General features: G+C 41.2%; 7 protein-coding genes across 28 annotated transcripts in view; 4 read left to right on the forward strand and 3 right to left on the reverse strand.

Moving 5' to 3' along the window:
* Positions 1 to 12995, reverse strand: part of LOC110985316 (phospholipid phosphatase 1-like) — an 18902-nt gene extending 5907 nt beyond the window's left edge. Inside the window, exons 1-4 of the mRNA XM_022246259.2 lie at positions 12857 to 12995; positions 4923 to 5086; positions 4038 to 4381; positions 3142 to 3199 (exon numbers count right to left, since the gene is read on the reverse strand). Coding sequence (XP_022101951.2) covers positions 3142 to 3199; positions 4038 to 4381; positions 4923 to 5086; positions 12857 to 12920 — 630 coding nt within the window. The 5' untranslated portion in view covers positions 12921 to 12995. The remainder of the gene's footprint in view (positions 1 to 3141; positions 3200 to 4037; positions 4382 to 4922; positions 5087 to 12856) is intronic.
* LOC110985315 (uncharacterized) overlaps positions 1 to 19848 on the forward strand; it is a 26694-nt gene extending 6846 nt beyond the window's left edge. The window contains exons 2-6 of one of the 3 annotated variants that reach the window (XM_022246258.2): positions 6697 to 6773; positions 15195 to 15490; positions 16017 to 16148; positions 16820 to 17005; positions 18047 to 19848. In XM_022246258.2, coding sequence (XP_022101950.1) covers positions 6744 to 6773; positions 15195 to 15490; positions 16017 to 16148; positions 16820 to 17005; positions 18047 to 18239 — 837 coding nt within the window. In that variant the 5' untranslated portion in view covers positions 6697 to 6743 and the 3' untranslated portion in view covers positions 18240 to 19848. Of the gene's footprint in view, positions 1 to 6696; positions 6774 to 13478; positions 14015 to 15194; positions 15491 to 16016; positions 16149 to 16819; positions 17006 to 17974 lie in introns of those variants that run through there. The other 2 variants (XM_022246254.2, XM_022246257.2) reach the window with 2 other exon arrangements.
* A 5400-nt stretch (positions 19849 to 25248) lies between these two features.
* On the reverse strand, positions 25249 to 32023 carry LOC110985328 (uncharacterized). Its single transcript, XM_022246286.2, has 6 exons — positions 31857 to 32023; positions 30925 to 31124; positions 30103 to 30207; positions 28948 to 29055; positions 28453 to 28586; positions 25249 to 26946 (listed from the first exon to the last, which is right to left on the reverse strand). Exons 1-6 carry the CDS (start codon positions 31952 to 31954, stop codon positions 26881 to 26883), a joined length of 711 nt encoding a protein of 236 aa, XP_022101978.1. The 5' UTR covers positions 31955 to 32023; the 3' UTR covers positions 25249 to 26880.
* Positions 31089 to 52800, forward strand: LOC110985327 (SMC5-SMC6 complex localization factor protein 1-like). 3 transcript variants are annotated; one of them, XM_022246283.2, is made up of 20 exons: positions 31089 to 31220; positions 33906 to 34068; positions 34303 to 34381; positions 35125 to 35368; positions 35905 to 36088; positions 36441 to 36555; positions 37309 to 37703; positions 39011 to 39073; positions 39506 to 39676; positions 41023 to 41213; positions 42065 to 42211; positions 42854 to 43010; positions 43539 to 43686; positions 44314 to 44480; positions 44945 to 45090; positions 45717 to 45805; positions 46508 to 46714; positions 48405 to 48533; positions 49319 to 49429; positions 50184 to 52800. In XM_022246283.2, the coding sequence occupies exons 2-20, from the start codon at positions 33928 to 33930 to the stop codon at positions 50723 to 50725; spliced, it is 3426 nt and encodes a 1141-aa protein (XP_022101975.2). In that variant the 5' UTR covers positions 31089 to 31220; positions 33906 to 33927; the 3' UTR covers positions 50726 to 52800. The 3 variants fall into 3 exon arrangements, with proteins under 3 accessions (XP_022101975.2, XP_022101974.2, XP_022101976.2); XM_022246282.2 differs by lacking the exon at positions 31089 to 31220 and adding an exon at positions 32355 to 32531; XM_022246284.2 differs by lacking the exon at positions 31089 to 31220 and adding an exon at positions 32355 to 32531 and having other exon boundaries at positions 37312 to 37703.
* Positions 42221 to 42838, forward strand: LOC147798033 (uncharacterized). Its single transcript, XM_087141283.1, has one exon. It carries the CDS (start codon positions 42296 to 42298, stop codon positions 42674 to 42676), a length of 381 nt encoding a protein of 126 aa, XP_086997409.1. The 5' UTR covers positions 42221 to 42295; the 3' UTR covers positions 42677 to 42838.
* A 429-nt stretch (positions 52801 to 53229) lies between the features above and the next one.
* Positions 53230 to 237247, forward strand: LOC110985335 (peripheral-type benzodiazepine receptor-associated protein 1-like). 18 transcript variants are annotated; one of them, XM_087141264.1, is made up of 39 exons: positions 53230 to 53417; positions 55291 to 57029; positions 67984 to 68106; positions 68534 to 69523; positions 70645 to 70809; positions 73195 to 73332; positions 78193 to 78429; positions 79494 to 79604; positions 114496 to 114612; positions 161126 to 161209; positions 162005 to 162094; positions 172625 to 172747; positions 180770 to 180874; positions 183293 to 183674; positions 184083 to 184244; positions 202237 to 202355; positions 203135 to 203271; positions 203796 to 203898; positions 206046 to 206057; positions 207940 to 208015; positions 208665 to 208691; positions 210337 to 210384; positions 211178 to 211360; positions 212320 to 212553; positions 213721 to 213990; positions 214259 to 214420; positions 215117 to 215230; positions 216062 to 216100; positions 218898 to 219074; positions 219722 to 219894; positions 220709 to 220777; positions 223305 to 223490; positions 223713 to 223916; positions 225147 to 225348; positions 225879 to 226333; positions 226908 to 227115; positions 228011 to 228204; positions 229251 to 229481; positions 231856 to 237247. In XM_087141264.1, the coding sequence occupies exons 2-39, from the start codon at positions 55719 to 55721 to the stop codon at positions 232051 to 232053; spliced, it is 7959 nt and encodes a 2652-aa protein (XP_086997390.1). In that variant the 5' UTR covers positions 53230 to 53417; positions 55291 to 55718; the 3' UTR covers positions 232054 to 237247. The 18 variants fall into 18 exon arrangements, with proteins under 18 accessions (XP_086997390.1, XP_086997387.1, XP_086997388.1 ...); XM_087141261.1 differs by having other exon boundaries at positions 53231 to 53417; positions 223710 to 223916; XM_087141262.1 differs by having other exon boundaries at positions 53231 to 53417; positions 223710 to 223916; positions 228014 to 228204.
* On the reverse strand, positions 191133 to 198654 carry LOC110985336 (uncharacterized). The gene is made up of 3 exons (XM_022246298.2): positions 197228 to 198654; positions 194440 to 196115; positions 191133 to 194127 (listed from the first exon to the last, which is right to left on the reverse strand). The coding sequence occupies exons 1-2, from the start codon at positions 198372 to 198374 to the stop codon at positions 194482 to 194484; spliced, it is 2781 nt and encodes a 926-aa protein (XP_022101990.2). The 5' UTR covers positions 198375 to 198654; the 3' UTR covers positions 191133 to 194127; positions 194440 to 194481.
* Positions 237248 to 253949: the final 16702 nt, after the last annotated feature.

Genomic DNA, 253949 nt, shown 5'->3' on the forward strand with positions numbered 1-253949 from the left:
AGAGGAATAAAACATCGTGCACACCCCCCCCCGTTTCCTAGAAATATGACCCGGCAGACTCTGTGACATTTACAATCAGGTGTGATATTTGTGTCATCATACAATATTCATAAATGACGATGTACATTTACTGCAAAGAATGGCAGAGTTTATTCATTATGCCTATGTAGATTTTTCATGCACTGCAACTTTTATTTCCTAAACTGTACACTAGATTTGAAATTTTGAATTTTTGTTGATTCGTTTTTTTTCTGTTTTGGGACTAGTTCTTTATAAACTGAATCAATATAATGATGATTTGAATATACAGATTGTGTGCAATGTGGTGTGCATATACATGCACATGCTGTTTGACGAAGAATTCATGTGAATTTCCTCATAGTTTTGGCGGACTTGCAGAAGCTTTGGGGAATAAAGTTCAGGTAGTCAAAAGTCAACTATAAAATGCAGCCAGCTGCCACTGCTAGTCTTTTTGACCGATACTGTCAACAGAATACATGCGAAACACAATTACCACAAGGACATGTATACTTCTGGAGTGGTTTCAGTTTTGCCTATGATGTACAAACTCACGCACGACACACAGTCAAGCACAGCCCATGCAATGAATGCCTTAGAAACATGCAAACAAGTTGTAGTCATAGGACATTTTCGACAGATTTCGAAATCAGTTATTAGACTTTTAAAGAATTGGGTACATGTACACGCACACGCAACCAGGTGTTGAAAGAATCACGAAAAGTAGGAGTAAACATTTAACTGCGAGGTGAAACATGCTGTTTCAATGGTGATCACAAAGATCTGGCTCACTAAGACTTTTCCATAAATATGCCCTGCGAAGACCGTTCCAAACTTATTTTTGCAATTGTTGACATGATTTATAAATCTGTTTAGAATTATCAGAAAGTGCAAACTGTTTTCTGATCAAAGTCGCAGCATGGTGAGTCTCATATTTCACCTCAATCATGTGGCTCAAATCTCACTGTCATGTACATGCACACTCAGCATTTGTGTGGTGCAAAACCAGTCCCAACTTCTGCATACATGATTCATACATGTACATAAATGACAGATGTACACATACATTATATATTATTTCCATTCTTTTGTCTGCCATCAACTCTCGTGCGTACTGGTAACAGAGGACCTGAATTTTACATTTACCCAGAACCTTTTTTGCAAGTTATATTTCCTGGTTTTTTTGTTTACCATCTACCTGTTCTGTACTTTGCCGAACAATGGCATGAATTTTCCACTCAAAACAATTTGTGTGAGATATCCCTTTCTCACTTATCCTTGCAGGTGCAGACTCTGTAAAGTTTAGGGGTCCCCTGATCAAATTCTGAACCCAAACTGTAGGAGAGATGTCACTGAGCATTACAAGAAATCCTGTAGCTACTCTGACACTTCAACACTCTTCCTATTTTGACTTTGGGGATGCAGCAACATAATAAAGTCTATACAAGATGAAATTGCTGTCTCTGCAGTAAAGGTTACACAGTCCATCATTTACAGTTTCCTAAAAAGTAAGGGACGACACTAATGTTTGCAAGCATACTGTGAAATTATTTTTGGGGGCAAGCTGTCACTTTGAACAAAAAATTTAAATAAAAAAACAAAACAAAACAAAAACAAACAGCCTTTTCCAAAGATGGTTCTCAAGATGCATTTTTGGGATTGTTAGAAGCGTGCAAACATTGACACAACATGAGTGCAAAGTTAATATAACTTGTTGGTTCAGTGTGTGCCATCACTGAACTTAACTTGAGAACATAACCACGGTGCTGAATTCAGGGACCCTTCAAAACGTGACTCAGTACTCTTTGATCTGAAACAAAAATCCTAAACTACTGTTTTTCTCAGAATGTACAATGTTCACTGGCCTGAAACTCGTTAGGTTTGCTCGTAGGCAACCTTTAGATTTCGTGCAACTTTCTTGCCTCAAAGGAACATGATGCGCAAATGAGGGACTGTACCTTTAACATACATGTACTTTGTAGACATGTTCATGAATGCCAAATTCAGAATGGCTGGCAATGGCCTTGAGAATTGTATTGCAAAAGAAACGGCTGGTAAAGAAAATAAATTGAGGAAATTCTTTCAAAAGAATTCATTTTATCAACAGTGAATAGTAAAATACTGTACAGAACAGAAGCATACAGATGCAAGTAAGCTTGTCACGTACATGTACTTAAAGGTTAAACAGAAATAGAAAACATTTAATTTACATGAAGTATTTAAAAAAAACAATAAATACATAACCATTTCAAAACCATAAATTCAATTTTTACCTCATTAATCGTGACCCCAGAATGAATAAAAAGATCCTGCATTTCCCGGCCAACAAAAAATCCCTTTTGGCCAATACTGTCTCGGTTCAAGGTAAAAAGATTAAAAGACATAGTCCTACAGTGTTTGCCTGCTTGCCAAGGTACATTGAACACAACGTGGTCTATTGCAAGAGTGTGAAACTGCATGTACTGTGTGCAATCCTGCAATGTACTTGTTCAAGTCTGTACATTTAGGCCTTCTGCCGATGACGTCATCAAATCAACCTGGAGCGCGAACGGCCAAAAAGGATTTTTTGTGGGTGGGGAAATGCAGGATCTTTTTATTCATTTTGGGGTCACGATTAATGGGGTAAACATTGAATTTATAATGTTTTTGAAATGGTTACGTATTTGTTATTTTGAAATACTTTATGTGACCTAAATGTTTCCTATTTCTGTTAACCTTAAAGACGTGGGCCAGCAATCTGGCACGGTGGAAAATTTTCTCACTTGGTTATCTGAATCACTCCACTTTGTCTTACCCAGGCACCCCCGTCCCTCGTTGCCATACCTGGTGATCTTAAAGCATTCCAAAGAAGAAATTTTGCACAAATTATGCAAAACAATAACTCTCAGCCAATGAAATGTTTCTGCAACATGTGGCATGCGTCATACACATGGGGAGCTGATATGCTGGGCTACACCAAAACTATGCTTGGACTGTAGTCACACTTTTGTCGCAGCCAGCGAGACAGAGGGATTATCCAGTTTTCAATTCTCCGCATGGCCACTCCCAAAGTGTAGGTGCATGCATTTTTTCATCGTCTCTGTATGTGTTTTGCCATTTGGTTGGTATTTCCCTGTTACTCACTGCAAAGTAGACGAAACCGCAGGCAGCACCCGATGCATGGCCTGATGGGAAAGATAACCTGGAAAATGAAAGGAATAAAAAGGGTCTTACTGCACGTCAGCTACGAAGAAACTTGTGATTGGGGTTTCCCTCGGGAAATACACAGGAACTAATTAAAGTCAGAATAAGAAACGCCCAATTGTAGCCATATTGTACAGTAAGTCCCAGGGAACACTGCATTTTGTATGTTACACAAAGTACGTACTGTAAAAAAATCAACACAAACACAAGGTACATGTAATTAGAATGGCACAATGTCCACATACATGTACATAGACCTTTTTTCATAGTTTTTTTCTCAGTTTGAAATTCCATGCAAAATACAAACTTAAAATCCAAGGAGAATTCCTGTCCCTATTAGTGTCAGGTTTTGACAATTTTACAGGACCTTGATTACTCCAAAAGGAGGAGACCCGTGCTTTAAGACTTCTTTGAGTGTGCTGTAAACGTAATTGTGTCCGTCAAAAGATGGTTCCCCAACCCTGAGTGTGTTTGTGTTCACATGTAGTTGTGGGGACATACACGCCACATGACACCAAATCTGTGGAGACCAAAAATGTAATGGGAACAAATAGATATCCCCACAACTTGGTCCAGCTTTCCAAACAAAAGAAATTTTCCCCTTAATGCAATGCGGGCCTACATACAAATAAAAACCAATAAAAATTCAGTTACTCTGAAGGAACTGATCGTATGGAGGTACATCCTCTACAAATGTGTCGGTATGTCACAAACAACTCAACTTCACAGACTGAACCAAATGTCACATATGGTAAAGTGTGCGGTGTCTATCAGAACAGCCGAATACTGCACATGCATGTAGCCTACACTTCCTATCTACTCAGCAAATCACCTACCTGGCATCCAGGAGATAGTATGGGTCAGCTCGGGGATTGCACTGGATGTCCTGCACGTAGGTCTGGTATCCGTCCGCATCAAGGCAAGGCAGAGCTGTCAGGTTGGGTTGGCACACAGTCAGGAAATGAGGCCGTAACCGGCCTATGACGTACTTGAGGCAGTTGGTGAGTGACAGCGTAACCGTGGCGGCAAAGAGGAAGGGGATATAGGTGGAGAAGATGGATACGATGTAACTGTGGACCTTTAGGCTGAGGATCTTAATGCCGTGGTACATGGGAACATTGCGGGCCAGCTCCCCGAGGGCTTTGTACCGTCTGAAGAGAAGCCACTCCACTATCAACATCTGAACAACCAAACAAAAATATCGAAGAAATGTCAAAATAAAATCAGTAGCGTACATGTGAAATGCATGTCAATTTTACACAAATGTGCAGTGACACAAGACATACTGTAGGAGAAAACGAAGGAGACATTTCTTTCTCACGTTCATGGGACTGTACCAACATAACGTAGTCCTTGCCTCAGACATGGACTATGAACGTGATATTCTCAAGACTCACGTGCAGCTTTACATTTGGGGTAACAACTCAACTAAATTTGAGTTATTTGGGCAATCATACTACACATGTGGTGATGTACAGATTTACCACAACATGTAGATCGACGACTCCACATCCATCATTTAGGAATGCTTACCAAATTTCAGAGAGTTGGAACAATTGGCAAAAGTAGTTGCTGTTGACCCATGAAACAAAAAGAGAATAACTCTGCAACCTTATCTGAATGCCAACGCTGAGTTAATGGACAGGCCCAGAGAAACAGCCACAAGCGGCAGCCCAAACTCTTTTATTTTGACCCCCCCCCAAAAATGGATCCATGCTTACACCAATTAATGGAACTCCAAGACACAGAAGAACAGCAAGTGAATTACTGATGGTGCTCTGCTTGAAGGGATAGCGTAGGCTTTCATCATTGCAGAAGAGGCCCCGTTGAAAGGGTGCTGAGGGAGACTTGACTGCAAATTCGAGAAGGATTCCCGGCAAGGAACCTAAAAACAAAAAGAAAGACAGAAATCAGATAAGAATTTCTCAGAATGAAATGATACTAATAAATCATAAGCACTCCTGGTTTGATGCCTTTAATTTCATCTTATTTATTCGTTCATCATGAACAACTATTAATTTCATCTTTTAAATTTATTGGTGACAGCTGAGCACTGTGAGTGCCACCTATCTTAATTTATTACTGATGGCCAAGATGGTTTAACCTTGAATTACATACAGTATAAGATTACATTGTAATATTGATTACATGTACATTAATGTGAATGAATTTTACTAAGAAGTACTAAATCTCACATCTTTCATCTGTAGTATGTTATGAATATGACATAGTAATTATCAAAAAAAGCAACGTCCAGGAACAGACAGAGAAAACCTGTGCCCCTAAACAGCACTTTCCTCCACGAAAGTGTTGGACTTGATATCCTTTTTTCCTGTTACTGTAGTTTCCCATTAAAATTAATTTTAAAATAGTGTTGTTCACGCTGCATACTCGCTAGAACTGACTTCATCACGATACCTTCCTTTTAAATCCTATGGCCAACAACCTATTGGTATTACATAATATCACCCGACTCCAAAATGCACACTATGTATTGTTTGAATCTGCACAGGTATGTGTATATCCCACTATATGATGGGACTTGCTTAATCTTATTTGCTTTTGACAATCAAGAGATATGCCCCAGAAAACACAGGCTATCAAAATTAAGTTTCTGTCACTTTCTAGTCTGCTCCCTAGACCATCTCTACTTAACCATTATAATTTGATTTCAATGGAGATACTGACGGCGCTATATGCACCCTTTTTATGAAATGTGGTGTAAACAAAAATCTGTGGAATGTTTTGATGACCCGAACTATGAACTTGTTTCAGCTTTGGTCACTGGTTAAGCATTTTCACGACTTGGTTTGGCCTCTGTGACATCACTGCTCCAACTGAGGGAATCAAAGGTTGGAAATGGTTCAGTGCTGGTTCAAAATGAAGGAAAATAGACAATTTTTGTTGACCCTAAAATGAGTGAGTTATACATTTTATTTGTTGTGGCATGAGCAGATCAAACTTTCTTTTGGAAAATACATGAAACAAGAGCAGCATCAATGAGAAACATGCCGAATATTTAGTGAAAATGATGTTCATCAACGTCCTGACTCGTCCGCTTCCATGCGCTTACCTCAGTCTGATGACGTAACCATTTTTGGTTCTTTGTTTTTGTGGGCCATCCTTAAGTTGCTGATTATTGCTTTGATGTCACAAACATGTTTCTGGTTAGGGGTTATCAAAACATGCGGGAGTGCTTGGATAGTGGGTTGAACATACGTACTGCACATGTATTTGAGTTAAAAGCAAAGACGTAATGAGGTGTTACATGTATAAAAAGCATCATCAACCCAATCAGTATCTTTTAAAAATTTTACATTTAAAATGAACAGTACCAGCATACATTGTGCATATTTGCTCGCATCTTTTTTTTGTGAGGTGAGGGGATGGAAACACACTGGAAAAGATACCTGTCACAATATCAAAAACTTGAAAAAGACTTCATTTGGTGTCTGAAGTGAAGTGTAGTATTGTTTTGATGTCTTCTCTCTACAGATTTCTTCTTCCAAGGGATACCATTGATACCAAATTGATAGACATCTATGGGCTATTTCCAGCTGAGTATGTGGCACGTAAGTAATAAAAAAAGAAGGCACTGCTGACAACCAAAAGTGAATCTGTATTGAAACTATAATTTTATTTCAAATGGAAGGTAAAATGTACAATAATAATAATGTACATAATTACAACATTCGTAATGTGCTTTCCACTACGTTCCAAAGCGCCATGATCATCCCTGCACATCAGGCTCACACATCTATGAGCATTCCTGAAACCATCTCAGCTCCCTGGGGAGTATACTAGCCCAGTGCTGCCATGTCAGCGCAAACGGTTTAACATAACTGTGTCTGCCCTCATCATGGGTACCCATTTATTCCTGGGTGGAGAGAGGCACATAGGAGTAAAGTGACTTGCCCAGGATCACAACAAGCTGCCACCAGCTGGATCCGAACACCTGACCCTATGATCAGAAGCTATAAACCCTAACCACTAGGCCACATGCCTCATCAGAACGTGATGCATAAAGTGCAACCCTAGATTTTCAGTTTTGGAGACATGGAGATATGACTTTTCCTACACCGTAGCATAGGAAATCGGTAAAGTCATTTAGGCCGCTATTTAAATATTCATGTGAGGGAATACGCAGCAAAGGACTGAAGGTACATGCTGTATGTAATAGGTGCACAGAAAAACTTAATCAAGACTGCAATTCAAATTTCCTTGTATAATATACAAGTACCAGCTAGTACTTGGTACATGCAGCATACTGACATGTCTCATTCTGGGAGAACGTAAAAATGGTCAAAAGTTTAAAAGCCCATGGCCATAAACAGGGTTTTTGTCCTATCAATGGGAGGCCAACTTGTAGCTGAGGACCTCCGAGTTAAAGTGGTTCAATCCCTACCAGAAAACCCTGCTCAAGAAGTCAAGGACAGCTGCCATGAATATAGGATAGACAAGACTTTCTACACACTGACAGGTGTAGCACATTTTTTTCAAGCACAGGTACACCAGCACATGAACATGTAAAAGTACATGTGCATGACCCGGCCATACTGGAGATGAAGACATACATGTACATGTACACTGTATACATGCAGCCTATATCCAGTCTCTGGCTTGCTTGAAACTGAAGCTACAAGTAGGTAAATGTGAGGTTTCTAAGCCTGTGAAAAAAGATACATACATGTACACATGTATAGGATGTACATGTACATGGCAAAGTCTTCCATAGTACAGGTTATTTGAATACGTACATGAACAGTGTACATGTACATGAAACTAGTACAGGTCCTACATGTACATGTATGTAGGTTGCTGATTAATTTTTCTCCAGTTGCCAATTGCACTCCCTTTGCTTTGGGTAAATTCAAGTGGGGTATTTTATTTATCATTTATTTGGCTGAAGTTTTTTGAATGTCTATGCACACATCAGGGGAATTAATTAGCCTTACCGTTTAGGTCCTGCAGAGGTTTAGAGAAGAAATAAACCAAAGGTACTCATGTATACATGTGCATACAATGTAGGCCTATGCTGGTATGGCCTATTGAAATTAATTTTAGGTTTACATTGCTGCCTGACCAGATTTTTGTATCTGGTTGGACTTTGAAAATTTTTCCTTATTCAAAAACTGCATTTTTTGTCCAAAATACACGTAGTACTCCCAAAACTGTGGGATCTGACGTCCACCCCGCCCCCGCTCCGTTTGTGGGAGAGGGGCGGAAATTGAACCCCACAGTTCTGGGGCTATACATGTAGAGTAATGCATTTCCCAGATAAATTTTTCACCAAATCTAGGGTCCCTTTTCCTACACCCCAGCAGTGACATGATTCTGATTTTCTGCACAATGTGCAGTATCATGCCATGCATCGACACATAAGTGTGATGTTCTCGTGTGCAAAGCGTATTTTATCCGTACAGAGGGTTTTCAAACAGGATCAACAGGGGTCCTACATTACAAAACAGCTGACTGGTACTATAGAATTTTTGTAGTTATCGTGTTTGCTTTCTCCTGTTACAGGTCCACTTGTAGTACCATATGCTAAACTTTGGCCACCCTCAATAATCACTTTTGTGAAGAAGTGGAAGTTACAGGTATATACAATATAAATTAATTCCTTGCTGGTCTCTTTTTCCAATCTGAGTGATGTAAAGATATAATGTTGACTGTCCTGTGAGAGTACAGATTAAATGAAAAATAAAATTAAAACGGGCGTGAAACATTGGGTACTGCAAGCAACATCCCAAACTGTGAGCAAACATACCACATCCTTCAGAGTCAAAGAGAAAATTTAGAAAAACACATACATACATGAACATTAGTTTGTGAATTCCAACTCAGCTCTACGGTGTACATGTACATTGTATGTACAATATAAATACATGTATATTTACATATATTGTAAAAGGGGAGTTTTTCTAGATTTTGAGTTGAGGGAGGAATTGTGTCTGAAATGATTGTAAAGTTCTTTTAAGCCATAAAGAAATTTCCCTTCCCTCCAAAGGAATTCGGGGCTAGTAGTGACTCTGTTTCAATTCCAAAACAAAAGAAAAAGGAAAAAAAAGCGGAGGGAGCCCCCAGGGAAATGCCTTCACTAGACAGTGGATGTGCAACTCGACTTGACGCCTAGCCACACAGAGAGCAAGCTTTGGAGTTTCCTGGCACCAGCGATGAGAGTGCAGAGTCAAGATTGATACACTGGTGTGCCGGCAGGTCCATCACACTACAGGCATCATTTCTGCCGCTGGACTGTTTGACCACTCATCAGAAGGATGACCATAAAATTCAAATAAACACTCTGTTCCATCCAAGGTCCAACATGCAGTTCAAACACTGTTCAGATAAAACAAACAGCAGCCTACCCCTCACCGACTTCCACTGCAAAACGGACTCTGACTTATCCCCAAAATATACACAACAACCTTGTACATGTACACGCAAGCTGATCAAACTCAGACCAGTTACAAAAACTACTGATTTTTAAATTTAGAATGGAGTCATTATTATTTTACAGTACAAAAGGTAATTCCTATACTTTGCAGGCTTTTTTGGGGTATCCAACCTAATTAAATTAGGTTGACACACAGTGCTCGAGTCAAATTTATAAATAGCATGGCATTAAGATCAATTTAAATCAATATCCTGGGCCATCAATGGATATCTTCCATTAAAACCTGCTTCCTCTGCTCCTGCCCTTATTTCGCAAGCAGACAGACCTCCTTACTAAAAAAGGGAACAGACTCAGACGCCGACACCCTTGGGTGATTTCCACTTGGTGGTGCTGTCTGGCAAGCAGAAACTCGCCGAGCTCCAGGACACACCGAGGATCAGCAGGAACCTGCTTTAACAGGCAAAACAATCCTGGGTGAAGATCAGTTGTGATCCGCTGTAAAACAGGCAATATACCATCCTTGCACACAGGTGGTGTGCGGGTATTAATCACCTCTTCTTGGACGTGTGGGATCTTGGGGGCTGTATGTAAAAGTCCGTGAGCACCTGAAGTTTAAAGGCCCCATGCAACTTGAATTTTTTGATGCAGTTCTTGAAAATGCTCCTTTATGTCCACTTCAACCTGATAATAATTTTCTTTGCACTGCTATAAGAGCACTTTGGCACCTTTCAGATTTTTACTTTAATATGCTAATCTGCATATATTGATGAGAAAAGTGTGATGCCATCCAGGGCAGAAACCTCAATGTTACATCTATTTTTGCACTTTAATGTGTCAGAAGTTAAAATACTTTGCAGTGATGAATCTTCTTTACTTTCGAGCTTTATTATTTCAGTTCGTGGCAGCAGACCTGCCAGAAAACCTTTTTTTCAAAAATGGTTTTCATGAGCAAAGTTGGGGCTCACAATCTGAACAGGAAACCCCACTAAAAGGAAATGTTTCCCTCCACTGACCTCAATACAATAACGCCCTAAAATTAAATTTGCTCTTAGTTTGAAAACATTTCTGAGAAAGGGTTGTTTGCTGCCTTATTGCTGGGTCCCTATACAACCAAGAATCAACAGAGAGAGGGTAGGATGTGAAGAAATGAAAACTGCAGCATGTTTTGGTGCACAAAGTAATTGTTTGGATCCTGTTCTTGGAATATCATCACAATGTACATGTACTTATCCCATAAGTATCTTTAGACCAAGTACATGAACCGTATATATGCTTTTCAACAATAGTTTTTACTTTTTTGAGCTCTGCAAATTAAGGACTATGAATGCGTTCCGTGGTGTTTTGCCACTGTAAAACATTCAATCTCATACACGACCCTACAATTTACATGCACATCAGGTACCGCTGCATGTAAATTGCAGTGTGCATTGACTGGCCACCGGTGTGTTTCTGAGCAATGCCTCAATGCACTGGCACTCTCTAATGCAGTCCTTTAGGCCAGTTACCAGATCATCTATAATTAGTCCAAGGTGTGTGACCTACATGCCGTGAATATAGGCCTAGAGACAGGGAAAAGACTCAGTGAGTTCCACAGAAGCGTGTCCCAGGCAAGGCAGCTATATACATGTACACTATACATGCACCTGTACGATTTCTTTTCCCCTTCGCCCACCAAATACTAGTATCAACAGGGATATGCATGGCGGGCATTAGTCATTTTCATTTCCTCAGTGAAATCAGGAAGAGAGAGAAGGAAGTCTGCTGAACGAGGAGGGAATGCTCCGACTCTTAACATTTATTTGGAACCTTTCAAAAAGTCAAGTGTATGGGTGTGGCCATCTAAATTTGGCTGCACTTTTTTTATCTGTGGAACACTCCGACATGCCTTTCATCAGGCACTGGTGCATACATGTGCATGCACCTGGACGTATGTACAGATATACGTACATGTACATCTGTAATGGACCATAACAATGCATTCGGGGTACTTTCCTTGCATTGAATAATCACAAAGTTCAAGTTAATTTAAAACTTTCTGTCAAACTACATGTATTCAAGCAGTCACACTTCATTGTAATCATCACTGCAAGTGGGTCAAAACTATAGATACAAGTTCTCTATCTACGGGTACAGATAGTGTGAAAAGGCCGACAACATTGTTTGTGATTCCCCCTAAGTTACACCACCCGCTACAAAAAGGAACAATATGCATGGAGATAGGCCTATGTGTATTAAGCAGTGAAAGCAGTGGTTACAATGGATGTGTACATGTACTTTGACTTCCAAGGGAGAATTTTCCACTTCCCGGGGCGATAGTGGTACAGAGTACACTGGGTCATCCTTGACAACTACCCAACTGTACAATCAGTTGTAAACAATCAATGAAAGAGAACAGGACATTCCTGTTGAAAGATCTCGGAAGTTGTTCACATCCTTCCTGATCCACATAGTAGCTATGCACTCATGTAGCATACAATACATGTACGCTCATGACATTTGGCTGTCATTTCACAAGGCTAAAACTTATTGCAGGAACAAAGTTTTAACTGAAATGACCTTTGACAAACTTATATTATCTCACCATTGGTAAATTACGGTGTAACTAGATGTATGGAATTGGACACAACAGTACTGCAGTCAACCCAACATATACATGTAATAGAGTTTTGGAGTTTTACTAACAACTAACAATAATTTCCAAAACAATTTCATTCATTCTATACATCTTCAATTAACTTTTTTACCTGGATCCCTTAGGTACTGAACACCAGTTCAAGAAAATGGTAGGCACCCCCTTCACAACTTTTGGTTTTTATGGCACTCAAAAACTGTGTTGGTCTGGAGTTCTTCCCGAACAACGTCTGTTCCTTGCCCTATGGTACAACTTTATAAGTGGGCCTTATTTTGTGACTTGACTTGAGAGAACACGACACAGAACTTGACTTTTTTAGGACAAAGATCACTAATGCTGACACTTCCAAGTTTTGTTGAAGTAAACAAATCAAAAAGCTTGAAAGTTAACCAGTTTGTTTTCATTTCTAGAGCTTTATTATTATAAATAAAAAAACACAATTGGGTCAGAACTGTTTTGCAAAACATGAAGAACTTTGTAACCTAGATACTATACTGTTACCACAATTACTTGCATGTACTTACGGTAGCCTGCTCTACCCGAGACACGATTTCTTCAATTCCTCCCCCCCCCCAAAAAAAGTACAAACGTCACAAACCGGTTTCCAAACAAAATACGAGAATACTCACACACGACAACGATGAGAAAATTGGCCAAGATACTCCAAGCAGGGGCGTTGCTGACTCTCGCCATTGTTCACCGGCTCTGTCGGCGGTTCGGTTGATTACAAAGTCTTCTGCAAGTTCTGAATTGAGTTGTTCAACAACCATGCAACATCTAACAGGGCAAAACTAAAAAGTGTCCGATAGTCAGTCAATCAATCAATCACTCGTGAGTGTAAGTCAAGCTACCAGTGCCACTATCTCCGTGGTCAACCACAAGTGCATACTTCGGGCCGAGCGCAGCCTGCAGGCCAACAACCGGCGTTTGTAGCGCTGGATAGGAGAACCCAGCAGGTCGATCACCACTACGTCACAATCGATGAGTGGCAAACCCACGTGAGAAACGAAAGCGGTTGACTCAAATGTCGGCTTTTCATCGGAACAATGACCAGCGTGACGTGCCAACCTGTTGCGCAGGCAAAATACCTTGAAACCGGACGCCCACCTGCACGCTCTCGCACTAGTGCAGTGTGGCCGATCTGCTGAAAAGTGTTTTACGCGCTACATTTAAAGGATTAAATCAAACCCAGACTTGAACAGTACATTTTGCACTCTTCTCAATCTGATTGGATCTCAATTAAAAAGCGTTTTTGTTCATGCTGTGTGATTACATCACAGAAGTTTATGTAATTTAAAAAAAAATACCTCAATAAATACTAAACTTGCCGGGTAGAACGGCTTTTGGTGTTTTTTCCACCGAAAATTGCCCAGGGACATTATGCAAGTTTATGTTACACTTCTGCCACAGCTAGCTAGCGCACTGCAGCGCCCCCGCTTGTTTTTGTTTGCAGCGGTTAAATTTCCAGCGCGCGAAATACGACAACCGTACTGCTCCCCAAAAAGCGCAAACAAGGCGTCATGGAGGAAGCAAATCTGGTCTGCAATACTCCCTCGCACTCGATGGTCTTGCGCCGAAGGAGGCACAAAGACGCCGAGAATGTAGCCCTTGGGTCTCCGGTCACTGCTCGGTTCTCATCAAGCTGTGAGGAGGGCTTGATCGGCGAGAGATCTGTACTTAATCCAGTGCCGCTGAACGTGGGCTTAACGGGGTTGGTACCGAGTTTAGAGTCAAAAGCTGGCCGCCAGTTACGGACTGTCAAACGGGCATGGGGTACATTCAAAGCGGTAAGTAGGCCTCCTTGTAAAATTTTGGAAAGCTGTACCTTCCGTAGTCCTACGTGTAGAATTAAGAATCTAAATGACCATGTTGACCATTTTCTGAAACGAAGCGAAAGAAGGCCGCAAGGCATGCTAGGCATGGCTACTACATGTAAATAGCCTAGGCCTACTAGTACTAAGCATGGAGGAAGGGTTCCTCCATGTACTAGGTAGGAAAGCCTATTTCTACCTCCATGCTAAAAATGTTGGGGACAGATCCAGGATTTTTTGGTACTACTGCCTACTACTGTGCATGTATGTGTTGCTGTTGTTATTGAAGTATTTGATTTCTTTGTTTGGAAAAACTTGACCATGTTGACACACTGTGCACAAACCCTACGAGACTGGCCTGAAAAATTCTGTTTTCTCAGCAAATGAGTTGGTATTTTCCCTCCTAAATGGGACTTTTCTGGACATGTTTTTGCTTTCTGATGGCTATTAAGTCTCTGTAGGGAAGAATTACTAGCATCCGTATATGGAACTCTTCCCCTTTGTTTTGCCCTGAACTGATTGTTTTAGGTTTGTACTAGCCATATGCCACTAAAATATCATCGCCAGGACTTTTTTTGGGGGGGGGACCAGAGCAAAGCCAGAGCCTCATCAACATCAGATCACTGACAAATCATTGGCAGTGGAAGGCTGGATACTTTTGACTAAAGTTTTGAGCTGTTTTAAAAATTTGGTGATTTTGTCCCTTTTCCTCTCTTTCATTTCTTTTACTTCTTTTATCTCCCTTTTTAATTTTTCAATTTTGTTTCCAGCATGCCAGCCAGAGCGGTTGTGACATTGCTCCCATCGGAATATTCGTCATCTACACTGCAGATGTTTTCTTTGTCTTCTAATTATTTCACTGGAGGATTTGTTTTTAAGACAAATAAAAATCTGAAATCACATGTGTTCTCATGTACACTCCCTTTGAATTTTCATGTGAAAACATGTACACATAATCATGGAAGCAGATTAAAGTTTATCACAGAAATTTCAACGTTCAAAAACACTCAGTGTATACGTTCAGTTCCCATGCTGATAAAAAAGCAATTTAAGCATTTTTGGGACTAGTTCACAGTCAAATATATGCCTCAGTGAAGAGAGATTTTCATTTAATAATTGACAGCAGTTTTCAATTTTACTTTTAATGCTGCAATAGAAAATGAAGCCCTCTGGCAGGAGAACCAATGGCAGAGGAGCCAGACGCCATCTTCTCGACCTGACTGTCTCTGTCACCCCACGGACACCCGAGGGCGTCCTCTGCCTGATGAATTCCCCTCTGCCTTTGTCTGCCGTCCGCACACCCAGGAGCATGTGTCGCTATCGGGACCCGGTGGTGGTGCAGACGCCCTGCACCCCTGTGGATGGAGTCAGGAGGTCGGAGAGAATTGCCAAGCGCACTCCGACCCCGAAAAGGACCGCATTGCGTACTTCTCAGAGGCAGTTGCCGAGGAGGTGAGGAACAAATCATTCTGCAAATTCAGGATGCCTAATACTTTATACAAGAGTTCCCTAATCTCCGTTTGGTCTCGCCGATGTACAGTTGCTGGCAGTGCTTCTGTTATAAGTGCGACGCAGCAACCTTTCTTTTGTTTGACATATTGAAGACCTTGTCTTTGCCCCTTACCTGAACATTTGGAAAAATATTGCCTGCCAAAGATTCAGTGAAGGTTGGCATGATTTTGTATTGCCTGTACACATGCCCTTGGGGTCTCAATCTAGAGAGAGTCAACCACTATCTTCTAGTCAGTTTAAAATGACCTATGGCAATTTTGAAATATTGACAGGCGAGATCCTATGGACTGAAGTGTCTCACACCCTCATCTCTAATGTCACGCCTAAAGCAAAGTGCCTGTCACTCGTTCTCAGCTGTTTTGGGCAAAATTCACGATCGGCCAGGAATTTGAAAGTGTGGATTTTGTCAGGCTTCTTCTTTCTTTTTACCAGTGAGTTTCTGTATTTTTACCAACTGTACTTGTAGATTGCAGAGTCCAGGTGACTTGACAAATGAGATAAACAGGGTGACCTCACAGCTGGACGCGCTGGCACAGGGTATGAGGGTACTGGAAGCCATGGAAACAGGGATCACAAACTCCATTGCCAGGCAGGACAGGTACATTGTAACATGTGATGATGCTCCAGCTCTCCTTGACTTGCCAGTTTATGTTCAGTTTTTTCAGCTGTTTTAAAATCTGAGGAGATGTTGTTACCTGTGATGGCACCACACTAACTAACTTTTGTTCTGACACTTAAAAGGCTGGCCAGTTAGAAGTTGATGCAGGGTTGTAATCCTGTAAATTTTAATCGATGTCATCAAAAATCCACGAGTCCCAAGTCCAGTGATTGACAAGTGTGAAATTGACTGTTATGACAACAGTCCCTGGTCACTGTTTATTTCTGGGTACTTAAAAGTGTACATGGCCTTGTAATTTCAAGCAATTTAGCTTGTAAATTGTCTTGCTATTGACTTATTATTTTATTTGACCTCTTCAAGAATTACTCCTTCGTGCCTGACCACAGCACATGTACAACTCTGGCAAAAGAAGGAACGATTAACAAACTTAAATGTGAGAAGAGCTGATGTTTTGGAATTAAAACAAACAGTAATTACCAAAACTGAGCTTTTCACTACGTACAAAATGGTTGCAACTCAAGATGTTCATTTTGAAATCAGTAGTAAGCACTAAGAAAGTAGTAATGTTGTATCCTATCACTATTTCCAGTTGAATTGCAGTCAATTGATTCTCTCTGTCAAGCTTTTTTGGGCTTCTTTTTGTTGCCTAGTGAGGATTCCATGAAACCAGAAATCCAAGCTAAGGGCAAGGCCGCCGAGAAAGAACTGAAAGGTAAACGCAACAGTAGCTTGACCAGCCTCAAGGAGAGCTTTCAGAAACACTTGAAGAAACAAACAGCTGGTGGGGAGTCTAGCACGGAGGTGACATCTGGAAACAAGACCAAGGACGATGCAAGGTACATGTACCATAGGTTTGAATTCTCTCTATTGAAAAAAAATAAGTCACACAAAGCTAAATCTGTTTGCATCATTGCAATGCATCTCTCTTGCCCACCTCTTGCTTTAGAAGTGGGTCCATTAAGATATTATAAATTCACAGTTTCTTTACATGTGCACTTTCCTATGGGCAATTGTGGACCTCAAACATGTAAGAAAATGCGCACGTAAACGAGACATCATAATGTCTGTATTGTCATTGAGATTCATACAATAGGCCTACCCTTACAAAGGATAATTAATTGGGCCCGATTTGTTTTTCTGATGACCACTAACCCACCTCTCAGTGACTTACGTTTGTTCAAGTGTTAGTAGCTTCAATATGGGCAAGTCACAGTACAGTGCAGCACCAAGAGGTCTCCATGGAGTGGTCATTTTTTGCTTTGCTTTGTGGGAAATGACTGACAAATTGTATTGGCTGGCTACATTTGGGGAATTTGAATTATTCCTGATCTTTGTTTATTCAGGTAGAGCATTAGTACTCGTAAGTGCACATCAAGTATAAATTTAATTTTAATCTGCATTCTTTCCTCTGAATGGAATGCCTCGATCCGTAAAACACTTCCTTGAGTTTTGCACTGGCATGCAGTCAATTGCAAATTGTGGTAAGTTGGCCATGGATCTGTCAACTCAGAACTTGAAAAATGACCCTCTCTTTGGCAATCTCTTGGTGGCACACTGTATTGTGACTTGCCCATATTTCCTGTGTGCCAAAGACATGGAATTGGAGCATGTGAGCATCATTGTGATTGTAAGCTGCCCTGTGCACTTCCTCTGCAGTACTTTAGGAAAAACAGGTAAATCAGTCACCAGCATCTGTGCATAGGATGATGACCACATGCAAATCTCTGTGTAGTGTAGTGTTTAGGTATCAACTGCTTTAGGTCAGGTCACATAAAGTTGTACAGATTTATGTTTAAATGTTTCAGCTGTTAAAAAAGTGAAACAGCCTTTGGATGTTGCTAGCTGCAAGCTGATATCATATCTTCCTCCATCCTTAGCATTGCCATGGCAACCACTAAGATGCAGAAGGGCCAGCGTGAGAGCAGCTTTACAAACCTAAAGAACACTCTGCAGCGTGGTATCTGGCCAAGGAAAGGGCAACGCCCAGCAACAGATGAGGAGCAGGTGATTAGTTGCCATGACGACACTTCTGAGGAGGACAATGAAGATGCACCTCTTATGATGCAGTAAGGGTAGAAAATGAGGCTTCTGCTTTTTTCTGTATGTGGCATGTAGTACGGTAAGTACAGTAGCATTGATCATGGGTTGGGATGATTGGAGTACTGATATTGTAACTACATTGTGTGCCATGAAACGTTGCAGGGTAGGTGTGGTGTGTATTTCAAGGGGATTTCAGGGAAGACACTTTATTTCCAAGTTGTGGGAAAGTTTTGGGCAACCAGTGAATAAGTACGGACTGAGAGAACTTCAGAAGTACTGTATACTGAACAGAAGTATCCATGCCCAAATTGCCGTGTCTTTAATAATCATTATACCTGCCTACTGGGCAAATATTCCTAGAGTGTTGAAATTTATGTTTTGTAGAGAATTTTTAAGTACTTCATTCATTGAGATGAGTGGAAAAAAATTTATGAAGCTGGGGAAAGGAGATCTTTTAAGTGCCTTTAAGAAAGGAAATGAAAAATTCAAATTTAAGAAATTGTTATGTTTAGGATGCCCAACAAAGGTTTCTTTGTCCATGGTTTGTCATATTTATTTAACATTTGATCACCATGTACATCATGCAGTTATAAATTGGCAGAAAGGAACAAAGGTGCTGCATTTTTCTCATGTAATCTTATTTTACTGACAATTTTCATAACTGAACGTAATCTGTTTCTATTGTTTTTAACTTGTGTAATCCTTGCCTTAATGGTATTAACATGTATAATTTCTTTCATATAATGGGAATTTTTGTTTATGTAAATTTATTAATGGATTATTAAAAGTACTAAATCTATAATAACCGATGCATAATATTGTCCTTTGCCAGTGAAACGTAATTCATACAGTGTATGTCAGAATTTTGTCCAGTTGGAAAACAATGTGCAAATTTGTTTTATGTTTTAAAGATGGATGAACCTTTTGTATCAAGGTTTGGTTAGTTTGTATAAAACATGGGTTTTATTTCGTGTGAGAGCAATATTTGCATCAGAAAATGCACCAAGAAGGTTGCATTTGTGAAAGCTTAAACAAGAGGTAACATCTGTAATATATTCTTCTATACTGTGACTTGAGTTGATCACAATCGGTTATAATCAAATTCATTAGTATGGCTGACAAAACTGTGTTTATTTGTGAGGGAAATATGCCCATCCCTTCACTCCAGTTCAATTGAAAAGACGGTGAGCTCCGAGTATTTTTTTCAACAATAGTTTATTTTTTACTTTTGACCAGTATACTGTAGATGCACATACAGTGTACTTGTACCTAAGTAACAGATACAAAACAATTTTGTGTGAACGTATATATAGATTACATAACGTTACATACTTTCTGTATCAATCTTGCAATATGAATGTACTATTCACATTTACACTGTATGGGTTAACAGCACAGTAACTTAATTAACTTGCATGTTAATTGTGTATGTAACGATTGTTACTTTTTAAGATTAACTGTATTGTATCACATTACAATGTATCAGCTGCCATACATGTGCATGTACATGTATTGTATTAAGGTGTCATATTGGTTATCAGTGTTTATCGATGCTTTCAAATAGTCATGAAAAATTAAACCTGAAGTAAGACAAAAAAAAATTCTGTGTGAGTGGTCAGAGGCATAACTTGATTTTGAGCTTCATGCATAGCTACCTAAAGCCTGTAGATCGTGCTTTTATTTCTCATTTTAAGCAAAATTTGGTAAGCCTATAAAAGGGTGACATACATGCAGGTACCTGGCAAAATAGCATATGTATTAATAAGTCATTGAAATGAGATGTCATTTAAATGAAATAAGTAGTTTAATTTTTTTTGCGTTGGCAGCAATACGCTTCCGTACTGTATCAACAAGGCCCCTAAAGAAAAGTTTACCAGCGAATCAAGAAGAGACCTTGCTTGAACAATAATTATAAGCAAACACGTGTTCGTAACTTGAAAACCATTGACTGTCATTGCAATGTCTAAAATGGATTTTCCCAGGCAAGGAATCGAGTCATGAAGGGTTTTTAAATTCGAGTTCAGCCGGTTGTCAGAGTCCGATTGTGGGCCGAATCCCGGGCCAAGAAAAAAAGGCGGATCTTTTGCAAGAGTCAGCGAGAGTTACAATCTCTCACGAGACTCACCTTCAACAAGTGATAACGAGTGCTCGCGATTTGGTCGCAGCAGGCAATTTCAGTGTCAATTGTAACTTCTGGTTTTGTCCAGATTATAGAATCAGTGATGGCCATTTCCTGTATTGTTGGTTAAAGTGACGTAGGTGCTTCCTCGGAGGGTTTATAAATTATCTAAAAACCCTCCAAGGAGGCACCTACGTCAATTTTATATAATTTATATTGACTGCGTCCGATTGAAGACAGCGAGATGGGCTTGGGTGGTAGTCTGGGTTTGTTGTTAACAACAGAATGTTTGCCATTGGCTGGGGCCTCATTGCGGAAGCGGAAGCCTTTTGAATTTCTTCACGTTGTTGCTTTGTCAGAAGAACTTCGTAAAATGACTCGTCAATGCACAGCTTGGCTTCTCGGTTGTCAGGGCTTATGTCATTGCTCTCTGACCCAGAATGTGCACTCTTCACCTCTCCTGACTCTTCCATGATGTCTGCCGCGTCAATCAGCTCACAGTCGCGGAGCATGCGATGCAGACCCTTCGGTGTTAATGGGGTCCCATCGACCAACGACTTGTAAAAGGTGGCATTTAGCACGTATGCAGAAGGGGAGTCATACTTTTCGAAGTTGCAAGCGTTGCCTTCGCCAAGGGCATGCTTTACGAGATTCTTCCATCGCTCCTCACCATTGAGGTGACGACAAAGTCTTTTGAAGCAGCCCATCTCGGGAAGGACGTTGGTCGATTCAAGACCTCTGTACGCATTCATTTCTCTTATTGGCTACAGTTTAGACATCCATCCGGCATTAGAGAACTTTTGTGGACTGTTGAACCTTCGTCATATGGCAAGTCATACGTAATATTTGAACCAAAACTACCTTTTTTCGCGTCTGCAGACCTGGAAACTGAGGGCTGATGTAAGTGAGAGTGTTCAAGCCACAGAAGCTCGATCTTTAGAAAGCCAGTGAAACTCTACAGAACTAACAAGGAGTTTTAAGCTGCGGTCCAGTAGGTGATGTAGTATATTACTGGCTAATGGGCAAGTATGGTACTCATCCAATCAGAATGGTACTTACGATCTGAGCAGTTCCTCCGGCTTGCTTGCGGTATTGCTTCAGAAGCGACTGAGGTGTGGTTTCATCTTCAGTAGTGTCTTGAACAATTATTATAAGCAGACAGCCTTTCGAATTTGGAAATCCTCTTATTGAGTAGGGACACTCAACCCCCCCTTCGGAAAATGGGAATATAATAAACGGGAGGAAAAAAGAAAGGGAAATGCAAAGAAACGGGAAGTGGTGAAAATCGTCAGTTCTTATCCAGATGACACCGAGTTGAATCCCTCCCTTACCATTAATGATGTCAGTCCGCCTGTTCGGTGCCCCTCTCCCGCGGTAAACCACCATGCCCTCTCCCATCAACGCACAGGAGCACATGGGTTTACGAGGTAACAAATGTTTGTAAAGAACATAGCCTTTCCCTACTTTACATTTGATTTTGAGTGCTCTGAATTTTGAGGTTTATGAGAGAAATTCATATGCTCATCGCTGTGTTTGCAAGGCTGCCCATGATTTTGCTACGACACCGGCAGTCGAAAGTGATATGGATAAGGCTGGCGTAAAATACCTGGAAACCTGTTCGGTTTCTGCGTGTGCTAGAATAGGGATGTTACAGATTTGGATTAGGTGTTGAGTTTAATGGTTTTCCGGTGTCTTTGAAAAAGGAACGCCCTCTCTTGTACTCGCTCTCCTCGAATGTCACACGTATGGCTATGTCACAATTTGCAGATGTCTTCATATCTACAGTCTGGAGAAGTTTTGAGAGTTCTGCTGCGAGTGCACCTGACCGGCACCTCTCCCTGAATGTCTCCAGGTGTTTGAGATAACAAAAATGGACCACCAGCAGTATGGACCCTACACGCATTTGAAGTACAGTTCCCCCTGAAACTTTTGAAAAGATTCGTCAATTTTTCAAAGACGTCAGGATCCAAATGCAACTTTTCAAAGAGTTGTTTTGTTTTTGAATCAAGACTGTCTCCACTTTTGACATCCGTCACCTCCAAAGGCACAACACAATCTGTAAAAGTCAGAAAACTGAATTAATCGTTGTTTTTTCCCCTTTACCCTTGATTAATTAAATGAAACAAAGTTAGACAGTGTCCATTACGTATTATGACAGCCCACTGGTGATTGGAACTTTAATGATTCAAGAGGTGTTGTACCATTCTAAGCAAACTGCTTATCTTCCACAGCTCGATGTTTTTGAATTACCTGCATTGTTCTGGTTCTTGACGAACTCCCAACCTTCTCGGTACTCGTTTTCCTCGATTGTAAGCCGAATGACTAGCTCCCATCCTGCATATCTCTTGGCGTATTCAGTAAGGAGAACTTTGGTAAGTTTTGCTTCAAGCTCACTGGAACACTTTTCTTTGAACTTTTCAAGGTTCCCGAGGGTGCTCAATCGAAGTAGAAATCAGGGTGGTTCTTTTTCTACTTTTAGGAGCTCCCCACCGGATACTGCCATTGCATTTTTGAGCTCCCCTAACGCAACTGATTTTGTCTCTTCGCCTATTGTGATGTCACCATAGTTATTTTGATCAGACCTGAGACCTATCATGAGAGTAGAATTCAGCTCTGTCGTGTTTCGATGGTCTCCAGGCGATGCACATACCTTCCAGTTCACAAGAAGGTCTTGAGATTGAATTGAAATTGAATGGAATTTCGTGTTAGCGAAAATTCTGGCAACAAGACGTTTTAATTTGAAAATGCAGAATAAATGTTCATATTTGTAAATTCGGCACTGCTAGCTCTAACTGTCTTTTGACACATGGCTAAAGTTAGGTACTTTCTCTAATAAGGTGCTTTTGTGCATTGTGAACTGAACGGCCAAAACGCATGAAGATTACAGATGCTGTAGGGCCTATTTGGGGAGTTGGGCGGACTTCGTTATAGTGGATAAGATGAGATTTGAGTCAGGGTTGGGGTTTCGACGGACCAAAGCGTTATTCATTACGCCCCTTACGTACTAACAACTGTGCCATTGGCCATATAAAAAGCAATCTCAAACTCATTTTCTCATCCATCCCCCAAATCAGTTGGTCACGAATAATAATGGGATTTGAGTGTTTCTAGAAAGCCAGACCAGAGCCAGACTAACAGGTGCCCTTCGCGCACCCTCCGAAAAACAGACCTTTCCTTTAACAAACATAATTTGCACCATTAAATGGACGGCCAAAGTTTGCAGGAAGTTAATAACTGGCAACGGTTTTTGTCTCAGAATACACATTTGTTCCATAGGTTCTAATATTCATGGGGAGCTTGTAGAAGTAGGTAAGACAGTGAGGGCGATCATACATAAGGAAAACAGAAAAACTGGCCGAAATTTCCCTGAAGCCATTCCGTAAATCCTCTCGTACTGTCGTCAGCACACATCGGCGAAGTTTTGGGGTCGTAGATAAACTTCTTTTGCAGATTTTCTCCATATGCATCACAATTTGAAAAAAAATCCTGTAATTCACTACATATTGATCTGCACTTTTGCACAAGTTTAAATACTCTTAACTATTCTAAAAGTGAAAGACGGATGCTGCTCAAAGTAAAAGGGGACATTTGACTCGGGACAAAATTGTCACATTGTCCAAGTCTATTTCTTGATGCCGTGTAGAACCAAATCTAGATTTGGCGCTGCCCAGTTTTGTGTTCTTTTTAAAAGTATGAAATAAATGCTTAATGCATACAAGTTATAAATAATCGCAGCATAATTCCGGGGTTTTTTGGAGGTACGTAGTTAGGTAGAACACCAGCATTGGGATTATGGCGGGCTTTGGGACTTTGGGCGTCTTTCGACCCGTCACCTGACCTTCTTAAAACCGACGAACCTGGGCAGAAAGGGGCCCCACATGATTCATTGCTGGTGACGCTGTTCTGCGGAGATCGGTGGTACATGTACTGTACTTCAGATCGTGTCAGATGAACGAGATTTTACCAACCAAAAACACTGTCAGTATTAAAAAGCCTAATGCACTATACCACCTTCTTTCAGAGACCTTTAACAGATGCATGTTATACTTACATTCCTTTTTTTTTCTGAAATAAAAGTTGCACAAGGATAGTTTTTCACATTGAGATGCACATTACAAAAGTCCTCAATAGTGGGCTTAAGATTTGTTTTAGATTAAATACAGCGCCCCCACTTTACTAGGATATGACTCCAGCTGAAACTCACCCAAAATTCGACTTGCAGCATTTTCTCAAGTAAAGCTGATAGTTTCGGACCGGTGCTCTTCATATGGCCGCGTATTTTCTGCGATATTAATAAAGGGCACTAGATAAGAAGTGCCCTCAAGAGAAAGTAACAGGGAAAAGGGTTTTTGCAGCAAAAGATTTGCGAGGCAAAGGGTGGCAGTGCCCTAAACCCCGCCTATGTTCCGCCCAATCATTCATACCCGGAATACCTTTATCGTTACGCAGTATGCATACGTATTGCAAAACCCATGCGGCCCCTTGAGAATGTACTGATTCGAGGGGCTTTTGAGGAAAAAATTGTACCTTAATGGGAACTCCCAAGCTCTCATGCTCATTGGGAAATCGACATCAGCAAAATGTGCTTTTGAGTTCCCCAAACTAGTGTCTAAAATGAACTACATGTGCATGTATGACGAAGCTGTCAACAATCTAGTTCATTCATGCTCTATTGAATCACGGAAGTGATCACGTGTTTGCGTGGATTTGGTGAATACATTCTGACATCGCCGCACTAAGCAGAAAAACTGACAAGAGACCGATTTGGAACTTCACACCTCAAATCCAGCCTGATCTCACAAACTTATAAGTTTGTACGTACACGGAGGAGAGACTACAGACAAGTTATATATTAACCCTTGGCGTCACTGTTACACTTTTCTCATTGCTGCAGTAAGAACCTATGCAGAGACAATAGAGTACGACACAGAAATTTTATTTTTATACACAAGGTAACTAACACCCAAAAATCTAATTCTGGCTGAAGTTGACCACAAGCTTACAGAGGATGTAGAAAATGACGCCAATGTGAGTGGTACAAAGGTTGCTATTGGCTCAAAAGTACTCAAACAAACCAGAAAAGTAAGCATTCTTAGCTAATAGAGATAAAGCATATTCTAAATATCAATAAATATCTTCCTGCCTAAGTTTCTTAAACTGCTCACCAAAAGAGAACAAGAAATTCGACGTGAAGTGGTAACATAAGTGATAGTAGATTATGTACAGTTACCAGACCTAACACATAACACAACTCGGGCACCATAAACGGTACTAAAAATGCAGTAGAAGTCACCATTATTTGAACATGAAACAGTTGTATGTACAAAAGGACAATGGTGTTAAAAAAGCACAATAAAGTGACCTGTACAATCAATGTTTGGTCTTTAAGAGCAGGGGAACAAAAGAACTTTGCTCAATAGTTTGTTGAAAGATGTTTTTGGATACGTACCCCTAAAAAGTCCTCAATCCATCTCTTAGAGGACTGAGGACAGAGGACTGTACATTTTGAACCTGAACAACATTATTGCGAGGAAATAATTCAGCAATTTTCAGACAGATGTTTTGGTAACTTCACATAATTCTGCTATAGTCATTTCGTTTGTTCATCTTTGTACGAATGAATGAATTAAAATAGTTCCTGAAAGGGGTTCATAATTTTAAAAAAAATTGATTTGGAATAAATGTCTAAATATTTTCTCCTCAACCCTTCTGACTAATCAGATGTCAGGCCAGCCTGGACTTCCAATATGTCTTTGGTATGAACACAAAAGAGCACTTTGTTATGAGACTAGGTGAAGTACAATGCATACTAGCATGTGCTAGGCAAGATGATGCCTTACATCATCCTTATATAGAGCTCAGACACCAGACTAGGGCATCATGCCTTCCAGAAGTGCACGGCTGCTCAAATACATTACACTCAAAGACCATCAAGCAGAAATTCACTGAACAGCTTGTACAAGGTTGAATTATAAAGCCAACAGACCTGTAACGTTAATGATGTCATGCTTTGTTTCCATGTGCGCTGTCCTATGGCAGTGAGATGGGATGCGATGTACTAAGTCTCCCTAAGAAAGTGCACACGTTAACAAAGTGTGAGGGCACACGGTGCCACTGCAGAGATGGCTCATTCTGCTCGCCAAACTACACTGTGTACCACAGTTTCATTGGGGCTGGCCGATTCCGACTCGATCTGCTTCACGTCACTAGGCATTCCAAGTCAGCCAACACCTTGGGGACAAATAACTTCCAATGCTAACCAAACCGTTCAATATATTATGTGCAATATGTATTGTTCCACAAATTTGGTGCGAATGTCATTCAATGACATGTTGTCTCTGAACTGCAAAAAAGCAGAAAACCACTGCTCCGGGCCCTGGAGTTGTGCTCTGACGGAAACCAAAATGGCCTCTTGTGCTAATCAGCAGGCAGGATCAGGGACGAGCACCAGACAGAGAGAGAAAGAGAGAGAGTTGACACTGCATCCCGTAGAGGTGGTGCTTGTGAGAGTTTCGGGGGGAGGGAGTAGAGTAGACATGATGTCGGGAGCTATCAGCTAGAAGCGGCTTCTGTGTGAAGTCTTGGCTGCTTAGCTGGCGGTTCGCTGTCGTCACCTGGCTGCAAAGACAAACATGTTATGAATGTAAATAACGGGCCAATCATCAATGGGGGCATCCTTGCTTAATCTTGGTTGTAATATTAATTTTTTTTACACCTGTACATTGCACTGGCTTTTTCCTAATAAAATCAGTGACTAACATGTAACAAGTCTGTGATTTAATTGCTTGTCTTTTTGGAAAAAATAAATTTGGCATCTTTTTGCATCATTGTCTTGAATATCCCTTTCTTGGACTGATAGCTTCGAGTTCAAGTGCACCCTCACTGGTGAAAGAAAGACAGACTGGTAAGAACTTCCCCTCCCAGGTTCTTACATGCGTTTAAACGTGCACGCCTATGCAGTGAGTTCGTACCACAGGTCAATTTCATTTAAAAACAGGCCCTCTTCCATTCCCGCTTGGAGCAGATATTAGGGTTGTTTAATTGACATCAATTGATTTAAAGCACTGATTGGTCTTCAATGATAATAAGAAGGCACATGAATCCGTACAGGAGCAGAGATCAGGTGCATTGATAAATCTTACAATAAACAACCGCATTTCTTTTTAAAACGATCAAAAGCGCTGTATGAATTTCAATATTTAATATGCTTCCATTTCACTATTCCCATGGTTGTTAATTTCCATCTCAACAGTTGGAGCTACTGAAACTCGTTTTTTTATCAAAGGTATGACAACTTGGAAAGTACTGACAATGAGAAAGTTTGTTGGAACAAACCTGAACTACAAACTGCCACAATGCACTGGCTGAAACCTGCCTAGTATCGTCTATATACGTGATCCTTCTTGGAATCACAGTACTTGTGACTATTAATAGTCCCATGGTGTATCTAATTTTGGAATGCACGGCATATTTTCTGTATACATGAACAGTGCGTGCCAGGCCTACTGCACGTGGCACTGTCAGGATTCTACAGAAACTGTATCAGCCGCTGTTACAAACAGGCAAGTGATCTTGCACATGCATTGTGAGGACTCAAAATTTGTTCTTCAGTCACTGTAATGACTAAGCCATACTTTGCGAGTGAAATTTGAATAAAATCTGGTACACTAAGTTATCTGAATGCACCAATCGGAATTCCCCAGACTGAAGACACTGTTGCTATACCTCGTGATTCGGTGCCAGCTTGTGCATAGCGACCACCACCTCCCGAATGGACTGGTTCCTTTGTGCCTTTCTTGTCCATTGAAAAAAGTGTACTGAGGCAAGGCATCTTTTACGTAACTAAGGAAAAGCTAGTCCCCAAATCACAAGGTATAGCAACAGTGTTTTCCAATTGAGATGTTTATGTGTATTTAAAGAACTCGGTGTACCCGATTTTAACCATATTTAACTTGCAAAAGACCTATTCTTTCGATCTCGACATTGTGTGATATTTTATACTTTTCTTCAATGTATAAAATACATAAACGAGTGGTCCTTGTTCAAACTAGCCCCAATATGCCCTTTCTGTTTCATTGACTAGCAATAATTATCATCCGTTTAAGTCCAACATGGAAAACTTACTTTTCCAGATGAGGGTGCACTGGCGCTTGAGGTCTTGGAACTGGAGTCCTTAGATTCCAACAGAGAGGCCTGTTCATGAGGTTGACTGGTTGTGTCGTCTTTTTTCAAGTTACCAAAGTTTCGATGCTCTCCACCTGAAACATTATATCCACGGTAAGTTTCCTTTCCAATGACAAGTCAAATGTAAGCAGACGGAGGAGGACCTTAGGCTAACATTTCCAAGTTGTTGCAATATGAACATGCCCACCCTGAATAATACAAGTTTGGATAAAAGCATAATTCAAAAGTCTGGTTTTAATTTTGAGTAGAAACTCTCCCCCTCATCCAAGAAATTGAACATGATTAAAATGTTTCGCAGCAGGGCAACTTCTTGTGAAATCAAGGGTAAGCATATTGTGCAGCTAAGGCAAATGTTGCCGGTGCAAGGCTTACGCATGGTCTGAGGTAATGCCGCGCTTTGTGAAATCCACTACGGATCAAGCTTAGCCCACTTACTCTCGCTGATGCCCGTTGTGCTGCTTCTGTCGTCATTGTCGCTGCTGTAGGTGGAGTCCATGGTTGAGTCCATGGTGGAATCGTCGTGGCTCAGAGCTGATGATGGAGCTAGGGAGAAAAACATTCCAGACAGTTTCCTCTACCGTTACTGTGAGCTTACCAGCAGCGATGCTTTGAACCTATAGCATCAATTTCATCCTCACTTGCTACAAAAATGCATTTCGACTAAGTTCTACTTGTCTGGGTGTCAAATCCCTTCCGAAATATAACTTCAGCAGATTATCCAGATATTCATAGATAATACAGTGTGGAAACTGTATATCAATGACCAACTTGACCCCTTCCATCTGAGTTTTTGTTGAGTCATTGTTAGTTGACCCCAAGTCAACAAGAATCAGGTCAAGTCACAAGCAATATGCGTAAACTGCCACACAAAAAAATTTCATTGTGTTTTTTTAATGTGATCCGTTGGGGCGGTCTGACTCTTTCATTGACTCTGCTTTCACTGAATCTGAAAAAAAAAATGGGCCCAGGCAACTATTAAAAACACGACTCTTTAAACATGTTAAAATGAGTGCAAGTATGTGTCCAACGTTTGGACATTTCAAGAAATTTATTTCAGTCTATGCATTCCGATACACAAATTTACTGATTTTAGAGCATGGAAGTGATGTCAAAGTAAATGCAGGTAGAGGTTTGAAGTTGCACCCGCTTGAGTCAGTCAATGAGCAAAACCTCCAGGCAGATGTTGGACAGACCCGGGGGTTGTTTTTTTAAAAGTAAGATTTGAAGTTTTACATGGTGGAAGTTACATCTTTAGGACTGCGGGTACATCATGGAGTCAGTCTCTTTTGGAAGAGGTGTGGTTCTCAGAAAAACCAGTTTGAGTGTTAACTCGACGTTTCGGCCAGGATGCTCTGGCCGTCCTCAGGAGAGTGTGCCGCGAATCCCATTCCACGCTCCATCGCTTCCGGATTACCTTTATAACCCACCTCTCCACTCGAGTCTGGCACACTCTCCCGAGGATGGTCAGAGCATCCTGGCTGAAACGTTGAGTTAACACTCACCGGCTCTTCTAAGAACCGCACGTCTTCCAAAAGGTGTACCGGTGAGGCCTACATCTCAGTTTTGTTTTTTAGATGGAACTGGACTTACTCAGTCTGGCATCCTCTATCAGGGCAGTGACGTCCCTGTGCCTGAGGGGTTCTTGCCCAAGCTGCTGGCTGTCCCCTTGCCCCGGGGTTCCCTGCTTGCTTGAATCTGCCAAAGAAAGCCGCACAGGGATTGAACAATGAGAAAGTAGTTACTCTTGCCATTAAGGGTGGAATGCTTACACGTTTAAACAAAAGAAGTTGCAAATCTGTTAAAAGAGTTCCCCAAACGTTTAAACGGAACCATCCCTTTTAGAGGTTTGACATTTTGATTGATACAATCTGCTATTCATTTGTATTGTAAACGATGCCCGTAAAATGTAGAACACTTTACAGCCCGACCATACCAAAGGAATTCATACCATGAATACGGGTGTTTCATAACAGTGCGTCACCAAGAGTTTGCAGTGCTTTGGCCAATCAGAATAAGCAAAACACTGCTCTGTCATTTGAAAGCATGATGTGCAAAACTATGTCAACAATATGTACATGATGTGTTGAAAAAACCCTGCTCCACGCAACATATGCTTAAACCCAGTGGTTTCAGTTACAATCAATGTAACAAATAACTTGTATGAACAGGAGTGAGGTATATGTAAATCTCTACTCTGTGACATACGGCGTACAAGTACGTCATCATTGCACCAATTTTGTTCCAATCCACCTGAAACACCGAAGCGAGAAAGACACTAAGGTAAAACATGTTTGTTATACTTGCCATTCTTTTTTGTTTGAATCAAATCATTGCAGGTTGTCATTGCAAATATATTTAACAATAAACAAACTCCATGTATAATTTTTGTATATCATACAAGCTCTGCTTTACCAGTGTCTCCGGTCTGCTTTCCCAGGTCAGTGACCTCTGACCCTGACCCCAATCCCTCGGGGTTGTTTTCCTTGTTGGCATCGGCTGACTGCTCGTTTTTCTTCTGTTCATCTTCTTTCTCCTTGCCTTTGGTTTCCACAACCGGTACCCACTTGAAGATCTTTATTGATGTGTCTCCGATGGTGACCCACTTTTTCTCCCTGAAGAGAAGTTTAATAGATCCACATCATGTATGACGTAGGTCTAGATAATCAAATCGGGACAACTCGCACCTGAGACTACTACTGAAGTTAAATGTAAGTGATAATTTTTGCTCTTGAATGGTCATTTTGATTTTTAAACTGTTTAGCAAATTCACCAGGAAAACCAATTTTATCGTAAGGAATCTTTCATGGGCATGAGATTAACCTGAAATTGGCAACCCCGGACTGTTATCTGGTCATTTACTGTAAATGCTTATTTTCTGCATCAAGTGACAAGTACATGTATCAATTCCGATTCAAATGTGACAACATCATATTCTTTTAGAGCGGTTCTCAAGAGTTCATCTCAAACCCATTTCCTTTGGTACTGGACTGGAAATAGGGTTTCAATGAACTCTTGCATTTTGTTCTGGAAAATATCAGAACGTGAGTGAAATTATTCAATAAATGGCGCTAAGAAAGCGGAGAGGCTAAGGATCATCTCTGTGTGCAAAAGAAATTGCGCCCACGATGATAAGTAGGTGCGCCGAAAATTTTCAGTAGGCCCTACGCCGACTCGAAATTGCGTATACGGATGTGTGGCTAAGGATGGAGCGGGAGTGAGAGTCCATGCCACACTAGTGTAGTACTAGTAGTACTAGTACTAGTAGTAGTAGCAGTGGGGCTAATTACACTGCAGCTGACCTGTAAAAACAACGTGAAATTTTGAGTAAAAGGCTGGTTTCTTACCATTTCCGGACCTTATCAATGGCTTGCATAACACGTTTTATTTCATCCTTGGCACGGCTACGGGTTTCGGCCCGAGCTGATCGAGATGAACCCATCATTTTAAGCAAATCTTTCAGAAACACTGCCTTCCCGGCCAGCCAGCCACAAAGAAATTTACAGGAGGTTTGGTAACTTATACACAACACTGAAAAGATACGAACTCCATCAGGTTTGTTGGCACCCGACTAGATGGTGCGATATCTGCTTGTTAAAATATAATTGTGTAGGAGCATAGACACGTAGTTTACGGGTATATTTGAAACTAGAAATTTAGAAAAAAAAGCTTTAAAAAATAGCATTCACAGTACTTAGAAAGATTTTATATTGATGATATTTGGCTACAGAAATTAAATATATTGCTCAACTTTAGTAAATTGATGAGAGGAGTACGAACCTCAGTCTTGTGCCCACCCTTTTGAAATTTATGGATTGTTCCAGAATGCAGTTTGATTCCCTGCTCAGATCAGGTTGATGTACGTACACTTTGGATCGGTCCAGTCTACTTCAGATTTTAGCGCGGAATTCGATATTTTCGCGTACGGTCTCGCCCCAGCGTCTTCCCCGTTATAAAATTTGTCGTATTTGAAGACACTGCCAGTGAGATACGCGGAACATCTAGCCATTATATTATTACAGGTCAGTGATTAAAATACAAGGATGTGCCCCTCTATTCATTTTTATAAACAAAACAATCGGCCTTATTTGCCAATTTCTGACAGTCATTGACAGTGACACCGAGCACATGCTGAGCAGCTGAGTGACAGTTCATGCAGGTCTTCCATATTGAATCGAAAACGAGATTAACTTTTTATTTTGTCACCCAAGCCTGAAAGTGGAACTTAAATAAAATTTGACCTTCAGATGAATGTCATTTATGCTGATAAACAATTGTAATTTTGTGATTCACCCTACCTAAATGTTTTAAGCCACATAATAAAAAAGTGTAGCATGTGAGGTACGCACCATGAATCACAAAAAGATTACAAAGATTAGGCTAACACAGTTACATTCATTGAACATGTTGAATAGGATAGATTCAGGAACCATGATAAAAAATGGCATCCTTGTAACTACATGTGTAAGGGACCTGTTTGTTTCATACGGATCTGGATCTCAACCAGTGATCCCAATGCTGGTTTGCATCATCCATTTGGCGGAATCTGGTGTTAGGTACAGACATAACGTCTGTCGTTTCTTTTTTGGTTGTAGCCAAACATGCCAAACACTGCTAGTTTTCTCACTTGAAGTACAGTTGTACATCACAAATTTCCCCCAATCCTTGAATTGTGGAGATACCGTTTCAAATAAACTCTTCAAGAATAGTCAATACATGTAGATAAGAAGACCATGTATGCGAGTTGAAACTTTTCATGGTGGAGGTAGCAAGTAAACTATGCTCTTTCTGTCATCAGGAGACTGACGCTGTCACTAGACCCTCTGCAGTCTCCTGACGACGGACAGAGCATACTGTCCGAAACGTTGAGTGCCACCGATTCTTTTTAGAACCTCACAAAAGAGATTTATATCCATGGTGCTACCGCAAACCTATCAAGACTGTGTATGTTGATTAACCCGTTGATTTATTTTCACCACTGACAGTTTGATATGCATAATAACTTGTTTTTCGAGGGAATTGTTGAATTACACCATGTTAGAGGACTGAGGGAGGGACACATTGCATGTAATAATAATAATAATAATAATAATAATTTATTCTTAAAATAGCATTTTCCATAAAATATCTCAAAACGCTTTACAAGAAAAACACATTAATTATAAAATGCTTTAAAAAATGGGATTAATTAAAAACTTGTAGTTCAAGTGTGCCAAGTTAGGGGATACTCACCTGAACTAAATTTCAGGACACTTAAGTTGTTTTACAAAGGTTCTATGGAATGTATCATGAAGGTAATTCTGGTTGTACACGTAGTTGCTCTTCAGGTCCTGTCGGTGCGGGGGACTTGGACATTTTTCTTTGTTTACTGATTGCATTTTTCTCCTACACGTAAGTTTGGACGAGCTGGGGACCACAATGAAGCAAGACATGCCGGTCGCTCGCCGCCAGTCGGACCGGCAGCAGTATCGATTTCTCTTATCCGGCTTTCCAGATCATGAGAAAATGACCTTGGCTGACAGCATCTCCAGACTTGGTGGGAGATACCTGGACTCAAAGGTATACATGTATGTCTGTGTGTACAGGGATATGCAGATCAAGGCAAGCAAAAAAAGTAACAGATATGTTATCCTGTAAACTTCATACAAATCAAATTCCACCATTCATATTTTCATTGTTTTTTAACAGAAATTGGGCACTGTGTGTTTTAACATGATGAAGATCAACAAATCCCAGGTACCATTTAGAGTTTCCTATCTTTATGACTAATAAGGCAATCCTCTTTCTGACCAGATGTTCGTGCCTGAATGCACCCATGTTGTCAGCGTGCGACCAATGAGAAGCGAGAAATACTTGTGTGGCTGTGCGGCAGGTAAGTCTCTCGCTAGTTTCCATTTTAACAAACAGACGCTGTTTGCTTCGAATAGTTTCCCTAGTCCCTAAGGTGTAAACGACATGGAAAACAGAAATTGGTGAATCCTGTTGTATTCGGCAGTCAGTAGCTGTAGCCTGTACTGCCACTTCTAAGAGCCAGCTCTGAGATGATCTGAGATAGTCGTCTTAAACACTGGCACTGTTGATTCGCCAGGTGTTTGTTGGACTCAAGACCCTAAGGCTGCTTGGTCTTGGGATGGTCAACCCCGCTGTTGGATTATTTCTCTCAGGTCTTTCACTTTGACAGTTGTACGGATAGAGCATTGTTTTGCCTACCTAGGTTTCTGGCCAAAATGAAACTTTTTTTGTGGTAGATTTTTTTTTACTGGGTATACGTAGTTATAACGATTATTGCTGTTAAGTATCTTATATCATTCCACGCAGACTGACACGAAAGCATTCTTTGGACAAAACAATTTCTCCTATTTTTTTGTGGGCAAATGATTGAAATGAAAATCTGTGCTTTATTTTCTGAAAGGTTAATTGAGAATTTGGTGGGAAGGTTTAAAATAGTGACAATTCCAAATGGAACTGGGAACCTATCCCTTTCAGTTGGATATCAAGGACTGGGTGTCTGTTTCCTCGTCACAGTGCTATGTAGTTTCTATACAGTCACTGTTTAAGAATTTTTATTCATTTTGCCCTATGGTCGAATAAGGAAGTTTTTTTGTCTACTCCCAGGTAAGTGGATCGTTACCCCTGAGTATATCAAGGCAAGCTTGGCGGCCGGCCAGTGGTTGGAAGAGGAACCTTACATCTGGGGCAACGACAAGCTGGCAGACAGTGACGAGCCCTTCTCATCAATGGCCTGGGCCCCCAAGCGATGGCGCACTCACATCCAGCAGACCAACCGATGGGCGTTCTCGGGATGGACCGTCATCATCCTGGTGACAAGCAACAACAACAGGCCGGCTGTGTACAAAAGGTACCAGTTGGCCCTTGAAAAAACTCGTCGGTACTGAGCAGAAGTTATGAGGGCACTCCGTAATTGTCATGGTCTCACCGTCTAAGCATGTGAAACTTCTGCGAAACCAAACTATGAAGGCTTTGATGAATGGTCTCGTTTAGAATGAGGTAGAATGTGAGTAATTGATGCCTGTTGAAGCCTTTTGAACAATCATGTCAAAAAGTAACTGTATAAATTTCCTGTGTTCAGGGCGATCGGCAGTGCAGATGTGAAGCAATTTCAGTGCAAAGAAATTGAAAGAAAGATTAAGGCAAAATTTGCAGGACTTGAATTGCTCTTCAGTATTGTAAAAGGACTGTGCATATACATGACGTGACGTTGCAAATTCACCTTTGTGTTCACATTTGGCAGGAATAAGAATTTACTTTCACTTCGGAAAATGGAGTTTCCCAAAGAGTTTCCCTCTTTGGAAAGTTGGTTTTCTAAATTCTTCACTGTTTAATTTAATCTCAAAAGTTGCTGATTTTCTTGACTCACAATGTTTGCTTTCTCAGGTTGATTGAGTGTGGTGGGGGCGTGGTCTTATCCCAGAGGCTGCCCATCAAAGAACCGGACAATCTTGCCAAATTGCTGACCTATGCTTTTGTGGACAAGTGTTTTGAGGAGAAAGTGCGCCCCCTACGGGAGAGAAGAGTCCCATGCTTGGCCCCAGAATTTATTGCCGAATTTTTGTTTGAGGTGAAGATTTTGTACTAGCCTCAAGAAATGTTGATTTTGAATATCATATCATTGTATGAATTTATCTTTGAGCTGATTGCTGGTCTTTAAAATGTTCATCCGGTTTGACGTTTTGTTAGATAAAGTTCTGTTTGTCTGTTTGTTCTGTACAGTATGTCCGTAAAGTGTTTTGAACTTTATGCCACTGAGTTTCACATCAAAACAACATTGAACAGTGTACTATCAATCAAACTTATCAGTTTGAACTTCACAAAAAGCTCCGTTTGGGGCATGCGACAGTTTTGAAAGATAGGTGCGCCGTCGAAGTCCTCAAGCAAAACGGGCAGCTTAGATATTTTACCTTTGTTTCCAGGAGGCACCAAATCAGGAGAAGTTTGACATTGCAGTCTACAAGCCTGAGGCAAAGAAGAAGTCCTCGTCAGAAAACGGTACGTCGAGGGGAGCAGACATCGCCAGATCGTCACAAGGTGAATGCACTGAAGTGGTTGGCACAGCTGAAGTTAGGGGTCAGCCATTTCTTTCCCTCATCGTATTCACGAGCGTACAAATCATACGCTGGCGGAAGGGAGGGAGGTTAAGGGGTTGGTTACTTTTTAAGAAATGTAAAAAATATGATAATTCCTTGCACAGAAATTTCTTCTTCGTTTGGACACTCTTCAAGACGAGGACAGGTACAAAATATAGTGTCTGCTTTGGCTTGCTTGCTCACTCGTGAAAATCGAGAAAAATGGATGACCCTCTCATCCACATGATGTGTTCAATGTGTGGTATCAGACACAAAGTTTTCAAAAATCCCTCATCTTTCTTTTGTGTCATTGATCAAAATCTTAGCGATTGAAATTGGGCGAGGATTGAATTTTGGGTTGCACGAGGAAACTGGGTATTAACTTCAAAAGAAACTTGGAAAGCGTGTATTCTTTAACATCTGTTTGTTTTGGGGGATGGTGTTACTTTTTTGGGGGGGGCATCACTTTTTTTTGGGTGTCGCTTTTTTTTTCGGCGATGCCCTGCTCCCCAAATTGTGACACTCTTCCAATAATTGTGACGGTGACAGAAAAAGGGGACGCCTAAAACAATTGTGACGCTCAGCCAAAACATGTGACGTCAAAAGCCAAAAAAGTGATGCCAAGAACAGAGTGATGCTTAGAGAAATTAGGCTGTTGGAATGTCATGTTCAGGGCACCCTGTCAGTCACACTTCATCTACATTTTCTCTTCCAGCAGCATCAGCTGTCAAGACCTCGAAAAAAGGCAAGAACCAAAGGTCGCAGAAAGTGCCCCTGAGCCAGGTGTCTTCATCTTCGGAATCGCTGGTGTTTACCGGGTCGTCTCAGCTGAGCCAGCACCAGAGCCAGTCCTCTCAATCAGCAGGTAGTCCGTCGGTGGCCATTGCGAGGCGCCAGTCGACGGTGACCAAGTCACCCCTGACCCAGTTGACACTGACCCAGGCCGGTCTGACTAAGACAAACCGGACCTCTGCAAGTACGGCGCCTTCTCCGGGGAGTACGCCGTGGACCTGGGTGGACGCTAAAGTCAATGCAAACGCGGCCGTCAAGAGGAAGCTGAAGTTTACATCCAGCCAGGTGCAGCAGACGGTAGCCGAACTGAAGAGGAAGGTACAAAAATGGCAGAGATTTACCTCAAAATGATGAATCTTATTCTACAGTCTAAACATGTTAGGTTCAGTTGTGATGTAAGTGCTGTAAAATATGTGACTCGCTCTGAGAAAAGGTGATATAAGTTGCAAAAAAAAAGAAATCAATTTATATACATGACTGGAAAGCCCTCGTTGTAAGCTTTCATTTGGTATATGATAGAGCTCCGTAGCCTTTCCCGTTCCGAAGTTATGACACATTTGCATATTAATTAGTTCCAGGCAATTGAAATTGCAAAACCGAGAAAACAGGCTTTGAAATATCTGGCTCTAATGTGGGTTGTAGGCATTTAAATCTTACTTAGCAACCAACATGCTCTTGTGTTACAACTACCTTCAAAATTCGCACAAGGACTAAGGAATTAGTATTTTCAATGATTTTGTCGGAAAAAGGAATTTTGGAATCCAACGTCGAGCGGGTCATTGCTCGTAAATGCATGGTGCGACTTATAACACCTTTTCCTGGAGCAGGCCACATAACTAAAAGAAACTGCGAGGTGATGTGAAGTGTATACGCACAGCGCATTACTGAATTTGTACATCCATCAGGCCTGTAAATCCTGTCTGCACAGTCCCATTTCTTCCTGTCAGTTATATGATTTCTCTTTACTCTGTTTCAACTGTGCTGTCCTGTTGATATAGCATCATTAGAAGACAGAGTGAGGACTTGCTTTAAAATGGTCCTTAGACATTTTCTGGAAATGCAGTTATCAAATAAATTTTCTCCTTCAGATTAGCATTTTCATTAGCAAGTTTCAAAGTGTAAATGTCACTGCTAATCTCTCAAAGTGTTATTTTCTTCTGCCTTGCTCCTAGTGTTCCTTAGTACCTAGCTTTGGTTGAAAGTTATAATGTAGAAACAAAGTGAAATAAAAACATCATAAAGCCACCATCTTTGCACGTGTTATGAAAATCCACGTGGGTCAACAAAAATATTAGTTTGTTTCCACCCCGCAGCCGACCATGCTCAGATTTAGCCAACCAAGTTTAGACCATGGTGTACTTAGGTGGCTTGTATTTATTAATCGAATGTCACTCCCCTTGAGACCACAAACCACTGTTGTGGGAACCACCTGTTGTCAGCCCTCAGCCCACATGTAAAGTCGTTCACAGTTGACAATTTGCTGATGAAAGGTGGCGCACATGTACATGTTATAAGTGGTTACGTCGTCAGCATGTTCGTACCTTGTCCTTACCTTGTCCTGGATGAGTTTTGAGATGGTGCCACAGACATATTTTGAATTTGCAGTTTCATTTTTTTTTTCGTAGCACGCAGAAGGCCACTACTCCCGCGTGCCCTACTGGATGCAAGTGCAGCCTCCAAAATATCAGGTCAGTTTACTTTTACCGTAAGTCCGTGTTCCCTTTTTAGGCTAAGTTGCTCCTTGGGAGAAAAAAAACCTTTCTGGATGTTTATAGAATGATAGGTTGTTTCCCTGTTTCTACCCAACTGATGCCACATGCAAAATGGTCTGGCAAAATGAGAAGTGGTATGCTGAAGCCTTGTGCCTTCGAATATCTACGACCATTTCGGTAGACTGTTGGTTGCAGAAACCCTGTGTATTGTTCAGACATGGCTCTGATGGCTTCAGCTATAGGGAAGTACATGACATAAATAGGAATATTTATGGGCCTAATGAGCCGCGATAATTATGATCTAGGTGCTCGCAGCAAACCAACTCGATATATGGGCTAGAGAACGAGATAAATTGCCTTTGTAAATCCACATTGCCTTTCAAGCTGTTTATTTTTTCCTTATTTCAGGATGAAAGTGTGGTTGCCAGGCCTTTCCCGGAAGTAGTGAGCAGCCTCATGGTGGCTTACTTTGAGGAGGACTTCTGGCTGAAGGGGGTGCACAGCGTCCACGCCCACCTGTCGGCCAAGAGGTACCCGCCGTCCTCTCTGATGCACATCATCATGAGCAAGATTCTGGAGGTGAGACAAGGGCATGTGTTTCTGGCTGGTTGGTTGACCTACTTAACGCTGACTGACCAATAGAATATGCACATCAAATATGTAACTTTTCGTTTGATTAGCTGATTTCATAATTTTGTACTTAACGTGTATACAGTCCTTTCCCAATTGATAATCAGTGCACTGTGTCTTAGGATGCCTAAAAGTCCTTCTGTTTTCGACCTGTTTTTGTAGTTTCATGCCCTTGCATGCATTCTTGTCCTCAACAGAAACTGAGAATGCAAAATGTTACCAAATTACGATGGAAATTTGACAAGTGTGTTTCCTAAGTTGCTAAAACGCAATTCAAAATGTTCAAGTGAACCTTGCAACCATGATCTTCCTGACTCTACAATTTTAACAAAGTCTGCTGGAAGATGATGTTTAGCTATTCTTTAATCCTGATCCTCTTGCAAAAAAAAAGCTGGGGACGGTGGAGGAAAAAATCTGTTTGTTTTAAATTGATATGACTGATCTGTTCTCGATGAAGGGCTGTGACAATGTGGCGTGTTCCTTAAAGTCCGGAAAATACCTTAAATCCTAAAGGCAATTGGCCGGCACCAAATGGTCAACCTTTGTCTCCCATTGGCTCATGGAGTAGACATTTACATATAATCTTAATACTTCCCTATAGCTTGTATGGCCAGCCTTTGTTTCGTCACAGGGGTTAACATGGTTAAATACAAAAATCAGATGGTCCAGTTTGTCCATAAAGAGCTAAGGGAGCAATGCCATTAATTTTTCTTAGAGCCACTTTTTGTGCAAGTTTAAACCCGTCTTCAATAGACTTATACCACAATAAATTGTTTAACGAATTTGAAATCTTCAATATTGAAGTACAGAAAAATCTGGTAATTTGTTGAGCAAAGATCAATGCAACAATGATGTTCGGTGCCTCGATTGCATCACAGTTTTGCTCATGAATATGCAAATCCATATAAGCATAGAACCAAAAAGATTCCAAAATACAGATAACTAGCGAAGTAAAAATAAGGTGAATTGAAATACAAAGAGGCAATATCAAGGATTTTAGTAAAATATTCCTATTAAACATGTATGGTCCCCTTACTGACCTTTTAATGGTCCAAGTTTAAACCTATTAGATCCTTTAAACCTTACCAGGAGGTTTGAATGATTACAGGAAGATAAAAACCAGTCACTGGTCATATATGGCTTTTCTGTGCCTTAACTTCCAATTAAGTACAACATATGTAGTGTTTGTCAACCTTGAGAACATTGAAAGGTTTACTGGTGTTATGGAAGGCTGTTCCCCACGCAGTTGCCTTCCCGGCATCATACTCAGCCACTGTGTGTTTCTTGTCCCCCAGTCCACGGACGCTGCCTTCAAGAACCATGCCGTCCACGTCCTGAAGGCTGTGCTGTGCATCCACCGGCCCGTGACCCCTGAGATGTCAGGCGTCTACTTGCAGTCATTCATGCCTGCCACCGACGGCTCGTTCGGGCTGGAGAGCGACGACCCGATTGACACGCCATGGGATTTCATTGGCAGTGTCATCAGGTACCACACTGAATGTAATCTGCACTCCGTTCTCCAGTCGGGCCATTTCCTAATGGGGCATATTTTTAGTGTGGCTTCAGTTGTACATGCCACGGCTCAGGTTTTAGCCACAGTGCCCAAACGTTTTGCCTGAGGTCCATTCAAGAGACCGTATTCTTGGTGTCCCCAGTCATTTTCCTGAACGTACAGTATTAATTTGATACCCGTAATGGGGCGGCACCAGGTGATTTGGGGGGTTGGAATGAAATCGTAGTATATAGTCTGGTTCTTTGACTTTAACGTTTTCAAATAAATACATTACGTGGGGAATACGACTGAAATTGGGGACACCGCGAATACGGTCCATTGCGAAAGACTGTTTTAACACGGAATTTCTCATTACTCAAACGCAAGAACATATAAACTTCAATATGCACTCCTCCACCAAATATAAGACTACAAAATCATCTGGAAAAAAGGAATGCTTGTCAATATGTTGATGCTGACCATGTCTCATTGCTGCCAACCAAGATATGGCCCTTCCAATCCAGGTTACGTCTCGGTGGTGCACTGGGCTCAATGCCTAAGGCAAGAGACGGTGCTCTTTCACCAAGTAACAATTTCCCTTGGGTTGGCCCATGTGCTCCTATGCACATGTCTGGCATGAAATATGCAAGAGTGCATAATTCCACAAATCTTTGCCGCGTACATGTGTTCACTGGACACAGCAGCAGTTGCATGCAGTTACCTTCTAAGCCTTTTTTTTCCCTGGTGAGGGAGGGCTTGCTGAGAAAGTCAGTCTCATTCAGTTACAGAGCTGGTAATTGAAGCTTACCTCTTTCACTTTGAAAACAAATTGGCGTCTCCTTCAGGAGATCTCTGCAGAGGTCGGGAAGCGACGTGAATGACGATGCTGATCTACCTGCCTCCCACTCAGCTGCCTTGAGGAACAGTGCCGAGATGCTGTTGGGCTACATAGTGGCTTTACTAGAGCAAGATTACCAGGCCTTCACATACAGGTTTGGGCAAAAGATAAAAGCCAACACTAAAACCAACACATCACAACCACCACCAAAAAAAACCCAACCACCAAAACCACAGCTATGACCACAACCAAAACCACAACCATGACCACAACCAAAACCACAACCAAAACCACAACCAAAACCACAACCATGACCACAACCAAAACCACAACCATGACCACAACCAAAACCACAACCATGACCACAACCAAAACCACAGCAATGACCACAACCATGACCACAACCAAAACCACAACCATGACCACAACCAAAACCACAACCATGACCACAACCAAAACCACAACCATGACCACAACCAAAACCACAGCCATCACCACAACCAAAACCACAACCATGACCACAACCAAAACCACAACCATGACCAAAACCACAACCATGACCACAGCCATGACCACCACCAAAACCACAGCCATGACCACAACCAAAACCACCTCTTAGTGTTTTACATTTTGGTTTTTGCCATTCTTTGTATTCCTCATGTTCCTTTCCTCATTCCATGAAAATTCTGGGAAACAAAGTAGCTGTAAATATAAATGGCTGAAAAATTCAAACCCTTGAAAATACTTATAATCTGTCATCTGGACTGTCTCCGTTTTTTCCTTCTCTGATATCAAGGGAAGAGAATACCTCCCACAAGCGCAAGCCTCGTCGCTGCATGTTATCCGGCATCCTATGGCCCAACCACCGCATCAAGGCGTTCTCCCCACTCGTCAGGCAGTTGATCACCTTCTTGCTCCGAGGTGTGGCAGTGGTGGAAGAGACGCCGGATATGGTGAGTCGAGCTGCCACTGGAAATGACAAGAAACTGCACCTAAAGGGAGAAATAAATAAAAAAGAAGTTTGCGAGGATGTTGTGATGTCGTGATATGTGTTCATAATGAGGCGCTCACATTCCTTTCTGCTTTCTGCTTATTCCTGTGGAGGTTCCAAAACTCTGAATTTTCCTCAAAATGCTCTTTTAATAGTATGGTCCTCTGTTGTGAACAAGACAACCATATTATTTTCCAATTTTCACACATCTTTGAAGGGTTCTTACATTTGCTCGTAGAAACAAACACAAAATCTTGAATAAAAGCCAGAGGGCCTGCTTTGATCAAAACTTTGAACCCACTGACGTTCACATTTTGTTTCGGGTCACTCCAATCACTTTGATATCTCTAAGGCATGGTGCATTTCCAGTTCCTGCGGTTTTGTACACGTAGTTGTAGAACACAGTTCAGGAGTGTAGGAGATGTGGATTCTTTTCCCCTACCCCCCCCAGAAGTTTGACAGGGAGCTGTTTTTATTTCTGTACTTGCAGTACCCCTGCCTGAGGATGATTGTGACATTGGTTGAGATAGCCGCTGAGTGTTGCAGGATATTTACGAGGGACAGCGACATTCTGGGAACCCTGCAGTGTGGTGCCCATCAAGACTTAGCTGTGGAGATTGCTTCCATGGCGATGCAAGGTAGGATAAACTTACCACCAAGGCGCATATAATTGGAAAGAGCAAAGAATATACACTCATGTACCTCAGACAGTCTCCCTATTCAACGCATAATGTGACCGTGTATTAACATTTGATAATGTCCACTGTGTAAAAACTCTGGCACCTGGATACAAGACAGTTTTAATCCATTCCTATTGGTCAAGAGACTGTGTGCGCCATGGCACAAAGGACTTGTCACGCGTGGGCCAAATCCACACAAGGAGATTCTTCTGGACTACTTGCACTAGGAGTATACCATAAAATGGTCGGGGGTGTTCAGGAAAATGGAAGTAAAAATCTAGAACAAAATCGTTGGAAATCTGCCATATATTGATTTCTTTTTACTCCTTGAATGAAAACAGGTATTTATGAATGGGATTAAAAATGTGCTTAGCCGGTCTTAACTAACATTTGAGACCGGCTCAGGAGAATGAATGCTGATAATGCCCTTGCCTGCGGCTCAGGCATTAGCCATGTCCATTCTCCTGAGCCGGTTTGAAACGCATTAATATTAGCCAAGCACATGTTTATTCCTGTATTAACTTGTTCATATTTTAACACAAATTCTTGCTGTAGTCTTATTTAAAGCCTATCCTAATTCCACAGACGGACTTGCAGACAGAACAGAGTCACTGAACATCCTGCTGTCCCTGCTGCGACCTGATTGGCTGAAGCTGAAGGTGACGGAAAGCCTGTTCAGCGTCTACAACGACAGCTTGGTGCTAGATGAGAACCGAAGTGTTGCCGGCAAGCCCTTGTCACTCAAAAAAGTGGTCAGTGCTATTAGCTTAGAAATAACAAGTTTTCAGTAAAATAAAAAATGTAACATTAACTTGTTGCCATGGCAATGCAGTGTTTGATCCATCAGCGGCAACGGTGAACTTAAAAAAAAAAGGCCAGCTTATTCGTGTTGAATGTATGTTATTGTTGTTATAGATTAAGGAAGCATTTGCTAAAGAAGCCTTTACAAGCATATTCAGCATTTGTTTGAAAAAGGAAATTATCTAGAATTGTTTAAGGTGAAAATTGAAACTTTTTTATGGGATGGAATTTAACATCGTATTTACTTGAGGACTGCATTGATATTTTTACTACCTGTAGGCTTTTGTTCTTGTTAGTTTCAACATTTCTTTTACTCTTCATCTGAAAGCTTTGTCATTCTTTCAAGTCATTGATCTTTATAATCGTCATTCTTAGAACCCAAGACAGTTTTCTTCTCCATTACTTTCCATGACAGGTCAACTACTACTTTTATCTCATACCCCCAACGGCAAAGCGCACGCTCTCCAATGTGACACCGGATGATGAGGAAGACGTCACAACAAACCCCAGGAAGAAGAAGCGGCAGGACAAATCCACCGCTGTCCCCCTGAAGACCCTCGCGTAAGTTTGTGGTTTGAATTCAGGAAACGGAAAATGCCATCAAGAATGGTTCATATCTGTCAGGAATGCAATGAGTTGCCATCACAGACGAGCCGCGTTTTTGAAAAGGAGTGTTCGAAAAGGACTGCTAGCATTTCACAATGTAGACAGTGTCTAAGTTGGAAAATTGACGCCTTTTGAATTGTGACCAGCGTTGAATAGAAACATAACACTTCATGCACAGATTCTGTATTTTCATTGGTTCAAGGCGCTACATGTGACACTTGCTGATTTTGCTATTTTTGTGCCGGCATTCTCACGAAACTGAATCATTCAGCTCCATTCTGTAGAGTGCCAAAGTTTGACACTGTTTTGAACCTGGAACAAATGGAGTACGACCACATGTTGGTTCATGAACTGGCTCTTGTGCCAGTGTTTTCTCACACTCATAATTGTGCACATGACATATTCACTTTGGTACTCTATCACCGTAGCAACAAGTGTGGAGCCAGTGACAATGAAACTATGAATGATGTCCTCACGTTTTGACACATAACATAAACCTTGACTCTTAACAAAGCTTCTCACTACATGTGTAATGGAAAAAGGAATAATGAGCAGTGGTCCTGATTTTCTTTGGTTCCCAGGACAAGCAATAACATTGGTAAGAATCGGCAACTCTCCAATGAGAAAGCAGCGATGACCAACGGCAAAGTGAACCGCAGGAACATGAGAGGTAAAAGACTGCGGCCATTAATTTTTGGCCATCGCCGTGGGCCCGATGGAACTGAAAGCGGATACAGAGATGTACAGTAGTTTGGATGGAATACAGAATTTAGGGGCGTGGTCATCATGGGCTGGTGGAAAAATAGAAAAATTAAAGAGAAAAATAAGGGAGAGGGGATTTTAAAATCACCAAGTTACTTTGAAGTAGCGTAGAATTGACCCTCCCACTGGTGGTGGTCAGGGACCACATAGTCATGTGTACTCCTGGGAAAGTAAGTTGCCCTGGAAGGTCGTGGAAAATTGGGGAAACTAGGATGCCATGGAAACCTGTTGTCAGAGGAAGAAAGTCACGGGAATCTATACAATGCAAGGGTTTATTATGGGCTGGAGGCTGCCCCTGACGTGATGAACGGAATAATGATAAATTTGCAGGCTACATCCTTGTTGGTCTATGGCAGTGTCTCCAAACAACGTTTCTCTGCAGGCTGATGTTAAATATCACGGAAATGGTCATATTTTAGTTCTGGAGAGTCCTGAAAAAGTCATTGAATTTGCTTTCTAGATTTCTGTGGGAACCCTGATGGTTTGTCAGTTTGCGACTGGGGTTTTTTCCCCCTTGGAAAGAGCTTTGCTCCCTTCCCAGTGATGCCAATGCTTAGTGGTTTTACTTGAACCAATCTTCTCGCACAGTGCTTAATCATTTGATCCGCAGGAGAGACCCCACTGCACATGGCTTGCATCAAGAATGACCCGGCCAAAGTCCGAGAGCTGTTGGCCTGTTCGACCATCCAGGTCAACATGAAGGACTATGCCGGGTGGACGGCACTCCACGAAGCGGCCAATCACGGACACCTGGACTGCGTCAAGGAACTGCTCAAGTACAGGCCCAAGCAGAAAATCACGGCTTACTTTGCGTCAGGTGAGGATTCGGCTCTCTTCGCCCAGGTGCGGTCTCAGAGACCTCGTCATATAAATACCACCGAGACCATCATTGTATCTCTTAACCACTTGCTGCCGGTTTTAATTTGAAGTTGGCAAGACGAATTCCCGGGAAATTTTCAAGATTTTCTGTTTTCAGAATTCTTCAAAATTAATATGACAGACAACATCTACATGTATTTATGCCTGAGTATTTCAGCCGGGCCTGCTGCCTTGTAAAGAGAGCCCAGATTGTGTGGTGTTACATAATTTCTTTTGTTCCCGAAACTGGCTCGGGATATCAAGATAAGAGAAAACTACACTGTAGGCACAAGCCATAGCAATAATTGCTATTCATACTGAACATGTTTTAAAAAATGGCATTCATAAATGCCTAAGACAGTTTAGCAATTCTTATTGGTCAAGAGCCTGTCATGTGGCTGGTCTCAAATGGCTGATAAAGGACTAGCTGGCTATAATGTGCCACCTTGGGCAGTATAGACCACGTGCGTGCCAATCTCTTATAAGGAGAATGACTACTTCAGACAGGAACATACCATTACAGTGGAACACCGCTATAGCGAACATGACGGGGTCCATGCTAAATGTTTGGTACAGCGGTCATTCGGTATAGCGAAATTAACTCCCGCACATTCCGTTGCCATGTTGAATAGCACCGTCTCTTGTCTAACTGAAGTGCACCCTCTTGTGATACTATGATTTGCTGCTTTCGTAATGTTTTGCCGTTGCATTCACGTTTGAGGTTTCTAGAAATGTATATGTTTAATGTTTTTTGTTTTTTATTAAATCTTGAGTTACAAAATTGATATTTAGTTTATCCTAAAAGTTGTGAAGCTACTGCTCAGGATCGATCTCTGATGCATGCTGTGGTGAATCTCGGTTGATTTGCAACTGCATAATGTTCAGAAGGTTTTGCGCAAAAATTATTGGGAGCCGAGGACGATGTTCGGTACAGCCAAACGTTCAGTATAGCGGTGTTCGGTATAGCGACGTTCCAAGAGGTTGGGGGGGGGCGAATAATGGGCACCTTTCGTTTTCACAGTTACAGCACTCAACAAATTTCAAGGCCTTTCTCCAGGGGTTTGAGAGTTCAGCATTTTTGGTTGAGTTCAGCTTTTCTCTATTTAAGTTTTTACCCCAAATTTCAACTGTTTGAATTTCAGGTAGTTGGTAGTTGCTTCAGCTTCCTTGTATGTGTGGCCACTCACACCCATGTTTTCCTCAATATTTTACTCTATAAAAGTCTTGTTAAATTTTGACTTGGTATAAGTGTAATGATTGTGAGTTGAACGCCTCGTTGAATTTCATAATGCTGGCAAATCCTGATTTGAAAACTCAGCAGAGATTTATCATTATTTTTCCTGATTTCAAGACTTTTCAGCCACTCTCTTTAAAAGTCTTGAAAATCTTGAGTTGGAGACGTAAAGGTTGATATTGAACACAAAAATGGGTCATTTAAGGGATGTGTTTAAGCAAACACAGATTTATACCATAGATCCTACAGTGCTGTGGGCCCTCCAAAACCCTCTGGTGATCATTTCGTTTATGTTTCATCTTTCCTCCGATATCACCCTCGACTCAGGCCAGATCTGTCACATTTTGCAAGAATTTCATGTTCTTTAAAGATTTCTACTGACAGTTGCTGCGGGTGCACCTCTTGTTTTGGTCAGGTAATCACAAGAAATGTCAGGACTCCTTGGACCTTGTAGCAGCTCCTGCCGAGTGTGGGACCACGCCCCTGCATGATGCTGTTAACAATGGTCACAGGGAGGTAGCCAGACTGCTAGTACAGGCTGGGGGTAAGGCTGTTGTTTGATGCCATTTTATGATCAGCCAACAATGCAAGCGTCAATACGGGCTATTCACAATAGTGCGCCTCCAAGAGTTTGTAACGCGTTGACCAATCACAGTGCACAAAATCTGTTGACCCTTTCCAAACGCGCATTGGGTCGACAGATTTCACACATTGATTGGTCAAAGCGTTGCAAACTCTTGAAGGCGCACTGTTGTGAAACGCCCGTATTACAGGGTGATTATAAGTGACGATGAAGAAGACAATAAAGGAATGTTCAGTTTATGAGGAGGGAGGGAAAACCCTGAGAAATATTCCAGGGAAATCCCTCAGAGTCAGGTAGGCACTGGAAACCTAAATCCACATGCTGACCAGGACAGGATTTGATCGTAGTGTTGCAGCGATGGAAGGCTATACTTTCAAGCTATTAGGAGAGTCCTTTGTAAGGAATTTCAGATTACTTCTTTGACAGACCATTGATTTCTGCCTGAATTGTGGAAATGCATATGTATTGATTGTGAAAAAGCTTACAAAATTGTCTCATAATTTTATTACTCAACCTGTTTTGCTGCCCTTTTGCTAAGGGTTTTCATTGAGATAGATAGCAGTGTTATAAAGTTCTGCATCTTTTCATTGGGCAGACACGAAGAAACTTAAAAGGAAAACCCCTTTTTCTAAACCACAGGGCTTTTTTCAGTTCAACGGTTAGCACCAGACCATTTCTCATTACAAAATTTCATTACCGCCAATTCAACACTTTGTTTTCTTTGCATTCCAATTATTTTGTTCCAGGCAAAGCAGTCTTGATGGCAAGGAACAAGGCTGGACTGACGCCACTGGACATTGCCGAGGATGAGCCAATGAAGCGTGCCTTGGAACTTTCCGGTACGGATGCCATTAAAAGTAAGCGCAACGATAATTGCTGCAAAGAGAATGCCTCCATATGTAGGTGTTCCCCCCCCCCCAATTTTACATCCGTCTGAAGAGGGTTCATACTTTGCATACACACAAAACAAGGAATTTCAGGGTTGACTACTGCTTGATGATGTGCTGTTTTAACCATGAATAATTTCTACCTCATATTGTGTGCAGTATAAACCACTCTTAAGATGCCAAATATCGCCTCTGGGGATAGGGGGTTTTAACTTCCCTTAACTGCATCTAAAATCTTCCCACATTACCCCCTTCCTCACTTCCACCCCCCACCCACCATTTCCCCTGCTTCCCAATTTGTTTGCCCGAGTTTCACATTTTCATAATGAATTTCTTGGACTTAAGGTATATTTAAAAAAAAAATGGATCCCAGAATCCCAATTTATTTTCAAAAGGACACAGACAGATGGGTCTCCTGATCTGACAGAAAGTAAATCTGAAATAAGGCATAACCCAGAACGTCTACATCCACATGTAGCTTCAAAATCAGATCTTGTCTTTAAAGCTGGCTGCTTTAAGGGTTTTTTGCCATCAAATTTATGATCTTCTTGTTCGAGTTAAAGTGAGATACGAGAAAGTACGACTTGCTTTAAAGGAACCTGACTGTTCAAACATCATGTCTAGTGATGGTAACAATTTGAGCATGATACACGTGAATCTACGTACTGAGGTACCTCTAGTTCACTTGTCGGTATTGAAAAATGCGCTCACGTTTATATTTCAGATTCTGAAGGCCAGACACACGATCAAGCCCGGCCACGTACTCCCTCCAAACGTCAGTGCAAGGACTTGCCGAACCCCTCACCGACAGAGGAGGTGTATGTCCAGGTTCTGGGTACCATGCAAAACCCTAAGGTGTACGTAACGGCGGAGAAGTGTGAGCAGTACTGCGTGCTAGTCTGCCACCTTCTGCAGGCGTGCCTGCGGACCCACAAGCTGGTGGCCATCAAAGCTGGTCTGGATCACCGCCGTCGCTTGACTGACGGCTCCGATGGCACGACTCGGCAGTTTCAGTATGAGATGACCGCGCAGCCTTCTCCTGGAAAACCGCATGATGTGGGCTCACAGTCACTATGTTCTCAGGACCCATCTGAGTCGGGGTGCCTGCTGATGGACGACCTGACGGAGATGAGTAACCTTGAAAGTCACCTGGCCGGCTTCGTTCACCACCTCGGCCGCATCGGTCCGTGGGTTGGAACCCAACGCAGCAACGTCTGTGAAAAAGTTATTTATGACATGAAAGTTTTGGTTGAGACATGTCTGTAATTATGTATTGTACCCTTGCTTCTTCTCACAAGAAGGAAACTTGTGAACCAGTCTAAAGAATGATGACTGAGTCACATGTCCCCACAGCTGCAACAAAACTACTACTTGATGAAAATAAAGGTACTGAGGACTACTAAATTCAAGTAATCCACTCTCATCCGTCACATCTAGATCTCCAGTGCTTAGGTATTAGTAGTAGTTCATTGGAAAAGTACATGTACACTCTTTGGCAAAATCAGGAAGATAAACGGTGACATAAGGAAGACCAACATTGCAGACAGTGAACGACTTTTTGTGCTGGATGAACCAATGTAAAAAAGAAAAGCTGGAATAACGTCTTAAGGAGCCCTGAATAAACTACCTAAAAGATGTATTTTTGGTGCAGATGTTAGTATCCACTGTTAACTATATTGTTATATAAATCAATAAAAACTGCTAAGAATATAGATAATCTCTGCATTCAAACAATAGATACTTTTTAAAATTGAAATTATGACTGGGGCCTACTATTTTAAGTATAATGAACATTGAAATTTGGTTTGGACATGTTTTTCTGGAAGAATATATTGATTTTATTGTATAAATCAAGTTTTTTGTTTTATTTATATTTTCCAATCATGTCTTTCTGTGGTCATTATGGAATTTGTGCTACCGTTGTTTTGGACAAATGTTTTACCTGATGTAAATTGTCAGTATTTTTATCCTCTTTTGGTAAAGTCAAATACCAAGCAGTGATTATAATGTGGCTTATTAGATAGTGCATCTGATCTTTGGAGTTGTTCAGAAAGAGGTGTTGTGTCATGCTATATCTCGGAAGGGTCCTCTAACAAAATGAAAACAGTTTCACACTATAAGTAGTTCTTGCCCCACAGAAAAAGAGTGCTGCAATGAAAACAAGATACGATTGTAGCAAATAAACATGTTTTATTCTTTAAAAAAACTGCGAGTTAATTTATTTTGCCTTCCATTTTTAAGCGCCTTGAAACCTTAATGCGAAATTTAACCGAAATTGCACATACAAGTATTCAGTGAGTTATGTGCCGTGTGATTTTTATTATGACTTTATATTTTCATTGTATTATAGAGCATTGTGATGTTGCACCATAATTTGGATTGGCCGATGTAGAGAAGTGCTTGAAGGAAAAATGGACACGTGTATTTTTACCTTGAGTGTAACAGAATCACCAGTCTTGTGGATTACGGTGAAACCATCAGGCTATGTCACTAATTTGAAGGTCCACATACTTTGCAGGCATGCAGCTTTTCGTCGGATCAGCCGATTTCCTCATTTTTCATTTCACACTGAGGCCATTGAAAATTGAAAGACACTACAAAGTCTTGTAAAGATTGGAATTTCCTCATGAGTTGTTGAAGTCTAAGTTGCGTGCCTGACTTTGAAGCTGCCCTAATGAAAGCTGACATGTTGAATTCATCATTTACATGTTTGTTGATCATAAATAAGGTGGAAGAATTCAAATCAACAGAATGCATTCATGCATTGTACATGTACAACCGATACAAACAAAATTCAGCACATATGCAGGGTACACACCTAGAGGCATATAACATGTACTGATTGTGCGTGTTGGTTTTTGGTGGATCGGCTTGGATGACGCACTGTTTCAGAATACAGCTGCATTGGACAAACAGCTGTATTAAAGCTGTGTTACATTTCAAGGTTTGGATAGCTTTGTGCACAAACATGAACAGACGTACCCAGTTAAATTGCTTCACTTTTGCACATAGTGAGTTAGGCTAAAACAGAGAACCTGGCCCTGTTTTCACTTAGCTGCAGTGTGCTGTATTTTAAGAGCAGAAATATGCTTAGTACATTTACATACTTAGCAAAATTTATCTGGGAGCCAATCACAAGCAGTATGTATGTTACGTGTACATGTATATGCATTCCGAGTTGGTAATCTAGCTGTTTCTGTCAGGCTCTGCTTTCTGTACAGTATTCATCTTCTCTGTGCTTAAGCAGTCCATGCAATTTACCCTTGAATAAAGTCTAGCCCTTAACTTTTTGTTTTAGCTTTGTTTAGCTATTTTTGAATAAAATACAAGCAGAAAATGTCTGAATTGATTCCATATGAGTGGAGTTACTTGTAAGTTTGTGCCAACACTGAAAAGCCTTAAACACAGCAGGTATGCTGACTACTTCAAGGAAATTTTGTTTGTTTGTGGGGGGGTCAAGAATTTTATTGGTCAAATCATCATCTCTAAATGAACCTTGAAATGCATGCATCAATTGTTGAGTCATCCCAGCCCCACCCACATTACGCTAACTGCATGTGGGCAAAGATTCTTTTGATCCATATTACGTTTTACTTTTTCTATGATTGTCACTACCAGCGTGAATTAAAACAGACCTAGCAAAACAAAAAAAAAGTAGCTCTTAATCGAGGCAAGCTATCCACCTGTTGCGCGCTTGTAGCGCTAAAGATATGCAAAGTGTGCAGTAGATGGCTCAGCATTCGATCAGTGTGTCAAAGGTTATGTGACGTCACCAAGCTGCTGAATGGTGGCAAAATTGCTTGTTGTGGCCGGCCGTATCGCGTAGACCATGTTTGTTTGTGCATATGTAGTATAGTGCCTTGTTGACTTCTACTGCATGCAGCAGAATTCAATCTTGTTCAGCGTTTTCATAATCATCAGCGCTGCAGAGCTACAACGATGAGCTGCAGAGGACTTGGTAAGTTAAAATCGTGCACGCACTAGGCCTAACGTTAATTGGAAGTTGTTGCCCAGCAATGGCAGCAGCAGATGGAACTTCGAAGGTTTCATTCATAAGTGCAGGGCATGTGTATACGTGATCAGGCTGTACCATAGAGTTGGATATATATCCAACTCTATGGGCTGTACATTAAATATTATATCATTGTAATATATATTATACCTATGGAGCCTATGGGTATGTGTGTATACCCACATGTACATGCACCACGTGTACACAGATGTTAATGCCTAGCTACAGCCCATTGGCCCAATGACATATGTCAGGCCCACATCAAAATGATCAAATTGGTTCCTACATCATGTACATGTACACATACATGACATAATGTGGGCTTAGAAAGCAGGCATTTTCAAGGATTGTTTTGGACAATGATAAACATGATAAAAGGAGAATTGGGCCGCCAAGACTCGAGAATGAAATATGTGATACCTGCATATTTTTTGTTTGTTGTACAATTTAGACACGTCATGCATGCCTGCATGACATGTTCAGACTATGCCCACTCTGGGGGCAGCCTATGCCAACAAATGTAAGTTTAGTAGTGTCAAAGTTGTCGCTGCATTTAGGATTGAGGTAAAAAAGATCTTGAAGTTAATTCCTGCCGGATTAATAAGTGAATGCAGTGCAATTGTTCAGGACCACTCTTGTTCTCTCGGCAAAGGACATCTAAGGAGAAGACTGGAGATTGAGTAAATTACAGGTCAAAAGGCACAAAATTAGGATATCATTTTGTTCCTTTAAAAGTAATTATACCAATTTCCATTCTTTACATCTTTATTTATAAACACAGTGCTTTAAAGGTACAGTATATTTTCTAAATTGTAAGCCATCATGAGGGCGAAGGAAAAAGAGGACTTTAAATACAGGGGTGTATCCAGGAAGCATTGGTCTCATTCAACATGATTTTTGGGGAGAAAAACTAAAATTTCAGAAGCTTTACATGCCGTCCCAACATCCGTGCTTTTATTTCATGCTGTTGTTTTCTTGGGGTGTTGGTGCCAATATTAGATAAATATGCCAATTATTTTCTTACCTACATGTATGAAGTATTCTTTGTTAAAAAAAAATATTGTGGGGGGAGGTAAGTTGCTCCCCCGCTGGATATGCTATTAGTTAAAAAATAGCAAGGACAGGATAATTCAGGAAGGTGAGATTAAAAGAATACCACCATAAAAGAATATTGGGTAACCTACCCTATCATCTGTGTGGTGTGCGTTGCCATGTACATGTAATCAAAGTTAACAATGGCCGTGGGCCCCATGTCTGAATTCTGCAGCTAGAAATAATATTCTGTCAGGCAATAGAAAGCTGGCAGGGGAGGGTAAACTGTTTTGTTCAGAAACCTAAGTGACATTTTAAAGATTCTGTGCTGAGACAGTGCACGGGTGCATGCTGACCAATCAGCTGTCTCGTTAGTATATACGTGTATATAATAAATATTAACTTTGAGGTCCATCAAAATTCAGACTGGAGGTTTCATATTATATTATTTCATGTACATGTATGTATCTATGAAAGTACTTTGTATGTTGACTGTATATGCGTATGGGGACAGTAATGCTCAGTCCGAGTTGCTGTTCTTTTCCTTTATTTCTTCTTTTTATGAGTAATCTGTGCATAATTGATGAGTTTAATAGTGTGCAGTTTGAATTTATTTGATTCAAAATGGTTCCTACATGTAGCTAGGGGTTAGTGCTGATACATGAACCCTTAATATAAACATACACGAGTTGCCCTGTACTTTGTTTAATTTGCAGATGTGTCATTTCAAAGGATTGCTATTCATTAAAAAGATGCTAATTAGTTTGCCATCTGTTATCTTTTTCAGGTTCGAGCAGCCGCGTAGAATCCACAAGGCATGATATGCATGCCAATTACAGTATTCAGCAATTGCATCACTGAAGATGAAAATTATTTCTCCAGTTTGATCGTCTAGACTGTAATCTGATAAGTATTTTCAAACATACTTTTGGAGGTTGTGCCCAGATTTTGAATGTCGTATGGAAGACAGCACATGTTTAATAGCGTTTCCATGGAAGCATCTTCAGTTTACAAGCACTGGTATTTTTGTCTGATTCAGCATTGTTAAAGAAAGAATCTCTCGCTGTCGAAGGTGCATGTAAACTATAGCACACAGAAATGTTGAACTGTGCTGTTGACAGATTTTCTTCACGTAATACATTATGCACCGTTCATAACTGGACCCAGATGTTTTTATGACATACATGCAGTGTTTACGCGCATTGATATCCAGTCATGTCTTCCGGCGATGGCCCTGTGATGGGGAAGCCCCCAATAGGAACACCAGGCAGCCGTAACAAAACTCCGTCCACCACACCTCGCTCTTCGGGGTCCACTCCTAGGCAAACTTCGGCATCTGCTGGTCGAACAAGTAATGGCCGGCCGGCTGTTCCTGGCCAGGTGACAAAATCGGCGCGGCCAAACTCAGTCACCAAAGACACGGAGGCAACTCTGCGGAGAAAAATTGAGAGATTGAAATCTGAGCTTGACTCTAGGACATCTAAGCCGACATCTAAGCCAGGGCATCTAAAGAGTGCCGGTGACACCAAATCTGTATCTGCCAATCGTGCCTCATCCACACCCCTCGTCAGATCTACTCGTAACTCCAAGAACTCCCTCTCAAAAAGTCTCAGCTTTGAGGGTGCAGCCTCAGGAAGCAAAGACTCTACCAAAGTTCAGACTCCTCCAAACAGTCAGCCGAAGGCTAGCACTGCCAGGAGGTCCGGGGGTGGATTGCCTGAAGCCAGACTAGCTAAAACGCTACCAGGGAGTATTACAGACAGCATTGGGGATGGCAAGGGTGGAAAGCCAGCCCCCGTTCCAGTTCCGCGAGGCCTCCCTCGAAGCAACTCCAAGCCAGACCTCAAGAAGGGTACAAGTTCAATCTCGGATCCTCCGAAGAGCAGCAGTTCTGTGTCTGAACTACCAGACAGCCCCGCATCATCGCAGGGCACCAGTCTGAAGAGGACTAACACCTACTTGGTCAAGAAAGGGCAGCCAAGTGCATCGACAAGGGTCCCAGTGATCCATGCCTTGCCAAAGGCTGAAAACGCAAAGACAGCTGTGGTGGAAAACACCTCACCATGGCTCAGGAGAAATGAAGGGGATACCGTATGTACCTCGGAGGATCCCAAAGGAGAGCCACCACCTTGTCTTAATAAGGGAAGCAATGACAGGAGAATTCCCAAAGCAGCTGCATCAATATCAGAGTCGTCTTCAGTCAGTGATGGAATTGAGGTTTGTGGAAAAATGAATCCAGATTATGAACACCGAGAAAAAACCGTTTCTAATGACAAGGTTGATGTCACGGATCAACCAGAGGATTTATCATCGATAGGAGAGGGCCCTGCACCAGAAATTAAGGAGGGTTCAGATATTCTCCAAACCGAGTCACATATAAAAAGGGAAACGGGTTTCAATGTAGAGGCTGGACGAACTCTTCATGAAGGTTTGAATATTCAGGAGGAGGAGGAGCCACTTCAGCACGCAGAGAGGAAGGAAGAGGACAATTTCATGGCTGAGCTAAAAAAGTCACCAAATTCTCAGGTAAGGTGGATTCAATTTCACGAGCACTAGTACCTTAATAACCATTGTCGAACTTGCACATGTACGTGTACCGTACACGATATGAATGCCTGGAGGCCTACTCAAAAATTTTCATTTCATTTAACATCTATAAATTTGACTGGTAGCCCGTGGTAGGGAATTGCTGTAACAGTTCTGAGCGTACATGTAGATGCCGTTTTACATAATTTGTATGCCTTTTTGAATGTAATTTATTGCGAAGCTTCTTCAGAGCAGATTGAAAATGAAAAGAAATAAATTTTAAACTGTGGTAGGCACTGTACATGTACATGAGTACACCATGTGCATGGTTTTCAGAAAAGGAGTTCACATAGCACGACGTACGTCATTTGCATATATCATGCTCAGGATGCATAAAATACTTACTGCGCCCTTCATGACTTCACATGCACATGTAGAAGCTCAGTGCAACCCGCAACTTAAAATTTATGCTAAAAATTTTTTTATTTGTGATGACGTGCATCGTTCTACATGTATGTGACCTCCTTTTCTGACTACCCATGTTTGCACGCTCGTGTACATTGTAGCATACATAGAGTACATGTGTACATGTACATGTACACATGTGCGTACACTGTTCTATACATTGTATATCGCATAGGCATGCAACTTTTCCTATGATCAGCTGATTTCCTTGTTTTCACTTCACACCCATGCAATGGAAAATCTAAAAACACTGTACAAAGTTTTATAAAGATTGGTCCTTTTGTTTTGTCAAAGTCCAAGTTGAGCTAGTGTGTATTTTTTTACTTTGATGATACCGTACCGGTACATGTTACTGTTACATTGCTCTAGGTTTTTAAAAAGAATAAAATCATGGCTTCCGTCACCTGCGTCCAAACTAAATTATTCATACATATACAGCTTCAGATTTTTCTGAAAGTGTTCCTTTTTGTGGGGTTGCACCCCCACAACAGGTGCAAAATGTGTGAAATATGCCGGGCCCATGGGTCCATGGCCAAGCTGCTCTTTAAAATTGGCAAAACAGACAGACAGCAGAATGAATAATGGATGAATTGGTGAAAGTTGGAAGCTTTGAAAGCCAGCAACGATGAGATGTGCAGTTATGACTGAGCTTTTTGTGCGTTGTGCTCACAATCCTGCTGATTGCAGAATCCAACAGTTGGCAAAGAAGGTTTTGAATTTTATAAATGTGAACAGATAAAAAAGAAAGTACAGTAGTTCTTCTTTGCTTTTAAGCAGGTTCATTGAACACGTACATGGAATTAACTTTGCACCTTGATTATGTACTTGTACATGTACATGAAGCTATCTATACATGTACATATACATGTACACATATAAGTCGTAACATCATGTTTAGTTTACACATTTTGTCACCCGCTCTGCAAGAATGAGTCAGATGTCGCCAGAGCCACTTTCAAGTTAAAGGCCTGTGAAAGAATCTTGTGCAGTGTTTAAGCAGGGACACATCAAAACAAATGAAATTGGGCTCCACAATCTACATGTAATATAAAGTAAAACTCAAAAGTGGCTCCGGTGACTTGAGACTCATTTGAGACTCAGAGCGGGTCACATTTGTGTTGCACAAGTGGAGTTTAATTGGCAGTTTATTTCAAAGTGACATGTATGTGTGAACATTTGTGTAATTAACAATTGTCTGATTTACATGCAACTGCAGCCTCCTTTGTGAATCAAAAAGCTATTGGTGATCTACCAGAACATGGCACTTTGTATATACGGCATCCATTAGGGGAAATAAAATGTATGTACATGTACCTGTGCATTTGTACATAATGTACATGTATATTACAGTAGCTCTTTTCCGGCCAAACATACTGGTGATGATAAACAATAGCCACGTCCTGTGCTATCATGTCAGTGTTTTAGAAACGTATATATATGCACCGCATGTACTGTATGCATGTGCGTGTAAAGTAAGTCTTTCATTATAGTTTGAACATGTATTCATGTCTCAAAATGCATCACTAGGACAAACCAGAAAGTGTACACGGGGGTATATGTACATGTAATGTAAAAAACATAGATTTCATTTATCTCTTGATTCTTAAAATTTTTTATGTGTTTTTCTTGTGCAGACTACAACTTGTCCATGTACGTATTGTACTGTACATGGATACATGTGTAGTACCCCTATACATGTGACATGTACATGTATGTGTTACATGTACATACACTGTACATTACATGTAGACAAGAAGGGCTAATTGCTCCTTTCCCCCCTTGGGACCTTGTGTCCCCTTTTTGCCCCTCTCCCCTCTGAGAAGAGCCTGCCTACCCCAGTGACTGTGAAGGACATTTTGCTCATCTTCAGTCATCAACCCTACTTCAAAAATAGGCCTGTCAAGTGTTTATAACCAGATTGACCATGACAGTGTGGATTCCACAAGCCAGTGGGAGGCATCAAGCATTGGGGAGATATTAAGTTAAAGAACAGATTGCCTAGAGATGCTCAGAGAAGGATTCAGCAGATGCTTTAATTTAGTGGTAGTTTGTGTCCGAATTACTTGGCTGTGACCTGAAATTACGCAGGAGTCAATGGTAGTGGCCGACGCCAGTTCCCATATTGTCATGTGTAATTTCAAGCCATAGCCAAATACTTCGATCGCGGCCTACCGAGTAAATGTAACTTACAAAATTACAGTTGGTATCCACTGGTAGTGACCATCAACCATGACACGGTCATTATTTGAACAGGCATGTTACCCATGCAGTCAGATTGACCGTGACACCCTCTCTGCAGTTGGCCAGGGAGAACCTGTGCATCAAGCTGTGCTGAGGGGTTGGAAGAGACAGATTTGCCCCAAGAGGCCTATTGATGAGGAGGGGCTATTGATGAGGGATATAAGAGATCATAACTGAGATCTATAGTTATGGAATAAGAGGTGGGCTACAAGGGCATAATTTGGAATCTGTAGGAAGTGACTACTGTCAACTGTCATTTTGGTTGTCTTCATTCACTGTCCGGAGCAGGTGTTCTCATCAAAAGGAATTGCAAACTTACTACTGGGACATGTACACGTATTTCTCACAAATTTTTGGAACTTTTCTTTCTAATTAACTGTTCTTTTGCTGTAACTGTCAAAAACAGTCAAAAATTCGTTCCACTTCCTCTGTACAGTACATACATGTAGACATATCACTTGATCGATTTTGACTGATAGGACAACTGTGTTGAGAATGCATCTTTGCATAGTTAATCCTAACAGCCCTGAATCCTCCAATTTTAATATGATTTTGCACACACCCTAGGGAGTTAGGGTTAACTAGTTGATCTGTGTTAAAAATTGTGCACATGCATGTACCATTGCACATACTGTACATGAACGCCTCTACATTTACATGTGCACTCGTAAGTTTCTAAAAATTTTACATGTTTTGGTTTTTGAAATAATTTCGAGTAAAACGGACTTGTGCAGTATAGTGAATAATCTAATGGTTTGTCAATCTGAAGTGCTGTCAAACAAATAGGCTTGGAGAATAAATTCTTCCAAGGTTAAACAGCCACACTCATCGTGTCTGGATGACAAAAGCCAGGGTTCATCAGTTTGCACCCCTGTGCAGGTGTCTGGTGGAGATCTGTTTACCGGCAGTCAAAGGCTAAGCACTTTTTGGGATTGTTTGGCGTTCTTTTTGTTTGTACTGCTCTCTTCAAGAAGCCCATGATCACAAAGCCTTGAGTGCCTACAGTAGCGTTTGTGGCTGTGAAGGTTTTTATTTTGCCCTGTTGGCTCTTATGCATATTCTCTGCAGTGCCCTTCTAAATTTAACAGAATCCAATATACCCGTACAGGCTGTAATAGCCAGGTGTGTTACGTGTACCTGCAAAATTCTCATGGAATCCAACAGAACATAACCATTAACCAGTGCAATTTACGTGTACCACTAACAAGGGATTTGTTCCTGAGAATTTGCCCAGTTTTGGTGATGTCATATTTTTCAGTGTGGTTAAAATCATTGGAAGAGGCTTCCTTTAGTGCAGGATTTGCTGCCCTGGTCCATCTGGGAGTACTGATCTGTATTGTCCTGTCATGTCTATTGTTTTGGCCAAATAAATAAATAATAATAATAATAGTTTACAAATGTATGTACATGTACTTTACCTTATGCTGGTATAGTGAATGTGCATTGTATGAGCAACATCTGCATTACGTGTAGAGGTGTGGAAATAGTGCATGTACATGTACCGACATTGTAAATGAGCAGTCCAGACTGTGCCTATCATTGTACATGTAGCTTTGTATGTATTTGAACTCAACATATTACCAGTATACAGTGCCTCAAGTTTGATGGTTGGAGACAATTTAAGAATTGATGAGAAATTTCAATTTCTGCAGCGGGACAGTCTAATCATTCTACGAGTCATGTAGAACGATGTAAATGTCACGCTTAAAACCAGTTTACCAAATGTGATTAATATTGTGCTTTCAGCACGACCCACCTGTATTTGAATAGAGATCCTTCTGTGGTTGAAAAATGAAACCTCTGGCAGGAAACCAAGCCATATCAAATTCCCTAGAACTAACAGTTTATCATTATGTTGGCAGATCCCTACATGTAGGTGTAAAATTGGAAGTATGTGGAGATATTAGATTGGATGTGGCAGAGTACGGTAGGTTGTGTGGTTTGGGATGGCCTCTGTCTGCCCCCTGAAGTTGGATGTAAAGTTGACATAAAATGATGAATGGGGTATTGCCGGACGAAGCGGTTAGCAAAATCTTGCACTGACTGTAAATGGTGAAACATGCATGTTTATAAATTAGTTTAAAAATTCATTAAAAAAATTACATAAGCAGATTTTTTGACTCAAAATTTAACCATTTAATTTGCTTTTAAAAGTACGTACGCGTAAATACATGTACATGTAGGCATTATTTCTCATCTGTTTCACAGATCAGTTCACATTGACAGTTTTATCACCGCGCTCCTTTGGAGTCCCCAAGGCTATTTGGCATGTTTGAAGTTGTCAAGTGGCCCTGAAAACATCCTATGAAAATTGATAGTGCAGGGTTACTAAGTCAACAAAACATTGGAAGGACTCTTGACATTTCATTTATAGCAACTTGCCACAAAATAACAAACATTCCCACTGGCAGGTTGCCCTCAGTCATGCCTGCATTCTAAAACTTCTCCACAAGTTTTCCTCTCCCATGGGCTACTTTTGTACACCATCAGTACAAGTAGGTACATGTATGGCACCCCCCCTCCTGCTGTATGTGCGTACTATGTACATGTACATTGTATACGTACATGTAACATACCAACATGTTGGTTGCAGAACCTGTTTTTGTGTTTGCGTAATAAAATACACATGTACATGTAGACCTATACATGTGTACACATGTGCACGTACAGTGCATATCTTTACACCATGCACATGGACAAACATACATGTAAATTTGAGGGTCAGCTCGTAAGTCCGACACCTCATAATTCTGACGCCTCATAGGTCTGATGCATCATAAGTCCGACAAATGCATTTAAAAGTTTTAGAGTAGATGGAACGCCTAAAAAAGTCTGATGCCTCGAAAGTCCGATGTTTGATTTGACGCTCGTTACGAGCGTGTGGAGACAGCGCTGGGAACAAGACTGGTTCCCGGTGCAAGTATGGTGTAATATTTATGACACAAACCTTTTTAAGATCTCAAAAGTATTAGTTGCAAAAAATGCTTTTTATATTTAGCGAAGTATCATACATCATTCTTACGCGTACCGGTAGTGGTATTTTGGATTAAAAAATACTGGACCTGTGTACAATTTGTGCAGGTAGTCCACTTGATTTAGTTTTCCTAACAGGGTCAGTACCATGGGCATGGGCCTCAATTAGTCCAAAAATTCGGACTTTTGAGGTGTCAGACTCATGAGGCGTCAGACTTACGATACACACCCTAAATATGCACTTAGTGCAGAGTATGTGTAGCACTATTTTTACATACAAGTTTACCACCACTTTTTTCTTAACTTGTAATATTTTTCCAAGCAATGAGTGGGGTCTTGTTCTTTCATTTTTTGTTTGTCTGGATGGTGTTCTCATTGAAATAAAAAATTAAAAAAATGTTCCAAAACATAAAATGCACATTTTCGGCAGAAAAATATCGCATATAAAAAAGTATACACAAAATAAAAAATGGTCCTTAAAAAAATTTTTGTTTGAGTGGCGTACATTTGTTCAGAGTTCAAATAAAACCATGCTGTATTTCTTATTAAAAAAGTACACATTTCAAACTTTTGACATTAGTGGGATAAATATAGCCAGGCCTTAATTCTGTGCAACTGGCTGTTGCTTGGATGAGTCATACGGCAGTTTCCTGTCTTATTTACTCCTCCAAGCGCGTGCAGCCAGGCATGCCGACCTATTCCTGCTCCAGTTCGCAGGAGGATTATGAGAAGCCTGGGCAAGACCCGGAACAAAACGGGCTTGCATAAAAATGCTGTCCAAAATAAGGGCATGTTGTAAAGTATGCTGTGGGCCGATGCGTACAATGTGCGTGTACACGGTACCGGTGTACAGTGGATACATCGTGTACACTCAGTAAGGTACCGGTGCTTTTTCTTCTTTCGTATGTAGCAACAGATTCACTGAATCCGTGTATAGCCACGGGAGAAGATAGAGTGGCACAAAGTTAATTTAAGTTCCTATCCCTGGATCTGATTAACTCAGGAACCTAATCCCCCAAATTAGCTGATTGAAATTGTTGAGACTATTGTATCAGGAAGCCTGTTCCAAACTCTACAAGTTCTGGGTGCAAAGAAATTTCTGTGCGCTTCAGTTCTGCTGTGTGGCAAATCAAGTTGAGAATTATTTCCAGTGGCTGTTCAATACGTGGTCTTGTAGAAGCATGCTTGACAATAGACTTCAGAATAGCAGATGTATCCGTAAATATTTGTTTCATCATGATCAATCTGGCAGCTTCTCGACGCTGTTTTAGGGTATCCCACCCAAGGTTTGTGATCATGTCGGTCACACTAGCCTGACCCTACTAAAGTTGTTAATAAAGCGTGCTGCACATTGTTGGACCATCTCAAACTTACTGATGTACCAGTTTTTAGCCTCGAAGGGATCACATGCCGGTTCTACTGAAGCGTGGTCCAGGTGTGGACGAACGAGTGCTACATGTAAATAAGCAGTTGTTTTTGCCATTTTCAAGCACAGCTTTAAGTTCCTACGCAACATACCTAGGACCTGGTTCGCCTTCTTGACCATATAATCATAATGGGGATCCCATTTAAATTTGTGAGAAAGAAAGACTCCCAGATACTGGTTATGATCCACCGTTGTTAGAGAATGATTATTCAGATTATAACTATTGCAAATCTTCTTCCTTTTGTTTCCCATATGTATGATGTAACACTTCTTTATATTAAATTCAATTGCATTTGCCATGTAGCGGCCCATTCATGGAGTTCATCAATATCCTCCTGAAGTGTGACGCAGACAGCCCAGTTGCAGATATTTCTATGTAAAATGCAATCGTCAGCAAAGAGACAAATTTCTGACTGAAGATTATCTGTGATATCGTTGATGTAAAGCAAAAATAAAAGAGGGCCAAGGACTGTGCCTTGGCCCTCACTGGAGTCTATAGAATCCCAATCAGAACTAGATCCATTGAGTACTACTCTTTGCTTACGCATCTGAAGAAAGTTGGCAATCCACTTCAGTAGATTCCCATGTACTCGTACAATTTACTAATGTACAGTGTACAAGTAAATCATGATCTAGTTCACGAGTCTTAACATTTACATGTATGTACAATGTACATGTACATGTGTCATTTATCATCTCAGGTAAGATACAGTACTGGTACATGTACATGTAACAAATTCATTGGAATGAAACTATGTACATTGTACACTGTACAGCTTTTTATTTTTCCAAGCTTTATAAATGTTAATTACACCATTGTACCATTAAGTGCTGTCAGCTGAAGGCTGGGTGCACATTGATACTGAAAATTCTGCATGGTAGATATTGGTACATGTACCTACATGGTGGTACATGTGTGATTATAGTGGATTTCCCTCAGTAGAGTAATTCCTAGCCTGCATGCGTACATGTATTTATTATGTAGTGGTACATACACCATTCATCATCCATATAGTATAGTGGACATACATGTATCCTTGATTAGGCTAGACTGGACAATGAATCGGAACAGCTTTAGAAATATCCTGGTACAGGATTACAGGTGTTGCATTCAGTATGCATGCATTGTGCTGGAATTCATTGTTGACATTGATAGGGTTTCCCCACACATGGCATGGAGGTTGTTTTCGGTGTCCATGGTTACCACTCATTGTGCCTTGTCCCTGTGCTGACACCCACAATAACCAGTCACTTTACACTCCACTGTAGAAGGTTTACATGTAGGTCAAGATGCCCCCTAGGGCAGTTTGTAGTTCATTGATCTTGGAAATCATGTCTTTAAACCAGTTCATGGTCTGGGAGCTTCCCCTAAATATTTAGTTTGAGTAGCAGTTGATTCCAGTGAATTTCCCCCCATGGAGTACTTGTATTGTTTGGGTCTTTCATGGCCACTCCGGTGGTATGAAGTGGGTCGCTTTTTGAGTGCTAAATCAATATGAATGTATTTTTGTGCTGATTTGTGGAGCTTTCCCAGGCTACAATATTGGGGAGTTCGATCAAGGACCACAGTTAAGCATAGCTCGACTAACTCTGATGGAATGCAGGCTAGTTGACTATGGTTGGACTAGTCTAGTCAACTACATGTACATGTATTCGCAACCAGCCTATAGAGGTTGGTTGTAACCGTTTTTAGTAACACAGTGCCAATTATAAGAAAAGTGCTGCAAAAACAGTATGTCACTAGTAACGACCATTTTCACTTTTATTTTTGCTATTTTGCCTTTCCTGTGGTCGCCTTTTCTCCCCATTGGCCTAATGACCTGACAACAGTTGGCTAGGGTTGTTTGCACTTCAATTTCACTATACATGCGCTAGGTACATCCAGAACCAAACCTTGATCGAACTGGCCCTGGTATGAGATTCAGAAAACAGTTTTTACTGTTTTGAAGAGATGCTATTAAACATGTGTACCGTATGTATACAGTGTGTGTCTGAATCATGTACTGGTACACAGTACATGTACATGTTAACATATACCTGTACATATGTATATGTTCAAGAAATATGTACATGTACCTACATGTACATGTACATACATGTACATGTATATCACGTGCAGTGATAAACCAAAAGCCTTCCCTCACTGAATGTGGACATGATGGAGTGTTGGCGGACAGTAAACAAGGATAATTATTTTAAAAGGCATATCAGTTTGATGCTTCACCAGTGCACAGATGCTGCTCATGATGGTACTTATTAACTAAGAGTGGACACTGTGGAGTAATATGTACATGTACATGTACGTATATGTAGGCAGCAAGTTTCCTTCTCAACGAGTACAATAAATGCCATAACAGCTGTTACTCGCAAATACCGTTAGTTAACTGATCAGAGTAATGGCCAGTCATTGCTAGTGCTTTGTTATAAATTTACATGTACCTTGTAAATTAAAATGTGCATAAATTTACTGTTACATGTACATGCACATGGTCTTTGTAAACCCTCCTGAACATGCCTGTGTACCATACCTAGACGGTATGTGTACTGTTCTAGAAGCATAAATTGTAAGGGATTGGTGTCTGGTTTTTTTTTTAATCCAACTTTTTTTAAATTCAAACCTTTCAGTGCTTTGCATTATTTTGTCCTTGAAATGAATATTGGCGGGAGTTGTAACTTTTTATTGTCACGCTGGTATTAATACATACCGGTCATTCTCGCCCGGTGTTCATGGTTACTTATTCCCCCTGTGTTTTAATACCCGAGGCCAATTACCTACATTTCATCAAGCTCAACAATGATATACCTGTGTTACCAGAATGCACATACATGTACGTGTACACATATGCCATTCGTGTCATTGTCGCTATGTAGTGTTTGCCCCTCCCCCCTTCCCCCAAAGCAAGTGATAAACAGTGTACTTTAGCACCATGTGGACTGACGTAGGCCCCTACGTACTGCACTGGTAGAAGTTTACTCTATGCAGTGAATGATTATTAACTAACGCGCACTTAACAAGATTTTTTTTTGGTGGGGAATGGTTCCATGCTTCACACGTAATGTCGGTATTCTCACCAGCCATTAATTAAGGCGGGGGTTGTGAATGAGAGTAACAGACAGATCACTTCAGCGTATGTGTGCACCACGTCTTACAAAATTATGAATTATTTTTAGGCGGAACTTGACTCAAAAGTGAGTATCGGAACATGATGTGGAGTATGAAAGATTGGTATAGGACAGTATGTCAGTAGACGCCAGTGACTTGTAAGTGATGGGCAGTGCCGTTGATAGATTGAAAAGGGGTAGTGATGCTGTGTCTGAATATCATGTAAGTCATCAAATTTGTTCAAATTTTTGTTTGTTTAGTTATGTTGTGTTTGTGTTTACAATATGTACATGTTCCCTACCGGTATGTTGTACTACATACATAGGGTACTGGAATATACCATATTGGTACATGTACGTCATGTATACATGTACCGGAACGGTGTGTCGGTGCTGAAATCATGTGCGGTATCACAGATGTTCTGTTACATTAATGTACTATTCACAGAGTAGGCATTTCAGAACGGTAACAGACAGTTGCCTTGATGCCCACTGATATGTTCCCAGGTGCTCTCTGGAAGGAGAAATCACCTTGCCCCTTCAACAGTGCAGTTCCTGCCCTGTATTGAAATGCTGGTTTAAATGAACTTTCATTCTGCAGGGAGTGCACGGACGGTGTTTCGTGGATGACTTTGTTTGCCAACAGTACATGTACATGTGGTTGTTCTCGCATGTTTGTGCTTGGTGATTGATTGATCTTTTTCATTGTTAATTTTTTGTGATTTTAAAACTTTTTTGCCTCTTCAGGTAGATGACCAACAGACCCAAGTAGAAACAACTCGTAGCAAAGGGGGGAAGGAAGAGCTTGAACATCTGGTTGCTAGGCAACAGCAAGAAATCACAACTCTGAGGAAAGAGAATGAGCATTTGGTAACACAGTCATTTGATTTTCTCTTTTGAAAGATGAAATCTGAGTGCAATGGGCCATTTATTAATTAAAATTTAACTCATGCTCATGCAGTTTAAATTCTGGTGAATGAGGCCATGCAACAAAATGGTTCCATTGTCGAGTGGAACCCCAACTGATCGCTGCTATTGAACTTTGCTCCAGTAACAGACAGATTTGCTAGATGTAATGCTGCCTAATTCCCCCTTTATCTTCTATTCTGCCTCATGTTTATCATAAAATGCAGTGTGCTTTGAGGTTGAGTTTGTTAGTAATTCAAAGAGCTTGCTTTGTTTTAACCAAATTTTGCTTTGCCGGCTGTGATTTTTAACATTTTTGAGATGCTTGCTCAGCTTTTGACTTAATTTTGTTTGACTCTTCTCGTGCATGCACCTTGCTCTGTCAATGTAGCTGGATCCAGATGAGCAATTTGCACTGTCACTTGCACCATGTGTTGCTGGGGCATCCGCCACCGCATGCGTCACCCCAAGAGGCATAGCACCACCCCTTTCCCTACCAGAATCTCCTGATGCCCCTGACTCTGCCCAGTTACAGCTAGGGGCTGGCGGTCGTGCACCCATGTTTGTTGCAGGGTCCATTTCATATTTGACAACTGTGGGTGAAGATCAGGACATAGCAGATACACCCCCACCCGCATCCCCACCAGACACTGCGGACTTCCACATGAGTGTATTGGGTAGCAATACTGGAAATAAGGAGCCACCTGCACCTGCTTTTGTTGAGGGTTCTATCACAGCGTGTGAAATCTTAATTGATGATGAGTGCAGTATCGGCAATGTTCAAAACACAACGGTTGCTTATGACTCCAGGAAGTTTGCATCCCAACCTCCCCAAGTCACTTTTAATGTGCCTATTGAGACGGTTATAAACCCGGTCGAGACTATCCCGTCCCTGGTGCATGATTCTGTAATGGTTTCCGCCCCGAGGCTGGAACCGATTGACTTCCAAACCGATGTTGATGATACAACTTTCAAGCCTCTAAACAGCGACATGAGCAATTTGGGGGTTAACATGCCGCCACCCCTGTCTTTTCAAGACAGTGGAGAAGTTGCCGTCTCTCCTCAGTTTGATGAGCTTGTCGAAAATGCACAACTGCCTTTGTCCATAGCTTTTGAGGGGTCTGCAGTGGAGTTTTGCACCCCATCAGATGCCCCTCTCAAAAGTGCATCTTCTTCTGACTTGAATGGTGGAGGGCCTGAGCTCTGCAAATATCCTGTTGAGAATCTTGCTGCTGACGAATTAGACCTCTCAAAAGTGCTGCTCACTGGCCAGAGTGAGATTGCACCCCTGTCTGCACCTGTTCTTGGCACTGTTTCCCTCACTGTGTCTGACCAGAGTGAGTGTGAGAGTGAGCACAGTACTGCACAGCAAGAGGAAATGGTACATTGTGGCTTCTGTTTTGTGTGTGTGTGTTTTGCCTATAGTTTTGTCTGTTGGGCTGTAATGCACTAATGCTTCTTTTGTCAGTGTTGGTTTGTGGACTTACTTTTTAGGCCTGAATTTTTTTTTTTAGTTGGTACTCAGATCTGCCAATCTTCCAGCTTCAGAACTGAAAAAAAAGATACTGTTGTTTATTTTTAGAAGTCTCGGACCCACTGACTAGCAATTTACTGAAATAAGTGTAGAAAAACAAAGAAAATTTTTTTTTGCTCGCTGTCTGATGGCAAAGTCCCTGGTCCTTGGTGCCTAGCCCTAGTGGTAAGGGATACCTCATGTTTTTTCTGTTTTTTTTCTTTGAGTAGCTGGAATTTTTCGGGGTGTTCTTCCTTCCGACTTGAAGACCCTTATCTGTTTTTCTTGAGACCAAAGAAAAAACTTTTTTGTTCTGTCCTCCTCTAAAATTTGTCTTAAAACTCCGAGCACCAACTTATATAAAACTGGCCTTACTGTGCAGGCTTTTTTTGATAATGGCATTGGTTTGAACTGAATACTCACAAATAAACTAATGCATTACATATAAATATCAGTACATTTTTGTTTTATAAAGCTTCAGCACGTGGAAAAAACATGAAATACATATCTGTTAATTCAGATGCGGAAATAATGTTTCATTAATGCTTCTTAAATGTGGAACATCTTGTGTCTCCCTGATAGTTCATGAAATTGTTTGGGGTGATATACAATTTAAAAACAGACATGGTTTTCCTAAAATGGGATCATTATGAGCTTTGACTAATGTAACGTCAATCTTCAATTTATTTTCTTTGCAATACTCTTAAAAACCTACAGTACATTACATTTTGCCTTAAATATGCCTTTTGCAATACAGTGTTTCATTTAGTTCTGCTGATAAAATTGATCAGCCGTGAAAACGAGATTACATGTTTGCGGTAATCCTTGAATTTAGGATGGGAAGTGCACAGCACCTCGATGCATGAGAGAAAAAAGTATACATGTGTGTACGTATTGTAATTTATATCTCTTTGCATGAATATCACCTCAACCCGTCTGCATTTTTGTGTACGTTCTTGTCTCCTGCATGCATGTACTGGCATGGGTAGCCCAGCCACCGGGGTAACTTAAAGAGGGCACCCACATCCGCTCTTGGTTCTGCTGCGCAGTCCGTAATAGGGTCCGGCACTGGTACGGGTGATGGAATGGACGAGAGATCTCGACTGCATGGCGGGCCAGCCTTGAGCAGGGATGCACCACGGGAGCACCGCACGGTATTGCTCAGCAACGCAGTGAAGTTCAAGCTTTGTTAACTGTTCATGTGATTGGTGTTGTCAATGAATGCATATCTTATTGATGGGAAACTTGCATACATATCCTCGATATGATTGTTACTGGGAAAACAAAGTGAATGACAAATGAAGGAGTGTGGAATTGTTACAGATGTGCACTCTTAAATGTGAGTAAATGTCTAAATGGATGCATTTGAAAATTTTGGGAAACTAGAATAAACTGTTTCTAAAAATCTGCTTCCTTGAGTGAAACTGTCAGTATGCACATGTTCTTGTAAAATTTAAAACTGTCACTTTCTCTTATGCTGTGGATGTTTTCTCATTACAAAAAAACCTTAGACGTATTCCCTCCCCCCGCCACCAAAAATGGCTCATTTTATGAGGTGTTCAAAAACTCAACATAAGGTTAAATTTGCTCAAGCACTGGTTCTCGTACCTGCACAAATGCATTTCTGACTTTAAAGGTTTCTAAATAGAAGTGTATGGCCTGTCTGTTGGCCCTATAAAAACATGCACACACTGACATAAAGGTTAATGATGTTTGAACTGCATTGCGTTTATTGTTTGACCCATATATTTACGTGTAAGCTTTGCATGCTGTGCATATGTGAAATGCTTTTCACATTGTACTCAGTGATTTTTTTGGCTCAGATCCTTTTTTTTCTTCAGATGATTTGTTGAAGGAATTTAATTGTTTTTTTGTTTTTTTGTCCATTACTGCATTTGATTGAATACTGCACGTGCATATGCTGCTATTTATGCATGGAAATTTCCCTAACCCCCAAATGGAATGTACATACATGTACAGTAAGTCAAAGTGATAAAATGTAATTCAAATAAATATCGTTCAAACTGTAGGAATGGATGTTTGAGGAGATGTAGCATTTTGAGACTTGGAAAATATGTCATTTTCAAGTCTTGACGGGAAAGAAAAAAAAGACAGCGAGTGCTGGAGACAGTGTTCACCAAGTTGATGGTGCAGACGTTTTTCAGATCTCTCATCAAACACTGTTTAGCTTTAAGAAGGCTCTGATTACAGAGCATTGCCTGTGTCACCGTTCCTGTTCAAGTTGAGGTCAAGTCATTAAAATTCTTACTGGAAGTTGAACTGGGGTGCACGGTTGGAATGTCAGGAATTAAGCAGACAAAAAGAAAAAGCCTTGTGCAGACTGTTACTTGGTGGTCCCCATGAGGTGACAAGTCCATGGAACATATGGCTTTGTCTCTAGAATTATGGCTTTCACCGTTCTGACAGGTTGTTCCGTTGCATTTATGCAGCCCTTGCATATTCACCGGTTCATACTTCAGGCAAACTCCAAAGCGAAGCACATTTGACGTCACGAATTGTTTGCTGCGGAATCCGCTTGAGTTAAAATGCATTCACCTGTTTCAAATTTGCAGCAGGAACATTTGATCTGATGTAACAATTTTGCATTCATTTTCACTCTTGCACCAAGTACAAATTGGCCTTAACTTTTTTGGTGGTATTTTAAGTTCTTGTAGTCTTCTTTTACTTCAGTATCCCAAACTTTTTGCGCATGGAGGAATCAGTGTGTAAGCTACAAATAGGATGTACAGGGTATAACTAAAGAAAGTCCCAAGGGTGTTTTGTTTGTTCGCGAATTAACACGTCTGTTTTTAATGGAAGCGTAAACTGCTCTGGGGTTTACTCCTGTCATTAGCCGTTGCCCTGATTCACTCATTTACGCCGGTGTACAGATGTCGGGGAGGGTTAGGCAATGGCCAAATTTTTATCTGCCAGAAAACCCTGCTGATTTGACTGGACCACTTAGCTGAATTGGGTGTCAAACTGCCGCATGATTTTAAACGCTGTAAAACAAGTGGAAGACATGCAACAAGCACTGAGTAAACTCTTTTGCATCGTCTAGAAATCGATCAGAAAGTCACAACCATGTTCTAATGTTATGGAAAGTCCTATATAATTTCAAATATAATGGTCAAACTAGACCAGCATGTTTGTTTGTTTGTATCATCAGTGATATGGTCATTCCAGAAATCTGGGGTCTAAAAGTGTTACATTTTTGTGTCCCTGTTACAGCTGACCTTTGTTTTTCGACATGGAAATATCAACGGAATTGATTTTAAACTATAGCTGTAATTTGCATTAATTCATCACTCTTGGAAATGAGAAAATGTGTTTTGAACCTACAAAATCAAAATGTCAGATGTGACAGGGACATGGAAAAAATGGACTCCTAACTTCTGGAATTACCCGTGTCTGCATATGGTCCCTCTGAAGTACGCCACTTCAAAAGATTCCATGAACTCCCGATCCCCAAAAGTGGCAAAGGGTGAGTGGCTGCAACTTACTCTAACAAGAATTTCAACATGTTTCTCGCCTCACAGCGCCAGCAGGTGGAAGAGCTACAGATGGAGCGCAAGCCCACCGAGGAACGCATCGACAAGTTGAAGAAGCGCAACATTGAGCTGTCCGTCATGGCCAAGCGGCTGGAAGAGAAGGCCAAGCAGATACAGAAGCAGAAGGTCTGTGCTCACAAGTTGCCTTGGAGGAGCATTGCTCATAGTCACTGTTTACGGAAAAGCTTGTCTCTTGCCAAAAAGTGAATTCATGGCCCCCTTCTGTTTTGTGAAATTGACACGTTATGACATCGCAGCTTCATGTCCTGCTGCAGTGAATTATCTTTGTTCAATATCATCAAATATGGCATCTGTATTTCAACAATGTGAAAGTTTTCTTCATCCTGAACAACGCACTATCGTCAGAGCCAACTTACATGTGGTCTCCCCCGTAAAATATCTTACCAACCTGAATACATGAGTTAATTAAAGAGACGGCGAATTGACTACGAGTCTTCTTATTCTTTTTGCCCCTTTTACCCCACTGAGACAGATGAACACCTTGGCCAACAGAGGGCGGTGTTTGCTGAACACACTAGTCCAGTAGTTGACCCTTTGTCCCACTTTCCTCAGATGCTGATTTTCATGCAAGCCACACACTGAATGACTTAGCAGTTGGCATGATTGGGATGCGCAAGTACCGGTACATGTGGTATTGACAGGCTTAAGGGATTATTACATAAACTGGGATCATAGAAAATGTATTTCAGTTATTTGAAATATTCAGGCCTGTCATATCTGAAGCGTACAGTATTTAATGTACATATAGGATCGCTCGGGAATCCTAAACACTCCATTTTAGGGAAACCAATAAGCCTTTTGCGAGTTAACTTTGACCCAAATCTGGTACACTGAGTTCTTTAAATTCATGTGAACATAACAACTTGAATTTCCCTTACTAAAACCACTGTTGCTATACCTCATGATTTGGGGCAAGCTTTTGCTTAGTGACATAAGAGACGCCTTGCAACAATACACTGTTCTCAATGGATAAGGAGGGCATAAAGGAACCAATCCATTCCAAAGATGGTGGTCGCTATGTGAAAGCTTGCCCCGAATTATGATGTATAGCAACAGTGTCTTTAGTGTGGGGAATTCAAATTGTTATTTTTATGTGCAGTCAGATAACTCAGTGCACCAGATTTTATTCAATTTAATTCGCAAATGGCTTATTACACTTTAAACTTCGAGGGGTAATCAAGCCCCGGTAAACCGATAATGGCATAGCCCCTGTTTCCTAACCCGTCCCCCTCTCAAATCCCCCTCCCCAGAAAAACCCTGCTACATAAGTTTTTCAGGATCTGGGAATGTCATGGTTGGCATATCATATAACATATCAGTGTACCGTTGTTTTGATGCAAAATGTGAGTCATTTTCACAAGTCAAGCCTCTAGGGGTGTTCTCCTAAGTCAGGTCACAACCCATTTCCTCTGGGATCATATCTGAAGTCAGTTTACCCAAGTTATTTCTGAAGACTGTTATGTTACCAAGTCAAGTCTTGGATCAGAAAATCTTGAATAAACTCTTAATCCTGAGTCAGTGACCTGAGTTAACGCTGTCAAGTACATGTACTTGCAGATCAGTAAGAACACCTTATGGGCCTAGTGAGCCAGACCAAGAGAGTGTGCTATTTCCTTAGCAACAGAGGCTCCTTTGGTACTAACTGCACATTGCTGGTTCACAAAATAAATGCAAGCATTGCAGTCACATTGTCACCAACAATATGAATACTCCTGACCAATGCAACTCTTTTCAATCCTGGAGGGTGCGCATCGTTCCACTTGTAATAAAAAAAAAGAAGTGATTTCTAGTATGCGCAAGATGTGAGACCAGAAATACAAATTACAGTTGAAATCACTGAAGGTTCCCGTGCTTTCAGTGTTCTGGATGATGTGCACAGTCTTCCACCTAACCTTAAGCCTCCAGACTGGCCCATAAATTATGAATTTCATTCCCCTTAAGCCAGTCACTTACCTGTCTGCCCCCCCCACCAGCGCACCCATTGTTCACACCCTTCTGACCCATCAGTAAAAGGGCTGACATCTTTTACAACTAGTGCCCTTGATAAGAAAAGAAACTGCTCCCTTGATGTGGATTGGGCAATTGGGTTCCCTGTGTACATGTATACACCATAAGGGGATTAAGACAAGGCCAGGGGGCAGTGGTAAAAACAATCAATAAATGTATTGTTGGGTAATGCTGCAAAATAGCAACTTGTAAGACTGTTGCCATTGAATTGCACCCCAGGTAAGAGTGGCGCTGGACCAGTACATGAGGTGCTATCGGTGTGAAGAGTCTGCTAGATGGGATTGCAGTTGACAGTTATATTCCAACCTCTGAAGTGTTTTTCTGGCTGAGTTTTTGGAGTTTGGTCTTGGGAATTTCATTTGCAGAAGTCATCAACATCAAGTGCTCTTAGTACTGTCAGGAATTGGGGTCCGGTCACAGGCCAGATTGGGAGAGAGAGCAGTGGGAACTACAGACATATACAGCATTGCTGATTGCTCTCTTTGGTTGTTTTATGGTGTCTAGTAATGTGCCAATTTGATCCATGGTAGTTAATCCGAGAGATTTTACACCTCGGCTGTACTGTGGTTTGTGATCTTTCTCTGATAACGGCCGCTGTGAAGTGTTTTGCATCACCAGACCGACAAAGTAACCTGCCATTCAGTGCAGTGGTTGCTAGTGGGCTCACGTTTGAATTTGACGAACGTACCCATTGGACAGAACCTGCTGCATCTTTGGGACAAAGAGAACGTGCAAAGATGGAGTCTCCGGACCCCAGTGCCAACGCGGATCCCAACCCCAGCTTTGGCATCAGCTCCCTGCTGAGCATCAGCATGCCCTTCAAGCTCTTTTTCCAGACCATCACGACCTCCGCCGACAAAAGTGAGACCGCCAAACCAGGAGATGTGCATCCCCAGCCGCCCAGGGATGAGCAAGAACGTAGCTTCCCAAAACATCAGAAGCAGGAACAGCACCAGCAGAATCCACCTCACCAACTAGCGCTGCAGCCGACGCAACCCCACAGCCAGCCGCTATTCTCCCAGCAGCAGTTTTCTGTGCAGCAGCGGCAACAGTTTTCTGCTCAGCAGGAGCGATTTTTGGCACAGCAGCAACATGCTGTGACAGTGGAGCTGTCGCAGACGACCCGTAAGGTGCAGTCGACCAAGGTGACCCCCGAGCAAACGCGGTCCCAACAACAAGAGCAAAATGTCGTCAGACAGACCAGGCGTCTTGCTCAGAAGCGGCAGGCAAGACCACAGCTGATGCCGCCGGCATCGATCAACGTATCCACAAAGAAAAAAGAGAAGGAATTCCATGACTTGTTACTGTCAGTTTACAAAGATAAAGAGGTAGGGAAGAGAATGTAGGTTTTGAAGGATACAGTAGTTCCAATTTTGGCCCATTGTGGACATTAAATATGAAAAGACAGAGGTTTTCTGGGAGAGTGTGCAGTTGTAGAAAGCATTATTATTTTCGGTCATTTTTCATTAATTTTTTTATCATTTTGTTTTATTTTAGGGGGCCAGAATGGTCACATGAGTTTACATTTTTGAATCTGGAAGGGAAAAAAATTGGCCTTGCGTAAAGTCAAATTTTGTTTTTTATGCCTCACATTTGGCTTTTCTGATTAGAAAATTGCAGTTGTACGGATAGTTGATAGTCACCTCTGTTGCCGTCCTTTGGACTTTGATTTCAAGAGTTGCATATTGTGCAGACGTTTCTTATCACGGAATTTGCCAGAATATTTAATGACAATTTGAAGTGTGAATCATGTTCCAACATCTGTTTGACAACGTATCGTGGAACTAAAAATTTTATGCCACATGAGACATAAATTCGTAATGCCACATAATAATATGTGGTAGGTACACTATAGCACGTCTGCACAGTGCACATTGTCGTTGATTTGTCTGGATCGTTATGGCATGTAACACAGGTAGATGAAGACATGATTTATTCATTGTTGTACAGAGCTTGTGTAATGTTCTCCATGGCTATTCCGTTAAAATCTCAGTGACGGGAGAAGTTTAACTTCTTTTTCAGAGCCAAGCTGTGCGCGTAATAAATGTCAACATCAAATGATCACGTGGTTTCTATGCATGATCTTGCCAACATGAATGTTGATTTGGTCATCACTCCCGACTGTTCCAATGACTTTCGGCCATAGCAGTTGTATTTATCTTGAGTTTTTCTTCCCTTTATAAAGTAGACATGCACATGTAAATTTGTTAATTATCAATATTTATTATCTCTACAACATTCTTTCCAAGGCTAGTAAGCTCCCATTCTCAAGGTACTGTCTTGCCAGAATGTATTAATGAGTTGCTTTTGAGCAAATAAAGAAAACTATGAAAAAAAAACCTGATGGAAGGCCAGAAGCAAAACGGGTAAAGACTGTTTACACATGTTTTGTTGATTCCTTAGTAAAAGGAAAATCACATATTTCAAGTTAGTTTTTGAGTAGTAGTTAATACACATTCTCCAGAACTTGACTGCCAAATGATGCACATCATGTGTTTTGAACTTGTCATGAACAGGGTGAATGCTGAATAAGGCTGCATCTGAATCTGTTGTCTATGTAGTAGGTCTTCTTTCCACAGGACATATGCAGAGACGTGCAGACAATAGACCTAGCCGTAGCTGCGGAAGCCCGTTTCAGACACCCCCAAAGTCTGAACGTGAATAGACCAAGCCGGCCCATTTAGGACGGCTCACTGAATTGTTAAGATGTCTGCTCAATCTCATTACATACAGATCCAAAGTCATGTAGGCCACCTGGAAAAGGGCCACTTAGGGTTGTGCAAGCTCTGTTTAATAGGGCACTGAAAGTTAACACAATGTGGCTTCTGTTTTCTTCTGTTCATTTCAAAATATCAAGGGGTGGTCACACTGACATTTGCTGGAGAGGAAATTGTAAGTGCCCCCTACAGTTCATTATAACACTTGTACAAATATTTCCCATCTTCTTGATCTTGGCAGAAAGGAGACACGTCACCCACTCCATCCAACGGTAGCCCCTCCCCTCTCCAGCAGACCTCCCCCACCGCCAAGCCCACCGAGGCGGCCGACTTCTACAAGCGGCTGCTGGCCAAGCAGCGGGCCCACTACCTGGCTGAGAATGCCCAGAAACTGCTGGCCAAGGACAAGGAGATCCGGGGGCTAAGGCAGGAACTGGACAGGCAGCGGCCAGGGGTCAGCCCCGAACCGGGACTCGAGGTGAGAGGCAATAATTGTGCATATTCAAGTCCATCACAAGTTTGTCCACAAGTCAAGTCGCAAGTTCAGTCAAAAGCCTTTCAAAAGTCCAGTCAGAAGACCTTTGGTGAGTCTAGTCACGTGTCCTTTCACCAGTCCAGTTCCAAGCCTGTCCACAAACCCTGCCAAAGCAACAAGATGAACTTGGGGGACTACTTTCTTACAGTTCCTTCGAATAGCTTTTGACTTGACTTGGGACTGGGTGGCTTGAACTTACACAGAGCTTGTCTGGATCTGTGATTGACTAGATTACAACGGTAGTAGGCAAGAGTGTTGAGATGGAGATCCACTCCAAAATCATTTGTTGTGGGTTAACTGGTTTTGTTTTCCTGGGTAGCATAGCCACAGTGATGAATTGCAAAGATGTAAGGAAGGATACACTGATCGGGCTAAACTAAACCTTTCAAGCTTCTGTAACCACTTGTGTGTTGTATTTCTGTAAGTTTGAAACCACACAGTGCAATTGGCATATATCTGCCACTTTAACCCTAACCGCTAAGGCCCTTTTCAGAGGATACGCCCTTAATCCTCCAAAATCCTCCAACTGTCCCATGAAAAAATTGGGTACAGCGTCAGTCCTTTAAAATCGTCCGATATTTCTTGAATATGTTCTGTGGAGGGGTGCCCACTGCCTCAATTCTTCAAAATTCTCCGGCAATTCCTCTCATTATATGCAGTGTGAGTTGTATCCTGGAGCAGTATGGAGAATTTCAGATATTTTTGTGGGCATGAATTTATGCATGGCTGAACATAAACCAACACAAGGTCTAACCCACAACCTTGAGACAATGCATCCTTTGCAACAATCAATGTAATTTTGCCATGTAGCCTCAGTCCTCCAAAAAGGATTTTGAAGGATTGAGGATGATTAGGGTTTAAGTTCAAGGAGTGTTTCTTAATCTTTGCCCGTGTGTAAGGAACATTTTTCCATACGTGGACATGCAGTCGTGATAGTTTTCAGTCAAGCATTCCAATAGATAATGTGTATCCTTACCATTTGTTTTGCCTGTTTATTTCTCTTTTAGCAGAACAGCCTCATCAATGCAGAAAAAATGCACCTGGAGCAGATCATCAAGGGTAATGCCAAAGAGCAGTTACGACTCCAAAGGCAGATACAGCTAGCCTCCAGCGCACCGGTAAGACCACCGCTTTCCTGTCTTACTGTCAATAGACTAATCTGATTAGACGCCATAACTGCGGTGGCACCGCACTCACACGCACATTCTTCAGCTTGGCGCGTGTGCATTTGGCAAATCACGACACCCTGCTGGTTGATGAGGCATGTAACGCGCGCGTACCACCTGTCCACGAGATTGTGCCACCGCAGTAATGGCTTCTAATTCTGGTGGTCGAATTACACTATAGGATCATTGCCACTGGTACCTCCTCCCATTTTCTAACCGTTTCCAAGGTTTTGTTACCCATGTATCTCACCAAAATTCTCAAAATTTCTCCCACGTTTCCCTCAATTTACCCCAATGAGACCTGTCACCACAAAATGAGCTGAAAGTTGAAAATTGAGATATTGGTATTTTTGAATTCAGCACGAAAGAGCTTTCCAGTGGTATGTACATTGAACACTTGGGGTAAAAGTGTAAGGTGATGATGTGACATTATTCTGGCAGCTTTGCGTCTTTGTGTCTGACATTATTTCAGCATTTCAGACCAGCACGAATAGTGCTGTTGTCGAAATTACTGAGATAAGGACATTTTTAAATATATAATCCCTGCAAGATATTTGGAATTAAATAGCAAACGGGTTACTCTTTCCAAACATAAAACCTCAAATTTCAATATGACTTTGAAACCTCAAAATAGGAAAGAGGGGATGTGACTTAACGTTCATTTTGTCATGACGGGTCACAAATGTCAAAAGTTACATGAAAATCTGATCTTCAATCAGGAATCATGTCCTTTCTCCCCCCCCCGTGGTCTGGTGCCCAATCTGTTTGACACTCATCAGTGAATCTTGTTGGAGATTGTTTCAGGTTTAATGTAAAGTAGAGGCAGGTGCTAATAAAAGGATCTGCCTGATACACTGGTTTTGCCATAGCTAAAGTGCTTTGATTCCCTGTAACCTGTCATTGGAGTGAGCCCTCATCTGTCTGAAAATAGCCAGTCTAGAGACAGGGAAGAGTCAGGGTGAGACTTTGCATGTTGATGGTATTACACTGCACATGTACTGCGTGTCTCCTATTTTCCGATTAAAAGTTACAGTGAATTTCTTTTCAGGCTGATTTCAATCGTGCAGATTATTTCAAAAGAAAAACATGTACTGCCAAAAGTAAAGAGCTGTATGTCCAGTGCTACGTTTAATACATGGACCTCACGCATGTTTTCCCCACAATTAGTAAGGATGGTATTTTTACAACCAGCTTGCTAAGGAGTTGCTCTGGTTGAAGTTCCCGTGAAGAATGAAGAAAGTACTTGATGCTCCTCCCTTGCATGGAATTTGCATATTCCTGAATAATTTTTCAAGTTTGTGCTCACAAAATCACGAATATGCTGAAGTGGAATGCATCCCCCTCCAACATGGAGTCATCCTGTCGAGGATTAAGGTAGCCTCGACCAAGGCATTGAGCGAACCGTTCCTACTGCGTTCACGATGGTCCAGCCCGCGCGCTGTGTATGTGCATACCTTCTGCATGTATTGTGTGCTAATACTAATTGTAACTACTCATAAGTGCCCTAAAATCAGCCCCGACAGGCAACACATGATACGTACGTACATGTATGTTCGGGAATGTTAAGGTAGAGGGTTTGCGGATACACCATGTTGGAAAATATCTCTTTTGAGTATGTGTGGTTCTGAAAAGAACTGGTTACTTATCGTATTCCACAATGCAAACCTTCAAGAGCTACGTGAGTGTTGTGAATCGCCTATATTGCAAGGGCATGCCTTTGTCAAGTATTTGTAGACATGTACATGTACAATGTACACATATATATGTACATGCACATGGTTATGTGTATTCTGACTTAACTATTGAAAGACAGCAATTTTTCACTGTGTATGGAATCACGTTAAGTCTTTTTTTTACCTTATTGTTAGTTTGGATTGTGCTCGATGGTGTGCAAAACAAAATGCCCTTTTTTTTATCAGATGGATGGGCACGAATGTTATGTTTATGTGCAATCAGAAATCTCAGTGTATCAGATTTTATTCAAATTTACCTCACAAAAGGCTTATTGAAGGGATGGCACCTTGTCTGGAGTCAAAATTTTGATATTTTATAAAGAGGGGATCATGTTATAGCTGTAAGTAGCCAGGGGGATGGAAGTCGGAAAAAGAAAGATAAAGCTGGAGTAAAAGCTTAGGGATGCTGTGAACTTTCTGTGAACTGTCTGTGAACTTTAATGAGAGAGTCTTTAAAACTCAGGACAGAGCAGTCTGTGGTTACATGTGCCAGTGCATGTATTTCACATTAGCTTTCAATCTCCCTACTTGGAATACATGTGATGGCCATTAGGCTGCTTTGGCTGTCAGTGATAAAGGGCACCAGCTCTTACACCAGATCCGAGAGAGGGTCTGTAATCTTTCTGTGCCCGTCTTTTAGATGAGGCAACCCCTTCTGGACTTCAAGAAAGGGTTGTTGACTCGATTTGGCGTACCGGCATTTCAAACCAAATTACAAATACATGTTCAGCTATTTTGACCTCCCTACGTTTGTGTTACGTGTCGTTATTTCTCGGAGTGCTAACAGGCAGTGCTAATAACTCGCAGCCAAAATCAGCATTGTGTGTGTGTTGTTTATTGATTTGTCAAGCTAACTTTGCAAGTCTTTTAGTGGTGTTGACCTTTGTTCCCTTTGCCCGTTTCTTCCGTCATTAATTCGATTACCACGGCGTCTCGGTAGCACAAATTTTTTTTTTTTATGAGAGAAATGGGGAAGTGGACCACAGTCTCATCTATAATTGCGCGCACCGGAAAGACTCAATTTCATTAGCTTCCCGTTCTGCGTCTTGCCTCAATCATGCAACCCAGAAAGGGATTTCACTGCACATGTGGCTGACCTACATGTAGCATTTCACAAAAGGAGTGGGGGAAGGCCATTTATGAATGGGCGTCATTGGTACAGTAAACATTACTGTCTAAAAAGTGATTAAATTAACCGTTACCAGGGAGCTGAGAATAAAAGCAAAACAGACAAAAAGAAAAGAACAACTCCTTCCAAAAAAAAATGAAAAACTAAAATGGAGGGGGGGTTGACACTAGCTGCACTGTAATCTGATATACTACTGCTGTACACATATGGATTGTGTTGTGTATATGCAGCTTGTGTGATTTGCACGTAAGTAGTTCTGTGATTAAACAACGTGGTGGTGGCCTTCGCCGGTGCTTAAAAAGTCCAGTGATAGGCATGGCTCATTAAAACAAAAAAAGAAAATCGCTTCAGTCTCCGGGAATGGTATTGATCGTTCATTAATGTACATGTTCACAAATTTAATTGTGTGCCACTGGGCCCAAGCGAGCGATGTGGCAAACACAGATGCACCATTTGCACCCAGGTACAGGCTTTTACTACATGTCTGAGTATTGTTTGCAATTAGCAGTAATGTACTCTCTGCCCGTGCCTGTATTGCCGGAAAAGAGCATATTGAGTGTTTCCTGTGGAAAAACTGCATTTGCCACTGTGAAAAGCCTAAAGTCAGCGAAATAGTCCAACAATGATGGAACTGTGCGTGCTTCAGTGCTTAGACATTCAGAAGGTACTGTACATGTATGCCTTACAGTGTGTTTGCAATGGTCCAGTGTAATTCTGCCAAAGTTGTGGTGTGAGTTTTCATGTGTGTGAGTGCATTGATTTACCCATATGTATACTATGTACAAAAGTTGTCTTGGATGTCAGTGAAATATATAATTTAGTAATATTTAACAGTTGGTTTGAGTTGTACATGGTGTACATATAATCAGCCCGTTTTGACGACTCTTGACAGCCTAGCTGCCAGACTACCGGCCTAGTTCACCGGCACTCATTTGATCATCAGTGGATCAAAACACTGTCTCCTACTCGAGGAGAAGTTCTCGAAATGCTGTCATCAGGAGGCGCCACTCCTCTTTGACCATCCCACTCTGACCAGCTCCTCCTCGACCATGACCCCCACTCCTTCCTGGGGATCAAGGGGCTGCCTCAGAGCAAAGACTGTGCTTTCTCAATTCCACCTCTGAAAGGCGGGAAAATCAATTGTGGCATCTCTCTTCTCAAGGCCAAGAAGTCCTTTTACTTAAAGTGTGGTTTGTAAGGCTGTACGTGCACTTCTTAACCACTTCATTCCTTGGGCATTTTTCAATGTTGATGATGCTGGGCCGGCATGACTATCATTTTTTTCCGTTTTCAAAATCCTTCAAAAATTCATCATTTCATTTAACGGTCGTTTATAGCCGCACCAAGTAATCTTTAGGCACTACTCTAAGTTGACAGGTGACCTGTACATGCACTTCTTAATGTACATGTAATGTGTGCATATGTGCAAGGCTTGGGCCATGTCTGAATGTTATAATGGTTATACATGTACAATTTGATTGGCTGTGCAAAAAAAGGGCCATTACAAACATTATCTGTATGTACCAATGGGATAAGAAATTCATTGTTACCAACTGGAGATATATAATGTTGTAGTTGGATGAAAATTACTGCATTTTTGGCGATGACCACCGAAACATAGTCAGGTTGGGCACAGGGACAGATCACTTTGCCCATACAGTCACTGTCTAGAGGCTGCAGAAATTTCACAATGCTGAATATGTTCATCCTGACTGCAGTCAGTTGATTGATATTCATGGCTTTAGTCTTACTATGGCTGAAGAAAGCCACGCTCCAAGGGCCAAGAAGTTAAAGGACGATACAAACATACAGTGAACATAATCAGACACCAGGCATCTCATTTTTGTCACAAGTTATGGAAACCATTTCATGAATTTTAGTCTAGAGACACTACTAAATAGTTTGCCAAATGTTACCGGAAGGGGTTATGATTACCCTTGAAATGGAAATACATGTAGAATGGGGGTAAAGGAATTTGGATGCCCAAGTTGGAAGTAAAGCCCAAATAAGTCCGTTGCTTGTTCCCTTTGAGTCATGATGTCAGCAAGAGCTGTTTTAATTGCGACATGCATCATTTACCTCCCGGGCATTTGCGTCATTGTCACATACGCTTAATGCATGATGGATTAGCATTGGGCTTTTGAATGACAAACCTTCCATTGAGTTCTCGTGTGCAGCATTTGCTCGTAGTCGTCTTTCGGGACCTTGCAAAACTGTAACATAAAAACTAAGGCAGAGGTGTTTATATTGAAAACAAAAACAACATCAGGGGCGGTACTTGTATTTAAAACATAATTCAAGAGAACGGCACAAGATCAACTACATGCATGACCCTGACATGTGTATATTAAAATGTTGAATGTTGCATTCACAGTATACATCGTACATGTTTATTTGAAGTGAACTATGCAAAAATGCCTAAATTTTGCATCAGTGACACGCACAAGCGGGTCTACTTAAAAAAAAATCAGTTTTCATGTCAGAAGAAGTGTCAAAGGAAGCTGTGTTGTTCTTAGCTCAATTGGCGCAGTATTCAGTGCTCACATGTATATTTGCAAGAATTGTTTTCTTCTGAACACAGATTGACGTAATTCAATAATGACCCAGTCCAAAGGCTGTAGGCATGATTAGATGGCTGCAGGCAACATGCCTTGTGTGGCAAAATTGGACCATCTCCCTGTCTACGTCAATAACAATCTATGAAGTTACCAGTGGCGCAGACCGATTGATGAACTTTTTGACAAACCATTTTTGTGTTCTAAAAATGATGAGATGTAGGACACAATGCTACATGTAACATTGGAAGGATACTGACCATGATAAAACAATACTGTAATTCAAGAAGGAGCCATGAAAAAACTTCCAACATCCAAAAAAGAGCAAGACAACTGAACTTTCATCCGTCAGTGATGTCCTGAGTTCAAGTTGTCCAATCTCAAATGGACCTGCATGGTGGCATTCCAGACACCTCATCCATCTGCAGCATTTCCACTCGATTAATTCCTCGCCATTGCCCTTTCCTTGCTCCGGCTCCCATCCATTGGGAAATCAGGAGACCTCTTGTTTTCATCTCCTCCTCTTCCCAATGCGCAAAGCAGAGCAAGTGCTTGCTGCCGTCGCACTTTTGCTTTCCTCCATCCGCCTCAGGCAGTCAGAAGTTTGTAGGGTCCCGTTGTTTTAGAAATCAAATGCTAGAGTGAGATGCAAAATGGACAACCCATTATGTTCATATTTTGAAAGTATAACTCACAGCTTCGCTGTTTGATATGCGGTATATAGACAATCAGTTGTGTGTTTCCCCTACAATTTGAATTACATCTGAGGAAATTGTTGAGGATTGACTGATTTCGTCCTTCAAGCACATTTAATGTATTTTGCCACCAGTTTCAACCATTGGATTGATTTTTAACGGGAAGAGCATCGATGTCGATGTCCATTGCTGAAATCACACGATATACGATGCCACTTTATGTCCACCGAAGCCACGACATTATGTTAATGACAGAGCAACATCAACAGCAAACTTCCACTGTTTGCGTAGCTCAAGGCGGGCAGACTGTACAGCGTAAAGGTCATTTGCGCTGCCCCAGCGCAGAGATCTGCAGATGATAAATCCCATTCTAAACGTCCGCAACCTGCTGCTGCAGCTCTCTCGCCCCTAGGCACCCCCACACCCTGATGAGGACTGTAATTCATTGCCCCCACAAGGTGATTATTGCTCGGGTACGGGGCTGTGTCAACTGTAGGGAATCCTACATACATGGACTCTATGCTTTTCCAGTGGTTGCTCATTTTTAAAAATCTTTCATTTCAACATGCATCTTAAATACCTAGTGAGCAGATTATTTCCACATTGAATTAAAGAGTGGATGCGACTTTGGGGAAAAGGATAAAGGCTTTTTATTTGCCTCATTTCTTTTTGAAATCCGCCCCCTTCTCCATTTCTGTATCTCATCTTGCCAGCCTCAGGAATGTTCCACTCTCGCTGCCAGTGATCCATCGCGCGTGGGATTTGTTACGTGCATTTTGAAAAATAATGTCTGGAAAGAAATTAACATATTATGTTCATGGATGTGTAACTTCAGCAGTAGAGGATTTCATGTCCTACACAGAATGCACTAAATTAAGAAAACTGCAGTGGTTGGCAATTCAATTTGGAAGAGTAATTATTTGGAAGGACAAAGTTGACTTTGAATCGGCCAAAACAAAGCAACCAATTAACACAAAAACAAAAACCAGCAACAAACAAATGGAAAAAAAATGCAAACTCACAGCAATATTCCACCCTTCCCTCTTGAAACAATACATGTAGCTGCTATATCATAAGATTGAAGAAAAGTTAGCTTTCTGACATGTTAATATTACCTCTCAGTGGACTGGGTTTGGCTCATTGAAAATATGGGAACTCTTATATTTAGTTAGAGGTTCTATGTATGAGAAGTTTTCATGAAAATGCATGGGGGGTCTCCCCATATTTTGAGACTGATGAGTCAAGCATGTATGTCCTTTTCTACTCCTCTGAGGTATAAATTTGATCACACTTTAACAAGCTACCGAGACCTCGTTAATATTAGGAAGATGTTTTCTCTGCAAGGTGATCCGTTCATGATCACAACACCTCATGACGGCGTGCTTCCCTCAGATATTAGGCACGCTGGAGGACGCGCTTTAATTAATTTATGGGGAGGCAAGATAGTGTGGGCACATACATGTACATTTGTAAACCGTAGTGATCGAATAGGTGGTGCTCTTCATCAGGCAAGGTATTCGAGTGTGGCCTGTGAGTTGTTGCCGTGGTTACTCAAGTGTTAGCAACCTGGGATATGGGGGGGCCGGCCCTAATGGGCCATCTGGTCCTGAGCTTGGTAAAGGCCCGGTTGAGAAATGATTTTTATTGCAAAATGATCTTTGTTAGTTTGATTCAATTTCTAGAGATAGATACTGTACATCTTCATTGGTGAATGGTTTAGATTATTCGTAAGCATGACTACATTTGAAGATGTCTGTGGTCATTTTCCGGGGGGTAGGGAAGATGTACATTTAGTTTATCGTACATTTATGTACGTGACTTACAACATGGAAACAGATTTGGTTATTCAAATCCTTTAATTCCTTTTAGGCAGTCAGCAGATCTGTGTACTGAGTAACACCTTCAGAGGGCTTTAATCCAGCACTCTGCCGTAACCTGATGACATCTTTCAGCGTGAAGTAATAAAGGGAGTACTTGAAGCTGTGGGCACCACCTTCTAGAAATGTACCTGTACCGTAGCCGTTAATGGTGTTAAAATATTTGAGCAACATGTGGAGAAATGGGTATGCTGTACATGCAGTTAGTACACAGAGTCAGAGTGGGAGTGGTACGTTTGGGGCTGTGTCAAAAGGTTGGGTTATCACTGCAGTCTTTCTTCTTTCCACCTGTATGTTGAACAGCGTGTGGTACATGTCCCGAGAGAAACCACAGCTGAAACCCACACCCTCCTCCCATGCAGAACCCCACAACATTTCATTTGTTAACCAGCGCTGGTAATATCATACAGTGTTTTTTTCCCTTTACGTGTACATGTACTTTCTAAAGCAGTACGTGCAGTTGCTAATTACGCCTACCCAACCCCACTCTCCTCCCCCTAATAGGAGCCTAAATATATTGCTTGCATGTAAGGTATTGATGCGTGTAGGCCACCGATATGTACGTTGTGTGTTTCCTCATTTGAAAAAGGAAATTTTTTTTTTAAGTCACCGTTTGCTTTGGGTATACATACATTGTTTGTAGCATTATGCTTCGGTTGAGTTGACAAGGATCTCAGTTAATGGCCATTACATGTAGGAGCATGACGGGGACCTGACTCAAGGACAAGATTACTAACCAAGGTTCATGTATGGTACCAGTACATGAGGCATGTACATGTACATGTACACTATACCTGGGCCTATCTGTGAATCACGTCACACCTGTGACGGTGTGACCTTCCCGCTTCCAAGAACCATGAAATTGAAAGGAAAATTGGCCTGGCTCATTGGTTTCATTATCATCCTCATGATTAGTTTCACTGATGCAAGAGCATTAGAGCTTCATTAAGTTAATTGGCATACAGTAGATATTGCAAAGGTAGGAGAACTTCAAGGCAGGATATGGACATGCTCAAGACCGTTTAAATTTTTTTTAAGGTTGTAGGATCTTTGAAATGTCTACTGATCTTTGACCTTTGACTTCTGTAGATTGATCTATATGCATTAATAAGAAGGAAAAACACAACCGATATGCTTAGGAAAATATGCAATTTTTTCAAGCAACCTGCTTTCATTCGCTCTGTATGAATTGTGACATTTTGATTTGAAAACAGGTTATAGGTAAGATTGGATCATGAACCCTCATTGAGAAACATATCAGTACAGCGAGTGGTATATACATAAATGTATTCCCCTCTACAATTGTGGTTTTTCTGTGGGTAGAGTACACAAAAAAGCCTCCCCCTCGGTCTCCGTCAAGGATAATATCACAAAGAACCTTTCAAATGATATCCTATTTAGGAAATCCCATTTAGCATGCATGTGCCACACTTACTGGTAGGCTGCAAGTAACACTTGATTTCTTGATAAATTTACCCAATTACTGTGTGACCGATCGTGCTCAGATTGGTAAGAAATTAACCAGTGCAGGGTTGCTGGTAAATACATGCACAGGCCAATAACCTGTACCAGAAGGATGCATTGACAGAATGGGTCCTGACAATCGCTTATAATGGACACGGAAGTGTCTGACTTAGAAACCTGATACATGAATGTTAGCGAAACCTTTATCACAATATTTGGTTTCTGTTGCTATAAGTACAGTTATCACAAATGACATATTTATATATTAATGTATTCCAAGACAAATGGGGTTATTTGATGCATATATTTTTCCCGTCTGATGGAAGCCTTTCCCCAGCCTGGCAGTGGTTGCTCCCTCATGTTTATGAATGAGCCCCTCTTGCCCAAGCCTGGACCTCTCAACATTCCCATCTCCCAGACGGTTCGTCCCTTAATTGCCCGATGTACCGGTACAGGCAGGCGCGCCGAGCAAGAGTAAAAAAGCCACAGCAGCTCTGCCTAGCCGTACAGCTGGCTTGCTGGCATCACAAGACGACAGCAGTGCTAACTGTGACAATAACAGCCTGCCTCTGTCATGTCTGTATTGTAACTGTACTGCCCCAGTTTTTTTTTGTTGCTTACGCGGATTAGCCCGTGCGTACGTATTCTGTGCTGCGGTACAGAAAGGAGAGGAGCTCTTGTTACACCCCGCTCTTTGTTGAGAAACCCCCTTGATTAGTGTGTGATGTGTTGAGACGGGGAGAGACACACTGCAAGGCGAGACGTTGTGGGCCGGTAGTTATTGATAGGAGACTTCATCTGAGGCTTGCCGGGTGTACTCTCGCGTCACACAATAGCCACGACCTCCTTGTCCACGTCTTAGCGACTGTATTGTGACCTCATCGGCGTCTGCTCGAACGCACGCACATGGCCACGAGTAGGGACCTTTTCCTTTCCCTCGTCGACTCGCCGGAAATCATCTCGGAGGTGTACGGCCATCGTCTCGTGATGGCCCATTGCTGATCTGACGCCAGAATTTCTTGCACGTGATTATTGGCTGCGTCTATGCACAGTATATACGCACATGCACCTGTATGTGCTCACATATCTGTGCTCCCAGGCCTCATTTTGATTTCACTCTTGTGATTAGCAGCAAGCAGCTTGCCTCCCTGGTGGATTTCGAGGAGCGTCCCACGTCATCACTCATCATTAATCAGTGCTTTGTTTTACCGGCACATTTTTCCTCTGGTGGCAAGGCACCCGACTGTAATAGAATCTAGGGTTTCAGGGACAGTTGTGAGTGATAGCCATCACAGGAGAGTTTGCAGGCAAGTTCATCCATCTCTCTGGATTACTAAGCGGTAGACGGTCTAGCAGACGGGATTGTGAATGTGTAAGTAACATTTGGATGGAATTAGGGGCCCAATATGTGTCTTATACCAGGTGGTATAAGACACATATGTACATTTCTTGTAAAATTCTTGAAAACTCGTCAAAGTATATTTTGTAAAGAGTGTATATATGTACATGTAAATACTATGTGTACATCGTATTTTATCTCTGTTGATGAGTAACTTTGTGTGTAAAGATACTGGTATGTGCATGAACCTGTAATCTTGGTTTTACTAATTTTTTTCTTTTTTTATGGATGAGGAAACTACAGTTAATTTCCTTACCTTTTTCACACTGTTCATCATCCAGACACACCTTTTTGTTGATGATAATCATTGATCCATCTGAACCTTTTTCAAAGTGACATTCAAGTTAGAGCGTTGAGAATTCAAGATGTGGCATGTTTTGAGTTTGTCCAGTGCAGTACACCCCATTGTTCAGGGACGTTGAAAGACGTTTTTTTTCCAGACCGTAGTAGGAAAAAAATGAATATGATATAAGTCAAACAGTGAAAAAGACAAGTATTGGACACATGGGTGTCAACCTGGAAGGGGACATGCATGCTCCTCAAGATGGAAGGGGCAAGGGACTGACAAACATGAACAAACCGTTTCTATGGAAACTGTGATTTTCAATCCTTTGTCTTGTTTCGCCATTTTCCCGATGCTTTTGCTTCCTTTGAGGATGGCCATGTTTACCCATGTTCAGAGTATTGCACAAATACGAGGTAAAATGCCTGAACTGTTGAGCAGCTTCAAGGAATAAGTTTTGTACTTCTGGATATTTCTTTTACATGTAAGTCATGTGACGCCTTTTGTACACATTAATGGGCACGACAGCAACCTCGTTCTTTGTCAAAAATGCATTGCTGAGTGCCAACAAACCCTGAAATTTGGGCTTATCGAAACATACATGTACAACACACTCTGGCACAGTGGATGAAAACTAGTCCAGCACAATCTCATGTGTAATTTGCTCCATTCAAGCGCCTGAAAAAAAAATAACACTGTGGGATACTGCAGATGATTAATACTACTCCAGTTACCTACCGCTGTACCTTCACAAACATGTTGGTTACCATTGAGGCAGTTTCCGGTATCCCGCCTGACTGCCAGCATATAGATGGGTCACTTGGGAGTTAGATTTGTTTTTCAGGGAGATCTCCCCCTGCTGGTAAATCAAGATTATTAGTGGTTGCTCTCACTGTAGATCTTGTTTATTAGGGGGCATGTACGTGTATGCTTGAGGTTGCACTCCTGTGTTTGTTTGATCCTGGGCACCAGACCTACTGTGTTGAATATGCAAGGATGCTGATACTGGGATTGTGAGGAGATGACAAATGTGACCCGCTCTGCGAAAAGGTGTATTAAGTCGCTCAGTGCAAAAATGCCTAATGGCCCATTCCATGTGCCAAGAGTGAAAATATTTGGAAATATTTTGAGGTCGATCGCTTGACCAGAAAGCTTCTGTTGCGAAGGAAAACCGAGTTTAATGTTTCTGTACATTATGTTAAAAGGGCATTGTCTCAAAAAGCATGTCTGATAAAATGAAATTATATGAACATACAAATGGCAAATAACTCCACAATGCAAAATGCCCCTGGAATGAATTACATATCAAATGGAAAGCATAGGATGTGAGCAGTTTGTTTATATATAAAACTCAAATTAAAAAAATGTGACTTAATAGACCTTTCTGCATGGCCGGTCACAAATGGTGAACTTCAGCTTGACATGGTTTAGTCTGCAGATGGATATATTGTACTGGTCATAATGATTTGAAATCACTAACCGCTTGTTCTATAATAATTTTGGTTACATACAGTGAAATACTGGCTTTGGTAAAAGGAGACAATACAATGAACAAAATGTGTGTCTTAATCTGCTCTTAAAGTCGCCAGCCACAGAGTACCTTTCATGAGGTTCATTACATGGACATGGATGTTAACTGGTCAGACAGGGACTCGTTTTTGTCCCTGAGACAGTGAACCAAAGTTGTTGTACATTTAGAAATTCTATTTACACGTACATATACATACATATATATATACATACCAACTCTGGGAAAGAAGGGACTAATGTGTTTAAAGAGATTGAACAGCCACCTGAGAGTCTTTGATGTAACCCTAATGACATATCTGGTGACCGTTGGTAGCACTACCACTGGTCATTCGCAGTGGCCCTCGCCAGTGGCGGTAAGCATTGTGATACCTTTTGTGTGGAGCCATTCTTCTTAGGAAGTTGCTCCGCATTATGCCTACTCCGTATTAACCCCAACGCAATGCAAGCACAGTCGGAAGTGTCCAGTGAAAAATTGCTGAAATCCTCTACAATTAGCAAACACAATGCTTTCAAAGAATGAGAAATTAGCAGATAAAAAACACAACATCTATAAAATAGTGTTTTTGGAATGAGCTTTAGAGGCACTACTTTGATTCAGAAAGATTAAGAAATTATACACACTTGTGCCAGCAAGCACGCTGCAGGATACCAAGGTATGATTCTGGCAAAAGGGGGGCCACTCAAAGTATTGCCTTAGAGACTTTTTATTTTCTCTCATTAATGTTGTCGTTAGATTTAACATTTTTGTCAGTGATTTTTTTAAACCTGTTTTGTTCCAAATATACATTCCTTTAACTGAGCAGGTGCTTCTGTCATTTTGACAGTCATGCAGCGAGCCCCCATTTCCTCAGATGTAAAATATGCACAAGGTGTATGCATGACTATCTCAGGCAATTTTATTGATTCCAATATGTCGAGAGGAGCTGTCACACAAGGCTGTGCGCATGCTGTGCACACTAAGTTGTGATTTGAATAAATACAAATTCATGCACATTTCCTTTTTGTGACTCCAAACATGGATGAGAGGTCCGTGACAGCATTCGGATTCTACAGTTTAGGTATCTGTATACGTGTGAAAAATGAAGAGAAAAAAATCAATATTGTGTAGAAGGTGCATTATACTTTAGTACATACCGGTACTGTGGGTATTCATTTGAATCCCCATGTCTCATCATTCGTACCCCCCTGCTTCTTTCTCTCCCCTTCCCCACTCTCTGCCCACCCCATGCACCCCATTCAAACTGAGCATCATCGACACTGTTGCCCATTATAGTAATTGTTGGACAATGGCACAGTTTTCGTACGTTATCCGTATTGTTTGCATTGCTCACTAAATGCACTTTCAAGAAAGCAACATAGCACTTACATGTACTACTGTACATGTACAGAATGACTGTATGCATGTGCAGTGTGCGTACAGGTGAATGTACAATCCTGGCCCAATCTCGTTGAGTCCCCTCCCAGCCACGGCCCCCCCTCTCAATGTTGTGTCTCGCTGCACGTTCTGTGCCCCAGCTTGAGATGACAGCATTTGGCCAGGGGGAGTGTGGGAGACATTGGGAGGGGAGGGTATGGCTATATTGTCACGTGTCCCAACCATTTTGGTCAGGCTTAGAGCGAGCTGCCTGTGTGTTTATCCACAGTTGCCATGGTTACATGCACCTATACAGGCACATTGTGTGCAATGAGGCATTCATTTGTAACCTTCTCATCAAACAAACCTCCCTGCCACAAAAAGAAAACGTCCGGATATTACGCTACATACTTGATGACATTTCACCAATGCGTGGAGTGTTTTCTATACCCAAACTGTTTCTATTGTAATGGGTTTATTTATGACTTGCTACTGATATCTTATTCCATTTTGGCTTTTAGAGGGAATAAAATCAATATGGATGTCATTCACATCAGTTGGGGAAATGTCCATGAATCTTGACCTTTGAAATTGGAATAGCTTGTAGGTTTACATTTGACTGAAACAAAACACACCTTATTCATAACAGTTGTAAATGACACTTGGATAACATCCATTCATATCTGAGGTACTTGTACACGGCAAAAGGGTCTTCCAACTTATGAGTGCATTTCAATAAAATATTCCAAATGTGCATTGAGAAATATTGAAAATGTCACTCGACAGCCATGTCTCACCCAAACATGCTGTTGGAGAGCAGAATTTTAAAATGTCAAAATGTTAGATCGCAAAATTTTCACAGCACAAGTTTCGTTTAAACTTGTTGTCTAATTAAAGTCATTGAAAATATAACCAGATCTTAATATTGGATCCTCTGATCCGTTCACTACTCCGTTTTCTTCCACATTTCACTGAGATCACTTGGCCACAACCACAGACAGAATTATGTGTCAAATTATGTGTCAAGTGCATTCTGCCTCGCAGGCTGGCCAAATCCTAAAGAAGAGGAAGAAAAAAAAAAGAAAGAAATAAAGAAAAGAAAACCTGAGCGCTTCCTTGGAGCATATATCTAGAGATGTGTATGGATTTTTCTTTTCCTGGAGGCATTGTTTGGCCGGTCATAATTTGATGAGACATTATCATTGGTGTATTGATATTATGCAGGCAAAAGCCCTGTGTGGGTGGTCTCCTGGACAGATGGGTTCTGTAATGAGCATAATTATCAGGACAACTCAGTGGGGGACCAGTCTGGCAAGAAAAAAAAATTGACAGAGGTGTCAGGAGATAAGTGACAGGACATTTGCCTTGTGTGTGGAGTGGAATTATGATGATTTTTTGCTGTTATATGTGCTAGTGTGGGGGGGGAGTGAATTTTGTCGGTGATTGGTTTTTGTTATGATCTCTTGACTTTCCAAAGAGTTGGATTTCACACCATCACCTGAGAAAGGGAAATTTCTCTCCAATGCCAAACAGTCTGAAAACAGAAGCAGTGTACTGGAAAATTTTATCTGTTTGATGTAATGAATTTCAGTTGGATAGATCTTTTTTACTACTTGGAAATAAGAAGGTGAGAGTTGATTATTTCTTTTAAAGCTTGCCAGATCATTGATCAAACAATGATCAACACTGAGGCGGGGGGGGGATTCTCTCCGCCCCATATCTTGCATCATATGGACTTTTGTACTAGTTGGTAATACTTAGTCTATTTCTTAAGCCTGTCTGTTTGCTCCTGCCTTGTTAGCCTTGGTTGCAAGGCATCCTTAGCAGTGGTGTGGATCACTGTGCACAGTTATTGGACTGTACAGTGATTGACCAAAACAGTTGTCCTGTACTCACAAGTTTGGGCCACGATACTGGGAGAGTTGACAATTACACTTGGCAATGTCATGAGATAATGCATTACGTAACGCAGTTTTGTTATGTGTTCATGTAGATGTACATTTCTGCTCTGAATTTCTCGAGCAGAAATTTACAAGATTCTCAAGATGCCCTTTGCAGCCCTGAATTTCGTGTTCGGGGCTCCTGATCGGGTGAATCACTGTCCGGTCCTGCACTCTTAAACCTCATACTGCTAAGAACAACTTTCAAAAAGGACTCAAGGACTTTTGACCTCATTTCCCAAGGGCATATTTTCTGTGATAAACCATTCACATTCTTTGGGTCATAAATGAGACGGCCAAAATGCCAAATTTGCATTACTTCTTTTTTATGACAGGTGTGCAGGCAGTGTTTCTGTCACTGCCCAAATGGCGTACATGGACATGGACATATATGTGTAGAACAAGGTATCATTTTTAATATTGAGTCTGTTTCATTAGTTATTAATATCAGAAGGCCTAATGTTTCTCTTGCCAAATAAAACTTGACCTAGGAACAGTCTGTGCATCATGTCCAGCAGTCCATTAATCAGTGGGCCAATAAAAATGGCTTTTCATGTATACAGGTGTTTGTGTGTGTGCGTGCGTTATGCCCAGAGTTAATGAAGCCTCGCGTGCACATTGAGCAGCGATTCAATATCAGAACCACTGCATCTCATCAAAAGTGACATGCCAGCTAGCAGGATTGGCATTGTCTGTGGCCTGTGCTCCATCAGTTTCCTGGTAATTGAGAGATAAAACCCAAGATGGAATGGATTACATGTTAATTACATGCCAGCCTTGCCAGGGGGCCATCATCAACCCACACTCATTACTGTCAGGATCAGTTACATATTTTCATGTTAGTTGTGCATGTGTATTATGCATGACCCTCCTTATGAGGAGGGATGGTTGATAGCATAGGTGTACATGTAACTTGTCTGAGTAGGATAGTTGTGGTTTTGGTTCTGAGGCCTTATCCTCTCTCTTAAAATATTATTTACATCATAAGCCCTGCAGACTTTGCCAATGCTGCTTAATCTGACTTGACGTCCATAATATTCAGTTCAGGTCTGATACCCATAACATAACCTCAAGCCAGACCTGAAGTATTTTGCCACCTTATGAGTCTCCCGGCAAAGTGCAAAGCACTTCATAAAAAAACAACAACAGAACTGTACTTCAAATGTGATCAGATATTGATCAGAATTTTCAAAGTTTTGGGTGACAAAATAAACAAGGGACACTGTTGCAGTGCCTGCTATTTCTAGTAGTTAGACTGATGATTCTCTGCAAATCCCTAGTTTTGGGTACTTTAATCTGGGAAAAAATACCAGTGTTTCAATACACAGAAGCACCCATTCGTATGTATACTTCTGGACTGCTTTTATTTAGCTCTTCACTCAACAAATGTTAGAAATTTACACATTTCGGTGGAAAATAATGCTTGAAAGCCACGAGTGTTTAAGTGGTGATAACATTTGGTGCACAAAAATATGTAAATCTGGCACAGTCCAGACTGAAACAGGAATCTTTCTTTTTCCATGTTACACCCACAGTGCTGCATGTTAACAAAAACAGCCCACCCTGCCCAGAATTTGAATGTTATCTCGTGAAGCATGCAATCGTAATCACGGCAGGTGGCTTAGAGAAGCAGAGAGATCGGGTGGGTCGATCACTCAAGGTGGGCAGACGTCCTGCATGGGCTAGCTGCTCATTGCTGCGTGGCAATGTAATATTTGGCCTGATACATTCCACCAACTGAGTCTACAGTTACTGCTTGGGAGCATCTGCAATTAAAATGGCAGCGGGAGTAGAAGATTGTGTTTCTCTTGTCTGAAGAAACTGTCAGCATATCTTAGTTGATATTCATTTAGTACATGTAGGTTCTGAGAACGGTGACCCAATATTGTCCATGTGAAATGTATTATGGTGAGAGTCAGCTCATTAATAAGGGAATAAATATGTACTTGGCCAGTCTTAAACGTTAAAGACTGGCCAAGCACATAATTATTCCCATTCATAAATACCTTTGTATTCATAGAGTTAAAAGAAGTCAACATATGATAGATTTCTAACAGTTTTGTTCTAAAACTTTACTTTAAATTTCTTGAACACCCCTGTCAATTTTATGGTGTACTCTTTTTGAAAGTTGTCCAATACAATTCCGGCGCTCACACATTCCTGACCAATCAGACCCAGTTCAACTGTCTTATATCCATGTGCCAACATGTGATTTACGCAGCAGGCATTATCACTTCTCAGCGGGCATTATCAAATGTTAATACATGGTCACGTGACTGTCCCCGGTATTCATGAAGTAAATATATATGTACATACAATACACATCAACTTTTACTTATATCTGGAATGTTGTATCTTGGCCTAGAATAATCATGTGACTGTTCGACACAAACTTATTTTACCCTCATCCTTGTGGTTACCACATCTTGAGATCATAGATTTAGACTAGTCCATGTTCCACAAGGTAAGCAATCATGGAGGGACTGCTAACCAGACTACCCGTATATTCATGGCAACCTCTTATTTTCACCTGTAGATTGATAGGAAACTACAGTGCCAGTAGCCTTGTTCAAGGTGGTCCCAGCACTGTTTTGTTGAAGGGAAATTATTGGGTCCCACGGCAAACGAGCCACCGTGTACTGTCACGGCTCACCACCGGGGCCCCCTGTACGGTACAAGTACCATGGTAAACCCATAGAGCAAGCTACATGTATACAGACACAATGTACATGTACAATACAGTGTACGTATAGCAAATTATTCATGTACTGGTGCATACATATATACACACATACATGTATGTGGCATGCACATGTACGTGGCATGTACATGTACGTGGCATGTACATGTACGTGTCCTGCGTGGCCTGTTGAGTAGGGATATGTACACATGAGCACACGCACTCGTAACTACAAATGTATTCCCAAACAACATATGCAAAAGGTGCAAGCACCGTACGAAGTAGTCCAGATTTGCTCCACGCATCACCCCTCAGAGAGGCGATAGCAGTTTGGCTACATAGTAAAATTCTTAATATTCGGTCTCCCCTTCCCGGGCGGCTGTTTTGGCCCATCCCCCAATATAGTTCTGGATCCGCCTTGACCAAGGAAAAGTTGAAATACATGTACAAAGGTCGCAGCGACATTCATTGAAAGTTTTCACTGGAATGGTTATCCAGTAATGCCAAACTCTGTTCGTCCACCCTGATTTTATTGCATCCTCTCACTGGCAAAGAAGGGACAGGTTGGCAGGAATCATTTTATCTGGTTGCCAGGTACATGTATGCAGCCACTGTCCATTCCAACAGAAATTGGTCGCTGGTCGTGAACCCTGCCTGTGCTAAACCCTCCATGACTAAACACACACACGAGCAGGCACAGCGAGTTCCCATCAAAGGACCATCCTCAGTACGTAAAAACATCCCATCTCTTGATCATGGAACTTGTTATTCAAAATGCACGGTGGCCAATAAGACACTCTAGTAAGGTCATTAGGGCCACACCGACAGTGATTAATTGACCCTAATGAGGAACAGACTCGATTAGATTGTGATTGGTATTTGATGAGCCTCTCTCCACTCCAGGTTTGTGCCTGGATTCATGTAATGACATGCATATGTTAGGTAATGCTGTCAGGCTTTGAAGTATCGGGATGACTTGAGATATCAGGGTGGGCCGGCTATTCCTGTTCCGAGAATATAACCTGCCAGATATTTTCTTATTTCTTGGGACAGACAAAATCAGAACAGCTTTTACATGAACGTAGATAATGAAGCCCAAGGATTATCCTCGTAAAGGATTACTTATGAATACCCTGGATATTGTCGCAAGTACATGTATCTGCCCTGAGCTGAAGTGCACCCCCAATCGGCGAAAGAACGACAACTATGAAAACGGCAAGAGTTTTAATCCAAGATGTGGCAGTGAATGACAGTGTTGCTGGTTGAAAAGTAGAGAGAGATCATGCAAGCACTTTACATGCACTATCTGGATTCAGTTTTCAGTACTGGTCCTGGGAAAACCTGTGTCATTGTAGCCCTTGACTCCGCCTGGTGCATGCGCTTTTAATCTACTAAATTTGACAGAACCTCATAGAACAATCATGGAGCTCGCTGATACTAACTGAATCCCGTAGCCAGACTGAAGAGTTATGTGTTTATTCCTCAGACAAACAAAATCTCACAAACAAAGCCACCTGTTAGAATTGTACAACTAGGCAGGCTTGGGGTTAATCAGAGAGCAAGCTTCGCATTGCTAAGTACAAATGAATGTGAACTGCGAGTGGAGCTACGCGTCAATGTCTCAGGGACCCTGAACACTGCAAAGAAATCGCAGATTTTAGATCCACGATTTGCTGAAATCAGTGTATTGGTGACCCGCCCGAGTAAAATGAACTAAACCACAGCTTCTTACATGTGCTTCTGAATTGGAGGCCTTTGGAAAAAAGTGCACCGTGGAAATCAGATGACCTATCGGCATGTTCACCCAAAGTTACCAGTATGACATATGCAACATATTTAAATGACTAGCTTTTCTGCATGTGAAATTTGCTACATGTACATGTAAGACTCATTTGACAGGAAGTGATGACAGTGGTAAGTAAGCTCTCGGTTGATGGACAGACACAGTCTTCTCATTCAATACAAAAACCACCTGCCTTTGTGTCTGAGTCTCATCTAATGATCGTATTTGGAGGAAATGACTAGTGAAGTAATATGGACCTCCATGCCATCTCCTGGCTGAGCCGTACAAGCCGGAAATCAAGCGTAGCAGTCACGTCGTAATGAACACTCGGCCATGTGCTCATGTTAATCGGGCCGGGCCCACTGTGAATGTGTCACGAGTCGGCAATTAGGCCTGCCTTGGACCATTATCAGTAATCACGATTTGCAGGTTTTTTTTTTTTTTTTGAAGTCTGCTAAAAGTGCAGGAATAGTTCAAAGAGCACAACAGAGATTGAAGGATTTGTTTGAGATGGTTTTGTGCATGTATCTCCCTTTCTCGATCAACTCTACCAATTTCGTGGGAAAGAACCCTTGACATGAATTTCATACTTGCAAACGTAGTGGTATTTTGCGCAGTGGTCTGCTCATAGTGGCAAAACTGTTGGACATTCCATTTTGGCTTTGGTCAATCTAATTACAAGTGCACACTCTGGAACTTTTCAATACTTCCCGTGCTTTTCCTGCGAAGATCGAGGCGCTGTTGCTGGGATGTCATGTCAGGTAGACACTTGTTCAATGGCAGAGAAGAGACTCGGGTGCCTGGTGCATGGCACAGATGCAGAGGCCCTACAATATTTCCCCAGTAATTAGTTTGTACACCTACTCAGCACATCGTGGACCAAACACACTTGCTTCACAGTTGTGGGGAGAAACGAACCATGGTGTATTTCGCCTATTGTGTTAGGACTGAAAACGTAATGGGGGTAGAAAAATGCCCCCACAACTCGATCCTCCGTGTAATTGGCCTAACAGAACAATTTGTCCCCTTAACGAGGTGAGAGCCTACCCCCATAAAACCTGTGTGTGCATGTAGTGTTTTTCAAACAGACTCCCGAGTTAGAACACTCCATCTCTCGTTGCTCTCCGGAGCACATACTGTACATAAGGGGTTTGCTGTTTATTCAGTGCACGTAGGCCACTGGCAAATATCAGAAACTATATGTGTGTGCATTCCCCCTTCACCTTAAGTGCCACCAAGATTGTCGCCCATAGACCTGATCCTCTAGGTCGGTTGGTCGGTAGGTCGGTTGGTCAGTCAGTCAGTCAGTCAATCCACCTTTTCCACATTGGCATTGAAAGAGAGGCTGCACTGGCAAACCAGAGCCACTTGCATGGAATCTTACACGTATGTTGCAACTTATTGGAGTGTGTAGAGTGAATACTCTGAAAGATGATGATTTTGATACCTGCGTTTTGCTGTTTCCCAAGCTGGTTACTTGTAAGTATTTAAAGCAGTGTAACGGAGTGGATGGGATGTAATCAGCTAAATAATTGCCCTCAATGTACAAGAATCAAACATCCTCTTGTTTTTCCCCACTGAATAATTTGGTGTGGATAATCATGCATGATTCACCCACTGTCTTGCTGCGACAACCCTGCACATTCCATGTGCTTGTGTCAGTCCCCCACTGCCAAGTTCATCCTCCTCTCCAAAATTGATTGAAGAAAGAAAGAAAGAAAGCTTGACTTGGTAATAGGGTCGTAAATTGAAAACGTAACATGAGTCGAATTCAATCTGGCTGGGTGCATGTTTTCCGTGAGGGGCCACAGGCCAGTCCTAAACCTGAGAGTGGTTGGGGGGAACATAATATACACACACGATTAGGGCTGTGCGAGTACAATTCTACGTGTTGATCTTCAGTGCACTGAAAGAGTACTCGAGATGCACTGTGTTGAAAGGAACAGCCCACTCTCTACAAGGATTCTAGAGTATTAGGTGTAAGCCATGGGACGCACCGTACATGAGTTCTAAAAATGCTATCTAAAAATACTAAAAACCAATACCTATACTGCTGTTTCAATCTACCTTGTACATGTATCTTAGCCGCAAAAAATGTAATGAATTCCACATTCATATTACAATTTGAAAGATAAATGGCAACTTCATGTGCAACTGCGTTGGAAGTTTGTTCGTGGTCTTGCGTGTAGTTAGGAATGTTCATGTATGCACATGCATAGAGTGGTTCCAACAAAAAGTTGTTATTCGATGAAAAAAGTGGAGAAAGCCCTTTTTTTGATTTCCAGTCATGAAACTTCCAGGCGTTCCCCAAAGAGTCACTTGAGATAATCACCTGTAGCTTGCACCTTGTGAAACCTGCAGAGATAAAAATGATACCAAATCTTCAGTTTTTGACTGGGCAACAGCTCTGTAACCATGATGTTTCTCGGGTATTACGGATTCAAACCCGTGCAGCCTAGCTACCATACATGTTGATGTTGTCTTACTGGACATAACGATGGATGTCTTGACTTAGTTCATCGGGAAAGAAAATGTCATAGGGTTTACTTTACAGTGTTGAATTTGTTAAAATTGAGTGTGTTCAAGATTCTTCCTGACTCTTGTAAGACTGATCTAGGAATGAAAATTGATGATTTACAACACATTTTCATTTATGAATCCTTCTGTATGTCGGCAGTGTGGATCGTCTCTGTAAGAAATCCTTTCTTAGCTGCTCGCACTATTGGTATAAACTCTCTCAGTGGTGAAACAGCCCCATGGTACTCTTGTTGTTAATGTTACTCTCTGGTTGACCATTAGAATCATTTATTTCACGCCGTCTGTGCATAATCATGCTATCTGCGGCTCGCCTGTCTAATGTATGCACTCGACCTATTACTCACGTCGACCCCAACAGCTCAGGTTCTGTGAGGGTGAACGTGCGCTGCGATCGATGCACCTTTTTCCGATAGTGCAGCATCTTCCAGGGAAGGGTGCACTCATCCCATGCACCTGTTCTGATGGGCCGTTGGAGGACATTTATTTTTTGTGCGTGAAGTGCCATTAACGACTGACAATGTGTGCCCCGAAAGGGGAGGGGGGAAGGGCGGGAGCCAGGGCATCGGTGTGTGGAACTTGACCAGAAAAAATGGATCCGAAGGATCCCGTGAAGTTTAATGTCTCCACTGTTTTAATTTAGGAAAATTGCAAAACAGGGGTTGGATTAATTTAAACAATTCCGATGGAGACAGCCGCGTATACATTAAGGGCTAACATGTACTTGTGTATGATTCTGTCAAGGTCAGAATATTATTGAATCTTTAAGGAATGACTGAATAAATTGCTAGTTTTAAAACAATTTTGTCTCATGAAATTTTTCTCAGTGGTTTATGTTTAATTAATGTGAAATTCTGGTCAATGCACATTTATATGCAGGGACGTGATCTTCTTTACAGTGATCAATTAGCATTTGCTAAAAGTTTGTGCTACTCATACATGTTCATGTGCCTTTCTTGGAGTCACCTCTCAAATTTGTTGAATAACTTGTCACACAATTTATACCAAATCGCACCAAATTTCACGAAATTGGCTGTATAGTAGAGGCTGTATGCCCTCTTGGTCTTTCTGCAGTGCCCCAGTGAGGAGATTGCGATCAGTGATTGATATCGCAGGTGTTTCCCCAGCGGCCTGGCTTCCTCTGCCCCAATCAACTAGCAATTGTTGATGGAGTATTGATGTTCCCCTTACTCTGGCTACATGTTCTTGTACACCTGTACATGTCACTGCACATGTCTGAGCCATCAGCCTGGGAGAGATGGATGAGTTTCGCTATCCAGGGAATTTGCTTCAGTAATGAAACCCTTTTGCCTGGACAGGGTATATCAGCCCATCTGGCTCAGGTCCAGAAACCCTCAAGTACATGGATATATGAAACTCAGTTGTTGTGAAACAGATGTGTCAACTAAAAACTCCACTGTTACTCATATGTACTGATTTTTCAGAAGTCTCTCGCATACCCACAGCAAGATTTGTCTGATTTCGTACAATCACACCTCTCTAATCAGCATCTCGCCCCAGGAAGTCAGAATAACCCCAAATCCCAATGCCAATTGGTGACATTTCAAAAAGCCAAAAAAAAAAAAAAAGGAAAAAAAAAAACAGACAAAGTCGTGAATAAAATTACAAAAAACAAAACCCCAGAAGACTTGGATTACATTAACCTGTAATCATGTCCAAATCTGCCTTGTGTTTACATGTACCCACAGCGCGATTTCCAGTTAAGATTGAATGGAACCTCTGTAGATAAAATTCTGGGAATTACAGATTGGTTTTAAGGGAAAAAACCATGAGATTGGTCACAGTTACTCTTGCCCTTTGCCTCTTCATCAGAATGTGGTTGAGTCTTGCTTGCTGCATACAGGTATTGCATACGGGCAATTTCAGAAATTAAGGGTCCAAAAGTGTGACATTTTTGTGTCCCTGTTACACTTGACCTTTGTTATTTGATACGGAAATATCACTGGAACTGATTTCAAACTATTACTATTTGTTTGGCAGGTAATTAGCAATCATTCATCACTCTTGGAAATTAGAAAATGTGTTCTGAACTTACAAAATCAAATGTCAGATGTGACGGGACATGGAAAAAAAATTGACCCCTAATTTCTGGAATTACTTTACGTAAATGTATTGTGCCATCTTGATGAAGCACCGTTCATGTTTTTGAGGGTTTTTTGTAGGAAGAGGGTCTTTTTTTCCCTTCTTTTCCTCCCATTCTTTGAAGTCATGCATTTGGAGATGGAGAATGTTTGACAAAAATGCACACTTTCAGCACGGGAAAAGGCCTGAATCTACCAACATATTGTCAGAACACAAAACAAGGATATCATTTCCAGGAGCATGAAGAGTAACAGTGTGACGCCTCTTACACACATGTTATTGTACGTGTCTCTTCTTCACTTCGCACTCTATTCCATCGACTGGCACCAGTCCATGTGGAGTGCCAGGAAGCCCCATCAACTGGCACCAGTCCATGTGGAGTGCCAGGAAGCACCATCAACTGGCACCAGTCCATGTGCAGTGCCAGGAAGCACCATCAACTGGCACCAGTCCATGTGCAGTGCCAGGAAGCACCATCAACTGGCACCAGTCCATGTGGAGTGCCAGGAAGCACCATCAACTGGCACCAGTCCATGTGGAGTGCCAGGAAGCACATGCAAATTTTTTCCCAGTAGTTACAGCATTTTGCAAGACATCCGAAATGCATAAAAAAGCAATTTAATTCATTAAAAAATTATTTAAAAACTGAATATTTTTCGGAAAAGAAACGTTTCAAGTTGGAAGAATTTCATTATGCATGCATGCATGACCCATATTGCCATGGTTTCCAGTGCATGTGTTAATTATATGTACATCGTAGGTGAAATGACCAAATTCCTGACCTCAGTCACAGGGATGATACTCTGTAAGTATCCCTAACCTCCTTCAAGTGTTGCTTCCCTTTCTTGTCTCTGTCCAATTCCTCTCCACATCTCCTCAAAGAGGCCTGTACTCCAAGTGATTCATATCAAAGCCACACGCTGGGGAATGCATCAGCAATTCAGTTGGTGCATGAGCTCTCCAAACACCCCAGTCAAGAGCCATACCAGGGACACATATCTGCAGCTTGTCACGCCATCCTTAGAAGTTCCGCCTTCCTTTTAGCAAGGGTCGCTTGGCGGATTGTTTACTCTGACCAAGTCTCCTAGGAGGCCTTGCCCCTCTCTTCCCCAGTTACATGTAGCCTTTTCAACAGCACACTTTTGGAAGTGCCTGACTCATAGATTGTTTGCATGGAGCTCGCTGGACAGAATGCTAATGAACAGACATGCACTTGTGGTGAGAAATAGAACTCTGAAATGTCTCAGGTGCAAAGTACCTATATGTTTAAGCACACAGGTACATGTATTTAATTTGTAACCAAAAATGGAAGCATTTTAAGAAACAAGAATGCATATACATGTACATGTACCGTATAAGTATTTACCGATCAGAAATGAATCATTTTTGGTGCACATTCTGTTGAAACTTGAGACGCTATGCTCCATACCTCCACACATGCCTAGATTCAGTTAACACATGCATTACAGTTCTTTATTGGTTCCTGTAATCAGGCCTGACTGCCCGTAACACCAATCACATGCAGATGAGTTCCTGCATGTCATTCATAGAATGGCTGTGATCTAAGTATGGCGCATCCCATCACACGTAGCTCATTGAGATCAGGTTTCTAGCTCTCCATCCGTTGGAGTACAGGTCACATGGGTTTGCTCAAAACTTCAACCTGCGCTGAAATTCTCTCCAGTCCCCCTCCTTTCTTGTCTTACTGGTCAATTTCAAGGATCCATAACAGATGTCAATCCCATCAGTAATTTATCAAGGTACTTTAATTGCATATCATGCATGGCGTGCCTCACCACTAATCAAGCAGAAACCCAGGATCACGAGCCTCCTCATTTGTTGAAGGATTGTGAAAGGAAGATTGATAGTGACATAAAGTTGGGCACTCGAGCACAAATATTGTAGATTTCTATCCAAAACCTGCAGTTCATGTTATGGAGCTATGCGTACTGAGTACATGAACTTTTGGTTTGAAAAAATTGCATGCAGTTTATGAGATACGAGTGTATTTCACATAATTTCTACGAACCTTTCCACCTGTTGGAAAAAAATGATAGAACACATTACTTAAACTACTGAAGGCTCAGAATGAAAAATCATGAAACTTTATCGCAAATTCTGTCCCTGATTGCTCTTTTAGGTTTCATAATACTTGTAAATTTATTGAGGATATGGAAGTAGAACAAAGTCAAATCCATGACTTGGCCCTTACTGGGTTTTGCTGGTGTGTTATTATCAGCGATTCATTCCCAACTTTGTAGCTCAGTATGCAAGCGGGGCCCTTCGCAAGAAAGGGCAGGTGGAGGAAAACCACATGCTTGTTACCCAAAAGAATTGTAGGCTTGATACCAGACCGTCACGGCATCTTTATGGTCGCACACAGCGTTTATTAGAATAAGTCTCCACAATCTCTTGTTGCATGCACAGGAGCACACATGGTCACAAGAGCCAATGAAAGATGGTATATTCATTGCATGCTTGCCGAGTTGGTGGAATTAATTTCCAGTAGAATGTGCATAAACCTATAACATTTGCTCTTAGCAAAACCATACCTTAGTGCTGGCTCGTAGGTGCAGTGACACTCAAGTGGTCTTCCACAGTAATTACATGGCTGATTTTCTTTTTACTGTTTCAAGCTGGTGTACTGATTCCTTTAAACCAAATGAAAGTTGGTTTTGCCTGTGCTTTCCACTCTGAGTTGAAGTGTACCCTCACTGGGAAAGGAGAGACAGGCTGGGAGGAAGTTTTTCTGTGAATCTGTGAACATGCTCAATGCACATGTGAAGACCATGCTTTCCAACATAAACTGATTGCGCGTACTCAGCATACTCTGCAAGTGGCGACATAACCCTGTGTGCTAACTCCACAAGTTCCCACCAAAGGCCTGTCTTTTCCATGTAAAAACATGCCGTCTGTTATTCCCACGTGGAGCGAATATTCGAGTGCAGGTACGGAATATACCCATATATACTCAGAAAATCAGTTGGCCAATCACCATTTTGTGCTGTTACTTTAAGAAATGTAATCACATCAACATATTTATACAAAGTGCATATATGCGGATTAAATTTAACCATACAAAATGATGATTTAATTGATGAGTAACTTTTCTGAGTCACATAAATTCACATCATTACACGTGTGAGTCCTGCGCTTGCATGTGTACCATTTATTACAGTGCCTATAATTATCCTGTTTCTCCTTTACTCGAGATATCCTAGGCCTCATGGATGTGTTTTCATATGAAGTGTTTGAGAATAGAGTCTAACTTCCTATGTGATAATTTTTTATAGACTGGAAGGCGCAAAAGATGCACCAAACGTTGAAGTGGTGCCATGAGCAGAAACAAAGAGAAAAGTGAAAACCAAGACACATCTTCAAACCTCCAGATTAAATCGTAAGGGTCATGTCAATACTTACATTTCACAATAGTGCGCCTCCAAGAGTTTGCAACGCATTGGCCAATCATGAGGCATGAAATGTGGAAAGGGTTGACAGATTTTGCGCATCGTGATTGGCCAATGCGTTGCAAACTGTTGGAGGCGCACTCTTGTGAATTGCTCATATTGTTTGCCAATTATCGGCATTTATCTGGCTTTGAATTCTTCTTTTGTGTTCCAACTGGCCCGATGTCATTAATTTTGCAAAATTGTCTTTAGATGCCCTTTCTCAAATTGAAAAAAGAAATCAGATTATTTGAAATTTTTTTTAATGATTTCCTAGCAATGAAAAGTGCTTTTTTTAATGAGAACAAAGAGAGTGACAAGAGCTTAATTTGTATGGGTGGTACGTGCAAGATGGAAACGAAGCCAATTTGGATTGTGCCTGTGCAAACGTGATTTTGTGTTTATGTGCATCGTTACATTGCCATATGCTCTAGTGATAAAGAAAGTCGGTAATGCATCTCAAATAAACAATTCATCTGTCTTCACATGCCCATCACTGCATAAATTGTCTGCCGTGCCCCAAACAGGTTTGGGAAATGTCCAGGCCTTTGTGCTGCTAGTGCTGCAGGGGCCCCAAAATCAACACAGCAGAACAGTGTTACCATTCTGCCTGGCCTAAACTCGCCTCTTGTTACAGATGGCCCCAGCCCACCGTAACATAATAGGCAGCTCACGTATCCTCCTCTGGACTGCCAGCAGAGAGAATACCCCATTAGCAGGGGCCAGCAATGCGCTAGAGATCTGCGGGGAGGTTTAAGTAGCATCACTGTCAAGTGTCAGAACGGTGTTCAGCCCTGGTTGTTTGAAATTCAGATGCATAGCTGTGTCGGCCTTGTCTTAAAAAACCCCCAGAGGTCTGACCTCGTTTTGAAACTTTCCTCAACAAAATGCTCAAACAGTTGCATTTAACCTATCGTCTCACACAGTTGTGACATGTTAACAGTTATGAAGATTTCTGGGACATGAACTGAGGTATGCTTTCCTGACCACACTTTTCCCTGGAATGATGCTGTTTTCCCCCAAAGCCTTACATGTACACAAGGCAAAGTGAGGAAAGTATGTATTGGGCTGTTTATGTAAACAACATCCATGAACTAATAGAGTACCGAAGTGTGACGTCACTGTGAACCAGAAAGTGCAGTGCAAACGAATGGAGTACGCGCGCACGTTGGTTCACGTGCTGGTTCTCGTGCTAATGCCTTTTACACACTAATTGTGCGCGTGATGTATTCACGTCGGTACTCTATGCACGGGCTGTTTGGGACTGAGAGTAAAGAGAGGAAAGGCTGAGCGTAAAGTATTGGCCATATTTGGCTACAAGTAAATGTTGGTATGGGCCATGCATCCTGATATCTTCAGGCTGCTGTACTCTCCGGCCCAAGATGAAGTCCACCTTCATAGGAAAAGAACAGACAGCTTGGTGGGAAGTTTCTCCACTGGGCTCATGTTTGGTACATGCCAGGCACGCACACACCCATCGTACATTCAAAACGGACATTAGATGCGCATGGTTAACGTATCCTTGACCAAATGTGCATGAACTCACATACACATTTAGTGAATTCCCCCTAACCGACCACTGTTGCTATGCAAAATCATCTCTCGTGGGAGCAGATAGTCACTGAAGGATTTAAATACGAACAGAAGGCCTTCAGATTGAAGACGACGCAATTAACCATGGATATTGAGAATCAAACTCAGGGGATATTTTTAGCAGGCAATTCTTTTGTCTCAGTAGCAGGAGCAGTACACGGTATGCATATTAGAGTGGTTGGATTGAGGCCCCTCGGCTTTCTCTTGCTGAGTGAATTTAATTTCCCCAATCCAGTTGGCCTCGATCTCTCCACAGAGACAACAGGTTTAGAGCTGATTTAGACTGCTATGCTTGATTTATTTGCCACAGATTTTATAGGGTCAGTGCTCCTGTGAGTCAGTGGAACAGATTTTTGTTTTTGGAACCCCTGAAGAAAATCTGGGACAGGGCATTTTTTCAGTATTGATTCTTTTTGGTTATGAAATCAGCTTCACGAGATTTCAAGAGAAGAATAAAATGCTCAGTTTTTAGAAATACTGGTTGGTCGAAAATCTCAAAATGATATTTTCTGGAAGAGCCTGTAGAATGTGGTACGTAGCCCAATCCAAATGTTGGCCTGCATTGGATTGGAACCTGGGCCATAGTGATGGACAGCAAGGAAGGTATGGTGAAAATGCACATAATTAAGATAATTTTTGAGGTGCCAGAAGGCCACTGCAGTACTTGAGTTTTTTCTTTCGGATTAGACCCAGGATAATGCCTGTTGCCCTCAATTCACTGTCTTTTGGCTTGTCCAAAGTTTTTAATTTGACCATGGCTTTTAGTCACATGTACGGGTACAATACTTGTCCTTTTTTGAAGAAAAATTCCCTCCTGTGTCATTTTAGAGTTGTCTACACTGTGAGTTATTAAACCAAGTCCCCTCAGCTTCAGCTGGCGTGTGTTCCCTCTGTATGAAATCTTTAAATGTGGCATGCCGTTGGCCAAATCGCGACGTAATCTAACCAGTTGTTGAAGGAAAGATGGGGAAAGAAATTCACAAGAAATTGATAGCCCAGGGCCAGAGACTGAACAGCAATTCTAAGTGGAAGGTTTCCTGCTTGCTAATGATTTTTAGACAGTAGACTTTATCTGTAGGAAAGTGCATGTCTGCTCCGACAAACAACCGTCCAACAGCATTGCTATGGAATGAATGTAACAGCTACTATTGTAGATGATCACGGATCAAGACATTGAAAATTCGTAAACCTGTTAGTGTTGTCCAGCTCAAGTGTGGTGATTGCATTTACATCCACAATATCTGAGTCAGGTCAGGAGTTTCAAGAAAACCTGATAAATTGTTATTTTCCACAGCGTGGTTCTAAAGCTTGTGGGCGTTTCCAGACCACAGTTCTAGAAAGTGGAGGAAATTGTTATGTGTTCGTCACCATGCCATTGTGCGGGAAAAGCATTTTCTTGACTGTGTATACATTCACATTTAATGTCAAGAATTGGTTGCTGAATTTGAATATTCAAATGCAAAATTCATGAACAGGAAGGGAGAATTTTCTTTGGTTTTAAATGAGAAAAAATCGCACTATTGAGGCTTGTTTCAAGCAGATTCAAATGAAAAGCGCCAGAATAATGTATCTTGCTGCTTTTCAAAAAGTAAATTATACATTAAAAAATTAAAAGGAATAGATTGTTAACAGGGCAAAAAGTATTGTTTGTCTGTTAAATCTTGCTAAATCGTGGCTGGAGATACTCCTAGATGTGAGAAGTTATTATACTGATTATAACGTACAATTGTGTGCATAATTTGACTGATTTTGGATATGGTTTGCTCATCAACTATCTGCCAGTTGTTACGACCGTTGGATATTCGATCAAATTGTAGGTCATATATTTGAACAGTGAATCATTCCTAGATTGGCCACCTGAACAAAATACTGATAGGATAAACCTATGCAGGACTTGGGAGAACTTGACGGAATGCATGTAACCCCTCTGACTTCCAGAAGTGGATTATATGTACAGTAATGAGATCATAAAAACATAGTAATAACCAACTATAAAATGAGACTGAATACAATTTTTTTGGGGGGGGGGGAGATTGGAAGTGGAGAATCACATGTTTACTTCAAGATGATATTCCTTTGTCTTATGGAAGGTTAAGTGGACAGTTTTTGAAAATTGTAGGAGACTCATAGGATGACAGTAGCACAGTGCATACTGCCTGGAAATCTCTCTTTTCTTCCACGGACATAACCAGAGCTTTCCTACCGGTAACTTGCCCATTGCTGAATTGAGGTTTTGTCATATTCAAACCCTTTTCATTATCCTGAGTTGGCTTCGAGCAACGTCCAAATGAAGCTTTTAGAATCTCTGTGCTGTTGCAGTTTGCCACCTTGCACCAAGACCAACCAAGCTGAGCCACCTAAAACGCCTGGTGCACCAGTCTACTCAATCCAAACTTGATCAAACTCGCCTAAAATAGTGTTGTAAAGTGGTTTGCCCGTGTTCCGTAAATCACGAGCCCTCAGTAAGAACGGTGCGCTGAATCCGCTAAAGCCCCGGCTAGCTTAGCAAAAGCCGCCATCACCTCTGACATTATACACTGTCGCAGTGCAGCCGGGGAAAACCATCGAGTGATGTTGCCCATCCTCATCATTGGGGCGGGAGGGCACATGAGGATGAGAAAGGAAACAAGAAAGAAGGGACCACAGAGGACTTGTCTCGTGGAAGCGATCTGCTCTCATACATGTCAGAAGTGAAGTAATTTTGGAGATTGTTTAAATAGCCGGGGGGGGACACAATTGTCCGAGTCACCAGGAATGCAGGGGAGGATACAGACCCTGGAGATTCTGGAAATTCAGCCGGCTGTCACCTGTGGCCCACTTTTTTATTAAATGGTGAATCGTTTATACATGCAGAATTTGTATGTGTAATGTATATTGCAGTGAGAATATGGTTTTTGTGCCTGTGTAGTCGGCTTGCTGACTTCACGTTCCTCTAAGTGCAAACCGTCTATGGAGCCGCGGTTTATGGTGTTTGTAAAATATTTTTTTATCACTATCAGGTGGTCATTTTAATGCAGAAATTTAAGGTGGAAGAAAGAATGGCGATTTTTTAAATATTCTGTTGTGTTTAATAAACTGGATGGACTTTGTTCGACGGTTATTAATAAAATAAAACATAAAAACCCATGTAAAATGGTTTTGTTTGCTTGGTTAAATGTCATTTTCCAAGTAGAAGATGTTTGTACATTGTATGTTCAACCTTTAATTGAAAATTTTTTTTTCTCTTTACAATAAGTTCAATAATTTAAGACCAAACTGTCTAAATGTAGAATTGAGATTTTAGAAATGTTTTTGTACATATATACCTGTACATGTGTACGGTTTGCGAGTCGGTCTATTTCAAAACTGATTGAATTTTGTTCCTTACATGTGCCACCAAAAAATCGAGTTTCCCACAAGTTATGCCATTGAAAAGATACTTTTCTGTCAATAATTAGCTGTTGGAGAAATAGTCAGTTCTGCAGCGAAAGCGATTGGTGTTGAGGGAAATTTCTACTGCACCAAGCAGACCACATACTTGTTCCATCAGGCAAACAACCTTGCCCTTAACTGCAGAGAATTACAAGACAGGGGGGGGATCTCTTCACACATTCAAACTTGTTTCATTTACCTCAGTGTTTGCTCTGCCAGTGGGCTGGTAATGACTATTTACCTATCTAATGGAGAGCACACAATGAGCTGGGCCCTCATTTATGTGTGTCAACATCCCTGGCAGACAGCTGTAATCATCAGTTGGTTTGGGTGTAATTGCTACCACAATGGGTAATTGCTCACCAGTCAATAAGGGCCATTCACAGAAGAGCGCCTCCAAGAGTCTGCAACGCGTTGACCAATGATAATCACAACGCGCAAAATCTGTCCACCCTTTCCAAAGGCGCATTATGTCGACATATTTCGCACACTGTGATTGGTCAACGTGTCGCAAACTCTTAGAGGTGCTCTTTTGTGAAAGGCTTGTATTATGACGCTCCCGTAGATACATTTACATTTGCCTACCTCCATGCTCTTACATTGATATACTTTTATCTCCCCACCCTCCAACAGTGACCCTCATTCTCTTCTTGTTGATCAATATACATGTACACATGTACTAATACATGTATAAATATGGGGCCAGTGGTGGAAAGCACTGTCGTAAGTATTATCTCACAAAAATACATGTTTTTCCCTCTGCCCTCCAAAACAGTGCACTATATTAGCATATTCTCCTTCTGTTGTGTAATAGTCCAAAGATTTTTGGTAATATATCCAATAGGATAATAGGATAATGCTATCACTGGTCCTTTGCAGCACGCCCCGCCAATGGGGGATAACACTGTCATAACTGTTGTACATGTATGTAGCCACTGTTATGTGGCTGCCATCTGTACAAAACCCCACAGAATGATTTTTCACTGCTCTCACGGTGCCAGGGGAAGGTACGGTAAAATGTTGCTGGATTTGTCTATGGAGAGAGCAGGGAGAATGCCTAGATCCCTCTCGCGATGAAATAATATCTATTGAAACTGATTTTCAGCATTTTCATATGTTGAAATTGCAGAAATACAAATCATAATAGCCTCTTTTTTGTTTCTGAATTTTTCAACTGAAATTTAAATTTTACTGCTGAATCTGAACGACATGGAGATGAGCTTGTATATCATGCAAAGGCAGTAAGTTTTCAAGACAAAAATCTTGCGTTCTTTCTGTCCTTTGTTAGTCTGTGCATTAATCTTTAACTCGTTCATCTCCCCTGAATCTGCAGGATGCCCAGACAAATGGTCTAGGGAACATCAGGTATCAGACGATCGAAGACGCCAACCGGGCCTTAAGAATAAAGTGTGCCAAACTTGAGAAGTTTCGAGAGGAAAACACTCTTTCGGTAAGTCACAAATTTTTAGAATCTTGCGTACATTAAGAAAAAGACCAAGACCCAAAAGGGGAGGGAACCTGTACTGAAATCACGGGATTGTTTCATGGCTTTGGCCTTTGCTTTGGCGTGGCAATGGTACGCAAATGAAAGGGTACCTGATTTGAAGGGTACCTGCGTACCTGATTTGGACAAAGTGCTACCTGTTTAAAGGAACCAGGAAATAGAAATATTTTTATAAATTTTACTAAACACCCTTGAAATTGCATCTTGTTTTTCAATTAATCTGATTTGAAAGTTTTGTTTTGCTATTTTAACCCATATTTTAATTTTTTTTGAGTTTTTTATGCTAATGCAGATTTGCATATTCATGAGCAGAACTATGACGTCAGACAGACACTGAAACTCAATGTTGCACTGATTTGTGCATGGACAATTTCTGGATTTTTTTAATCACTGCTATGGCAGATTTTATTTTCTTTGGCAATTTATTGCTGTGTTAGTATATGGCAAATCCAGCAGAAGTCCTTTTCACAGAAATGTTCCCAGATAGCAAATTTGGGGTTCACAATTTGAACACGGAAATGTACAACCTGAACCATGTCTTCCTGGATTTACATCAAAGCAAAAGTGCCCTCACTTGTCCAGGAATGCTTGGCCAATTTTTAATGTTTGAAAAAGTGCACCGTTCAGTTCACATAACTCAAAAAAGTTGTCAAACAGTCTTCATACACAGAAGAAGAGTACAGAGATACACAAAAAGTGATTCTAAGAAAAATTCATTTCCTGGATCCTTTAAATGGCGATAATCCCTTTTCAATTTCCACCTTGAATACAAGATCAGTATCAGAGTGGCATTTCTATCCATGATGCTGTCCGTGATTCAAACCCCCGTGACAGCATTTTTTGTTGTTGATATGGTGATTTTCCTAACTCGAGAGGACTTGTACCATATTCTGCTTTTTGTGGAAGTCAACAGAATATTGAAGCGTTGTGGATTGTCGGTTTCTTTTAACTGGTCTTTTTCAATGACAAACTTCATATTTTGTGAAGGATACTATTGGGGCACACTTCCTTGGGCGGCCTGCAACATGATCAGCATGTCAGCTAATGTCTCATGAAAACAGGTTATAAATATAAATGCATGAAGGTATACCTTTGATCAGTGAATCATTGAGCAGCAAACTGCTTCAGGCATCTTTGGGCTACGAGATTTAGCTCAGCTGTGCATGTTGAATGTAAAGCCAATGTGTCCTCACCTTTTCTACCTTTTTGTCAGATTCCATTAATTCTCAGCAGAGGGCCTCCTTTATCCTCGTGCATTACTGGTTATAGCTTTGTCAGCCAGCTGTGGATGTTACTATGGCAACCTCCAGGTTGCTTGGAGGTTGCTGCAGTAATCATTACTGTTTTTTGAAATTATGACTCCAATGAAAATGACTCGGGGGACCTTTTGGAGTCATTGTAGACCCACACGAAGGTCCCCCCCCAACACGTGAGGGATAATAATATTGATGGACACCTGTGCCCATCATTGACCACTGGTTGAAAGTCTCAAGTGAGGGCTCACCACCAAATTGCATTCCAGCTGCTGTCCTGGAGAGATTGAACCTTCTATAGTTACAGTCTCCAAGAGAGGGCTCCCTTTACATTTGTGGGCTGCTCAGTAGGTCCTCAGAACTGACTTCTGAGTATTTGTGAAGGGCAAGCAATGCAGTGCTGGAAAGGGTGAGGGCTCCCTTCAAGATGCACTTGCACGACCATCCTTGCAGCACTTTTTACATGCATGTACATACCAGTATAGTCCTGTACCTGTATGTCTGTAATGTGAGCATTCGTTTTTCTTGTACTGTCCGTGCCTTGCTCTTTTGGAGCTCAAATCTACTGTACCAAGCGAGGGCTCACTACATGCATATTGTCTCTGTACCGATATGTGTGTAATATGAGCATTGGTTTTTCCCGTGTAATCCATGTCTTGCTGTTTTAGGGCTCAAATCTAGAGTAACAAGAGAGGGCTTACTTCATAGTTGCTCTGTTGTCACACCGCTGATTAATTTTTGTGTCGTGGGAGACACCTGCAGTGTTATTGATTGAGACTATATGGAAAACCATGAAGTTCATCAATGAATGTACACTGCTCCGAATTGTAGAGAATAAAGACAAACATTTAGAGGCAACTGGGTTGATGGGAACATACGTAGTGTGGGTGCATTAGCTCAGCTGGTTTAGTGATATAAATTTTGTGGAGACCTGTGGAAAAGAACCCCAAAAATGGATGTTTTCTTGGTGGGGCCTCTTCTAGAATGGGACAGAACAGGATTACCGGTAGGATTTCAGTTTTTTAAAACTGTTTTATTCTTAATGTTGGTCTTCTTCATTTCTTTATATCTTGATTCATCGTAACAAGTTTAAAATCAAAAGTCTGCGTCGACTGTTAATTTTTTATTGGCATTTTGGTAATGAGTTTTTTTTTTTCAAGATGAGTGCTGGACATCGTGTTATTCACTTCGTATTTTTGCTGGCGGTATCCTGCAAGTAGAGGATCATGTTCGTAGGTGTTGAACTGGAGGTATTATAAAGACTCACAGAGATTGTGTGCATCTCCTTTTTCCTACGTAATCATTTGATTCAGCCATCTCTCTTTGTCTGTTCTGCCTTAATGACCAACACACTATCAGTTCCAGTTTTTCGGGAAGCAGACATGGCAAGTCTCGTCTTCGGCTCCCCCCCCGTGAGAAATTGTCGTAGACCTGCACCATTTGACGCACTGTTGGAATGTGTGGCGTGGTTCATTTCATAATTACACACTCTGCGTATTGATCAGTGAAGCGCCCATCCTTGAACGACATTTTGCTCAGGATGGCATGAACAAACGGTATAAAAAAAATCAATACCCATTAAAATAGGTGATGAGTTTTGTTTGGCAGCGCATAGACATCGTGTAATTTAAATGGCCAGCCAAGAATAAATAACAACTGCATATTGTCTTTGGAGTTAAAGCAGTGTTTCCAGGAGTTGGACTCCAGAGTTTGAATTCAGTTTTTGTCTTTCTCCTAGGCAGTCTTTCACTGTCTTTTTCTTTTTCCTGCCTGTGTATTTATTCTAAGATTTAATGTCATTTGTGGTGTAATTTATTTTTTTTTAAATGTGTGCCTGAGTAAACTTTTATTATTATTACCACTTGAACATTAGAAGACTGTGAAAAAAGAAGTATATTCCGATGATTTTGATTGGCTAACTGCGCAGGGCTTGCAGTGGCAAGCATAGCTTCACAGAACCTCTACTTAGCAATTTAAAACAAACAAAAACAAGCAAGGGAGATGCCATTGTTGCAGTGGCGCACACGTAATGCACTTCTTTTTTTTACAGTGGCTGAAAACTTGGAATCGTGAAACATTGTGATTTACATGTGAACATGGGGGATTTCTCTGACCTCAACTACATCTTTATCTTTGGTGTCAGGTTTGAACGAGCCACGCTCCCAGTATACCTTCCGAATTAAAGGAACATTAAACCATACGGCAGTGTACGTACATGACATGTAGGAATCATGTAGGAAGTTTCACACATTCCAAATAAACATCAGAGGCAAAAAAGTGATTCTGAGGTCATAGCTGAATTAAGCTAAAGGATCTGTATGAAACAGGCCTGGCTTGAGACAGGACCACGATCTGTGCTCTGCTGTGCAAGCTTTTCAGGGTTCTCAAACTGGTGAAGGCATCCTATCTCCACACATGTACATGCACCTGCAGGCAGTAGAATAAATTGCTTTCCATTTGTTGAAAATGAGAAAATATAGTCTGTAGCAAAATGCCTACATGTATATTTTCAGCCAGACATTTTAGGTTGACTTAAATGGATCAATCCACCTTGCATATTATCTACATAAACATTACTTGTACATGGACATGTATTCAGTTTAGCCTTCTGCACTGCAGATAGCCTAAGTCGGGTCTTGAACTCAACTAAAAATGCAGGTCTCACCAGCAAGCACAGAAAAGCAACCAGAAGAGAAAGAAGTAGAAACCCTCCAAAATAACAAAATCAAGAAGAGAGGAGAATTTTGTTTTGCCAACTTTTAGGCATACATTCATACCCGGTAATCCTCTCCAAGTTGACTAAAAAGTGTCATGGGCTTGAGGCCAAATATTTCACTGTGGAAATGCTTCCTGTCCTGATTTTTCCCCCTTCCCCCACTTGTTCTGGTACCCTGTCACCTCAAGGGAACCCTTGACATGAATGGCCTTGGGAAAAACTGCCATTCTCAATTAGGTATACCTCTGGCTGCCCAGTGTTTAGCAACAAACTCAAATATTATTCTTGGTCCACCAAAATTGCTCTGGGAATGTGACTATGAATAGTAATGTTTACTTTGAATCGTTGGTTTTTCAGTCTCCCCCCCAAAAAAAAGGTTTTGCTTTTTTTCAGGGCAAGCCAAATTCAGGAAAGACTGTCTCTGAGAATTACTTCAAATTTCTTCTGATGCTGTAAATGCCAATTAAGCATTGTACCCATTTGGAGTTGGATGGAGTTACTTTTGTTGTTAATGTATTTTGAGATTTTTGTGCATCTCAACAGCTTTGATAGACATGTACATAATTATACAGTGCATTGCTATTGGAGGCTGAGACTGAGTGGGAATGGAACATTTTGTAGAAAGAATTTGTTTTCACAAGTCTGAATTTCGCTAGGTGTGAAAGTATTTTTCTGCTTGTGTGAAAAGACACTAAAATATTTCCTTCTTGTGTGAAAAGGTGTAAAAATGGTTCCCCACCTTTTAAAAAAGGTATGAAATCGTTTTCTTCATCCTCGGCATGTTTAACATTTACTATGACCAAAATACTGTCGCAGTAAAATTAGATACAGCACATGTATGTTGCATTGAATACATTTTAAATATTTTAAAATAAAAAAGTAATATAAATGATATAAGCATATTTTTGGATAAAAAAATAAGAGCTATTGGCATGTAATTTGCATGCGTGAAAACACTTTGCAACTTTCTACCCCTTTTATGAGGAAAGAAAAATACTGAAGAAAGTAGAAGGAAATATGTCCCTTCTCCTTCAGCTCTCAAATCTAATTTTCAAAGTAAAACCAAATATTGAAAGTTGCTGATGCAGTGTTTGCATTTCGTGTTGTCCTGATCCGGACCAGATAAGATTTTCCCTCAAAGAATTGGTGCTCCATGGTGGTTCTCGGCTAATTTCCCTGGGGAGATCTCCAGATATTTCTTTAGGTGACACTTTTTGCCAGCTTTTTTTCTTTCTTTCTTACAGACCCACTTCGTTAGGAAATTAAATTTGGTTTGAGAAAATTTGAAATGTAAAAGTGGAGAGCATATGAATAAATTATTCATGTTCTTGTTCCAGGGGTTACTTGATGTCACATCGAAAAAAAAAAAAAGATCAAGTGATGGAATGTAAAGACAGGGAAATGTGGATTGATTTTGAATCTCAATCTTCCAGCTGGACATGTTGCCCATATGTTTGATCTCATGCTTAGCTGTTGCAGAATAAACCATTTGTGAGTTAAATTTGAATCAAATCATGGAGTATAAACTGAAACGGCTGATTGCACAGAAACATAATTTGAATTCCCCAGACTAAAGGCACAGGTTGCCATACCTTGTGATTCCGGGTAAGCTTTTGCATAGTGACCACCATCTCTGGAATGGACTGGTTCCTTTGTGCCCTTATTATCCATTGAAAACAGTGTATTGATGCAAGGCATCTCTTATGTATTAAACTAAGCAAAAGCTTGTACCAAATCATGAGGTATAGCAACAGTGTCTTTAGTATGGAGAAATCAAATTGTCATGTTCACGTGAATTTAAAGAACTCAGTGTACCAGATTTTATTCCAATTTAACTCACAAAAGGTCTAGTGTAACTTCAGCAACTGTTGATCTCGGCGCTTGTGTTCACAGTCAAGCAGAGGTTTGATTTCACCTACATATGCGTGTCTGTCCTCTACAAGCCGCCTCTTGAATTACACGCACAGTGTATCCCTTGCTATACAATCTGATTTGGCTTGTGTGGAAGTGTACACTCCGCTAATGATGAGGAATTGCCTTGTCTACCCAAGAACTAGGCTGAGAGATTGGTGGCAAATGAGTACAGTTTGCACTTGCACACTACAGTGTTTACTTAACACACGGAAGCAGTGACATAGTTTTTTTCCCGCGGAGGCAAGAATACGTGTATTTATGTTGGAAGCTTTCACTGCTTGTGGTAATTCCAGTTATTAAAAGAGAACAATGTTTCTTTAGCATGCAGATCTGCGATCGGTTGATATGCATGGCTGCTCAATCTTTGCTTGATCGGTCGATCTTATAGCACAATTTGTTGGTGATTCTGTTACCAGCCAATCGCCTTTCCTTACAAATTCATGGTTGCGAAAGATTATTTCAAAAAGGGTAAGGTTATACAGGATCAACCAATGGGGTTGAGTGACCAGGCTATCGTGCAACTGTTCAGATTGGCTGATCCCGCCCAATATTTATAAACAGGTACATGTACTTGTGTAAATGTGTCCAGACAGTCTTGGTGGGTATCACCAACTAAAATTAAGCCCTTTGAAAGGATGCCGGTTTTTCTAATTAAGCTGTTTCCCCCAAATCCTTCATTTTTGGATCAATATACAGTACCTGCCATTTGTCATGTCGAGGCTTGGAGCTTTGAGCATAAGCAGTCACACCTCTTCAGCCCGAGGAACTAAATCACTCAGTCCCCCGCAAAAGAAGAACATTTATGGTACCTGTTGTCTCTGGTGTAAGGCATGCAGAATGTAGGCATTCTGGTATGTACATGTATGTATGTGCGTACATGTACATGTACGTGTCCATGTGTATTGTAGACCCTGTTTGCCTGGGTACTTAAAACCAACAACTTGAAAAAAAACAAACAAACAAACAAACAAACCCAAAAACAAACCAACAAGAATTTGTGTAATTCCATTTCCCCTTTGTCCAGTTTGATACATGTCGTTTACAGGGTATAGCTTTTCCCGAAGAAAAAAAAATGAATTCATAGGTGTGATAGGGTTCTCTGAGTAATGGTACAGTTTGTTCCAACCAGCACCCTCTCCCGTTTCCCCTAGAGACGTCTCGGATTTGAATTTTTCAATTTCTCCCACTTCAGGCCATGTGCAACACTTACATTTCCTGTCAAACTGTTCAGTTGTTTCACCGGGGCTTGGAGCATCATAATTTACATGTCTTGGGGCTTCGCTGCCTTTCCAGACCAAGAAATTGTAGTTTGCGGCTCTTCTGAATTGCAAATACGTTTCCTCATTTCAGGCAACACTTGTCCTTATCTGTGGATTTAGAATTTGAAGCTTGCTGCTTCATCTGAAAGGCACACACTTCTGAAGCAAAATCCCTGAGGGAGGTACATGTGCGTGCAGATTTTGTGTGGAATTCAATCAGCCAAATACAACAGAAGTGGTCATACCACTGGACAATCTCTTTTTTTAAAAATTTATTGTTTAAAACCAACTTAAAGAGTTTCGAAGCATATTTGATTTAGACTTCTGATTTACTTCTGACCTGGAAATAGCTCATTAATTTAGTCAGTTTTCTTGGGAAACACATTCATGCATCAAGCTATTTACTGTGTTGACAGTCACGTACATGTTGCATTCACTACTATGCAGAACTGGAACATGTAGGTCATCAGAGCATATCCCCCCTCTTTCCCGTAGCCTCTACGTCTGGCCTTTCGGGGACCACATCAGTCATTAAAATGCTGTTGAGCTGATCACACCATGCTGTTCAAGCACCATTTGTCTCGGGCAGTGTCAACATGTTCTTTGACATCATTGTCTTTTTTTTTCTAATGACTGTCTCAACAAAATTGATCATCTGCTTGTTTTTATAAAGGAAGAAACTTGTCGATGACGCGCATAATGGTGCAAATACTGATTGAGGGCCCCAGAAACGGAGGGCCTACATGCACATATACATGTACATGTATATGTGTACATTACTACATGTAACTGGTTGTGCGGGATCTGCTGCTTTCAATGCATGCTGTATTTTCTTTGTCAGTGTCGGTTGATCAGGATGGAGTTGGCAGAAGTGCTGAGGTCAAGCCCACCCCTGGAACTTGGCTTCAAGGAAAGGCTTGTCCCAGGCTGCCATTTTTTTTTAAATCAGATTGCGTTGTCGAGGTGTCAGCCGGTTGCCCCGGCAACCAGCTGATCAGGGTGCAACCCGCTTTCAAGACCTTCACGTTACTTTTCTGTCAGCGTAGACAGATTTCCCCCAAAGTGTCCTTGCATACGTGTCGCTAGACACTGCATGTTCATAGGAATCGATATTGGCCTTGTTAAAAAAACATTCATGCACATGCACATGTATGCATGGTAGACAGGCATGGGATTCAGCATAGCACATGCACCTTGAAATTACAACACACACACATATGTAAATTTTAGAAAGTCATACAGATTCCTGTGCAGCTTGATATATTTAAGGGGCTTGGTTTTTGAATTTTTTTTCCTGGACTTCCAAGTTTACTTCACTGATAATGAAATTGACTTTACTTGGCTTGGGTTATATCTTTTGAATTAGCCTTGTTATGGCGCCCCCCCAAAGTTGGCTTTTGAACGGTGCAGTGGATAGCGACAATGAGTCAGGTTCAGAAGGATGTTTGCCGGACTTGATAGTCACTAATATTTCCTGCCTAAAGGACCGCAATCTCTTACCCAGCATAAAAAAAAAGATATACGATGGTTGTTCCCAAACAAAAAATGGAAGCAAGGACAAAAAACAGCGCTGTCACACTTGTTCTGTGGCAAGCCTCTGCTTGCCTGCCTAGCCGGCCACGCACATTCCACCTGGCCCGGCCCTGTGGTTGGACTTCCTTGTTGGGGATGGGAGTGGATAATGCGTTTACTCTTGATTTGGTCTGGATCCGTGGATGGCAGCGGCAGTTGTGATGTCATGGCAAGCGTAAAGAACTGTGACGAGACGGTAGGCTTGTGTGTGCTAGCGCATGAATGCAGCGTCAAACATGCATTGATTGAATTGGCCAAGTCATTTGATTCACTTCTTGTCACTGTAAATGACTACAATATACCATCCAGGTTTTTTGAATTTATGAAGCTAAGATTTTCTAACTTAGGAGTGGAATGTGGATCAGGAAAACTTGTCAGAAGTAGGAACGTTAGTTGGCAAGTAATGAGTTTTCCCGAGGCCTTCAATATGGGTAGTTTGGAGTTCAGGTTTTGAAGACATGTACAATGTAGTTCTTGTGCAAGTACCTTAATACGGTTGATGGTAAGACCAGCTGGAGCCTATGATGAGTATGTGTTGATTGCATTGTTAGTTTGTTAGAGGTTTTTCAGGGCCCTGATAATTCACTGTTGGTTTTGGAGCCTAGCGGACCAGATCAAAATTGAAATCTTTTTGTGCAGCAATTTATTTTAGTTCCCTTTACTGCACATCCTGTGAGCTCTTAATGGGAAGGGGGGATTTGAGCCAAGATAACATAAATGAAGATCATATAAGAAAAATTAATAAGGCCAGTTCTAGAACTGAGGGGTGAAAAGGTTTGTCCGGAAAGTAATTTCCGAACCTGCAGTGGTGTTCTTATAATTATGTACAATATTGGTCCTGAAAATCAAAGTCACTGTATTGTTTAGAAAGTTGGTTGTAGAAAATCATTGTTTAATTGCTGAATGATATGCAGTTTGCAATGAATGTGCAACATACATGTATGTAACTTCTGATGGTGGTTTGATTGATCTCCTCTATATGTACATTAATGTGCATACATGCATATTCACTGTACATGTTAATGGCGACATTTGGTTGACGGAAGATGTTCTTTTGTGAGGTGACAGGTGCTGAACTCGGATTTCATTGCTAAGAGGTCATGTGGTCATGACCCGAGTCACATAATCACCTTGTGGTGTTGCTTCCTGTTGAAAAAACAACTTGCAAACATGACATACAGTTGGGGTTATTACGTCAATTTATTTATCTATTTATATCTGATCATCCAGCAGCGCATTTAGCGCCAATTACAGGATGGTAATGAGTGATGAAGACTATGAAGAGATGTTCAATTTTAGAGGTGGGAGGAAAACCCGGGATAAATGTTTGGGGGAAACCAGCGGACTCAGGTCGGACCGAGCCGGGATTTTAACCCACACCTGACTCCCCTCGTCTTCTGTTAGTTTCCTTTATCATAGTTCTCTGACAGAATACATGTAGGAGAAGTTATCATGGTTCCAAGTGATCAAAACAGAGAATACTAACACAAGTTTCGCCACTTGACTTATGGACGTACATAGCAGTAGTTCTGCCAGAAATACGTTATCACCGTAGACTTGTTTCCCCACTGTGGTTCAGCTACATTTTTCTGTCGTACCAAACCTGTTACTATTTTAGGGGCAGCCGTTGCTTCTTTGTCTTTTTTGAAAGTGTTTTAGTTTTTGGATTATAGAATTTTTTTGTGGGATTTGGTATGGGATGTGGTTGATGATTAAGGGCTTTTCTGTATCTCCAAAAAAAAAGCTGTTTTATAATGAATCTGTTGGTGAATAAATGAATCAGTTGTAACAAAAAAGGTGTGTTCTTCAAACATCCATTTACTGAAAAACATGGAGAGTAGCGCATGACCGGAAGTTTTGTATGATAATAGTAAATTGTAACAGGCTTTTTACGTGGCACTTTTAGGTAAGATCAAAGCAGTTTCTATTTTTATTACCCCTGCTTATTGGGCCCATGAAACAGTTCGTTTTCAATGAATTTTTAACCTAACTGTCTGTTTGTTTTTCAACTGTCGTTTGCCTTAATGTGTAGGCAAGTGTACCCCAGAGCAGTGGTTTGCTTGTACAGTGTATGCAGGCCCATCTGGGCCAAACACATTACTCAAACTTAGAAGCTGCTTAAACTGTTGAGGAAACCGTTGTTTAGCATCGGTGTAAGCTTTCGTCGTTAGACGCAGATGGAATATCAACATATATGTGCTGGAGACGAAAGCCCCTAACTGGGGCCTACTTCTGCAATCTATACTCTCCCTTGTCTCTCCCCCCCCCCACGGTCAGCGTATGTGTCGCCACTTGGCATATTTACAGACTGCTCCATGTTTGACGGCTGGTCGTGCGCACAGTTTCCGCTTTTTACCCACTCCATGAATCCGTCACTGTAATACCCAGGATTTTGTTATTTTGAACAGATTTTTATTTTACTCAGCATTTTTTTTTTTTTTTTTTGGTCGGGAGGAAATGTGATTTGGCTGAGGTTTGCTTGTTTTGATGTTTGTTCGACTGACAGCGGTCAGTAACAGATGCTGTTGATTTTGTTTAATCTTGCTAATATTTGAATTTGCCTCGTATTGTCAAAGAATCAAGAAAAAGAAAAATCAACAATCAGAAATCTTTCTTATACAGGCATGTAACTTTCCCTTGGATCAGCCGATTTCCTCGTTCTCACTTCACACTCTTGCCATTAAAATTCAGAAACATTGTACAATGTCTTGTAAAGATAGGAATTTCCTCATTTGATGTTAAAGTCTACATTGCATGCCAGCTTATAGTCTACTTGTCATTATCTAAATCGGGGTCCAATTTTTTTTCGTGTCCTTGTCGCATCTGACATATGGTTTTGTAGGTTCAGAACATAGTCTCTAATTTCTGAGAGTGATGAAGTAATGCAAATTACTGCCAAACAAATAGAAATAGTTTGAAATCAATTTCATTGATATTTCCGTGTCAAATTTCACAGGTCAGGTGAAACAGGGACCCCAAAATGTCACACTTTTGGACCCCAAATTTACAGCATAACCCACATACATATTCAACGTTTTTCTCTTCTACGTTTGAAGTAGTCCGATGGCTGATGACCTTGTGACGTGTTGTTTATCAAAGATCAATTCTAAAGGGTATAAGAGGAGGTTTTAATCATTTCAAGAATGCTGATGATCCTCCAGCTACTACAGTGCCTTTCCAGAAAAGTTTATAAACTCAGTACCTTCTGTTGATCGGATCGGTGAGCAAAGTCATTTTATTTGTGACGCATACCTTTCCAGTCAGTGGGTTGCAGTAGGGTTTTACTGGGATCATCGGCATTATGATGCTGCCGTGCATATGGCATACTTCAACAACTGCATGAAGTTGGTATCAAGGCTTAAATTAAAACTAACCATGTGTTCCTCAGAGAGTCAGACAGAACTGTCACAAGCAGCATGAAATAAATTCAAATGCTTCATGTGGACGAGACTCTTTGGTATATTTTCTGAGTTTAGGAGTTACACGCAGTACACAAGCATAGCATTTTCATTGGTTCCTTTTGTCCCAGTTCAGAGGAAAAGAAAGAACCCCATTAGTCCATTAATTTATCAGCAGTCTTTTTGATTGGCCTATAAAATCTGATTTCAGCATATCAATTTTATACATGAAATTTGATTGGTTTATTTTTTGTATATATAATTTTTTTCTATTACAGATGGTGTGCCCGAGGCACTTCGTACAGATAACCGTTGTTTCGCCGGTTCCCCGATCAACACATTCTCATCCAATAGTGCATGTGCACTCCCTTTTTTTGAGAGTACCGGTACTTGTACACCAAAACCATTGACTATTAAAAACTATTAGCCAGCCCTCTCTTAGCTGTTTGCAGTCATAACAGTGACCGAGCACCAGTCCTAATTTCAGACCAATTTGCATCTTTCAATATCTGGCTGTGTGTACTCTCACATTAGCTGCATGGCTTTGTAAAGTCTCTCGCTCAGTTTGCTTTAGTGTGGGTCCTGTTAGCTTTGTCTATTTTCTAAATGGGAATATCTCAGCTTGTTCTTGTGGAGCCTGATAACGGGGATTTGTTTATCTTTAATTTTTTTTGGCACCTTTTATTAATAGCTAAGGATGATTGTACTTTCTGCGGCCATTTACCTGTCTTTTTGTTTGGAGATGTTTTCAAAAGTTAGTGGATTTATTATGAGTTTCATTATTACCTTTATTGTCACAGATAAGTTTGTGCGATTAAAAAAAAATCCCCTCAAGTTTTGGCTATGTTTCAATTTAGAAAATGATGGTAAGATTTGTTTTGTGTGTGATTAATTTTCTGGTTTTTGTAGTGAGGATTGAATACATTGTTATCCATTTGGTACATGTATCTACACATATTGTGGTACTGCATCATTTTGTGTTCATCCAACATTGTATTTAGTATCAGTTAAAAGGATGAAGTGACAGTTAAGAAGACAATGAAGAAATGTTCAGTTTAAGGGGTGGGAGGAAAACGCCGGATAAATATCCCAGGGAAACCCTACTGAATCAGACAAGGACTGAAAACCCCACTCCACATGCTGACCCAGGTGGGATTGAAACCCCGGGTCGCCGAGATGGAAAGCTAGGAAAAAGCTGCCACACCAACCTGACTCCCCCATTTGACCCTGCCAATGTCTAGTTTGGTTCATTTTATTGTCTTAAATTTTCAGTCAAATACTGGAGTCCGAGTACTAAGTGTCAAAGTGATGCATTCTTTGTGCAACACAAATAGACTTTTAATCACTTGAGTCAGAACTACACTGTACGCTCATGTTGATACATGACCCATAGGTTTATACATGTACCATAGGTTTGCATTGCTACTACATGTACGTCTTACAAAACGCTTCGGTGTTTACGTGTAGTCATTTTCTTGTTGGAGAGTATGCTCAAAGGTACATGTGCATTTATGTGGCAACCTGCCGAGTTGAATGTTGTGCGGTTCTATTTTGGGTCTGTCAGAAATTTGTGAAAAATCAGCAAGTTGACTACATGTAGATAGGATTATGACCAAGAGCACACTGGGGAATTTCCAATAGCCAGGATAAGCTTTGGTGGCCTCTGGGGATCACGGCAGGTACACGTTCAATTTGCGGCAATCTGACAGGAAAAATCCCCCCCCCGTCTCTCACCGGGAAAAAAAAATGAGAAAGCAGATAAGCCGTGAGATTCTACCCTCTGCCTGTTGAAAAAATGCATTAAGACGGCAGTGAAAATATTTTCTAGGCTTCCAAATCCCTGGATGCTGTGTTTATTGACTAAATTGCACGCCCGATCAGATCTTGGCTGTACGGCGCTGGCGCAGCGTCAAAGCAAGTAAACTCACCTTGGTCTCGGGAATGCTGCGAGTGCCTGAGCTTCAATTTACACTGTCGAGTTGTGGGGTGGGAGCACCATATGTTGGAAGGGTAAAAATCAATACCGAGGTTGTTAATTCTCCCGGCCAGACATGCTGTAGCTTAGTGCTCTGGCTTGCTCTGTGTGCTTGCTTTCCCCCCCCTCCACCACGTCTTTCATTTTTTACCTGTCTGCTTAATTTCGGTGCTCGTTGTTTGCCACCTTGCAAGGAGAGGGGAGGGGCAAGGTTGGGGTGGAAAGGTAATTTTACTGAGGGATTTCTGATCACGTTCCTTGATGAATGTGTCGCTGGTTGGTGCTGTGCCAGCTGAATGAACATGCGATCGCCAAACTGTCCGCCCCGATCAAACATCAATCAATCGCACTGGGACTTTCTTTGGAGACGAGATTTGAAGCAGGAGGTGCCGTATTCTGCAATCAAAGATGCAATTCCGTTGCTGTGAAATTGCCCTGAGGTCCGGTTTTTTTTTCCATCAAGCAAAGAGATTTTGCAATCAAGAATCAAGCCAAAAGAATATGGCGCGAGATCTAAGGGAAGGAACAGAAGGAAAAAAAAAAACTTGTTTAGAAAAGGCTTTAGTTGCCTGTTGGGGTTTTGACGCTTTTTCCTGATTGGCTCATGTTTGATGTAGCATTTTACCTAGGAGCTTTAGCACACCAAGTGTCAGTAATGTCTGGAACTCAGCAGGCATGCCCGAAGCAAGACATGTTGCAGAGTCAGGGCGTCACAGCGTCAATGTATGTGATGCACGTGATATTCACACCGTTTTTGTCACGTTGCTGTTCGAGGTTGCTTTCACCTCAGGTTTCTCATTCGTCTTGAATCACATACACTACGCAAAATGGGCAGGTGGTGTTCTTGTTTCTACGATAGCACTGATGAATACTTTCATTCACTTTTCCTTGTACATATATACAATCCTTGCAGGATTTAAACTCGGATCATAGTGAGCTACACATAGGGCCTTGGTTTGTGATGAAATATCATTTCAAGTCTAGATATATGAGTACACAGCACCAAGGATGTGTTAGTTGACTTTTACTGTGAATGCGTGCACATTGCATGTCTACATCACAGCCAATGTAAATGAATGTCATGTACTGGAATGTATTGCAACCGCTGTGCATGTATAAACCTGTACCTTCAAATGGACCATGGCTCACATCTGAAACTGTCCTTTTGTATGTACTCTGTTTTAGGACCTTTTGGCCTTTTTATTGGTCAAACTGTCTGCACTTGGTGGCACCTGCTTAATTGTCGCCTCTTGGTTGTGTCTTTTTCAAGTGGATAAATTCTTGAGTTGACTGTAAACGTATTACCCCCTTGTAAGAAAACATCCCACCCCTCTCTCCATGTACTGGTATACAGCATGTCCCCAAACTCCTGGATGGAGAGTCTTGCTGTACCACGCATACATGTATATGTGTATGCTGTAAGTTATATTGCTGGTCCTTTATGTTTGCCCCCAATGGGGGCTGGATGATGTTTCCCCCATCGGGGGCTTGATGATGATTCCCCCATCGGGGGCTTGATGATGATTCCCCCATCGGGGGCTTGATGATGTTTCCCCATTGGGGGATGGATGATGTCTTTATTGTATTTTCTCTTGCAAATGAATACTATTCAATTCATCCTGATTTAGCTACATGTCCGTGTTTGCATACAATGTGGAGCCTTTCCTTTGTGTAATTTTGTGTTACCGCGGCTATGTCTTAAATTGCTCATTTCCTCTCAGTGGTCAAGCTTGTGGTACATGCACGTTGCTTGGTCATTTTGGCCCTTGTGACTTGATTTCAATCACTGCACCTACAGCGGGCGCCAACAGCAGCCCAAATCCAGCAACAGATAACTGGGGAAAAGTGATCTTAATTGGTCATTTTTGCATCAGGTGCTTTGTTGTGAAAGTGCTCAAAGAAAATCTGGAAACTCTTGAGAGACATTGCCCGATATGTAGCTAACTGTATCAGTTACCAGTGTGAGACAAATCTTTGTTTCCAGAAAAAAAAAATTTTGTTATGGTGTATAAGTGTGTTCTTTCCAGTGAAATAATTTGACCTGGCCTTGTCTCACTACCCGTAGTTGACTAGTTACGCAGCTGCCACCACCACCAGCGACCCAAAAAATGTTTCTCTTGGTTTGATTTGAACTTTGACTTCTTCAATCCCGTCATCAGACTCTCATTGGCTGCTTGAGGAGTGAGTGAAGAACTGAAGGTTTTGAACTTTCTCTTTTCCTTCAGAATAAATTGTACATGTACAGTACATGTAACCTTTGCTTTGTTTTGTAAGTACATGTATTTGGTGGATTTGCTTTTGTGGTATTTTCCCTGCCATCACTTTTTTGGGCAAGTACATGTACGTTTACATTCACATGCATGTACATGTGGATGACATTTTCAGTACTGTGGACTAGTACTTTTTCAGTAGCATCTTCAACATGTCTGCCCGTGGACACCAGTTGCCAACTTGCCAGTGTGTTGTACAAGCTGTTTCCATTTATCATTACCACTGTTTCTGAATACTGCCCTCTGTTGGCCAAAGGTGGTAACTTTTTGTGTTAATCATTGGCTGCTGGTATTGACTTAACCAGTTGAAATACAATGTCCTGGTGCGAGGCTGTTCTTCTTTCTATCCTATATGTAAATGGTTTTCAAGAATGTTCACATTCTGCAACTTTTTTATTTTGTAGTTTCAGGGAAACCAATTTCTTTTGCGTGATGAAATTTTAATAAGAGATTGATATTAAAAGCATGAACATATTTACTTATATAGCTTAGGGCAAGAACGTCAACATAATTTGTAAAGTTCAAAGTAGTTAAATTTTTACTAAAAAACGGACAAATTACAGACCAGATTCTTGTGTCTTTATCTTTTTAATAAACAAAAATGTGTACACTTACCACTTATCCCAGTCTTCTGTTTCACACATTTACATTTACATAAATGTACCCCAAACTACACCTAGTGAAAACGCAGCCCATGACCAATGTACAGTACACGGATTACAGTTGCATCATCTGACAGCCATTACCCCAGAGCTAATTGGCGGTGGGTGCACTTTGTGGTGTTATAGAGATTTTTAAAGGAAAAGAAAAAAAAACCCAGGATAACTCACAAGGTAATAACGAATAACAGCGTGTTATTGCCAGCAGCGATCACGCTCGGAGAGAGTTGAGCGTCCTTTCAACCTGTGGATCGAGCTCCCTTTGCCTTCCAATCCATCCTTGTTCTTCATCGTCGTGACATCCAGCAGCCTGTCCCTAGTGGCGTATTTAATATAACGCCACAGCGAGAGAACCAGTTCATCTTTCCCCTCATGGTAAACATAATTGGAACCGGGATGGGTGCAAAGGAAGAGAAAACACAAAATAAAAATGAAGAATAATGCTACGCTTTGGTGCACATATCCTGTTGACCCAATTTTGTCCCGGGCATATTTGGAGCCGGACGCGACGATAATACGTTATGATCTTCTGGAAGGAGTTCAAAAAGGGGGGGGGGGAGGGAAGAGGGAATTGTCATTGGTCGTTCGCTGACCTCTCTTGCCCTATTCGCGTCCTCAGCCAACGTCTTGCTGCAGTGATTTGAGATTGCATCTTGTTTGCAGTACATTTCCACTGGTACGTCTGCCGATGTCATCTCTGCTGCTGATGAAGCTCGTTCATGTGGTTGTGTCTCGGCTCAGTCGCCATCCTGTCTGTCTGCCGATACCCTGCACATCTCTCAACAAGTCCCAATACTGCTGGCCACTGGAGTTGGGCAAATAACCTGCTGTGAGATGTAAACTGAATGCATCCCTCAAATCTTGAAGACCCTGCTTTTTTGCAAAGAGACTGCTAATGCGATGCAATATTCGAGGCACAGAGCTGAACCAAATATAGGCCAGGGCGCTGACCTGACCCTTTTGAAGCACATGTACACATACTTGTTTATGGCTTCAAAATACAACCTTGCATGTTGTGTCAGAGTTGTCCAATGAAACATTTAAAGAGATGATCAGTTAATAAAGATTTCAAGCGAGGAATGAGAAGAAGTAAAGATTTTGAAGAAAGACCAGAGTTCTCTTGCTGGTGAAACAGATGAGAACATGAGGGGAAACATGTATGGTTTCCGTCTTTGGCATTCTAGTTGCCATCAATTTAGATTGACCCTCATATACTGGCAAATGAAATCAAAAGTTGTGTTGTGCCTGTCTTCCTGTTGATATTTGTCTTCATTTTTAAAGAATGGTCCCTTTGCTGCACCTTAGTTTGACGGAACACTTTCCTTTCTCTGACATGGTTTGTCACAAGTGATGATCAAGATTAACCTTAACTGCCTAGGCCCTTTGGCTAGGAGACACCCTCAGTCCTTCAAAATCCTCCAATTGCCCCAGCCCACAAAAATTGCATGCCCCCTCTATCCTCCGATATTTTTTGAATGTCCTCCTTTGAGAGGGTGCCCACTGCCTCACTCCTTAAAAATCCTCACAAATTCCTTTCATTGTGCGGAGGCAGTGTGAATGGTATCCTGGAGCAGTATGGATGATTTCTTGTATAATTGAGGTACGAACTTATGCACACCTGAGCATTAACAACACAAAGTGTAACCCAAGACTTTGAAGCAGTGCATCCGTAGCAATCAGCAACACAACTTTGCCATACTGCGTCAATCATCGAAAACCGCCTCATTTTGGAGGACTGAGGAAAGTTAGGGTTAAAAGTGCATTAGTGCATGGGGAAGCTCTAATAACAGAAGTTGGCATTTTTACCCCATAATTTTTGACAGGCTCCATGTAGAAAACGCTAATACTCACCAGCTACCTTTGCTGAGCCAAAGAGCTTTCGACAAGCATCCACTTGTCTTCATACCAGTATCAAAGGTCTTTGTGATTGAATAATTTGTAACCTACATTGCATATGGGTAGTTCCAGAAATTAGGATTCCATTTTTTTGTGTCCCGTCACATCTGATATATCATTTTGTAAGTTCAGAACACATTTCCAAGAGTGATGAATTATTGCTAATTGCCTGCTAAATAAATAGTAATATTTGAAATCAATTCCAGTCATATTTCCATGTCAAATAACAAAGGTCAGATGTAACAGGGACACCAAAATGTCACACTTTTGGACCCCTAATTTCTGGAATTGCCAAAATACATACCGGTTTCTGGACAAACCTGCAAAGAGAAATTGAATGATTTTTTGTGTTCAGTGTGATGTGCTAAGTTTGTAATTTTGTTATTTTCCATACTGACTGCATTTCGTTTGGTTTCATTTCACTTCACTTCATGTCATTATTTGATATTTTTCTTTACTCAAAGGACTGTGGACATATCTACACATTACAGTCGCTGAAACTTTATAATGTACATAATTTACACAAGTACTCCTTAATCTTGACAGAATTCTCGAGGTAATCACATTAACTGTATTACTGCACGGTACAGTCCACCTACACGTAAATCTGTGGCGCTTAACCTGATGATATCAGTGATGTTCAGTGCATGTACAGTGTGTGTACTAAATTGCCATTTTCAGTGAGTAATGGAATGCAGACTTGACAGTCTTCTCGGCCAGTCCTTTGGTACATGAAGTAACACGTTGGGATGACCCTTGAGTGAAGTATTTGTGCTGAATTCATTTTGCACTCTGGTTTTTGTGTGCATGGTAATAATCATAGCCCCCCCTGCGTCGTCTGATAAGTATTCACCCCACATAATGACTGAGTCCACAGAGCGAATTGGCCCCCGTCTGCACTCGCTCTATGGGCGCATCCTGTGGCTGTGGCGTACGTGACCTCATCCATCTGACCACATCTCCAATCGCTGCCTGCGGAGCCCTCCATCCACTCATCAGCGGACTGACCCCAGGACACCGAGCCAAGCGGCCAACTCGGGTTTCTCTTCCTCACCTCTTCCCCTCCCCCGCCATAATTTTTTTTTTCTCTCTCTCTTGCCATCATTGCCGTTTCTTCCTCCTGTCCCTAACGAAGCTTGCTGCGGGAGTGCAGAGCAAAGAAAGAGATGTAGACGGAGAGAAAATCCAGAAATGAAGGGACAAGAGGAGAGTGGGAATTGATTAATCAGAGTACCCATTAGCGACACACTTTGAGGCCCCCTTCTGACCGGCTGTGGCTCGACTCGGGCTGGCTGCTTGCCAGGCAGACTGACCCCCCGTCCCCCTCCGCCTCCTTCCCCTCCACGCTGTATTTGGGTAATGATGAGCGAGTGCCTTGAGAAGGCGACAGGCCCAGGCCGGTGGCTTGATGATGAGTGCGTGGGGCTGGATGGGTACAGTTCATGGCAAATCAGATTGCCTCGTCTTGTCTCATCTTGTTTCCCCCCCCCCCCACACTCTTTTCTTCCCTGTGTGCGGTTGGAGCAATAGTCACATCCTCCGGAGATGAAGCATCAGGTTGAACATTACCCAATGCGCCGAGTGAAATCTACCGAGAACTGAACTGGAGAGAATGGCAGTGATGAGACATTAAGTGTAGTGGCGAGAGGAGAATTATGAAGTATCTCCATCGGAAGACGAATCTGTATTTTTGTTGATAGAGCAAGCACGAGCAAGTTCAGCATCCAGAATGATAACAACAAAAGGAGGGAAAACTGTTGTTGTTCCAGTATTCTAATGTGATGAGGAAGAAAACCATGCACCAACTTGGATCGTCTACACTGAGGCTCGGCGAAGCAATTTGCATAATGCTGGCAGCGATAATGGCACGTGAAATCTGATGTGCTGGGCACAGGGCTCAGTCAGGTAGCCATAGTCACACACACACAGACAGCAGGCCTTCCTCCACCGGCATTCAGCAGGCATAATTCAACTATCAATCACCCCTAGGGGCTGGGTGAGTGGCGAGGGTAGTGTTCGCATTATTATCATCCTCACCGTTATCATCATCATCCTCGTCATCATCGTGACCACTGAGCTGATGTTACATGTGGGCCTCCCCTCCTGACCAGAAAACAACACATTGCTGTGCTGCACCAGCTTGAATTTATGCATTCCTGTAGTCTGCCAGCATTGGCCTCGCCAAGCATGCTTCGACTGGCAGGGCAAGTTTTTCAAGTGTGGAGCGGAAACCATCGGGGCCATTTACTCGTGCGCATGTGGCTTCGTGCCTCAATATAAGTCACCGTCAGTGCCCTCGTGTGGCACATTCTGCACCGGGAATCGGTCCTTCTCTTCCTCCCCTGCCGTCTCTGCACCATCCCTGTCCCGCTGCCGGCGGCCCTCAGTGACTGCCACAATCCTGCGCGAACGCCAGTGCCGGCGCTCGGTCGGGCTGGGCCGGGATCCATGCGCCGGACGGACCGGTAGCCAGCACGAGGACACCATTGACCATGGCGGGGGTCAGGTGAGCGAGATGGCCGTCACCACACGGGAGGTGTTTCGTGAACGGCATAACGGATTACTTTCCACGTCCTCCACCACCCATGTGCTGGACTGCGAGTGCTGCATCTCAGTTGTAAGGAAAATTTCCCTTTTACTTTTTTTTTCCATCTTTTTTTTTAAGTTCTTTTGTCTTGAGGTAAAGCCATGTCAGTTATTAACTCTTGTCCTCAGGGCTCATCTTCCCCAATTTTCACATCTGTGTGCGCAAAATGATTTTTTGACATTATAAAACTATTATTTCAAGAACTCCTTTTTTGTCTCTTTCTCTAGAAAATTCTTCTAAGCATCTGAAAATCTCTTTTTGGCCTTATCATACATGCATGCAGCTTTTACTGTAAGGACACTGAGCAACAGGAGTGGTAATGTTTGGACTGAACAGGTGTACATGTATCTATCCATATCTTGCAAAGCCTGGGTCTGGATACATGTATTTCATGGATGATGGAAAGAGTAGTTTAAGTATGAAATGGAAGTATAAGGACTCTACAATTCTGCACCAGAATACAATCGCCTTGTTGTCATTTTTAAGAAGTTTGAATGCAGACATTGTTCGTATACATAGACATTGTTCATATCTGTGTGAAGTGTGGGGTATGCTCTGTTCTGATGTTGAAATTTCAAATTGATTTTGTGACAGTCGAACTCCTTCCAGTATATTGAATGAAACGTGATGTTGGAAAAAAGGAAAATATGTCACGGGGGAGTGATTTTTACTTTCCAAGGAAGAAAAATGTTTGCCAACAAAAAGTTCCATTTTTTTGAAAGAAAAAGCAATGCTAAAGAAACTCAATGCACAGATGGGAAGTTTTAACTTGATGATGTTCCAGCACATGAATGCCAAGGCATGCCGGTATGTAAAATAACCGTCGCTCTGCAGTGAGTGGCGAGTGCACCAACGTGTGAAAACCCATCAGTTGAGGTGTCTAAGACCAAGCATTATCGTTCAGTACGTGTCAAATCTTGTGTTTCACTTTGTCAAACGTCACTGTGCCGAAGCACGGCGCCGTTGACGGATTTGCGAGAGTGAATCGTTCTTCAAAAATGTCTTGGATAAATGGCTCTTCATTTTACTGGAAATTGAGGAAAGAAGGAAGGTAGATATATGTACTTTCCTGTGGCAAAGTTTGTGGCCAAGTCTGTGTGGAGTGCGTCATGGTTTACTTGAAACTGTCCAGTGGAGTTGGCAAAATAGTGTCTGCAGGGAGTCTACACAACATCCACATCCACATGTACTCTGAGTGGACTGTCAAGATGGCATCACTGGCTGTTAAAACTTTTAGATTTGGTCAAAGTGATCTCGAGTCCATGTTTGAATGCACTCTGTGGTGAATGAGCAATGATGTCTGTTGGCCGTGTAGTTTGGTATTTGAAGCAACATGGACATGTACATGTGTGATTTAGCTAACACACACTCTTTGTTCCCTGGTACTGGTATATGTACATATGCAATATATACAGTGTATGAACTGTGGCATAATTACAGTCATTTGCAAAAGTTTAAGACCACCTGGAATTTGATTGGTATTTCTGTCACTGGGCCTGCATTACACTGTCTCACTGAATGATTACTCAACATGATTTTACAGTGGTGCATTACATCAGTGTAGTGCTATATAGCCATTGAATGAAATTTGTTGCAGAGGCAGGTCTTGTATGACATTTTGTCTGTAAGACAGCTTGGGTAAAAAAAGCCAGTCTAAGTAATCAGAAATAAGGGAGGGCACACTGAATATTAGACTGTTAACATGTCAAATCATGCAAATGTAGTCAAAAATGTTCAACCAAGGTACCAAGGTTGCACACTGAAAATAAACGTAAGTTGCCATGATTGATTGGTTTAAGTTTGGTTTTCCTTCAGGTGAATGCATTTTCTATGGGTGGTCCTAAACTTTTGCAAACAACTGTGGTTCATGTTCGGTATTTTCATCATAGAATTTTCATATGGGACCCGATCACAAGGCACATAATTGCAGGGCCTTTTTTTTTACTATATACAAGTGTACAGTCAGATCTATTAAATGTGCTGCCACCTTACATGGCAAGCACCATTAAGAAGCAAACAGTTCCACAAATATTTTGTGTACATATGTATGTATATGCAAACATCATGATTTGTCAAACAATCAGGGCTTTAACCCCCTGAACAATCCTAGCAGAGAAATTTATACACTCTAAAAAAGTTCATTTCTGGAAGCACAAAAACTGAAAAGAGTTTGTTAGATGTACTTTGTCACTAAGTTCAATTAAATCCACAAGGCACTATTGACTTCATTACTGAAGCACATTTAATCTAGTTCATATCCTTGTGTAAGTCTGTATATAGCTGCCAGTTCCTCTGATATGTAACCTAGAAATCCATAATCACTGAATTTAAATGTGCTGAATCCGTATCCTTCATCCCTGTCCAACAAGTCCAATGCCTGTCAGAAACAGCAGCATCGATGATCCGTGCTGTCCCACCTCCGTGACCGCTCCTTGCAAACGCACATCTCACAGGCACTTTTCATAAACTGCCTCTTTATTGAGCGGGCACCAATTGACCCGTTCCACAGTTGGCACCTGCCCGTGGTGCATGCGCTGAATATCTTCAGTCCCCTTAGACACCCCCCCTCCCCCAGCATCTTGTCATCAGACTGGCACAGGCAATCTGCGGGCTGGGGTCAAGCCATGCAGTCTGGCGTGGCCGGGGCTGGCCGCCGATGCGCGTGTCACGGCACTTTCTTCATTTTGCAGGTTTTGTTTGATCGCGTGCTCCGCACTGGACAGCTGTCAAAACTGCTTTTGCTTGCGGCATTTAAGGTCCTGTTGGATGGAAATGAAAATTGTCTTGGGTTCTGAAATTGCGCTTACCGTTTGGTGATACATTGAGTTTTAATGTTTGTGTTTGATTTTGCATGTTTATGCTTTGCTCTGTATGTAACACTGCAGTTTAAACATGCTAATTAGTTCCATAAAAATGCACAATAGACATGTACATATAAACATTGGAAAATGGTAACTGATAATTTTGTTAGTTTGATAACAGTGTGTTATTTGATGATGTTATTGTCCTTTGAAGATGTTGAAACAATTTGGTTTTTTTTTACTCAGTCAGTTTGAAACTGGTGTTAAGAAATTGTAGAGGGCCAACGCTTTCTCATTTTCTAAATTATATCAACTAAACCATTACTGACAGACAGTTGTTACTTCTACAAATTTTGAAGGAACCCTGAATTACAAACTTGTTATATGATTCGGAATTTATGACCTTGTCATGTTGAAGTTATTCACAAAATTCAGGAAACCGTCAAACAGAGTCAAGCTTTCAAAATTAAATTTTGCATGTAGATAGTTTTGCACTTGGAAAAATAAATGGCAGGCATCAGAACTTCACGTTCTTAATCTGAAAATTACACAAACACCAAGTTGATCATTGTATACTTGACCCATGTTATTTACGGAGTGTGTGTCGGGGAGGACATGTAAACACCAGTGCTCATTCCCTTTCGCATCCAATCTCGTCGGTGCGGCTTTGAAGTGCCGGTAATTTGACATTGGCCACAAATACCATATGCCCAGATCCCCTAGGGCACAATTTGTACGGGTACATGTAAATCTTGAAAGAAAAAAAAAGACCCCAGAGCAACTTGAGAATCCCTTTGGAGGTCATTTTGGTCGTCATCACCACGGTGTTCTTCCGTTTTTTTTTTCTTGTCCAGTGATTCTTGAGGAAGTAGGGTTGATCTGTTGAATTTTCTAAGCATGCTGAGGAAGGTCCACAAGGTGAAGGGATGTATGTTAACCTTCCGTCGGAAGGCGGATTGTTTGACTGAATAAATTCCCTGTGACGGGATTCATTGGGATAAACCAACACCAGAACACTGCCCACAGTACATTCTGTCCCCACATGAAATGGGGGGAGGGTTGTACATCGGTGGCCCCCGTGTGAGCATGTCTTTGCCTCTCTCAAGCTTGTACCCGTACAGGTACCTTGTCGCGCAGTCCTCATTACGTCATGTGAAGTGCATGCAACGCACTGATGATGGCCGAGGGAGACACCATGATGAAGTGAGGGAGTGTGGCATTCATGCAGAATTACTTTCAACTGCACGCACTTGATGACGGAAGATAACTGCAGACCTTTTCATTATGATCCTTGTAAACCTGTAACCTGCAATTATGAAGATTGTCCCAACACTGCAGCGCATATGGAATGCCTGGTAGGAGCTACATGTGCCTGCATCAAACAATCAGGGTGATCCTAAGCAGGTTGGAGGGATATTTTTTTAGTCGAGATAAGCATTTGAATATTGATTTTGAAAATGTGCTGATGAAACGGGTTCATTTTAAATGCTCATAAAACTGCAGTGGTCCCATATGATGCCCAGTCCATAAATTAACAATTTCATTACACTTGATGTGCTGAGTTGATGTGTTAAGTTGAAAGATCTCCGAGAATACTCCAAATATACAATTAAAGCAGACCTGCTGCATAATTTGTCAGTGTGAGGAAAATTTATTGTTGAGATTTCTCATATGTTGCCTCAAAAAAATTGCCTGAATGTGCCCAGGAACAAATCTGACGTAAATTGAATTTCCTCTGCGGGATTTAATTATATCCGTTGTTTTTTTAATTTATTATTTATTGTTTTATTTTTACATTGTGATTAATCATGACAAGTGTAGATATTTAATTTATTCAATATAACCCATCATGATGAACAGCTTAATAAGAAGAGCCAATATGTACTGGGACGGCTTTGCATCTTCCATGCACAATGCCATGAGACTTAATACCTATAACACCTTGTTAATGCAGGCTTTCAGTCCCCATCGTAGCCTCATTAGTCCTCTAATTGATGTTAAATCTCTGAGTAAGCGACCTGTACCTAGCTTGCTATTTGCCCAAGGATTTTTGCCATTGATTTTTTTTTGGATGCGTTATTTAATCATCCTTTACACTGCAAATCAGAAGCCAGCAGACAAGTTTTTTGCTCTGTTGTCTTTCTGATAAGGCAAGGAATTAGTAGTCATCTTAACATTAATCAAAATGTTCAGTGAAAGAGAGACGCAAACAAAGAAACAGAATTGGATGCCGCAGAATTTCTGTAATTGTGAGAATAAATGCATGAAAGGGTTTCAGATAGAAGTGAAACTTACACCACTTGGAATAAATTTCTTTGGTTTATAACAGAAATATCAAAGGTCAGTTTTTGAGATTCATCTGCAGTATCAGTCACATGTACGGGGCTTGAAAAATCCCCCCTGGATGCTAAATAAAAGTGTGTCAGTTGGTTTTAAGGAAATTGAAATTGTACATGCAGATATAGCCTGAATTCCTTAAGGATCATCGTCTGTGATTACGGAAAGATCCCACTGAACATTCGGTTACATTCTTCGATGTACAATAACCTCACATGCAGCTGAAAACATGCTTGTCTGGGAAGTTTGTCAAAACATGTTTTCCAAACTTCTGTTAACATTGTGCCTGGGCTCATGAGAAGAAAAAATGATTAAACTTTTTGTTCGCGATACTAAATGTAAAATCTCCTCTTACTCCACCAAACCTCTGACATTTGACGTCACTGATCTTCTGATATGCATGTATGTACATGTATATGTTGCGAGTATACTTCTGTGAGCCGTCAGTGTTCTCGGAATTGTACATGTGCATGCATGTAAGAGTCCTAGAAAATACCTTTTTTTTAAAGAAAAATAAAATCAGTTTTGTAGTTGACCATTAGGGAATTTGTAATTTCTGGCTAAAATATTGTCTCTGGAGGAGAAGTTGAAAAATAAACTCTGAGAACTACATGCACACGTAAAAGTATTCAGTTCATTCAAACATAACTGTTGAGATGTATCCTATTTTAGGGGCATTTGAGCTAGGCATTTGGACTGGCCTTAGGGAAAAACGATTGCGAGGCCACATGTACATCCAAAATGTCTTCTCATGCAGTGAAAGCTTATTTCTTCCTCAGGCAAATGCATGCAAATGCCAGTTGGCAACGTTGTCATTGCAGATGGATAATGTTAAAAGTGGGAAACAAACAAAATTTAAGCCTGAATGTGAACTTTCAGTGATCAGCTAAAAACCCTTGTAGGCCCTTCAGAATTCACCAGAAAGTCCCACTGCTCCTTGACGTGCCTCGTGAATAGTGGTTGCTGAGCCGTGATGATACCCAACACATCATAATATCCTTCATTTCCTCTAGAAAGCATGGCTACATTTCATGTTTCGCCGAGTGGGCATGTCCCTGACGTGATGCTCGTCACCACTTGGAAAGTTGCCCTCGGCACATTTAGGCGAGTATCCTTGGGCTCTTTTTGTTTTCCAGAATCCTCGCATGCTCTTTAGGGGGATTCTGGGATCCTGCAAAATGTCACAGGGTTTACCTGTAAGCCAGCTGCCTGAAAAACTATCCCGAACCAAACGAAAAATAGCCAAAGCAAAACTACTAAAGGAGATAAAAATTGAACCTGATCGTGGCCAACAACTCTGTCTGTGCCTCGTTACAGTAGTGACAGCCAGGCTCCAATTTCCACACAGTAGCATTAGATGGGTCAGGTATGCCGGTTTGGCTGACTTTTGCCATTGAATGCAGACTCCTCGTCCAGATGAGCCGATTTGCTCACGTTTCAGCACAGGGGCAGCTGCAGAGGAACAGCACGGTGCAGTGTCCCTCTTGCTCTGCTAAGAAGACTTCTGCTGGATTGGTTTTCAAAAATGAAAGGTGTGCATGTAGTTGCAGGAATTTGTGTGGCGCTGTGACCTATTTTCATAAGTTTGCTATGTGGCAAATTGTGCTTGGCCACTCATCATATTCAGCAGAAATCAGCAATGGGGACCTGTCTCAAGCAATTACCACGTGGCATTGTGGAAGGTTAGCAGCCAAGCGAAAACATCTTTGTGCTTAGTTATTTTGAACTCCCTTAGACAGTTTTTAAATTTTCTAGCGTCCGTCTATATACACACATGTGTGTGCATTGTATACATTGCCAGTGTATAGAAAACAATATCCTAACTAGTGGATCAAGGGCAAAATGCCAAGCCTTTGTCCGTTTGATGTGTGTATTCCAGCCTGTCTGAGTTTGCAGACGCCGGTGGAAAAGTTGGGCAAAGAATAAAATTAATACCTCCATCAAGAAGCAGTTTGTCATCCCTTATGAAATGGTTCCAACTGAGATACCAGCCCATCTGGTTTTCGAAACCGAGACTGTTTACTCAAGAAATTTTGGCAAGCTGCAACAGTTTAATCAACATCCTGAGGTTAATTGTAATCAGTGAATAGTGGATATTTATTTTGAACACTTAATTTCGTCCTCACACCAGAGATTGAAAATTGATGTTGGTTTCCTTAGGAGAATGCGCAATACGCAAGTCACGACATGGAGACAGCCTGACTTGAACCAGTGCTCCGTTAGTGTGGAGGGAATGAAATAGGGCCAGTTTCTTAAAAGTGCTAAGCACAGGAAATATTTGGTCAGCAGATTACTAGCCAGTGAACTGGTTTGGTATTTCAACAGCACATGCTCACAATGAAGCATGTCGTAGGTCATTCAAGAACATCATTATGCACACAAGAAGTCAGTCCTGCCAGCACTGTCCTATAACTACCTGTTTAAACTGAGTTGATTGGACACCCGGTGTTTGGTTCTCAAATGACGTTTCCTTTTTGAAGAACCCAATGGGCTGCTTTTCACACTTCCAGCTCCAATGGGATTTTTCTAAGCAGCTCACTATGTTTCAACAGTATTTTTTTGAACTTTGGCATTGGTGCCAGACACAAACTAAATGTCCGCGCATGTCGAGTTGAGGATTAAATTTGCACATATACATGCAGTGGAGGCTCATTTCTCTCAACCTTGTGATCAATACGACTTGAGAAATCCAGCAACCTGGAGAAACTTCTGTCTTTACCATAAAGTTTACCAAATGAAAAAAGGCAAAATCTAAGCGAAGGTGAAACTACCATTCTTCTTTAAGCTTTTTAGGCTTTCCGTAACTGATATGAGCTTGCAGAAAAAAGTTAAACTTTGCGTAAATCTAGCCCCTTTTTTTTCCTATTCTCATACACCGTTTTTCCCCAAGGCATCAGCAGACTTCATTAATGACGAAATTGTACGGACGCAGCCACAAGCAATAGTATGTTCAGATTACAAGTATTGAATAGAGAATCAGAAGACAGGAAAGAAAAGAAAAGAATATGAGGAACCAAGATTCTAATAAAAATTACGGTATCACTTAATTTGTTCACAGCACTCCTTCACAGTTGTTCACAGTTTATTGGCTATAATTCCTTGACACAGGAGACGGCAATCAGAAGGAGACATTCTCTCTAATTGACACTTGCCCGCTCGTAGTTGGAAATCTGAGATGGGCACTTTGGCCGTATGAGTGCCGCAAAGTTGCTGAAGTTGGGAACTTCAGCTGTGAGACATCTTAATGTCAGGGCAGAGTTAATTGGTTGTAAAACGTGAGCGTTTGCTAAAGTGTACTCAATGTTGTCTTACTTCCCCCCAGAAAAAGAATAGAGTGTAGTAAACCCATACAGTACCCGTATAAAATGTACTGGTAAGGTGGAACTTTGATTGGCTCTGCTTGTTTTCCATCAATTACTTGCTGTAAGTTGTGGGGGACAACACTGTTAAGGCATTTGTAGTTATAGCATTGTTTTAGGGAATGGTACATGTACATGTGTACCTGTCTAAACAACCCAGAGCTTGAAATGCACAAATATGCCCTTTGCTAACTTCTCCTTTGGCAGTAGTTATAATGTGTACACCTGTTCTATCAGAGGTAGCCCACTTTTTAAAAATAATAATGATAAAAATAATAACTGTACTTTTCCATCAATTACTTGCTGTAAGTTGTGGGGGACAACACTGTTAAGGCATTTGTAGTTATAGCATTGTTTTGGGGAATGGTACATGTACATGTGTACCTGTCTAAACAACCCAGAGCTTGAAATGCACAAATATGCCCTTTGCTAACTTCTCCTTTGGCAGTAGTTATAATGTGTACACCTGTTCTATCAGAGGTAGCCCACTTTTTAAAAATAATAATGATAATAATAATAACTGTACTGACATACAGAGCACCAAAATTACCAGCGGATTTAAGGCACTTCAGTACGAACAGGAAAAATCTTTAAGAAAAGAGTTGGACAATCAGCTTAGATCTGGGGAAATAATGTTTCTTGTGAGCACTTTGGAATGATGACAGACTGGCTGAATGCCTGATGTGATGGACTAGGTAGGTTGTTTCATGAGTAGGGAGCAGCTACGGAAAAAAACCCTGTAACCAACTTTCTTTATGGGACTTTGGGAACGTAAAATTCATCACCATCAGAAGAATGAAGGGTATTTGAATAGCTGTGGATATTTAGAAGGGAGAAAAGAGTCCAGTGCAGAGTTCTGGAGTGATTTCATTGAATTGGTTACGATTTTAATGTGTTGTCCTCAAATTCAGTTTCATTTTTATATTTTGCAAACTTCTACATGTTCATTTGACTGTACAAGATATTTCAACTGATCAGTTTAAAGCACGTGGTTCCAAATGAAAGTTTCCAAGGCGTACCTGCGTTTATCATTTCCACTTCAAGTAAAGATTCCAGCAGTCCTGCTTCCCGGTGTGAATCCTTATCGTTGCCGGCAATCTGAAATGGAGATTAGTTTCTGTATTAGATACAGGCTTTTCCATCACAGCAGGCACTGAAATCATCCGCGGCACAACTCCATTCCTGATAAAAAGATTATTATTTACACAATAATAGCATGTGGCTGGGGGGTCATTCGGCGCCTCGACGCAACTGAAATAATACGCCGGTGCCGCCGTCAAAGCAGAAAAGAAATTATCTTGCGATTTCTGTGAATGATTACTCCTGAACCGTTGAGGAGTCTGGTTGTGAGCCTCTTGCAAATCCAAGAAGGGAGTTTGGCAGGGGGGGTAGGGTAAGGAGATGGAAAGTGGGATCACTTTTGGTCGTCTGTGTTGACAGATGGCAAGCTGGCACGGATTCTGACACCTTCAAAGTGAGAAGGGTTTTCGCAGTTGGTTTGATGTTACTATCCCAGCTGCCCCTGATGGGCCATCTGCAGCTGGCCCGAAAGAAATGACGGTTCCAATAAAGCTTTGGCAGGCGCAATTTTTCCGTCTGCTCATCCTCTGCAGTTTTGTGTTTTCATGCGAGCGCCGGGCCACTGGCGTCTTGAGTCCATCTTTGTCGGATTTGTGGGCCTGGGTTTCAATCTTCATTTAGGGTGCAACTTAATTGAATGGAATGATATATTTGCTGGCTCAGAAGAATGTACAGAAATGCAGGTCTGTTATGTTAATTCATACGTGCACATAGAGGCCAATGCTTGGACAGGTACATGCACATGCATGTGATTGAGTGATCTGCATCGAATGTGTTTCCTGCATTTTCTTGCCAGGGTATTACCATTGCTCCTCATACATTGTCAGATGATATCATAATTCTAAAAACTTTCAGCATGTGATTTTTTTGTGTAGTCCGATTTTGACACATGTACATATTTACCGAGTTCTGAGTTCTGTTTCAACTTCGAGAATACACAAACCTAGAAAAGAAAGCTGATGTGAAAAGGAATTTTCAAACTGGCTTTCTAAAACTCTGCTTACAAGTGTCATCTTGTATGCCCTTCTAGAGCTTTCCAAATTCACCAGGAAGGTTTTGGGGATAGGTTAGCAATATCAAGGAAGGCGGGTGCTTGTATGTATAGCCCAACCGGTGTTACATGACAAGAGCCTTGATAATTCCCTGAATGTTAAAGGCAAAGAGTGTGCCATGTGGCACCCCAGCAGCGTGTGCAAATTGTGCCGGGTTCAAGAGGGCCTCCTAATTGTGAAGCTACAAGCATGTCAATGTGAAGAAAAGGTTACAGGTAATGGAAGCTGTTCAGGAGAGAATTTTTGTTCATTTTTTTTAAGCGTGCATTTTTATCATGTCTGAAACGTTGGATCTTTCATGTCATTCTTCTGGGACATTCTGTCATTGGCCATGCCCACCTTTTTGTGGGGATAAGTTCAACTGTTGATGTTTGGGTGTGTGCCAAATCAGTATGGATTCATAGAAAGCCTCTCTGCAGTGAGATATTAATAACTTCAGCCAGGACTCCTTGGCAATAAACATGCCCTTGCATGCATAACATCGATCTTGACTCCGTCCAAGGATCCATTAAATCAGATCGAAATTCAGCAGAGCGGCACTTTTAATTCTCCACATATATTGAAGCAAATTGGCTTTTTGTTCCCATCCAGTGGGAGCCGTATCACACACACATATTGCACGGAAGAAACTTGTCTCCATGAAAAAGCGGTCTTTTCTAAGAACTCTTGAGGTTTAATGAAAGCAGTGAACGAATGCTGGGTGAAAATTGCAGAACTTTCAAGCCAAGCCACGTTCTTCTGTTCTGCAACATCAGCATTTCCTGCACTCCTCGCGAGAAGCGGACCTTGTTTAAAATGAAGGAGTGCGGGCATGAGTCCAACTGGTGTTGCCATGGTTTTCTTGACAGCCCATCGAGTGCCACGAGACTTGGGAGGGGGTTTTTATTTCCGGTTGCTTTATTTCCGCAGCACGCTTGCCTGGTAATTACCCAATTTTAGTCAAATTATGCAAAGCGCAGCTTCTCAGTGGTATGCCAAATTCAATGAATTTGACCATTAGTAACTGGTAAAGAGCAGTTCATGTTGAACACTACACAAAATATCGTGACTTATTAAATTTTTTACACGTATAAGTCTGGCGCCGCCACGGAGTACTTTTTTATAAATTTTTTTGCAGAACCCGCTGGCCACCAAAAGAAGAGAAAACAAAATACTGCAACATTGACAGTCTGCATTGAAAAAAATTTCCTCTCAAAAATCTGCAGGTATTCCTCCCCCCCCCATTCAACTGCTCAACATCCTGATGCTCCAATAGTCTGAGAATAACAAGCATTCAATTTTGACATCGGTCCATTCATTCATGTAATGACTAATGACCAAGGGGGTCTGTGGCAATTTGCCGCAGACCCTGCTCTTATCAATTCAGGTTTCTGTCGGATGAATCAGTTCAAAGATGTCTGTCCTCTCTTTTGTCGGTGGTTGTGAATGAAAACCCTTTCCAGATTAATATCAAGGCGGAGCAACAGACAGACAATTTGAAATTGATTTGATTTGAATATTAAAATTGATCTGATCTTAGAAACATGCATGCTCTGCTAAGCATGATTTTTTTTGGGGGGTAAGGTTCCATCATATGATCCTGTATATTGTGCCATTTAATCTGTACAAACATATCTTTAGTCTTTATAAAATAACTATTACTACTAAAAAGAATAAATAAATAAATAAATAAATAAATAAATAAATAGGAAACTTTTGAGTGGTGATTGTTAGAAAACTCCTTTAGAAACATCTGGCAGTTATTCATAGTCCATAGACTCATGGAAGGAGACACCAATAGACTTCACTGCAATGATATCCATTGCACACTAGCACGCATGCGCACACCTCACCCACAAGCACGATGCCTCTGTAGTTGACTTCTGTTTCCGGTCACCCACATTAGTTTGTAGAAAAATTAACTGACAACCAGGAAATTCACTCTGAACAAATTCCATCATAAAACTACATTAGTCTCTCTGAATATACACATACGCACATGTACGTGTAGCTTAATATTTGAGAAAACTTTCAGATTAGAAAAAGCTCTAACTGCACTTCACCTATGTACGCTTTTTGGTCGTTGGAAAACAATAATATTTTTATTGGGTTCGTAGCAGCAAGATTGAGAGTCTTTATATACATGTATTCACATGTCCATGCTAAAAGTACAGTGTACTAGTAGCTATTCAGTTTGACAAATTAATTTCTCACTGAACCACACCCAGCAAGAACTGATTAAGTATAAAAGCGAAGATGAGTTGCAGTTCAAGGTGTTTTTACTGTTAAGCCTGCTCATATTTCATCCTATGCATGCATGTTCCAGTGTAGTGTTTGCTTTCCACTTACATGTATGGTGTATATGTGAAGACACATTTCTTGTACTGCACTATTTAATCTGAACGTTTTTATGCCAAATTGGATTTTTCTGCTGTCAATAACCCATCAATGCAGGGATGGAATTACATGTGCCGTAAAGTAGAAAAGAATAGAAATCCTTTAGAGAAATTGGGCTAAGTGGCCTGAAATGAGGTCTTGATGGTGGTCTGCTTTGTAAAGCTAACCACCAGTGACAGCTGAGCTGAGACCTGATTACATTTCTGGGGCCCTGAAGGATGTTCCAGTTGGGTTGAAAGCTGGGTTGTGAATAATATTATCTGGGAAACGAGTGGCTTTTCTGTTACTTCCATTGAATCTAACCGACCAAACAAGGAGGATAATGTGGCTTGAAACAAAGTTGTGGAGCAGGAAAAACTTCAGGAACACTTGTTACCAAACCAACTTGTGTCACAAAGCAGGTACGGTACTCGGTTTCGGCATTATGTAAAGCTAGTGTTTATGTATTAGATGACATCTAATACCTTAGTTCATTAGAAATGTACTTTAAGTCAATCAGTGTCTAATGTCAGTTTAGCAGCTACCAGCCTTAAAACTAATAGCAAAGAGGCAATTTATCCTGATCTGAGCTGAGCTCAAACAGTTGAAGATAACCCCATTACAGTTGAAAAGTGAAAACAGTTTGGGAAAGAAGTGTTATACTGTCAGGTTTCTGAAGGAGGTTAGTGTGTCCAAATTAGACTGATAAAAGAATCCTTTTTCTTCCTGTGTATAGTGTGTTTTCATCACTGAGAGGATGTGTGGTACCAGACTATTTATTATGGAATACGTTGGAAAGGAGGGTTGTTTGCACTTGCTTAATCGGTTTCTTTTCCTCTGTCAGGATGTGAGAGTTCGGAGAATTTTTTGTTGGGATTCTTGGCATGAAACTCACAATTGAAGGACATATTGTGGTGTTGTGTTTTTCACGTTGATATCTTACAATTGCAGTGGATATTTTGGTCAGGGAAATGAGGAGCTTGTATATTGATATGAGTTGATTCATTTAAAATCATAAAATTCACAAAAGTACATATTAACCCTAACAGCCCTGAATCCTCCAAGTTTCATATGATTTTTCACACACTCTACGGAGTTAGGGTTAACTTGTGAAAATAGGATTCCACAGAATTCTTTCCTTACCTTGCAGCTTGTTCACATAATTATGTCGTCATAGATGCACATTTAGGCTTTGATCTTAAGGCAATAGAAGTCCAAATAACAGGGTGAACAATGGCAAAAGAATGCTTTTGTCACAGCTCATTTAAATAGCTTGTGAATTGGTTTAAGACACAATGACGTGTGATGGACTTGTGATGGATTTACAGGGACTTGTGATAGACTGGAATACAACACTGCTCAGGTAAGCTGAGGGAAGAGCACTGGAATGACAGGTTAGAGGTCTGAGGTTCAAGTCCCACCTCAGTCAAGCCACATGGACACATATGTGTATCCTTGCTCACCACTGTAACACTATCCAATACCCTGTGTGGTTTCTTTGTTAGAGAGAATACATGTAGATGGATTTCATTTAATTGCAGGCACAAGAGAGGTTGAAGAAACGCACGGTACTTCAATGGCTTGAAAGATTTTGTTGTCAAACGTAATTTACAGCTCTGGGACATTCTCGCTCATGTAGGCGTACGACGCAAAACAGGTTAATGGAAAACAGGTATTCAAAGGCAGGCCTTGCTGCGCTCAGTCTTTTTTAAAAAAGGAAACCTAATTTTTAGTTGGGGTAATGGCATTTTGTACTGGGAAAATGCAATGCCTCCAATTTGGCATAAAGAGACAGAGAAACAGAGTCCGGGAGAGAACAATGCCCTTGGCATATTCAAACAGAAACACATGTCGATGTATTAATTCGTCCTCACGGAGAATCAGAAACTTGAATACAAATTAGCATTTGCTTGGAGGGGGAGGTTTTAAGCCCAAAAAAATTTGCAAATTACAGGCCTCTGTGATCATGATTCAAGCACAGACCCAGGAACTTCATGAAATGTGCATGATTTATTTTTTTTTGATCGGACCAGTGCAGTATCAGAAAGGAGAAAAGCGTCTGCGATATTTTTTTTTCTCCTCCTTTTCTCTCCCCTCCTCCCGGTCTTCCTTTAAATGATGGAAGGAGCTGAGCCAACAGGATGTTTGCAGGGGTCTTAATCAATAGGTGTTTTATGCCTTGTAGGCTTGTCTGGGCAATTAGATGGTGCTTCAGTTGACAGCACTCGGTTGGTTTGGTGGGCTTGGTGCACTGTTTGACAGTGAGAAATTGCCGTGTTGGAAAGAAATATTGAGATGGAAGCATTTACGGTAGAAAAAGGTGTATACTAGTACAGGCGTCTCATTGAACCCCTCCGTAAACATTCCATACGCATACATATATAAGTACAGTCTCCCTCGACCAAATCCCACTCACCTATGCCCTCCTCCACACTTAAAAGCTTTCCAAATTGGTAAAAGAAAATGAGTTGACTTGAAATTGACCCCAATAATGCTACAGTATGTGAAGACCAATCTGTAAGGCCCCGCCTAGTTACTATGTGAAGACCGATCTGTAAGCCCCGCCCAGTTACTATGTGAAGATCAATCTGTAAGCCCCGCCCAGTTACTATGTGAAGACCAATCTGTAAGCCCCGCCCGGTTACTATGTGAAGACCAATCTGTAAGCCCCGCCCAGTCACTATGTGAAGACCGATCTGTAAGCCCCGCCCAGTTACATTGGGACCACAGTCCATTTGTGTTGGATTACATGTGGCACATGCTTATGATATATGCACGCAGCTGGAATACTCAGTGTGGCATCGGACATAACCACTTGATTCAGTGCCCATATGCACAGTTGGTTGGGTTACCGAATTGGGTTGATGTTGATATACCTCATGAAATACAGACACTTTTATTTTGCCTTTGAGGTTGAGTCATAATGCTGATTTGTGTCAAAGTTATTATTTTTTGTTTCTGCTGTCACTGTCCACCTATTCCGGCTTCAATTTGATTGTCAATGTTGAAAGACTAACTAGAATGAAAAATCATTACAGGTCTATAGCCTTGCCTTAATGCATGCACATTCAGTCAACCAACTCAGCCCCTCCCCAACTTGTTGAGAAATCAACAAGTACAAAAAAAATCTTGTTGAAAATGCCAAAGGGGTTGATACGGGGGTTTGTATAATGCTTTGATTGCATGTTGGCTTAGCACTTGAATTTCTTCAATTTATAAAAATCTCCGCATGACAAGATCCTTTTGTTGAGGGAAAAAAATGCCAGAATCGACAACATCACCAATTTGTCCTTTTTTTAAAAGATGGCCCATTAGGGGAAAGAAATACGAGCCGTGTGGCAAAGCCCTGTGGGCGGGAAAGCCAGGGTGTTCGCTACCTGACTGCTAATGTTCTTATTGCAGCACAGTTGGGACTTTGGCAGCGCCATAGTTAAGATGATGTACTTTGAAATCGGAGCCGGGGATGAATCCCTGGGCCTCATTCATGTGTGAGTAATGTGCCACCGGCAATCGATGTGGCTCATGCATGCTTGACATTTGATGACTTAAAGCCAGTTCGTCAGGTTCCTTGCCCAATTGCAATTAACACGTTATCATCACATGACATTGGCCGACCAACCATCTGCATGCCTGCCTACTACATCAGCTTACCTTTGAAAGCCTCTCCAGTTCAAGTGATATATCTCCTGATTGGTCAACAGAGCTCACATTGCAGAAGCTCTCGCTGACATGAGCCAGCGAGCGGAATCTTGCATCGGGATGGCGAAAAGCACCTTAAAAGTTCACTTAACTTGACGAATCGAAGGCAGAGCAGGCTCTCAAAAGTGCACATTACTCCAGGGATGGTGGGAAAAGAAATGGGCAAAAGTGCAGTGATCAGGGCGGTTTACTTCATTTGCAGTAAGCCACTTGGAGAATGATTGAGAACGAAGTGTGCACTAGTTCTTAATATTGATCGTGAGACTGAGAGACCTTCATATCCGGTGGGCAATTCGGCCCTGTTGGCTAACAGGTTGAAAAATGCTTTTTTTTCCCTCTGCGGTAATCATTTGTCGCCAGGGTTTGGCCCAGATTTTCTGACAGATTGCTACACAGTTGCCCATGTTGGTTTTTTGTGCATGGGGCTGTGTGGTTGCAATATAGGTCAGGTTACCAAATTGATCATGCTGGCACATTGCTTGCTAGTTAGAGTAATAATCAGGTTGTATCCCTTCCCCCACCCCTTGTGCGGTTCAGGGTTCCTCTGTGAATCTTTTAAGAAGAGAGTTTCCTTGATAGGTCTTTAATGGCTTGTGAACTTAAATTATGAGGAAGTTGTGTCTTACATAGATAGTTCTGATGTTACAAAAATTTGACAGATTGGTACATGTACATTGTTTTTTCTCCAAGTACTGTAAAATTTGTAAGATTACGTGCTCGGTAGAGCATGGAATTGTTGTGCCATGTCAAGCCTTTTTTTGTGCATGCGTATCCCATAGGAGCTTGCTGTGTGACGATGTCTGTTTAAGATGGAACATCGTCGAGTGTAAAGTCAGTATGCTGCAGCTGCCGAATGGTTTGCTGCGGGCATTGACTGCTCCGAGATTACCCCGCACGAGATCTCCTCAAACAAATAGTTCAGAACATTTGCGGGGAAAGGCACTCCACCCCTGCCAATGTGCACTTAGAACACAGAGAGTAGGAAAAAAAAAAAAGTCCCACAAGTCAAAGCTACTCGTACTCCTCAACAAGCCACTCAGGAAAGGTATAAAAACATTCTCAGAGTGAGAGTCCAAAAAGAGAAGAGAGAATTTTTTCTGTAAAAGACAGACATAAGAAAGGAGGGTGCTCTAGGCACTGTGGAATAATAGTGGTTTCCCAAAGTAATCATCGTGTCAAGTTCTGAAGAAAGGAAAGAAGGACGTGAGAATGTCTGTTCTGCACTAAACTCTCTGAATATTCAGAGACGGAGGTGCTGTTGGAGGTAAAGGGGGGTCGTTTGTGTTAGGCCGGAAGGGGAATTGACTTACCCGTGTATATTTGATTGTGTCTCTGCTTAAAACGGTCAGTAGCACTGGTATAGGGTGTTGCAGATCATCATGGAGGATGCCGATAGTTCCGTCCTTTCACGCTCTCCGTGGACAAACATGTACTGTTATTAGGGCTAGAGTTGGTCTGATTGGAGCTGGTGTTGGAACTACCACTCTTTGAAAAGTAACTTGTGTATTAACCTGTCCTGAACGGATGTAGGGACAAATCAGACTGGACTTGGGTCAGGATGGCTTCGGCAATGGAGTACCGACATCATGTTAGTGTCAGGAGCGTGGCCATGTGCAGAGATGTAGATGGCGTGACCGAGAATATCGTAAGCCTTAGCATGTGTGTTTGCTGTCTGCGCATTTTCCCCCACCAGAGTTTGGGCCCGTTAACCATTAAACTGAATCTGGTTCTTCACTTCATCAGTCTCTGCAGCTTGCATTGCGTGCGTGCCAGTCGGTAGAAAAGATGACTCACGTATCCTGTGTGGAATGATATCAGTGTTCATGTTGTCTTTCTGAGTTTACTCGGTTGGCAATCCAGACAGGGGGACAGTACATTGATTGGTGACCATGCTGTTGACCGTCTGCCATCATGTTTACCATCTGACAGTGCAGATCATTACATTCTCATTCAGGACCTGACATGGTCTTGACACGCATACACTATCCATGATCAGTCATCCCAAGCAGCTTACTTGAATGTGCCAGTGCAAATGCTAGGGTGCAGTTACCATGAAACAATAGCCAGTATCACTTAGTACCCAGTCACCAGTGTTCTAACAGGATTTCAGGTCAAGATTTGTTGAGTACACCATCCAGTTGTCAGTTCGGTCCTTATTATCATCTGTTTTTTGCCTGTTTATTTTTCTTTTTCTTGACCATCAAAAAAAGTGTCTGATTTCTTTGCGTACATGTTCCGTAGATGTGGGTGTATACGTATGCATAATTTACGCTCTTTGATCACTGGCAGGTTGATCAAAGATACAAGCAGCTAAGTAAGTCTGCGGGATACCTTTAGGTAAAACACAGGCCATGCTCAGCTCATGCTGTACTTTAGAATCTAGTTAGTTTTGAATGGGCTGCAGCACTTGAGCTTTTAGCCTTGAAAAGTGCTATGGCACTCAAGATTTTAGTTAGCCAAAAAATTGGCACTTCAGCACTAAAATCTTGACTACTCTTTGAGATTTTGTTGCTGCAGCTTTTTTAGATTTCAGATATTTTAAGTGCTACAGGGCTTTTGATTTTAGTTAGGAGAGTGCAACCGTTCTTCAAATTTCATTTTGTTTTACTAGAACACTTTAAATTTTAGTCTTGAAAGTGCTATATTGCTTGAGATTTCAGTAAGTCTTGTCAGTGCTTCAGGTTTTTGGTCTTGAAAGTGCTATAGCAGTTTGGATTCTAGCTAGTCTGGTTCTAGTATTTCAGCACTAAAATCTTAAGTAGAGTATTCACTTTTGTCGCCACACCTATATTTACCGTATTCATAGTACATGTATACAATTACTTCATCATCACATTCAGTGTGTTTAGTATTTCTGCATGCAGGATCTGTGTGTTCTTTATGTCTTCTTAAGTTGATGTAGATGTGTAGATGTGTACACATGCTGTGCTCCTGTTTCTTTGAAGTTTTAAGCAACTGTTCTCATGCAACACCTACATGTACATTCAGTGTGAGATGGGTTTTATGTAAAAGGAATAAATACACCATGCACATACATGTACATGTACATGTATTTGGTTGGTCTGAAAGATTTGTTGAAGACCAGCTTAGGTGAATGGGTGCTGATAATGACCAGTGCTTTGGCTTTAGCCATTATCAGCATCCATTCTTCAGAGCCAAGCTACTGGCCAAGCGCATGCTTTTTCCCATTTGTACCTTTCAAGTCAGTGAGACTAAAATATACATACGCAACGATTGCATTCAACAATTTTACTTCCCTTTTTTTTTCAAACACCCTCTTGCCATGTTGTGGACATGCCTGTTACAAGTAGTTGTAAACAGTCTCCTAATATGGAGTTTGGCACGTGATGGGTGCCGTGCGAGTCGGCAAAGAATGTGATAAGCAAGTGTAAGGACTCTAAATATGAACTCATCGTTAATAAGTGAAACTTGTGAATGTTCAACCAATACAAGGGCAAAGTGAAGATTTCGTTGGAGTCTGAAGTTCGTTTGACACCAGAAAAGTATTTAAGATCGGCCAGCCAGTGCCTAACTGTTTAAGACTGGCCGTGTTATGGGCTTCTTCAGCAATAGGAATGGCTAACCGTCTCAGGTATTTATGAATAGATGTTAACAGTTGGCAATTTCAAAGTTTGCGATGAACTGCAGAACTGCTGAACTTTGTTCATTGGCTAACACACCAGCCCGGCCTATTCATCAGCAGAAATCCATCACATAAACTCATCAAAATGGCAGTGATATTTTATTACACCCCTGCCATTGAACCCATAAATTTTTTGCCTTGACCTCCAGCAAATTCTGAGGTGCTCTCCTGTGCCTTGGCAACAAAGACAACACGGATCCAGTAATTGGTGGCAATTCAATAAAAGGAATGAATTATAGCAGCCATTGCAGCGTCCTTGGCCAGACTTGCCCGTTGCTGGTCAGAGGTGTTGCACCATCTGACCATTAATAACTATCCCCGGTTGCCCTTGGCTACCTGGACAAATTCTGTCTCAATTTGAGCTGAGCAGAGTAGCAATGATTGAAGTGTATCTGTCCGTCGTCTGTGTTCACCATTTGTTGACTTTTTTTATTTCAATTTGAACGATTTTTTTTGTGTAATTCCTGGCATGAGTTACATGTATTTCCCGCTGGGCAGCTGTCTGAACTTTGTCTGTTTGCCGGAACCTTGAATCTTGTTTTGTAGTAAATTTTCATTAATTTTCAAATGTACATATTTGTATTTATCCATCATGACATTTCAAAAGTATTCTCTTGCCGATTAAGTGCGAAATTGCTTCATCTTTGAGAGTGAATGTTAGTGTTAAATTGATGGAGCTTGAAATGTAAATCATAGATGAATTTACATGTGGCACACAGGGTGATAATCTGAAGGTAGATGTTCCCATGTGCAGTCATATTCTGACTTGTTATCTTGCCTTACCTTCTTCAATGCAGATTTTCTTCCTTATTTTTTACGTGGTGAATGTCAAAGTCCTGATCTTGGAAACCATGACAACCAATTTGTCGCTGTCAGCCGCTCCAAGGTCAGGCGGATTAATCTAAAAGGATCGTGTCATGCACAGAGAAAGATTCTTGGGCATCATCGCTGTTTATCTTGCCCGTCTGAAAACACCAGCAAAAAAAAAAAAGAAGAAAAGAAATCCTTATTAGCTGGCGGCCCGCGTATATTTGGCTGTGGTGAGTGTTTGTAATGACACTCACGTCCCCCCGCATGTTTTCACAGGCCCTCTCTAATGGAAGTCTCCCTACGTGATGTATTTACACTCTACCTTGTCTCCCCATTCCCTTCAATGTAGCATGGCAGAAGTGCTACTGGAACCTGCTTTGGGGAAAGACAGAAAGATCGCAAAGTTGATTGTACCTGTCAAGGTCACTCATGTTGGCTGAAAGTGGAAGAGACTGATTGGCTCGTACAAACTTTGGAAGGGTCACACAAATTTTCTCAGTTGGTACTTTGGGCAAAGAGTGTGTTATGCATGGCCCAACCTATGGTACTTGTGTGTACCCACCCCACTATACTTATACATGTAAGTCTGATGCTGCGGGAGAGCTTTTTGAGTACTACAGGTATTTAAAAGAAATTGGATAATAGAAATCAGTGGGAGCCAAAGATCGTATAGCGCTGCATAGCGGCGCAAGATGGAGAGCTTCACCGTGAATACACGCAAAACATTGTAATCGCATGGGCGCCATTTCAGCAAGTGATATGCCTGCGCAATGCGCATTATTGCAAAGGCGCAGGCGCCGCGGCAGGCATGTACACCTGGTGCACCTGCGCCTTATTGTGAACCACGCAGGCGTATTGCTTGCTGATTACACCTTTTGGGCTGAGTTATCCATCTTGCACCTTTGGCGCTATACGATCTTTGGTGGAAACTGCCAATGTTTCCTACCCATTTACTGTCCGTATTTCTCAGAATATCAGGCCGAGTGATGCCATCAAAATAAAAAAACTGAACCTGCTCTTTTTTGGGGGTAATCTTTTCTACACACAGGATCTTACATGTATCTCTTAGTTTCTTATGTTTTTTGTCTTGGTCCTTGCTTTTTTCTTTTTTCTCCGGTGCCCCCCAGCAAATACACTGTGCACATTTGCTACAGGCACTGTAAATCATTTCCTGCTCTGTGTGAAGACATGCTTAGAAATCTGTGATACCCTAACAGGTGTACATGTATGTATGTGCGCAAATACGTAGATCATGTAGTCATGCCGATCCACTTCCATTCTTTAAAGGTCTGGTATCAAGCTCTAGCACATCTGTCTTTAACTGTTGTCTATCCTGCCAGTGTATCCTACTGTGTTGTCTCATGTCTCCTGTCTTATGTTTCTTGTCCAGTCTGAACCATTGTTCGTGTAAATAGGGAAAGCCAAAAGCATAGTGCTTTTTTCCCCTACATGTTGGTAATAATTTAGACTGTGAACAATTATCAAACTTGATACACCAGTTTCCATTAATTGTTGCAACAAATTTCACTGTTTGTATGTTTTTGATGTACTTGGGATTTCATATTTCGCCGACATGAAATAAACTCCTCTTTCTCTCTCTCTCAAAAAAAGAAAGAAATCTTTGTCCACGTATCACATTTCTACCTTTTTTTTCCCTGTCTACCCTTTGAGCCACATCCCAGATTTTCACTGAATCCCACTGAATCGCAACATCGTCTGTTTCTCGTTGCTCCTCTGCGTCTTTCTTTCCCTCATCAAATCAGGCCTACTCTGTGACAGCTCTACGTCACTGCCGCTCGTTACCCTTATTAGCCCTGCTTCATTCTCAAGGCAGTGTTACCTCGACCCTGACATTTTGCGACAAATTTCTCAGCTCTCCACCCTGGAATTTTCATTCATATTACCAAATTGATGGAATTGATGAAGAGTAAAAAAAAAAAGGAGAAAAATCATGCCATGGCCAGTCTTCAGACGCTTGTTTGTTTGCTGTGATGAGTTGGCGATGTAGAACCATTTGGGTTTATCCTGTCCTACCCCTTTTAAGTTGATTATTCTGAAGTATGCTGTCCCCAAGGACAGGCTGTCTCCTTGAGAGGAGTCTAAAAGGGTTAAGCCATTCAAGGAGAATTTTCTCTTTGAAAAGGAGTCGATTTGGGTGAAGATTTTGGCTCATGGCTCATGCATAATTGCTCCACATTATAGAAAGAGGTGTGTCTCAAGGTATCCGCCTCGAGCAGAAGCACGCCCTCATTGGTTGAAAAGAGCCATGTTGGTGGGAAGCATTCATTTTGTTGGTAGTGACGTAAGCATAACGCGTACACGTTTGAACTGGCGAAGTGCAACTCCCACCGACGGAGCCTCTGTTGTTAGGAAAATTGCGTCCTCTCTTGGTCCCACTTGGGGCAAATGAATTTCATGTAAATGTTCCCTTATAAGTTACTGGAAAGCAAGAAAAATTTCAGTTAATGATTTTCTGTTAACTACATGTACATCTTGTTGATCATATTTTGGTCGAGTTTTTACCAGAGAGCACTTAAGTATGGTGCTACATGTATGTATCCGGTTTTTTTGGAGGGGGGGTTGTGCTTCTGTATGCAGAGTTACCTGTAGATTAAAGATGCACAGACACAGACTTATCTGAAAGCATTATTACTGCGCTACTGTGGCACCTTAATCAGGTGCAAAGGGATGCATGTTAGTGGAGAAGCATATGGACCTGTAGACCCTACCAGTACAGCAACCATTTGCTTCTAATTCTGGTCACTGGATTGTTCCAGTAGCCACTGGTCCATTTTGCCTGGTAGGACAATTTTTTTCATTTCAGAACTTGCTCTATATGTTGCCAGTGATGGTCTAATTTCCCGGTCTCATTCATTCAGCAAAGTACATGTATATAATACCAACATTTCACCGTGTCAGTTGCAACAAGGTCGTAACTTGTTTTTGTACATGAGATACAACCTTGTTTCACCGACGTGTTGATTTGTTGAAAGGAGTTTTGTATCTACATGTGAATGAATTACAAGTGCCTTGACTCTTAAAACCTTGGGCAAGTTCGATCAAGGACCATAGTTAAACATAGTTTGACTAACTCTGATGGAACGCATGGTAGTCACCAATGGTTGGACTGGTCTAGTCAACTATTCGCAACCAGCCCATGACCTGACAATGGTTGACTAGGGTCGTTCGCACTTCAACTTAATTAACCACTTCGGGCTGGGGGCATTTATAAATGTTGATTCTGCTTGGCCGGAGTAATTTTTGTTTTTTCTGTTTTCAAGATTCTTAAAAATTCAAATCTTCATTTACGGGACACTTACACCCACAAGAATGACTGTCTGGTTCCTACTCTAATCTGACAGACAACATCTATTGATGCTGGAATATATCAGCCAGGCCTGCTGCCTTGTAATAAGGGCCCAGATTTTGTGGTGTTACTTCTTTTATTCCCCAAACTGGCACAGTGCGCTGCTGACATCTTTTCAATAGGGTCCAGATTAGCGTGTAGCGGTACTGTGTGGCTCGCACTGAATGCCAGAAACAGTTGTGTACTGTTTCAAAACAATGCTGGATTATCTCCACTATTGACAGTGAAAAAAATGCTGGTAATTCCTGGCAGCCAGGTCTTTTGTTCCGAGTACAGTCTTTTGTTACAAGGCCCAGTTCCCTTGTGTCTGATTTTGGACATACCGGCTGTGCATATAAAGAATATTTGTCTGAAACCGTGCTCCCCAGCAGCAAGTGGTTAAAGGGCCTTGAGCTCAATGACTCTTTGTTTCACGATGTTAAAGAAGTATGTTTCTTATTTGTTTCTGCCTATGCAGGAGGTTGAGGTCACTCAGCAGAGACTAGCATGCGAGAATCTTGAGAAGGCTCTCTCTGAAGAAAGAAGAAAGTGTACTGATGTGGTGAGTTGTTTTTCTTTCGTCATTAGTAATGGAATCATTCGAATTTTCCACCAGTTGCGCATCCTGTATCCAACGCTTGGTACCAAGGTGCCCGTGCCCGTCTCCATGCTTGGAGATGCGTACAAGCTTGCTGAGTAAGCCTCGATCTTCTCAGGGACCTAAAATGGAGGAGTTGAGGTTTTAGAAATTTGGTCCAGCAGCGGATTTCACAAAACTTTACGAAATGATTTAACTCCACTCATGCCACATTTTATTGCGTAAGTTGCACGACAAATTAAGACCAATTTCATGAATTTTCTGTCACTTACGCAACAGATTTTGGGTGGTGTTAGTTGTGTCAAATGAAGAGAAACTAAATGATTTGACAAGCTCATCGTGTTTGGTTAACTTTGTTGTAGAAGGAAATGAAGAACTTGTTCGGTTTTAAAAGAACTTTGAAATTTTCACCCGGTTCCAATGAAGAAAAGACAAAAACTTTTCAAAATGGCAAGTGGAGGTGATTGATTGACTGTTTGATGACTGATGCTATATGTTGGAAGGGAACAGCCGCCAGTTTATTATTAAAACATGGTACTGCTATGGCATAAATTTGTGCCGTGAGGCTTACGAGTGGTTAAAGTCACGCCATGTTTCGTGAAATCGGCTGCTGGTGCCAGATCCCTGGAGTTACTTGCATGGCGGTGTCTTTCAGCTTGGAGGATTGTATCCTCTGTGTGTACATGCACCAAACACCATAGAAAGGCTGGGATATTTGATTTTGTTTTCAAGAATGAAAACTTCTGATTACTTTGACAGTCGACAGACTACCAGAATGCACTAATCCAGAACACAGCCTTAGCCAGGAAGAACGCGGAGCTACAGGAGAAAATAAACCTTCTAGAACATGTGAGTAGAACAAGATTTTTACTCCTTTATAGCCTGACAACTTCCCCAATTCACAGAAATGCAAAACTCTGAAATCTGACGAGCACAGACATGCCCAACTTGGCCACAGTGGTATTACGTAGGCCTTAGTGTCTTGGTATTGCTCCCTAAAAATGTAGGTTGAGTTGGCTCAAATTTTGGATGGAAGCAAATTGGGCACGGTGCTCCAGTGAGAAATTGAAGGAAAAGTTCCTTTTCTGCTTTTGTGTGCCCTGTGCCTTGTTTGATTCAGCAGTGTTTGGAAACTGAGCATATTTTGGCATTTGATGTTTCTTTTCACAAGTTGAAGAAATTAATTTTAGCAGGAAAAAAGGTAGGAAGGAATCCTTGAAATCATAAGAACTAATAAAACCAAATAAGACCAAGCAATTTCCCTTTGCCAGAAAACAGACAAATGAACAATGTTGTCCCATTGTGTTAGGTTTGGCTGAAATACAGTCACGTACACCAATCAGATGCATCACTTTTGTAATTTAGCTTTTTCGTACCCGAGAATTTCAATTTACAGAAGACCGGGCCGTCAACCGTAATGGCAAAGGAGAAATCTTATTTTTTTTGTATCGAGTATGATGCATCATAAGTGGAGCAAAAACCTGCAGAATATGTGGAGCCTGGCCATGGTAAACATGTCATGACATGTTCCAGATAAAAAAGGAGACCAGTGAATGATCCGTCTTACTTTCTGTCAGACTATCAAAGAGGTTTCCTTTATAAGTGCGCACTTGGTAGCAAAGTAATGGTTCTGCAGGGAAAAAGACATGGAATAGGATTTTGGATTCTTGAAAAGAAATAAGCATTCACCTTACAAGTTGGGTTGCAGTGTCATGAGATGTGAAACAAATGAGACATTGTATGCAGGCAGAAACACAAGGTGTAAATGTTGACAGCTGAACTTTGTAATGGGCACAAGGCTGGGTCTGAGGCCCGGGTCTGAGGCTTATGCCTGGAGCCCATTGCCATGTGGATGAACATAAACCCGTAGCCCTGAAACCCAATTTTCGACAGGAGAAGCTTCTCTCTAGCTATCAGATGTGATTCCATGATGTCCAGTTTTTTAAACTCAGTACAGTGATGTATGGTGGGGTATGCTAAACACCTGTGTTCATGTACAGGGCTATTAGCATAAGGCTTAGCAGTGGGTTTGGACGTGTACTTATGATTTTTAAACAAGAAGAGCTTTCCATTGGCTTGCTGCACAGTTTTGAGCATAGCGAATGTTGGAATGATTTACTGCAAACACGTCCACAATCTGGAGCCAGTAATACTAAACCACTCAGTTTTCAGAGGAGGCTGCCTGGCTGTCCTCTACTGTATACCAGAAGGATGTGAAAACTTGTTTTCTAAATCATACATTGTATGTATTGTAGTAGTTATTTTTGCAAGGGAAATTCTCTCGCTTTGTTTGTGGTCGTTATTTGCTTAAAATACACATGTACATGTAATGCAGCAATACTTTTTCTGTTAATACGGTCCACCTCTGTGACAGGGGGTTTGATCCACCCAAGCTGACTTGTAGATGGAGTTTCTCAGTCTCTACCTTATTCTGTAGATTTTCCCTGAGTATCATTCTGGGTTCTCATCCCATCAGCTTCATCAGTCTTCAGAGACACAGTGAGCCCTTGCACTTTGGAGAAATATTGTATGTAATGACAAGAAATACTCTAAGAAAAAAGAGAGAAAAAAATTAAACTATTCAGTTTGTATTCGACTTATGCGACGACTTATCAGGAACAGCTTTATGACCTTTCACTGTGCAGCATCAGCACAGACGTTTATGTATCAGACTGAAAGCCCACCAGCCATAAATCACCGGGCATATAGTATTTGATCAAAACCATCGCTGACAGATTATTATCAAATTTAATAATAAGTGATGGCCTCCCGTCATTGGTTTCGCCCGGTCTGCCTCAACCCCCCCCCTCGCTACTGAGAAACACGTCGGCCGACCGCGCATTAAATATGAAAACCCCTGTCGCACCGACAGTGCCTCAAAAGACCTGCCTCTTTTCCTGATCAGTTGCTATTACAGGGAGGATCCATTCGTGAATTCTTTTGCAATGGAAAGTGAAATCGGGGAGGAAAAAAAAGGAAGCTTCCGTCTCAAAGATCGTAATCGCTGGTTTTAATTGCTGAATACATTAAACCCTGGGATCGTGGGGCTCTTAAGCCAGGCATGGCTAGCACACATCAAAAAGATTTCCAAAATGTGTTCCGACAGATTACATCCAGCGTCCAATTTCTTTTTTTACACATCTGAATGGAAAGTAGACCATGCCTCTATTCTTATCCCTTATATCCCTAAAAGCTCTCATTGGCAATTCACTGGAACGTGCTTTTAATGAGAATTTGTGGTACATTGGGTTTTTTGGTCTTTAACGAGGTGTGTCATGAGATTGAAGAAGACAATTTTTGAGCCCCCATCCCCCATTTATAGTTGCCTTTGCGGTGGATGCCGAAAGACTGACCGGGGAAATTATCGACAACCACGTAATGCGAGGGAAGCAAGCGTTTAATGACCGGCAAAGTCCTAACATGAATTTCTGTGACCATCGGACTCAGTGGATTTCTGAGGTGGAAAGTGAGCCCCAAATCAGCAAACACAGACATTGCCTTTTGCTTCATGACGTATTCAAAATACACAGCTTTGGAAAATAAAGACCTGACAATCCTGACACCTTATTTATGATCTGTAAAACAAAGTTAAGCTATTTGTTATGTGTTGTTTCATCTTTTAATTTGAATTGGCAAAGCAGTGAAAGAATTCTGCAGTCCTGTACTTGTGTACTTTTTGTGAATGTATTTGTTGATTTCATGAAACAGTTTTACCTTTAAAAAGTCACATTGAAAGGAAAAGCAGGTAATTGAGAATCTTGTTACCTTCATCGTTGAATAAGAATATTAAATTGGAAGAAAATCACTATTTGGACACTGAATTAGGTTTTATATCTAAATTCTGCTTATTCAGCATTCATAAGATTGTCTCGGATTTTGTTTTCTTTAGATAACTGTTGAAGGTCAGAACTTACGTGATGGTTTCCAATTTTTGTGTTACCGCGTCATAATATAGTCCTCGCAAACCAAAGTGTGTTCCATCATCAAAAGTTAGTATGGAGTTATTCAATCAGAATATAACCTTGGCTACTTGTCGGGTGACTATTTCAATTGAATATGCGAATCAAAGACAGTCTCGTCATGGCAACTGTCTAATTTTCATGTGGAAACCAGTAATTGATCATCAGCGCATGTAGTCATTGTATGGTGGGCCGAGGTGTATGCATTGGCCATTTACATGTGATAATCAGATAAAACCTGTGTAACGTGCTTTTTGCCAGAGGGTTTCAATGACAACAAAGACGTTTATTTCCTCTCAGGAAAAAAAACTGACCTTGGAAATGTAAATTAATTTCCACTGGTAAATTGAACTTATTACCTCCTTCAGAGCTGACACGCGTCTTTGTCAGGACCATTCGTGCCCGGTGCAAACAATTTGATTTTCTTTTACTTGCTGTAAAGGCACCGTTGGACCAAAAAGAGGAGTCTTTTGTCCGCTTTTCAGAATGAAGACATTTTTGACGTTCCTCTCTTTGTCAGTTGACTTATGCCTGGCACAAGCAATCTTGCTGTACGCTTTAGAAAAACAGAAGCTGTTTTTGACTCGCCATAAAGGCACGGCCGCCACAAAAGAAGGAACCAAAAATTGGCTTTGTGCACTGATTTGTCAACCTTTGTTGTGAGCACAAACAGCACGCATGCATTGGGGCTGTATCCAAGTCCTTCTAGTCTGAAAACATCATGCTGGGAAAACTAGACAGGATTGCTTTAGCACTTTGATTGTAGATTATGTGATCCTACGGTAGCTAGAGATTTGAACATTTCTACAGAATAGCCGTGCTGAGAAAATAACTGGTTTGTGTACATAGCATTTTGCCATGGTGCCAATGATCTCAAAGTCAGTGCCGGGGGGGGGTTTCCCCCTTTGAAGGAATACTGCAATAAAAAGTCTTTTTTTTTAAGAATCCAAAACACAAGCATGTCAGAAGCGGTATGTCAGCGTATTCCACCTTTCTGAAGATTGGGAGGACTTCTCTTACACTCTGTTAGTTAAAAGAAAAAGGTCCTGCCCCCTGGCCACATTCCTTTCACTGTGGCAAGCTCAGACATTGTCACATTGCTGCTCATTTAAATAACACAACATCTGCGCTGAGGATGGAGGATTGCTAAAAAAAAGCCTCCTTCCATATTTCAGTATGAGAAGTGACTTAAATAACTAAATGGCACTAAATCAAAATAAACTTGAAAAAAAAAAGCAAGAGCAAACAACTGGATTCTCATCTTGGCTATTGCTTTACTATTAATTACCACTCCATCATCTTTCAAGTTTGTTTTTAAAATTGTTTTCCGTCCTTATAACCTGGTTGCCAGCACACACCCTAGTGGTGCGAGACTGACACGTTTTGAATGGTTGTCACGAGCTAGAACCACAGGCCTGACACGCAGACTTCACACCATGGACACTCAGCACATCAGAGTCCCTGGAAGCCGTGCTGGGCACATTATGGACAGTCCAGTGCCTTGCTTGCTCTGGGCTTGTAATGTTATTTGGGTTGACGAAGCGGCTGCGGTTGACGGTGTGCTCTCCACTGGACCTGTTGTGTTGTTATTTTGTTTTGTTTTAATGGCGTTTTCAGCAACTCAGGCTATTATCTCCAATAATTGTACGTTTATTCGTACACCTTATTAATCAGCATCACATTACGGAGTTAGGAAGAAGGTCCAGTTTTAGAGGCAGGAGGGAACCGTAGTACCCGGAGAAAAACTGCGAGAGCGAGTATGGACTGTAAACCAAATGCATTTAAAGCCTGGGCCAAGCCGGGACTCGAACCCGGGCCTCATTGGTGCAAAGCGAGGAAAGAACCGCTACACTAACCCGTTGTGCTATATCTTTGATTGTTCTATGTGAAAACGAATTTTGAACAGTTTGCTGTAATGGAATGGTTGATAAGCTTAGAATAAGAATTGTTTAGGGGTCGACAAACAGACATCAGACTTTGCTCCAACCTACATCTGTAGAGGATTTTCAGTCACATGATATTTGACGGTCAGCATTCAATTTACACAGATTTGCTTGGACACGTGCACACTAAAGTCTCTCAACATTCTGGGGTACATGAAATTTCTAATAGAAGTACACAGTTTTGAAAATGCACACGCCTCCACTTAAATGGTATGCTTCATGAAATGCCTCCATAAACTGCCTTCATGAATATTCTTCACTGTCATAACTGGAAACAATGCAAAACCCTTTTGCCTTCTCAAAATCAGAAGCAGGTAAATTGCAAGGTTAGGCGCTGATTAATGTAGGTCCAGCCTGGGAAAGGGGCTGTTCCATGCTGCTTTTAACATGTTTAAAGTACACAGGAAGGAAGAGGGTTTATGGTCTTGACTTTTTCAATCTCCCCTTTATATAATACTGCAATACCAACATAAATTGTTTTTCATCTAATTAATTTGAAAGCCCTGTGACTGTACATGTATGTTTTCTAACTTGTTTTGCTCTTGTATTTAATAATACTTAATTTAATTAATACATGTCATTTCAAATTTTATTTAAACTCTTAGTTGTTATTGTTTTGACTTAAATTTATACAGTATAATAAACTTTTAACCCTTGCGTAAGCGACCGTTATAAAAAACGCATACGGGTTATCGTATTTTTTTAATAACTTTTAAATTTTTTGTTGAATTAAGCTGAACATTTTTGTAATCCTTAAGCAACTGATGTCCTTCAAGACTGCCAAGTCCCTTTAACCTAGCTGTAACCCCTGTAGAGTAGGGCCTGTTGAAAGACCAGTATTCCCAGGGGTGATATTTGACCTCTCCCAGTAGGTGGATTTCTTTGTTGACAGACATGCCAACAGGTCATGGGGGGCACTGAGCTACAGAGGTTTACTGAGAAATGACCTGGATATTTTTTTATCCACGTGGATACTGGGTGTAAGTTTGTGGGAGTGGTTGCTTGCAGGGTTCCACACTATTTTGTTTAATATTTGTTTATATATGATAAGTTTGGAAAGCCCTTTGGCAGGAATTCTTTCCTTTTTGGCAATGCTTCGGGAGCTAATTAGATATTGTCCTTTACTTATTTCTCGCCAAATCTTATGTTTTTTGTGTGTGTACCGGTTTAATCTGTATACATCAAGAATTGAAATAAATGAATTAAATAAAGAGTAAATGAATTGAGACTGTGAAACCAAAAGAACACAGGAATACATGTGCTTGTAAGGTGTCTAGTAGCTGGTGATTCCACTCCTCCATGTCTAGACTCACAGACACTTTTAACCATATGATTGATGGACCCGGCTTGTGTCACAATTAGTCTCTGTCAGCACACTGATTCCCCGCTTGTGAGTTTTTTTTTTAATTTGGAAGGGAGGTTGAGAGCTTGCCATAAAAAAGTGGACATTTTGACTTTGACTAAGATCACATTTGATGACAGTTTCGTAGTTTGATTTTCATTTGATGGTGGTGGTTGTTTGTTTTTAGGGTTTGAGTACATTTTATTTTAATTTCATTTATATGTTTAATTGTCTTGTTTTTGGTTTTGTGTTTCAACTTAAACACCAAGTACATTTACAAGTATACATCATTAAAAGTGCTTTGGATGTGTACGTACTGTTCTGTATCTCAGCAATTACTTGGAGTTTAACAAAGAAATGTTTGTACTGTCTCCGTGGATTGCTCTTTTGAAGTGGGAATGGCGTCCACGTTCTTAAATTTAATGATGAGCAATTACAACCCCTGTGCAAACACGGCTGCGTGTTGGCAACAGATAGGCCTTTATGTTGTTTTGTGTCATGCCTAGTCAATATTTGGCAGAATTTGGAAAGGTTCTTTTTTTTCTTTTTGTTTAACTTTAAGAGCAAACTGCTTTTGCTTGCCCATCGAACCGCTCAAATAATTTTTGTGTTTGATACCCGTGCCTGCATCCACATGTAAAATGTAATTTAAATGCACTGACAAAAGCTGAGTACTTTTTGGCACACATCTTATAAATTTTTTATTTACAGTTTAGGTTTAACTTGCGAAGTGGAAAAGGTCAGCCCATAGAACAAATAGCGTTATCACCTGACTCAACAGACTTCTAATCCCTGAATATATTCCATACCTCAAGGAAAAGATGAGTACGGATGATGGCAGTGGCTCATCACTGGCCCCAGGGCCACGGTTTTAATCTGATTATTCGGGGGATTTCCCCCCACACCATTTCTTTCCTTCCCTTTTTTCCCGCTCTTCCTAAGTCCAGCACCGCTGGCAGACAAAAGCATGACAGATGTGATATTTGCAAATGCCAGCCTGTCCGCTTAAGCAACGAGGGGTAATTCCCTTATCAGAAGTATCGGCTGCGTGGAGCGATCTTTGTGTGATACATGTATGTTTGAAAACAAATATTTTGAGTTGGCGATATTCAGCAAAATTGTGTACTGCCAAGAAATGGCAGCAACTGGGGAGGGGGAGGAGTTAACATAAATATACAGGAGGGGGGAATCTTATATATAACGGTTTTGCCCGTACCCAACGTATGTTAATAAGCACTGTATGCTCAGTGCTGTCCGAGAGCTTGCGATATAATTAAATGTATATTATTATATATAATTAACATCTCCCCAATGCAAAAATACATCTTGAAAATAGTTCGCGGTACCCGCTGCTTCATTTGACTCGGACCGGCCAGCCGACCCCGGCAAGCTCGGTGGTCGAGTGGTTAAGACATCTGCACTAGTAAGCAGGAGGTCGTGGGTTCGAGTCCCACCCGAGTAAGCTTGTGAGGTTTTTTTCGCAAGCTCTCGGACAGCACTGAGCATACAGTGCTTATTAACATACGTTGGGTACGGGCAAAACCGTTATATATATAATTAACATCTCCCCAACGCAAAAAAAAAAAAATACATCTTGAAAATAGTTCGCGGTACCCGCTGCTTCATTTGACTCGGACCGGCCAGCCGACCCCGGCAAGCTCGGTGGTCGAGTGGTTAAGACATCTGCACTAGTAAGCAGGAGGTCGTGGGTTCGAGTCCCACCCGAGTAAGCTTGTGAGGTTTTTTTCGCAAGCTCTCGGACAGCACTGAGCATACAGTGCTTATTAACATACGTTGGGTACGGGCAAAACCGTTATATATAATTAACATCTCCCCAACGCAAAAATACATCTTGAAAAATGGGGGAATCTTACCATTTCACAGGAGAGTGTATATGCCCCTCCCATGTTCGTATACATGTGGAGGGTAGCTGTTTCGTTGTAGATTTTCTTGACATTCGTGATCTGTCACCACAAAATGAGCTGAAAGTGGGAATTTTCAAAAATTGAGATACAGTCAAACCTCGTTAATAAGAGACCCTTCGGACTTGGCAAATTACCTTGTTATAACAGAAACCTTGTATTATCAGGAATGAAAACAATGATAAACAAAGGATTGGGACCTACATGTATGATTTTCCTTGTTATAAGCAGACTCTTGTGTTAACAGTGCTCTTATTAACGAGATTCAACTGTATTGGTATTTTTGAGTTCAGCAGAAAAAGAGCTTTCCAATGGCATGTACATGGAACGCTTAGGGTAAAAGTGTAAGGTGACGATGTGACTTTATTCTGGCAGCTTTGCGTCTTTGTTCCCAACATTGTTTCAACATTTCAGACCAGGCACCAATAACACTGTTGTCAAAACTGCTGTGAAAAGGACATTTTGAACTATATGATCCTGCGAAATATTTGGAATTAAATAGGAGACAGGTTATTCTTTCCAAATATTTCAAAACCCCCAAATGAACCTCCACTTCAATATGACTTTGAACCTTCAAAAAAGGAAGGAGGGGAATGCGACTTCACTCTCATTTTGTTGTGACGGATCACATTTAGTGTGTGTATAGTGGTATCCGAGTGCTGTGTGCATGCTCATCATGTACGGGTAGAGTTTGATCCAGATGGACAGACTTGCTGTGTAGTTTTTATACTTTGATTTCTAATTCACACTACTGTTATGAGTGAACACTTGTTGCTACATCCTGCATCTAAAACTTGTTTGCCAACATGATGCATTTCAATTCATATTTTAAGAAAGACACGTACGAGTAGGCATCAAAATTATGAAATACGTTTTAAACCAATAAATAAGTTAACCAGACTTATACATCAACGTACGTTTACAACAAAACCTGGATTTCAGGCCCAAACCCCTGAGCTGCCTTGTGCGTTTAGAGTACATGCCCCCCATACTCATATTTTAAACATTTACACTTGAGAAATCCACTGTGCTCTGCCAACTCAGATATCATCATTTGAGTGAGAGTGGCTCAGCAGCAGAAACTCTGACTGAAACTTGGACTTGTAGCTGTCAGACATCTTAATTGCAGGAGGCTGTCCCCATGGGCAACTTCAAATAGACAACTGTGTGTGTTGAGCTGAAATTGCACTCATATGGTATTGAAATAGTGCTTCAAACCTGTATCTTGGCCAAATGTATGCAGTGCAAATTCATTTCTACCCACTCTCGGGTAGATTTCTCAAGATTTTCTCCACTTCAGGATTTCTGACCAAACTGTTTTGATATTTTAGAGGTTCAGTCATTCAGTTTTTCCTTCACTGTTAAAAATGGTTGGAAAAAAATCTAATTCAGAGATTAAATGTTCCCGCCTCTGCCCCAGAAGAACATTCAACGTGTTTCTTATTTAAAGAAATATTTTCTTGTTTCACTCTCTGGGAAATATTTTGAGAGAGTGAAGATTTTGTCTTAAATTTTTTTTATCACGTTTAGCAATATGCTTGTTGTACTTTGTAACAGGAGTAAGATGAACACAGGATTTACGTATTTGGCAGAGATACCCGGTACCTTGTCAGCTTTTGAAAAGTGCTACAAGCACAGTCATTTGCAAAAGTTTGGGACCACCCATAGAAAATGCATTAACCTGAAGGAAAACCAAACTTAAACCAATCGATCATGGCAACTTATGTTTATTTTCAATGTGTAACCTTGGTACCTTGGCTGAACATTTTTGACTACATTTCCATGATTTGACATGTTAACAGTCTAATATTCAGTGTGCCCTCCCTTATTTCTGATTGCTCAGACTGGCTTTTTTTTCACCCATGCTGCCTTGCAGACAAAATGTCATACAAGACCTGCCTTTGCAACAAATTTCATTCAATGGGTAAATAGCACTACACTGACGTTATGCACCCCTGTAAAATCATGTTGAGTAATCAGTCAATGAGACAATGTAATGCAGGCCCAGTGACAGAAATACCAATCAAATTCCAGGTGGTCTTAAACTTTTGCAAATGACTGTACATAGTGTTATTGTTACAACCTCTCTGTGGAATGTCTCACAGAATGTCTCTTCATTCCCCAAACTTACCCCTGCAGTACTAGTCCCATTTTTGTTCTTTTGGGGTAACCATGTGATAATGACTTCTGATTGGTTTTTGCCCTGCTCTCAGGTAAACAGAGAATGCCAGAAACTGCGAGTGGAGGTGAATGAGCAGCGTCAGCTCTTTGAGAACACTGCCCTCGAGCGAGACATTCTTCACGAAAAAGTTGAGAAGCTGGAGAGAGACTTGTCGGTGAGTGTGCGGAGCAGAGTGCATTGTAGTTTGTTTTCTGTATTCGCCTCGAGCAGAAACACCCTTCCTCATCGGGTGAAAAGAGGAGTCTTCATTTTGTTGGCAGCGATGCGACCGCAACACTTGCATTTCCTAGTCGTTCTCGAACTAGCAAAGTTCATTTCTGGCCAAAGGTGCCTCCGTTGCCTAGAAAATTGCACCCTCTCTTGGTCAAGCTCGAGGCTCATAGCAAGGTTTTGTGAAATGCAACTTGCATACATATACGCAACAAGAATCCTAGGGTGTGATTTGTCAGGTTTTTTTTATGGTTGTTGGGATTTTTGACCCCAAAATGCCAGATTTTTAGAGGCTTTATCAGTTAAGATTTGCTGTCTGTTTTTGCGCTTTGTGCAGAAAACCATATACAAGATTTAAATGTCACCACACGTATTCATACAATTAGCAATTATGGAGAGAGCCAACACCTTGTTTTGTCATTCAAATTCCTGAAATGTCCTTAATCCCCACTGCCAGACGTTTCATGGATTTTCTCTCCGTTATTTTTTCTATTCTATAATCTTATCCCTGAAATTGTCATTATACATGTGCTGGATGCACATTAAGAAATGTACTGCTCCTAAGGATGATGAACAAATAAATCAACTGGAACACTCCAGTCAATTTCTTTGCTCATTTTTATGGTCACATGACTATGTGAGCACCTACGCGTACAACTTGTGCATTTTAGTTAGGTTGCCCTGTCTGGATTGTTAGGAATATATTGCTGTTTGTTTTTCTGAGGCACCATGAAATTGGACCGGGAACGGGAGATCTTGTTTAGCATTTGTTAAACAGCTGCATGTAAATTAAAGTCCCGCTGCATAACATAACTGTGATGTTTGTGCAAAGTGTCAGTGACACAGACGTTACAAGTACACACGTGTATTTGGAGAGAGTTAGGGATCTTAAAGATGTTTTGTCCAATAAAATAAATGTTTTTTCTCCCTATCATTTCACATCGCGCTTCCTGCTTGACCCCCTGGGGCATACACCATAGCATCTGCAAATGTTATCTCGCCGAAGTCCCTGCAAATATTTATGGTGCTTCTCATGTCCCGCTCCCTTGACGGCAACTTTGCCAGCTTCTCATTCCATCATTACAAACTGATCCATCGGGATAGGAGTCAAAGTGGGGGGGTGGCTGTCTCTTACTACTAACGCTGTCGGCTGGACATGAAAAGGGCTTCTGTCTTTGTATTTTCATCTCCCTGTTGCCGGGGTTACCGGGCACTGATGCGGGAATTGTTTTTTTTTTCCGGGGATGTCAACTCAAGTAAGAAACAGAGTGAAAACTGCCATAAGCTGTTGACTGATGATGCGATGTGAAAGGCGCAAAATGCCTCTACAGGTGATTAATGGTCCTCCTGAATGTAAGAGTTTTAGATGACGGAGATATATGAAAGTGCCCGGCCTTTACATTGTGTAAAGCTGGTTAATGGTGATTTGAACTAAGAGGATGAGATGAGACATGAAGGTGCCGGAAATGCCAAAGGTTTATTAAACGCATCAGTTTGGATTTGAGCTGTTTGGCAAGCATTCATCTTCACGTAACATTTCTCCATACGCATACATTCAAGGGTTGACAATTTATACCTTTTTCGGGGGGGGGGGGGTTGCACTGTGTGTTTGCCTGTTGATTGGTTAGTTAGTTTTCATTGGTTTGGTTTGTTGGGTTGAGTTAGGTTAGGCTGAGTTGGGTTTGATTGGTGGGGTGGAATGAGATTGGCTTTGGCTCTTGGTTTGGTTTTTGTCATGGCTTTGCCTGTTTGAATTTTGCTAATAATAAGCATCTCCTTCTGACACTGTCCCGCTTAGGTTGGAAAGGTCTGCATTTGCTACTTTTAATGCCCTCTGTCAAGACTCAGTTTCATTAAGCTGTAATGAGCAGACAACATTGCTGAGCAAGGCTCCCCACACCCAGTGCCAAATCTATACACAGATCGTACTAGCCAGGGTCCAACCTCCAGAACCATGAAATCAAATTTCTCGTCCAGCACACACATCCCCATCTGAGGCTGCCCGCGTTTAATTGAATCTCAGCCCTGTCTCCTCCGCAGCACCCAACTGCTGCTGCAAAGTCCTACGACTACCTGTAACCAAACACGTCTTGGCCCGGGGGTTGCAGTGTGCATCTTTCCTCTGAAAGACAAACTGATCGCATCACAGTGTAAATTTGTTTTCCAGCCGGCCCGAGTGATGGCCAGCGTCGTTGGCTCTGCTTGATTCCCCACTCTCTCTCCCCCTCCCTCACCAGCTGTGTGAAAGCAAAAACTGTTGCTGAAGAGAGAGAAGACAAATGGCATAGCATTACTAGCGTACTCTGTGGGTGGTTAGATGCTGTCTTCTCGCATCGATTTCGCTACAAACATTATTGTCCCGTTAACACCGATATTACTACCACTGCTAGTGGTCACAAGTTTCCACTGATCTTGGGCAGCCTCGAAATCTCTGTAGAAGTGTGAGTGACACATAAATACAGTCTCAAGGTTTACCTGCTGCCAGAATTTTGGCAAAGTGAAGCATTCTGTCGTCTCAGGACAGACAGTACTGCATCTTCATTAAGAAAAGTGAGAGCCCGTGCCTGCATTTCTAAATATATCAGCTACATGGAGAGTTCCGTTATTTAATTAAAAGAGAGAGACAATGTTGTAGTTGAGTCCTCCAGAAGTCCTTTTACAAGTCCTGTCAGACCAGTCACAGGTGACAGGGTGAACAGTGAAAAAAAAGGAATGCTTTGTTTGTTTGTTTGTGTGAACAGCTTGTGGCTTCAGTTGGCTTGCAGCCTGTTGGCTTGTGATGGATTTGACTTTGACTCTGAAATAAGTTGCTCGGAGCCAATATGTTCTCTCATCAACTTCTTCTCTGGAAGTTATTTCATATATGGTTTGCTTGTTTTTTTTTTGTCCTTCCTTTCTGGCCACCCCCCCATAAATATCCACACCTTCCAAACGACACCACCAGTGTTCTCCCTCTGCGGATGTTACTTTGCCTCCTAGATTTGCAAACCTGCTCAGAGCAAACCCCACCGAATTGGAGCAGCCCGCCAATACTGTCTGGCCATCAGATGTGTCGCATTTGTGCCTCTGATTGAATAAGGCTCTTGGTGTCCCCTTTTCTTCCTTCTGACAGATTATAGATCACCGCCTTGGTCGCAAGTGCAACCTTATAGCACCTTCTGACAGCCTGCCAATATTTCCTACACTCAGAAGGACCCATTAAAAATTCTAATTTGGTCCCCAATGAGCAATGAAGGCACCTTTTTCCATTGCCTAGCATCCAAAGTAGCCATTTTAGAACTCTCCAATCCCACTGAGACTTCAAAGTGATCAGCAAGGGTTTTGTTTTGAGACATTTTATCGTGGATTTTTGGGGCTTGTTATTAAAGACTTTTTTTCCTTCAAGGTGTTACCAGTCTTGAGGCATTTTCACACTACTGCCTCCCAACCCAGGTTGAATTCAATCCTAGGCGAGCCCATGGCTGCCCTGGGTTGAAAAGTGAATTTTTCAACCCTGCATTCATCCCAGCATTATTTCACACTTGTTTCATGTGAATTGAGCTTATTATCAGTGTGAGTTGAACCCAGAAATGAGTACAAACAATTTTCAACCCGAGTTGAAGCCAATCTCGGGGTTGACACAGGGTTGACAATTTTCAAGTGTAAATCTCTGCCGGTTTTCAACCCCACTTCAACCCTGCTTCAACCCCGAAATATGTCTAGTGTGAAAAGGCGTCATCATTGCTTTAGCCTGTTGTCTCTGACCATAGGAGCGAAATGCACTACCAGCCTGTGGCAGGCCCGTGCCAGGGTTGAAATGGGTAAATCATCTACATGGTTGGGAGGGGGGGAAGGGTCTACACTCTGGAGTCTGGTGTGTAAACAGTTGTTCAATGGCTTGAAATCTTCGGCTCGTCCTGATTTCCCACATGATCAAATCAGGTTTCCATTGTAGCCGAAGCCCTTTCATACAAATATAGGATCTGGGTCAAGCCCAGTAATTTTCTGTAACCCTAGTTGATACTGGCGAGAATCCAATACAGCTTTTATGCTGGAGTGGTTCTCAATCTACACAGGTGAAACAAACTTCAGCCCTGGGAAGGATCTGGATTTATAGGCTCTGCCATGGAGAAATGAGAACTTACTGCAGACCTGTGTTTGGATATGCGTACTGGCTTGAGCAGTACACCTTGCTTTAACCCTAATTCAGTCCAGGCAAGATCTGCTCATGGTCGATCCACGTTGATTTCAAAAATAGGAGAATGTGAAAGGGTCTCAGGAATTGGGTCATCAGTAGCATGTGGTTGATTTAGTGACCATAACGGTTAGAAACAGCTAGAAATCCCATGGTTTGAACCCTTCTTCAAAGAAGGCCACATTTTGGGAAAATATGATAAAATTGCAGCGTCCGTAGGTTTATGGAAAGCCTGGATTCTCACTCGTGTTTGGTTCCAGGTTCACATACTCCGTGCTGAAAATGAAAGTGGCAACCAGAAGCAGAACTTTATTTGCTTCCTTGATTTCTGTTAATTCCTTCACCTGTAATGCAGCCCTGTGTGGCCCAGTTGAGGGCAAATGTTGTCTGCTGGTTTCCTCCAAATTACCAATGTTACAAAACTACTTTTTCGTGAGTATTTCTAAATGTCAAACAGTTTGAAGGATGGGGAACAATTCCTTAAGGCCTTTATAATATGGAGTGAGGACCATTTTTACACCCCCTCTAAAAAACAGTCTGAATTCTGTCTATAAAATGGAATTGATTTTGGTCTCGTTCTTCTTTAGGCTATTGCCGGGGCTATTGTGGTCCCCAAACCAACAGACGCTAGCAGACGGGTTGTTCACTCTCAGGCTGGCCGCTGGCAACTTTTACAACAATAATTAGATCATCTCTTTGGCCAAGAAGGAAAAAAAAAAATGTGTCTGTCGAATAACCACTCGCGGCTTGAGCGGCTGGCTATACGCATTGTATCCAAATCACTGTGAGGGAGACACCTTGTGTCTCATGTAACAGCTAATCATGAGGGGAATTGCACACTGCGGGGGCCACAACATGTGGTTGCTGAATCGTAAATTGAATTTAGTCTGTCTGCACTAGGCAAGTGTTGCTCGCTCTTTCTCTCTGTCTTTTCCCTCCCCCCCCCGCATCCTTTCTGATCACTCCGTGTTATTGCTTGCTGCGGGCGCAGGAGGCGAATTCACATTGAGTACAATTTTCATCAACCTCGTGGCCCAAGGCAGCGGAGGGAATCGCTGGAAATTTACACGGCTGCTTTTGATCAAGGCAGTGTTTTGGGTTTTCTGTCTTAAGATGGACTGCTTGCAGAACGTATGGGCATGTAAAATGATGCAGTAAGGATCATAGAGTTTCAGTGGCTGGTGTCGTTGGTACATGACATGTACAATGCACCCATATAGGAGTGCAGACAAACAACTTAAATTGACTTGCTACCTGCAGTCTCCTATGCAGTGTTCCAGTGTTGAAGATTCACATCCTGTTCTTGCTACATTTAGATCTGTCTTCAATGAGGTATTGACTCTCTGATGAAGTGAAAAAAAAAAGTTGTTGTGGCTCTGCCACAAAACTTTAATTCAATAAATTAACATGATACTCAGTCAAGCCTGAGGAGTAGACTGCCCTTGTTGAGTCACATAGGGGATAGAGTCAAAAACAGAAACCTACTTCTGCTGTTGAGCTGCAAAGCCTCAAGAAAGGGTTACTAACCCTCAAGTCACGCTGCCCCTCTGCAGCATTGGGAACAGGACTGACTCTCCCCTCCTGCCCTCCCCTTCCTTCCGCTGGCTTCATGAATGTTGTTGATAAAATTGATTCCCAACTTGTCGGATGTGCTCTCCGAACATCGCGGGAGCCCTGGTGCATTGTTTTGACAAGGAACTCTCGGCCGGGGCATTTGGGGGCTGTTGAGGACATTTTCAATGCACAGTGCCATTTGTGACATCAGGAAGCACCGGGCTGGGAGGACTGCTTTCTTGTTCTATCATATGTTTTATTAAAGGCTGAGTATTGCCCCTCCACCCTCCCGATCTTTTGGGACTTGACAAAACGCAGTCTAGGAATGGACAGAGAAGTGTCTTTTGCTCGATGGTCAGTGATTCTGTCAATGTAGCCACTCTTCACACGATGCTTTCAGTGGGGGACACAGCATGCTGAGTTTCATGAGAATGACCCAAGTTTGCCCGAATCAAAACTTGTCAATATACATGTATAACAACCTGCCATACATGTATAAAATCTCCCCATCCCCTCAAAGGAAAACAAATCTTTTGTTGTTCAAGATGTCATGTGCTGTTTTTTACATCTGCATTGGAATTACATCTTAACACCAGGGGACTAAAGAGGGTGCGTGGTATAGTTAAAATAAATTTTATGCAAATGAATCTGATGTCACAACACGCGAGCATGTTTGGCCATGTGGGAGTATTCTTTTTGATCTTTATTTTTTCTTCGTTTCTTCTCTTTTTTTTATTGGCAATTTTCATACATTGACTTTTCCTTCCTCTTTCCCGACCAAACATGTTATACATGTATGGGGTAACCACTGAGCATTTTCATGATTCTTAAATATTTTCACTTTTCTTACAGCATTGTGTCAGGATACATATTAAACAGGAATTAGCATTGAAGATATCAGGCACAAATCTAAGACTTTAGGAGAAAAAAGGGTCAGATCATTAAAGCTTTAGACCCTGAAAGGGTGATTTTGTTAAGGTTATTGAAATCAGCACTGTTTTTGAAGAGTTTGATTGCACTGTGAATCTTTCGTTTACTCAAAAGATTTCTTGTACGTATTACTTACTTGATATTTTATGTGTATGTGCTTGGCCAGTCGTAAAAGAACCATGCAATGAATTTTTATGAGGATTATTTTTGTGTAGGTCTGTGCTCTTCGGTATATGAAGATGGTTTGACATCTGTTTATGAGTTATGTGAACTGAAAAGTGCACTTTCTAAGCATTAAAAATTGATCAAACATTTCTCGACAAGTGAGGGCACTTTTGCTTTTATGTACTTGTTAATCCAGGAATTGTTCGCTGTTAACTTTTAATGTTTTCATGTTTAAATTTTGACCTCCAAATTTGCCGTTGAAACATTTCTGAGAAAAGGTTGCTCACCGGATGTACATGTACTTACACAGCAAAAAAAAGCTATAATAGCAGTGTTTGAAAAAATCTGGAAAAATTTGTGTTCAAATCAATGCAACATTGAGGTTGAGTGCCGTGGTTGAGATTCAAATGGAATTAGCTTAAAAATCTCTAAAACATGGACTAAAATAGCAAAACAAAAATTTTAAATTAGGTTAATTGAACCCAAAGGTGCAATTTCAAGGGTTTTAGTAAAATTTTGTGAAATATTTCTCTTCAATATCCCTTTAAACATGCATTGAAGACTGGTTCCAGAGAATGGATGTGACTAATGCCTGAGCTGCAGGCGAGGACATTATTAGCGTTCATTCGCCTGAGCCAGTCTTAAATGTTAATAAGTTTAAGCCAACCAAGTACATATTTGTTCCCTTTCAGTCAGAGAGTCAAAAGAGGTCAATATATGATAGATTTCCAAAGAGTTTGTTCAAGAATTTTACTTTCATTTTCCCGAACACACTCATCCATTTTATGGTATATTTCTTGTGCAAGCAGTCGAGACAGATCTTGTTATATTGGCTTTTTGCGCATGGGTTCTGCGTGCTGCAACGCATACAGACCAGTATGAATGGATTGACCAATAGCAATGGATTTAAACTATCTGGTATCCAGGTGCTAGCTCGTTGTTAGGCTGCGGGCATTGTCAAGTCGCAGCAGGCATTATCAAATCTTTAATACATGACCATGTTACACATTGTTGAACCTGTCAAAGGTATACGTATTTATGAATGCCTGTTTACATTCATTACAAAATTGATGACATACAACAGCAAGCGAAGGAAGGACCTTAGATACATCATTCATGGAATGTTCTTTTCTTTGGCTGCAGCTGATGCAGGACGCGGAGGAGAAGCGTCGAGCTCTAGAACAGGAATATGAGCAGGCTATCAGGGAGCTCAGGGAAAAACAGGAGGAGATCAGAAGACTGCAACAGGTAGGCCATAGTCTCTCTCTCTGAGACTGAGACTCTCAGAATCTCAACTTCAACACTCACAGATTGGATGTCATTGAGATATGTGGGGAAGAAGTGGTTGTGAATTCTCCCACAAGGTTGGCCTTAATCTGCTCTGAGCAGGAATAAAAGAGGGCATGTGTTGAAATGAAATTGACTGTCACTTTGAACGCACTCACCGTATAGGTATGCAAGTTTATGCACCTTTGATGTACAGCACGCTGAGTACGCGCAACAAATTTAGTCTGAAATTGATGGTCTTTGTGTGCATGCCAAATGCGTGCAAGAACCCAGTGGGAAAACTTACTACCATATGTCTTTCTTTCGCCGGTGAGGGCGCACTTCAGCTCAGGGTGGATTCCACTTTCTCTGAGATATAAATTCAAATGAAAGACTTGTTGTGGGTTGTCTCATTGAGCTACATGTATGGGATGGCCATTGTCCACCAGAAAACCCCAACAGTTTGGTGTCCCTCCATCCCTCTCTGTCTGAAATGCTTACACTGTAAACACTCAATTTGAAAGACTCATTGCTCAGCTCCCATGGAACTTTTACATCAGAAAACCCCAACTTGCTCTCACTGCAACCCTTCGAGAGACCCAGAAATTTAGTTGAAAGACTCGCAAGTTGGGTCTCACTCTGCTGCAGCGTATGAAAAAAAATGGATACCAGAAAACACCAACAGGTCAGTCTAAGTCCAAAGCTCTCTCTTTCAGACACAAACGTAATTAAGATACTTGTGCAGGTCCATGTTAGGTGGATTTTATTGCGCTGTGAGAAAAATGGTTTCAAGGAAATGCCGACAGATTAGTTTCACGCCATCCCTGTCTGAGAAACCAAGAACTCAACTGAAAACTCATGGGTGAAAATATCAACAGGTCCAGAAAACATGCACATGAAGGCTGGTCTCGTGTCTTTCACTCCTCGGGGATGCACAGATGCAGAGAAACACTCATGAGGAGGCTGTGAACTGAACAATAAAAATATCTGAAATGCTGGACAGATGAGGCAGTTACATATTCTGCCACAGGTACATGTAGATTGTAAAGTGGACCTGCCAGCCAAAAAACCGTACCCTTTCAGAATTGAGCAAGTTGTCACGTTGGCAGATTTTTTTGTAAACAGCCCCAAAACCAAATTTTGCAAGCATTTCCTGCCCCTTCCAAACTAGCTGTTTTCTTTTCATTATTGTGTCCGCTGCATTCACTGCCCCTGCAGAAAAGAAAACATGTTAGCCACAAAAGAAAAAAAAAAGAAGGTCCCCGGAGGACACATTTAAACTTCACTTCAGATATCCATTTGATTCATGTGTAGCCCAAGGTACAGGTACCCTGTCTGTTTAACGTTTGCTACACGTATAAGAGTAAGAGATACATGTAGCTGTCAGACAAGGGTTCATGTATCAAAGCCCTCACCGACATCATAGTGGTACTGAGGGTGCATCACTGTTTGATATACATCTAATTTCCTTCAGATGGCTTGACCTTTTACTCTGTGCAAAAGTCTCATCACTTCATATGCTAGAAAGATATGTGTACAGGTATATATTTAATCTGCTCTTAACCACTTGCTGCCGGGTGGTTTGAAAAATGCAGTGTACACATTCGGGCGAATTTCAATATTTTCAGTTTTCAAAAATCTTCAAAAATTCATCATTTCAATTAATGGACAATTACACCCACATGAATTACTGTCTGATGGCCACTGTAGCCTGACAGACAAAATCTATTGACGCCCGAGTATTTCAGCCAGGCCTGCAGCCTTAAAAAAAGGGCCCAGATTGTGCGATGTTTTATAACCTCCTTTTGTTCACGAACCTGTTACAAGGCCCAGCTCTTTTGTCCCGGTTTTGGGCTCCCGGCTTCGTGTATAAAGCCTGTGTGCTCGAAAGCGGGTCCCCTGGCAGCAAATGGTTAATAAATGCCTATCTGTGTAGTCCTTGGTGAGTACACTCTCTCAGAACATATGCACCTGACTTTTGGTCAAACAGTAAACTATAACAGTTTGTGAACCAGCTACATGTACCTATCAGAATCCATGCCCACATTACCATACTTCTCTGGCTGTTGCATGTAAAAAACATGCATATTTTAAGAGCATAGTCTGTTCTGTGTTGCTATTTCTTGTCCCGTTTCAGTTCAGAGTGCAGAAGAATTTATAAGGAAAAGTAAACTGGCCTGAATATTCAGGCTGAAGTCCAGTTAAGCAGAAGAAGGTTATGATCATGGCAGTACATGTGAAAGGACGGGGATGTTTATCCAAGTTGAAGGTCTGCTGCAAATGTTGGCAGAATACTCGAGGCTTTGGAAAGGGGACTGAACCACTCTGGTTTTAGGTGATGACTTTAGTCACATGTGCTCCTGACAGCTTTGTGTTTTCCTATTCTTGAATCACTGGCAGGAGCAGCAAGTGGCCAAGCGGGACCACCATGACTCGGTCTCCCGGCTGGCAGCAAAGGTCAAGGACCTGGAGCGCAAGTGCGACGAGCAGAGCAGCAACTTTAGCCGGCTGTCCAACGAGCTGCTGGCCCTGCGCAATGAGGCCGGTAGCCAGCTCTTCACCATGACCGGGGCCGGAGCAGCTACTGCAGGGCCGGCTGACTCCACGGCCCAGCCTGTAGTGGGAGGGGTGGGTGTGGCCCCGTCCAGGAAGGGGACAGGGGACAAGGAGGACTGGCGGAAAATCGCAGAGGAAGCAGTTGTCACCAGAGCGTCAGCAACCTCAGTGCAGGCCTCTCAGCGACTACCATCAGAGCAGAGGATCAGAAGTAACCTTTCCAAAGGTGAGTGTCCTTTTGTTTGCCTGAAAGTGCCGTTAATTTTTTTGTTGTTGTTTAACTTTTTTCTCTTTAAATGTTTATTGCTGTGTTGTTAAAGATATTGGAGAAGATATTTCTACTCTTTGGTCGTTATGACATGTGGTGTATATTTTGAAAACTGCACGCAGTTGTGGTGAGAATCCTGATTTCACAACCAGTGCTTTTATTGTTAAGTTTCAGGATACAAAAGAGGACATTGAAAATACTGTAACTACCAGTACCCTGCACTGTGTGGGTTAAGTGCTGGCATTAGCAGTGACCATTAGCCTGCATGGTGTAGGTTAAGTGCTGGCATTAGCAGTGACCATTAGCCCAGCTATTTAAATGTTTCTTCACATATTTCGCCTTGCATCCCAATCCCCTCTGCTCCAGACCTCACTTCCATGTCTGACAACCTCCTGTCTGAATATGACATCATCCTGTCTGATGAGGATTCCCATTGGCTGTCGCTGGCTCCTCCTCCTTCCCTTCCCTTTGTCACTGACCCAACATCCCCGCCTGACAAAATAGACCCGTCCTGGCATCACGAAGCAGGTATCGGTCACAGAGCTTCCGATCCCATTCACAGCCACTGCACGTGAATATTCACGGATTTGTTTATTTGCATAAGACCTTGCCTGTTCATCATGCATGTTTTGCCGGCTGACCTAGCAGCTCAGATATGGACTCCTTGCGTACTTTTTGAGAAAAGTGACAAGATATATTAACCTTCACATTAGGCAAATAAGGCCACTTCCCAGTCAGTTGCTGTGACTTGGAGAAATCATTTAAATCATTTACAGGAACTGCTACTAGTCCCTGGTTTCCAGCGTGCTCATGCTATTGCCAACCACAGCCAAGCAAGGAACCCTTTTAGCATTCACAGCACATCTTAGGATAGGCATACGTGCCCGCTGTTCCCATTTAATCAGAATTGTACCGGTTTGTCAGTTTTACAGACCACCCAAAAATCGGAACCTTCTGATTATTGGAAAAAAAAAATTAAGGTCGGTACATGAGGGCACTATTTGAAATGAAATTGAAAACTTTTTTAAAGGAAAACATCTGTGCTGGTCCAGAAAAAAAAGTCAACATGTGTTGCTTTTGTGTTTTTAATTGTTAGTTTCCTGCAGTGTCAGTAATAATAATAAAGGCAGGTACATATAACTAGCTATCTCTGGACTTGTAAAACTATTTTTGCAGTCAGAAATAGTGTTCATATTTCTAATTTTGGAATGTTGGCAGGTATGGAATGGATGACAAGCGGGCTGCGCATTTTATGCACTATCCTATGGAAGAAGTGCACCTGCAACAAATTTCTTCCAGTAAACATTATATTGACACTCCGCAGACAGTACTCTTGGCACCAGTTCACACTGCAAACATTGCATGTACAGATGGAAAAACTGAAGTTTTTTGGGGGGGTAAATTAACTGCAGTTTTACAGAATTTAATCTTTGATTAACATCATTGTGTATGGGATCTTTCTCTTAATTTGAGAGGGCGACTTGTTTGTCTTTAACCACTTGCCGCCGGGGTTTACAGACATGGATGCTTTATACGCTTGGCCAGGGGTCTCCGAAATCGGACAAAGGGAACTGGGCCTGGTGACAAAAAACTGTTCTCGGAACAAAAGACCAGGCTGCTGGCCATTACCAACATTTTTTCACTCTCAATAGTGGAGATAATCCAGCCTTGTTTTGAAACAGTATGCCACGGTTTGGGGCATTTACCGGTAGTGCGAGTGGATTACCACCGGGGACAAAAGCACTCCACTACCACAGTGATGAGCTGCACAGGCACCGCTGCATGCTACTCTGGCCTCTTTTGAACAGAGGTCAGCAGCGCACTGTGCCAGGTTCCTGAACAAAAGAAAGTTATATAACACTGCACAATCTGGGCTCTTTTTCAAGGCTACAGGCCTGACTGAAATACTCGGGCGTCAATAGATTTTGTCTGTCAGACTAGAGTAGCCACCAGACAGTCATTCGTGTGGGTGTAAAGGTCAGTTAATCTTGAAACTGTCCCGATTATGTGCAGTGCATTTTTCAAACCACCTGGCAGCAAGTGGTTAAACATGTTTGTTAAAGAGGTCTCAGTTTAATTTTTTCATTTTAAAAATAATTTTTGGCCTTCCCTGGTGTACATCAGGCTGTTATTTTTGCCTTTTCATTTTCCTTCCCCCTTTTTTTCTTTCTCTTTTCCTCGTTCTTTTCTTTGTGCCTCTTTGCACCATGCCATTTTGCACCATTTTGTAGCTCCCGTACCATCACTTTTTTTTCTTGTGGACTTGCCTCCAAGCACTCCCTATCGCTTCCTTTGTTTCCTTCCTAAGCAACAGCCTTGCTAAGACACTCTAACCCATCAGCACCTTGGCACTTAACCCCAAGTTCTCTCACTGCACTGCTCTTTAAAAGAAAGAAAACGTTTAAAAAAATGATAACAGACCCAGACACGTTTAAAAACCTGTCTTGTGAAAAGAGCATCTTGTTCAGGTTTGGGAACTGAAAGGAATAGCCGGGGGGAACAACTCCATCTAAGACAAGACACTTCATCAGTGAACATCAAGGAAAGCCTATCACGAACTCTGCGTGCATTCACTCGCCGGGTCTCCTTGGGTTTTGTGGATAATAGGAGTTGGCCAGAGAAAGAAATAGCCCTGTGAGATTTTCAATTGAACTGTGGAAAAAAAATCCTCTGGTGGTTCACGTTAATTTCAATTTAAGAGCCCACTTACAGTTGTCTGCTCCAAGCCATCTCCGGCTTGGGCTGAAGGGGCGGGGGAATGAAACGGAGCCTATATTTGTGCCCCCTTCACATGGATGTTCTCTGGAATGCCGTTTGTGGCTCTCACGGTTGGTGTCTCATTTCAAGAAGAATCGCCCACCGGGGAACCCTGTTCTGCCCATCAGTATATAGGGGAACCTGATGCTTTCAAATGGAGAACAACCTCTTTTGATTGCTCTCTTTCAAGTTCTAGGGTTCCTGTCAAATTTGGGCCCTCCGGAAGGAGGGAAAAACCATTCACTGGAAAACCAAAATCAAATTCAGCAAAATCCCTTGGAGGGAAACAAACGGATGTTTGAAATTTGTAACAGTGAGAAAGCTTGACCAAAATGGGTGCCTGGGGTTGAAATGCCAACTTGAGTCATCAGTGAGATGGATAGGGATGAAGCATTTAAAAAAAAAGGTAACCAAAAACTAATTATTTGGGAGCGTTTCATCTGAATTCAAGTGCATGTGTGAGAAACATGGCAGGGATAAGCTGGCCGGCCTGATGTGTGAGTTTGGGTGTATGCACATGTACATGTGTGTATTCGGTGTGGCTGTTCATGTATTTCTCACTGTCCTGGGCATCTCAATGTGTCGATTCTAAAGGAAGGAAGTTTTTGACAAAAAGACAGGCGTATGGAATTCTAGGATGGTATCTCAAAGAGGTCAAGTCAGAAAGATTTTCCTGCGGAAGATGTAGGCATTTCAAATATATGCACCATTTTGAATGAAAATTTGTGAGTAAAATGCGGCATTGGAGAGATTTATGTTCAAGTTAGCTCTGCCATTCTTTCACAAACATGTGAAACTTGGAAGTCTTCAGATACTTCTAGAAAGAGTGTGCAATCATCCAAAATGGCTTAACCACTTTCTGCCGGGGAACCCCATTTCGAGCACCATGGGTTTATACGCAGCGGAGCCAGGGTGCCTGAAATGGGACAAAAGAGCTGGTCCATGTAACAAAAGACCGTACTCGGAACAAAAGACCTGCTGCTGGGAATTGCCTTCATTTTTCAGCTTGCATTTTTGAAGGTAATCCGTCACTGTTTTTAAACAGTATACCACTGTTTTGGGCATTGCGCACCCACGGATTAGCATCGCGGACAAAAGTGCTTCAGGGCCCCATTGATGAGCAACACAGCACTGCTGCATGCGAATCCATTCGTGTTTGAAAAGACACCACTGACGTTCACTGGGAACAAAGGAAATTATGCAACACCTCATAGATTCTGGGCTCTCTTTACAGGGCAGCAGGCCTGGCTGAAATACTCAAGAGTCAATGCAGGTTGCCTGTCAGCTTAGAGTAGCCTCCAAACAGTCAATTTTTGAAGATTTTTGAAAACTGAAAATCTTGAAAATGGCCCTTACATGTATGTGTGCACTGCATTTTTAAAAGCACCCGGCAGCAAGTGGTTAATGTACACCTGTACATGTTCCTGACTATTCAAGTGCACAATTTTTTTTCCCCCTGGAAAAATATTCGCAAAAGGTAGAAACCGAAATCAAAGAGAAGCATCCCCGGGAAAGATGACTCACAGTTTGTACATGTAGTTTGGGGTGATTGGGATTTTTTTTCCTCTGACCTTTAATTTGCCATGAAAACAAGGATCAAAGTAAAGCACCGTATATCGCTATGTAGCGTTTTGCATTGTGGATGTAACTTTCTCAGCCGGAATCATAAAGAGAGTTCCTTGTCTATTATTTCCCCTTCCAGCTCTGTCTTAATTGACCGTCTTGCTCCATAATGTCCAGAGAGTGATGCTAGTGGACCGTTAAATCCGAACATCAGGGTTCATGTTTCTCGGTACTAATCTGGGAGTGACATCTTTGAATCCCTACATGGTTTCTTTCAGAAAGATTTCTCATTGCGTAGTAACATGATCGCCCATGCCCGACCGTAAATTGAACGAAGAAGTTTTGCCCTCAAGTCATTGATGTCAGGGTTCCTTTCCCAGATCAAGCAAACTACATGTATCTCTGTTTCTCTGTTGCATCTGTTGTTCTTTCCTGTCATCAGCATGTGCTGTGCTGTTCTAGAATATTTTGAGAACACTTGAAATGGGAGAGAGGATTTTATTGTTCATGACTTCACAAATTTTGTTATGAAAGCCCCCCTTTTTTGAGTAGAACAACATGTGAGAAATTGCATTTACATGAATTTTGAAGGATGCTGACACTCAGGACAAAAAATAGCAAATGGAAAAACAAAATAGAATATTAAAGACATCAACATTTTAGAGTGAACTTTTGTCTGAGTTGCCCTCTGCAGGGATGCACCTGAGGTGAGAGCTGGTTAATTATGCACAAATATACGTTATCATGGTTTACGTACGGTAACCTCAGAGCACAAGACGTTTTGCCTCACGTTGTAACACCCCCCCTATAGGTACGAATCCACTGATCTGTCAGTAGGCATTCATGATGGCCCCCTTTAACGGTGGAAAGCATTGTGTTATTTACCAAGCAACTATAAAAAAACAGAGGCTCTGCTGTAATGGTTATTACAGCATTGTCGCCATAGGTGGGGGCCACTGCAAATGACAAAGTGATAGCATTATTATGGGTATCACTTTTGTCTGTATGAGGATGGGCAAGTCTTACAGGAATTCTTTGCAGAAAGAACCAGTAGCCAAGGACATGAAAAGAAATCTATTGCTTTTTTTGTGTGCCTGTCCTTCATGGTAGTGCAATGCATGCGCATCTTGTGTACCTGTACATGTTTGTCATGTGTACATGCAGCGCACTCTCAAATTGATCTGAAATTGCCTGTTGCTTCTCTGCTGATTCAGTGCTTGTTTGCAACAAGTAAGACATCTATTGTGTAGTGAAAAACTGATTCACTGCACCATGAGAGAAATCTGCGTATAAACATGAACAAACAGATAAGTTAAGCTTTTAGATAAGATTTGAAGAAAGCAATGCCAGGCTGGGTCCTTAGACTAATCGACAAAGCATTCCATGAACAAGGGGCAGCGATCAAGAAATCCTGTCCCCAAAATACCCTCCGTCTTGCTAGTGGTACAGTGGGCAATTTTACATCACTGAATGGCAACCGACGCGTGGGCTGTGTGGTGAAATGAGTTGTTTGATGTATTGAGGTGCAGTGCCAGTAACTGGGTTTTGTATATTATGCGCTGCTGAACAGGAATCCAATGAAGTTCTTTTAGGATCAGATTGATATGATTACACTTCAGGATACGGGATGAAATGCTTTGTGGGGTGATTGATTGTCAAAGCTGAAAGTCGTAGGAGGGAATTGCAGTAGTCCAGCGCCGACGTCACAAAGGCATGAATGAGCTGTTCAACCATTTTTAAGGCAAGAATTCAGCAAATGTGATCAGTGTTTCTCAGGCGAAATAAATCAGCACAAGTAGTATTTTGCACTTGGTCCTTGATGTTGAAGTTGTTGCTCAAGATTATGCCGAGGTTTCTGGCGGTTTTTCTGATGAGTACAGCACGGCCATCAAAATTAATGTTTCAATTGGGCATTTTTTTGTGTAGCTACTATCCTGGACAAAATTGTTGGGACACGTGTCAATAGCCATACCCTTTCCAGCTAGGTCCCCCACTCCCTCAGTCAATGTTTGTCATCTTGAGCCGGAGCACAGACCGTGCAGTGAGACCAACATTGAGAGGGAGCCTGGGGGTGAGGCGCCCAACGAGATTTGACCAGGATTGTAGATTGATGCGATGACTTCAACACAAGTATGCTTATTTGATCACTATTGGGCTGATTTTTTGTTTGGCTCCATCCAACCCTTCACGTCAGCGGCGCATGCTCCTATTTGGGCAACTACAATGTCGGCATTCCTCGAGATGAGATACAGGTATGTAGGGCAAAGCGACACAGCATGGAGCTATGCATAACATAGAATTATGCTTGACTGGTCCATGTTTCCACGCGATGGTAGCCACAGTTGAGGTGCACAATGAAAGCAACCACAGGACACGACACTGATCCATGGGGCACACCAAAGAAGAGTCGCAGGCTGGACGAGTAGGACGTGGCAGTTTTTACTGATTAAGTTGGGTCTTCCACATGCAAAGTTTCCCACTTTAGTTTTGAATTTCTCAAACTTGTATCTGCATACATGTGCATTCACATGCATATCCGCACATCTACATGTGTAGAGTTATCGTCACCAATAAAGAGGCTACTTAAGTGTGGCAGCATCAACGCTTCATGAGTTTGGGTTGTTCAGTGGAGCTGTTGACGTTTTTGTTTTAAATTTTTTTATTTTTTTTTTTTCTCATTTTGTGGTGTTGATGGCAAAGAGATCTGACCTGTTGTTTTATGCCTCGAGGTCTTTTGTTTTCTTCTTGAGCCGCTCAGAAAGTGCTGAGTGTCCAAAGAGACACTCAGCACTCAGTGTTACACATTTGACTCGCTTTTAAGCCAGAGGCTAATGATGACGTCTGACAAAAAGCAAGGCCAAACAGATACAGGTGAGTGCATTTGGGGAGGAGGTAAATGGGTCCGGTTTCGCACAGGAGCAGGCTATTAGGGGTTAGGACCATGTCTCCTGAGATATTTTACTGGCAACTTGGCCCATTTTGAATGTTGGTTTCTGAAGGAATTCTCCCAATAGAAATCTGGTAATGATATTTTCGAGAATTTAAAATGAATTTCTCATGAACACAGGAAATGCAAAAAGGAAGTCCGGACACCTGTTGCTGTCCTGAAATGCTGTATCCTATTTCACTCAGAGCTTTTTTATTGTCCAGTAAATGAAAAGGAAAACTTCACTACTTGCAGCAGCTTAAAAACCAAATGTCCATTAAAAGTGTGATAGCAACATTGCCAGAAATTTCAAATCAGTTTCTCATTACTTTACACTTGTTTAAATGTTTTGAGTACAAATTGCATGATAATTATAGTAAAATTTCTAATGAGCACAAGTGTGGAATGAAAAGACACGTTGTACATGTGAGTACATGTCAGTGTACATCCGTAATTTCCTTTCCTTGTACACTCGGCCTAATGGATAAATTTATGATACCTTAGTAACTAACGCTGCAGGTGATTGAAGTTCAGAGAGTTTTAACAGATGTTCAGGGCTCTTGCTTGATTATGGTTTTTCGGGGGTGGGTTAGTGCATCTTTTATTCCTTGAAATTTATTCAGACACCAAGTTTATTGAGTTGATATACTAAGTGATAGACTGGATAGTTTTGACTTGGTTTCAAGTCACACATGTCTAAGTAGGCTTTACAGATGTACATGTACAGTGAGCTTATACCCACACAAATGAGACATGTGCGTGTCGCTGGTTGGTCCAGAAACTTTACCTGCTACAAACGTGTTACAACTAAAAAGATGAATAGTGATCTGATGAAGTCTGTGCAAAAAAAGTGACTTGTTTGATAAATTAGGATTTCTCAACAGATGCTGTTACCTTTTACAAAACTGTTCGGAGCATTATCACTTATTTTTACATATTAAATAAGAAAATGTGCACTTAAAGTGACTGATGCTTCAAAAAAGCAACCACATATACATATGACAATAGCATAATGTTAACAAATCCTGCTCAACATTGCAGATGTTTCATTTTTCTCAACAGATGCTGTTACCTTTTACAAAACTGTTCGGAGCATTATCACTTATTTTTACATATTAAATAAGAAAATGTGCACTTAAAGTGACTGATGCTTCAAAAAAGCAACCACATATACATATGACAATAGCATAATGTTAACAAATCCTGCTCAACATTGCAGATGTTTCATTTTTCTCAACAGATGCTGTTACCTTTTACAAAACTGTTCGGAGCATTATCACTTATTTTTACATATTAAATAAGAAAATGTGCACTTAAAGTGACTGATGCTTCAAAAAAGCAACCACATATACATATGACAATAGCATAATGTTAACAAATCCTGCTCAACATTGCAGATGTTTCATTTTTCTCAACAGATGCTGTTACCTTTTACAAAACTGTTCGGAGCATTATCACTTATTTTTACATATTAAATAAGAAAATGTGCACTTAAAGTGACTGATGCTTCAAAAAAGCAACCACATATACATATGACAATAGCATAATGTTAACAAATCCTGCTCAACATTGCAGATGTTTCATTTTTCTCAACAGATGCTGTTACCTTTTACAAAACTGTTCGGAGCATTATCACTTATTTTTACATATTAAATAAGAAAATGTGCACTTAAAGTGACTGATGCTTCAAAAAAGCAACCACATATACATATGACAATAGCATAATGTTAACAAATCCTGCTCAACATTGCAGATGTTTCATTTTTCTCCTGCTAAGGCAATATTTACAGCACATGTTGTGCTAGATTTTGCCCTGACACCGATGTATATTCACACTGCGTTCTAAGCACTGTTGCCTACTGTATGTACCCACTGCTGCATTGGATTTAAGCCAGCCACCAGCTTCAGGCAAACTTGGTTATTGAGTGGTTAAGAAATCTGCACAGGTTAGCAGGAGGTCATGAGTTCCAATCCCACCCCAGCAAGTGTGCAATTTCTTTCTAACTCTCAGATCGCACTGAGAACAATGTGTGAATATATTTGTTGGTGCAAGAGCAAAACCCTTATATAACAGACAGCCCTAATGCAAAGCCAACTTAATTTTGATGTACAGCATATTTAGTCATTCCTTTGATAAATCTTTGGTGATTTTTCAGGTGACTAAAACTTGGCATTACGTTCCGATAAATTCATAATCCAGTTTGCTTTAAACAGATTTACAAGCAGATTTTTATTCGTTTTATACATGCACAGTAACTTATACACATACAGTTGTTGTCCACTATTGGCATCCATTATAAGCAAAAGTGATATTTCATTTTATTGTTTTTTTGGGGAGGGTTAAATATATATATTCCATTATCTGGCAATTTTGCAGGGTCAGTGTGGTTCCCAGTGATCGTTATTTGTACACTTACATACTTGTCCATCAGTGGCGTAATGGGGGTGCATTTAAAGGGGGGGGTGGCTTGCGGGGTATCATTTTCTGGAAGGGACAGTGGTTTGGTTATGTCGCAATGAAATCACTAGATTTTTTTCTTTCTTTTATTTCCGAGTGGGAGGGCACCCGGAGGGGGGGAGGGGCATGCCTCCCCTTTAATTCTGCCACTGCTGTCCACATCAGTCTGTGGCCAGTGCATGCTGCTCCTTGTCAGCACACAGATTGGTAACACCACTGGCAACCGGAACTATGAGGCGCCAGACTTACGATACGCACCCAATGCATGTAGAGCATACTGTGTCATCTGAAATTAAATTATGATTGCACAGTCTGCATACTTGTATCGTAGTTTCCTTGTGAACAATCGTTCCATTGAAAACCAAAGAAATGTGTTTGTGTTAAGCATAACCCACAAACTTGCAATTATTTTCACTTTCAAGGGGGTTCCCACTTTACAAGACAAAAACGTGTAAGTGATGCAGTTGTGAACCATGTGTGAATTTTCGTGGTGTTTTTGTCAAAGCTATTTTCTCCCACATTCATGAAGCTTTCTCTCTGTTCACCGTCTTAGTTCCCTGCCATCTGTTGTCACCTATAACTACTGTTCCTGAACCCCTTGCTGCTGTTGATGTCGCAGAACGTGCCATCGTCACTCACGTCTGGAAAAGTGGGATAAACCTTGGCACTGCTGTAGTTGGAGTTGTACCATGTTTGGAAATGCTGTACTGTAGAAAGTTATACAAGACAGAAAACCCGGCTTCAAGATTACCTAATTTTCAGCTCAATTAGCTTTTTTCTTTATACCATTATCTTTTGCCAGCTAATTAATTTCTACCTTTTGTGGCTTTTAGTTTTTTCAGCTCCGAAAAGCCTTCCCATGTGTTCAATCCTCATCTCGGTTGGCTAAACATATGGAGCTGCAGAAGAAATAAGTGTCCCGGAAAAAAAAAAAAAGACTGAATTTACCTTGTTTCTAACAGCCTCCATTTGGTGGACTGGACTGGAGGAGAAATTAAGCTGGAAGTTACAATACTCACCCTTGTTGCCTTGTTCAAGAACAAAACTTGACTTGGTAGCCATCACTCGTTGGTACTGTCTAATTGTGTCTCTTGCCGCATGGTGTCAGAGGGGTCCACAGCCGGTACCTGTTGCTTTGCAGGGGGCCTAGAGGGTACTTGTTGACATGGGCTTGGCACATCATAAGGCTGCTCCACTCTTGAGTTCCCACTTTTGGATGTTGGAATGCGAGGGCTGTTCTGTGCTGTGTTGTCTGGGTGTGTTCGTCTCGCATCATCACCTGACCAGGAATGCCTGTTACCGGCTTCATCATTTGCCGCAGCATAGGAATCACTGTTTTGCTCATCTGATGCCGTAGGGTTGGGGTGTCTGGCCTGCGGGACTTCGTAAGGGTGGTCTGGAATTAAATCCGGTGTTCTCGACTTGCGTTCGTTCTGGTTTCTCATTGCAGGTTTGTCAAGGTTGACAATGATGTAAGGTTTCGCGGCCGGCATGGGCTTGGACTCTGATACCTGCTCGTATCCCTCGAGTTGGTTCCTGCGCATTGAGTTGCCGTGGTTGAAGCTGTCGTAAGTGTGCTCCTTTGGCATATGCAGTAAGCCAGATGACTCAATGGTGGGCCTTGTTTCAGGCAAACTGCTGTAGTCTCGGGTTTTGTCCTGTTGCTGGGCCGGTGTGACTGTCATTTTGGTTTTGAGAGCATCTTGACTGCTGTTTGAAGTTGGCCGGGAGTCTTTGATTTTAACAGTGGGATGCTGTGCTGTAGGAGATGTTTTGGGATTGCGTGCTGTGGGGCCCTGCATGCCACCGTTTGTCTTGCTGATTTTATTGTCTGATGAAGTGCGTACTCTTCTTGATGAGCTCTCACTTTGGTCTGTCTTTTTGATGTTGGTCTTATCATAATGGGCCTCTCCTGGGTCTATTGATGCATGTGGTATCGTGGGTCTTTGAATGATCTGATTTCTAATCACTGTGGTCTGGTGTTCTAAAGTGTCATATGTTTGTTCGCCTTGTGCGACGGATTGCATCCGGGTTTGTGTTCCGTTCAAGGTATCGCCAGGGTGTATGATCTCACGTTGCTTGTTTGCTGTTTGAATTTCACTTGATGCTTCTATTTCATGCTGGTCTGTGGATGTTTCATTGTCGTCTGGTAGCTCACCTTGATTTGTCACCTCTGTGTTGTTGGCATGTGGGATGAGGTACAGTTCTTGCATCTGCCATGCTGAGGTATCTGCGACGTAAATGTTGCTCTCGTTGAATGGTCCCGGGGCTGAATCATCACTGTCGGGAGTCGTCACCTTGTCCTCGTCAACTCCAGAATCATCATCTCGGTCTGAGGTGCTAGGATTGACAGTGAAGTAGTTTGGGCCAGACTTTGTTTGTTTGTTGGGGTGGACATCATCTTTCTTGTTAGAATAGTCTTGGCCTGGCACCTTGATCATGCTGTCCACTGATGAATCATCATCTTGATCGTCACTATCGGAGGAGCTTGGAAGGACGATATGGTATCCAGGCTCAAGCTTCTTGCGTCCAGTCTGATGGACATTGCCCTTCTCTTCAAGAGGCTTGCCTTGGTCTAGCCTTTCAGTCCCAAGAATGTTTTCTGCAGAATTGCTGGCCTCGTCATTTCTGTCAGGGGAGGCCTCCAGAGGGACTTGGCTGTAGGCATGGCTGCCATTGGGCACACTGTCTGTGGCTGATGGTTAAAAGACAGAAAGGGTTGGGATAATGGGAGGGGTTGCGTTATTTCCTGACACAGTGTAGGATAGCAGAAATGCCTGATGTTCGGATTGGACTGATTACATGTTGATGCACAGCAGCAGGGCTGCACAATTAAACCCACCACAAGTCCAGTCCTATCATATTTTATTTTACAAGACCAGTCACAAGTAATGAGGTGAGTTATGACGAAGGAATGTTTTTCCACAGTTCGTTTGAATAGCTTATGACTTGGCCTTAGAGTGCAAAGTCTTCCAAATGGTTTATCCACTGTGTTGTTCCTAGAATTCTAGTTTATAATTATGTAGCCTATTAACATTAATGCATACAGAAAAAACAAAATTTCAATGTGCTTAACAAATAAAAATGGTAATTAAGAGTTGCATATTGTTATGAAGTGACGTGCAGTTAAAGAATTAAAACACAAAATGTATCTCAAATTCATACAACGTTGTACGTGTACTTTGTGTACTAAAAATATTAATGGAGTTAAAACCCAAAGAGGTCTGGAATTATTACACATGCTCACGTAAAAGCCCTTTGTAGCTTGTCAGAATATGAGTTTCATTTTGGCAATTGTCAACCTTTTCTTGTGAAGTTTAGTCGATGTGCCCCCTTCTTTTTTGTTTAACAGATTCATGAAATTGGAAACTACATATACATTAAATGTAGTACCCTTCACTTTGTGCAAAGATAAATGCTGACATGTTTTCACATTGTCATTCTCTTGGTGTAGCAGCTCGATTGCTGTAGCCTTTGTTCAGTTTTATTCATAAATATCTCTTTAGAATGTTCACATATTTTTCTGTGTGCATAGTCAAGCTTTCAGCTTCAACAGTGGGCATGCTTTTGCCAAACTTAGTTTGGGAAATAGTGCAGTCATGCAACAACACTTATAAGTCCCCTGAAATCTCCTAATTTCAAAAGCAGTTGAAGCCGGCTCCAACTATGGGGATAAGCTCTGCGTTTCTGCAACAGTGTTCTGATTTAGCCCAGATGAGCTGGCACGAGATTTTTGTTTTTATTTGTTGTGTGATTGGGATACAAAGCATCCTTTAACTCTCCATTAACAGAAGACAGTCAACTCACCTTTTGTCCTCCTTGCTTTAGTCTTCCTATGTGACTTCTTCTTGCTCTGTCTCCCTGGGCTACCCTTTTTGGTCTGTAGTTTTGTTCGACTGGGCAGCGCTGGTGGTACACGTTCATTGATTTCTTCGTAGAGTCGTGCTCCCTCGTCTTCCTGCCTCGGTAAGTCTGGATGCGTCATGGGCCTGGATGTTGGATGGTCAGCACCATCCATGGGAGATACGTCATCTGTGCTGTCCTTGGTTGATGGCGGTCCACCATTCCTGCTGCGTTTTCTTCGAACACAGCATGTCACAATGAGAGCGATGACCAGTACCGTATTAAGGGGCACTGCCACCTTCACACTTATGTGTATGTCAGGTGATCCTGGAGAACTAGATGGAGGTGTTTTAGTAGATAGTTCCAATTCTGTGGTTGTTGGTGCAGTTTGAGGTTTGGTATTCTCGAGGATGATGGGATCATTGGAACAAGAACTCTCAGTAGTGGTGCAGTTCAAGACTATGTCGTTTAAGGTCTCAGTAATATTGAGCAATGTTATTTTCCCAGGTTGTCTTGAAAAGTTTTGGATTTGCTGCACATACTTATTAGGACTCTCCAAGTTGAAGGAGATTATAGGATCGTTTTCAGCTGTAATACATCTAAAAACCTTTGAGTCACCCTTCATCATCTTGGATATCATGGGAATGACCAAACAAGCAGGCTCCTCTGTTACTGTTAGTGTTACGCTATCAGAAGTTGTCCGGGTGCTTTCATTTTGAAATGAAGCATGTACTTGGCATTTGTATAATCCACTGTCATCCTGTTGCGCTTCATTAACCACAAGTCTCAGTGTCTTATTTTGCCCTTTGCCATTATAAAAAAGGTAGCTTCTGGAATGATTGCCTGTGGAAGTTTGTGAACTTTCTGTCGTCACGTTGGGGAGGGAGATGTCAATATCTTTCCCATTAAAGCAATGGAAGCTAAGTTTCTGTGCCAAGTTTCCAAAACTTATCTCGTAACTTAGCTCAAATGTGTTGCCTTGCAGCACTATGAAGGCAGAATTTTCATTTTCCCTTTGGAGAGAAACGTGTTGGCTTGCAGACTTGCAGCTCACAACCAGCAGGACTAATAGGAGAGAAAGAAACGCTGTCTTGCATGTAGACTGAGCCATCCTGGAACTTGTTAATTTTAATCATCCAGTTGGCATTTATATGGCAAGGCACAAAACACTGAAAAGTGATACTCCAGTCCCACACTGTGTGCAGCTGTCCCTGTCCCATAAAGCGTGGCTTCACAAATGTTTGCAGGGAAGGATACGTACATGTATACTGTTTGTTCACACAATGGTAGCACCTCCTATCCCTGAAGGAAATGAACTCCATGGATAAATAAACAAATGACATCACTTGCGTTTTGTCCATCATGCCGTGATACTATCTTGTCTCTGTGAGCCAGCATGCAACATGACTTCCTTGTGGTTTTCGAAGAACAATCAGTTGAAAAAACAAAATACAATCGTTCGCGTCTCTATTCAATACCTGTTTGAACCTTTTAAACATGAAATAAAAAGTGTACAACTGTTTGTGTTTGAAAGCAGTTTTCAGTGTTTTTTAAAATAGCAAATTACATTTACGTACATACCGCCAAAGCATAATGTCAACTCTTTCAGAGTACATCAATATCTGTGGCATTAACATTATGTTTTAAAACTTGTTTTCTGAAGAAGTAGCTGTAATATTTTTCAAATTGCTTGTTGTGGCATAGCCAGTGCCTGTAAAGGTGAATCAAAGCCCTCAAATCGAAGAGATAGTCCACTTGGGGGTTTTGTAATATTTGGAATGCGTAAAGCTTCATTTTATGAAAATTTTCCAAGTTTTTAGTGTAATTAGACCACAAGGCTGAGCCAGATTCAAATTTCACTACTTCTGAATATTCAAGTGTTTGACTTTTTGTTCGATGGAAATACCTGGTTCTTCCAAATTTCCATTAAAAGCAGAAACCATACACAAAAACGGAAAGTAAATGTTTGGCCTTATTGTTGGGAATATGCATTCAGCTGCCTGTAAGTTTACTCATAATGTTTTGATATATGCTTTTAAAATGCAATTGTGTACACAAAATATTGAATTTTTTTCACTTTTTCTTTCATTGATTTTCGTTTTCAAATTTTCAATTTCAACAAGTATTTGAATATTACAGGTATACACAGAATATCCAAATTAGCGCAACACGAAATCAGATATTTTCACACCTCTTTCAGGCCAGTTTTCAGGATAGCCTTATTAAATTGAAACATCCAAAACAAATTACTTCCCTATTTGTAACCTTGATGAAAACTTTCACAGCAGAGTACAATGAACCTTGAAACACCCACCGCAATAAAGTCATTGCTAGGTTTCAGTTCTTACTTCTTTAAACCATTAACTTGTGTTATATGCAAATCACTTTGCCTGCATGTACAAGTACTTGTGTTTCAGTTATATTTTCCTTGAGAAAAAATAAGCAGTACAAAAGTACAGTGAACAGCAACAAAATTGTTCATTGTACTTTTGCACTGTTTATTTTTGCTCAAGGAAATAGAACTGAAATACAGGTATATTTTTGCATTGGGGAGATGCTGATATATAACAGGTTTTGCCCTTTAATACCCAATGTACATTAGCAGGAGGTCGTGGGTTCGAGTCCCACCTGAGTAAGCTTGAGAGTTTGCAAAGACAAGCACTCAGCACACAGTGCTCATTAATATACTTGAAGTACTTGAACAACAAATGTCTTCTACATGACCTAAACTGCACACATGTACATTTGTCTGGCTTTTGTTTTGTGAGAGCACTTTCTCCTCTGTGGGGGATGAGCTCCAAATTCTAGGTCCAAAACGTCTGAGGAGAGCTACCTGGTAACCTTTCTGTGGATGCAAATGCTGTAAAGTAATGGTAATTTGCAAGCATATCACCTCTGGTCCAAGTGCTCAGAGCCTGCCGTCAACTTGGAACCACTGAACAGGGCATTCCTTACTTTCCCTCCTCAATAACAATGAATATGTAACCATTTCAAAAACATCATAAATTTAATGTTTACCCCATTAATTGTGACTGCAAAATGAATAAAAAGAACCTGCGTTTCCCCGCCCACAAAAATCCCTTTTGGGCCATTTGCCAAAGTATAGTTAAAATAGTTAAAATGGTAACTTTCAGTGACCTTTGATTTCTGTTTTTGCAATATCCTGATTTCATTTTCACTGAACTGAGCCAGCACATTCAGTTTAGTTCACCACATAAAGTTTGCAAACTCAAAAGTGAAAGCTGAACTGCCTTTTTACAAAATGAAAATTACGTAAACACTACAGTTGTGTCATTTGAATACATGTACATGAACGTGTTTCCTGTTCCTTGTATGCTGTCAGTTTTTAGTGTCAACAGAGCCAGACTATCCAGCTCTCTTTGCTACAATGTTGTCCATCTAAATATTTATCCAAACTCAATGAGTCAATCTTGTCATTGTATTTATTTGGCAAAATGAAATCGTTTTTTAAAGGGAAATTGTTAGCATTCTAAAGGGAATTTATTTCAAAATACTTAACAGTGTTGGGGGTAATGATATGATAAGGATTAATTGAGGTGTTATAAAAACGGTAGGTGTTACTGTTGTAGGTGCTATATCAATATAATTGATGGAAGTTTCCCCAAATTGTTCCAATCCAATTGCAAACTTTGTCTAGTGCTTGAATGTCTCCTCTGTGATTGGGAGATCTGAAAGTTGCTTATTCCCTCAGTTCTCCTTCACCGCTTATTCCTGGACTGAATCCTCCCTCCTCCCTGGGCGCATGGCTTGGGTAGATTACTTGACTTCTGGCCACTGCTTTCCAGAGCTGCTTTCCATTTCTCCGAAATCTGTTTTAAAATATATGTGTAAATTGACACATGGTGACCAGCCCACCACATTCTCTCACATTATAAACTTTCTGCTTTTCGCTGTACTTTTTAACAATGTACATGTACATCAAGATGTGCATGTGATACAGTGACAAAGGGGTTTGTCCACAGAACCGTATACACTGTACATGTGGAGATCTTAACTTTGTAAACATCACACAACATGTACTTATTTTTTTAGACAATTTCAAGCAGCTTGGCGGAATAAAACTGTGGAATCTGATAGCAGACTTACATCTGAGCACACGCTAATCTTTCACCATGCATAAATCAATACCTGTATTGGGCAAAATCCATCTCATAGCAAGGACCTGGAGCCTCTGTTACAGATCTCGTACTCACATTTCTCTTCTTGCTTCAGTTCCATAAACAAAGCATCCTGTACATCTTTAGCGTCACCAAATAAAAACCATCTTGTCTGTGTCACTGTTTTGTTTGCTATGCACTCCAGTGTTTCCCTCCTTCTTCGATTGTAGCCTGATATTCCCCTAATAATGAAAAAGTTCTGTTTTCAAAGGAATTCGTGCAGTTTGAGCACCCTTGACCGTTTTTGTTGGCCTTCCTTTCCTTGGAGGTGGGATAGGTCTTTTACCGAGAATGCATGTAAATACAAGGAATTAGTTAAAATCTCCCCCTACATGGTGCAGTGAACAAATTGATTTGTGCCAAGGAATGGATAGGATTGCATTTGTTTATGATTGAAGTATAACTTGTCTTTAATATTTTTTCATCATAAATATGTATGACATTTCACAGAACTGATTTTCAGTTTGATAAAATTGCACACAATTTCCTCCTTTTCTCTCGACCATGTCGAGCCACAATACATGTATCTCCATGTCTTTGCACTTATTATAAACTCGTAACCGTTTCACAGTTTGCATTTCTACTTGTTCAGTTTTTCTTCACACTTTTTCAGCGTTGGCATTATACTGCCTGACAGTTGATGTCTGCTTGGATTTTTCCCCGTTGAATTTGAAGAGATGCAATCAGAAATGATTTTGAACTTGTCGTTCAGCTGAGGCACCTTGGAAGAGTGAGAAGCCTGTTTAAAGTTACTTACGGTGTTTTTGTCTTGATCTGTACATTTACTTGACCCAGGCGGGTTGCCCGGCAGAGACGAGAGTGAACCAACCGTGGAGAAGCGAACATCCTACCCAGCTTCAGGCGACACGGTCAGCCGGAAGAGTGACCACTCCAGGGGCATCGAGAATGGACAGGTGCGTGGAAGCTCCTCTGGAGACATTTGAAAAGTGTTTATGTTTTCCCCAGAAAATACGGGCAAGCTTTTTTAGGTCGCTGTTTGTCAGAAACTGCCATATGGAATACTGAGGGGCTCTGTATCAGGTCCATGTAGTTTTAGGACAATGCACCTTGAAAATTCAAAGAAATCCATGACCATCAAATTTATGGATCCCTCCCAATGTTTCTGACATCTGGCATTCTTACCAGCAATTCAGCCCCACCTGGTCCAACGTACCAGGTACACGTACATATTTGATCATTGTGTCTCGGTTTGTCGAAGATTCAGGCATATGCATGTAATAGTTCACTTTGGTACTCAGGGACAAATTAGTATCCATGTCAGGTAGGTTGGATTTCTAATCCTTCAATTGCCGTGGAATACTTTTAAGGCATGTCCACAACTCATTTGGTGAACATTGTGCTGCGCAATGTGAGGAAAACTACCTGGTTCTATATTTAGCTGCCCTGTTTACAATATTTGTCATGCTCTGGACTTGGTTCAAACTACAATTACATGTATTTTTTTTCTTTTCATTTGCAGAATAAAAAATCTGCAGATTGGGAATTTAGTTATCATTATCTCTATAAAAATGTTGTAAAAAAATATTTTTTTCAAAATAAGAACTGATGGATGTAATATTCTGTATGCAAGTATGTGCTGCTTGCTGGCTCAATTACTGACAAGAATTGCTGCTTATAACTAGTATGACGATGGTTTCAATTTTTTGGGTACTGGTTCATGACCCTTTTGTAGCTGGACACCAGTGATGCCGAAGACCTGATGGAGGACCTGAGCGACCGGATTGATGCGGCCATCTTGAATCGGCTGAACCAAGCCTCGTCCATCACCACTATGGGCCCCATCAGCAAGCTGGCAGTCTTTATTGCAAGGTACTGACAAGCTGGATTAAAGAGGGAAATGTCATGGTTACTGAATAAAAAAAAGGGGGGGGGGTGCTGAGATTGTTCTCTGCAGATTACAGCTGCTCTCGGGGGTTTCAGTGACAGATTTTACTGTTGATTCTAGGTGCATAGACTTAATTTTACAGCATGGGTGTGATCAAATGTCTGTTACAACGGGACCGTGCTGCATCAGAATATTTGGAAGTAATTGGTCATTGACCAAAATGACACAAAATGTACCTATTTTCACTCTTCATCGACATGTATCGAGCGGATGATGCCCTGAACTACAGCACATTGCAATTGAAAGTTAACCTCTGAAGGGCAACAGTGTTCACACTTTTTCCCCAGCCGAGAAAATGAATATTCATTCACTGACTTAAATTTCTTGGATTTTTGACAGTCTGACGATTGAAGATTGTGTCATTGGTGAAAACGCACATCCTCTCTCCAACTTCTGGGCCATACTACTATGTACGTTATCTCTTCCCCACCCCCCCATTCTCTTGCAGGTACAACTATGACCCTTACCGCGATTCACCAAATGACAACCCAGATGCGGAACTACCACTGACTGCAGGGGACTACATATACGTCTACGGTGATCCGGATGAGGTGAGACCTCCCCACCTCCCCCCCCCATCCCAGTTTGACAGAAAGTTACCTTGTTGTCTTGGAAACTTTCTGCACGCTTGACATGTTTTAATTTTTCTCTGCTTAAAAACTCAGACTGAGGTTTTGCCGTAACAGGTATTTTCTTCTTTGTATATTATTGCATCTACATCAAACGTCTTGAGTTGATAAAGAGTATTTGCTGAAATGATTTACTGTAGAAATACAAGATTTACAAAGGGCCTTTGAGGGACTACTTTTTCCTCAGGGGAAAAACTGGCAAGCTGGTATTGTAGTATTTGAATTAACAGATGTACACCCCCCTCCCTCAGATTTATCATTTACTTTACTTATCAGTTGATTCAGCCTGAGGGCAAAGTGTCATCATGTCATCATGTTTCATTCCCATGGGATTGTGCACTTCATTCTCTCCAGGCGTACATGAATTAAAGAAAAAGAAAGTCCGGTCACTTTAATTTTCTTAGTCATGTTGAGTTGGAGAAAAACATGACAAAGCCAGCATAAAAAACACGCTCACTAGCTAGCACTTCCTGATATCAATTTTATCTGTTTATCTTTGCCTGTCACTGCCACTTATAGATTTCCTGTTGGGTGACAGTAGGCAATAGCACTTTAGGTAGACTATGCTTCCCTCGGGTGTTGGAAATTTGAGCTTGTTGGCAGGATATCCCTTGATCAAATAGTATCAATTTGTTCCGAGATGTGCAGAGTTGGTCATTAATTGTTACTTCGGGGTTCAAAATATTATTTTCAGTGAGCTTTGGATGAAGTGCTTGCAAAAAACTTACATTGGTTTTCCCCCAGTTTAATGCTCAATCCAATGCTTTAAATGGTCCAAACTTACATGGTAGGGGATCCAACTCGTGGGGAATCCAACTCGTGGGGGATCCAACTCGTGGGGGATCCAACTCGTGGGGGATCCAACTCGTGGGGGATCCAACTCGTGGGGGATCCAACTCGTGGGGGGGATGCAAACAAGGGGGATCTTCTCTGAAAAGAATGCCCAAAGATTTTTAAATCAGTTCCTTCTCCAATACAAGATGTTTGTCCATTTCCAATGTGTTACCACTTTCACTTCCTGAAAAATTCACTAAAATGGCAAATGTCCCCAGGGACAGCTTGCACCTCCTGGCCCCCACCCCCTATGGTGCTACTTACAGTGTATTCGAATGTGACCAGCTCTATAAAAGTGAGTCACAAGTTGCCCGAGCCAATTTTAAGCTTAAGAGAATCTTACACAGTGCAAAGGGTTAGGCACCCTCTGCATTTTTTCAGCCACATAATGTCTATTTTCATGAGGACTCCAAACCGACCGATACATCAATGGAACAAGCTCAAGTTGCTCTGTCTACTGCCAACCGAATTAAACATTACTGGAAAGTAGCCCTGTGATTTATTATAATGAAAAGTGGATTACAAATGTTTTTGTGTTCTGCTTATAAATTTGCAAGAGTCAGTTCTACATGAAGCTTGCTCAATGATCAGAGGGTACTGCACTCATAAATTTCAAACTTTTTATCTCCCTCCATTGCTTGAATTCTCTCAGTATGTTTCCCATCCCGATGCTGGGTTTTACTCCTGTTTCAAAACATGAGTATCACCCTGTCCATCATGCAACTGCATTTAGCAACAGGCCATGCCTTCCGTCAGAACTGCCCCCGCTTTTCCTTCTTTGAAATTACATGTTGACTTCCTCTTTGTGTAACCTACCATGATTTTCCAATGTTATGAGAACATCTTGTTTTATCAAATCAGAGTAATTTTTCCTTAAATGGAAATAAATTTTATTTTTGGAAGCTTAGTCAGTTTTAGCCTTTGTAGGTGATCATGACAACTGAATTATATTTAGAAAAAGGAAGGGAAAGGATGGAAAAGTTTGTGAAATTTGTTTTAATGCTTCGAAAAATTGTTGAAGGGGGGGTTTCACCTGAATTCCTTCTGCATGGTTTCAGCTACAGTACATGTAGTTCCTTTCCTCCATTCCTTACCTCAAGAGCGCCCCCTTTTGTTCATGCAGTGCTCTGTATAACTTTACCCAATTCTGTGGGGGGGGGGCTGTTTTTCTGTCCCGCATGATCATAATCATCCATCTGGCATTTTCTATTGCATGTTGCTTCCACCTTGTGTAGGAGTCAGAATGGGTGAGTGTTGAACCTCAAGGAGAAGGATTTGAATAGCTTCCTTCAATCTGTCATCTTACTTTCTTTTAACTTGTGTCACAGACAGGCCAGTTCAGAAGTTTACTTAGACCTAAGCATTTTATTTTCTAGTTTAACAGGCCTAAACCTCCTCGCGCTACTCAGGTATGCTGACTTTTTGGAAAGAATGCAAAGAAGCCAATGGGAATTGGTTGTGGAAGAATTCAGCTGCTGTAGACTTCTCTGTGTAGTTTGATGCTTGATCTCGGCTGGACACGTGGAGTGATATAGTTTGCAACCTTGGGAAATAAAAGAAGTCAGTATTAGAGGAAGTGGAAATTGATCAGGTTGAAATCTACTTAGGACAATTAAGAACTGGCCTGTGCTTTGTACAGTCTTGGTCCATGTACTTGTTGTCTATGTGCGGAAGAAGGGCATGGAGACTGGAATGGGCTACTTCACTGATGTTGGCGTCAGATTTCATTTTCTTGTCATGCTTGTAGATGTCACTCCAACTTACTTGCTTTCTGGTCTGTCTTTTCTCCCTAACCTCACTCAAAGTAAATCGGTTGTATTTACTTTTTCGGTTGTATTAATTTTTTCTTTGAGCATGGGTTTTATTCCATAGTTTACAGTGCCTTTGTTCTTTTTTTTTTCCTTGGAATGAGCTAGTAACCGAAGGGAAATGCTTGCCCAGTAACATGAATAATGCCTTCTGTAATTATTTGGTTTCACTGCATTGATCTCCACATATCTCGTGGTGATGTCATATCCAACACTGCTTTATATTACTAGGAAAAAATTTGTATGTGTATATATTGTGAAACTCATTTACATTTTTTTCTTTTCCCATACTGTTTAATCGCTCGAATTCGCAAGGTATAAAAGTTGCATCACATTGGATTTTTCTTTCTTTTTTATTGAGCACTATTTTGATTCTTAATGTGTTGTAATGCTTAAAGTCACACACTGAATGCACATTTTACTGCGATATACTTGTATATAGATTTGGTTCAGTGTGAAAAACTTGCACAAGTGTTGCATGGAATTGTCCACAGAAATGTTAAATTATTTTTAAATGGTCTTTTAAGTAAAAATATCAATAGTTTGTTCTAAGTGAAGTTAGAGGTGAGATACCATACAGTGAATTAGTTCATCAGTAGTTTTATTCTTCTGAAGGCGAGAATTTTTTATAAGTTGATGCAAAAAGATAGTATTTTCTGTGGTCTCAAGAAAAACAAATAAGGGTCTTGAAGTCGGAGGGAAGAATTAAAAAGAATATGTTTTCCTAAAAGGGACTTTTGCAGTCGGTCTGACAGCGAAGTAATAAGGGGGGGAGTTTTACATTTGCATTGGTAAATTGTTTGGCGGAGCCAAGACCTCTCAAAATGAAAAATTTCCTTTTTTCCAGTTCTAATCTGGAAGGTTGGCAGATCCGAGCACCAACTCTTACTATAATTTGTGTCACAAACATTATTTGAAACAAAAATGTTAACCTGTTGAAGGGTCGATATATTACTATTAAGATCCCGTTAAGCAAGATCTTGCTTTTGCAAAAGCAAACATGTCCTATTCTGTCATCTTGCAAATAAGAAAAATGACAAAACCAGTCAAAATTATGTTAATTGTCTTTTGCTTTGGTGAAATCACGAGCTCATGTCGTATTAAATGTCAGTTTCAAGTGGTATAGTAAAGTAACATTGATTTTTAACAATTTTCGTCCCAATTTAACCCTATTTCCTGCAGCGTACTTTGCTCACCCGTATGGTTTGTTTGATGATATATGCTGCAGTTGAAAGTTTATCCTTACAGATTTCTTTACTCTTATGTAATTGCCTCTTCTTTTTCTTCGGTTTCATCTCTGTGTATATTTTTATGTCGCCAGGATGGTTTCTATGATGGCGAGCTGATGAATGGCCAAAGAGGATTGGTGCCCAGCAATTTCATTGAAAGAGTTGCAGGTATGCAGACAAAGATGTGCATGTTTTTGTACATATATGTGCACCAGTGATGAGACACAATATGGCAGACACTACTGTCCTGGATGGCTGGTCCCCTGCAGTGCCCTTAGAAAGTGTTGCAGGTTGAAATGCATTGAAGTCCTTTTTTGAGAGTGTTGTTGATGTACAGGTGTACAGTAAAGCGTTTCTTGGGTTTTGCAAGGCTGAACGAACAAGACTTTCAGAAACCTATCTCTGACTTGTGTTTGATCAAAAGTCCTACTAAAGTACTCATTCTGTAGGGTCGTAATTGCCATCTGGTCAAGACCGTGTGAATTGAGTTGTTTTGAGTCTTCCTCTTCCTCACAAATTTTTCTTTTGCTCAGCAAATAGTTTCGCTTGTTTCTGTGAACTTTATTCAAATTAGCACCCAATTTTGATTTAAGTGAAGCACCAAAACTGTTTTGAGAGATGCAGCTCTTTTCAGTGTAAGCATTGTATTTTATTTGCCAGTGACAACTTCACCTGTCTTGGTTTGAAATGATGTTTACTTTTTGGCTGATGTGTTGTTATATTTTTTTTATTCTTTTAACCGGTTCCTTTGCCACTTTGTTTTGTCTGTGTGTCTGTCACCACGTTGGCATTTGTTTGTCACCTGTGTTTAATCTAGGTACGAGAGATTTGAATGATATCAGAGGTAATTAAAAAGACCAAATTTACATGTGCCTCTCAAGTGAGCAACCTGCCATGAAACACCCTCCCCTGTCAGCTAAATAAGCTCCACCCCTTCCACCCTCCCACCCCAGCACTGCATATTTGCATGTTCTCATAGTTTTATACGCCATGTCTGGCTGCACATAATGTGGTAACAAATATTTTTTTGCTTGGCCGTAGTATTTGTTTCATTGAAATTGAGTTTCAGATGAGTTGATGAAATCAAACAGAAAGTTAGTCGCAGTTTATTATCTGTCTTCCACACTGAGGAGTTTTTTTTCAGAATCTGTCCTTTAAAAATGTTGACACAATTTCACCACAAGGAAAATTTGACTTAATTGTGAAACGTTTTCTAAGTGATTACACTTGTTACATCACAACTACATGAGCTGTGTAGCTCAGTGCTAATTTGTATCCAAGCATTGGAGGGACTTGTGGCATGTTTAGTTGCTACACGATGACATTTTTTTGTTTCCTTCTTGACTTCAAATGGAATGTCAAATTTTCTCAGACAGTACTGCTTTGTATGCGCCTAAAAGCACCCCACAAGAATGCCTACAAACTGACTTTTGCAGAGCGGTGTTGGGTAGACTTTCTTTGATTGGAATGCAAAGATATTCTCCAAGCATCTGTGGAAGTACATCTCCTTGACCTTTGATAGATTTGTCTTGCATTCTGCTTTGTCAAAAGCAAGCCCCACAAAATGTAATCATCCCCACCCTTGCATGAGTGGGATTGAGTCTATATGCATGATAACAGCCTTATTGACACCCAAATATCCTTCACCTTTGCTCAAGTCAATTCTTGTAACATGATCTTATGGATCTTATGTCCTCAATGTAGAATTCTCTGTGGCTGTTGGGCACAATAGCCCAAATATTTGGGAATGAGGAAACTATTAGAAAATTCTTGAAACAGAGAAATTTCTAGTTTGGTCGCAGAGGAGACTTTCCTCCTCAACAAGTCTTTATTCTGGAATCCTCAGTGCAGTGGGGAGATCTAGGAAAAGGAGTACAGCATTTAAATTTAGGGAAAGGGAGCAGGGCATAGATTGTAGTCAGACACAAGTTGAATCACAAATCAATTACTAGGCAAACGTATTAGAAAGACGTTTGGTGACCAGACCCTAAACTTTGAAACAGTGGCCAGTGGATGGACTGGCAATGGAGTTGTGATGAGTGGCATTACCAATTACCTCCCTGATAAAGGGCACTTTACTTTGAAAGTAGAATGGATAGATAAACAGAATTCTGCTGATAGCTACAACAAAGTTAATTACTTAATCATGTGTATCTCACTGGGGAAAGTTCTTTTCATCTCTGCTTTCTGTTCTATGCATTTTCTGTCATCTGTATTGTACATCATGGTGTACATGTATGTGTGTAGATTCAGGTATAGTAAATGTGCATGCACTCATCTGGACATTTCCATTTCAGTTGGAAGGATTAGTGGATGAGATTTTGGTGAAGGTTGGATTAGGGGGAGTTTTATCAAAGGACAATGAAGTAATTTGAAACAAGTAGGATATGTTGTCAGTGCCCAAGAATGCACAAAAATTAGAAGCACAAACCAAATTTTAAGCAATGCTGTATTCACAACGTTTGTTCTTTTTTAAAATTTATCATCAGAGGAAGACATTCCTGGTTTCATGAACAACAATGGAATGGACAGCGATGGTAAGAGCTTTCCTGCTGTTTGACTGACTAAATGATTAATTTTGTCATTTGTTGTAACTCAAATGAATCGACTGGCAGTACTCGCTTAGCTGTAGTCAGTGATACGACCTACAGTCATAAACAGTAAATTAGTGCATGTGAAAGCGATTTTCAGTCTGTTAAAAAATCTGTTTGACATTTTTGGATATATGAATTCAAACATGAAAACTGCCAGATGTGTCTCTTAAAAGTTGTACTTCAGTTATACACCTTTTCACCTACGTGACTGGATTGCGCTAAATGTAAACAATACCACCATGTGTGGGGCGCTGTGGCCACGGTGATCGCATATATTCCTATGGACTGTTTCAACCACGTGCGAGCGCATGTGCGAACGCTGCATGCTTGACTAGTTTATCTTGGATAGGAAGATTACCTTCACAACACATCATGGGTCCAGCACGATCGTGACATCACAGGATCAAGGTCTATAGTCTTATTGCATATTTCCATGTTGGTTGTAAAAATACTGCATTAATGCTTGTTTTTGTGAAAGAGAGGAAAACCTTAACTGTATGTCCAGCAGATAAAAAATTGAGGTTAAAAGCGCGATGTCATTTCAACCGAGAAGCGTAGTGCAAACAAAGGAGATACGTGCTTGTGTTAGTTCAAGCACAGGTTCTCATGGTAATGCCTTTTACATACATAATTGATGCATTCGCTTATTCCATTGCAAATGGATAGAAAACAACCTTACCAGACTGTGCCACACTTGCACCTAACAGCAATATTTTGGTCTGTGCCATGCCCATAGCTTCCAAACTGGACTCCACAGGCTCTTCGGTCAAATACTCTCTAGAGGGCGCCCTTTCGGCACCGCCCAAACCTTCCCACGAGGCCTTGCTTTCCGACCCGCCCCTTGCCGTGGCCGGGAGTAGTAGTGCAGCTGCAGTAGGTGGTGTCGGGGCTCCAGACTTGGGTATCTTGAAAGGAAAAGGTTTCAATATGTAATTTTGTAGTTCATCGCCAGTGGCTAATTGTGGTGGTGGTGGCAGCAGCTTGCATTTTGTTCATCGTTCTTCTTTCCGTAATGTTTTCTGCTTGTGTGATGTGCGCAAGCTTTACCCGGCAAACCACATGTATAATCGCTTTGCTTGTAATTTTCATTGGTTGTTGTAAAGTTTTGTCTTAGAGAACCAGTTTTTGTTGTGATTCCTATCTGTAAAAGTACATGCATGTACATGTAGTTTGTTTTGTTTGTGAATATACATGTACATATGTGAGAGCTACTGAAAAAACTGGCAAATGCAAGTGCCTGGTTACTGTTGAGCTACCGATAATAAGAGAAAGGTTGGCTGTCAGTTCTGACAACTGAGCTGAATTCTCATCTTCAGATGCTTTTTTTTTGGCCGTTCTTCTTTAATTTGTCTGTTCTTGGTTATTATTCTAACGTTTTGTGATGTTTTATCTTTTCTTTTCACTTCTGTTTTTTACTAAATTATTCTTGCATTTCTTCTTGTTGACAAATCTACTCTCCACCCCAGTGACAAGACCTCTGTGCTTCAGTTGTAACCGTTCCTTATATATGTATGCATGCATTTTCCCGCATCGCAATAGATGTTGTGTCTTGGTTTTGGTGAAGTTCAGCCAGTGATCGACAAGTGTATCATCATTATTCAAGAGATCAAATCTGAGGCTAGTGCCTTTGATGTAATAGAATTTCTCATGCTTGTGCAGTCGAGTTACCAGACCAAGATGGTCAAGGTGCATGATACACCAGCAACCAATGCAGAACTTACTGTATTAAACTAAATTGCTGAAGAAAAATATTATATTGATTTTTTTTTCAAACGAGTGCCCTGTGTACAGCATGAAAGTGATAAAAATCTGTACTTTTCATTTGCTGCATATTTTAATCAGAAGTTTGTTTAAACATTCTTGGCATGATGCTCTCAGATGACATGAAGGACTTGGACTTCAACAGTGAGGAGGAGGACCTGAACCGTGGCAACCTGAACCACTTTGCTGGGGAGCTGCAGAGCTTCAGCCGTAGCAGTGAGCACCACAGCGACCTGGAGGACATCCCGGAGGTGGATGAGGACAATGGGGTCAAAGGTCAGAGCAGGGCACTGGCCAGTGAGGAGGGACTGACCTCGCTCAGCGACATTGCAGCTGACTATGTGTTTGACGGTGAGAGGGGTTATGGGTTTCCTGGCCTCACGATTGCCTTATCACTGAGAATCAGTTGACCTGACGGTTCTAAATGGCGAAGCCCCCTTCTGATCAAATATTTCAACTCTATTAGCATTTTCACTAATTGGTTTTTGTCATTTCGGGCTTAACTTAGTCCAGCTTGTCTAGCTTGTAAGCAGGGGCCAATTTCATAGAGCTGCTTAAGAACAATATTTGCTTAAGCATGAAAAAACCTTGCTTGACAAATCACATTAGCAGCCAAAACTCCATGTGATGTATGTTGTTCTGGAATGGTATTCACCTGTCTTTTGGTTAGCATGACAATCACATAGATTTTGAGCTGGTAACCTTTGTTTTTTAAGCACGTTTTTTTGCACTTAAGCAAATTTTGTGCTTATGCAGCTCTATGAAATTGGCCCCAGCTTACCATGTAGTCCAGTCCGTCAGTAGTCAAGTCTCAGACTATGCAAAGATGGTGTGACAAAGATATCCCCTTTTTGCTGGTCATCTCATGTTTTTAGTACTTGAGACTAATGTCACAAATTGACTTGTGACTGACTTTTACTTGGGATAGACTTCTGATGGACTAATAATATGACACATTTGTAGAGCACATTTCAGCACTAGCAGACCCCTGGTGTGCTGAATACCATATTATCCATACTGCACTGGTGGCAGAAGCTGGGGGAGGGGCATGCCCCCCCCCATCCTAGCAGGTCCCTAAATGGTTGGGACTTAATGAATCAGTCTATTAACTGCTTATGTCTGGTGGTTTCACAGGTGCTCTTCCCACTCTGAAAATTTCCCCTTCCGATTGAGGACCTACAAACATTTCTATGTAAACTAACCCATTTCAACTTCTAGGCGAGTGTTACAACCATTGGTGCAACCATTTCAAGGGTTACCAAGAATTACATCAATTGGAATAACCTACTCTGGCCTCACAGGTACTGAAATATGCTCCTGGGTGGAGAGAAGTCTGGGCAAAGTGACGTGCTAAAGGTGTACGTTCACAATGTATGCTGCATCACTGGCTTTGGACCCCGATCCTATGATCAGGAGTTACAAGCTGAAATCACTAGGCCACAGTGCTCCTGAAGGGAAAAAAAAGAAAGTGTGGAAAGACTTTGGAGTAAACCTTTGGAATAATGTTTGTCCTTACAGTCCCCTGTCCCAAGAAGCTTACCCTGGAGCGACAGCTCAAGAATAGCATCATCATCTCCTGGCTGCTGCCGGACACCATCGCGCCCGCTGACGTCCAAGAGTATTGTGTCTACGTCAACGGCCAGTTCCGGACGGCCACCAAGTGGGACGCCAAGACCAGGGCACTTGTAGAGAACATCAAGCCCCTGGAGACTTACCGGATTTCGGTCCGGACTGTCACGTCCAAGGGCACGTCGGAGGACGCCGCCTGCACCATCATGATCGGAAAGGGTAGGTTGAGATCATCGGATATTGTGGGTTTAGAAAAAGGCATTTATGGTATTCGTTGGCACTCAGGTTTGATTAGTGAAGAAGGAAGATGTTTTAAAATGTTTTCCTTTTGGTTGGGTTGGGATGGGTTGACGATTGTCCGATGTTCCTTTACTACAACCAAAAAGCATACAGATGCGAGCGATGAAAAGAAAAAGTAATGACAAACCTGGAGTAAAGTTTCTACTTTGATTTTTATTGATATTCTGTTCTCATTGATACCTCACAGATGCATGGGCTGCCCCGACCGATTTGAAGGCATCCAACGTCAGCCCAACCTCAGCTGACATCAGCTGGTTGCCCGGCAACAGCAACCTGGCCCACCAGATCACGGTCAACGGAAAAGAAGTGCAAACAGTCAAGCCCAGTGTCTACAGATACACCTTAACAGGTAAGATGAAGGGAAGATGTTACGTTGAGTTCTTCTTCACTGAACAAATTATTGCAAATGGCTCAAACATGCAGCTGCTAATGACATTGCCAGGGCCATGTTAAATAGAGCAGTACCTACGCGAGTAAGGGCCTTACCTGCATGATTTCACTGTTGAACATTTGATATGGGTAATACAAAAGGCACTCCTGTGTCAGAGGTTATGTGCAAAGGATTCATACCAAGATGGCTGACAGCAGATACTTAACTGAACACTTTTCTTATTCCGTGTATAAGTGGCAGTCGGTGTGTTTGTGTCTGTTTTGTCAGACAGTACCGATGCTGCCCTAGTTGCATGCGTATTGTGCTAAAAAGCTCCTGGATATCCGTTATTGTATATTTGTGGTTTGACTCAAGAGGACGCCATTACTGATGTGGCTCTGCAGGCTACAAGTATGAGTTCTTCCACCTTGAGGTGGGCGTGCATTTTGGCAAGTCTCAACACCCTATTAGTCGTGGGTACCACCTTCCCACGAGTGTTTTGTTGCTGCAGTAATGACTTGTGTTTCTGGCCGCCAAATTAGTCTGTGCTGGCCCTTATAGGCAAATGGCAACGGATGTCTGTAAACCATGTCTCCCTAATGTGCTCAACCCCTTCAAGCTTCTTGCCAATTTAAAAAGTGATTTGTTGATGTTCTCTCCCATTTTTTTTGACAGGTCTTTCCCCACTCTCTGTCTACCGCATCAGTGTCAAAGCCAAGAGTCGGAAAACATCACAGGATGTCAAAGAGAAGCTGGCCACTGAGATAGAATTCAAGACACTGCCTGGAGGTGAGAACAAACCCCCAGAAGTCACAAACAAAACACGACTTGCTCTGAGAAAAATGCCACAAGTCACCACAATAGCTTTTAAATGTTAATCACTCATCTCTGAAAAAAGGTTTTGAAAAGCTCTGATGCCTACGTCATGAAACCGTGCTATTCAATGATTCTTAAGGCATAGACATATTTAACCTAGACTGTTTTTAAAAGGAATTTTGACACATCATATGAGAAACAAATTTCCAATTAAAGCTTTTTCGCATATTTGTTGGACACCTTTCCAAAAATGTGAAAGACAAGATAGTATCTTAAAGAATGATTGCCAGTAAAAAAAAAAATTAAAGATATCAATTTATCTTTTTTGTCCTTCACAAACTGTCATGGCGCAAAATGACAGTCACTTGAAACTGATGAGTCACTCATCTGGTCATCTGGTAACTTGTGACTCACTGCACAGCATGTGATGCACATGAGGCAAATTAGGACCCCACTTTGCATCATCATTTTTGTTGTGAGAATCTTGGGAATTCCTTTCAGATTTTGAGAGGAGGATGCATTTGGTGCAATAGCCTACGGTATATAGCTTACGCATCACATGGGGTGGCATTCCCTTTGCCACATTCCCTGCTGCATATCTTGCGCAGAGCTGGTAATGAGCAATGCATTGTGGGATGATCGATAAACTAAAGGTTTGCCTTTTCCCTCGTAATTAATTTGTATCTTTTCTCCTGATTTCTTTCACCTGTGACCAATGTTCATAGTTATTTTTTTTCTGTTTGCAATTTTTTTATCACACCGTAAATTTTTTTTTGGTGCCGTGCTTGTCCGTGTTGGAAGCAGAGCCGAAACGCTCGAAAAAGAAAAAGAGGAGTTTGCCTTGTAAGTACACGTACACCTAGATGTCCCCCCCCTGCAATGATAACCTACTCCCGTGTATGGTGTACCGATACAGATTGCTTTCTCTGATTTCAGTGTCCGTTTCTTGATGTTAATAAACCGAACAACTTTTGTGTGTTTTCCTAGTCATACACATCACCGTTAACGAGTCCTATACCAACGTGCTTGAGTGTGTTAACGTAGTTATTCAAGTTTTTTGTTTTTGAGTCCTCCAGGGGGTAGGTTTAAAGCAATGACCATTTGTCAACTGCGGATTGGTTTACATTGGTAACCTGCGCACAGAATATGTCCTGGATACCAGGCAATATCGATCTGTGGTTGACAAATGGTTGTTACTCAAATATTCCCAAGTATGCTGAACTTTAAGGTGGGTTAGCAGGTGTCAAACCTATGTTAAAGAAAGCATTCAAGGTAACTGTACAGCAGTATATTTGTGTGTTGGCATACAAATAACAAATGTGTAAGAGCGCAGTGCCAAGAATATTTTCAGGGAACAGTCACCTGGAAATTCTCTTTATGAACGAAGTTTTCTGGTCCTGAGCTGCGACTGAAGTTTTGTCTGTCTGTGTGGAGAACGGCGACTGTGCCTACCGTGCTCATTGCCCATTGCTATATTTAACGAGTTCTATTTAACAGTCCACCATTGAATATGCCGAATAGGTCAGTGATGTGATCAACAACCCACCAATCACATGGCAGAGATTTGTTCCAGTGTTGTTTAATAATTTTTATTGCCATTGGACGAGGTACGCGTAGAAGAGTGGTGCGTAGAGCTGTAATTTCTGTCCTTTCATCTGCCTCCCATTCAACCTTTTGTCTCAATGTCACTATCTACATGTTTCTCTGATCTTCTAAATCAACAAGTACATGTGATAGATGTAAAGTGTATGCCATGTGCAAAAAGTCCAGTAAGAGTATGCCAAGTACTGGAAATTATTTAGGCATATCTTATGCATTAATACAAAGCTTTGCAAGTCCTCGTAACTGTGTCCGGCCTGCCATGGGCAAATCCACCATCCACAAGCAGTGGGCACCAGCAGGCTGGTCTAATCCACACATTAATCAGGCATGCACCTTTTCCTTGGATCAGCTGAGTTCCTCGTTTTTCACTTCACACTCACGCCATTAAAAGTTGAAAAACACTGTACAAAGTCTTGTAAAGAATGGAATTTCCTCTTTTTCATCAAAGTCCAAGTTGCATGCCTGATTGAGCCGATTAGAAGCTGTAATTGTGGTTGCAACGCACTCACAAGCACTTTCTATTAAGCTTGACACATGCGTGCATTCGGTAAATCACGACATCCTACTGGTCGAAGAGGCATTTAACATGCGCGTACCACCTGTCCACGAGTGTTGCGCCACTGCAGTATTGGTTCGTAATTCTGGCTGACAAATTACACAACTCTTGCACAAACACCCATTGATCAGTGGCACATCTGAACAGGCCAGTATGCACATGCACAGACACAAGAACATGCCGCATTATGAGCGTGATTTAAGCCCAATATTGTGGTTGCTGGACTAGGCTAATGCTCTGCTCTAGCTGAGTCTTAAGTAGTTTGGCATATCTGTACTTGAGCGGTAGGTTTAATAGGACAGTTTTACATGTATCTGGCAGTGTCTTCTTTATAGAGTACCGAATTGGATACGTGACACTCGCAATTTTGTGTGTAAGAGGCATCAGTGCGAGAACCACTTCGGGAACCAAAACGTGCGCTTACTCCATTTGTTTGTACAGCACTTCCTGGTTCTAAACGACGTCACACTTCGGTACTCTATAGCTGTTGCCTTGTCCGTACATGGTTAATTTATTTTCCTGTATGTACGTAACAGTGGCTAACTAGAGTCTGACATTGTTGAAATTGAAATTCTATCATTTCAGTCACATATTAATGCTCTGGTCCTCAGTTTTTGTAAAGTAAACATCACCCTATATTTTGTGAATGAAAAACCACGCATGCCTCCTGTAGCCAACAAACAACACGGCGCTGTTTCTTTTAGTGCTGGTCCAGTACTTGCAGATAACACAGGAAGTCTTGTGCAGACAAAGACAATATGACAGTTCAGTTTGTTTTGTTTTTGAGCCTCAGCCGTTGTTGCCATGAGTGGATTGATGTGCCTGTATTATTTTTTGTAATCAAGATAGTCAGACTGTCAAAGATATTCATTTGAAGTAGTAAAAATTGTTTAAAAAGTGAAATTATCCCTGTTAAAAAATTTTGGGATTTTTTCCCTGAAAGTTAAGTCCTAGTGCATCATGAATATTCAAAAAATGGTTTAAGGTAGCAAGGATTTCCATACGATCGTGTTTGAAACTCGTTAAATTCTCAAGCAGAGCTGTGCCTGTGTTACACTGTTTCAGATCCCATGATGGATATTCAGGGAATGGTGGGTGTGTCCCATGTAACTCCTCAAGGATCTGCCAGTCGGAATAGTTCAATGTTTGGGCTCTCCTTTGTCATGAGTGCCTTTATGTTTCTCCAAGAGATACTATTTACGTGGCTTTTCAGAATTTGTTAGCATGAGAATCAGACGAGATGTAATGGCCGCAAAAGGTGTAGTGAATATCTCTCCGGACCAATGATTCTAGAGGGTTCAAGTTCCAGTTGCATTAATATCATCAAGATCATGGATAGTTTAACCTATCTGTAGGCCCTACCTCGTTTTCATTGTGGCCATTTCGTTAACTGGCGGTCAGTGGAAAAAAGTGTCACTCTGAATGTTGGTCAAGTTTTTTGAACATACATGTAGTCTTTACTTTTTTGGTCCCCCTTGTCAGGTCTTCCTGATGCCCCACTGGATGTCCAAGTCAAAGCAGGAGCCTCACCTGCCATTTGTGTGGTGGAATGGCTACCAGTAACCATAACAACGTCGGGGCTTTCTAATGGTGCTGTGGTTACCGGTTACGCAGTGTATGCCGAAGACACCAAAGTGGCTGAAATCCACTCCCCCACAGGTTTGACCACAAAGTTGTCCTCTGTTGGGAGGGGGGGTCATTTGAAGAAAATTTTGAATCTCGTAAGGCCATAAGTATTGAAACAAGTCCAGAGAAAACCTACATCATTATATTGGCATTGTAGTGTTTTATGGAGGTTTATCTAAAGTTCATCATGTCTTTTGTCATGCCATTTAAAATTATGTTCATATCTTCATTTTTCATTTTGCAGTTTTTCCTCTTTGGCTTTTTTTATAGCAATGAAAACTTTTCTTATAACCAGTTAGAGGGGGGTAAATGTGTTCTGTTCATGATTGAACACATTATCTTTACATTGGAAGGGTCAGTGATATGAGTTCTGCTTATGTGGGAACATATTTTGTGCAGTTTTCTACCCCTAGTCAGTGTATGATAACTAAGAAAGCAGATAGCTGAGGCAAACTTTGTATCCACTCATCTTCCTTTTTGTTCAAAGCACTCAGTGAAGACATCCTTCATGGTTAGAATTGATTTTTTTAAGCACCATAAATCAGTTTTCTAGGGGGACTTGCAAACACCCAGAAGGTAGTCCATCATGATCATGTCCCACATCGGCCTTTGAACAGTGAACAAAACCACCCCCCGCCATTTCCTGTTCTCAACTTTGAGCAACTCTTTTCTCTCGATAGCGGACAAAGTGTCGGTCAGCCTCAATAAGCTGAAGCTTCTCGCTGCGCGGGACGTGGTGGTCAGAACCCTCTCCCCAAATGGTTTCTCCATCGACTCGGTGCCGGCCCGGATACCACCTGTTCTCCTGGAGGAAAGGCGTGGTGAAGCCACACTCCGAGCAATGGAGGCTAAGGTGATTACTCTCCAGCCATGCAGTGCATGGCGTGTCTTATTTGTCATCCACCCAAACCTTAACTCTTCAGGCTTTTTAATTACATGTAGGTCTCTCTCTGAATCCTCCACAACTCTGTTAGTGTGCAAGTGACCAATGGCTTATTCTGTTTCCTTGATCAAAGGAATTATGGCTGTATGCCACTGCCGTGGATATCCCAATTCTGTGGATGTCCACTTTAAGCTGAGGAGTGTTAGGTAATCGCAACAAACTGTCTGAAACATGGAGCTTTTTGTGGCATTTGATATCAAGTTGAGTTTATGCAGTGGCATCGCCATGATTTGAAACATAATCCCCAGTTGAAAAGTTAAATTGTTAATTCAGTAACAACAGTCAAAATGTCCCTGGCTCTATAGACTGCTTAGGATTTGGACTGAAAAATTCCCTCATGAAATCTGTTCACCTGTGTAGAATGCTAGAGAGGGACCGTTAATGAAATCAATCTATTCATTTTTGATACACAAGAGCTTTCTTTCTACAATATGCTATATAGGATATGCAAAGTGCTTTGTAGAACAGTGAAATACCCACCAGACTGGTAGCCATGCATCTACACAAAATGCCCTCTGTAGGTCATGCACGAAGGAGATGCATTGTGTGTAGACCTGTTTTGAACTTGATGGGCCAATTCAATTGGTGGCACAGTCCGTAGGACTTGGATTAAGTCTTAATTTGGTCAAGAATTTCTATTTATAGTTTACAGCAGTTTAAGTGCTAGAAATTACATGGATTACTTTGATCACATCTTGTGTGATAAATCCCCTTTTCTCGCAAGCTTTCTCCTCGGCGTAATTCCCATGGCGGACACCGCCTCACTAACTACCGCAGGAAGAGTAGGCGCAGAGTGAGTGGCTAGCGATAGTGGTGCTTCTACCCCCCCACCCCCTGAGAATCAGGATGACGTGTGAATGCCGTGTTGTGTTTCTCTTTTTACCATTTCCAATTAACATTGCATTTGTCATCTGCCCATCTCTCAGCACAGAGTCACCCACTGCTCTTCAAGTCAGAAACATTGTAACTGTTTCTAAGAGTTTGCCTCTAGCTTTCACTAAATGTAGACACTTGGGTCATTTTATTAATTTGGGGGTTAAAAATTGTGATATTTTTGTGTACCGTTCCACCTGACCTGTGTAATTTGACATGGAAATATTACTGAAATTGATTTCAAACTATTTCTATTTGTTTGGCAGGTTATTTGCCTTACTTTATCACTCTTGGAAATTAGAGAATATGCCCTGAACTTACAAAATCATATGTTAGATGTGATAGGGACGTAAAACAAATTGGACCCCTAATTTATAGAATGACCCATTTATATAAGTTTTATACACATATTACGTGGAGAAAATTTATTCCAAGACTGTTTGTAGTCTGCAAATGGTTGATTTGTGCCACACTAGGTACTTGCCTACAGTCATTTTAGATGCAGAAGTTTTAGTTTAACTGTGCTCAAATCCTACCATGCATAAGCTTTAAATAACCCGTAATGTAACAGCCTTTGTCACTGTGTTCAGATTGAACTGTAGACTAATGTGCACATGGTTCTTGATCAAACTTGCTCCAATACCTTATCCCGGTTTTAACAGTATCAAAGTTGAAAAGGGGATTGAAACAAAATGGAGTCAGTTTTTGTCTTGACAAGAGTACAAGAAATGAGACTTTGTGGAATTCTTCAGTGGATTGTTCTATTACACGCAGCCTCTTTAATTTGTAAATTTAATTTCCATTAACCTCAAGAGCATACAGTTAGAAACAGGACATATGCTCGAGATGTGCCAACTCAAACCGTTATTATTGCATAATTTTTTCCAGTCTTCACACCACTGCAGGGTTCGAAATTTATGACGGCTATGACGGCCAGTGCCGTCAATGCCCTTTTACTTGCAGTGGTGCCCCTCGGAAAATTGCATTGTCCACGGCCACTTTTGCTGTGCCATTGTGCCCTTTCCCGTGAGTTATCAAAATAATTAACAATAAATTCAGCCCAGCGCTAGCGCTCGCCGGCCATGCCGGTTGGCGAGACCATACCACGAGCGATCGGGCTTGCACAGCCCGCATGGTATACGGCCACATTGCCTTCACTCACGCAAACGCGTATTCACAAAATTTCTAAAGCAGCGAGCTGTTACTATAGTTATGCACACCCCCTGCGTTACAGGCCAGGCCACGTGTGTGCTACATGGACTGTCCAGAGGGGGTAGCGTTGACTGTTCAACTTCATGTAGCAATGAACATCGTGCGTGCTAGCAGTCGTACTGACCGGCAGATTGTTGATGAACAAACCATATACAAAATCATTGCAATAACACACATAATTGTACATTATGATCTACATCATAGCTTCTCACATCTAGGAGTGTCTCCAGCTACGATTTAGCAAGATTTAAGAGATAAACAAGACATATAGCCCTGTCGAAAATGTCTATTCCTTCTAAATTGTTTAAGGAATAATTTACTTTTAAAATTGTTGTAAGATTTCTGATGCTTTTCATTTGAATCTGTTTGAAACAAGCCTCCATAGTGCAATGTTTCTCATTTAAAACAAAGGAAATTTTCCCTAACTTTTTGTGAATTTTGCATTTGAATATTCAAACTTGAAAAATAATATTCGAATATCGGACAATCGATCGAATATTTAGTTATGTGGATATTTGGCACAGCCCTATTTGTCATTCTTGCCAAGACTTTTTTTCTTTTTTTGGTGTTGAAACGTGCACAACTGTCGTGAGTCTACAGCTCAGAGACTAAACTTGTCACCACAGTTACACGTTTGGATTGCTCTTGCACTGTGTGGAAATCGATCATGATGTGATTTGCAGGGGAGGAAACTTGGGAAATACCCGAGAGGATGGATTGTGAGGAAATTTGCTTCTGCAACCCCTTGGCAGTGAAGTATTTTCTTGCAGCTTGCATTGCATTCAGTCTTGGATCATGCATACATCCCTTTGTGATTGCTCTACGTAGCCATCATCAGCTCCACCAGACTTCTGATCTGAGATTGACATGAACGGAAAGAGTTGATTGAATGATGCATTCTTGTGTGTGAGTGCGTGCCCGAGTTTCCTCTGAATGATGTGATATGGAGCTTGAAACCGTCTGTTGCAAAACAAACTCACTCATCTCGTCATATCTTCAGTAACCATCATTTTCTTGATATTGCCATCACTGCTAGCTGTAAACCTCCCCAAAGTGCCCTCTGCGGCCAAGTCATGCAAATCCTTGTGCTTGTTTCGGATTGAGACGATTGTAGATTTTGCATCAAGCGTCGTGCAGTGTGATGAAAAAACAGCATGGACAGTTGTTGCTCATTTGTAGTGTCTCTGTTCGCAGGTGTGCTGATTTTTTCCCCCTCTTTTGACTGAATCTTGCAGTATTCCCATCCGTCCACCATGTACCACGGTGCGGAGGAGGAGGATAGCTCCACCCACAGCTCCAGATCAGAGGACTTACACCATGCCCATGACAGTGGCACCACGCTGACGAACACCAAACCACCAGCTGCAGCCAGCAGTGGCAAGGCCGTAGAAAATGCCACAGGGAAAGAGGATCTGGTCAAGGTGAAGCTATTTCTGCAAAGTGTAACCACTTGGTGGTTTGGATGTTTTAGGGAATGAATGTGAAATGAAACAAGTGGTAGCTTGCGGTTCTGCACTACTATGCGCCCAAAACCTTGTTAGAACCTTGTAAAACCTTAAAAGACAGATACATTTGCAGCCTGCTTAAATTCTCATTCCCCACTTATTGGAGCTGATCACGTTTTTCCCTTCTCTGTCTAGAAGGCTGATGCGCGAGTCCCTCGGGAGGACTACACCTCAGAGAGCGAGCGTTCAGAGCTTTCGGACATTGCTGAGGAGGCCGAGGAGGAGCTGTCGGACTTTGCCGATGGGAGCCTGCCGGGCCTGAGCGATGAGAGTGAAGCCAAGGCCCTGAAGAAGATGAAGCGGAGGGAGGACGAGCAGAAGAAGGTGCAAGAGACTCTGAAGGTGGGTGGAGGAGTGAACCGAGAGCTGGAGGAAACGTTGCCAATCCTGAACTTCTTACCAACAGAAGTAACAAGCGTATGTCCCATACGGAATGAATAGACCTACGACAGTGATGTCACAACTTATTTACAAATGCATTTTGAACGGCTGTGCAGTAGGATACGATCTATCCAGCTGCCTTGGAGAGCGCACAACTAAGTCAAATGCTTTTAGTTGAAATACAAAACAGACATATTAACTGAACTTTTTCTAGGAGCTTCGCTAGTTCAGTTTTCAGACAGAGAAATCTGAATCTGATTTCCTTGCACTCTTTATATCTTTGCTCAATTAGTCAGCATTGAAAGTCCGTCACAAGTCATCTAGGTTTGAGTTGGGGCACAAGCAGTTGATACGCATTGTGGCAAAGGCGCTCCTTTGTTACTTGCCAAGGGACTTTTAGTCCAACCTAGTTCATTGTTTTGCAAGGGACCCCAACTACAGCCCCGCAACTGATTTTGTCGGATTTTTTTTTCCTTTTGGAAAGAACAAATAATGAAGTACATCATTATCATAATTATTTTAATTTCTGGCATTGACAGCAAGTATTCCTCAACTGAGCGTCCTTGGCACTGTAAGCTTTTAAGCCTTGAAGAAACCTGTAGCTATAAGACAATGAGAACAGTTATAGTTTTAGAGGTGGGAGGAAACCCCAGAGGAATATTCTGGGTAAGGCCCATTGAATCAGGTAGGGACTGAAAAACCCAATCCACAGGTGGTCTGGGCTGGGAATCGAACCCGGAACCACAGAGGTGGAAGGCGAGGAAAGAACCACTACACCAACCTGACTCTCCAAAGGGGAGTCCTGCAACACCAGAATACATCTCCCTCGTCTAATTGTTGGACCATTATTTAGACATCTCTGTTCATTCCCAACTGACAGTACAGCCGAACTAGCTATGCAACAGAAGCTCTATTCCTCAGTGATTATAACATTCTATTCCACAGTCAAAAGAAATTCCCTTCACTCAAAGACGATGCAGGATTTATTCAGGTGTTGATTTTGCCCAGATATTTGTAACACTGTGTAAAATAAGTAACGAGGATTCACGTCTAGGGAATGAAAATAGTTTCATGAGTTGACAAACGAAATGTTTCCTTTTATCTCACATTTTGTGAAATTGTTATTACCACTGCATTCTTGAACACTGATTGTATGATACCCATGTTATCATTTTCAAATCCTCCTCACAGTACAACGCCAAGCCCGACATTGAACTGGACACAGACCCCGAGCTGGAGAGCCTGAACAAATCAGACAAGTGCCGGCCTATCCAGGTCATCCGCCAGCAGTGTGACTTTGATAGGGAGGCGGAGCAGTCCCCCCACAACCAGGTCCTGGAGCCGGTGCCCATCAAGCAGACCAGCCAGCCAGGCCAGGCCGTGCCGCATATCGGTATGGCGCGCCAGCCCTTTTTTCAAGCCTTAGCCTTATTTCTGTTTTGGGCTTCAGGGTCCAACCAACATGTTCCCTCACCTTGAAGACTCTACCTTGATACAAGTTGATATTTACTGAAGGAATATCGGCTCATTTGTTAAGAAAGCAAAGATTGGGTGTACTTTTAATGGCAAGAGATCCATATCTGGCCAACACCTATTTTGCTTCCAAACATAATACTTTCTATATCACCTCATATTTTCATTGAAGATAAGTCCAGTCTGTAAGTGGAATTATCTGAGAAAGGTTGTTTTTTGGGTCATACTTGTCAAACTCACCGATGTTTATCAAATTTTGAGAATTATGGTTGGCAGATATTGAACTTTTACCCTTTTAATCCCCATTTCTTTCACCATCAGTTGGATTTATTAAAAAATTGCTGTAAGAAAGGAAATAACTTATCAGGCTTCTCTCAGTCTGCAGAACATTTTCTAAATTTTCATCACTTTGAACATTACATTTGAGAACAAATCTCATGTTTGTTACAGAAATCACCCAAGATGAAGCCCGCAAAGCAGCTGCCTCTGAAAAGCGCTCGGAACCCACCGGTCAGCCGTCCCTCCCCCAACAGCCACTGGCCGCACCCGATCCTAAGTCCCGCCCATCAACGGAGCAGCCGCCCCGCCCCAGCTCCCCCCGCAAGAGCAGCCTCGGGGAAGACCTGCAGCCAGCAGGGCTGATGAAGCCTTCAACCTATAAAGACTACGATGCCAAGTCCAACAATGACAGACAACGAAAGCTGTCGATAGACTCGCGCACGGACGAGACGGGGACCTATGAGGACGAAGAGGACTACTCAGTGAGCGAGGGGCCCGAAGAACTGTTTGATGACAGCGTGATACGCTTTTTTGTGGCGTTGTATGATTATGACCCGACTGCCATGTCCCCTAATGTTGACGCAGTGGATGAGGAACTCACCTTTAAGGAGGGAGACATTATCAAGGTGGGTACAATAAACGGCAGTGCTCCAAGCTCAGCATATGTTGACATTGTAGAGTAGTTTTGGTATACTTTCCTTCATTCCAATATTGGAGAATTTTTGTTATTTAAATTACTCTGAAGCCATGCTTTTAACTACTTACTTGTTCTACAGGGTATATTTCCATTGTCTATGTTGGAATAATGACATGACAGCAAAGTATTTTGATATGGTTAATCAATATACGGGATATTTGATATTTGTTTTTCTATTCAATGAATCAGAAAACAGGTTTAGAAAGTAAAAGCTTCCTTCTTAAAAGGTAAAATAGGTATAAACTGAAAAAGGGAAAATTGTTTTGCCAAAAATGTAGAACAAACTTAAAGGTTGGAGTTAAAAGATACAAGTGGCAAAAATATCCTCTAGACTTACGTAGCTTATTATTGTAAATATTAGCCTACCTTGCATGAAAATAGCAGACACAAAATGCTATTCATGTAATCAAACCATAATCAGAAAGGAAACAATTAATCAAACGTAAGCCAAAAGTTGCAGACCCGGGGGTAATGACATTTCTTGACATTGGTCATCACCCCAGGTGTTTGGGGACAAGGACGCTGACGGCTTCTACATGGGAGAGCTGAATAGCCAGCGCGGTTACGTCCCTTACAACATGGTGGAGGAGGTGGAGGGACCGGAACAGACCCCCTTGAACCCACCCAAGAGGGCCAGCACGGCCACATCGGGGGATTCCCCGGACAGGGTGGGCTACACCAGCAGCCTAAATACCACCACAAGCAGTCCAGGTAAAGCCACTATCATGCCAGTGTCCACTGTCATGCCACTCATGCGGCAGCCTGCACCATGCCTGACGTATTGCATGTTTCTAGGAAGCTCCTTCAGGCACTTTTATGCAGTTCTGAAGGTTCAGTGTTGATTTAGAAGTTGCACCGTAATCCTGAGAGCATATCTTATTTTCTCCCTTTGGGTATTCTTCAGGTCTCTAGGTCGCAGTGACGGGTTTTGTCTAACACTAAATGAACAGAGGGGAGTGTGAAATCTCCCTTCAACATTTCTGTCATGTCGAGGCATGACGGAAATGTCATGCCTTTGGGAGTTTTTCCAGTGATGTCTTACAGTCATGTTGACAGACATTTTACAAAAATGTGAACTTCACCCCTTGACTTGTGCTTTTTGCACTTTGGCACACAAGCATGCGCTGTAAGTTTGTGATCTAACAACAAATCCCTATGTTGGATAGAATTGAAACTTCACAGGTCTACTCATAATGCATTTATATGCATGCCAAGGTTTCAAAGATTGGCATAGCCAAGATCTTTTGGAAGGAAGGATGGTTCCCCCTTTCTTGTATCTGTGAAATCAGCTCTTTTAGGGTTAAACTAGCTACAGTGAGCGTAACATTTCCATCTTTGTTTTCATACAGAAGGTTATTTGTCTGGCCATGTTCAGGCATGAATGAAAACAGTGTTCTAAAGGCACTGGAAAAAACCGCACGTTCATTTGCCCTGAAGGGCTGTCTAGTTTTGCTTCTCAAGAGTGCACAAATCATCCACGACGACTGTGATTTTTTTTTTACAGGGGCAATACTTTCAAAGTTGATCAACTTGTGAGCAGATTAGTGATTAGGTTTTAAGCATTTTGATGCAAATTTCTTGTTCGTCTCTCCCGCACTGTTCCCAGCAGTGCAATTACTCCACAGCCCCATCAATAGCTTTCGCATTCCTCCTGATGCCAGGCCCCAGAAGATGAGGGCGCTCTTTGACTACAACCCTCAGGAGCTGTCACCGAATCCCGACGCCGAGGCAGAGCTGTACTTCCACCAGGGGGACATCATTGTTGTCTTTGGGGAGATGGACAACGATGGTTTCTACTTGGTGAGTGTTCTAGTCTGGAAAGCAGAAGAAAGATGAAGTTTCTAATCGGCGGTGTGTGTTTGTGGGTCGTACGGGAACCAGTCACTGTATTGAAGTGAAGCATGAATATCCAGATGGAAGATAGCGTGCAAGAAAAAATGTGTTTAAATTGTTAATTCTGTCTTACCTGTAAAAAAACATTTGTACTCAAGCAAGAAGTCTATTTTAATTTAATTATAGGATTTTGCCCTCACTCAACATATATTCATAAACACTGTATACTCAGTGCATGTCCAAGAGCTTGTTAAGACGTCTGCACCAGTAAGCAGGAGGTTGTGGGCTTGAGTCCCACCCGAGTAAGCTTGTGAATTTTTCACAAGGTCTTCAAAAAGCAATGAATATATGGTGTTTATGAATATACGTCGGGCAAAGGCAAAAACCTGTCATGAAAATTAACATCTCCCTGAGCGCAAAGCACATCTTGAAAAAGTCTGGTTTATTATTTCTCGTAGCCAGACTTGTGTTGCAACAAAATCTTTCAAAATTTATCTATTTTTCTTCTCCTTTCTTTGGAAGGTTACTATATAATTTGTAAAGTAGGTTATGGCAACCTGGTGTCATTATATGGAACAAGTTATTAAGTTGAAAAGTGGCCACTTTGAGGATGGAATGTTTGGTGATGCACTGGTTTGTGTACCCCTCTTATTTTGAATCTTACTCAGGACAACAGATCACTGTACTGCCAGTATAACAAGAGCAATGTCCAATGACTTTTTCTCATTTGATACATGAATCCATTCAAATCCACACCTTTCTTTTTCAGTACTTCAATGATTTTTTTCAAAGAATGTGCTGGATTTTGATAGATTCAAGAATGAATTTTGCAGTTAGAAGTAAACAGGTTTTTTAAATGAAATGGCATGGTGTAGATACTTTTAGGGAAGTCAGTTTGTGTGTAATGTTTGAAATAAACAGATCTCACACAAGAGATACAAATCGTCTTTTTTATATTTTGTCTGTTAATTAAACAAAATGCAATAATTACTCTCCATCTTTTTACATTCCAGGGTGAGCTCCATGGTCAAAGGGGCCTAGTGCCTTCCAACTTCCTTGAAGCCATCGGTGACACGCCCCGTCCCGAGTCTGTTCCCAGCCCCCAGCCCTACAGCACACCCACCCACCAGCCATATAGCCCCTCCCACCAGGCCTACAGCCCGTCCCCCAGTCGGGAGAGCCGAGGTAGTCGGGGCAGCAGGGGGAGCTACTCCTCGGTGAGATCAGATGACAGGCAGACACAGGTGAGAAGGGAGAAAATATTACCAAGTGCTAATTAGGAATTACATCTCTTGTGTTCTCTGGGGAATTTGCTTAGGCACGAAAAAACCTTGCTTGATAAACAAACGTTACCAACTCAAACTCCATGTGATTGTCATGCTAAGCAAAAGACAGGTAAATACTGTTCCAAAACAACATACATCACGAGAAGTTTTGGCTGGTAACCAGATTTGTCAAGCAAGGTTTTTTCACACTTAAACACATTTTTGCTTAAATTAAGCAGCGCTATTAATTTGGCCCTTGGTGTTTAATAGGCAAAGTAACAGAATCGATTTCGAATTGACACTCCCATATCTTGCTGTTCATCCCAACTGTTCCCTGTGATTTGATCGACCTCGGAGCCAGACTTTGTCATGAAGAATACATTGAACAAAAGGCCCAGTTTAAGAAATGTAAAATGGAAACCCCCATTTGAAAATATGCCTTGGAAAATACCTGCACCAGAATCCTGTTGGAATAGAAGTACTCTCCCCTCAGTACTTTGATTGAGTGAGGACCATCAGTGCCGGAAGGGTCACAAGCATTTAAGTGGGGACAAAGAACTTGGTCCCTTACCAGGAATTAGACTGGGTCACTGGTGTATATACTGGAAGGCGCTTGTGTGATTGCATAGGGGCTGAGAGCGAAGTTTCCCACTAGGTGTGTGTGTGCAATCAGATGGGTGCCGAAAAGCTCAGTCTTTTATCAGGAATCCAACTGGAGTCAATGGAGTCTGAAGTTGCAGATGTAGCCAGATAGGGCACCACCACGTTAACTTGACAGCTACTGTTTTAGCTGAAAATCATTTGATTTTGGTTTATCTAATTGATTTAATTTGGTCCAGAGAACCAAAGACACATATTCCGCTTAATCTGAAAAGAGCAGATGTCTATACTGTTGTGCTTGGATTATCAATCATAACTACATTAAGTCTCTTCAGTGAATAAAGTAATTATCCTAACCGTTGTCCGTCACATTTTCCTATAACTTCTGTGATTTTGCATATCCGAAACTTAAGTGAAAAAAGAAGAACTACCTGTATTAAGTTGGATGCAAATCTTTCAGCACCACACCAATATTAGTAATGCACTAGTCCTGGCCATTTATTGTAGTCAACCAGTGTTGTAGTTGAGACCAGCACAAGACAAGACACAAGACCAGACACAAGATCAGTCAAAAAGGAGGTTAACTGCGGCAAAGGAGTGCCGTTGTTGCAGTGCTGAATAGCTTGTGACTTTACGTCAGACTGGAATTCTTGTAATTGTCTTGTGATGTTCTTGGAGGGTCTTGTGATGGTCCTGAGAGATCTCGACTACATCACTGCAGTCAACATATTTTCCTGATTGGTTCATCTTCCTAGCCGTCCATGCATGTTTTGATCCATCTGCTCTTTTGTTCTTTGTTTTGCTCTTTTTTTACTCCCGTTGCCTTCATTATGCTTGCATTGTCATCACTACCTCCATCATCATCACATATTGTAGTCACCAAGAGCTAGTGGGTAAGGAAGGCTCTGTAACACTGCTAACCCTGTCTTGTAAGCATGCACGGCCTCAGTGGTGGCAAAAAAAGGGAGCTAACAGGCAAACAGCATATCTGTCTTAATAACCAAACACCAAACTTTTTTGTAAAGAATGGGCTACCAAAGTGTGATGTCAGTTGTAAGGGTGTTGGTTCTGCACATTGACTAGTCAGCTGAAATGGCCGTCGCAAAAGCATGGGGTTTTGATTGAGTGACTTTCATGCTCAACCATAAACCTTGGCAACTGACATAAGATGCCATTTTCAATTTGGCTGTCCAGTATCATGGCTCTGGATTGATTGATAAATCCATGTGTAGTGATTGGCAATACTGCTGTGATGAAATCATTAATGAGCAACTGTTGCTGTGGCTTGTGTGCTTTTGGAAGTGGACATGTATCTTTTACTAACATTACTTACAGGGTGTAGTGCAGCCGTTTCAAAGACCCCCTGATCTTGCCTTTTTCCACTTGATGTCTTTTATGTGAGCTTGCATTTCGATTTTGAGCGAGGACTTGTTTCACAGAGGAGAGATCTCCTCCCAGTTTTTGAGGGAATCGGTAAATTTTGATGAGGGTCATGGATCATAATGGAGCAGGGTCATTCCCCATTTTGTCTAACTTGCTTCTGTAAGTTTTTTTCTGGGAAATGCCTATTAATGCAGTGTTTGTTTCTGTCTAATATCTCAGCATTAACTGCAATGGCAATCCAAATCTTGCTTGGTTTCTGCTGTGAATCCATAGCTTTGTTTCATTTTACTTCGTTTTTCATCCTAACCACTTTTCTCCTCTTGCCACAGTGAGTTTTGTATTAAACAATCTCGCTTTTTTTGTTTATTAGCTCCAGCATACACGACATCAGGAGAATGGAGAGGCCCCAGTCAAAGGTCGGGAGGTGAGGTCTAACTCAGATGTAGCCGACCAATCAGGGGACAGCATGGGAACTCCAGAGCACATCAAAAAGAAGAAAGGTCTGCTGTCCAAGGGAAAGGCTCTCTTCAAGAAACTGGGTGGTGACAGCAAACAGAAGCACAAGTGATGGCATTGGATCTGTCATTTAATTCTGTATAAACTGCTCACTACTTCTGCCACCGAAAAACTGAAAAAGAATCCCTACCAACCCTGGAGTCGAGGCAGGCAAAGGAGAGCAAGAAACTGAAATGGAAGTGTGGGGTTTGGTGTGGTTTTCCTGCAAGGAAGCACAGTTATAGCATCAGAGATGTCCAGTTTGTTTGCCAGGTTGCGCTGAGGAAGCTGATGAATGATGCCTGCACCCGAGGAAGTAGAGGTTGTCTGCTACCGCTTTTGTCACCAAAACTTGTAGGGAGTGCATCAGGTACATCGAAAAATATGAAAGCTGTTCCACACGAAGGGTTGGATGGCAACAATGAGCAAAAACACAAATAACAGAGTTTGGATTCCTCAGCTGCCCTCTCAGAGACTCCTGCGTCAACTGCCAACAGCTTCCTTCCAAAACAGGGAGCCAGGCACCAGAAGGTGAAGTAACATAAAAGTGGAGGGTTTGTATGAGAAGCAAGGTCTTGTCAAAAAAGTGGCGGTATAGGCAAGGAGTGTGTAGGTTGCAATGGCAGTTGCTCAATCTACCACCAGAATTTGCCGTCTGAAGCAGGAAAGTTAGCCCCAACTGAGAGGGGAGACGCTGGTGCTGTGATACTGCGGATCAGAAATCCGTCTGTCTGTTACTAGATGCAAGTAGGTTTACCTGTTTACAAATGGTGCTGAGTAACTATCCAGACTTTGAAAGTTCTGAAATGTAAGAGTTGAAAATGTCTGCTCATCACAAGAGGTTTAAAGGCTTGTTGATCGCAAACAGAAGATGTGGTTTTGATGTGTTGCATAAAAAAATGGAGATGTTTTGGCATACAACCTAATTTTTCAAATTTTGTATTGATTTCTGTTCATTTACCCACGGATTTGTCACCACTTACATGATGATTTTAAGTGACAATGGCAAAATGTTCAGTTTTAGAGGATGGAGGAAAACTCGGATAAATTATCCAGGTAAAACCATGGGATCATGAGGGGACTAAAAACTCATCATCCTGGGTGGGATTCGAGCCCCGGCTGCAGAGGTGGAAGGCAAGGGAAGAGCGACTACGACCTCACTCTTGTAGTTTACCTGTCCCGCCATCTTTTCAGGAAATTTCACTCCATTCCAACACATTTCGGTTTGGGTCTTTAATTCTTGTGCGGCAACTCTGGAATGTACCTGTAGTTTGATGCTGCCTTGCCCACGCATTCAATAACTTCATACCGCTCCAGAGATCAAGATAGTTGTTGAGATGGGGGGGGGGGAAATTTGTTGCAGTCATTCGTCGTTCTATTCATTCATCTGGAATCGATCTGAGCATTCATTTAACCCTCCTATGTTAAAGTCACACTTTGGGTCAGTTGGTAAACAGCAAAAAGATGCACAGCTGTGTCACATTGTGCACTGCACCAACAGACCCTCACAGGAATATCAGATTGCACTTTTGTGCTGTCCAACAACCGTTCCTCACTGTTTCATGTGCATCATTGTACGGTAAACCAAATGCAGTGAAGTGGACTGCACAACACAACATAGCCTGGGTCATTTTGTGCCGGCAACCAACTGTGTACACACTGAACCTGGCCATATTTGTGTTCCATATAAAAAACACGTGCAAAAGAGTGACTGGGCATTCTTGCATATTTGTGCTGCTAAGCGATAGGAGGGGTAAATGTCGTATATTAGATTGAATAAGCATGAAATCTTACCGAATGTTTCTCCCTTTTCAGTATTTCAAGATGGTGCTGTAAAATACTTGTATATAGATAGATTGGTATATTTATGGTTGTGCCAGTTGGTTGGTTACTGTCCTCTAAGGTCTGTTTCACCCTGGAATGCTGAGACATGGGAACCAGTTATACTTGACAACTATCTTGGAGATTTTGTCCAGCATTTATATTCTGATAAATTGTACTACATATAAAGGGTCTATCATAATGCCAGCAAAATGAGTAGACCATTTTGACGGCCACTACATACAGTATTTATCTCTACATTGTAAAGTATAAGGTATTTGTTGTATTAAACCTGGCTGCTCCACCATCTTACAAGTCCATGTCATTTCTGTATTACAAGGTTTCCTTGATTCAGTGAGAGTGGCTCTTTGCGGCCAATTTGTCAAAAACTGCTTAGCAGACTGCTTAGGAGACGTAGTGAATGCAGAGATTGAGTATGGTGTTATCAATTTGATGGGTACCAGCTGTTTTTCTCTGTAGATGCTTTGTGAAATTGGCCCTCAATTTGCCTCGTAAATATCTCCATTAACTGCATTTGTCAGTGATATGTAAATTGGGCAGGGATTACGAATATGTACAGTCATTCCTTATTTGAATATTCATTAAGAGTGTAAATGTTCATGAATTGTACATAATAGCCTAAACAAATTTTAAAAGTTTCTCCCGTGTCCATTTATGGTCATTAAGGACCGTTACATTCCAATCAACTTTGTATTTATTTTTCAATCTTTAATTAAGAAATATAATGCAAAATCTGTTTTATGAAGTCAAAAAGAAAATAGGAATTCACTTTACCTATACTTCATCCTACTGATTAAAAGTAGGATTGGTTTCATTTTGATTTAAATTTAAAAAAAAAAACAGGGGATAATCACATTTTTCCATTGTTACAGGGTTTGCTTGTCTAAGTGGCTTCATGTAGTAGTGCATAACTGAAAAAAAAGCTTGGTGAACATGCATACAGAAATGCATACTGACCAAAAAGTAAAAGTTCTGTTTTTGTGGAGATATTTCAAAATATGCACATTTATCCATGAATTCTATCAGTTCTTTGATACATGTATCTGCATTGCCTTTGAATGGAGAGATGGTGCAGATGCTTTTGAATGCAAGCAACTTTAGTTGTCCTGCATAGTTGGTACTTGATAATGCTAGCTATTTACATATTGATTTTGAAGTCTTCCATATTGGGTTGGCAAATACACGTATGTTGTACATTTCAAACTTGTGTATACTGAACAAAAATATCTATGTTATTTTTCAAATAGTGTGTGTGTTTGTGTCTGTAGAATGGCATTATCAGTTTGGTGAAAATGAGTTTTATTTGAAGATAAAATTTGTTGGATTGGTTTTTGTTTTTCTTCTGGCTTTGAATCTTAAATTTGTTTTGGATAAATTGTGTATGAATCATGTTTGGATTGTGAAAGCAGTTGAAGAGACAAATCAAACCTGCCAAGATATTCAGCACAAGACTTTACCCTTCACTGACAGAATCAATCCATCCCCCAGAGATTTCTTGCAGTTTGTACAAAGAAGTTTTTACAGGTAGTATCCTGGGAAGGACTTGATTCTGCACTAGCCTGCTTACTTAAAGTAGATATTCTTGTAATCACAGATTCCCATATACTGTTGCACGTGATCAAACAAAGCACTATTTGGGTTCGCATGGGAAATGTGCTACTCTGCCATGGGCACATACATGTAGTGTGCTGTCTTGAAATAACCACATGATACATAAGCATATTTCTGGCCAGATCAAGGGTATCGAGAGTCCTCTTTACCCGTTGGTCATACCGTCGTACTCCTGCCCTTCACATCTGGAGTGTACTCATGGTAATGAGGCTAATGCTGGAACTCAGCCAGAGAGAACCGGCCATCTTGATGGCAAATCTGTAGATTCGCAGATTGCTCTGCACAGTCAATTAATGTAATTATCTGAGATTCAATCAGTGCAGTGCTGTGATGATCAGTACAGTTTGGGAAATAACCTTGATATTGAGGTTCAAGAGGTATCAAAGTGCCATATAAGTTCAACAAGGTTTAATAAACCCTAATAGTTGTTTTGAAGGTATTTATTCCTTAGGCAGATAAAAATGTCGAAAAGAAATGCAGTAAAGACGGTGGCTTTATATTGAAATGTGTGGTATGTATTTATGGGGTTGGGGCTTTGGCACTCTGTTTGGTGTTGTGCAATGGTAGGAACCAGTTAAAAAGACACATTTGAAAATATTTATTTTCTCTGTTGCTTTCTCAAAATTTGGTCTACAATGCAACTTTCAAGAGTTGATAATTATGAAATAGCAGCAACAATTAACTATGCTATCTGTGATTGTGCACAAAAATGGCATTTGTTAAAACTTCCGTGGTATTTTACATGTTTATGGGATATTCTGCCATAAATACCAGCATATAAATAGCTAGGACTGCCTTGTATTCCTGAAGTTTATACGCCAGGATTTGGATAATAATATGTCTTATTAATGAAGTCTGTAAAGAGAGGTTTTATGCAGTTGGCTTAAGTCCCCCACTCAAGGGCAAGATATTTCCCACGTTTGTGAGTTTCCCCAATGCTTCCTGTGTGCAGAGTATGTACTACATGTGTCTGTAAATAGGCTGAGTCTATATTGAAAATTCTATTCCAAACTTGTGTGTGCCGTCAAGTTTGTTTCAGTTTGAAAAAGAAATAAATATTAATTATATCTTTATACTTTAGATGTATTCAGGACAAAATCTATTGTTTGCAGTAAAGCCATACCAGGCCTTGATGGGTAGGGGGATCAGCTATCCTGCTTTTACATTGAATAAAACAAAACTTTTTTAAAAAAATGAAATAATCATAGTAAAATTTTAAAAAATGACACCATTCTATATGTGTAGAGGTGCATGCAAGTGTACCAGCAAAAGTGTAATGCATTACCTATGTGTCTGCCTGTGTGCAACAACCGGACATATAAAAAAAAAGAAAAAGAAAATCTGACGGGTCTGAACCCCCCCCCCAACAAGTCCTGGATCTGCCCCTGTAAATGGTAATTTTTACCAAATCAGCAGTCATTCTGGCTAAGGTTATACAAATTCGGGTACAGCCCAGAACTTTCAGGCAACCCTTTCCTATTAGTTTGTTCTTATTGGATCAAGCTTGACACATTACACTTGTCGTCTTTGGTTGTTGTCCGTCAAAGTTCTTAATTGATTATCTTAGATTTTCAGATTTTTTTTTTACTTAACTCCCACCAAACATTTTGTCCTGATATGTTGTTGCCATTACAAAGACATTCCTGTGGATTTCCAATAATTTTTTTTTTGCACTGATATGTAATTATGAAACCCAATTTATGGACTTTTTAAACAAGGTTTGAGATGTCCACCCTAATCAAAACAAGGCTTAATTATAAATATTTACTTCATGAATTTTTAAGAATAAAACATGCTGTCAAAGAAAATCTGTACATCTTGCTTTTTGGTTCAGTTGTTGGAGTAACGACACAAAAGTGGAAAACCATGGATGGGAAAATTTAACTGCAAATACATGTGAAGTGTCTTTTATTACACAAACATAAAATTAGATTCACAAACATGTTAATTGTACATGCAGCAGACGCAAACTGGATAAAAACAGCCTATTTGAAAAACCTAAAACTTTTCTTTCCAGAAACCTCGTGTCGTCATTGTTTTAGCTCGTATGACCATGACCCCTGTAAAGGTCACACATTAAGATACCTGTGCCGCGTCTTCCAACTTCAATGACCTAGTCAATTTGCTTCTGATCTTCTTAAAGGGTTTTGTAATCAAATTTTTTCTCCAAAATGTACCTTTTTGTGTCAGTTGACCTGATTGTCAATTTTGATTTCGCTATTTCAAAGTGCTTTTTACTGCAAATGATATTTCCATATTGATGAGCAATACTGTTGCGTCATCTGCTCTCTTCATTGCTGATTCACTGTTGTCACGTGCATAGCAATAATAAAGCATCAATCCCTCTCTCAGAAATGTTTCCATTTAGTAAAATCTGGTTCACGATTTGAACAGAAACCCCTGTGCACTGAACCATGTCTTCCCTGAATGACATCCCAGCTGGTGCACCCTCAGCTGTTGGGTAAAGCATGGATAATTTTAATCGTGTAAGAGCATGCACTTCTCAATGCATTTAACCAAATGGTAAAGTAAAATATGTTTCATATATTGAAGAAGAATACACAGCAGAAGAAAAATAAATTCCTTGCAGCTGTACTTTAGCAACCTCCTTGACCACATCAGTGTGGGTGGTCTGAATGCAGGGTCTGCGCCCCAGCCCTGGAAGACATTGACCATGGGAGTGGGGGGACCTTGGGAGGGTATGGCTATTAACCCAACAATTTTGGCCAGGATTGTAGATGGGTACAGAGCTTTGTCCAGTACTGTAGCGCTCTGTTTTTGCAGTCATCACCGGAAAATTTGTCATCACTGACAAATCATAGTCTTTGTTTTGGTTTTCAGTCTTGCATGATATGTGTTCACTGTAAGTAAGTCTATATATAAACAAAACCAAACCAAATGTGATGCGCATCAAGGAAAGATACACCGGTACACTGATTATGTAAAAACTGCTGCAGAAAACAGCCGTAGACATTACCTCCTCCCCGCTTGGTTCAAAGGTCACGAAGTTTCCAGAATAAATTTTTCGGTAATGGCGGAAATCTGGGCGGCATCGTCTGCACGTTTACAACGTTTTGTCTGCTAGTATGCAAACGTCAAATAAGAGTTCCAGGCACACTGGTAAGGAGGTATAGAAATGTAGAGTCTTTAGTTGTGAGTTCTACCGCTTATACAGGTGATTTAGGGTTAATTAGCCCTCAGCCATTTCAGTTGCTGTCAAGTGAGTCATTTTTATCGAAACAGACCTCACCATACGCACCACGTGTATTGTTGATATACTGAATGGCGTGGCGCGCGGCCCCAGGGCGCCCTTTGATTTTTCGCCTCTAGTGCCTCACCACTGTCACCAGAGCAATATTTCTAAACTCCGGTTTCATTATGAGTGAAATTTCTATCAAAATTCCAAATTCTCATTTAAAATCGTCCATTGTATTTAGCCGCAGCTTACAAAGTTCTGGTGAAATTTCATTTGTGCTTCGGTTTTGCAATTTTTTTTCTGAAGTGCAAAATGAACTCTTTTAAAATGCACCCAACAATGTATAAATAATTTTGTAAGTGGATATAACACATGTAAAAGCTTATTAGAATTTATCATCTTTAAAGAATTTCTCAAATGTGTATGTGAGATTTTTTGAGATTTTTAAAAGTGCACCACCTTTGGGAACACTGCTGAATTCTTGCCAAATTTCCAGATGCCACCATTTTTAATATTGGACAAAATTTCATGACACTTAAATTATTCACAGAGGTTCAGTAGAATATATTATGAATGTTACAGTATCAGTTTTTGACATGAATTTTAAGGTTTTGCAACAAGAGGTTTGGCAGTAGGAAAGTTAAGTGAAAGTCAAAGTGCGTATATGTTAGGGGACTGTACTATATGATGTACATAACATATGACCTGTGGTGTGTATTGTGAATGATGCAGCTTAAGAGAAAATTAAGATTTTTCACTCACTTCGTTGTCATGGTAGATGTTCACTAATGTCCCCACTGTGTCTTTGGCTGGAATGTCACATGAAAGGCAAAATACCCGTAACATTACTCCTTTTGAATTTTGTAGAAAAATGTCAATATATCCGGGGCAACTAAGGACCTATGAGCTTGATCTGCTAGCAGTTGGAGGCTGGCAGGGAATGAGAAGTCAAGAGTGACACTCTGCCTGAACCTCACGCACTGAATGGCAAGGTTGATAAATATATCAGATGGAAAAATTAAATGGTAAGTTAACAAGTCTGAGTCAAATCCAGTCAAAGGAAAGATCCAAAAAGTGGTTTCTTTTCAATTCTGAGAACAAGGTGTAAAAACACGTGAAATTTTCAGTCTGTTGATTGATTTCCAGACATCCTTTAGATAACAAACAATTTGAGACACCATGGTTCATACAACAGAAACAAAAGGAATGGTGGTGGCTAGCAGAAAGCCTGAGCTTGTATTGGCCCACTGTACCCCCCTGAGAACAGATAATTACATGTACATTTAGCTCATGAAGCTAATTTAATTACCATAAATAGAGACAGAAAACAAATTGGACCAAAAGCAAACACAAACAAGAGGTGATGAATAAGTATACAGTTAACATTGAACAAACTCCTACAAGTACGCGGTTGAACCAGTATTGAAGCAAAACATTTGGAACCTTATGAATATGTTTTTCTGACACAATAATTATTTCTCGCAAATAAAATCTTTCATAGGATAGAATTCTTTCATAACTTTTGACTTAAGAGGGGGAAGAGGGGAAGTCTGCTCTAAAATAAAGGTCCTTGAGGTCTAATTGTGTTTTTGGCAGTTTCGCTGGAAAGGTTGCAAAATGAAAAATTGGATATTGATGTTTTTTTATTGGAAAACTTTGCTGGAACTTAATATTTTTTGTCTCGCATGGAGTTTTACATTGTTGCAATCTCCAAAAAAATTTCCATGCCTTGGGCATTTTGGTTCTCAAGATATGAACTAAAACAGGTGCTAAAAAAAGATTTAGAGTCTCTTTCAAATTTTCTTTAAACTGCAATGGATGTGAAATAAAATCAAATGGTAGTAGAACTGGCTGGTCTCAGGTGGACATTGAGATATGTTCCAAGAAAGTGTACACCAAATTTCATTGGAATTGGTTGACCGATTTTATTTACACTGATTTGATTGAAACATTGGTTTGTTAGTTAAATATTTTCAAAATGTCCTCTCCCGAACATGGTATTTCTTCCAGAGTTTGTGTTTGAAAATTAAAACCAATTAATTGTCCCAAAAATGCTGGTATTGTTTTGGGGTCATTTACTTGAGCATTATGTCCACATAATATGAGAAATATATGACCATATCAATTTTACATCTAATTCACACTTATCAGAAATTGGCTGATTTACAGTTTCATACAGGCAAATTCACAAAATTAATTCATCAGTTTATCCTAATTTTAATAAGATTTATTGTTTTAGACAAGTTTTGGGGTATTAGAGTGTTAAGGAAAGGACACTTTTTTAAAACAAGTTTAAAACTGTCTACCTACACGAGTTTTAAACATTACACTCTGTGTTAGCAGCCATTTCATTGGTTTTACCATAGAGCTCTGTGATTTTGCCTATGAAAAATTCAGCTTATTAGGCACTGATCATGTGCTGATCACTCTTCTCTGGTCTAATTTTATAAACTTCTGAAGCATCCTTCAGTATAGCTTTCACCATGCATGTATGGACTCATGGAGCCATGCTTTCAAATGGTTTTAATCCCTACCTGAAGTCATACACACTGTAGACACCTAATGTACAGTACATGTATGAGCCAATAGTGCACTGTTAAACAAGCAATCTTAACATGGCAGAGAAACTACAAATTAAATTTAACTGGGACCTCAGGAAGAGAGAGAAATGTTCAAAAAGGGGCCTTGCAGGACAATTGTGTATTTAATAGGTGGGGAGTAATGCGAGTGGTATGCTCCCGCTCTGCAGTTGCCGAAATTCCGGCCCTCCTGCGCCTCCACTTGACAATAGGAACAAATTGAAAAGAAGCTGCATCATTAATGCCCCTTTTCAACCAAAATTCCGGCGGAAATACAAAAGAAACTGCACGCCATAGGTTTCATGGGAAGTTATTATGGTGCAGTGCGTACATTGTATGTGCCTTTCATGTACATGTACATATATACCTTTAACGTTGAAGTGTACACGTGAACACTAAGTTTGCGAGTACGGCCGATACTAGCCTGTCATATTGTGCTGTTTAACCCCGCCCATGGGTTATTCTCCTGAATTGGATGATGTGTATGAAACAAACCACTTTCAATTTTTTCGTAATTATATTACTCTAGACAATTTATTTTTTATAAAACTAACTAGAAGCGACATACCACAAGAAATAAAATGCATACATGAATATAAGGAAATGCCTTTTCAAACTGTTGTAAAGTTTGTTTGCCTCTTATCCCCCTTCAACCGTGTCTGACGTTAATGGACCTTGTCTCGCGCAAAGTTGGATCCCCGTATTCCAGCATGAAAAAATCTGAAAATTGTCCAAAGTTGGAAATCGTGGAAAATCATCAGAAGCACACGTTTTACTCTGACTCCACCACAGCCAGTTACATGTCCGTATTTGTTGTCACCACGGAAATATCTGAGAAAGCCTGAGGCAAGACAAATTACTTTCTTTCTTAATTCTCCCTTTGTCCACACGTTACTGCATGAGCCTCTTCCTGCCGAAGGTCGAGCCCCTACACCTGCGCATAAAAAGTCTGCAAATGGTCCAAATTTGGAAATCGTTGTGTCATTAAAAGAATACTTGTTGCTGTCTGCATCACACTAAGTGTCTTGCCCATATGTTGCCATTACTGAAATATTCGAGGAAGAAGTGGAATTTGTATTCATTTTCGCACGACAGGTCAGCGTGCATTATTTTGCACACAACACTTGATTATGTAATGAAATATGATGACTATGCTGACCACGCTGACTGCGCTGAGGTACTACACGTAGGTCATTCACCAGGTAACCAGCCACGGCATACATAGGCCTATAGCTGAATTTCTGTAGTTAATTTTGTTTTCAGCTTCTGCGTTCATATTTATCGGCGTGCAGAAATCTTACAGGCCGTCCAAGCTTTAATCCTAAGAATCCTTAATACTCCGGTTTCGATATGATTTGACACAGTTTACATACAACCAAGGGTTTAGGGTTAAGCAACTCTCTCGACGCCCATGTCGAACAAAGTATCTCATTGTGCACCAATACATCCAAGAGGGTGGACAACAGGCAGCAATTCCAGAACTTTGAGAAAGTACTGTCCTTCCCTTCAGGCCGTTTTACAGGGGCTTGACTACTTGGATATCAACTTTGCCAAATCCAACCTCAGCGACGCCATCAAAGCTGTCAAAGCGAGCGAAACTGATTCGTCTGACTGACCATTTTGGGCTTGGCTTGGGCGTGGTTGAAGAGTATATGGCTGACGTAATGGCTCCGGACTCTGGGGATAAAGATCGGACCAGGGAAGATGAAAAGGCAACCACTTCCAGGAAACCAGCAAGAATAGTTCTACCAGTAAGAGATTGCCCTCTCATGCACCGTTTTCCATCCAGAGCTCCTACTACTTTGCTTCTACTCCTCACCTCGCAAGGCATTTTGTCCATACTGAAGCCAATTTAATAACCGCAGTTGCTTTCAGTGCACCATCCACGGTAACGTTCAGTTAGCTAAGCCCTAAGGAACTAGATCGGCCGATGGGAACCGGAGGGTGGGACCAACGCAAAGACATCAACCCCCCTGACGGAGTGAAAGGTAAATTGGAAGCTTTTTACCGCATTACTGGAAAAACGTTTTCGAGTGCTGTTACAGTTTGATCATGCTTTTGATTCTACTCCAACCCTGTTTAAGACCAAAAACAACAGATCGGGTTTAGATACCCCAGGAAAGTCGTTCAAATCTGGTAATCGTGGTGGCACATATTCCTCTATTCATTGATGTAAGTTTCATATCCATATTTTGGTGCATTCAGGAAGATCTTCCTTTCCTATTTTTGTGCATTTCTCCCTTTGTCCCACGTTACAGGGCCTCCTCCCACGCAAAGCTGGCTTTGTATATTCGAACCTAAAAAGTGTTAAATTTGTCATAATCTTGCAATCGTAGTGGCATAATCTTGCAATCGTAGTGGCATAATCTTGCAATCGTAGTAGCATTGTAGTGTTTCTCTATCGTTTGATATACGTTTCATATCCATGTGTGCTGTAGTTATTGAATTATCCTCGGAGGAAGGCAAGAGTTCCTGCCATTCTGCTTTCTATTTTTGTGCAATTCTCAGTTTGGCCGCTCTTCCCACGCAAACTTCGCTTCGTATATTTGACCCCTAAATAGTCTTCTAATTATCCAAGTCTGGCAATAGTCTGTTGTGGCATCTGAAAGGGCACTTATTCCTGTATGCATTGATGCAAGTTTCGTATCCACAATAATTATTGATGTTGTCAGGGAGATATCCGCGAAAGAAGGCAAGAGTTTTTGTCGCTCTGTTTCCTATTTTTAAGCATTTTGCCCTTTATCCACTCGTAACAGGGCCTTTTCATGCGCTAAGCTGGCTTCGTATATTTGAATCTAAAAAGTCCGTATCTTGCAACCATGGCAGCATCTGAAATGGCACATTGCCCTCTATCGTTGAGGTAGGTTTTATATCCAAATTGTGCTGTAGTCGGGGAAATGTCTGCAAGGGAAGTCAAGAGCTCTTGTCTTCCTGCCTCCTTTTTTGTGCATTTCTCCCTTTGTCCACACGTTACAGGGCCTCTTCCCGCATAAAGTTTGCTTCGTCATTTCGACCCTTAAACGACTGAAAATGTTTTAAATCTGGCAATCCCGGTTGCATCTGAAAGGGGACATGTTCCTCTATCTATTGATGTAAGTTTCATTTCTATATTTGCTGTAGTTATTGAATTACCGGCGAAAGAAGGATAGAAGCCTTGACCTACTCCTTAATATTTTTTGCATTTGTACTTTCATCCACACGTTACAGGGTCTCTTCCCAAATAAGGTTGGCTTCGTATTTTCGACCCTAAAACGACTTAAAATGCTCCAAATTTGGCAAACGTGGTTACATATGAAAGAGGACAGGTTCTTCTATCTACTGATGCAAGTTTCATTTCTATATTTGCTGTTGTTATTGAATTGTCCGCGAAAGAAGGAAACGCTATCCTTCCTGCTGCTTCCAATTTTTTACGCTTCTGCTTTTGTGGACACGATGTTTCCCGCGTAAAGTTGGCTTCGACCCTAAATGGACTGGAAATGGTCCAAATCTGGCAATCGTGGTGGCATCTGAAAGAAGACATGTTCCTCTATCTTCTGATGTAAGTGTCATTTCTATATTTGCTTTAGTTATTGAATTATCCGCAGAAGAAAGCAAGAAATCTTGACCTACTCCTTGACATTTTTTGGATTTGTGCTTTAATTTACACGTTACAGGGTCTGTTCCTGCGGAAAATTGGCTGCGTACTTTCAACCCTAAAACGACTGAAGATGGTCCAATTCTGGCAATACTCGTAGCATCTGAAAGGGGACATGTTCATCTATCTATTGATGTAAGTTTCATTTCTATATTTGCTGTAGTTATTGAATTATCCTCGGAAGAAGGCAAGAAGTCTTGACCTACTCCTTAATATTTTTTGCATTTGTGCTTTCATTTACACGTTACAGGGTCCCTTCTAGTGTAAAGTTGACTTCGTATTTTCAACCCTAAAACGACGTACAATGGACCAAATCTAGCAATCCTGGTGGCATCTGAAAGGGGACATGTTCGCCTATCTACTGATGTAAGTTTCATTTCTGTATTTGCTGTAGTTATTGAATTATCCTCGGAAGAAGGCGAGAAGTCCTCACCTACTCCTTATATTTTTTTGGATTTGCTTTCATTTACACGTTACACGGTCTCTTCCCGCATAAAGTTGGCTACATACGTTCGACCCTAAAACGACTGAAGATGGTCCAATTCTGGCAATTTTGGTGCCATCAGAAAGAAGACATGTTTCCCTATCTACTGATGTAAGTTTCGTTTCTACATTTGCTGTAGTTATTGAATTATCCTCGGAAGAAGGCAAGAAGTCTTGACCTACTCCTTAATATTTTTTGCATTTGTGCTTTCATTTACACGTTACAGTGTCTTCTCCTGCGTAAAGTTGACTTCGTATTTTTGACCCTAAAACGACTGACAGAGGTTCCTCTATCTACTGATGTAAGTTTCATTTCTATATTCGCTGTAGTTATTGAATTATCGTCGGAAGAAGGCAAGAAGTCTTGAACTACTCCTTAATATTTTTTGCATTTGTGCTTTCATTTACACGTTACAGGGTCCCTTCCGGCGTAAAGTTGACTTCGTATTTTCGACCCTAAAACTACTTACAGTGGACCTTAATATTTTTTGCATTTGTGCTTTCATTTACACGTTACAGGGTCCCTTCCCGCATCAAGTTGAGTTCGTATTTTTGATCCTAAAACTACTCACAATGGACCAAACCTTGCAATCCTGGTTTCATCTGAAAGGGGAAATGTTCCTTTATCTGCAGATGTAAGTTTCATTTCTATATTTGCTGTAGTTATTGAATTATCCTCGGAAGAAGGCAAGAAGTCTTGACCTACTCCTTAGTATTTTTTGCATTTGTGCTTTCATTTACACGTTACAGGGTCCCTTCCCGCGTAAAGTTGACTTCGTATTTTCGACCCTAAAACTACTTACAGTGGACCTTAATATTTTTTGCATTTGTGCTTTCATTTACACGTTACAGGGTCCCTTCCCGCATCAAGTTGAGTTCGTATTTTTGATCCTAAAACGACGTAGAATGGACCAAATCTAGCAATCCTGGTGGCATCTGAAAGGGGACATGTTCCTCTATCTACAGATGTAAGTTTTATTTCTATATTTGCTGTAGTTATTGAATTATCCTCGGAAGAAGGCAAGAAGTCTTGACCTACTCCTTAATATTTTTTGCATTTGTGCTTTCATTTACACGTTACAGGGTCCCTTCCCGCGTAAAGTTGACTTCGTATTTTTGACCCTAAAACGACTTACAATGGACCAAATCTGGCAATCCTGGTGGCATCTGAAAGGGGACATGTTCCTCTATCTACAGATGTAAGTTTCATTTCTATATTTGCTGTAGTTATTGAATTATCCGCGGAAGAAGGCAAGAAGTCTTGACCTACTCCTTAGTATTTTTTGCATTTGTGCTTTCATTTACACGTTACAGGGTCCATTCGCGCATAAAGTTGACTTCGTATTTTTGATCCTAAAACGACTTTCAAAGGAATAAACCTCAAAATCTTGGTTTCACCTGAAAGGGGAAATGTTTCTCTATCTGCTGATGTAAGTTTCATTTCTATATCTGCTGTAGTTATTGAATCATCCGCAGAATAAGGCAATAAGTCTTGACCTTCGCCTTAATATTTTTTGCATTTGTGCTTTCATTTACAGGTTACATGGTTTCTTCCCACGTAACGTTGGCTTCGTACTTTCGACCCTAAAACGACTGAAGATGGTCCAATTCTGGTGGCATCTGAATGGGGACATGTTTCTCTATCTACAGATGTAAGTTTCATTTCTATATTTGCTGTAGTTATTGAATTATCCGCGGAAGAAGGCAGGAAGTCTTGACCTACTCCTTATATTTTTTGCATTTGTGCTTTCATTTACACGTTACAGGGTCCCTTCCCGCGTAAAGTTGACTTCGTATTTTCGACCCTAAAACGACGTACAATGGACCAAATCTAGCAATCCTGGTGGCATCTGAAAGGGGACATGTTTCTCTATCTACTGATGTAAGTTTCATTTCTATATTTGCTGTAGTTATTGAATTATCCGCGGAAGAAGGCAGGAAGTCTTGACCTACTCCTTATATTTTTTGCATTTGTGCTTTCATTTACACGTTACAGGGTCCCTTCCCGCTTAAAGTTGACTTCGTATTTTTTACCCTAAAACGACTAACAATGGACCAAATCTGGTAATCGTGGTGGCATCTGAAAGGAAACATGTTCCTCTATCTACTGATGTACGTTTTATTTCTACATTTGCTGTAGTTATTGAATTATCCGCGGAAGAAGGCAAGAAGTCTTGACCTACTCCTTCGTATTTTTTGCATTTGTGCTTTCATTTACACGTTACAGGGTCTATTTGCGCATAAAATTGACTTCGTATTTTTGATCCTTAAACGACTAACAATGGACCAAATCTGGTAATCGTGGTGGCATCTGAAAGGGAACATGTTCCTCTATCCAGAAAGGTAAGTTTCCTTTCCATATTTGCTGTAGTTATTGAATTATCCGCGGAAGAAGGCAGGAAGTCTTGACCTACTCCTTGTATTTTTTGCATTTGTGCTTTCATTTACACGTTATATGGTTTCTTCCCACGTAACGTTGGCTTCGTACTTTCAACCCTAAAACGACTGAAGATGGTCCAATTCTGGCAATCGTGGTGGCATCTGAAAGGGGAAATGTTTCTCTATCTACTGATGTAAGTTTCATTTCTATATTTGCTGTAGTTATTGAATTATCCGCGGAAGAAGGCGAGAAGTCTTGACCTACTCCTTAATATTTTTTGCATTTGTGCTTTCATTTCCACGTTACAGGGTCCCTTCCCGCGTAAAGTTGACTTCGTATTTTCGACCCTAAAACGACGTAGAATGGACCAAATCTAGCAATCCTGGTGGCATCCAAAAGGGGACATGTTCCTCTATGTACTGATGTAAGTTTCATTTCTGTATTTGCTGTAGTTATTGAATTATCCTCGGAAGAAGGCAAGAAGTCCTGACCTACTCCTTAATATTTTTGCATTTGTGCTTTCATTTCCACGTTACAGGGTCCCTTCCCGCGTAAAGTTGACTTTGTATTTTTGATCCTAAAACGACTTACAATGGACCAAACCTTGAAATCTTGGTTGCATCTGAAAGGGGAAATGTTTCTCTATCTACTGATGTAAGTTTCATTTCTATATTTGCTGTAGTTATTGAATTATCCTCGGGAGAAGGCGAGAAGTCCTGACCTACTCCTTAGTATTTTTTGCATTTGTGCTTTCATTTACACGTTTGAGGGTCCCTTCCTGCGAAAAGTTGGCTTCGTACTTTCGACCCTAAAACGACTGAAGATGGTCCAATTCTGGCAATCGTGGTGGCATCTGAATGGGGACATGTTTCTCTATCTGCTGATGTAAGTTTCATTTCTATATTTGCTGTAGTTATTGAATTATCCTCGGAAGAAGGCAAGAAGTCTTGACCTACTCCTTAATATTTTTTGCATTTGTGCTTTCATTTCCACGTTTTAGGGTCCCTTCCCGCGTAAAGTTGACTGCGTATTTCTCACCCTAAAACTACTTACAATGGACAAAATCTGGCAATCGTGGTCGCATCTGAAAGGGGAAATATTTTTCTATCTACTGATGTAAGTTTTATTTCTATATTTGCTGTAGTTATTGAATTATCCGCGGCAAGAAGTCCTGACCTACTCCTTAATATTTTTGCATTTGTGCTTTCATTTCCACGTTACAGGGTCCCTTCCTGCGTAAAGTTGACTTCGTATTTTCGACCCTAAAACGACGTAGAATGGACCAAATCTAGCAATCCCGGTGGCATCTGAAAGGGGACATGTTCGTCTATCTACTGATGTAAGTTTCATTTCTGTATTTGCTGTAGTTATTGAATTATCCTCGGAAGAAGGCGAGAAGTCCTGACCTACTCCTTAATATTTTTTGCATTTGTGCTTTCATTTACACGTTACAGGGTCCATTCCCGCGTAAAGTTGACTTTGTATTTTTGATCCTAAAACGACTTACAATGGACCAAACCTTGAAATCGTGGTTGCATCTGAAAGGGGAAATGTTTCTCTATCTGCAGATGTAAATTTCATTTCTATATTTGCTGTAGTTATTGAATTATCCTCGGAAGAAGGCAAGAAGTCTTGACCTACTCCTTAATATTTTTTGCATTTGTGCTTTCATTTACACGTTACAGGGTCCCTTCCCGCGTAAAGTTGACTTCGTATTTCTCACCCTAAAACGACTTGCAATGGACCAAATCTGGCAATCGTGGTCGCATCTGAAAGGGGAAATGTTTCTCTATCTACTGATGTAAGTTTTATTTCTGTATTTGCTGTAGTTATTGAATTATCCTCGGGAGAAGGCGAGAAGTCCTGACCTACTCCTTAGTATTTTTTGCATTTGTGCTTTCATTTACACGTTTGAGGGTCCCTTCCTGCGAAAAGTTGGCTTCGTACTTTCGACCCTAAAACGACTGAAGATGGTCCAATTCTGGCAATCGTGGTGGCATCTGAATGGGGACATGTTTCTCTATCTGCTGATGTAAGTTTCATTTCTATATTTGCTGTAGTTATTGAATTATCCTCGGAAGAAGGCAAGAAGTCTTGACCTACTCCTTAATATTTTTTGCATTTGTGCTTTCATTTACACGTTACAGGGTCCCTTCCCGCGTAAAGTTGACTTCGTATTTCTCACCCTAAAACGACTTGCAATGGACCAAATCTGGCAATCGTGGTCGCATCTGAAAGGGGAAATGTTTCTCTATCTACTGATGTAAGTTTCATTTCTATATTTGCTGTAGTTATTGAATTATCCGCGGAAGAAGGCAAGAAGTCCTGACCTACTCCTTAATATTTTTGCATTTGTGCTTTCATTTCCACGTTACAGGGTCCCTTACCGCGTGAAGTTGACTCCGTATTTCTCACCCTAAAGCGACTTACCAAGGACGAGATGTGGCAATCGTGGTCGCATCTGAAAGGGGACATTTTCCTCTATCTACAGATGTAAGTTTTATTTCTATATTTGCTGTAGTTATTGAATTATCCTCGGAAGAAGGCGAGAAGTCCTGACCTACTCCTTGTGTTTTTTTGCATTTGTGCTTTCATTTACACGTTACAGGGTCCATTCGCGCATAAAGTTGACTTCGTATTTTTGATCCTAAACGACTTACAATGGACCAAACCTTAAAATCGTGGTTGCATCTGAAAGGGGAAATGTTTCTCTATCTACTGATGTAAGTTTCATTTCTATATTTGCTGTAGTTATTGAATTATCCGCAGAAGAAGGCGAGAAGTCTTGACCTACTCCTTAATATTTTTTGCATTTGTGCTTTCATTTACACGTTTGAGGGTCCCTTCCCGCGAAAAGTTGGCTTCGTACTTTCGACCCTAAAACGACTGAAGATGGTCCAATTCTGGCAATCTTGGTTTCATCTGAAAGGGAACATGTTTTTCTATCTACTGATGTACGTTTCATTTCTATATCTGCTGTAGTTATTGAATTATCCGCAGAAGAGGGGAAGAAGTCTTGACCTTCGCCTTAATATTTTTTGCCTTTGTGCTTTCATTTACACGTTACAGGGTCCCTTCCCGCGTAAAGTTGACTTCGTATTTTCGACCCTAAAACGACTAACAATGGACCAAATCTGGTAATCGTGGTGGCATCTGAAAGGGAACATGTTCCTCTATCTAGGGATGTCAGTTTCATTTCTATATTTGCTGTAGTTATTGAATTATCCGCGGAAGAAGGCAGGAAGTGTTGACCTACTCCTTGTATTTTTTGCATTTGTGCTTTCATTTACACGTTATATGGTTTCTTCCCACGTAACGTTGGCTTCGTACTTTCAACCCTAAAACGACTGAAGATGGTCCAATTCTGGCAATCCTGGTGGCATCTGAAAGGGGACATGACCCTATATCTATATATGCTGTAGTTATTGAATTATCCGCAGAAGAGGGCAAGAAGTCTTGACCTTCGCCTTAATATTTTTTGCCTTTGTGCTTTCATTTACACGTTACAGGGTCCCTTCCCGCGTAAAGTTGACTTCGTATTTTTGATCCTAAAACGACTTTCAAAGGAGCAAACCTTAAAATCTTGGTTTCATCTGAAAGGGAACATGTTCGTCTATCTACTGATGTACTTTTCATTTCTATATTTGCTGTAGTTATTGAATTATCCTCGGAAGAAGGCGAGAAGTCCTGACCTACTCCTTGTGTTTTTTGCATTTGTGCTTTCATTTACACGTTACAGGGTCCATTCGCGCATAAAGTTGACTTCGTATTTTTGATCCTAAAACGACTTACAATGGACCAAACCTTGAAATCGTGGTTGCATCTGAAAGGGGAAATGTTTCTCTATCTACTGATGTAAGTTTCATTTCTATATTTGCTGTAGTTATTGAATTATCCGCGGAAGAAGGCAAGAAGTCTTGACCTACTCCTTAGTATTTTTTGCATTTGTGCTTTCATTTACACGTTTGAGGGTCCCTTCCTGCGAAAAGTTGGCTTCGTATTTTCGACCCTAAAACGACGTAGAATGGACCAAATCTAGCAATCCTGGTGGCATCTGAAAGGGGAAATGTTTCTCTATCTGCAGATGTAAATTTCATTTCTATATTTGCTGTAGTTATTGAATTATCCTCGGAAGAAGGCAAGAAGTCTTGACCTACTCCTTAATATTTTTTGCATTTGTGCTTTCATTTACACGTTACAGGGTCCCTTCCCGCGTAAAGTTGACTTCGTATTTCTCACCCTAAAACGACTTGCAATGGACCAAATCTGGCAATCGTGGTCGCATCTGAAAGGGGAAATGTTTCTCTATCTACTGATGTAAGTTTCATTTCTATATTTGCTGTAGTTATTGAATTATCCGCGGAAGAAGGCAAGAAGTCCTGACCTACTCCTTAATATTTTTGCATTTGTGCTTTCATTTCCACGTTACAGGGTCCCTTCCCGCGTAAAGTTGACTCCGTATTTCTCACCCTAAAACGACTTACCAAGGACGAAATCTGGCAATCGTGGTCGCATCTGAAAGGGAACATGTTCCTCTATCTACTGATGTACGTTTCATTTCTATATTTGCTGTAGTTATTGAATTATCCGCGGAAGAAGGCAAGAAGTCTTGACCTACTCCTTAGTATTTTTTGCATTTGTGCTTTCATTTCCACGTTACAGGGTCCATTCCCGCATAAAGTTGACTTTGTATTTTTGATCCTGAAACGACTTACAATGGACCAAACCTTGCAATCCTGGTTTCATCTAAAAGGGGAAATGTTTCTCTATCTATTGATGTTAGTTTCATTTCTATATCTGCTGTAGTTATTGAATTATACGCAGAAGAAGGCCAGAAGTCCTGACATACTCCTTATATTTTTTGCATTTGTGCTTTCATTTACACGTTACAGGGTCCATTCCCGCGTAAAGTTGACTTTGTATTTTTGATCCTAAAACGACTTACAATGGACCAAACCTTGAAATCGTGGTTGCATCTGAAAGGGGAAATGTTTCTCTATCTACTGATTTAAGTTTCATTTCTATATTTGCTGTAGTTATTGAATTATCCGCGGAAGAAGGCGAGAAGTCTTGACCTACTCCTTAATATTTTTTGCATTTGTGCTTTCATTTACACGTTTGAGGGTCATTTCCTGCGAAAAGTTGGCTTCGTACTTTCGACCCTAAAACGACTTTCAAAGGACCAAACCTTAAAATCTTGGTTTCATCTGAAAGGGAACATGTTTCTCTATCTACTGATGTACGTTTCATTTCTATATCTGCTGTAGTTATTGAATTATCCGCAGAAGAGGGCAAGAAGTCTTGACCTTCGCCTTAATATTTTTTGCCTTTGTGCTTTCATTTACACGTTACAGGGTCCCTTCCCGCGTAAAGTTGACTTCGTATTTTTGACCCTAAAACGACTAACAATGGACCAAATCTGGTAATCGTGGTGGCATCTGAAAGGGAACATGTTCCTCTATCTAGAGATGTAAGTTTCATTTCTATATTTGCTGTAGTTATTGAATTATCCGCGGAAGAAGGCAGGAAGTGTTGACCTACTCCTTGTGTTTTTTGCATTTGTGCTTTCATTTACACGTTAAAGGGTCCCTTCCCGCGTAAAGTTGACTTCGTATTTTCGACCCTAAAACGACGTAGAATGGACCAAATCTAGCAATCCCAGTGGCATCTGAAAGGGGACATGTTCTTCTATCTACTGATGTAAGTTTCATTTCTGTATTTGCTGTAGTTATTGAATTATCCTCGGAAGAAGGCGAGAAGTCCTGACCTACTCCTTAATATTTTTTGCATTTGTGCTTTCATTTCCACGTTACAGGGTCCCTTCCCGCGTAAAGTTGACTTCGTATTTTCGACCCTAAAACGACGTAGAATGGACCAAATCTAGCAATCCCGGTGGCATCTGAAAGGGGACATGTTCCTCTATCTACAAATGTAAGTTTTATTTCTATATTTGCTGTAGTTATTGAATTATCCGCGGAAGAAGGCAAGAAGTCCTGACCTACTCCTTAGTATTTTTTGCATTTGTGCTTTCATTTACACGTTACAGGGTCCCTTCCTGCGTAAAGTTAACTTTGTATTTTTGATCCTAAAACGACCTACAATGGACCAAACCTTGAAATCTTGGTTGCATCTGAAAGGGGAAATGTTTTTCTATCTACTGATGTAAGTTTCATTTCTATATTTGCTGTAGTTATTGAATTATCCTCGGGAGAAGGCGAGAAGATCTTCTAGCCACACCACCCCC

Source organism: Acanthaster planci, linkage group LG09 (genome assembly GCF_054643075.1).
Source record: "Acanthaster planci isolate LZ-2023a linkage group LG09, COTS_SCS, whole genome shotgun sequence".
Classification (NCBI taxonomy): Eukaryota; Metazoa; Echinodermata; class Asteroidea; order Valvatida; family Acanthasteridae; genus Acanthaster; species Acanthaster planci.

Bases quoted from the DNA above. Each gene is read 5' to 3' on its own strand.
- LOC110985336 (XM_022246298.2), bottom strand. From the start codon at position 198,374: ATGGCTCAGTCTACATGCAAGACAGCGTTTCTTTCTCTCCTATTAGTC. The intron at 196,116-197,227 runs GTGAGTTGACTG...TTTAACCATCAG, and splicing joins TAAAGCAAGGAGGACAAAAG to CCACAGACAGTGTGCCCAAT.
- LOC147798033 (XM_087141283.1), top strand. From the start codon at position 42,296: ATGACCACAACCAAAACCACAACCATGACCACAACCAAAACCACAACC.
- LOC110985328 (XM_022246286.2), bottom strand. From the start codon at position 31,954: ATGATGGGTTCATCTCGATCAGCTCGGGCCGAAACCCGTAGCCGTGCC. The intron at 31,125-31,856 runs GTAAGAAACCAG...ACTTCTCTTCAG, and splicing joins ATTGATAAGGTCCGGAAATG to GGAGAAAAAGTGGGTCACCA. The intron at 30,208-30,924 runs GTAAAGCAGAGC...TTTCTTTGGCAG, and splicing joins AAAGCAGACCGGAGACACTG to ATTCAAGCAAGCAGGGAACC.
- LOC110985327 (XM_022246283.2), top strand. From the start codon at position 33,928: ATGAAGCAAGACATGCCGGTCGCTCGCCGCCAGTCGGACCGGCAGCAG. The intron at 45,091-45,716 runs GTAAGTTTGTGG...TTTGGTTCCCAG, and splicing joins GTCCCCCTGAAGACCCTCGC to GACAAGCAATAACATTGGTA. The intron at 48,534-49,318 runs GTAAGGCTGTTG...ATTTTGTTCCAG, and splicing joins ACTGCTAGTACAGGCTGGGG to GCAAAGCAGTCTTGATGGCA.
- LOC110985335 (XM_087141261.1), top strand. From the start codon at position 55,719: ATGTCTTCCGGCGATGGCCCTGTGATGGGGAAGCCCCCAATAGGAACA. The intron at 69,524-70,644 runs GTACATTGTGGC...TGGCATGGGTAG, and splicing joins CTGCACAGCAAGAGGAAATG to CCCAGCCACCGGGGTAACTT. The intron at 203,272-203,795 runs GTACTGACAAGC...ATTCTCTTGCAG, and splicing joins CTGGCAGTCTTTATTGCAAG to GTACAACTATGACCCTTACC.